Source organism: Apteryx mantelli, chromosome 18, assembly GCF_036417845.1.
Source record: "Apteryx mantelli isolate bAptMan1 chromosome 18, bAptMan1.hap1, whole genome shotgun sequence".
NCBI classification, from domain to species: Eukaryota; Metazoa; Chordata; class Aves; order Apterygiformes; family Apterygidae; genus Apteryx; species Apteryx mantelli.
The window spans coordinates 9620421-9908778 of NC_089995.1; the positions used below are offsets into that span (position 1 = coordinate 9620421).

General features: G+C 42.1%; 5 protein-coding genes, 1 long non-coding RNA gene and 3 other non-coding genes across 15 annotated transcripts in view; 8 read left to right on the forward strand and 1 right to left on the reverse strand.

The window, feature by feature from the left end:
• The first annotated feature begins 1032 nt into the window (after positions 1-1032).
• On the forward strand, positions 1033-40523 carry ARFGEF2 (ADP ribosylation factor guanine nucleotide exchange factor 2). The gene is made up of 39 exons (XM_067307484.1): positions 1033-1213; positions 10283-10313; positions 11101-11224; positions 11971-12117; positions 13037-13216; positions 13657-13876; positions 14567-14638; positions 14938-15086; positions 15490-15620; positions 16117-16351; positions 16610-16709; positions 16930-17069; positions 18209-18317; positions 18827-19028; positions 19645-19756; positions 20370-20575; positions 21513-21597; positions 21706-21877; positions 22962-23113; positions 23291-23419; positions 23791-23949; positions 24987-25134; positions 26053-26152; positions 27363-27403; positions 27488-27657; positions 28332-28483; positions 28611-28783; positions 29066-29226; positions 30043-30173; positions 30274-30403; positions 30953-31088; positions 31857-31995; positions 32076-32130; positions 32386-32500; positions 32787-32917; positions 33949-34117; positions 34505-34643; positions 35757-35874; positions 36997-40523. Exons 1-39 carry the CDS (start codon positions 1075-1077, stop codon positions 37171-37173), a joined length of 5379 nt encoding a protein of 1792 aa, XP_067163585.1. The 5' UTR covers positions 1033-1074; the 3' UTR covers positions 37174-40523.
• A 659-nt stretch (positions 40524-41182) lies between these two features.
• On the forward strand, positions 41183-65429 carry CSE1L (chromosome segregation 1 like). 2 transcript variants are annotated; one of them, XM_067307485.1, is made up of 25 exons: positions 41183-41257; positions 44388-44483; positions 45047-45189; positions 47776-47877; positions 48319-48464; positions 48787-48877; positions 49154-49261; positions 50177-50269; positions 51499-51666; positions 51763-51892; positions 52601-52666; positions 53946-54148; positions 55583-55667; positions 56434-56495; positions 57204-57340; positions 57500-57603; positions 58213-58310; positions 59230-59380; positions 59915-60123; positions 60850-60947; positions 61170-61255; positions 62403-62484; positions 62963-63109; positions 63918-64149; positions 64896-65429. In XM_067307485.1, the coding sequence occupies exons 2-25, from the start codon at positions 44399-44401 to the stop codon at positions 64983-64985; spliced, it is 2916 nt and encodes a 971-aa protein (XP_067163586.1). In that variant the 5' UTR covers positions 41183-41257; positions 44388-44398; the 3' UTR covers positions 64986-65429. The 2 variants fall into 2 exon arrangements, with proteins under 2 accessions (XP_067163586.1, XP_067163587.1); XM_067307486.1 differs by lacking the exon at positions 41183-41257 and adding an exon at positions 42807-42823.
• Positions 65430-72514: 7085 nt separating this feature from the next.
• On the forward strand, positions 72515-106910 carry STAU1 (staufen double-stranded RNA binding protein 1). 4 transcript variants are annotated; one of them, XM_067307950.1, is made up of 15 exons: positions 72515-72667; positions 84345-84621; positions 85746-85870; positions 87785-87941; positions 89380-89518; positions 90265-90430; positions 95985-96083; positions 97418-97648; positions 98233-98376; positions 99205-99351; positions 100210-100282; positions 102396-102715; positions 103443-103565; positions 105173-105258; positions 105921-106910. In XM_067307950.1, exons 2-15 carry the CDS (start codon positions 84429-84431, stop codon positions 106006-106008), a joined length of 2091 nt encoding a protein of 696 aa, XP_067164051.1. In that variant the 5' UTR covers positions 72515-72667; positions 84345-84428; the 3' UTR covers positions 106009-106910. The 4 variants fall into 4 exon arrangements, with proteins under 4 accessions (XP_067164051.1, XP_067164052.1, XP_067164053.1 ...); XM_067307951.1 differs by having other exon boundaries at positions 72516-72667; positions 97436-97648; XM_067307952.1 differs by lacking the exon at positions 95985-96083 and having other exon boundaries at positions 72516-72667.
• Positions 106911-115878: 8968 nt separating this feature from the next.
• On the forward strand, positions 115879-121736 carry LOC106487645 (uncharacterized). 3 transcript variants are annotated; one of them, XR_010886038.1, is made up of 7 exons: positions 115879-115955; positions 116943-117063; positions 117893-118015; positions 118347-118482; positions 119105-119232; positions 119617-119733; positions 121108-121736. It is a non-coding gene; the product is annotated as an uncharacterized lncRNA (long non-coding RNA). The 3 variants fall into 3 exon arrangements; XR_010886039.1 differs by lacking the exons at positions 115879-115955; positions 116943-117063 and adding an exon at positions 117346-117378; XR_001293099.2 differs by lacking the exons at positions 115879-115955; positions 116943-117063 and having other exon boundaries at positions 117759-118015.
• On the forward strand, positions 117736-117827 carry LOC136993651 (small nucleolar SNORD12/SNORD106). Its single transcript, XR_010886046.1, has one exon. It is a non-coding gene; the product is annotated as a small nucleolar SNORD12/SNORD106 (small nucleolar RNA).
• LOC136993650 (small nucleolar SNORD12/SNORD106) lies at positions 118948-119039 on the forward strand. The gene has a single exon (XR_010886045.1). It is a non-coding gene; the product is annotated as a small nucleolar SNORD12/SNORD106 (small nucleolar RNA).
• On the forward strand, positions 120028-120120 carry LOC136993652 (small nucleolar SNORD12/SNORD106). Its single transcript, XR_010886047.1, has one exon. It is a non-coding gene; the product is annotated as a small nucleolar SNORD12/SNORD106 (small nucleolar RNA).
• Positions 121737-142219: 20483 nt separating the features above from the next.
• LOC106487638 (somatomedin-B and thrombospondin type-1 domain-containing protein-like) lies at positions 142220-156778 on the forward strand. The gene is made up of 5 exons (XM_067307573.1): positions 142220-142451; positions 147397-147591; positions 148517-148595; positions 150637-150813; positions 155821-156778. Exons 1-5 carry the CDS (start codon positions 142220-142222, stop codon positions 155936-155938), a joined length of 801 nt encoding a protein of 266 aa, XP_067163674.1. The 3' UTR covers positions 155939-156778.
• A 33288-nt stretch (positions 156779-190066) lies between these two features.
• KCNB1 (potassium voltage-gated channel subfamily B member 1) overlaps positions 190067-288358 on the reverse strand; it is a 138093-nt gene continuing 39801 nt past the window's right edge. The window contains exon 3 of the mRNA XM_067307793.1: positions 190067-194006. Coding sequence (XP_067163894.1) covers positions 191970-194006 — 2037 coding nt within the window. The 3' untranslated portion in view covers positions 190067-191969. The remainder of the gene's footprint in view (positions 194007-288358) is intronic.

Sequence of the window (288358 nt, forward strand, 5' to 3'; positions counted from 1 at the left end):
CTCCATATATAATACCAGCTATAATCAAAGACTCCAGAATTTGATTTTGAGTATAAAGGTCTTCCTACTGGGCAGGCTGAAAGATAAAGGGAGAAGAAGCAACTGGGCGTAGGGTTAGAAAAGGAGACTGATTTCTCGGACGGTTCTCAGTGGTTCTTCTCCAACGTACAACTTTGTCTAGGTCTTTCAAGTGTGTAGTTTCTCACTGCCTCTTTACAGGACTCATTCTGTGAAAGTTAATGGTGATCATGCAAGTGCTAAGGTGCTTGGATTAAAAGCATAATAATATAAAGAGTATTATAATAAAGTGTCCTGCCTTTCAGTACTTTAATCAATATAAATAATTGCAATAGTAACTGTACCTGTAATTCTTTATTATTGATATTGAAACTATTACCTGAGACCCAAAAGACCGATTTCCACTTAAGAACTTGAAATTACAACAAGGAAGCTTGTAGTTTTTTGCCCTGACAAAGCGTAGGGACAAGAACAGGAACCAACCTTTTTTTTAAAAAAAAAGAAACCAGACAGCGTGTACTGCTTTGGAGACAACTATTTTCTAAGGAAATCGGCTGAGAAGGGCAGGCCCCGGGGCAAGCGCTGCCACCGGGCGCTGCGGTGCTGTGCGCGGACAGCAGTGCGCAGCCCGGTGAGGCAGCAGAGGCCCGGGGCCGCAGCGAAGCCGTGCTCTTTTCATTTACGGTCGGGGCTTTCCTTTTTAACCAGACGAACCGCACTGCAATTGCCGGGTCAGTTGCTAGCGCTCTAGGCACACGCCGACCGATCTCCCGGGCGGTTTTATGGACCGTTCGCACCGGTAACTTCCCAAACGCCGCGCCGCTCGCTCCGCCCGTTGGCGCCTCGGCAGGGGTCAGAGGTCACCCCAGAGCGGGCAGGGGGGCGGGGGGGGGGAAATGCCCGTGTCACGTGACGGCGCCAATATGGCGGCGCCGTGGCGCTGGCGCGGGGGCCGCCGCTGAGGGAGCCGCGTCTCTTCCGCGTCATGGGGCCGCGGCGCGGCCGGAGCCTCTGAGCGGCGGCGGCCCCGAGCCCGGCCCCGAGCCCGGGGCGGCCATGCAGCCCCCGGCCCGCGAGCAGGACACGCGCACCAAGAGCATGTTCGTGTCGCGGGCGCTGGAGAAGATCCTGGCCGAGAAGGAGGCGAAGCGGCCCCCGCACGGGCAGCTGCGCAGGGCCTGCCAGGTGGCGCTCGGTGAGTCCGCCCGGGCCGGGCCGAGCCGAGCCGGGGCCCCGCTGCCCCCGGAGCGAGCTGCCCCCGCCGGCCGGGCCCGCTGAGCCGGGAGGGGACGCGGCGGAGCCTGGAGCCGAGTCCGGGGAAACTAGCGCCGGATTTTAACGGGGAAGTGGGCTGCCCGAGAGCCCTCGGCTCCCGGAGCGCCCCTCGGCCGGGGCTGCCGTCCCTGCTCCGGCGCCTGCCGGCGAGGCAGAGCGCCTGCGGCGGCCCGCGGAGCCGGGGCGCTCCCTCCCGTCCGCGCTCGTGCTCCGGCGCGGCCCGCCCGGCCTTCCGCAGCGGAGCTCCGCGCGCCGCTCCTGGAGGCATATGGTGTGCAGCGGGGGGAACGAGCCGGCCCAAGCGGCGCAGCTGTGACAGCCGGAGGCTTTTAGGGCCTTTCGTAGTTGGAAAGGGCTTACGCTGTGAGTCTGTTACGTTTTGGTTGCTTCACGCTAATATTTTGCCTTTATTTGGGGGGAGCTTACTGTATTAGCATCCAAAACTGGAACAGAAGAAAACACCGGTTGAGTAGGCAAAGGAACTGAAGAGGTGCAAGTCCTGTCAAATGCGCCCTGAAAGCAAGCTGGAAAAACAACTGCCTCCTTTGCCACAGTCCTTATCTTGAAAAAATTTGTAGGAGCTAACTGTAATGATGGTATATCCAGGGAAGGGTAACCAGATAACCAGATAGAGGCGTGTTTTTTTGTCCCCCCCCCCCCTTTTTAAAGTTGACAGTATTAGCAATGGTATTGTATGTGTGTGCCACAGCAGTTTGACTTTTTTTTCCTGCTTCCTTCTTCTCCCACTCTTTTCCCCCCTGTCTCCCCCCTCCCCCCCCCAAAAAAAAAGAAAAGAAACAAAAAACCTTCCTACCTGTTTACAGGACTGGGAACCTGTTTTTCTGCTATGTAAAATACATTTAGAGGGCGAGAAGGGGAACCTCCTTGGAAGATTACTAATGAACATCTTTATGTTTAGCTAATATAACAAAGATCTTGATTTGAGGGGTGGTTGTGCGGTAGCCACCTATTAGCGCATTTGGGATTGTAACTGTTTTGTTTCTGTATGTTTTAAGGTACAATAAACTTGAGGTTCTTTAATGCTAGTGATAGAAATGACCTAAATTTTTTGCTAATCTTGCTTACAAAAAGTGTTATTTGCTGGACTAAAGCAGAGGTCAGCATGAATAGATAACCTTCTGTTGCCCAACTGCCCTGCTCAAGTAGGGCCTTGATTACTGTACTAAAAGATTTCTGTTATATCTGGTGAATGTTGTTGCATCATTTTAAGCAGTCAGCGTGAATGCAGTCCCTTTTATCTATACATGTGATTTTTCAAACCTTATTTTGTGTAGATTAAGATCCTTTCTACTCAACTGAAGTAAATCACTGTTTTATTTGACTTAAGCTTACTTAAGTTAATTAAGCCTATACTTTAAGTTAAATAAAACTGTGACTTACTTTAATTAAAAAAGTGTTAGCTTAATTATCAAGCCTATGCTATAGTAAATATGCCAAGGAATGTGGGAAGAACATTTCTTGCAGTCTGAGGAATTCAGGCCAAACTTCTTAATCTGCACAAATTGTTACGGAAGAAAGAAGCTTCAGAGTTTTTAATAATAATAAAGTTCAATTATCCTTTAATAATGAACTGTGAGTAAAATTAATTCAGTTTGAGAGAAATGTAAAGTTAATTTTATGTAACTGGTAACAGTGTCTGTCAAATGTTGATTCCCCTTCCCCCCCACCACACACACACCTTTTTTTGTGTCATAATTCATAATAATCCTTTTCTACCTCTTACTAATTTCTATTTGCTGTACTGTTGTATTTATACAATGGTGTCTTTAATGGAGCCTTGAGGTATTATACCACTTATAAAGCAGTCAGCAAAGGCATGAGTCATATGTAAATGCTATGTCTGTCTGTATGGGGGAAGTCTGTGATGCATCCTTACTTTAAATACAGAGGAACTGGTGTATTTTAGAATCAGCTAATCTAAACTAACCTGCAGCTATTTCTGTTTCCTGCAGTAGTATTACCACAGTAGTGTTTCTGTTAATTATGCATACTTTAAAATTACTGCTTTGCTATGTTCTTTGCTTCATTTTTATGCCAAAGTATTTACCTGTAGTGACAAAAACTCAGTGGTATTGGAAAAACTTTAACTAGCTATAAAAGTATTTAGTGATCAAAACTGAACTTATTTCCCATGAGATTGATGAAGATACTTCTAATGGTGGGAATGATGCTCTTATTTAAAATAAATAAACAAAATATGTAAAAGAAAATGTTAGTCAAATGCTGAGACTACTTAAGTGAATTACTGCTGAAAATTACAGTCATTCTTATCCAGGAAAAAAAGGTATTCTTTGATCCTAATTTTAAACTGTTCTTATGCTCCTCCACTTCCTCTCCCAATAATATACCTGTTACTATACCAATAGTCTGCTGGTTTGGACTGCAAAATAGCTTCATGACTTTGTAGAAATGAGAAGTATCATAGGCTCAGATAGGACTTAAACATGGAAAGGGTGAAAGAAAAGTAGTGATTATTCATTCCCTGAACTGTACAGGGCTTGTTAGCTCACACTGGTGGCCCAAAGCAATTTTAGGTATCTGTTGTTGGAAAGGGGGTTGGTAACACAAGCAGTTTCTGTACATTTCTGCTCTTCCCTCTCCCCCCCACCCCCCTTTTGAAATATTCAGTGTTAATGTTGAGTAAGCAGAGTTTGAATGGATTCCTTCATTCAGACTCTTGCTTCATCAGTAGGTGTAATAGTTGTATCCTGTATTCTTAGTACCGGTAAACCCCAGGAGAGACTGGGAGAAATGGAGTTTTTCAACAGAGAAGCTGTTCTGCTCTGCTATAGCAAACTGTGATTTTTAGGAAAACTGGTTTTTCACAGACAGCCAGTGTATTTGTATATAAATAGTTGATTAATAAGCATTTATGTGAAGCTCTAGATGCATGTGGTTCTTATTAAATCTACTAATATAGTCTCTATCCTGAAGAATTTGCAGTGTAACACAGACAATATGTATTACAGCGGTTCATGTTGGTGTGATGCTAACTGTGCTCCTGGGTCTCTCATACAACCTATTTAGTCTTCTCCTATTAGTACTTTTTAAATGACGTATTATGCAGCCAGCCTGGTTCTGTGACCTTCTTTGCCTAGGAACCTTCAAGTATATCTATTTGTGAGCTTTGTAAACAGCATAATTTGTTTAGTGAACTTATTAGTGAATGAAAACACCTTTTAAGCCTTACCTTCACTCTAGGAATCTAGATGGGTGTTTAAGAAGTCTCATGGTATAAAAGACAGATGTCTAAAAACACCTTGCTTTTCTTAGTCTAGTAAAGCCGCTTGACTAGCATGCTTTGGGAATACTGGGGCTAACAGGAGAAAGTCTTGCTTCACTGTAGCAGCTTCCTCTAAAGGTTTCTTGATAGCGCAATAGAATCAATAAATGTAGATGACTCTTTGATTAAGTTTAAGGTAACCTGGAATTAGGCAATGCAAGGGGGGAAGGTGCTTTTGCCCTTTTGCCGCTTCTCTTGTGTTTGTCTTGGCAGTGCTCTCGAGTGTTCTGACCAGCTGTGGAAAGACAGACATTGCTCGTGTCCTTGTGCTAACAGGCACTATGCCGTTCTCGGCAGAGGAACTGGTTTGTTTCCACTGAGATGAACTTGACTGTTCATTAACGTAGGATGTATCTAATTGCAGGCAGGCAATTATGTCCTTCATTTTAGTATATAGTTTTAAGTACAAGCAAACTTAAACCATCCATCTAATATGGAGCAGTAGCTACTTTCAGTATGAGCTGCATACTGCTGCATACTTGCTTCTACAGCAAGAAGCTGTGGAAGAAATCGCTGCATGGCCTTGCTGGTTATTCCAGTTGTGTTACTTGGTACACATGCTAAAAGGCCTTACATGTAGCGGACAGGATGCACACCATGCGGAGTTGAAGAGGATGCTGCTGACTGAAGTAGGTGTGATCTCTACCTGTATGTTCTGTCCTCGGCAGTAACAGGGAGCTCTAGTACCAAAAGCACGGAGCGAGGGGCCAGCGTTGTTCTGTGATGGCCAGGAGCTGACTCAAATTCAGGCTGTGGTCTCCAGCTGTGGAAGGGACTTGGGCTGTGCCCCTTCCCTTATTCCTGTGCAGCGAACAGAAGAATGACAGTGGCAGTAGGTTTCTGGGAGCTGGCTGTGCCTGGTTGGGGCTTGGCATGGTATCAGGGACTTCAGTTAGGCAACAGTTTCTGTTTCACTCACTTTTGGTGGCCATACCACCAAAAGAGCACTTGAAATGTGGAGATTTCCAAACCATTTTGATGCAATCAGTAGCAGAGGCATGCCTGTAACTCATTTTTGCCCGCTTGTTTGTTCTTTTCTGCCAACATTATTTGTTAAAATACTATTGTGATGCAGACCTCTTTATACTGCTTTGGAAAACCCTTCATATAATAAAAATTATGGGGAATTTGGTCAGACCTTGGTTGGATTTTATTTTTTTTAAACTTGCAGAATATTTCTGAGAGTGAAGTTGTTGCTGCTCTAATATGGGAATCTATTATATATTTTTCCTATGCAGTATCTCATGTCACTATCGGAAAAGGTATCATTACAATATCAAAGAACATAAGAAAGGTCTGATTTTTGTCTGCTTATGGCTAAAATCTTCATGAAGTTTACATCTAAAACTTTTTTTGTTACACTGCTTTATTAGTGAGTACTTTGGGGTGGGGGCAAGTGATCTGTTTGAAGAAGAGACAAATTCTTTTGAGCAAGTATAGAGATTTGTAAAAATAGCGTTACTTGACTACTCCCTGAACTTGGAAGCAAGTACTTCTGTAGCTGAGAATAACTCAGTCTAACAGAGAAACTTGTTTTCTTGTGCTGTGTCAAATTTTACAAAGTAACTTCTTGGGTGGACTCATGGTTTAATACTACTGTAGCTTGAAACAGTTCTTTTTACAAACAACTTAATTTTTAGGTGAGGAGTTTTTAACATGGGAAAGTGATCATCTGCCAAATAGTATGGCAGAACGAAGATGGTAATGAAGATGGCGTGTTTGGCCTTCAGTTTTCTTTCTGCCAGCAATTTGGTGCCCATGAGAAAAAGGATGCCAAAATTCAACTGGATGAACTGAGATAAGCTTTGGGTAATAGGGTGACCAGACCAGTCGACACTAGACAGGTTTCAGTTTCTACTGAGAGATCATGAAAGCTGGGTGCCTCAACAGTTCAGGAAGTGGCAACTGCTGAGGAGGAGTGGGAGCTGGACAGGTGTGGGGCACCTTCGGGGGGGGCAAAGAAGCCCCTGAAGGAAAAATGCACTTGGTGAGCTAATGTATCAAGTATGGATTTTTTTATTTTTTTTTTCTCCCTGCATCTCTGAGAATATTCATTTTGTTGATCTGATATTGGAAAAGAATTTGCAGCAACTCTTTTATACATAAAATAGCTTTCTATTTCTTGTGCTTTAGAAATAACCTGTGAGAATTGACCAAAGCAGTGTCAAAACAATTTTTTTCCAGTGCAAGGACAACCACTTGACTATAACTCAGGCATAGTTAGCCTATTCAGAGAATGTTGCATTCCTGCAGTCATTTAAAATCCTATAAACCCTGGTTCTACAGGGTGTCTGAAATATCAGCATCAACTGTATTATTGCTGATCAGCCTAGCATCCTGGAGTTCTTGGGGCTGTGACTGTAGCTAAAACATTCCTTTCTTTGCCGAGACTCAGAGGCAGGACTAAGCATTCTAAACATTAAAAGTGTGCCCAGAAAGCTGTGTGATAAGAACCAGGTCGTGTATGCAACAATAATACTCCATTCTAATAACATAATACAACAGGATAAATCAGATCCTTTAGTGTGTGTTACTCTCAGTAGCTCTGTGGATCATAATGTGCCATTGAAGGTGGGAAAATCATTTAATCAAGAATATTTGAATTAAAATTTTGCTTAACTGAACTTCTGACTAGTGCACTCTTCGATTAAACCACCTGGATACTGGAATGAAGAAAACGATCCAAGAAATGGTGCTGCGTTAAGATTTGCGCTCTCTATTTGACATCTGAAGACTTGATTATTTCTTGATCAGCCATCAAAATCAGTCTATGGCCTCTATTCTGTTGACCCTCCTGATCAGTTGAACTCTGAAATAGCAGGGGATTACAAAACTAGATTTGTATCTTAACAGAGCTGCTAAATTAATTCTATCTCCACAATCGCAGGCATGGGACGTTCTTCTGTACTGCTTGCTTGTTGCCTTGCAGCTGACTTGTGTAAGACTGGGAAGTGAAAATGGTCTCATTTTGTAAACTTCTGTAACATGAGGAACTGCTCCATGTGCCATGTATTCGTTACTTGAGACGTTAAGAAAATTCAGTTGTAATATTTGTCATCTTGCTGTTCCGGTTGAGTTGAGCGGGCTGACTGACAGAGGCTATTCTGTCCTGTCCCGAGGCCCTCGTTGGATTGCATGTGAGGAGGTGGAGTGCTCTCAAGAATTTCACTCCAGTGTTTTCCAAGTAGTGGCTGACTTTTGTAGCACAGTGTTCTCATTTTGGGTTGGGTTTTTCCTAGAAAAGCTGATAATCTTGGGCTCTTAATAGTAATGCTCTGTGATTATATCCAACAGAAGTAAGTGGAAATGTAAGCTTGTATCTGGTCTATCTTCTCTTGATACACGGTTTGAGTCTCCTGCCTCAGGAGATTGTATTGTGAAGCTGTTGTGTAGCTCAGGTTTCACGAGTACCAATCTAATTCCTCTGTAAATTTGACAAGGGTGGTGGTGGGGAAATCTGTAATCAGTCCTAACAAGAAATAAATACACTAGTAGTTTCTCAATTTTAAAAAAGATGAAACTAGTAGAATAGTTCAGTAAATGGTCTAACCCTTTTCTATAGTTGATGATAGTTGAGGTTAGAATTTAGATAATCTTTCTCTTGGTCCTGAAAAATATATTTTTCCCCCTTGAACAGTCTTTTAAACTTTAATTTCAAGAACCTGCATTGACTTGCATAAAACTGTGTAGTAGATAGTGTTCTATGAATCGGATATGGTCAAAGAGTTGGTGATGAAACCTTACCTGCTCAGTGTTTGGAAAATATGGATTTGTGCCTATCGTAACTGGACATGCAATATCCAAAATCCAAAGAACTTGGATATGAGCTACACTGCAGTAGTGTGGTGGACTGACAGGTCCTGCGTGACTCCAGGGTCAGTGGGTTTTGAGCTTTAAATTCTCAGGACCAAGAGTTACTGCTGCTGTTTTTCTTGTCAACACTACACAAGAACACTTTTTTTTTTTTTTATCAGTGTATAACTTCAATAAGGTATCTGCTACAACGGTGAGGAAGGGGGGAGCAACCAGACACATGAACCTCTTTAAACTTTTGGCATCTGTGAGCTCAGTTTAGTGGGAGAGGTAAGCATAAACAAAAATGCCCTAAGCAGCTGGGATGAATATAGCTTATGAGCTGAGAAATGGCAAGGGATAGGCATAAACTATGACTGGTCTGTAGCGCTTTCTGAAAGTAATAATGAATAGGTTATTTTAGGCTGACTCTGTTTTTGATTGACTTGGAAAATGGGGGGTTTTAAACAGAGCCATGACATATTGTGGGTCTGTAACTATCCAACCTGTATGTGACTAAAAAGTAAATAACAGCAAAATTAGGATAGTGTTCCCTCAGTTCTTGTCATGTCACTTCTTGCTAATAGATGCCATATCACTTCTCTTTCCCCGCTGCTGAGCATGTTGGCCTTCGTTAATGTGAGATGATGGCAGACAGAGCAGGAAGTCCCAGTCCTAGATGTAGCTTGTCACTCACAGCTTGTAGTTATACAGCTTTCTCCCTCTTGCTTCTGTTTTCCCTATAAAATAGGGATAGTAATGCTACAAAGTGGGCATATTCTGAAAGGATTAATTCTTGTAACATTTCTTGAAATGAACTGTGTAAAAACCTATAGTATGTATTTGTTTCAATCCTTGTCTATTACTGTCCTTTTTATATATAAATGTTTCTGAGATGGAGGAAACTACTGAGGTTCATGGGTAACACTGAAGCCATCTGAACTCCACACATCTAATCCAAAACATGCTGCTACTCAGCAGTTGTGGAGAACAAGCATTGAGTGAATGATACGATGCAAGTTTTTGGTTCTCATAACTTTGTAATTTAAACAAATTTTATTGGTATGTTATTTTGCAGGAGGGATAAGATAGGGTGGGATGGACAGGATTCTGTATGGTGTTACAAGTGATTGTAGCTGTGCAGCCTTACTATTTTTGTTATTTCTTGTCAGTGTTCAGTGTGTGCCTGCGCTGTGTTCAACGTAGTGCAGTGTTGGTCTGTATTGTACATCGTGGTGATGCATTAGAAATCCTCAGGAAGCTGTACTGGGATCTCGGTGGATTTGTTGCTGTGTGCAATAGAAATGACTAAGAAACAAGTTTGTTAAGTGTTCTGAAAACCTACCCCAAATTGAAAGCTTTCAAAAGGAGGGGGGGGAAAAAAAGAAAAGACAAAAATCCTATGGGCAAGGTGACAGCATGCATTTGAGATGTCTTATCTCTGAGTGGGAGTTTGTTTATTCAGCTGATGTCATATTGTAGGGTTTAACATGAGTAGGCTAACAGGCACTGTAACAGGAATATTTGATGCTTTGAATTAAATGGTTTGTGCAGTGGCTTAAAGACTTCTTCAAACTTGAGCTTTCTGTATGTAAACTTACTCTTGAATAAGAATTACGTACTATACTTGTGCTTTCTAAAGGTATCTTTTTGTTAAGAATATTTGGAAAAAATAGAAGATGTAGAAGTTGATATGCCTTTCAGCAAATGGGAGAGTTGTCTTTGATCTCTGATTTAGGAAGCCAAAGATGTTACAGGAAAGGAATAGCAAATACTAAAGTGAAAGGCTTCTGGTTTGAAACAACTTTGCTTTATTATATTTTTCATATTTGTGTTACTGATAATTATATTGGGTGTCAAGTATCTTCAATTATTTTCTTTTCTTTCTTCCAGATGAAATAAAAACAGAGCTGGAAAAGCAAAGGTAAGTTACTAATTGCTGTAAACTATACCACACAATGGCAAGTTAGATAATGTGATAGTGGAAATGTGAGAGTGTATACGATTTATGGCAGTGAACTTGTGAATACCCAGTGACACACCTTTCCTGCCAAAACACATGGTATGGCCCATGTGTCCTAATTACACAATGTTTGTGGCTCTGCGTACTCGAGCCATAACTGCCACTAAATTTCACTTTGGATAATTGCAAAACTTCTAAAAGGTGCTAGTTTTCTACTTCCTTTCTTTTACTGGACTTAATATATCCTGACAGGAAATCATAAAGAGCAGCAAGTATCTTACGTTTGTTAGTATGCTCTCTTAACTACCTAGATCAAGAATTCCAATTTAAATATTATGTAAAAATCCACCTTTTTAACACTTTGTAGCACTGTGCTATAATTTAAAGAGTCTCAAATTGTGTGTCTCTTTGTTTATTATTGTTCATACAGGCCTAGTTTAGGTAAGTTTATCCTTAAGTTGCGTAGGAGTTCCCCTGCATTTAAGGCAGTGGGATGGTGCTGGACTTTAGTGGGGGAAGAGATAACTTGAATATATGAAAGAGGTCAGGTGAAATATAAGGAAATGCAAAGCTGTTTCTGTATGATTTTGAAGAAAGTACAACTTTCTTTTAAAAGAATGTATAAAAGGAATTTGCATTAAATTTGTATGCTGCTATGTACCATTCAGCTTCTAATCTGAAAATGGAGGCAGTGTAGTCTGTGATATACATGTTTAGGAAAATTAATAACTCTTCTCCTCTGACCTAGAGAAGGCACTGCTGCTCCACCAAAAGCAAACTTCATTGAAGCAGATAAGTATTTCCTTCCGTTTGAGCTGGCCTGCCAGTCAAAGTCTCCACGCATTGTCAGTACTTCACTGGATTGCTTACAGGTAAGTGTTCTAGTTAAACTTGGACAGAGTGAAATGGGGAAACAGACAGTTACAAAAATACTGTGTGCTTTTGACATTCTTCAAATGAAGTGAAATTATCCTGAGTATACACCTGTGTGCAAATAAACACTACGGATACTTACATGCATAAACCATGCAAAATAGGTTATTATCAGACTTGACTGAAAGTGGGTCTTGTCACAGTGAGAAATGCATGTATTTGTTTTAGAATGAAACAAGCATATTCATTGCAGCTCTTGGATGCTCATGCTGTACTATGTTGATGCAACAATATAGAATGTTTCATGCAACTCTTCTAAAGAAGTATTTACCATGGGTCTTCCTTGTAGTGGTGATGCGATGGCAGGTCAGACTCCAGAATCTTTCTACCTTTTTCCTCCCTTAGATTCTTACAGGAAAAAAACAAATGCAACTTAATCTCAGCTAATTACTTGAGCAGAACCTCTCTGATGTGAGTAGGTATGAAGACTGACAATAAAATTTTGGTCTGGTTACAGTAGGAAGAAATTATCTGGGTGGCAAAAGCATGTTCATCTCTTATAAAAACCTGTTTTGTCTAGATGTGTGAACAGTCCAAGTATGTGGTAGCCAGACTATTGATGGTGTTAAATCTTTGCCTACCTCACTTAGCCATTATAACAATCTAAAACCCTCTTTTCATGCTGTATTTAACTGTATTTTACTTAACAGTACTTAACTGTCTAACCTGTGTTCTTTCTACCTAGAAACTCATTGCATATGGACATATCACTGGCAATGCTCCAGACAGTGGAGCTCCTGGAAAACGATTGATTGACCGAATAGTTGAAACAATTTGCAATTGCTTTCAGGGCCCTCAAACAGATGAAGGAGTACAATTGCAAATAATTAAGGTATTTTAGTGTATTTTAAATTTTTTTTTTTCTGTCTCTGATTTTGTAACTGAAACAAAATTGAATGTGAAGTGCTACTTAGGGCCCAGTTTCTCCATCTCCTACACGGTTAGTTGTGTCATTGAATTTAGAGAGGCTTTCACAGTGTCTGAATTGGTATGTGGAATGTATTTTCTCCTGCTGAAACAACATATGGGAATAGCTTATTAACTCTTGTCCTTCATTCTGGGCTGAGCCATGGTCTGGAAACATTATCTAGCAAAAATAGGACAGCTTAATGGTAGCACTGTTGATCATCTAGGCTAGTGATGCCTGTGTTCATGAGGCTAATGACATACTGTCAGTCTTCAAGCTAATATATATCTCCAGAGGACTTCAACTGAAGGCACAGTAACTGTGATGCAATGTTGTGGACCACTGCTCTAGCCTGTCTGCTCTCGTATCTGTTTTTCTCAAGATTTGCAGTATACAGTTCTCAGCAAATCATAGTGCTACCGGAAGTATGTGTTCTGATTCTGGAACTTACTTGGGCAAATATAGCTGAGGTTGGAAGTTGGTGAACATTACAGAAATTTAATTTGGTGGAAGTTAGGCCAAATGGCCCTTTCACAGAAAGGAAACTATAGAATAAAATAACTGTTAGTAGTTTGGAGGTGGAGTATCTCTCAAAGGAAAACTAGTTGTGATGTATTCCCCTTCCTTTAACAGCTCAGGAGAGAATACTGATCTATGAAAGTTGTGTTAAACTTTCTCTGATTGGGAAAAATGCTTTCAAAGAACTAGAAGTTCCTTATAAAATCTTATAAACAGATGTACGTGTTTCATAACAAAGCCACAGCTTATTGTGGAAGACCTACATGATATGTATTGCTGCCTACTTACTTAGGTTTCAGTCTTATTGTTTTATGTACTCTTTCAGGCTCTCCTTACTGCAGTAACATCTCCGTATATAGAAATTCATGAAGGAACAATTCTGCAGACTGTTAGAACCTGTTACAACATCTATCTGGCCAGTAAAAATCTCATTAATCAGACAACTGCCAAAGCTACCCTTACGCAGATGCTAAATGTCATTTTTACACGGATGGAAAATCAAGCTGTATGTAGCTATTACTTTTGCTCATCTCAAATGTTTAAGCTTGAAAAATGAACAGAATATTTTTATGCGTCTGTTTCATTGTAGCTGAGTACCTGTTGACTTCTTATTTAAGAGAATCTGCGAAATCCTGCAGTGAAGTATACTGAACTCTATAGACTGATTAAAAATAAAGTATGAGGCTTATTGCTGATGACAAGGTTTGACACTGTAGGTTCTGACAAACAGCTGCCTATAAACAAATGATGGGATGCTTTTAAGATAAGCTTGTTTCCAGAATAGCTAAACTAGAAGCAAATCTTTCTAATCAGACTGGCTGGATGAATGTATTTTGTCTCTTTCTTGTTAGCACTTGAATTCATAGAGGAACATCAGTCATCATAGACATCTGTTCCCCTTATGTTTTCTGCCCCAGTTTAACTTTATCAAATTGGTTTTTCAAGATACAAGAAGCCAGAGAAGTGGAAAAAACAAATCAACAGAAGTCCCAGTCTCCTGCGATTCAAATGGTGACAAGGTCTCCAAAGATTGGTCACTTAAAGCACAGCTATCAGGAAAGCAAACCCACTGCTCCTGTAAGCACAGAATTAACTAATGGTGAGCCTGAGAGGACAGAAAATGGAGACCTGAGGTCAGAGCAAGATCTGATTCCTTCTGTATCAGGTGAAAAAGAATATATTGTCTGTTGTCTTCAGTTACAATGTTCCTACTGGAAAATGTTCTTTTGTACTATTTTGAGGAGGAGCAGTTGGGGTTATTGGCTCAAATCATGTTCACATCTTCATGGTAGTTATTCGGAGTACACAGACCATTCTTAGATATTATTTTAGACATGCTTAGACGTTATAACCGTTGAAGAAAAACTCATGTTTGCCCTAGAATTTTAATAAAAGTACATAGAACTTTTGTATATAGAATTATACTGGAGTTTGACTGGATTACATTAGGTTGATAAAAGGGAAGGAAAGTAGAAAGAATAATCATGGTATACTTAAAGTGCTAAAATGGCTTTGGGGTAATTGAAGTCCTGTGGTAAAAATAATGTGCATTATAAAGACACTATCATAAGCATAGACTATATCCAAATTAAGAACACAAGATATTCCAGTATGAAAACTTTGTAACAGTTCATAAATACAACTGACAAATTTACTGCAGTAAAAATGTAAGTGCTTTGATTTAAACTGTGGAAATAACATCGAAGAGTATTTTTGCATAAATTTTTGGAAATGGCTTTAAAGGAGAACAATTAAAGGAAATTTACATTTTTTAACCCTTCTGCCTCCTTCCCCTTTCCCTCTTCTTCCTAAACAAAAGTACAAAGTACAAAGCTATCTTTTTGTGTTTCATCAGAGGAAACAGCTGATGGAGGAAAGGAAATGGTTAAAGGAATCTTGGAAGAGGTGGTCAAATCAGCTGTGAAAGGTAGTGAAATCTTCTGAAATTAGATGCATGTGTAATGCCTGATATGTACTCCTGTGATTATAAAAGTGAAGAACTTATTTTTTTTTCCATTACTAAGCGTCTTGTGAAGAACACTTTACTAAGGCAGTAAGAACAGACTTTCATTGCCTCATAGGAATAGTTCCTTTGATGGCTGAGAAACTCCCTTTAACTTACCAGTGCTGCCTCTCTGTCCCTGTCAGTTGTAGAGCTTCACAAATATCATGCGATTAATAAAAATAAATAAATAAAAATCAATTATTTTTCTTTTTCCCCTTCAGCGGCTGAAGAAAAGCATGTAATAGAAACAGTTGAGACTCTACCTGCGTTAGAGACTGCAGATATTGCTCTTTCTGGCTCTAGTAATGAAAATGTACAAACAAATGGGATTCCAGATGACAGACAATCTGTTTCCTCCACTGATAACTTGGTAAATAACTTCACTGGATGTTAATGTATGTATAGGGAAAGAGAAATCTCTTATTATGCCAACTAATTTCAGTGGGATTTTGGAGGGAAGAAACAGAAGGTTTAATACATAAGTTCTGCTCAGGTTTGGAAAAGAAGCAGCAAATTCAGTTTAAGTACGTGTTGAAAATAACTGCTTTGAAATTGATTGTTGGTTGTATTTTAACACTTTGGAGTGGGAGGGGAGTCAGTCAACACTATGAAAAGATCTGGATCACTTGTATTCCTGTTTAGGTTTGGCTTAAATTTTAGCAAGTATATTATTCTTTAATTTGTGGCTGATTCTCTGAGGAGCTGTGGAATCTTCCCAATTGCTCTGTTCTTTGCCTTACTGAGGTTTTAATATTGTGATCCTTGCTTGCTAGGAAACAGATGTACCTGGACATCAAGCTGCTGCCAAATTTTCCCATGTTCTTCAAAAAGATGCCTTCCTTGTGTTCAGGTCCCTGTGCAAACTCTCCATGAAACCACTTGGTGATGGACCACCAGATCCCAAGTAATAAGACTATTTATTATGTTGTCCTCTCTAGGTAGCTTTTAGAGACAGAGGAAGCACAGTTGTGCAGCTGCTTTATACAGAACAGGGATTTGAAATTCCCCTGTTCCAGTTAGGTTGATTATTCTAGAATTGAAGCTTGCTTCAAATAATTAAAAATTTAATACTTGAGGAATTTTTTGTATAATGGGCTTATTAACCTTGTCGGTTGAAGTGGTCTTGACTATAGCATTTATAAAGCTTTTTTAAAAAAAAAAAAAAAAAAAAAAGCTTCTCAGTAGTTGCGAGCATCTGTTATCCTAGTCCAGGATGATAATCTTCCTGGACATCTCCAAATTAGGATGGTCCAGCATCACTTGCAGGCTGATTGTCTGCTTGAAATGGATAAAAATAGCAGTCACTTCTTGACATGGAAGAAATATTATAGTACTTAAGCTGAATACAAGTATGTGTATTCAGAGGTGCAATGAAAATCTTTATGTTGAATTTCTTCTAGATCCCATGAATTGCGTTCTAAGATAGTGTCTCTCCAGCTTCTTCTCTCAGTATTGCAGAATGCTGGTCCAGTTTTCAGGACGCATGAAATGTTCATCAATGCAATCAAGCAATATCTTTGTGTAGCATTATCTAAAAATGGAGTCTCTTCTGTTCCTGATGTATTTGAGCTCTCTCTTGCCATCTTTCTCACACTGCTCTCAAATTTTAAGACCCATTTAAAAATGCAGATTGAGGTAAGAGGTTTTTATCTGTGACTTGTATGATCCTCTAGTTCTTAAATACTGAAATGATACAAGGCCAGCCGTAACTTAAAAAAATAATGGCTTAGTTTTGTTAAGTAAACTGGTGTACTACTGTCTTTAAATAACAGTATGTAAGATGGATACTATTTGAGAAATTACTAAATAGAAATGAATCTGTGCAGTTAAACTAGTTTTAAAAATTCTCAGAAAGCTGCAGACATCTGGTCCTTTACCTCATTTATTTTGCAGGTGTTCTTCAAAGAGATCTTCCTGAATATTCTAGAGACCTCTTCAAGCTCTTTTGAACACAAATGGATGGTGATTCAGACTTTAACTAGAATTTGTGCAGGTATTTTCACTGTTGTAAAAAGTGACCTTTTTCTCTGAAAGCTGAAGAAAGTTCTTTTTGAGACATGCCATACTTAAATGTGAAAAAATGAATTTGTTCCCATAGTTCTTGGGTTAAATATCTGGATTCACCCCCCACTGTCTGCTCCAACTGGGTGATTTCCCTTTATAAGATGCTATTTCACTGAATTTTAATACTCCTACTTTCTCTTATTTTCAAGATGCCCAGTGCGTGGTGGATATTTATGTTAACTATGACTGTGATTTAAATGCTGCTAATATATTTGAACGCCTTGTAAATGATTTGTCTAAAATCGCACAGGGACGAAGTGGACATGAGTTGGGAATGACACCTTTGCAAGTAAGAATAACAGCTTTGTGGATAATGTACTATTTTTTTTTCATAAATAGCAATGTTTCATCATTACTGGCACTTCCAGGGGTTCATGTTATGTGTAACCTACTGATGTTACTTACTTTTTATTAGTTAACTACGTTAGATTAGTTGTAATTGGAAGATGAAACATGATTTATCTGATTTTTTTTTTTTCTTTTTTCTTTTATTGCTGTATGTTTGTGTTGTGACACTAGACTTGTTCTGAGCTCTCTTTTGTTGGACTGCAGAGGCAGAGGAAAACTAAGTGAGCCCCTTTGCCATAGTCAAATGACTTTCCTTCTGGGGCTTATGCCCCAGCAGTATGTTCCTCTTGCATTTGCTTTGCACAGACAAGCTTTTTGTGCCATATCTCCACCACAAGTATTTTGTTTTTTAAATTACACTTTCCCAGTCCGTGGAGTAGTGGTGGAGTGTAGACATTGCTTTCAGCAAGAGCAGGTCTTTCTGATATTGACCCTATCCTACAGCAGTGTTTTTTTCCAGCCAAGCACAGATGTCTTTCAATGCTGTGAAGTGAACTTATTGCTAGTCTTGTTAGTGGAACTGAGTGCACCTCACTCCTTTGGTCAGAACTAATAAATACTTGCTTCACTTTCCTATATTTCTTTGACCAGAAAATGTAATACCAAAAGATCTTTATTTCAGTGTTTGAATGGAATCATTTACTATATGACTAAAGTAGTGAGTCTTGCTTATGGACAGATTTGAACTCTAGAAACTTGCTAAATGTTCATAATAATTCATACAACAAAAGGGTTGAGGTCGCATTTGGGGTTTGTTGTTAGTCACCCCTGGTGTCAGTCTAAACTATTTTATGAAGAGTAATGGAGGTGCTGCTTTACCGAAAGCTGTGGTTCCTTTTGGTTTGGGTGTATGCAACCTATCCAGTCAAGGAGGAGGAGTTTACTTTTGTACAATCAGTCAATCTCCTTCTAATTAGTAAACTACTTAAGATTTAAATGATGTGATGGAATGCTTCCTGAAAGCTTGTACATATAAGTATTTTTACTGAAAGGGAAAGAGAGCAAGGTAGCATACCTTTTATTTTGTCACTGAATTTTGTAATTTATCTGTATAATAAAGCAAAGTGTATTGTTTTTCAGGAACTAAGCCTGAGGAAAAAAGGACTTGAATGTTTGGTTTCTATTTTAAAATGTATGGTAGAATGGAGCAAAGACCTTTACGTGAACCCCAATCATCAGACTACCTTAGGTAAGACTGTTTCTCTATGGAAGACTAATTTGTTTAGTAAGTTGGTCCCTGTGTATATCCAGTGATTAGAAGTTATGCTGGGTTTTTATGTGAAGTTTTGTTTATACAAATGAGGTGTTTTACTTACAGTTCTTAATGCTGTTGCAATAACTGTCACTCCAAGTGTCTGGTTCAGATATCTAGGTTTTCTTTTTTTAAAGAGTCTTATCCAGGCCATCATCAATACTGTAAAAGCTGGTTTATGTAGAACAAGAAATGTGACAAACATTGCAGTTACTAGATTTAAGTGGAAGAATCTGTCTCTAGCTGCTGCTGCTGTTTTCTCTTTAAAGAGTTTGGGTTATTTTAGAATTGCATCCATATAACATTCACAGAGGGTAGACTGCTAAAAAGTATACCTGATAGAATAAGAGTATTGTCTCTCTTAGAAACTTCTTCTAAAAATACTTTTGACTAAAAGTTTGTTTGACTGAACAGAACAATATAAATCTCACTCTGTTTGTAAATAGGTTCATATAAATCATCTGAACAGGAAATGAGTGAAGGTAAATGCCTAGACAGTGGAGGAAGACGAAGTAGTGTAAGTTCCTTGGATTCCACTGTGTCGTCAGGAGTTGGAAGTGTTGGTACCCAGACTGCCGTTCCAGATGACCCTGAGCAGTTTGAAGTCATCAAGCAACAAAAAGAAATAATTGAACATGGGATAGAACTGTAAGTCCAGTAGGACAAGAAAATAAAAGTTTACTAGTAAAAACTGTGCATGCAACCATATTGTTTCTTTCTTTCTTTCTTTCTCAGATTTCCTTTGTGCTGGTTCAGCCACAAAGTGTCTGTCTAGGCAGAAATTGATTTGGGCAGGCAGGCTTAATGGTGTCTTCCAGCTCTTACACCATTTGTTGCCTTTTACTAAAATAAAGTTTGGAGAATGGAACGGTTGTCCAGCAATACTTTACTAACATTTCGTTAACTTGAAAATAAGTCTTTGTCTGTAAATACTATAAAAGGTTTTGAACAGCAACTTTTTTCTTTAAGAGTTTATGGAAATTCTCCAGTTTTAGTATTTGGAATGGGTCAGTTCTTAAGTCTGACTTTCTTAGCAGTAACTTCAAAGCTTTTCAGCAACTGAATATATCTTATAAGATGTAGCCTGGGGTATGATATAGTTAATACAGTTATATCATGTTCTTTGACCTTCTAACTTTTAAAAAGTGACATAGAACTACAGCATGGAATCTTTAGTTTTACAGAGACCTTCTAAACCAAAATTTTATTGGCAGTTGTATCTTCAGTTGCATGACTCACTTTCCGCTATGTTTTGTCTGAGTAGGTTTAATAAAAAACCGAAGAGAGGAATACAGTATCTACAGGAACAAGGAATGCTTGGCACTACGGCAGAGGACATCGCACAGTTTCTGCACCAGGAAGAACGCCTCTGTTCTGTAAGACTACATGCAACAAAATAGTTAATGATGCTTTTACAGAAATACTTCTGGCTCTCTTCTCTTCCCCTCTCCTCTGAAGTCTACCTATGCATTCTCTCTTAGTCCCTATTTCATTAATAGATAACTAAAAGTGTAAGGGTTCTAATGAAATTACTTCAGCCCCCATTCTAATTTCTGTTTACTTGCTGCTACAGGCTTTTTGGAAAAATAGCTGTGTTTACAAGAAAGTGCTGGAAGGATTCCCCATACATGGGAAGAAACACTTTATCTATATCTACATTAGCAATACATTGCCCACGAAGGAGTGTCATGTACTGCAGTGGCAAAGCATTCCCCACTGCAGATGAAATTTGGCACAGTGCTGCTTTCCTTAACTGTAGAGTAATATGTGCACCACCTTGGGGAATGAGGGAAGCAGGAATATGCAGGCTAAAGCCATTTGTTTAATGACATTAGTGTGTTTTAGATGCTGTCCTTCCAACAGTTGCTCTGCCTATTTGGTGAAGCACATCAGTCTTACAAAAGTGACTGCTGTGCAACTCTTGTGCCATAAACTTTCTTGTGAAGCTGTCAGTTGGATTACACACTCATAACTCTTTCTTGTTTTTAGACTCAAGTAGGGGAATTTCTTGGGGAAAGCAGCAAGTTTAACAAGGAAGTGATGTATGCCTATGTAGACCAACTTGATTTCTGTGGGAAGGACTTTGTCTCTGCTCTACGTATATTTCTGGAAGGTTTCCGGCTGCCAGGTGAAGCCCAGAAGATTGATAGATTAATGGAGAAGTTTGCTGCTAGATATATTGAATGCAACCAACGGTAATTCAAAACCTTCTTATCTGATAAGTGCTTTTTTGTGTTTATGGCCTTTAGGGATAAAGTTTAATTCCCACTTATACCACAGAAGTTGGGCATCTCTACAGATTTGTGTGGGAGCAGATCTTGTTGCTTATATCTGTGCTGAACCTCTTCAGCAGACAGGCAAAATGGTATTCTACCAGGATTTCCTGGAGGCAACTTTTAACTTCCATTTTTCTATTTAAAACTTCACAATACCAATACTGGCATTTCATTAGATGCCACGTATTTGTTAGAAGAAATTCTTGAAAGAGAGAAGCCCTGAATATGTTAAAATTATGCAATGTATTAGTTATTCTCAAATCTAGATTAGTCAGATATAAACAATAGTAACTAGCAGTAGCAATTGCAAAAATTAAAAATGAATGTCTTAAGTAGCTAATAAGATGCTGCACTTTTTTGCCTGCCGTTAGTCATTTAAAAGATGTGTATGTCACTTACATAAAGTAGACCATGTTTCTATTATTTCTAATAGCATTAATGTGTAGCTAGATAGTCGGTTTTAACTGGTTCCCAGTTAGTCCAGTTGGTGCCTCACTGGGTCTGATTTTGTGTAATTCCTTGCGAAACTCTGGGAATTAAGAATAGCCTGTTCCTTAGCTTTTTGTCGGAGGACCCAAAGGAGGATAACGCATAATCTTTTGGGAATGAGTCTGAAAATTCCAGTCATCCCTAGTACTCAACCTTGTGAACATGATACTTTTATATTCTTTGCTTTTTATTTGCATTGTAAAAACACTTCGGGCTTCATGCATTTCTAAAGGCTAATTTTAGGCTTTATTGCTCTTCTTTAGTTGAATGCAGAGCACTCCTGGGTATTTCTTTCCTCTATGTGAAAATAGAGCTAATGGATTGAGGAATTAGGGCTCTAAAACCTGTTTGTTTTGTTTTCCCTCAGGCAAACACTATTTGCTAGTGCTGACACTGCCTACGTTCTGGCATACTCTATTATAATGCTGACTACAGACTTGCACAGTCCACAGGTAGAAATAAAAAACAAACAAAAAAAAAAACCAAAGCACCTGTAGAAGTTCAAACTTCTCTAGAACTCGTATTCAAAATCTGATACTAATTTCCATTCTCTTTTATAGGTAAAGAATAAAATGACAAAGGAGCAATACATTAAAATGAATCGAGGAATCAATGACAGTAAAGATCTGCCAGTAGAGTATTTATCCACCATCTATGAAGAAATAGAAGGAAAGAAAATTGCGATGAAAGAGACAAAAGAATATGCAATTACAACCAAGTGTAGTAAGCCAAGTAAGGAGGAACTAGAACTGAAAGACCACAGTGCTCTGAAATATTGCAGTAACTTTCTTTCAGCATGGCATAGTGGAGTTCAGATGCTTTTTACAAACATCTCTGTGCAATACATAAATTACATTTATAATGACTAATATAGATGTCTGGATGAAACAGGCTCAGTTATTATTTAATATTGCTGCTTTTGTGATGGAAACATAGCTGTGTGAGTTCATCCAGCACCATTGCAGAGAGGCAATAGAAACTGTAGATTTTTTTATTTTTGAAACAGAAATGTGGGGGAGATGGTTGGCGCTTGCTTTGTAGGTTAACTTCTTGCTTTTATGTACTAGGCAACTGTATTTTGTGCCTGCCTGTGTCATAGTTCAGAGGCTGATAAATCACAAGGACCTTGTGATAAAGTGTTTGAAAAAGGGAGAGATTGGAGGGTTTGTCTTGACTTAGTCACCTTTCCTCATCTAGAACAAACATGGACTTTTGTGTAGTGCACACCAGAAACCAGTATCTCCAATTGTGCTCTGCTCTTACTCAGAATACTGGGCATTCGTTTGATTCTAATTAGTGAATTCTGAATCTTGGCATGTGTTTTCTTCAGTGGTTTAAATGCTGTTTGCAAGTTTCCTAGATCAGAACAGGAACAAACTGATTTGCCTGAAAAGTGAGGTTGCAACCTTTAGTATAAGGATAACTAATAAGTTACTGTTTCTTTATCTAATTGGTGATGGCTAGTTTTCTTTAGAGGACTTCAGCCTAGGAAAATTAAGCACTTTATGTCCATTTTTACAGGAGGAATGACTTAAAGTATGCCTCTAACTTTCTGTGATCAGGTCTTAGCACCTGGCATATAAATGAAGGGCTGAATTAGTTATGTTGTTTAGAATAAAGTCTTAAGTTGGGGTATGGTGCTGGAATTCTTTGCCTGCGTTCTATGACAACCTCTGAATTGTAATGCTTCTAGATTTTACCGTTAGACTTCATTTTTTACAGCTTAACTTAACATTTGTAATACCCAGAGCTAAGGCGTGGAATCTGCTATTTAAAAAAAAGAAAAACCAATGCAACTGTGTGGTGTTCCCCTTAGATGTAGCTAACGAGAAGCAGCGGAGGTTGTTGTACAACTTGGAGATGGAGCAAATGGCTAAAACAGCTAAAGCCCTCATGGAGGCAGTAAGCCACGCAAAGGCTCCTTTTACTAGTGCCACTCATCTGGATCATGTCAGACCCATGTTTAAAGTGAGTGTGTGAAATTCTCCTTGTATCTTCATTGCTAAGACAGTTTTAAGCTGAAAAAGGTGGAAAATGACCCGCTAGAGTTATGCAACAGGTGGATTTTTTTGATACATTTAGTCTGCCTAGTGCTTTGGGGTAAAACCTTAATAGATTTCTAATGTGTTTTCTTCCTTTCTTTAGCTTGTATGGACTCCATTGCTGGCAGCTTACAGTGTTGGTTTGCAGAACTGTGATGACACAGAAGTTGCATCTCTTTGTTTGGAAGGAATACGATGTGCAATTAGAATAGCCTGTATCTTTGGAATGCAGGTTTGTATAAGACTTCACATGGAGCTCATTAAGGGCAGTGTAAGTTCTGGGAGGGAGAAGAATTGTGAACAAGCCATCTCATCTAATTTCTTGAAATGGCCAAATAAAAATAACTGGCTTCCCTCACAATCTCTTTAGTTTGTTTTGAGATCTTGATATCATCAAGCTTTTCATAAATTGATTCCATTCCATTGCTGAGCCTTTTATTAAGTGCATTTGCAAGTTTGCCTCCTGCTCTCCTTCAGGTGGAGAGTGCTCAAAATGTAATTGCCAACTATGCATGGAAAGGAGGTTGTCCAGGCATGCTGGGGAAGTGGCCTTCTCTGGCTGTTGAGGAACTTAATTACATGGCTTGTTTCTTTGCCTTGTAGCTTGAACGAGATGCTTATGTACAGGCCCTTGCTCGTTTTTCCTTGTTAACTGCCAGTTCCAGCATTACAGAAATGAAACAGAAGAACATAGACACCATTAAGACGCTTATTACAGTCGCTCACACGGATGGCAACTATCTTGGGAACTCTTGGCATGAGGTAAAGACTTGAATAGTTTAAATAATACAGCTACAATGTCCTTTGAAAACTTCCAGGATATTTTTCTTCTAGTTTGCTTACTATTTTCAGTCTTCAGTAACTGCATTTAGCTCCCTGCATTTGTCAGAACCCTGATTGAAACTTGGATTCAAGTATATTAATTGGTAGATTTTTTTTTTTAATTATATAATCTCTAGCCTTTTTTGGCGGACAACCTATTGTACTGTTGGTCATGTAAACAAAAATATTCCAACTCAGCTCCCGACTTTTCTGTCTAGTTTGGCAACCTTTACGGCACAATCGCATGAGAAAATAGGGCCAAAGTAACTTGGTCAGGGACAGATGAAGATAGGCTCTCAGGATCATATGCATTTTCCAGGAGGTCTTTAATCTGACCTCAGTCTGTGCTACTGCTAAAAGGGCATTCCTGCTGCTTTATCTTCTTTGGCACTAGTCTTTGGCTGCATGGTAGTATGAGCCAAGAAGTACTCTAGCTGACAGGTTATTTAGACCTGGCTTATAATACACCCCCACAAATGCTTGTGCCTGCCCAAGGGATGTTGGAGTGGGGGAGAGAGAAAGAAGAGATGGTCCATTTTGTGCTGATGGCAAGGCACAACTTTGGCATTTTCACTTATTTACATTGAAGCTTCATTGCTACACGTCGTAGCTGTAATTCAGTCTCTTATCTCTCTGGGTCAATGAACTGTTAGGAGGATCAACCCCAAACTGTTTATAGTATTGAAAGCTGATGCCATGCAAAGTAATACAAAGGTTTTCTTTTAGAGAACCAAGTTAGATTTCTGGGTACTGTTGGGTTTTTTGTTTGTTTTCCTTGGGTATTGCAGTGATTCATGGCAGCTGGTGATCTCAAGTGACTCACTCAACTTCATTTCCAGTTACATTACTAGTGGTGTTTCAGCTACATAAAGGTGGTGTTGTCAGAGTTGTTTTAAAGGTTGGAGAACCTGTGAAGTGTTAGGAATACAAATAAGATGGTATCCTGAAACAAAATGTTTAAATATCTTCTTTTTCAGATCTTGAAGTGTATTAGCCAGCTGGAACTAGCACAGCTTATAGGAACTGGAGTGAAAACTCGGTATTTATCTGGCTCTGGGCGTGAAAGAGAAGGAAGCATTAAAGGCTATTCATCTGGAGGGGAAGAATTTATGGTCCTGGGATTAGGTAAGGTTACTAATCTGGGACTTCACAAAGCTGCATTTATAAACCAAATATGATGGATAAGAAAGCTCTATGTTGTAAGATACAAAAATATATATTTACGTGCCTCAATATGAGATTAATGAAACTAAATAAAACTGAATCTGATATTTCAGCATCGTTTAGTAGTTACCAAGCGTGTTCCAACTTTGTAATTGGTTTAAAATATTTAATAAAACTCCAGATTTGTTGGAATGTGAATTATCAAAACTGTTTTATCAGATTTACTAAACTACGGTTTTAAGTGTTATCTCTGTCTTTTTACACTCTGTTTAGAAGTAAAACTATAGAAACAGTGCATCTTTAGGAACTAACAGATGTTTTGATGATTGGTTGGTTTTCCAAATAGTTTCCTTATCTCTGCATGTTGGGTTTGCTATTTCAGTTCATATTAATCCATACAGGATATACAGCAAACAAATCTGGCTCTTTTCATTATAAATTAGAGAGAGAAAGTAGGTTGTCTTAATCTTTGGAAAATCATTGAAACAGCCTTTCAATTTCAGAATATTACAGAATTAATGCTATACAGAGCGATGACGGTGATGAATGTAACAAAACTCTGCCCAGCATTAACTGCTCATATCTGACTTATAATGGAAACAATAAAAGATTTTTAAATAATAAATCTTAACTTCATTAACCTGAAGGTCAAAGCATAACATCCTAAGAAAAAAAAATCCTTTGTGCTGGGTGTTCAATTTTGTAATAATTTGGCACAGATCAGCCAAAGCACCATCTGATCCATATAAATTACAAACTACTTGTCTCTCTTTTATCTGCTTGTATGAAGCTTGGAGTTGCTTTATATTTAAAGGTCACTATTTCATGATGCAAGTACTGGTGTTGAATTTTCTTTTTTTTTTTTTTTTTTTATTGCAGGTAACCTGGTTGGAAGTGGAGCTGATAAACGGCATATGGCAAGCATTCAGGAGTCAGTGGGAGAGACCAGCTCACAGAGTGTGGTGGTTGCAGTAGACAGGTATTGAGAATATGATCTTTCTGGGGAAAATACAACTTGAAGTTACTGGCCATCAGCAGGCTCTGTCAGGCACTTTGGTTCTTGAAGCCTCTTTAAGCTCTTGTCAGAAAGAGGCTGATGATTGGATACCAGTTTCTCTGGACCAATGACTGCATCCCAGTCATTGGAAAACCCACGAAAGAAAGATTGTCATTAAATAACAGTATAGTTAATGTAGTGGACTTTGAGAAAGGGATCTATATGTATGCATGTATATTTACACCTTTTGTTTTGAGTAAGCCAGTGGAGACCAGAATTAAGTTGGTATACTGGTATCTAGCACAGGAGACCACATTAGCTGTTTTTGTTTTGTAAATCCCTCTCATGATTGACCCTAATCTATGTGCATATATTCTGTGTATGTGAATCTTTCTTGAGTTAGGCTGAGCTGGACTGGTATCTGAAACGAATAAATACCCTTACTAAATCACACAATTTTCTTTGGTCTTGTGAACTTCAGTATTTCAGCATTTCTTTATTTGCTGTTCTGCAGCTTTTTATCCATTAGTCACTGTGTTTTTGTCCAAAGCACATCTTTCTCATCTGTCTCTCTACAACGTCGTATGAAGAGACATTTCTACCATAAGCAATGCGTCGGAAGGGGACACTTTTTATAATTATAGAAACTATTAGGCAAATCTGTAGAATCATGTGTTCAGCCTTTTAGTGTTTCTTGTAAACTCTTCTCAAGACTCTGAACACCTGAGGGGGAGGGAGGGATGGCTGCGGATTCATAGTCTTTGATAGCTGTTTTAACAGCCACAATTTAAACTACCCTTGAACTGCATAAAAATTGAGGAGGTAGTGGCTGGCATCCAGTAAAGTCATGCAGTAAAGCTTTCTTAATGTCTCTTCATTCTCCCTGTCACCCAAACGGGTCTTCTGGCAGTACATGCACATGAGGAAAAATGTGAGCCTGTGGTTGTTTCCTGCAGTGGGGAAGGAGCATAGCAGACTCTGGTTTGCAGCAGGGAAGTGAATGTTCAAAACTGGAAGGAGAGGGACACGAACTTCTGTCAAGGAATTAAAATAGAACAGTTGCAGAGTTCATGGCATGGAGGGTTACGAGGTACCTTTAGGGGATGTGATGATGTTTGCCTACAGTGCTAAGATGTGACTGACTCTTGGGGATGCGCAGCTAAAATTGCAATTCATTTTATTTGTTCCATAGGATATTTACAGGATCAACTAGACTGGATGGAAATGCGATAGGTATGTATGCTGACCGTATGGTGGTTTACAGGGAATATTGCAGTGTAACATCCTGAACTTACAGTAATGTGTGTTAATGTTCAGTTGACTTTGTCCGATGGCTGTGCGCTGTTTCCATGGATGAGCTGGCTTCCCCACACCATCCGCGCATGTTCAGCCTGCAGAAGATAGTGGAGATATCGTATTACAATATGAATCGCATTAGGCTACAGTGGTCAAGAATATGGCACGTGATTGGAGATCACTTCAATAAGGTAATCTAAAAATCAAAGTTACAGCACATACATGAATGCAGCAGGACTTGTTTGATCAGCTTTTTCACTTTGTGTTCTTGAGTGGCGTAGGTTGTGTTGCGACAACATCAGGATCAATTAAAGGCACTAATTTTCCAGCGTTTGTTCAGATTTTTCCGGCTCAATGTGTAATAAGATACCAGATTTTAATTCTAAAGGGAACGGATATTTAAAAACTGAAAGGGTATAAGTAGAAATAGAATTAATGGAAATAATCTTTAACTACCTTGTTATACGGTTTTGTATTTGTGCTTTTCCCTGTGCTGTTGTCTTATCCTCCTGACCAAATGTAAGGATTGTTTCCCTCTTATAAAATATATAGAGATGATCCTGAAACAACAAAGGTATTTTGTTTAGGAACTTGGACCATGCTATCCTTCTAACTTAATAGTTATGTGTGTCTGGTGATTATAGCTGTTCTTCTGCACTTCTTGCATACAGGGTCTGTGGGGCTTTTTACATGGATAAAATGATCAAGACAGCCCCTTCCAAAAGTAACCCCTAGTTTTCTAACTATCTGAAAAATAGAAATGTCCCTAAGATCCTCAGGTGACTGATATAAAACTTGTATGATGAATCAATGCGAGTTGTAATATGTTAGCTGGTAAGTGTCTGAAAACATGCTTTTCTTCTAGGTTGGATGTAACCCTAATGAAGATGTTGCCATCTTTGCAGTAGATTCATTAAGGCAGCTGTCAATGAAATTTCTTGAGAAGGGAGAGCTAGCCAACTTTCGTTTCCAGAAAGACTTCTTAAGGCCTTTTGAGCATATTATGAAGAAAAACAGGTGTGCATGCACTGGAATTTCTGTGTTAGCTTGCTTTAGTCCTATTTAAAGATGTGCTCTGATGTGGCTTGGATTCCCTTGTATATGGAAATGACAGTTGACATCATGTTAATTTCTGCTTTTTCAGATCTCCAACTATTCGGGACATGGTAATACGCTGTATTGCTCAGATGGTGAACTCTCAAGCTGGCAATATTCGTTCCGGCTGGAAGAATATCTTTGCGGTTTTTCACCAAGCAGCTTCAGACCATGATGGGAATATTGTGGAGTTGGCCTTTCAAACTACAGCACATATCGTTAGTAAGTAATACTTGACAGGTGCAAGTACCTAAATTAAAACTGCTGTGATTCTGGTTAAAAAGGTCTGTCTGAATAAGACTTTTGTATTACTAGGTAAATAAAGATAAGACCTAACTGCAGAGTTTAAACAGTTTGGTTGTAAGATCTTATCTGTTGTGTTAAGTCTTTTGATTTCCTATGGACAGGGAAAAAAATAGCTACAGTAACCTCCTATAGATGGCTAGTATTAGTAAAATTCAGTATTAGTAAATTTTTAAAAGTACTTTCATTTGTTTTCCGCAGCAAATATTTTTCAACAGCACTTTCCAGCAGCAATTGATTCATTCCAGGATGCAGTAAAATGCCTTTCTGAATTTGCCTGTAATGTAGCATTTCCGGACACAAGCATGGAAGCTATTAGGCTTATTCGTTATTGTGCAAAATATGTTTCAGAAAGACCACAGGTATTTTCTTGCATGTTTATCCTTGTGTATTACTGCAGCATTTTCTCCTGTTAAACTGAGATTGTTCTTGTAGCCATGAAATAGCTCTCAAAGTTCAGTCTCCAAGGACTGAGTATTTGTATTAAAAGTTTATTCAGAATTAGGCATCATTTTGGTATTATGTAAGCAGTAAACTAGGAGTAGTTAAAACATTCTTAAGGTCTTTTTCAGTCTAGAATGGAAATAACTGAATTAAATAGTCCTTTTACTGCAGCGTTAGAATAACGTGAAAAACAAAACTTCACGTTTTGTCACGCTAATTATATCTAGTTAAACTGGCTCCAAATATGCTTTTTTCTACATCAAAGTCTATTGTGTAAATATTAAATATAACATTCCCTTTGCTGAAAAGAACCTGGGGTTAGATTACAGTTGCATGTGAACTGTTGCAAGATATGCATGGTGGATGGCAGAAAGGCATAATTGGTTTATGTGCAACTGCTAAAATTTAGATTATTTTATTACCTGTATATCTATATCTATAATTTTTCTGTCACTGTTAAACTTGCTTCTTAATGCCAAAACCTCAGAGACTTGTAGAAACCTTTAGCAGGTCTAAAATAAAACTGATTTGATGTAAATACTTATCTTCATATATTTTTCCAGCTATCTTCACAAGTAGATATCTGTCTCAGTTTTCTTTTTGAAAGAATTTGTGTTACAGTAGAAACTGAGCTAACTTTCCAAGTATATTTATAACATTAGAAGTATCTAAAATGCTTCAGAATTGATTTTTTTTCACTTTTCTTCTTTCTTTTTTTCCTGCCCATCTCTAAGGTATTAAGAGAATACACAAGTGATGACATGAATGTTGCTCCTGGGGACAGAGTATGGGTCAGAGGATGGTTCCCTATTTTATTTGAACTTTCTTGCATCATCAATCGTTGTAAATTAGATGTTCGAACAAGGTAATGAGGCTCTTCTGCTTTTTGTTTGTATTCAATTAGTGAAAGAATCACAGGTAGCCATTTTAACATCTTTTCCTATAATTGTTTTTGTTGTTTATAGAGGCTTAACAGTGATGTTTGAAATAATGAAGAGTTATGGCCATACCTTTGAAAAGCACTGGTGGCAAGATCTGTTCAGAATTGTGTTTCGGATTTTTGATAATATGAAATTGCCTGAACAACAAACAGAGGTAAAAAGCAAATAGTTTTGAGTTATGTTTTTGAGAGAATGGAAGAGTTACTGAAAATCTGGGAAATGAAAACAATTTTGGTTTATTATCCTAAAAAGAATCAACAGAATTAGTCCTTTTTTTTAGAACTCATACAATCCAGGCAGTTTGTATTGTTTGCCTTATCAGTGCACTTCACCCCTCCTGGCATTTTATTTGTCATCATGATACCACAGAATGCAGCAGAACACAATGAAGTGTGTATGAAGCTTCCAAAGCAGGTAGTTTCCAGGTGAAAACTTGTCACAGATATCCAGCGACCTATCTGTCTGTTCCCAGGGAGAATATTCATCCTTTGTGAAAAATGTATCTCCTCTTGCACAACGATCATGTGGCTACCTAAATGCTTCTGACAACAGACATCTGCAGTAGTGGGTTTTTTTTTTTAGTTTTTATCTAAATTCTCTTGTTCTCTTCAGAGGTCAACTCCTTTTTCAAATAGCTGTTCATAAGCCAAGTAGTATCATAATAGAACCCACATAAAAACAAAGGCTTCTCATTTTCTAACAGAAATCTGAATGGATGACAACTACATGCAACCATGCACTTTATGCAATCTGTGATGTATTTACGCAATTTTATGAAGCTTTAAATGAGATCCTTCTTCCTGACATATTTGCACAGTTACACTGGTGTGTAAAACAAGGTAGCTTATTTACTTATATCTTTTGATGAATGTATTTTTAGAATGCTCATTTTTTTTAAGGAGAAAGTTAACTGAATTTTGGAAGAATAAAAACTACCATTAGAACAATGTGTTATGTAATAGATGCGTGCTGTATTGTAACTATTCCAAGATCATTCTATTTAATCAGTTAGGCAGCTCTTCTGTTAATGTGTTTATGGTGCTATTGTAACAGAGCAAAACCTCTTGAAGAGTTGTGTTAATTTTTTTCCAACAACTTTTCTCCATTTGGCTACTTTGGCTACTTCATTTATTTACACATACATATGCGTGTATATATATGTATGCATTCTGATCTTCCTCTCTCCTAGTACTGTTAGAATGGCTTTCTATAAAATAGTTTATTTTGGGCTTTGACTTTTGTGCCTGAAATCCTGGAGTTTGCTAGCATGGAACAAGAGGGGCTAGCTAGGAGGAAATTGTAAGAACCTCTAATCTGTGTTTTCCTTCTTTCATCCCACTGTAAGCTTCCTTCCTGCTTCTTTCCTTTGTCTTCTCTGTTTGGATTTCAGTCCCATGATGTTTGTTTTTTAAACAGTATTTTCTATTCAGTAGGATCCCAAGCTTGGTGTTACTATAATATACTTTACAAGTAGGTTTTGAGCTCTTGTGGGCACTTGGTATGAGCACCATGTATCTCTATGAAAAAATGCTTAATGGAGCCATAATAAATAATTAATTTTCATTGTTATTGTAGAAGTTGATAAATATGAAACATATCATTCACAGATAATGAACAGCTGGCTCGATCGGGTACGAACTGTCTAGAAAACCTGGTAATACTAAATGGACAGAAATTCAGCCCCGAAGTCTGGGGCCAAACATGCAATTGTATGCTAGAAATCTTCAAAACTACCATTCCTCATGTGTAAGTATATAAAGTATAATTCTAATACTAACAGCTGTTTCAGAGCAACAGTATTTATAATTTTTCTTTTCCCTGTGAAGTTTGCTTACATGGAGGCCTGCGGGAATGGAGGAGGATTCAGCTGAAAAACACTTGGTAAGTTATTTCAGTGCAACAAACTAAGCTGAAGGCTAGTGTGTTAAGTTAGCTTTAGAAATACTTTATTTCAGTAAATACATCTGTCAACAAACACTGGAATTGACATTAGCTTATATTTGATGGCATTGTGAAATAAGATACAAAGAATGGATGGAGGAAGCCTTTGAATCTAAGATTAGTTAAGTCATCTGAAAACTGATAGTTGGGTGATAGTTTTTTGGATTACCAGAATTCTTCTACATTCTTTTTTAGGATTTGGACCTAGATCACCAGTCTCTGAGCAGCATGGATAAAAATGCTTCAGAAAGAGGACAGAGTCAATTTTCAAATCCTACAGATGAGAGCTGGAAAAGTGGTCCTTATACAAGTAAGGATAACATGCGAGTTAATCAGTAAACTTTTATAGCCACTCTAAGTCCATCTCTGTAGTCTTTGGGGAGGAAAAAAAAAAAGCTTTAGGGCACTTGATAATTTCAAATGTAAGTTGTAAAGACTCGATGCAACTCTTATTGTTTGGAGAGAAAGTGTTTCTCCCTATGATTCACAGCATCACGAAATCTGAAAATGCTAATGGTAATGTGAAATTTTGCTAACCTGTTGTAAGTGTATCATCATAAATTACTTCTAAAAATTGTTTTGTTCCATTTCATTAGATCAGAAACTATTTGCTGGCCTTCTTATAAAGTGTGTGGTACAGCTGGAATTGATACAGACCATTGATAATATAGTATTTTATCCAGCAACAAGCAAGAAGGAGGATGCTGAACACATGGCTGCAGCTCAGGTACAATCAGATTCATTTATACTTGTGGCAGTAAAGTGCAAAGACAGAGTACTTGTAAAGTATATGTAGTCTCTTGCTTTACCTAACTTTCAAAAATACTCTGAATGTATTGTTTCTCTTTGCCAGTGATTCCTTGACAGTCTGCCTGTTTGTGCATGTTTTATAATAAATGCATATTCATTAAGGATGTTTTTGGTTTGGGCAGAGGGTTCTGTTATTTAGCAAGAGAGTCTTTATTTAGCTGCAGTTGAGGTTGTGCTTAACATCTAGGTGCTGTTGCTCAACATCTCCTCAACGCAGGAGGAGATGCAGAAGTTGAACTTTAGCAAGGTTAACAATCAAGATTTAATTTATTACCAGCCTTGGAGAGGTCCTTGTCCCTGAAAATGGAACATGGATCCAACTATTATGATTTCTAGGGAATAGTGCAAGGTAGCTCTTGCTTCTCTTTGTTAATGTAGCCCTAGGCTGGAAGTTTAGGCTAGTGCATTAATGTTTTGGGGGATGGTAGAGTTAGATTCCTAATGAAATTAGCTCAAAAATTTGAGAAATTTTAAAGAAACTTCTGACATTAGCCCAAGATGGCAAATTTCTACACTGTGCAGCATTTAAACCTGCATTATTTTGGTGAGTCATTTTGGTATTCAGAATTCTGCAGAGACGGTCAGTCAGCTCCTAGGAGAAAGGAAATGTACTCCACTGAATTGCCATGACCTCACTGTGTCTTGATATGGGAAGTCCTTCCCTTTTGTTCTGGATTTTCATATCATTAACCAGGATAGATCATAACTTTTCTTAAAATATCTTACTGAGAAGAATACAATTTTGACATATTTTTAGACTTACTGGTCTTGGGATTTTTTTAAGCTCTGTAGGTCAAATCTGCTGTTCTGTATTGCACTCATATTTCACTTGTACCTAAAAATGGAATCTTGCTGGAGTTAGCATATGGTCTCTGAAGTATCAAAGAAAGTCTCTTTAGACTATATAATAAGGCTAAATTATTGATGCTCTTTATCTGTTTTCTTTAGAGAGATGCATTGGATGCAGATATCCACATTGACACAGAAGACCAAGGAATGTATAAATATATGTCTTCACATCACCTCTTTAAGTTACTAGATTGTTTGCAAGAGTCTCATTTGTTTTCAAAAGCCTTTAATTCAAATTATGAACAGAGAACAGTCTTGTGGAGAGCAGGTGAGGCTTTTATTTTTAGCTTGGTAGAAAATATTGAGCTCCATTTATGGTTTTAAATATATCTTGAGATAGAAAAAGATACTACTGCAGTAGTATTCACAATTAATCTGCCATTGTTGCATGCTTTTAAGAATAATTTTCTAAATTTTTTTCATTAAAATAAAGCTGCACAGTTTGCACTGCTGTAACTAAATGTCTTTATAAAAATAGACTAGGTGTCCTTCAAAATCAGGAAGGAGGAAATATACTGTCAACACAAGAAATCAGATTCATGCTACTGTTCATTAGTGGAGGTATTGCTGATAAATGTTACTACTTGCCTGGTAATTACAAATGTGGATCTCCCCCCCCCCCCCCAACCCTCTCCTATGTGTAACTGATTTCTAGGGTTCAAGGGTAAATCAAAACCCAATCTCTTAAAACAAGAGACCAGCAGCCTGGCTTGTTGCTTGAGGATACTCTTTCGAATGTATATTGATGAAAACCGCCGAGACTCCTGGGACGCTATACAACAACGACTGCTCAGGTAAAAGCATCTTGTTTGGAAATGCGTTGGTAATGGTGTGTGCTGTTTTCTATCAGCTGTCAGGTGGCTACTAATGTTCTAAGTTGTTGAGCAGAGTATGCGTAGTATATGAAGATAAATAAAGGACTGCTCTTTATTAAAAGTGAATTTAGCAATAAGGAAGTGATCCATTCAGAGTAAACAAAGCACCTTTTTGCCTGACTTATCACTACTTTTGCAAAGAAAAGTTTGTATAAATATTTTTCATATCAGTTGAATACAGTATGATATTCAGAGGTTTAATGGATGCAGTAATTTAAACAATGTAGCATAACGTACCGTATACATGGAACTTAATGTAAACATCGCAAATGATAAGTGATATAAAAAGGTATTGGGGTCCCCTCTCTTTGAAGGTTGAGTTGTTGCTGCTTAAGTTCAGAGGACTAACCTTGAATCCAATGTGAACAACTCTCAATTTGTGCCAGTGACCTACAAATTTGTGGAGTTCAGTAGCATTCTGATTTATCAATGGGCATTTTCATCATCTTAGTGTGTAAAAAGGGAGACCCCATTCCTTTTAGTTAGACAAAAAAGTAATGGTATAGATTGTGCCTTGTGCTGACAGCCTTTACAGCAAGGACCGAGAATTTATTAATATTAATAGCAAACCCTCTTTAATCCATAATGCTAGGCTCTACAGATCTTTATTGAAACAGCTTAGATTTGGAGAGAGAACTCTTTCATGTTGCTGTTGTCTATGCTGTCCCAGCGTAAGGATCAGGAAAGAATGTTTGCTACAGCTTGAACGTGACAACATTTTAATAAATACAGGATGTTCATAAAGCAAATCAAGCTCCTTCATCTCCAACTTGATGCTTCTTTATTAACAGCATGAAAAGTATTTCCATTCAGTTATCTGTAACAATTCCAGAAACTGAAAAATTAAGGCAAATTTATGTAATTAAAGTTGTTGCCTATTGTTGAAAAAATTTCCCGTAGAATTGCATCTTATTTGAAAACAAAATCTACTATGAGGATCAATAGGGCATGTTACAAAAACTTTTTTTTGGGGGGGGGGGAAGGGCTGTTTGGGTTTTTTTATGGATTGTTTGAACCGTGTTCTCTCTCTAGTGTATGCAGTGAAGCCCTGGCATATTTTATTACGGTGAACTCAGAAAGCCACAGAGAGGCTTGGACCAATCTACTGCTGTTGCTTTTAACAAAAACACTAAAAATCAGTGATGAAAAGGTAAGAATGGGCTGGAAGCAGTGTCTGTTTGCATTCAAGTATTTTTCTGTATCTCTGCTATTGAATTCAGTCTTTGGTCTCACAAGACGTGCTGCAGGATGGCTGGTTCACTTATTCACATAGGATGCAATCTCTCCTGAAATACAGGAATCGCTAAATCTCCATGTTGCAAGCATTCTACACTGTAGAAATGGGACCGTATCCATGAAAATCACAGCTGTTATAGAAATGTTAATACATTTCATATAGAAGCACCTTGAATGTGCAACGAAAGGAGCTTACATTGTATTACAGCAATACAGAGTAGTAGAGGTAAACTTCACCAGTGTAAAACTGGGATTCGGATTCTTGTCCCTTGATAGCAATGGTGAAGAATTGTCTTCAGGGTTTCGGTCCTTCTGAAGAACACTAATGCAAATGTTCGTTAGTTTAGTACATGCAGAGAAAGCTCTGGAAGTTGTTCAAGGTTGGGGTTTTTTTTTGCTTTTTTTTTATCTTTCCTCCAATACTGTTGAATTTCATCCTGTTTTAAAGTGTGTGTTTTTGGTGTGGTTTTATTTTTTTGGGGGGAGGGGGTTGCTTCACTGCGAAGGGTGTAATTCCACTTCACTCTTGCATAGTTTAGAATGTCTCACTGCAATTTACCAATATCTTAAGATCTTAAGAAATTGGTAGTAGTGGGGTATAGTTCCTCAGGGAACTATGTAGGTTAGAATTTTTCTCAGTTCTCTTTCTTTCAGAGAAGAAAGAAGTGAGAGATATGGTGGATGGGGAGTGTTGTAGATGATATTTTGGGGGCTTGGAGGGCAATTGGACAATTTCATACCAGAGAATGGCTTCTCTATAATGTATAGGCTCTGATATCACCTCTACTTCAGGAAATCTAAGCCACAAATTGGAGTTTGACTGAGTATTCCAGGAAAGTATTGCCATATGCTTGCTCTGTGTGTTTTTGTGTAGGCATTTAAGGCTGATGTGGAAAACAGACATTGGGCTTGATGGCCCTTTGGTCTGATCTAGTGATGTCTGTTCTAACAAATGGGCACAGCTGTGAATGTGGAAAAAATGAGTTTTCCTGTAGTAATAGAGAATAACTTTTTTTTAATATATTTTCTTTAATAGTTTAGGGCACATGCTTCAACGTATTATCCATACTTGTGTGAAATCATGCAATTTGACCTGATTCCTGAGCTTCGAGCTGTGCTACGGAAGTTCTTCCTGCGTATAGGTGTTGTGTTCAAAATCTGCATAATGGAGGAGCAGATACGGACAACTGGGACAAAATTACCTTCATGGTAGCCTGAAGTAGAGCTAGTTACTGCTGCTTGTACATAAAACTACGTTCCACAGATGGATTAAAGTGGATGGCAGGGAGGAAAAATGGGACCCTGGTAAATCAACAGAGCAGCAAGTTACTCTTACCATAATGGCAATTTTGGGGTATGAAAAAAATTCTTTTCTGTCCATCCTACAAAATTGTCAGCAGTTTATTTAAATTGTTGCTTACGGAGCTAATGCAGTAGAAGTAAAGTCTATTTGTTTCAATGCTAGTCATACTTACGATCAAGTCTCTCTCTTCTAATCTTTTAAAAATTGTTCAGTCTTACATCCCAGCTAAATCTTAAATAAGCTGGAAATTATTCCTCAATGGAAATTATGCCCCTTGGAAATAATGAATATAGTTGTATAGCCTTGTGATGTTAGCACATGTGTTCAAAATAAACTATATTGCAGTGCTAATGACCACCTAAGATCATTCTGGGTTTTTCTTTGTATGCACCTGACTAGACCAGGTAGTATGTTTTAGTTTGTTGTGGACTACCTGTAGGATATTCCAGGTTGGGGAAAGGGTTTTTCTCCTGTTTAGCAAGTCATTTTAAAACACTTTTTTAATAGCAGTGCTTCATATTCTGAAATGTGCTTTTGTTTTTATGGAAGGTTTTACATCAGGAGTATTCAGTAGTATTTACTCTATTTAGGTCATTAGTCTTGCGTTAACCGAAAACATTAAAAAATGGAACACTTTGAAACTTTCCATTGACTTTCATACATTGCTGGATCATGGACCGAGCATCTAAAGTAATATGATAAATGAGGTTTTGAACAAATAACACTTTCTTTACCCTTGACTATAGCATATTTAGTAGTAATTTTGTCTGTTTAACAAGAAGTAACCTATCCTTAATACATATCAGGGTTGTGTCTCTTAGTGCAGATTTGAAAGTGCTGATTGTCCTTGTGCATTTTTTTTTAATGTCTCACTTGTAGTTCTTATTGTGATCTGGAAAGAAAAAGAAAATTGAACTCCCACCAGAGTGCTCTAGCAAATTTCAGCTTAAGCTCATACATGTACTGTAACAGTTTCCAATATACTTCTGTGCTTGGAAGTATCTATATAAAACAAATGTGGCTTACAACAACAGCTTGGTTTGCCCTACAAATTTTTCTTTCTTTCTTAGAAAGACTTCAGTTTTCTGTGACACCTATTTCCATGATATAATACCAATTTTAACAGAAGTACTGCAGGGCTGAGTTCTGTCCTTTGAACTAATTTTAATTGCAAGTTGAGCTTTTGCTAAACAAAGCATGGCAGGATAGGAGGGTAGGTGCCACTTCATGAAATATATTAATATATATTCAGCACTGTGCTATCTATATCAGGAACCCTGAAGTATAACAGTATTTTAAAAAAATTGAATGGTATTAAGTACTAGACTTTTTTTCATTAGAAGTTGAGTTTCCTGGTAGGGCAGCCATAGTTGAAGTAGTGTTGGAATATTCCCCTTTTAGAGCTGTTGGGGTTTTTTTTTGTTAGTTTGTTTTTTTTTTTTTTGAGCTTTCTCCAAAGGTTTGTATGGTGCTCCTTCAGTAAGTCAGTTTGTCCTACTTAAGCAGTGTTCGGGAGCGTTTTTGCAGTCAACAGTACTGGTAAGGTTTTCACATTATTATTATTTTTTTTTTAACCAAAGAAAAGTAAATGATGGTTGTGACTTTTTAATATTTAAATACCTGTTAAATGTATACACTAACATTTAGTAAAAAGGAATACATGGCTATATTTTACCATAAGGAAAAACTGAAAAATAAGTAATGTCTATATCTAACTTGCTGCATTTGAAATGTCCTTTTGTGTTGCATTTAGTGTAGCTGTTCACTCCCTGGTAATGTCACTTCATCAATTACAGTAAAAATGAAGTATTTATTTTGATACTATTTAAATATTTAAATAAACTATTCTTTTTCTTCCTGTCCCAGGTAGTCCTAAAGAAAGTTTTTGAAACTTTATTTTTCAGATTTTGAATGTGTCACAGCCTCATTGAATGTACACCTTTAGCTCCGGTCAAAACACAGTTTTTCTAAGTTGCGTGATTTCTCTGTATATTTCGCAGTTTTGAAAGCCTTACAACTTGTGTCTTGAAAATGGTCTCTTAATTTTCAGATCTTAAATTATTTTTACACCTGCATCATAGGCTTTCTTAAGTAAAGCTTTTATTGTATTTATACCATCTATAAACTGCTGAAATTAGGTACATCAGAACCATTCTAGATTTATGCTGTGGTGCATGAAGGAGATGGGGACTGGAATGCAATGGGATTATAACAGCCTTAATCCTGTCATAGTTTTGTGTAATTGACTGTACACATAAAGCAATAAGAATGGTGTGTTAAGTGTAGTATCTGAAACAGTTGTGTTTACATCAGCTGTTTAGTTTCCCTTATACACTCAAAGATCATAACCCATAGATATTTTAATGAAGCTAATAATGCTGAGCCAAAACTCCTGAAGCAATCACTGCTGGTTCTGATCTTGTACTGGACTCTGCTGACACTGACTTTAGCTGCCTCTGGTAGTTTTATTGGCTTCAGTGGAACTGTATGAATGAGAACAAGGTTCTCTGTCAGCATATCCTGGAAGAGATCAAGGCCTCTGTACAATACATGGAGAAACTATTAAAAAAAGTTAGCTCTTAGACATTTTAAATGGTGTTATGCAACAAATCATAGCTAAAACAGCTTATAATTTAATGGTATAAATACGGAGACTCTGCATGGTATTTTACTACTTCTTACTGTGCAACCCTCTATGAAATGAGTAGGCAGGATGCTAATGAGGAAAACCCTAAAAAAACTCCCTTTGCAAGAAAGAATATAATTTTTTCAGACAAAGGTTTTGCTACCTGTATGTTTCCTATCTCGCTCTGTTAGCAGAACAATTGGAACAGCTTTCATTAATACAACCAAACATCCCTGAATATTCAGCTCAGTCTTACTGTCACTTTAAGAATGAGGAAAAACTTTATAGTACCTTTAGTCTGAAGTAGAACTAAGCTCTTTCCCTGTCAAAAGCGCAGCCTCCTGTAATATGTAAATTGTTTGTTCTGCACCTTTAATGTTATTTTTGTGCACAATGTATGTTTTTACATATTTAAATGCCTAATTTTTTTGGAGATCTCCATATTAAGTGCATTTAATATCAATAACTTAAAGAGCATTCCTTGCCTAATGGATGTATATGTTTTTGAGAGAATAGCAACTTATATGAAAAGCTATGTAAAGTTTTCTACATTTAAAAAAAAACTATGTATAATACTGTTAAAATATTCCATGCTTTAATCAAGTGGTAAATCAATAAAGTTTTGAAAAGTGTGGCTTGCTTTTAATGTAGCTTTTAGAAGAACATGAACCAGCAAGGTAAAGGCCTGGGCTCTTTACTCCTTCACCATTTGTTAAGCATCAACCTTCCTCTTCTTCCCTCCCTTCTCACAGTTTAGCGGCGGGGGCCGGGTGGGGCCCTTTCCTACGAGCCAGTGCAGAAAACCACCTTATAGCCCCTTTCTGACGAATAACGGGAATAAATCGACTCCCCCCAATTCCCGCCGCTGCTGGCTCCTGTACCGGCTCCACCGCCAGCCGCCCCCAACGGCCGCGCCGCCCCCAACGGCCGCGCCGCCCCCAACGGCCGCGCCGCCCCCAACGGCCGCGCCGCCCCCAACGGCCGCGCCGCCCCCAACGGCCGCGCCGCCCCCAACGGCCGCGCCGCCCCCAACGGCCGCGCCGCCCCCAACGGCCGCGCCTGGCGAGGCGGGGGAGGGGCGGGGCCCGCGGCGGCTCGCCCGCTCCCAGAGCCGCCCCGCGCTCGGCCGCGGCCTTGTGGGAAGAGCCTCGCCATTGGTCGGCCGCCTCAGCTGGGAGCGTGGCAAGGATTGGCTCGCAGCGGGCGCGTCAGGGAAGGCTGGGCCGCTGATTGGCCCGGCGGCCGGACGGTGGCGCCGCCCTGCGTGATGCGGTCACTGTGTCGCCGCCGCGCCCTCTCGCCGCGGTTTGAATGTGAAGCGCAGCCGGAGCTCTTGGAGCCGCCGCCGCCGCCGGGGGAACTCGCCAGGTGAGGCTGGGCCGCGCCGCTCGGCGCTGCGGGCGGAGCGGCGGCCGAGCGGCGCCGCAGCCCGGTGTTCCGCGTTGCCTGCAACTGGCCGCCGCTCGGTTCCGAGCTGGGCTCGGGCGCTGGGCCCGCGGCGCCGCGGAGAGGCGCAGCTCACCATGCTGGGGCTGCTTCGGGCCGCCTCCCGGTGCTCGCGATTGGCCCGCGGGCCTCTGGGGCTGAGCAGTGCTCTTCTCTCATTGGTGCCTGCCGCTGTCCGTCCGGAGGCGGTGGCGGCGGGGGGGAGGGTATCAAGCTAGTGTGAGGACGGCGGTGCCGTTTGGGGTTCCCTCGCAGGGGCTCTCGGCCAGCGCCGCCCCGCCGGGGCCCGGGGAAGGCTGCCTGCCGCCCCCGCCTTGTGAGTGCTGCCCGCCGCACCAGGCTGCCCGCGGGAGGCGGCCGCGAGCGCCGCCGCGGGGGAGGCGCAGCCTGCGGCGGCGGCGGGCGGGCTGCTGCGAAACGCGTGAGGTGCGAGAGGGCCGGAGCGGCGCCGTCCCCGGAGAGACCGCGCTGGCGGCGGCAGCGCGGGGGAAGCGCTGGGCGGGGGCGGCCCCGCGCTGCCGGAGCGGCTCCCCATCCTCCCCGCTGCCGAGCGGCCCCCGGGACCCGCGGGGGCGGGCTTTCGGCCTTTGGGGAAACGTGTGGTAAAGTGTGTCGAGTCGCGGTCTCGTGTCTCTCGTGTACTGCGGCGGGGTAGCCGAGTGTAAAACCCTCCGTGGTAGCGAAGGGGAAGGGTGATGCTCGCCATAAAATCAAGACCGCCCTGAGGAGTGTGGCCGGCGCTTGATGAGTGTTGTGGTGAGCGGTGCCGGAGTGGCGTGCTCTGAAGTTCCTTACAGCGCCCGGTTTGGAGGGGGAGTGGCGTACTCTCTTTTTTCTGATGTGGTCTGTCATTAATTTGACTGAAATCGTTAATGCATTAAGTACGTTTTGTGGGTTTTCCTCTGAAGAGAGAGCTTGAAAATATTCTGGTTTTCTGTAACCTTTTGAAGGGGCGTATGTCAGTACATAGCTAAAAACCATAATACTGCACTGGCAACTACCCCCTACATGTTGTAATCTTGCAAATAGACCACTTGCCCTTCAGTTTAAAACAGGCATGGGTCTTTGATTTTGGTAGAACTGATAACATAAGGAGGATCTGGCAAAAATAGAGAGACTGCAGTGTAGGTTTTTTTCTTCTTTTTTTGGCATCATATTTTAATTTTTCTATCCTCTGTAACACTGCTATGAAGAAAAGCCAATTCTTTCCTTCATGTGAAAAACAGTGGGATACCTAGTAGTCCTAGGGGACCAAACACTGCCACAAATGTCAGATGCCAAGGCCTGTAAGCTGCTGCTCCTCACAGAAGTAGTGTGTGGTTGGTGAAGTTAAATGTAGGATGAAAAAGTAAGTGGGTGATGCTGTGGGAATAAAATATTAATTTACTTGTGTGTTTTAAGCTAAAATTTTTATTTCCTAAATGTAGTGGAAAACCAAAAAATAAATAGCTAGAGGAAGAGAAGGATGTAAGAGCAAACAAGTACCAGGTGAAAAATTAGTAAAATCGCACATAGTTTATGTAAATATCCTATGTATGAGTGAATAATGGGTTCAAATCTTCATACTTGCCTTGCAAAGTAAACTCACAGTCAGCTTGAGGTGTATGAGTATATTGTTTTACATGGACCCCTATATTATATAACTATGTGAGGTATTTTTAAAAGGCCATTCAGTATTGTGAGTCTCCTAGTGCAGTTTGGTTTCCTAGCTGAGTAAAGTTTAGTCTTCATAAATGGTTTCTACATGGGCTTGCACATCAGCCTTGCAAATTTTCCTGGTGTAGACATATATTTTTTTTTTCTTTTAATGATGAAAGACATAAATATTAGTTTCAACATCATAATAATGATGTATGAGGCCACTTTGTAGCAGAACAGATGAGCGAACTTTTATTGGTGCTGACTGATAATCCTGCACTTTATTAGGATTTTGGTGATTAATGTAAATTGGTGAATGAGGCTGCAGACAGAGAAACCTAAGAAGAGAGAGAGGTGAAATATGGGAGGTAGGACTTTTGAGGTGTCCCCCACCCCCTGAGTATTGGGATCTCAATTACTCATTAACTTTGATTTAAATCAGGAGGATACAGTTGCTTTCTATTTTAGTGATATAAATGCCGTAGTTAAAATTTGAATCATTAAAACTTGCTGCCTTTGCAAATATGCTTAAATAGCAACTTTATTCATTGCACTGGTCATAGACCAAATCCAAAGCGGGACAGGCAAATTTCATTCTATGTTAGTAATTAGAAACTCCAGAGGAAAAATAGAAGTCCTCCTTCTACATTGCTTCTGTAGTGAATGAGCTGTGCTGTTGGTGGAGAGAAAGATGGGCAGAATGGGTGATGGTATCCTAAACAAAATGTCCATTAAAGCATGCCCTGATAGCATTTTAGTGTTACTGTAATCTGAATGGTTCTAATAAAAGCTGTGAAGTTAATAGATAACTGTAGTATATAAGAGAATGTGTGTAGGAGGATGACTGGAGAGGAGTAATTTAGACTTATTTACATATAGTTATTCTGTAATAACTATTGCAGTTTAATTTCACGCTTGTCCTCATCTAATTTTACAGCATGGGCAAACCCTTTGAGATTTTTTGTCTCTATTAAAAAATTTACATTGGGTGTTTTCTACAGCTGACATGACAAGTATGTATTTTGAAACAAATAATACACTTTCTAATACACTTTGAATTATTCTTTTACAATTCTCTAGGGTACGGCTATTCAGCTTTTTCAACAGGGCAGGTTTCTGGGGCTAAAAGCTGTTCTCAACAGCAAAACCAAACTCATGTTGTCGAGTGAGGGAAGAAATGATCTTCTGGTTGCACCTTGTTCATGGAATGTGTTCTGTTTGTGCCTAGTTGCACACTAACTCTTGTTTTATTGAATCAGACATATGAGATAGGACCAGGGTCTATGAGGTATACTCAAAAAAAAAAAAAAAAAAAGCTGGTTGCATTTTCTGTGCAATCTATTTCTATGTATGTGTCGCTTATAGGATAGATTTCTTGATCTGTGTTTTTAACAAAATTATTTGTGGATTTCAGGTTCTGCCAAAATGGAGCTTAGTGATGCCAATTTACAGACTTTAACAGAATATTTAAAGAAAACACTAGATCCAGATCCTGCTATAAGGCGTCCTGGTAAGTGATTAAGTGCCACATGTGACCAAAAAGCTTGGTGTTTGTTTGGCTCTTCTATCTGCCTATAACAAACTTCACTGGAAGTTTGTGCAATAGCCTCTTTACAGAAGTTCTCAGTCTCCTTTAAAAAAAAAAAGTTTATGAAGGGTGTATGTAAATGTAATTTTTTCCCCCATTTACTTTTTTTTCTAATTTTATTTTCCTGTTTTCATACTGTTATTAGTTAAAACAGTGATGCTGTTGCTAAATGTTGACAGTGCTGCTAACAATAAACTAGGATTTGCTGCTGTCATGTTATGGCTTTTAAAAATGGTGAGGAGGCAAAATTTCTTCAGCCTGCTCTGAATTCAGAGCTTTTGTTCATAGCAGAAGCATTAAAATGCTTAGTAGTAAAGAAGCTACAGTGTGTTTTGCCTGACTTGTCCTGTTTATGTTTCTGTTCTTGTGAATCTTTGGAGAAGTGTTAATCAGTTGTCCATTCTAAATAGACATTTGAGAAATGATAGGGCTCCAACTGGAAAAATCAGTTCAGTTTTGGCTAACGTTAGCATATTCTCTTACAGCGGAAAAGTTTCTCGAGTCCGTTGAAGGAAGCCAGAATTATCCATTGTTACTCTTAACACTGCTGGAGAAATCACAGGAAAATGTCATCAAAGTCTGTGCATCTGTAACATTCAAGAACTATATTAAAAGAAACTGGAGAATTGTAGGTATTCTAGTGAGTAGTTGTGCTAAGATTTCGTAATCTTTTTGAGCTGCAAGAAGATACTCTAACTTTGGAGAATGCATGTATGTCTGGACTTTGAGAGAGAAGATAGATCATTTGGAGAATAAACACAGGACACTTACTTATAAGGAACTAAAACATGGAGTGTTTGAGTCCATTTTATTTAAAAAAAAAAAAAGAGAGCTGGGTGATAAAATGCTGAAGGAGGAATTCTTTGCAATACTTGAATGTATATATCTGTAGAAGTACAATATTTGAAGCCCATTTAACCGATTGTAGTATTATTTAAAGTAAAATGATTGTAAAGTGTCTATGCTCAGGAGGTGGACAATTTGGCTGGTATATATTGTCATAGTATTACAAACTTTTCAAGCCAGCACTGCAGCTGGAAGAGATCATACTAGTTCCTCTCCTTCATGTAAATGCTTGTGAGGCATGGAAGGATGCAGGCAATGCCAGTTCATGACATTTGAAGGTATTTGTGGAAGTAAAATAAAAAATACTGCCATTTAATCACATTTTATCCTTTGTTTTGAAGAGTTTGGAAACATTTTTGATTCAGAGCTTTTAGCCATCATGATATTTAATTTATGGTGGAAATTATTATGTTTGAGAGCTCAAACCATGCAGTAGGAAGAGACTTTCATTGCTACATTTTATACCTTATTTCAAGGAAAGTGCTGTTTCTATCTCTGAAAAAGTATCAAATGTATAATTTTGTATTTCAGGAAAACTATTTGGTAAGTGTTTCATCATGACTTCTTAGCTGGTGCCTATTAAAAATTTGCAGATATCTTGGCCCCCACCCTTAGTATTAAGCAGATTTGAGACTGCTTAGCTTATTATGTTAGGTAAGATCAGTGCATTCAGTCTGGCACAAAATTTTTAGACATTTGTGCCTGTAATACTGCATTTTCAGTCATTTCTCCCAAATTACATCTTTATCTGTGGTGTGTTGTAAGGAGAAATAACACTTTGTTATGGAAAAATTTGTAAGTGGCTTCCTTGTTATGGGTTACTGATGTAATTCAGGGTGACTTTTGTGTTGGAGCAGGTGGAGATGCTATGTAGTAAGTGCAGCCAGAAGACCATTATGATTGCTGTGTGGCTTCAAGCACATTCCTTTGTCCAAAATTGAAGCTTTCATTTCAAGAGCAGCTGTATGAGCATAAAATACTGCTCTAAGGCTAACTTGTCTAGATCACGTGGTTTAAGTTAGCAGCCTTGGACTTGACAGATAAAAAGCTCAGAGGAAGGAAAATGGTTTTGCCTCCCCAAGCACTTTGATTGATGGGGCCTGGAGAGCATTTCCCATTTCTGGAGACAGGGAAGAGTTTGTTTTTTCTAAAGTATCTGTAAAATAGTCTCCTCTGTGCTGCCTTTAATGTCTTGTCAAAATGTCTCATTTCTTTGAAAATTTCATAAATAAACCCATAGTAGCATTTGCTGTTGCTGATCTCACCACCATCTCTACCTTCCTCACCCATCTAAATGGAGCACAGCGGAGCTGTGAGTCCTACCTGTCTACTTGGAGCTTGCCTGGTACAGTTATTGCTGCCTTTCACATCAAATAACTTGTAATGCTCAGATTTTAAAGATCATGTTTTTCTTTTGGGGTTTTTAAATGTATGTACATTCCTCTGATTCAGTACAATGTGATAGAAATATAAAAGAAAAACAAGTTTTCTGTGTCTTATTTTTATAACTGCTTGCTTATAGCTAAGCATAACTCTTGAAATTGCTAAACTTTTTTTTTCCTTATTATTTTTAAGTTTCTAGGAAGACAGTGGAAGGAAAGTGAAAAAGAAGGTAGTGTAGTAGCGCTATCTGGTTTAAGGCATCTTAGAAGCATTGAATTATGCTCTGGAGGTGCTTGCCTCTTTTAATTGCTATGGACAACTCAGGTTTCTGAACTTTGGTGCTGTCATCACAGATGCTGTGACAATCACTGCTGTCACTGCTTTTTTCATTTTATTTCTTTAATAAAAACATCCTAATTTACTACTACTTGGCTTTATTGACATCTGTATTTAGAACTGATTGGATAACTCTTAAAGTCAATTTTACGTTTTTGTGTGTAATGTACACTCATCTTAATGTAATATTTCTAGAATGTAAGGCTGGAGGCAGCTGAAATAAAATTAATCTTTGAGGTTGGTAGCAGTGAGGACAGACATGCGGTGCTGTGCGAAAGGAGACTGTTGGATAAACTTGTGTTTATTATTGACATTTGCAGCTGCCCTTATAGCTGATGGTGGGGGGGGGGGGGTTGTTTTTTTTATATATGTTCCCCAGGTTACGCACATGAAAAGTCAGTATTAGTGAAGGAGAAAATGTAGTTCAAGGTTTTGTAGAAAAGTATATATTTTTTTCAGCTTTGTTCAGCTATTACTATTACAGGTCCATGGTAGGCCATGGCTTATCTTTGACAGATTTTCTTTTTAGTTTCTTTAACAATGTAATAGTTAGGATTAATTTCTATAAATAGTTGACTTCTGAAATACTGGTATTCTCTCAGTGCCTAGAGTATACTGATACACCCATGACTTACTGTTTTAATTTTAGATTGAAGATGAACCAAACAAAATATGTGAATCAGACCGGATAGCCATTAAAGCCAACATAGTGCCCTTGATGCTCAGCAGCCCAGAACAAATTCAAAAGCAGGTAATATGTCAGTTTCTGGTTGTGTCCATGAGACTTTTAGAAAATTGTAAGTGTCTGGAAGCTCTGGTTATTGATGCAGCAGAGCTCAGCTCCCTTTTCAACAGTGTCATCCCAATCTAAATATCTTGGAGTATATTATTATAGCTACTTCTGCCCGCTTAATGCAATTATTTTATTGGTAAATAATCTTACAGCTGAGTTCCAGCATTAGCCAATTAAACACAGTAATTCCATGAAGTAAGACTGCATGTGCACATAGGATTTAAAATGAGATTTATTTATTTGTGGTGAAAACTAGTAGATCTTTAGCCCAACAATTTTGAATCTGACAGGAATAATAAGGATTTTTCTTCGATATTTGTAGTATTTGGCATGACTGATGCATTCTTTTTGTGAGTAGTGTGTTTATTATATCATGTAATAGTTATGTTTTCTTTCCAGTTGAGTGATGCAATTAGTATTATTGGCCGGGAAGACTTTCCCCAGAAATGGCCAGACTTGCTGACAGAAATGGTGAATCGCTTTCAAAGTGGAGATTTCCATGTCATTAATGGGGTCCTTCGCACTGCTCACTCTTTGTTTAAAAGGTACCAGGAATATTGGAGTCTGTATACGGATTGTGAAATTTCTGTTTATAAACTTCAACCATTAGAATCAGTTGTGTGTATTTACAAAGTCTGCAGTTGTGGTTTCTAATTATGCTTATTGACTCTGTAATATGACCTTACTTAAGAGGTTATCAAATTTTACACCTTGCATGATCTGCTTGAACTGTGTTGTTTAGTTCTTGTGTTTGCTTGACAGGATTTGCCTCAAAGTTCAGCATGAAAATTAATTGTATGTAAGTTAATTTAGGAGTAAGTGTTAAGACTGTATTTTATTTGTGTGCTTATCTCTTTCACTTGTCAGGTACCGCCATGAATTTAAGTCAAATGAATTATGGACAGAGATCAAACTTGTCCTTGATGCCTTTGCGTTGCCCTTGACAAATCTCTTTAAGGTATTCATTGTTGAATCATTCCTAAAGCAAGTTTAACATTCTAAATTGCTTGTTGTGAGTGCCTACGAAATGAAAACTTAAGAACAGTTGCTTTGAAACTGATAACGAGGTTCAAACTAGAATCAGGAGATGAGACATGACAGAACCAGGAAGGGGAAAAGAAGTGTATTTTCTATAAAAAGAAATAAATTAAATACATTCTTACACATCACTTTTCAATACCTCTTGTAGATATGGTTTGTGTGTTACTTGACTGAATCTTTTGTCTTTTTCTAGGCCACAATTGAACTTTGCAGCACACATGCAAATGATGCTAGTGCTTTGAAGGTTCTGTTTTCTTCTCTCATTCTAATTGCGAAGCTGTTCTACAGTTTAAATTTTCAGGTGAATCTCCTTGTTTTTCTAATTATTGATTTTGCTTTGATCTCACAAAGTTATTATGCTCTTATTTATAGGATCCATTTGAGGCAGCCTTTAAGGCCATGCTTTGTGGCCAAAATAAAAGTTGACAGTCTTCATCAACGCTGGAGTAAAAGCACAGTAAGGATGGAGTTAGTTAATGTGTTAGCTTGGCCCTATCTATATAGAAGATTGAGAAGAGAGGCTAAACTCTTGTTGTAGTAAGGAGCAGTGCAGAGATAGTTCTCTGACCATGAGCTGCAAAAGACAGAAGTCAAATGTCTGAGTTTGTTACCCACTGTGCTCCTTTATAAATAAGTCTGTACTGACATGAGCTCAGTTGTGTAAATGAAAGTCAATTAGTTTAAAACTAGTAGCTCTATGGCACTACAATAGCTAGTAATTCTGGTAGCACTGATGGCTTTTTGAGACCAAACCTAAATTTCTAATATTAAATAAATGCACTATATGAAAAATGGTAAAACCAGACTCTGCTGGGGTTCCTTATATATTTATTGTATCAAAATGAGCAAAAGCCTGTTAAGTGTGATGATGTTGCCTTGATTGTTCAGGCTGCTCTTTCAACATTGGGCAAAAGAGCAAGTTGGAGCTAGAAGGGGGGCTTGCGCTTTTTTGCTCAGACAATGAGGTTTGTTCTTTAGAAAACTGTAGGCTATATACAGTGTAACAACTAACAAAATTTCTGTGTTCCAAAGCCTCTGTTTTGAGGAGGGGAGTTGTGTGTTTGGGTTTTTTTTTTAATGTTTTGTCTTGAAGAATGTTGTCCACAGTTCAGCTTGCAGCAGTAGGTTGTAATATGAATCCACTTTATAGCACAGGGAAATTATCTAAGCGTTGCGGTCAGAAATTAAAATGTGGATTTATGCTTTTCCTTCACAGGATCTTCCTGAGTTTTTTGAAGATAACATGGAAACATGGATGACAAATTTTCATAGCCTTTTAACTTTAGATAATAAACTGTTGCAGACTGATGTAAGTATTGCATAAAACTTCCTATTTTATCTCTGTGTAGTCGCTGAACAATCCCAGGTTTTCTTTGCTGGGTAAACAAAGGGGTACAGTGACTGTAAGGAGATGGGATTTAAGAGAAGTAGATAGGCCCATTGCTAAGAATTCTGGGATCCAGTTCTTAAAGTTCTGTATCAATTACAGGTATAGCCAGCTGTGTGCAAAAATGAAATCAGATACATATGAATAAGTAGATTCTTTTGAGGATATCTGCTGAAGTTACCTGACTTATTGGAGTCACAGGGCTCAGATTTTCTGTGCCATTCAGCAGTTCATGTACTGTGTTTTAGAAAAAGGAATATCTTAAAGAATCTCAAACAGTTGAACATATAAGGCATGACTTTCCTAAGTAGTTGTTTAGCATTTGCTGTCACAGTTTGTCTAATTATGAAAACAAGTTTCCTATGAAAAGTGATATCAAGTCATCAAAGCACAAATTCATTTTGTGCATGCTTTTTTATTTTAAATGCTAATGTCTTCCAGATAGGGTACAATAGCTTGCCGCATGATGGAGCCAAAGCATTGTATAAATTTCTTGACAATATGTAGGAAGATGTATTAAAAAGTATATCTTGTGCTATAGTTCCATGGTCATTTTAAGCTAATGCTGCTAAGCTAAGCCTTCCTCTTCTTTTCTCTTGCTCTTCTTTTGTGTCTGTGGGTCATTGCCCAGCACAGGCATTTGTATGGCTGTGGGCTGAACCCATATCAGGGAAGTGATATGGGTTAAAACTGAAAGGTGGGTTTTTTTTTTTCCAGCGCAGTTTCCCAATTTACTTTGCTTTGTGGCTCCGCAAACATTTGTGCTGGTACGGGGAGGGGTTGGAAATAAGTAGCAGAAGGTGTGTGGGGGGAGAGTACTTTCAGCAAGAATCCCAATTTAAAGTAACAAGATATAAAGCCTATTTTTCAGTGCCTTGTATTACCTTTTTCTGCTGCAGTTGTAAATTAATTCTATGTCAAATTTAACTCTACATCATTTAGGTGTGTGTAGTTCTTATATTTGAAATATAGGTATATAGCACAAATCAGAAAAATGTGATCATTCCAGCAAAGTGAGAGGTATTTCCTAAAGCTTTTTAGAACATGGTGAAATAATACTATATAACCTTCAAATATGTTGATAACTTTAATACTAAAAAGTAGCGTTGGAGTTTGGATGTTTAAGTTCTTAATTTTTTTTTTAATGTGAGGATGAAGAGGAAGCTGGATTACTGGAGCTCTTGAAATCCCAAATTTGTGATAATGCTGCTTTGTATGCTCAAAAATATGATGAAGAATTCCAGCCCTACCTGCCACGTTTTGTAACAGCAATCTGGAATCTGTTAGTCACAACAGGCCAGGAAGTTAAATATGACTTGGTAAGTTGTTATAAATTGATCATTTAAATTTTAATAATGAATTATAAATTGATCAGCGATGCTAAAATTGTGTGAATTTTGTGCATGTTGTTCTAGTTGGTTAGTAATGCAATCCAGTTTCTGGCCTCCGTTTGTGAGAGACCACATTATAAGCATCTGTTTGAAGACCAGAATACATTGACAAGCATCTGTGAAAAGGTTATTGTTCCCAATATGGAATTTAGAGGTAATTTTTTTTATTAAGCTTTCAAAAATACAGTAGAAGATAACTGTGATTATAATGATATGTTACTTTACAGGTCTAAGAATGGAGGATTACCTCTTGCGTACTTTAGTACTAGATTCGGAACCAAGTTTCTACAACAGATTGCTCTCCTTTGGGCTTTGTAGAATTGTTGTATGAATACGTCTGATCACTTTTCTATCTTACTGTGATCTCAAATTGAAACGCATGAAAAATCTAGGTCATGTGCTGAGTGTCACCAGTAACTTTTCATGCTTAACATGAGTACCAGAATAATTCAAGGAGTCTAGGCATGGATAGCTGGCCTGCTAAATTGTAATGCTTATTCCTCCTTGTTTTGAAAGCTTCATTTTAATCCTGGTGCCTAAAATGCGATGAAGATATATTGCAGTGATAAAAAGCTTCTTTTAAGTTTGACTCTGGAAGCCTCTTACTTTAAATACATTTAATATTGAATGCATTCTGTTCCCCCCCCCCCTTTCCAGAAATACATCGGGTCATGAATGCAGAAGAAAATGTAATTTGTGAGGCAGCAAGCTAAATATGCTACTCTGGGTAGTTCTGGTTTATTTCCATTATGTTACAGAAAACTATTTGGAAAAAATACTGAGTTGATAAAGATGATACTGCTTTTTACCATCAAAAAGAGAGATCTTGGTATTTAATCGCCTACATGTTTTATATTTTCAGCGGCTGATGAAGAAGCATTTGAAGATAATTCTGAAGAATATATAAGAAGGGATTTGGAAGGATCTGGTAATCCACGGATTTATACTAAGAATATTTGGTCTTTAAATATAGCTCTAAAGAACTGAAGCAATTTTCTGAGGCTCTTATAACTTATTTTTGGAATTGAGAACATGTTTTTCTCCCAAGAGATTTTATCCAAATTTTGATCAAATTTCATGTCATGACCTGCCCCTTCTGGCAGCTTTTTGTTTTGAACAATGTTTCTATAACTTTTTATCCTACTCAGATTGTTGTGTCTTCTGTACTGCACTGTCATTTCAGCAAATGTAGCCTGTAAGTCACTGCTGAATAACGGCCACAGTTCTGTATTTAGTTCCAACATGTAGAATTTTAAATAACATAGATAAATTCATACCTGAATTTAGCAACCTATGGTATTTTAATTTAAACTTTACCCAGTTTTGCATGCAGATCTACGGTCAAGCCAGGTGGGCACCAGCCAGCCTTTGTGTGCTGGCACTCTGCTCAAACCAATACAGTAGCCTTTCTGAAAACATAGAGCTGTGCTAAAAGAGCTACTTGATTTTCAGATTGTAGCTGTCTAGTCTTCAGCCAGACTGGAGCATAAATGATCCAGATCTAAATCTCTGTGGCATTCTGTATATGCTGTTCTGTGCCATAAAGTGGATTACTGACACTTTGTAATAGGTTTGAGAAATTACTGTACCCTTGCAGTGGAGAACAAAATCAGAGGAAAATGTTTTCAGACTTTTTCAAGCAAACATTTTATCATATTCATCCAGAATTGGCTGCATTTTAGGTGTATGCGAAGCTTTCATTTGTCAACTACTTCTGCTTTTAAGATAATTTAGGCAAGAAGTATTTTATGTGTATTTCTGAGACTACTCTAGAAAGGTACTATGTGATTAAATTCACCTGCTTTACTTTCCTATGTCCTTTCTGTTTGTATATCATTCAAGGCCACATTACTTTTTTTTTTTTCCCCTCATGAAACAAGAAATTTTTGCAAGTCTGTTATGAAAATTTACTATTTCGGGTGCAGAGTTATCAAGAAAAGATAGTAAAATGCTTCCCCCTGCATGCTTACTGAAACTTTCTTTACAGGTCGGTAAAACCTGCATATACGCAAGCATTACTGGGAAATATCCATTCCTCTTGTTGTACAAAAGTGAATAAAATACACTTCTTTAGTCTCAATTATGACAGTAAATAAAATGCTGTTCTTATACATCAATGTGGAGAATTGCAGTCATTAGCAGAAGATGGAGATGTGGCTTAGAGGAGTTGTTTTCTCATATCTAAAGAATCTTTGGTTCTCGTGCAGATATTGACACCAGGCGCAGAGCAGCTTGTGATCTAGTCAGAGGCTTGTGCAAGTTTTTTGAAGGGCCTGTGACAGGGATCTTTTCTGGATATGTTAATTCTATGCTGCAAGAATATGCAAAGAATCCATCTGTTAACTGGAAGCACAAAGATGCAGCTATTTACCTTGTTACATCTTTGGCATCCAAAGCTCAGACTCAGAAGGTACTTCTACGTTCTGTTTATTTTAAGCCATATACATTCACATATTATAGTGTGTTTGAGGATTGATATAATTCATTTTATGCTTCTTCAAAATGGGAATAATTGTATTTGCAGTATTTTAATATTGATGACATTAAAAGCTGTCCTTATACTGTGGACTTGGTTTAATATGACATCAAATCTCCATTAACTGTGAGTGAATTATCTGATCTTCACACAGATTGGGCAAAGTCAGCCACCATGTGCTTGTTAGCCACCAGGGCTTGTTAGCATGAATGCAGCAGCCCTATAAGGAAGTGGAATTGGCTTGGGTCTAGAACCTCTGTGCTTTTACATCATACTGAGCTGAAGCTGTAAGTCCCAGAAGGCCAAATTTAGCTGTGCAGGAGGAGATCAGAAGTGTTGAGAAGGAGAGACTAGAAGGAATTCAAATGACTCTCCCAATTCTTCATATTATATTCCCCAACACTTCCTGTTCCCTAAATGCTTATTTTCTTGGAAATAGCACGTAAACTCTACAGTTGGGCTTGAAATGAGTCTTATTACTTGTTCAGGGGGAAGCAACTAATAGTCTGGATATGTTGGAAAACATACCTGAGCTAGACTATATTTGGGAACAGTAGCCTTACACCAATTGCCCATCATCCTACAGAACAGAATTTAATATACTAATAAATATATTTACGTACATTGTAGTTCAAATGTCTGTGGCCTTACAAGGCAGATTTGAGGCAAATACAGTGAAAAATGTTGTACAAGCTTCTTTATTCTGTTTTGCTAAAGATTCTCAATCTCTTCCTGTAGCTTTGATACTCCAATTCTGTACTGCTGCACAGGAGATGCTAAAAATCATGATGCATAATGTGAACCACAGTCTTTTAGCAATTAGCAAACTGCAAAGACGTGCATCTTACCCTTTCTGTGCTCTTTAGTGGCATATATAGGATAATATCACTTAGAATACATAAATACTCATATGCAAATCCTTTGTTCTGTATGTTTTAGTTGCATTTTTCATCTGAGAAAATTGAATCAGTGATTATTATTAGCTGTTCAGATTCAGAATTCAAATTAGTCCTAAACTTTTTCTTTTTAAAGGGGCTGTCACAGTAAAAGTATCAAGTTAATAAACTTCTAATGTTTTCTGTCTAATACTTTGATTCATTATTATAGGTGATTCATGTTATTGCTTCTCAACTCAGGGCTAATAACTTTGAATGTCAGTACTGTTACAACTGAAAACTGGACACTAAAAACAACAGGAAAAAAATTAGAGGGTTCTCTGCTTGAGATGATTGAAATTACGTCTCTGCAATGTGCATGTACACTGTAGATTCCCTTTATTAAAAACAGATGAAAATGAGTGAGGAAAAATAGCTGAATGACATCTATAATAGAGTTGTTTTTTTTTTTTCCTTCCCCCCTCCCTCCTAGCATGGAATAACACAAGCCAATGAACTTGTTAATCTGACAGAATTCTTTGTGAATCACATTCAACCTGACTTAAAGTCTGCTAGTGGTAAGTTTTAAAGTTAATTTTCATACAGCAAATTTTGTAACATGCTAAAACTTTGACACTGGCCATTGTCCCCTAAGGCACAAATACAAATTGAAATGATCTCGTGTCAGCGTTCTCTGAGGCAGAAGGTGGTGTATAGACTGTTACATGGCACATGGGAAGTAATTCAAATTAGCTTGGCTTGCAACGAGTGAGCTTTTAAACAGAAGTGAATTACCTCATGCCGTCTTTAAGATAAGAGCATGTACTCACATGCTGTCAGCTGTCAGCTGATCTGCTTAAACTAGTTGAATCAAAGTATTTTGATTTCTGTATTTGTGTATGGCAAAATTCTATGCTAGACAAAACTCAGAAGTTAAAATACTGAAAGCTAGGCTGCAGCCTGTATCAACCCATGCTGATGAGATTACAGATTTATAGATTTAAGCCACAGACTGAGTGATTATTTTATACTTCAGCAATTATGTTGTGATAGTTGGAGGGTAGTGGGTGGTCTTGGAATATGTAATTGGAGGCTGTTAGAGCTAAAAGAGGAAACTTTACATGAAAGAGTTGGACTGTGCATTTAATGGTGTCAGGGTGTGATTTGCATGTAAAACTGATATTCCACCTAAAAGTGCCTGTGTGGTAATATACAAACTAAGCAGTGTGGAAATACATTGCATGTCATCTTTCAGGGAAAAAAAATCATGAGTTGATGTCATGTCTGTATGCAGTACTACGTCAGTAATCAAAAATACCAAGACTTGCATATTTTTCTTTGCAGTGAATGAATTTCCTGTTCTAAAAGCTGATGGTATCAAATATATCATGATTTTTAGAAACCAAGTAAGTTTTCCCTTTATTAAGCCTGCTTAACTAATTTAACATACTCAGTGATACTCAACAGGTGTTTGATAGCCCTATATAACATTCTTTGCTGAATTTTTAGCTTTGAAAGTAAATGATACTGGTATAAGTAGCTAATTAATACATAGTCTGTGTGTTGTCCATATGCTGTTGGAACACTGAACTTTTTAGCATACTTACTCCTGTGGAACACTGAGATTTTTCAAGTGAGTTCTAGTCTAGATTCACCTAATTGCTTGGATCACGATAGCAGTTGTTGGGGAGAGTATAGCAAATTTGTCCTCTATTACCTTTTCTGATTTGTGAGATGCAGCCAGAGAAAATTTTTTTTAATATTACTTTTAAGCTTTACATTACTTTTTTTTTCACCTCTTTAAAATATCCATGATTTTTTTTAAAAAGCTTAATAATTTTTAATTGCCGCTTAAGACAGTAGAGTGGAAAAATAAGTATGCTTTAGGAATATATTCACTTACTATCAGATGTAACAGTCAGGGGTAAATATATAGGAGATGACAGAAATTGGTACCTCTTAGCTGTCAATGTGTGATTTAGCAACTGGAGAAAGCTTCCAGGATTTCTTCCTTTACCAAGCTTTCAATTTGTAGCTGAGCTTGGAGCTGATAGGTGTTAAACCATCTGTATTTTTATGTAACGTTTATATAATTTGTTGCTATATTTTTGTAGGTACCTAAAGAACAACTGTTGGTATCTATTCCTCTTTTAATCAATCATCTTCAAGCAGAAAGTATTGTGGTCCATACTTATGCAGCCCATGCTCTTGAAAGACTGTTTACCATGAGGGGGACTAGTAATACTACCCTGTAAGTTTTCAAGCAGAAATAAATTCATTGCTAAATAGTTTTTGTCCGTTAAGGATGAAATATCTGTAGGGATCTCTTATTTCTTTGTATTACAGTATTGTAAAATGCTTGAAGCTTGTGAATATGTTTCATCATTAAAGAGCTGTTTTTTACTTACAGCATTACAGCTGCAGAAATGATACCGTTTGTAGAAGTGCTGTTAACAAACCTTTTTAAAGCACTGACGCTTCCTGGCTCATCTGAAAATGAATACATTATGAAAGGTGAATGCTTTGAGTCCTGCCCTATAAGTGTAACCTGATTAACTTGAGAGAAAGGCTCAACTTCTTACATAATAGCTTATATAGCTTATATATGATAGTTTGTTTATAGTTACTTATAGGCTACTGAAATTTTTATTTGGAAAAGCCTGATTTATTCAGACCTATTAAGATGGTGTGCAAAGTCTGCAGTTATTACCAGGCCATGTTAAGTCATCTTTGACTAAATTTATGGAACTGAAGAAAAACACTGAACATAGTAGGATTGTGTGTGACAAATTAGTTCTCAAATGGTAGTCTTTGTAGTCGAGGCAGCCACCCCAGCGGTATCAGTAGCAGATCTGAATGGCATATTGCTAATAGTGAGACTTTGCAAAGACCCTCTTTTACTTTGGGCAAGTTGCTTAATCTTTCTGTGCTCCATCTATAGAATGAGGATAGCAAGGCTTTGCTTTGTCCTTTGTTATGATTGTAGATCTGCATCTTGCAGCAGGTGTTCTTTCTTAGTCCTTAATTCCTTGGTCTGATTTAATAGTAAAAGGGTAAGGATTTAGGCGTATGACAGAAGTGCATGTTTGTCTCCAGAAGATAATACTTTCAATTTATTTGCAGCTATCATGAGGAGTTTTTCTCTGCTACAGGAATCCATAATTCCATACATCCCTTCTGTCATCACGCAACTTACACAGAAACTGCTGGCTGTCAGTAAGGTAAAGAAAAGGTTATCTGAGCAAAAGGTTCACACTTCTTTCTTATCAGAGCAATCTTTTTGAAAATTTAAATATACTATATTGTTTATGTTTTGTTGAAATATTTCTAGTTGTTCAGTACTTCACTGGAAGGTGGTTTTTGCTTATTTTAATTGAAGTACTGTCTTCCTTTCAAAATGTACTTTCAAATAATTCTTCTCTGCTTTCATCTGAAATTTCAAAACAGTGTATGAAGTCTTTTTATAATAATAGCTTTTTCTAGTATAAGTGTTTCTCTATGGAGAGGTCAGCATTACAATAATTTAAACTTCTCATAGCTCCTTTATTCTTTGACCAGGAAACTTCTCAGGCTAATGTCAAACTTAAGCTCTGAAATGTGGGCTTAAATTGAATAAACTACCCTTCTACTTTTGGTGGGCAAAATTCTCTTAATCTTTTTTTGTTCAAGTTGAGCTAATATTCTTGAACACTGACTTTAGAGAATGCTTCAGGATACCTTCAGCAACTATCCAGAAAACCTTTTTTTACATATAGTTTAAATTTAGTGCCAGGTATAAAAATTACCTAATAAACAACTGAATAGACACCTTACATGGTTGAAAAGCAATGTTTTTCCTGTGTGGGTTTTTTTTTTTTTTCCTGATAGTGTAACTGCTTCTTTAGTTTATTTGATTCTGAAAATCTTTTTTGTTTTGTTTTTTTAGAAATACATATTAAAAAATACCTCTCTTTTATATTTTACAGATTTCCATTTATTTTTGTATCTATGGAATTAATTTCACTAACGTATTAATAAAGCATAGTGTCCTTATTCCCAGTTGCTCCTTTAGACTTCGGTTGAAATAAAAATTACATTATACTAAATAAGTGACATAGCTGCAAGCTTGGGTTGATTTATTTGTTCATAACTTGTTTTTAGAATCCAAGCAAACCTCACTTTAACCATTACATGTTTGAATCAATATGCTTGTCGATAAGGATAACATGCAAAGCAAACCCTGATGCAGTCGGAAGCTTTGAAGAGGCTTTGTTTATGGTGTTCACTGAGATACTACAAAATGATGTACAAGGTAAATTAAAAGTAGTAAGTTCTTGTGCTCTCTCTCTGCTATAATTGGTTGCCTTGATTAACCTCATGGCAGGTTTTTTCAGTAACACAGGAAACCCAAGTGAGAATGCAGCATGTTCAAAGTCCAGATAAACTTTTTTAGGAAGCATCTGGGTTTGGTTTGTGTGCCATAGGGCACACCTGCTTCATTAATTTATTTTTAAAACCAACTATATTTTAAAAGTATTTAACAGTCACTACCCCAAAACTTCATATGATTTTCTTAATTGCATTGCCTTGTTTGTGATGCTTTACTGTCCATGTTATATTCTGAAACATTCACAAATAGAAGCTGGATATATGGAGTGCTTTCATATGTTTGGAATAATTAAATTTGAGATGCAGTGTGCTTTTTCCAAGGTTTTATTTGTTGGAATCTTTGTGTTAATATACTGGATCTGTGGGTTCAGTCCAAAGATATGTGGCTCTTACAAACTGACAATGACCATTCTTGCTGAATTTTTTCCACTGTATTTTGTCACTGTATCTTTTCTAGAGTTCATTCCATATGTGTTTCAAGTGATGTCTCTACTTCTGGAAATGCATAAAAATGAAATCCCATCATCCTATATGGCATTGTTTCCTCATCTACTTCAGCCAGTACTGTGGGAAAGGACAGGAAACATTCCTCCTTTGGTCCGACTCCTGCAGGCTTATTTAGAGCGAGGTGCCAATACAATAGCAAGTGCTGCTGCTGATAAAATTGTAAGTTGAATTGATATAGTAGGAATGTATGCCTCTAGACATGTTTATTTGAGATTTAAAAAAACAAAGGGGGAGAGAGGATGGACCTTTTCCTTTAGTGGATAGCTGGATGTGTGCGGACTTTGTGCTTGTACTTTATATTAATGAGTTCTTACATAGAAGGACAAAGAATACCATGAATTCAGACTTTTTGGATGCTTTTCCATTATGACAGTCTGGGATTTATTTTTTCCATGTGCTTTTATCAATTAAGATGTAAAATTCCTGCATTTGGTTCCTGTGGCTTTTTGCAAGCAGATAAATTTCCACAGTTTTCCTGTCTTATTTGCCTCACCTGGATCGGGGGGGTTCAGGAAAACTCAGAGGTTCCTTTCAGATCAGTGAGTGAGGAGGAGCAAAGATGTTGGGAGATTTGAGGGTTAGTAAATTCAGTGCAAGACTTGTTCTGTGTACTTAGCTCCTGTCATTTCTGCTGCATGATCTGCTGTAGTCAGAGTTGATTAGACATGCGGGTGTTCATTTAGTCAAGGTTAATCTTAATGCTTAAAGGGAACATCGCTTGGTCTCACTAGAAATCTGTCTTGTTGTCCTTAACTGCAAAAATTAAACCTCTATTAGGTTATGAAAGCTTTTGCTTTGGTGTGTGTTTTAGATTGCAGGGGCAAGTTTCTGGTAGATCCTGTATAAAGAAGCACAATATATAGTTTTATAATTGCTTTTTTACAGCCTGGATTGTTAGGTGTGTTCCAGAAGCTGATTGCCTCTAAAGCTAATGACCATCAAGGATTCTATCTTCTGAACAGTATTATAGAGCATATGCCTCCGTGAGTATGAGTTGAAACTATGTTCAGAACTAATTTCTGTAGTTGTCAATAGTTGGTATGTTTGTACAACTTGTATTTTATGTTTAGCAATTTAAAAAGTCACATTTGTCAGTAAAATAGACTTGAACTATTCTATGCATATTTTCTGTAAAAAAAAAAAAAAAAAAAAAAAAAAAAAAAGTAAAATGCTATTATGGCTTGATTATTGTTTTAAATTTCTAGTGAATCAGTTGACCAGTACAGGAAACAGATCTTCATTCTACTATTCCAAAGACTTCAGAATTCCAAAACAACAAAATTTATTAAAAGTAAGTTCCTTGCTTTATGGAAAGTGTCATGTGCTGGTAATGCTAACTGTTTAGACTATGCAACAGTATTGAATAAGTATTATGTAGCATCCTGTGACTATGCAGTTAAAAAGGGAGTAGTGAGCTCTTAACATCGGTGACTTGCTTCAAATTATTTGTATAATAAAGGGTTGCATATAGGGCAATTGTCACAGCAGTTCATACTTAGTACATACCAGAACTTAAAGAATGGAACTAAAATAAGGGGAAAAAATGTGTGTATTCCTCTCTACTTTCATACTCTGGAAGGCATCATTAATTATCTGAAAGTGTCTCCATTTCATCTCTAATACCAGCAAACTTTTGTTCTCAGACAAAATAATATTGACCTCACTTGCCTTTGTTATCTATAGTTGTTGTATTGTTAAATTTTCCATGATTTGTGGATCATTCTTCCTAATATAGCTTAAGCTATTGATAAGATTTTGCATTAAACAAGCAAAAATATGTGACAAATTACTGAAATATGTTTTCTGGTTATTCCTCCTATAACTTGGAGATTATCATCACATTGATTAAATTATTTAAATGTTACTACTGCACAAATTATACAACATCCTTTTTTAATCCTGTGAAACCTGGTTAAAGCCTTCTACTGATAGCAAGAATGATATGATTGCTTATAATGCTCATCTTCAAACTAAAATTAAGTAGCACTCTTAATGCATCAGTCCCATTCTCTAGTACAAAGGCCATTTAAAGCAATTCACAACTAATCTGAAAAGCTGCACTGTATTAAGAGTTTCCAATTATAAACATTGAAGAGACATTGTGGTTCATGATCCAAAAAGTTTGGCAAGAGTTTTTCTAATGCTTTATGATTGCTATAAGGGAAAAATGATCAAGTCTTGTTTTAGTGGTTCTATGGCTGTGTTTAAGTTTTTCTAATAATTGTGGTACATGAAAAGATCAGCAATTTTTTTAGACAAACTTCAAAAAGTCTAGGTAACAAGTTAATGTAGTTAATATACTTCATTAATATTTGACGCTTATTTGTAATGCCATTGCTAACCCAGTCAAGAACTTATTATAATCTATTCTGCTGCTGACTCTAGAGCTAGTCTTTTGTTTGCCTGTTGATTTTAATTTGACCTTCTTTTTCTTACAGGTTTCCTAGTCTTCATTAACTTGTACTGCATAAAATATGGAGCATTAGCTCTTCAAGAAATATTTGACAGCATACAACCAAAGTTAGTACGATTTTTTTTATTCAAGACTGCTATGTAATCTTTGTCTTTTAAAGTTGGAAATAGTTGGCTCTTTTAACTACAATGGAAAAGTGTATTTGTTGCTAATTTGACTAGACAGACCCAATTTGACTAGCCAAACTGGTTTCTTCTACTGTACAGACAGGTTAATTTCTGTGTAGCAATTTTTTTCTTTTTCTAGTTTGGTGCCCACAGTTCTTCTGTGATAATTTAAGATATTAATCACCTGAGCAGATTATAAAAAGGGACAAGTGGTGGTTTTTGTCTTCTCCCTTTGTGAAAAATTTGTGCTGTCAAATTTCTAGCAGGTGTATGCTGTGACAGGGCAGCGTCATTAGTTATCAGATTTTCTGGGTTTTTGTTTGTTTTTCTCTAGTGGCTCACATTGTTGCTGTTGTTTTTGTCACTGTAAGGCTGATAAACTCACTGTCTAATACTTTTTCTTTTAATATCATAATAGGATGTTTGGAATGGTTTTGGAGAAAATAATAATTCCTGAAATACAGAAAGTGTCTGGACAAGTTGAAAAGAAAATCTGTGCTGTTGGTATTACAAAAATATTGACAGAATGTCCTCCTATGATGGACACAGAATATACGAAGCTGTGGTATGTAGAACACTTCAAGGTTTTTAAGTAAAACCACTTGATTTTTGAAAATGTGAGCTACTCATCAAAATACATTCTTCAGAAATCACTCTGTTCTGATTTCTTCAGACCTGCTACTTGTTATGAAGCTGAGTTTCAGGCTTTTCATACCACTTTCTCTTCTAGCAAATAAAAAAGCTGTATTTTCAAAGCAGATGCCAAACTGGTTTGAGAATTCTGTGATGGGCATAGAGCACTGACCTAGCATAGGTGTGTCTGCATTTAAGAAAAAAAATTACTTTCTTTTTCCTTGTATTGCTTCTGAAAAGTTAGGCCCAGTTTTGACTTAGCTCTTCTGACTAGCAGAAAAGTTAAGCACAGATATTAACCTGAGAGAGACATTTTAAGAACTTAGCTTGATGATACAATTTTGGGGAAAGCTAACTGGGAAGATTGTAGACCATTCCAGCTGTAATGAAAATTAAAAAAAAAAAAAAAAAGGAATTAGAGCAAAGGAGTAATCTCGAAGAGAACTGCTTTTTTTAGGTATGTTAAGAGAATTCAGCCTGATCAAAAATACATTTTTTATGCTTTTAATAAGAGCATCTTCCTTATGCCTGTAAAATATACAGATCCATTATACTTATACAAAACCCCACAACTCCTCAAGCCCAGCACAGACTGTGTGGTATAAGTTTTCAGCAGCTGAGCTAGTACTTGCAAGGGCTAAATTGTAATGGGTTCCAAGTAATTTGGACATTCTTATAAAATATATTCTGTTCTAACACATTAAGCACTCTGACTTTATCCTCCCCTCTTTTACATGTAGGACTCCTTTGCTGCAGGCCCTTATTGGCCTTTTTGAACTGCCTGAGGATGACACTATCCCTGATGAAGAACACTTCATTGACATAGAAGATACTGCAGGATATCAGACTGCATTCTCTCAGCTAGCCTTTGCTGGGAAAAAAGAACATGATCCTGTAGGTCAAATGGTGAACAATCCTAGAATCCATCTGGCACAGTCTCTTCACAAACTGTCTACTGCATGCCCAGGCAGGGTAAGTGACTTTTATACATGGTATGCTAATCTCAAATTCTACAGAGAAGAAATGCCCATTTGACAATGGACCTCTTTTGCAAAAGTTTGATAATCAGCAAAAATAGTATGTCAAAATCGGAAAGCTAGGAATTGCTCTCTCTTATTCTACAATTCAGTATAGCTTTTTGTAAACTTTTTTCCTGCTAATCTAAGAAAGGCCACTATTTTCACATTATTTCACATAGCAATAATTTTAAGTATACCATTTCTTAAACTAAAATTTACCCATTCAGGAGGTACATAATTTGGATTTGTCTCCAGTTCAATTTTATTTATCAGGGAACCTCAGGTAATTCATGTTACATGAAACAAGTTAAAGTTACAGTTAATTATTTTAACCCATAGCATATTTGTTTTCAAATTTTTCGTAAGTAAAGATTGCCTGTAAGATCTGATGCTTGCTGCATCCAAACATCTGCTTTAATAACTGAAGGCTTGCTATATTTCTTCATATTTGATTCAGGTAAGAAGCAAGTAAAACTGCTACGAGTATTTCAGTTGCAAGATACAGCATGGGATAAACCTTCTAGGCATACTGCTGTCAGCATCAGGAACTGTAATTCCAGCAACTGCTTTCACAATGAAAAACTGCTGCTGTCAGGATGTAATTTGACTTTACCTTATGTTGACACAGTAGTTAACAGGATATAGTGGTAGTTTAATGTATACACACATTGACACCTCTGCTCTCTCATGTATTTTAAGGTTCCATCAATGCTGAGCACTAGTCTGAATGCAGAAGCGTTGCAGTATCTCCAAGGATACCTCCAAGCTGCAAGTGTGACACTGCTATGAATTGCATTTATTTCACAAGCAAGAACAAAAGCTGTTTTGCTATACAGAAGGTTGACACTGACTTTTTTTATAGCAGAGCTCAGACAAAATGAAAAATGCTACTTGAAAATGTATTGCAGAATCCATCTTGTAAAAGATAAATGTTGCTTTAAGCAGAAACTGAAAGAATTAGGTGGTTCATGTAATCATAGATAAAAGGTGGCTAACTTCCATTCCCAGTTTAATATCAAAGGGAATAGTCATAGTGGTTTATTACAGGATTTATTTGAATTCTGCGCCTGCAGTGTTTGGATAACATTTTGAAATGTATGGAGAGCACTGGCTGTAGAAACTCACTTTTGGTCACTAAAATTCCTTTTCATTTTGATGTTGTCCTTTGTATTTCTTTTGTCTTTCTTTAAACTTTATCTGAATTGTGAATAAATAAGAAGTACTTGTTTAAAATGCCTGTCACTGTGCGCTTACTGTTGGTTTAGAAAAAAGAAAAAATCATGTTTTAAACTTAAGATAGAATATACAATAGTGGGACTGTGTGGATTTTTCTTTAAGTATTAGTTTAAATACACTGTAGCATCATACAGAGCAAATGTAAAACTTTGGCAGAAGATCCAAAGCAATTATTACCCTTCTGATATTCATCAACAGGTGGCAGTAAGCTGCTGAAAGCACCCCTTCTCTTTGGACAATGCATGTCAGTATAATGTGCCAAAAGCAAATAAAATACCCTCTTAGAGTGAGTATCAGTTTCCAAGTGGATTTTTAGTGATGTATTAAAACTGAAGCAATACTTTTCTCTGTTTAACTTGGTTGTTCTCCCTGTCTCCTCATAAATATATTGATTAGGTTTGGTAGTCTTGAATTCTAGGTGCAGTAGGTTACCTTGTTAGGGCTGCTTGAAAGTGACAAGTTAAATGCCTAAGCCTCATTGTGTTCTCAGATGGTGTGGGCACAAAACTGCTAGACCATAGACTTTTAGAGCACTGATACTGCAGGTATACAAATAAATCTATGTCTAGAGACTGAAAAACTGAGTAGATTGAAGTCTCAGACTTATGTGATAGTAACTGTCATACATGAGACATGTAATTGTCTACAGAGATTCTGCAGATGGCTTGAGGTTTTTCTCCTCCACCCGGGATAGGGTTTTCTTACTTATAATGTCTGTTGAAGCTGAGTCTTGTATCAGGAAAGTTAGTGAATTTATTGAGGGTAAAAGTAGAGCAGAATCATCTGTCTTTCAGTTCCTCCTTAGTGTCTCTGGCTGTCATGTGGGAATACATGTTGGTCATCTCTTAAGATAGAAGAGAGTTGCTTGTTAGACAAGGGATCTAAACAACTTAAATGAAAATGTATTGAGTGAATCAGCATCAACAGATTTTCTTGAATCTGGTCTGTAATTCAGTGTTAGTCCCTCTTCGTTAAAAAATAGGGAGTGACAGCAAGTCTCCAGGTGTGAAATAATACAGTGGTGACCATGAAAAGCATTTGTCTTAATGCTGATGAGAGAGAGACTAATGAGTTGTTGCCAACTTGCAGAAGCACCCTGCAGGATGAATTTCAATATAGGTAGGCTGAAACCACATGAGAGATGCGATATTTGCAAGGAACTGAAGAATACCTACATAAAATATCACTGTTAGTTGTGCTGTGGTCATTCATAACCACTAAGCCCAAAGGATGCTCAGAACTCTGCTGTGTAGCTTTGTCTTTTTTTCCTTGGAAAACAGGGAGAACGATTCTATAGATAACATGCAGACCTCTCTTTCCTGTCAATTTCAAAGAACCAAAATCAAATGGATACTGGTGGCCATGTCACAGAGTAATTTGACATGCTACCTTTGCTTCTGTTCAAATAGATGGCCTATGTATGCTAGATAATCTTCTCTGAAATGGGGCTCTTTGGTATGATGCAATATGAAGGGTCTCATTGTGTTAGAAGATCTTAGTTCTGCAGTTCTAAGTAAGACTTCTTTAGGGGACAGGTAGTTGAGAGATATAACTAAGTGAACAGATGTTTCTTATCTTACCAGTACCAACCATAGATGGAACTAGACAGGATTAAGAGCAACAGGCCAGAACCTTTTTGAGAGATAGCCAAAGAAACTGGATCTTTTGAATGGAAAATAATCAGTGGATCTTAATCTTCACCATCTTGCATGTCTTGCAAAGTGTGACTTTTTGTTGTGGGACAGACATTCCATGTGAATAAGTGCCTAGGTGAATATCAAGAAGAGCTCAAATCAACAAATAGTGGCATAACTGTCCTTTAGTTTACTCGGAGTTGAATGTCTTAGCCTTTGTAGACATGGCTGTGGCCCTGTTAGTGATATGTAATTTATTCCTGTTATTCTGCAGATTTCACAAGGCACACAAATGTTTATGTAGAGCACTTACTCTTTCAGGGAAATAAGCTTTTCAAGTGTAGTGCAGGCAAGATGCAGTTCTGCTTCCAAGTACAAGTGTTACTGGTAGTGTCCTCACCCTTCATTTAGGTGGAGACCTTATCGGTACTTTTGACACCTCCCATCCCCAAGATGAGATGAGATCTCCCCCAGGAGAAAATGCAGTATTCCCACCAGATTTATCTGTCAATTTTAGTGGAAACTGGTGAAAGCAACTTGGTAACAGTTTCCTCAAGATTGTTGAACTTCTGTACATCACCCTTTAAGTGTACTTCATGTTATTCAGTTGGGCAAATAACTCTTCTATTAGAAAGCTCAGGCCCAAATCACCTGCTAACAATCTTTTGAGGAGTTGGAATGTCTAATCCAATTTCAGACAATTAAATCCTGCCTATCTTCTGAGATCCTTTTCTGAAACACTTGTGCAAATAAGAAGCCAACTCTCCCTTGCAATTGATAGTGGCAGAAGAAGGCTCAAATTCAGGGGGAATTCCTTTTTGAATACAAAGTGGGTAGTTGGGGCACCTGTTTGGGATCTTTTGACATCACAGAGCTCTAATCTACTGTTTCAAATTCATAACCCTTCTTTGGATCCTATTGAACTATTTGTGGTTCTCAGCTTCCAAGTAATTTTCTGAGGTGTTTGCAGTGGAAAAGAATAACTGACTCTTGGTGTAAACACCTCAAGACAAGTACATGTTCTTGTTTGCTTGGGTTTTGAATAGACCAAGATGATATCAGTATTCCTGCAATGGTAGCAGCGCATACATCTTTGTTTCCTCATCCAAATATGTGCTAAGATGAGACTCATCCTCCTAGTGAGTCAGATGCTTCATTCTGAAATTCTCTGATGAGAACCAGAACATATTCCTTCTCTCAGCTGACTCTTTCAAAAAAACCTTGGTTTTCTTCAGGCTCTCAGTAGCTTGCTTGAAGATGCCTTCCTTCAGGCTGTACTTCTCTGCTTCTTCCATACACTTTTCTGCTCATTCTATGACTTTTAAATGAAAATAGTCTTCCTGAGAGCTGTAATATTGTCAAGAAGGATAGGCCAGATTAAAGCTGTCAAAGCAGGTCTTTATACTGTCTTTCACCAGGACAAGATAACCACAAGGCATGTGTGAAGTTTCAGCTCAAAGTTTTTCACAGCAATCTAGTTGTCTACAATTCCTCACCTTCCCCTGATGTTCACTTCTTGTTCTTATACAGAAAAGGTTTATCCATTTGGTGATCTTCCCTTTTTCTGTCCAAAGACTCTGTGCTTCAAGCTGTCAAAAGTACTGTTAAAATGCTGGCAAATCAATCTGAAAACATTTTGATGAAACTTTTGAAGAACGGAGATGTATTTCCTGCAGCATGGTATGCATATGCTGACACTGTTTTGACTACTAGAAATGGTCTAGTTGTAGCAGCATGATTTAGGCGTCCTTTTATTTTGGGTGGAGTAGATTGTCTCACCTGACACTGGCTGCCTCTTCCAGACTGCTTCCAGTAGCTCATGTGAAGCTAGTTTGGATACAGCTATACACTGTGCTACAAAATGGCTTGTCTGTTTCCTTGTCCCAAAACTCTGAATGTCTGGATGCCTTGATTATTGTCTTAAAACAGCTCTATCTTTCCTTCATAGAAATAATAGTATCTTGTTTAAAACTTGTTATCTCTTTTGCTGATTCTTTCAACAACAAAAAATCTGAGAGAAGAGTCATGCATGTTCTTTCAGTCCTGAGTGGAAGTATTGCAAAGATGTTTTCCCATAACTGTGTTTCAGGTATTTGCTTTTAAAACTGAGAATGTTAATTGAAATAAAGATATGCTCCAGACCTGACTTCTCTATGAAAATTTAAATATATATATAAAGGCAGGATAAATGCTTTTTTCCCCCTTAGCTTTCTACCTTTAATAATCAAATGAAGTCATTATTGCCATTAATCTAATTTGGAGGAAATTTGAGATGTTCCTGGGGTATACTGGCTAAAATAGTAGGTACCAGCTGGTACATAAAAAGCTCTGTGACTTGGGTTGACAGCTGGTTGCAGAGTGACTAAAGGTCTAAAATTTTTCTCTCAAAATAATAATCTTCTAATTCATATGAGGTCAGAGTTTGTGCTAGACTTACTGTATTGTATTCAAGATAAGATCATATAATATAGAAGTAAATACTTTGTTAAAGTAATAGATCTTAAAATGAATAGAAAGTATCAGAGATGATATTTTGTTACAAATGAGTAACATGTCAGAAAAGCAGAATAAAAGGGGTTTTAGCAAAGCTAGTTCATATATTTAGCTTCCTGGTAAAAAAAAATCTGGTTTTGTGCCTGATATAAGGGATATTTTGAAGTATTTAAAAAAATATTCATTACAAGTATCAGATTTCTACATGAACATCTGAAAATATTGTAATTATTGTTTCCTTAAAATTTTCATGCAAGAAAACAAAAGTATCAAATATTTTGCAGATTATTAGCTAGAAATAGGTCTCTGTCCCTCTTTGTCTCTTTGTCCCTCTCTAAAGCTTTGTTTAAGCTGCTGCATAAAGAAGCATGGAAAAGTCTTTTGTAACATTTTTTTGAAAGTGCAAATCATATGCATACTAGAGGAGTAAAAATCTCATCCTTCAAAAGAAAGGACAAATGTGTTGGATATTTAAGATGTTCTGCCAAGTGTTCCTCAGACTTTTGAATTACATATGTATTTGCTTTAAATTATGTTCAACTTTGTATTCTGGCTGTGGATACTTTTTGGCCCAATTATGCAGGTTTTACACTTACCCAGATGCTTACAATCTTCTGGAAAAAATATATATATAAAATTGAATTTTTAATATAATTCAGTCTGAAAAAATCTAGCTTTGTATTTCCCTCTCTCCACCTAACAATCTACAAAATGCACAAATGCTGTTTCTTTTATAGACAACATTAAGCCTTGCAGTAACAATTACACAACAGTTGAAGTTTCATTTCCTTCTGAAATATAACTGTTGCTGGCTTGGCATAATTAAAGCATCTAACAGCACATATTATTATGCAACAGATCACAAGAACATATGAATAGGTGTTTAAATGTGATATGGGTTATATATATATGCTTATATACTGGAGAATGTCTTTTAAATGCTATATTGTCAATTATTTTAAGTGTATGATGTATTTTCTTTATGGTGTCTTTGGCATCCATACCAGTATTAAAGACAGAAATGGATATGGAACTTTAGGTATAATGTTTTTTATTTCAAGTTTGTTTTTGCTGAAATGTTTGTACCTGTGATTTTCCCCACTAAGTATGAAGGCCTTCGTATTTACTGTAGAATTAAGCTACATGTATTTGGTTAATAGATGAGGTGGGCTGGATGCCACATTTTATTCACTGAACAGAGACAGAAATTACTGGTTTGCAATTTAATGATGCCATGGGGTTTAAATGCAACCTTGTAACTTAAAATGTATTTTTACCTATTAAGAAAGATAAATTATTTCTAAAACAAAAAGCTGTCATAGTATCTTTTTCTGACAGAATGGATTGACTTAATCTAACATGACTGGGGACTGTTTGATATTGTACTGCATTTTTGCTAGCTTTTTTGCTAGTGCAGACTCGTTATAAAAAGAGACATACTACTTTAAAAATCATACAGGTTAGGAAAGCATTGTCTTTAAAATATTTAAGCTTAATGATAACATATGTTTATAGGGCATTTTGATTGCTACAGTGACTCAGGAAGGGAACCTGCGATGTCAGAGGTTAACTGGTCAGCTGCATGCTACTGTTACTGTAGTTTTCTTTCACTAGTTAGGGATTGATTGTATCTGAAGGAACATGGCTTGATTTATATGACAAATCTAAAATTACTAGAAAATACAGGCTTCAATGGCAGCATGTTGGAATTTTTCCTTTCCTAATGTGAAACAAATATATTCCTATCTTCTTTTTAGCTTAAGCTAATACACATGAATTTACTCCAGGTCATGATTTCAAGAGTCAAGAGGGAACAATCACAAAGTAACTGAGAGCCAAGGTTAAATTAGTGGCAGTTAATTATTGGCAGTGTTTGGAGGGGGGGCATAGCTGCAAAGAGATTAGTGAAGATCAGGGTGGATTAAAGCTATGCATAAAAATTGAATAGGTTTAGCTTATACGCCTTTTACATATGCTCTTCAGATTCAAGTGTAGGGCTTGAACTGGAAAGTCCCACAGTTAGCTGCTAAACTAAATAATGGCAGCTGTGTACAACCATACACGCGAGCTGTGGATTTTTTCCCGGGCAGTATCTGTTCACAGCTTTTGCCTGTACTTACTGGTTCTACTTGTTATCTTCTTAGGTGCAGCACGACTTTTCCTTCCCACCCACGTTTTGAAATTCGATCTTTTTTTGTTTAAATAATCTTTCACAGTTGCGCTGGCTGACGTGAACCAGCTATTCGAGAGCAACCCTAACAGTTAATCGGGAGCCATCGGCGCTGGTGCCTTCAGCCTCGTTTTGAGCGGCAGATCAAACTTCCCAGAGGGGCCCAAGTACGCGCGGCGCTTCTTTTCGTCCAGATTTGCATTTCCACCGAAATACAGCAGCATAAAGTAGAAAATGGATATTTTAAATACGTTTCTTAGCTTTATTTAAACAGAAATGAGGCGCGAAGCGCTAAAGGGCTGGAGGAAAGACCTGCCGGTGCCGATGTATCGCCGCAGCGGGCACAACTTTGATCGCTCCCGGGAAGGGGCTCCCCGGTCCGCGGAGCGGCGCAGCGGGAGCGGGCAGCGGGCCGAGCCCCCGAAGGAGGCGACCGAGAGCGCCCGGAGGAGCCGCCCGCGGAGGCGGCGACCCGGCCCCGCTCCTTCCCTCAGGTGCCTCCATCTTGGCCGGGCACGAAGGCCCGGCCAGCGCGGGGCACGCCGGGAGCTGTAGTCTCGCCCGCCCCCGAGGCGGGCCGTGGCTCTGCCGCGATGCATGCCGGGGGATGTAGTCCTCGCCGAAGAGGCGGTGCTCCGAGCCGGTCCGCGCGCTCACTGGCTGGGAGCGCGGCGCGGGGCGTCGCCCGCAGGGGCTCGGGCGCCTTCGATTGGCTCCTGGCCCGCTCCTCCTCCCACCCCCTCCTCGCGGCGCGGTGCCGTCACTTCCTCCCCGGCCGGAGCTGGCCCCGCTCATTCTCTTTAGTGTTTGCCCTGTGCCCGCCGCCTCCCTCCGCCGCCGCGACTCGCCCCCCGGCCCCCCGGGACCCGGCCCATGGACTGAGCCGCCCGCTGGCCCGCAGCACCAGCCGGCCCGGGAGCCGCAGCCCAGGCAGCCAGGTGAGGGCGAGGCGGCGCGGCGCGGCTCCCCGGCGCCGAGGCAGCGGGGCGGCGGGTGGCGGCGGCGGCGGGGCCTAGCGGGGGCCGCGCTGGCGGCGCCCGGGGGAGGGGGCGGCCCCGCGGCGGGCGGGCCGCGCCCGCGCCCCCTCCGCGCCCTCCGCCCGCGCGCGGCGCTGCCCCGCTCCCGCCGCGGCCCCCGGCGCCCGCCCCGCCGCCGTCGCTGGCGGGGGCCGGCTCGGGGCAGCGCCCCGCGCGGGGGGCGCCGAGCGGGCCGGGCCTGCCCGGCGGAGCGGGCGGCGGAGGCAGCGCGGCCCCTGCCCTGCCCCGGCGCCCGCAGCGGCGCCCCGAGGCTCCGCGGACGCGGGTGGCCCTGCCGGCCTTCGCGGGGAAGCGGCGCTGGGCCGGGCTGCCCTGAGCCCCGTGAGATGGGGCTGGCGGCGGTGCCCCGGGCAGGCGGCGGCGCTCGGCCGGCGGCACCCCCGGTGCAGCCCCCGGCGGCGGCGGCGGCGGGCTGTCCGCCCCCGGCGCAGGGCTGGCGGTGGCCCGGCTCTGTCAGGCTCCCCGACCTCCCTGGAGCGGTGACTGCAGGCGTCCTGCTCCTCCAGAGTCCCCAGAGTAGGTGACAACAGTAACAGACTTCCTCAAAGTCTCTGGGGCAAAGGGTTGTGGCACCAAAACTCCTTGGGCTGAGCTGGACTAGTCTGTCGCTTCTGGTAAAGGTGTCGCGAGGGCGTTATAGGTGACAGCGGCAGCAGCCTCCCCCGGCCTCTGTCTTGCACAGGTAACGGTGCAGACACCAAGGCAGCAGGCGGTAGCAGCACTGGCTTTCTGTCTGAACACCAGCAGACTTTCTTCTTCCCTCCTGTCAGGTTTGGCAGCCGTGGCTGTCCCAGGCTCACTTATTTTTCCCCTCTGTCTTTTGGTCATGACATTAAGTTTTTGGGGAGATGTGACAGCAACAGGTTTCTTTTAAATATTTGCGCTGCTTCTGTCTGTCCTACAGGTTATACATGATTTGATTTATTTGAGTTGTCTACCTAGGTGATACTGTAGCTAGTAATGTTGATAGTTGTTTTCCTGATTTATTTGTGTGTAGGGATTTTTTTTGTTTGTTCGTTTTTCTGTCTGGTTTACGGCAAACCTGGGAGGAACATGGGAAGGAAGGCTAGGTGCAACTATAAAGGATCAGAGCAAAACTGAAAACTTTGCTCTTTGCATCTCATATAGCAATGAAGTGAAATATCTGAACAGAAGTAACAGTTCTCTGTCTAGTTTGGCGATAGTATATTTATAAAACTTGCCTTCTAACTAGATCATGCAACTGCATTACATTATTGCCTTGCCCATACTGGCAGAGATGCATTTTTTTTTTTTTTAATACTAATGAACATCAGACCCTGAGTTTTAATGATGCATCTACAACTATGATGTAGTAAAGTAATCTCCGATTATGTATTGATCATCTTGTATAGGCAACAGATGTGTATACGCGAACTATTAGAGAGCTATTAACTATCATACATCAACTGGATGTCTGCTATATCTAGGTAAAAGTTTAAGAGTGGATGGGTTGAATTCTTTGCTATATATTTCATTTTCTGATTTTGGCTCAGAATTTCATTTTGAAATGTTTTTATGGGATGTATGCAAGAAAATAATTCCAATAAAGTTCTTTTTTATTATTATTACTTTAAGTAGCCACTCTTTGTTTGAAATCTTTCATGATGTTTATCACTACTTATTTTTGATTGTTTGTTATCAGCACCAGTCAGTCAAAGTATTAGGTGTTTTGTGTCAAAATTACAATATTCATATGTTGAAAATAATTTGTGATATTGTCTTACTGTAACTATACAGGATCAAAACAAAACTGAAAACTGCTCTTTGCCTCTCATATCTCACTGAAAAACAGCAACTTTATTCTGAGGATATACAAACTTTTTAAAGCATTCTTTTAATTGCGTTGTCTGGCATCTTACTCAGGGGTTTGATTATTTTATTAGGTTTTTTGAAGATATTACTGGAATAGTAGAGATCTGTGCATCAATTATGTATGTTAACTGTAGTCTGTATCTTTATTTTAGACCTGTTCTACTTCATAAAAATATTAATTAAATATTTTGCGATAGTACTAACTAATTCAACTAGATTTAAGCCTCTAACCACTTATCTTTATTCATGATTTTTTCACCACTTTCTGGTTTATTCTTTTGTGTCATGTTTGGAACTGTCTGGTTTATGTGTACATCTACTAGTTCCCTCTTCTCCCTGATATTTTACCTTAAATGGCTAATCAAAGCCTTGCCCGAATATCATAGAAAAAGACAGATTTTTGGAAGTGTCCTTCGTGTTTCAAAATGATTGAGTGTGGGACAAAAGAAAGAAGTTCAGCCACCATGTTTGAGTTATTTGAAGTTCCTTTAAAAAAAAAAAAGAGGAGAAAGGAAATGTAATATTTTATTCTAGCCAATATTTTGTCTAGGTAATGATGCACTATGGTCTTCCTTGGTCTGCAAACAACAGGTGAAAACTGCTAGTTTTGCATTGAACAGTCAGTCTGTCTTTGTGATACAACTATAACTTCTGATTTGAACTGTGGGGAATTTGCTTCATGTGTCAAAAGAGATCCACAAATTGTTCCTGGGTAGCAGATAAGCACTGATGCATTTGCTCACTTTTACAAAAAAGATAGCTGGTTGACATTAAGTGGTAACAGAGCTATGGGCATGTAAAAATACAGATGACAAAGGGGTTGAGCAGTAAATCTTGTGCATTCCGCAGTGCATTTAGTTGTTTAAATTCTGTCTAAGCACCACCTCAGATACCTCCATCCTTTTGCAGGGATAGGACTTCAATTTCTTTGTGTTTTGGTTCCCCAACTGTGAAATAGGGGTAAATGAACTTTCCTGCTTTGTGAACAGAGTTAGTTGTTAATGAGGAAAATTAGTCTTCCCTGCTGTGTAGCTGACGGGTCAGTAACTATTAAGATGCAATATATTGTGAAGCATCCAGTTTTAGAAAGAAATTAGTGCTAAATTTAGTCTCTCAGTTCCTGTTGGTAAAACTTTTTCTTGGATGTTGTTTGTGACATGATTGTAGTCGGTGATCTCAAGAAGTGCTTGTAATTTGAATTCTAATGGTTTTATCTGGTATCCGTTCTGTTTCTCATTGTGCTTTGTTCTCATTCCATAAAAAGTTCTCTCTGATGCTGGTGGTTCATGAATGAATGCAAAGAATGTTTTAATGGGATACATATGCAAGCTTGTAACAAGTAGCATAATTAGAATGTAATAACTTGTGGCCCTCCAAATGTGCGCATCTTAAGGAACAGGACACCTTTCTGTATTCTGGTCCTGACTATGAATAAACTGAATTTCTTTGAGAATTTAGTCTGCGTTGTATTTTCAAGTCACTTGTCAGAGTTCAGAGCAAGTCGGTGGTAGAACCAGTATTAGAAACTAGATCCCCCTTTTTGCCAAACCTGTTGTTTAACCACAAGGCTGTTGTCCTTCTCTGATAAGAGTAAGAAGCAGCAGAGCAGGAAATGTACTGCTACAGTCAGGTAGACAAAAGTATATCCACCGTTATAGGAATCTAGGGCTGGAAGGGACTTCTGCAAGAAGTTAAGTACTCCATCCTTCTGCAGTGTCAGTTATAGCAACCTTGTTCTTAATGAATGTTTATCCACTGTTTTCTTAAGCTTTGCCAGGAATGAAGTCACCTCTGTCACCCAAAGCAGTATATTGTAGCATGCTTCTATAAATAATATCAGAAAGCTTTTTCCTGATGCACTTTTAAGCCTGTTACCTCTTTATATGTCACTTTAAGCATAAAGAATGGATTATTCTTTTCCCTGCCAACAACCTGTTATGTGCTGGAAGACTGGTTGTCATGGCCCCAGCCAGCCCTCTCCTCTTTAGCAGATACAAACCCAAATCCTTCAGTGTTTTTCTTATAGGCTGTATTTTTCTGAAGTTCTGATGGGTTCCTGTTTTTCTTTATTTTTGTTGACTGGGTTCACATCTGTCCTGAAACATGGTACCCATGTATGGATACCGTGTTCTAGCTCAGGTCTCACTAAGGCTGAGTAGACAGACTAGTTCACATATCTTTCAGGCTATTTTTCTGGTTTTGCATCCCAGTATGATGACTGTTTTTGTTTTTTTTTTCTAAAACAGCCTGGCAGTGTTGGCTTGTCTTAGATTGTGATGTACTGTTAATTGTAACTTCTTTCCCAGTATGCTAGTATCAGTTGGTCATTTTTCCATCCTGTGTTTGGTCAGCAAGCTGTTCCTGTCTAAAACTTGGTGCTTGATCCTGCTGAGCTTAAGACATTCATTTCTGAGCCTGGCTGGACCATCAGAGAGGGCAGGAGAAAATTCAGTTGTCTTTATACAACTTGGTTTTGTCCCTCCTTAGGAATGTTACCCATTTCCTTGTTTTCCAGGCACTTAATTTTTTAGCCTTCAGAAAAAAAATCTAGAAGAAAAGTTGAACTGATAGAGCTGCAATCTTCTTGTCTCCCTTCTTCATCCTGCAGTTAAAAAATAGGCATCTACCTGCCTTTTCTCAGACTTGTGTATCCTCATCTGTTGTCCATGATTCCTTCAAGATAACTGGTTACAATCTTAAGATTCACTGTAGGATTTTTAAGTGACTATCTGAAGTAAATTTGAGTGCTTGCTTACCTTAGGTCCTCTTCTAGGACTTTGAGATCTTACTGTTTTGTTGTTGGTAGTAATGTTGCTAGCCATCTGCACACCATTGGCTTTAGTTATGGAAAAGACAGATTAAACACTTTGTGCTGCATTACAGAATAAAATAAGTTTTGATTTTCATTTAGAACAGTCCATGCAAGTAACAGGTTTCATAAATAGTACTGAAAAAAATTTTGTTCTAAAATGTTTTCAACTGGGTTGCTTTAGGTGATTTTTCCTATTTGAGAGTGAAATTATCATGAGACTGGAAATGCCGCCAAAGTGTAAAAATTTGTATGAGATTTTTGCAGTTAATAGCTGCCAAAGTTTCTCTAGTTGGTGCCTTGCTTTTAGTTTGGTTTTGTGAATTAAGGTTTGGGTTTAATTTCAGCATCTGATCTTTAGGGCTTTTAGGAGCCCTTTAGCAGGTTAACTTCTATAGCACTGGAAGGAAGCCTTGCGATGGAAAAATAAATTTGCAAGTTACCCTTAATAATCCTGCAAAGAGCCCTATTTGACAGACTCCACTGTGTAAGGAAAATCACTTGGATTTGGGGAAAGAGCAAGGAAAGAGGACTGTTGAATCAAGTTGGAATTTCTGCTTGGAAAAACGTAGCTCTGTTGAACAGTCTGTCAGTGAGAATTTAATTCTCATAGGAGTTCTTGTCATCCAAATGGGTGAGGCAAACAGTGCAGTGATGAGACATTTGCTGCAGAAGTTCTTGTAGCTTTAGGAAGCAAAATGCTAACTCTGTTTTTCCTTTTAGGTGTTCTCCATCATAAGTATCCTTTTCAGAACTAAATCCAAAACCTCACTGTCTGGATCTCCTAAAGGTACAGGAAACTTACTTAAAGTTTCTTACCTTTTATTTGCATCATATTAAAGAAACCACAAGTTGTGGCAAAGCATGGTTATCCACAGGAAGTGGCTTTTTTTGTGTGTTTGACCCTCTAGCTTCTATTTGCAACACCTTTGACAATTATGATACAAAGAAGCCTCAAGAGAAATTTTGTCTGAAAATATTACATTCCTTTTTATGTAGGAAGACTTCTATTGATTTTTTTTGTTGTTGTTCAGTGGAGTGAGACCACATTCACATCTTTTCGCATTTCTTTCCTTGTCTATTGGTTAGCATAGTGACTTTTGAACTTTTCATTTTAATGTAGCCAAAAATTCTGGGATTGTGCCAGGCTTTGATGGGCCAAAAAAAGGGAAAATAAAAATCAGAAAACTGAAACGCAGAAAAGTGTTCCTGTCTGTCTCTTGAAGCTTATTATTATCCATAGATCACTGAAGTGTTTGATGGCAGCCATTGCTATCATGAGGATAATATTCTAGCACAAAAGTCTTGATGAAATTTGAAATATTAATCTCTGGATTAGCACTTTAGATAGGTCAATAGAAAAGTGTGGAAGGGTGGGAAAGGAGCAAGTTGTGTGATTAACTTCTGAGTGAGAGATATGGTGGGAGCAAAACATTTGTTCATTCACGTATCTATGAGTCTGCGAGTGGTCGTAAGTTCTAACAATGCCTCCAGTATTGTGTAGCGGTCACTTACTTTGTACTCGTGTTTACCTTGAAATGTCTGAAGTAGCTAAGTCCTAATTACGTGAGAAGATCACCTAAAATACTAGGATCTTTTTAGCTTTTCTGTCCGCTAAGACAGCCTTTATAAACTGTTAGTCTCAACCTTCTAGGTTATGGTACTTTTTCTTGCATAGTTAGGATTTTGTAAACCTCTTATAGGGTATAGAGCACAATACTTTGTAAAATCATTGTAAACCCTTTTATTATTCCAAAACATAGCCTATAATTGAACACATGCAATGAGGAATGGTAAGTTCTTATACCTGAGTACATTGCCTTACATAAATCAGCTACAGTATTGTAAGCTACACAAGTAGCTGAAAAATTAGAAACAAAATTCCAGTTTTTGTCAGACAGTTCTTTGTCTATCAAAGTTTGAGCCAAATCTTTTTAAAAAGAAAATAGAATTTATCTTTGTTATATATAAGCTTATAATGTATAATCTTGTAAGTTACTGTCTAGTTTCTAAAATCATCAGAAATTCATAAAGTGGAATTTTAACAATTCACAAAGTATTTTAAATGTCTACTGATGGAGGTGAATTTGTGAAACATTGCTTTGGTCTAACTCTGAAATAGTTCCAAATTGGGGTTGACTTACAGGATGTAGATTCAACTTTTGATCTGAACATGAAAAAAACGTGAAACTGATTTACTGGGGACTGAGGAGAAACATGTTGGTGTAACAATTTATGTAGAAACAAGCACTCATAGAGGCAGGTTAAAAAAATACATTAATTGAAATTTTTCATGTGCATTCCAACTCGATGCTCTCCCTGATAATAAATTCCTATTCAGCTGTAGAAAAAGATTGGCATACCCAGGTATCCGGCTGCTCAAATGTCATGGGGATAAATCTTGAGGAACAGCGTGTTCTACAGTCTTCAGATTTCTATTTCAAGTAAAGATTTAGCTTATTGATTTCTTAAAATTTCTTTTCTGGTAGGCATTGCTGCTAGACGAACTTCCTCTACTTTTAGAAACAGTCATGGAAAGGAACATGCATGTGATCCTGTTTCCTGATTATTATTATTATTATTATTATTATTTTCCTTGCTAAATTAACAGTTCTGGAGGCCAGATATTTGCATAGTAAGTTTGGTCATCAGTTCACGATAGCTTCATGGTAACCCTTGTAATTTCAAAGTGTTTTACAAAGAAGGGTGGGTGGGAGGGATTGTTGCCATTTTACAGATGCAGAAAGAGAGCTGTGCCTAAACCGTTGTTGCTTGCTTTCTCGTGAGATTGAAGTCTTTTGGATTTGCAGAAGGTACATGAAGGCTGAACTCTTCCAGTTCAGTGAGTGGCAAGGCTGGGGAGGGCATGTGGTGAATTCCCAAGAGCTATGCTTAACGCGCCTTCCTGGGCCCTTTCTAGGCTGTTTGTTGAACATGAGTGACTGAGCGGCCAGACCTTGTCTAAGATGTTGAGCAATTGGTCTCTAGGTTGAGAATAAGCAGGTTATGACCTATGAACACGTCTGCAGTGATTTTTGTTGTCTAGTAGTGGAATGTGAACAGCTGAAGTCCATTCACTATTGGATCAGTTTCCAAAACCTTATTTTTTCAGGCACTAGGATGTGAGCTCAAGCCTCCATAGATTTTGTGGATAATGGCTGAATTGTCTTCCTGAATATTATTCTATCCAGAGATATTTGAAGAAAAGCTTTTTCAGACTTAACATTGGTGGTCTCTTGATGGGCGGATCTGGGTGGAACAGGCTGAAGCTGAGCTTTACTGGTGTGAGGTGCTATCTGCTAGTGCTCTGCAGTAAATATAGAAAGTGAACTAATAATATCCTTGTCAGGGACTTCCCTTGGAAAAAAAATACTAGGACACTTTAGGGAGATCAGTAGAAAGGTTTGACTAGTATCATGCAAGTAAAAGAAGATGAGGACAAGAGAAAGGCATACAAGTAAACTTTCAGATAATTTGTTACTAACATTTTTAAGTTGAATCACAGTGTATAAAGAGCTCAACAGAAGTCAAATGATAATGTTGGATTTTGCTGTAAAGTATGTACTGACATCCTGGCTATAAAATGTCTTACATTTGTTCTGGGGATGTACTGATTACAGTTCAGTTTGTATTCTGCAGTAGTATTTGTTTTCTTTGCATCCAGGAGGCTGAGACTTCTAGCAGGATAGAGAATTATAGTATTCTATACTAAAATGTCTGTGGAATGAGCAGTCTTGTGTTTTTGATATAATTTTTAGCCAACATCCACAGCCTTATACTATTTCTTTATGAAACTGCAGAGTGAATTTTTATTCTAAAAGTTTTTAGAATAGGCTTTCATACATGTCAAAAACATTGAAGAAAATATTTAAGCTACAAGGTAGCTTAAGCTAGGTAATCTTTCCAATTTCTGTGGAAGTCTTATTCAGCATTATTGTGTTGTTTTGACAAAAGTGTGGGTCACCACAAGTGTGGTGTCAAACTGGGGTTTCTTCACCCCAGCTTTCTTAAGAAGTCATGTATCCAGTGATTTTTAAAGGTTTTTTTCATTTCATTGTGGTTCATAAACATTTAGCAAAATGCATTTCTTGCATGGTGGGATATCTAGTGAATTTGTGTTACTTATCTGTGGCCCTACAACTTGGTATGGGGTGTTTTGGGTTTATCGTAAGCAACTCTGACCTCTTGCTGAGGACCAGAATCTCCCTCGTTGTAATTTATGGAAGTATTTTTTTGTACTGTAATGTTTGTTTGGAAAACTAGATGTAATCAATTAATTTTGCACCACAGTTTATCTAGAACATTGTCTCATGATAGTATCTTAATAGTAGATTTCATTTTTGGTGGCTATAGTGGTCATGGATTATCCAACTTTTACTGCATACTTCAGACTTTTAACCATACGAAGCTGAGCAGACCATTTTGAATAATAACTGGGCATCACACAGAGTAGAGCTCATTTTTCAGCCAAATTTAACTGGCTAATTTTTAAAAACTCTGCTTATTTGTAGACCTAATAACCCTCTTCAAAACTCTGGAGTATTTCTAGGTAGAATGCAACTTTAGAAACATGTTTATAAAATCACACTGTTCACATTCTTGTGAGCACAATAGTTTTGTTTAATTAAAAAAAAAAGTGCCGAGGATCGTGGAAGTCTGCCTTTGTACACAAAAGCATTGCTGTGGTAACTTAATAACTTGATTAGGTACTGCACTTCATTACAAACCGTACGCAACTCAGGGACAATGAAGTTGGAATGTCTTTTGCATACCAGTCCTAAGTAGAAAATAATAAGAGGAAAATGTCCATAGACTTCAAATGCCTAATGATAAGAGTCTGCCTGAATCCAGCAGACCTTTGGGGAGTTCTAGCCAGAAATGGATTTGAGGAGATGCTTTTTTTTTTAGTGGAGTTTGCCTCTGGTAGTAAACTGTTCTTCGCTGTGTTGCATAACAGTTGACTAGAAAACCACTTTAACGTATGTTTTTTGCAGCTGAAATCCCATGTTCCCTAAAACCAGATAATAGCAAATAAATGAAGGATAGTGCTTTGCTTTAAAAATGAAGCATTTACAGGCAGAGTTTTTTTCAGAAGAATTTCAAACTTTCTTTCCAGCTTCTTCTGAAAGATCCTGATTTTATTGGCTTCAAAGCCAAACATTCTTGTGTTTTCTTCTCAAAAATGTGTGGATTAGAAACTGTAAGTTAAGTTGCTTTGAAGGGCATTGCGCTTCAGCAGGAGAAGAGAGTTAGCACTTCTTATTGCACCACAAGACTTTATAGTCTTATTCAGGCAATTATTATTGTTGTATTATATTTGAAAATTTTCAGCACTTCTAGTGATGCTCATGGGAATGAAGCTTAACGATTATAAAATTACTACCCTGGAGTCTTACTCTAAATACTTTTCATCTTTGCCTTTCAACTTCTTGGAGCTCCATTATATTCCTAATACTACTCACAATTATAATGTACCTAATGTGTAACTTCTGCAAATTTAATAGTCAAATATAGGATTTGTTTTGAGTATAATCTACGTAAATGGAAGAGGTTTTCTGAACTAATTTCTCTCTAGTAAAAAACAAAGTTATCCAACCAGTAATATAATAAGCCTGACACATTTATGATAGTTCTCCAAAGTAAAAATATTCCAGGCCGGTAGGTTTGTTTGTGTATACAGAGGAAGGGGGAAGAGTTGAATATTACAGATGATTATGTTGTTTCCCAGAGTGTCTTTCCTCTACTCCGATCAAATAAAACCTTTGTATGCGTGAATGTATTAGCATAAGTTCTCCCTCCTCTCAGATGTTTTGTCAGTAACTAGCTAAAAAATTCACCTTGACTCATTGCTGCTCCTCTTACTTTGGAAGTCCATTCACAGGTTCAGAATTTGAAGCTTAGCAAGCACTTGGGTAGTTGTGTTGCTACTAATAGCTCCCCAGGGGTATCTGGAGCAGTAATTTTACTTTTACTCTTCATCTGTAAATTATGAAAGAATAAACTTTTGTTTGCTGCCCTAATAGAAATCTACAGTTGAGCAGTGTTTGTGTTTCCATGTAAAGTGTATTTAAATTGGCTGTAAAACTTATTTTGAATAAATAGATTGATGTGTGGATCGTAAGTGGATAGGGGTAGCTGGGCTCTGGCAGCAATGATAGTCTTCAAACTGGCAATCTCTCAGTATATATTTAGGTTGAACTGTCTGAGTAGGAAGATAATGTTGCAGCCACGTGTAAGAGAAATCTACCGCTAATTTGTCAGTGGAGAAAAGACCTATCACAGTATTTCACGATGACTGGTGTAAGTTCATTGCTTGGAGGGATTTTTTTGTTTTTGTTTGTTTTTTTTTTAATTAACATAGCTGCTTATAAGGACTTTCAACACTTGTTTATAGGGTTGCAAAGCCAAATAACTCTAACCTGATGCTAGAACTGTGAATGAGACACTTTCTGGCTCAATTAGAAGTAACCTTCAAAATGCATGTACCTTAAAAAGTTTATAAGCTCTTATACCTTCCTTCCTCCATGTAATAGCTACTTTGGCATTTTCTGCTAGACACCAGTTGTGTTCCTCTCATAAATGTTTAGGCATTCCCCTTGTTGATTATGAAAAATGCAAAGAATGTATATGTGTATATATATGATAGAGGGTGTATGCTCTGAATAATTGTTCTGTAAAGACTGCTGCATTTATTGCTTGCCTTTGAGTTACAAACTTCAATTTCAAGTGGCAAAATGCATGAAATAATCTCATCATGAAAGTGTTCAATATATCAGCGGTGGCTATCAGTTTAGGTAACTGGATTTGCTATATGTAAGTGGATTCAGGGATGCAGAAAGCAGACAGATAGATGATCTTAATTGAGCAAGCATAAATAAAACTTCTATATGAATATTTAGTCTAATTGTTGTGTTTTTCATCTTTACAACATTTTAGGTCAACAATTTGGCTTCATCGCATTGAGTTTGCCTGCATTCAAAGCTGTTTACCTACAGTAATTTGCTTTGGTTGGAAGTGAACATGTCTCAAGTTCAAATTCAGAACCCTTCTGCTGCCCTTGCAGGGAACCAAATATTGAATAAGAACCCGTCTCTTTCACAGCCTTTGAGTATTCCTTCTACTACTAGTTCTTTGCCCTCTGAAAATGCAGGTAGACCTATCCAAAACTCTGCTTTACCCTCTGCATCTGTTACATCCACCAATGCAGCTGCAGGTAAGATTGACTTTCTATTAGTGAATGTCTATGTTCTTAGTGTCTATAGTTTGGCATAGTATAGTCCTGATATTAGTACTTAAAAATATTTTTAAAGTAATATTTACACAGCTACAGTGGCTTGCTGTGCTTTATCCCTATTGAATGAAACTGAGACAGATATAAGGATACTTTTCTACAAAGTTCTAAGAATTAGCTAAAATATTTTTTATAGTAAAGAGTACTTTAAAATGTTGTATAAAAATTAAGTTTTTAAAACGTTGCTATCAATTTTTTCCACAAGTAACTTGTTTTAAATAAAGTATTTCAAACAATACATATTTTCTATATGTCCACTAAAGGATTGGTGCATGGGCAAAGATCTGCTTGTATCAGGAAAGCTGTCCTCTGTTTTACAGTATTTGTTTAAAACTGATATTCCTAAGTGTCCTTAATGTATATAAGATTGCATATGCTTTATTCATAAAAAACTATTAATAAGAATATTGGACAATAAATGGAATAATAATTGGATGCTTAAAAATAAGGTCTCTTCTAGGCTTCCCTGGAAAAGGGGAAATAAATCATAAATAGAAAAATGCAGTGGCTGGAGTTTGAAGCAATCCAAAAGCAATTTTGTCATGATCTAGTTCAGTTATAATCGGTTTATTGATAAATGTACTGTGGAGCTAAAAAAAAAAAAAAGACAATAGAGCTAATTAAAGATAATACATAAAAAATAGATAATAGGTTAAAACAAGAGAAGGAAACAAACTGACTTTTTGGGAATTATTCAAAATGAATAACCGTGATGAATATGTTTGTGATTTGCTGTTTGAAGTATGCCATATAAGATATAAGCTGGCATCTGTTAACTTCGTAACTTCCTAGTTATGACTTTCATTAAAACAGAAAATTTAATGATACTATTGCAGGCATGCACATTGCTTGGAGACCCCAGAGTGCAGTAGATTGTCACCAGTTTGGCTAATGGCCAGACACATCTAACCTGGCAGATCTCTTCTGCGAAAGGATGTATTGCAGACAACTAGATGCTAGGACAATGTGTGTTTCTTTAAATTAAAAATTGTAGGAGCATTCATTACTGCCTACCCATTTATCTGTTTTTTTGTGTAATCTTTCAGCTCCTTCTAACATGGCAAACCCCAAAGAGAAAACCCCAATGTGTCTTGTGAATGAGTTAGCCCGTTTCAACAAGATTCAGCCTGAATATAAGCTTTTGAGTGAGCAAGGTCCGGCTCATTCTAAGGTAAATACTCATATAAGTTTCTTGTTGTTTCTGTTGCTCATGCTCACCTTTGCAAGTGGAAAGGCAAAGCGTGTGCTTCTGGTGCAAGATCATACAGAGTAATAGAGAGGAATGGGAAGCTGATCAAGGTACTGGAGGTAATGAAGTGTGAAACTCTTACAGGCATTCTAGAAAGCTGGTTTCCCAAAGTATCTCAAGGTTGAACTTATCAGTTACCTAAAAACTAGGCCTTTTGGAGAGTTATGTTAGCACCTTTGTAAGGTGGGTGTCTTTATTTGCAACTTTCATTTAATCATGCTAGATTTGTCCCTTCTGGTCTTTGCTAACAAATTTTCTATTAAATGTGGGATTTCATTATGAAATCACTTTATAATATTATGCTAATTGTTTCTTCTACATCTTGCCTCTTGTTCTGCAAAAATTTTGTGTTTTTCCTCTGGTGCATTTTAATATTTTGAGGTAAATCCCACCGACTTTTAGTCCAAATTATCCTGTGAGATATGGGAAGATTTATGGCAATTATTCTTCTTTAGAAAAATACTACTTTAGTGCTTTTGTGTGTGCATATAATTGGTGAGGTGCAAATCTAAATTCATTGTTTTTTCCAGAGGAGTTTAACTGCTTGCTTTTAAGAGGGGTTGTCCTCCTTCCTTATGCATATCATAACTGAATATTGCTTTGCTGTGCTCTTTTCTTTTCTGAACACTTGTCTGTTCCAAAACAGTTACTTTAGCAAAAGAATCTTTAGTTCCTTGTACAGGGAGTATATAAATGCCTAGGGTAGACCAGCATGTGTGCATCCCAAGCCATTGCATATCTCTTACAATGTGTCAAAATTTCAGTATTATACAATTCCTTTAGTGTTCTATTTGTATTCAGGGAGATAATTTTACAGTCATATAGCAAACATACAAGCCATTTGTGTTGCTTCAAAGAACACTGAAGAAGGGAATTTTAGCATTATTAAACTTTTTACCCTTCGTTGAAGATCCATGTTGTATGGATACTGAGGTTAAGACATACAAGGAAAATCAGCCCAATATGTGTCTATTTAATCTTGCATCCTCTCCTTAAGCTGTTTCATGGAACAGTCTTAATGTTGTATAGTAGAGGAATTGTCTTGGAATTGAATGATAGTAAGAACTGAAATCTTTTGTCCAAGGTATGTGTAATGCCAGCTTCAATGTGCAAAAGTAGGCAAGGTTTGCATTTGAAAGCAAAAGTATATGAATAACATTCGGAGCATCTGTTCACATGCATTTTCATTCTGATTAAAATTAAACTTCATTAATTACCAGGGAGACCTTGGCTTGCTGTTGTATGATTAATTTGTGAAAATTTAGGACAGTATATATCTTTTCTTATCCCACATACTTACAATGAAGTGCCACAGAGCTTTGCTCTATAATCAAATAGGCTTGTGCACACCTGTGGTCATGTAGGAGCATTTATGGCACAACATGACCTTATTCTCTATATTCAAGCTACTGAAAAACATAGTTAAAAAAAAAAAAGTGTTAAAGCAACAATTGAGTTATGCAAAATGAAAATGAAATAGTCTGAATTTCAAGGCAGCTGTTCAGGATAATGTTGGCATACCAGCTATCCATGTAGCTGTCACCTCTGTACACATTGCCTCTTTTGTTTTTTAACCTATGTGTGTATATGTAGCCAGAATGCAGGAGGACAGTTACTAGCTACAATTTTTGTGAAATGCTTAGTTCAGTAGTTGGAGAAACTGGTAGATATCCAAAGTGTTTAGAATCTAAAGACAACGTGGTAGTTAAGGATACGGTAATCAAAACTTTCTTTGTTTTACATACTAAAAAAGTCATTGTTCAATGTAAGAAAATCTAATAAATGATGTGAATTCTGATGTAGATCTTAGTAAAATTTGTGTTTTCTATTTGTTAGGTGTTTACAGTGCAGTTGACTCTTGGGGACCAGCACTGGGAAGCTGAAGGAACTAGTATTAAAAAAGCGCAACACGCGGCAGCTGCCAAAGCTTTGGAGGGGACAAAATTCCCTAAACCTACAGCTCGTCCATCTCGTAGCGAAGGAAAGAATCCAGGTATGTACCAGGACAAACTCATTATGAAAAGAGCCCAGAATATGACCCTCTGATTTTGATATGTATTTTAAAGTTGCATAAGGATGAATAAACCCACTGTTTAGCTTAGTGTTTTGTTTTGTAATACTTGGTGGAATCCTGGAATAGATGCTCATCTTAACCTTGAAATAAGAATCCTAAATAAAAAATCCAAACCAAAAAAATCAATGAGGAATTTAATCAATGGAAATAATAATTTTTTGCATGGACAGATAAATTTGTTTAGTAATTCTGATATGAATTTAGAAGCTTAACGGCAAAGATTTCTTTGTAAACATTATAGTTTAGTGAAAAATAAACTATTGAATGTGTCTTGAGGGATTGGATCAGAGCTTTGAAATATGCATCGTTTGTACTTCTCTAAAGAGAGGTAGGTGTTCATTTGTATAAAAGCAGTTAGGCTGTAGTTAATTATGTTTCTGGCATTACTGAGATTGGTTATAAGCTATCTTTAAAATGTAAAATTAAATCTAAATTAGCTTCACATCTTGCCTGCACGTGTGTGATTGTTTTGCATTTTCCTTTAGTCAGTTGAATTTAAAATTATTAGGATAGTGTTACAGTGCTCACCAAAGCTTAAAACTTACCAAAATACAGTTGGTACAAAAGAGTTTAAATTCTTTTTTTAGAAACATTTCATAGAATGAACAGAGAAAATATTAAAACTTAGCAACAATTTCTTTTGGCTGTGAATATCTGTTCCATAATTTCATCATCTTTTGGCAATTGCTCTATAACAAAATGCTGCTGTCTAATAGACACTGATTTTTCAGCCATTGGGGCCTGTGTTAGAAAAATGACCATTTATGTGACTGCTCTTTCTCAGAGGAGAATAATCAGTTAGTCAATTTTTCATCCACATGGGGGGGATCTGCTTGGAAAGAAATGTTTATAGCTCTCAGTGGCAGCGTACTGTCCTTGTTAAAAGACAAGTTGTTATTTGAAAATGAAGAGTCATAAAGGCCCTTTTTAAGTCATTGAATACAAAGAGAAACATTTGGTCATTATCAATAAATACCAGAAATAAAGGATATGTAGCATGCTCATCTAATTTAAATTTTTTCTCTAGGAAAAGAAACTCGTCTGTTCTGCGGACCACTTTGTTAGTCATTTGTAGAACATCAGTAGCTTCACAGTTTTTCAAAAACCAGCAAACTTAATTTTTGTAACAAGATTTATCACTTTCACAGTCATACTAGGTTCCTAATTTAAGATGCATTGTATAGACGTATTTTCTTTGAGTTCATTGGTATTCATATTCAGAACTCATTTACACAAGAATAATGTATATGGCAAAATTTCAGCCCACTTTTCCCTGCTTTGAGACAGCAATGGAGTTTACATTGTTTCAGTCTCTTATGGCACTTAGGCAACTCTCTTTATTTTCGTATTTATTTAGACAGTGTAACCCCCACAGTGGAGCTAAATGCACTTTGCATGAAGCTGGGAAAGAAACCTATGTACAAACCTATTGATCCTTATACGGGGATGAGATCCACTTACAACTATACTATGAGAGGTGGTGCTTATCCTCCACGGTACGTATTGTTTAATTTTTTGGTTTTGTAATCTTTTATCTTTGTACTTCTGCTCTGTTCATCCGAGTGCTCTTTTGATGCTATCTTCTGAATACTAGCTAAAAGTGTAACATGCTTTAAAGAGATATTCAGCTTGAAATATAGCCAGCTTATGACGTGAAAGGCTTTAATGAGCACACCTCATCAATACCTACACATAATCTACATGAATAGCTATCTGTTTAAAGATTTTTCCTTTGAGGTGGAAGGAGGAAGAAGGGAACTGAACCCATGGTGAAGTGCTTTTGAGAGCACTGACAAATAGCCAGCTTCACTAAGTGAACAGCTAAAAATATTTCTTATCTTTCCTTTCTGTGTGAAAGAAAAAATGAGGAAAACAGTTTGACAGTCTTCCTGAAACTGACTTTATTTAAATCACATCTTCAGTTTAAAGAATTTTATCTGAGCATAGAAATTGAGAATTCAAAACTTACTGGACTGCCAGGTTTATAAAAGCATACTTAAGCTGTCTTTCTTCTGGTTGGTTAGAAATGTGTTCACACTGTAAAACAAGAAACATTGATACTCTCTTTCAAGGTCTCTCACTAAAATCTTTTAGACTTTAAATCAAAATTTAGCTTTTTAATATTAGTGCTTCAGTGCTGAGTATTGGTTACTGATATCCAAGAGACTCATCCACATATACATTTCTAATCATTTACCTTATGGACCAAACTATTTGCTTATTTAAATCTCTCTCTTTGTAGGTACTTTTACCCATTTCCTGTTGGGCCCTTACTTTATCAAGTTGAGCTTTCAATTGGAGGGCAGCAGTTTCATGGGAAAGGAAGAACAAGACAAGCTGCTAAACATGATGCAGCTGCTAAAGCACTGAAAGTTCTGCAGAATGAGCCCTTGCCTGAGAAACCAGAGGTGGGAATTGATCTTAGTGTTGTAAGCATAAATTGCTAAGAGAAGCTGAAATATTAGTATAGATTTTTTTTCTAATTGGAGGGAAGACTATAGTTTTGAAATTTAATTCTGTGTAGTAGTTTTGACCTATTTGTGTCCAATAGAAACATTTAATTTTAAAAATCAATGGAAATAGAATTTTCTTAAATTAGGTTATATTAATTCTTTTGCTGTCATATTTTTCCACAACAATGCTATAGACATCTGATGGATATGAGTGCTGGAAGCATATATAGCAACTAATATTTTATCAGGTACAGATGATGTACAAACTTCTGAAGAAGAGTCTGATCAGGGTACTTAGGTTCTAGTACAGGCAACATGGAGATCACATGAGTTGGAAATGATGTAGGGATTTTGCTTAGGAAGCAGAAAGAACCATAGAAGTTCTAGAAGAACAGGAAGTTCATGAAAGTAGTAAACTCATGCACATATTTCTAAATGAATGTAGGAAGCAAACTTGTAGCCCTCCATATATTTAAAGTTGCCCAGCATGTTCTACTTTAAGACCCTGTGTGTGTGTGTTTTCCCCCCCCTTCCCCCCCCCCCCCCCCATGCCTTTTTATTGTGCTTCTTAGGCTGGAAGATTCAGTGCTTGCGTGCAAGTTACTTATAGCTCCTGGGGCTGAGTTGACTCTGTGCACCCTCTCTGTATGTGTTGGCTGACTGCTCCAGCCGAAGACTTTGAGTGCATCTAGTCTTTCCTACATGGGCTTATTATACACGTCTGAGTTATAATGGCTTGGTGTTAGAACTAAGAGGAAGAGATTTATTGATGTACTCCATGCTGGCATCTAGGCTATGTTGAGAAGGAGACCATGGGATACAAACTTAGAAGCAAGAGAGAGACTAGGACATTGCTAGTGAGGTTAGGAACAGGGAGTGGAGATTAATAATAACAACTTGCAATGTGGAGAGCCTGAGAACTTGCTGGATATGGAGTCTGGCTATGTGCTGAAACAGAAAAGTGAAGAATAACAAGACATGAAGGTTAACAAGGGGTCTGAGACAGAAAAACTATCTGGGGGCTACCAGGATTGACAGAGCAAGAGGTCCAAGGAAATGTGTTGTGAAGTCAAGGGAGATTGAGCAAAGAAAAAAGTGTGTTCGTGAGAGAGAACTTTTCCCAGGTAATTAGACAAAGATATTGGGTCTGGTTAAGGGAGGATGCCTGGGAGGCTCTGATGATAGTAGTTCAGGTGACAGAAAGCTTTTCTGGAGGAAGGGGAGATGTAGATAATGGAATGATGGAGACCACTAAGAGTCAAGGGAATACAAATGCTAACTGGGAAGAGAGAGGGATGCTGGGAACAGAAGCTGAAAGAGTGGAGATTAGTTCTGCACTGAAACCTAGAACTGGTGGTAGGGTAGAGGCTGGTCAGGGACAAGCTGGAGGTATTCAAGCAAAGGAGGTCAAGCCTGAGGGGGATAGTCCCCTTCAGTGTAGGGGAACCATGAATTCCTGAGTACTGTCATTCTGTGCCACTAATACATTATATCCTCTCCTTGCACTCATCTACATAGAAGATAACCTTCTGTCATCAGTCATTTTTCTACCTCAGGCAGCAAAGGTCTGTGCACCGAAGCTAAGGATTCCAACTCTGCAGAAAATCCTATGATGACATGTAACTGAATTTTTTTCTGTTCACTTTTTTTAGAAAGGTTTATGTGCAGTTGACTTTTTGAATATTTGTAGGGTTGTGTTTAAAGTTGGGAAATGTGAGGTCTTCAGCACAAACACTGTAATTGTCTTTACATGACTATGTATTCTTTTCTATGGTATCTCCTTCAGTGTAAAGGGGATGAATTGAGAGGCAAAGGAAGTAAATCTAGAGAGCTTCTACCTTTTTTTTGGGGGGGGGGGACATGACAAAGGAAATACTATAGTGAATGAGGCAAGAAATTGCAAGAAGAGAGAATTATTTTAAGAATAAAACAGTTGAAAGTTACCTTGGGAGTTAAATTCTATTGTGACTCCTGCCACAGAGATGCTAGACCAGTCCCTTAAACTAAACTTTCATGTGAAACATGGGTTTGGCATTTTATTGATGTCTGACTTGTCTACAAACTAAACAATAACAAGTGCAATTATGTTTAAGGAGAGCAGTCCTTTGAACGCAAAGTACTGTGTTATATAAGCACTCCAAAAAGTCAGATATTCAACATTTCAGATTTGGTATTTGAATACTAAGTGCATTAATATTTGTGGCTTTCAAATATTATATTGTTATGGACGTCAGTGAAGGAATTATTGTCTTCATAACACGCGTTTATTTTTGCAGTGGACACAGATGATAAAATAGGGAATATTTTCCCACTAAGTGAGCACTGTTCATTCTTGCGTTCAGTGAGGCAAGATCCTTGAAGGATACAATAATGTAAGATCATAAGAAATAATATTATAATGCATGTATACAATGGAGGCAAATTAAGGTTGTACAAGCAGACTTAATCTTGATCATTCATACCTGTGGTTTGACGTTGCCAGTAATATATTCCTTTTTAATGTAGCTGTTTTCATGTAACCTATAAGTAAGCGTGTGTGTGTATATATTTTGTATGAGTACACCTGAACTCTTGTATGTTTAGTCAGAGCCATACTCTATGCATTAGAAGAAATCACTGAATAAAATGATTAGGCTTTAATGGTAAGGAAGACCATTTCCCACACTTTGAGTGGGATTTGCACTCAGCGCAAATCCAGAAGCAAGTGACAAGAGAAACAGATTTTAATAATACATGCTCTCAACCGGGCAAAGCCCTGAGCAACCCAATTTAATTTTAAAGTTGACTCTGCTTTGAGTAGACAGTTGGATTAGGAGACCTCCAAAGGACCCTTCCGACCTAAATTAGTCTGATTCTAAACTGGAGTTAAGACATACAGACAATACAGGGTTACTTTGCACATTCAAAGACAGAGATAACAAAGCATAGGTTTACCTTTCTAGCCCAAGATTTAGATATGAATTCTAACTATTGTCTGAAAACTCTAAAATCAGCATTGCTTCTATGTTGTTGGGTTTTTTTTCCAACTTACCTGTTAAATGTCAGCTGCTCTGTACACCTTTGACATGAAAAAAAGTGATAACCATATTGAAATCAATGTAGTTCTCATCAGCAACTCCATTGGTGTTCAGGTTTTGTTTATAAGCAGTCTTTGGGGAACTGCATGTTGAAACAGTTCCTTGAAAAGCAGGAATCCCTCTTAAAGGAGTATATCACTTCTAAAATTTGTTTGGGATCTTTTTAGGATATCACTTTTGTTTCCTTGTGTGACTCTTTTCACTTGTTAAAAAGTGAACAATTTGAAAGCTAAGAGTAGTAAATGCTCATATTTGTGGTCTCCTTTTGATTTACAGGCATAGATCCCTTGGAGAGTTTAGTCTGTGCACACACGCAAACTATTTTAAAAGCAGAAGGCTTCATAGATCATCTGCCTTTAGGTATGGGGGGAGAGAGAAAGAGGGAGAGTGTGTATGCATATGTGTGATTATCTTTGACTTATAAAATAAACTGATCCAGAACTCGGGTACAGGCAAAATAATTTGCAAAATAGCTATAATCTGTTAATTGGTATTTTGCTATTAAGTTACTCAGATAAATACATTCAAGAATAAATCCCCCTGTTTTAAACCATATGAACAGACTTGGAATATGTCAAGAATATACACCATAGCATAGCAGATAATTTCATAGTATTTCTTCACTAGCATTCTCTTGAAAGGATTTTAAATGGAAGAAATCTAATCTGATAAAGAGAAGACCTGGTTGGTCATTTTAGCAAGGAAAAATATAGGAATTTGTAAATTGTTTTGAAAAACTAGAATCAATCTTAAATTATAAGGAGGGGAAAAATACTTGCAATTAAAGTGATTGTGCTAATGTTTCGAAAGTAAAGGCAATGACAAGCTATTCCTAGAGATTCTGGTGCTAAACTTTCTGTAACACTTAAACCCTAATAAAATAAGCCCTTAAGAGTTCAAATAATTTTTCTGGGTATATGATGCTATTCATTTTGAACGAACCACTTGCATCTGAATAGGTGTTAGAATTGATGATCAAGACTTTTGACTCCTATTTTCAATCTTAATTTTGCCAGATATCATCTGCTAAGGTGTTGGTATATGGTTCCTCTAGAGTAGATTTTGCCTCTACGTTTCTCATGTGCTTTGTAATGCACAGTGTAATGCCTGTGGGAGTGGTGCCATCATGTGGCCTCAGTTTTTGCAGACCTGAAGATTGTGCTATGTACACGTGTAGCTCAGAGTTTGGAGACTGGATGTTGTAGTGATATTAGAAGATCAGACAGATCAGATGTTTTCATTCTAAAAAGAATATTGGGCTGCGTGCGCTCTTCTGAAGCATTTGCGACTCAGACCTGAAATACAAGGCCAATCCATAAGAACGATGTAAAAATCTGATGGGACAGTGTGAAGGAGTGAAAAGCATAGATTAATTCTGTTTATTTGGGAAGAGGTTGCTGTAAGTGGTGGAAGAACAAACTATCATGAAAAACAAATTATTCCTTCATGTTTTGATCTAATTTGTTAGTAACAGAGATTAAGGGTGCTTGCTACCATCAAAATGAGTTTTAATCAATGACGCCTCTCTAGCATATTTCTGCTGCTCCAATAAAATATTTAATCATTTTTGTAACCTGATTGCATAATCACTATTGTGGCCTGATATAATCAGTGAAATTATTGCTGTTCATCTTTGTCATTATCTTTCCACTATCACTGCTGGACACTTAGTCTTAAAATGTCTCTGTTGCTGCTACCATGCCTTCTTAGCTCATGTTGTTATCAACATCAGTGAAGATATTTTTGGAATCACAATCAAAATTTTACCTGGTGATACATAAAAGTGCCTGTAGGTAAGCTCCAGCTGGCACTGCTGTCCTCTCAGCAGGTGTAAGACGTCAGAGACGTACACCATTTGATTTAAGGCAAGTTGTTCATAGTACGTTCTTCTTAGGATTGTTCAGAGGAGAAAAATCTGTAGATGAAGCACTTGCAAGGGAGCATGTTGAAAGACAGGAGGGCTATGCCAAGGTCTAATTAGCCATCATTTATTCATATCGGTCCCATTCTCAGAATCTTTATTTTTCCTGCCCTTTCTCTTATCTGATACTGTCTTAGTGCTTTTGGTACAAATGTCCAATCAGCATATGTAAATGGTATTTCATAAAGGTACTTCCATTTGGAAATCAGTTCATTTAAAACTTCAGTTTATCTTTCTATAAATAGATTTTAAGCCTATTGGCCCTTATTACACTTATTCTTCATTGTACTGAGCACATGCAAATATAAAGGTTTACTAGCTTTTACACATACACCTTAAATGAGGTACCTAAATTTCAATTCTGTAGTATGTGTGCTGCATTTTTACACGTTCATGTAAAACAGCAGTAAAGGTTAGACTACTTAGAAATTTGAGAGTTCAGTAAACTGGTTGGATGAATAGAATTCAATTTAATAGGATCTTTATTTTAAATAGAGTATGCTTCTTTTAGGTTAACGGAAAAGAACCAGATGATGAAAATCTCAATAAATCTGAAATAAGCCAAGTTTTTGAGATTGCACTTAAAAGGAACTTGCCTGTGAATTTTGAGGTATGTTTATTTTACAAGCTCTAGATTTGTTTTTACTAGAATATTAAGGGTACACAATAATTTAAGTAGCCTCTGTCTCAGATAACCCAAACAACTGACTTTTAACATGCCTTGTTAGTTGTGAATATACTTTTACCTTTGACAGTCACCCTGATTGTCTCAGAATTTATATGGTGAAGTGAAGGAAAAAGGAGAAAGAAAAAAAAACTCTTCAAATTCACATACTAAAATCATATTAGAGTGAACAGCTATGCTGTCTGTGCAATCTTTTGTCCAAACTTTTTGAAAAATCAGTATTATAGTCAAGAAACAAAACACAGCTCCACATTAATGATTAGAATATTGGAGTACAGAGTCAAGGCAAATGAGTGCAACTCACTCTGAAAGATTATTTATGGAAGTATTTACTTAACTAAGCACTGATGTGGACTACTTGCAAGTTGCAGAATCTCAAATAGGTTTCTTTTCTTGCCATGAGGTGACCTCATGTGCATCTTACTTTCCTTTCCCTTTGGCCTGGCTGCTTGCTGCCTCTTTGCCCCTCCTTGATCATTTTAGTTACCTTAAATCAATAACTTCCATAGGAGCATCTTTTTTTGTACTAAAATATTAATTTATTGTGTTGCCTCCCTGAGCTGGTGTAGTGATGTTTCATTCAACTATCTGAGTTGTTATAGTAAGAAAGTGCAATTGTGTTTAACTAAATTGCTTCTGAAACTGTTCTATGAAATTCTATATGAAGATTTCAGTTATTGCAGATTAGCATGAGCATCACCAGTAAAAAATATATTGTCACAAAAAAGCCAGATGTGGGTGGAAGTTCTTAATTCATTCTAACTTTTTGACTCTATTAATATTTTGAAGTATGACGTGTTATGAATGGAGTTAAAGAATAAATCTGTAGGCAGCTGTCCCTTAGATGTCTCCAGAATTCTTGATTTCTGAATTAAAATGCTGGATCCTGAAGAATTGCTTTCCCTGTATTGATCTATTAATGTAACATGAAGCATTTAATGAGGTGATGTTAATTGGGTGGAGGTACACATTCGTGAAATAGAGCAGTTGTATTTTCCTGTTGAAAGAGTAAATCAGTAAATTAAATAAGATGGGTTAATGACTAATATGTAAATACTATTTACTGTTTGTTGTATATGAACTTTTTAAAGTATATTTTTATTTGGGTTGGATTATGTTATTAGAGTGAGCATGATTTAGACAATCACTTTGGATTGTGTGAGAATGTATATTCCCTTTACCCATAGTTCTTGAGAGAAGTTTGCTATAAACAATGTGCCCTACCATTTTTAATAAGTGTTTATCACGCTTTCACTCAGTTTTTCCCTCTGAAACAGGTGACCAAGGAAAGTGGTCCTCCCCATATGAAGAGCTTTGTAACCAAGGTGTCAGTTGGAGAATTCATGGGTGAAGGTGAAGGAAAGAGCAAGAAGATCTCTAAGAAAAATGCTGCAATAGCAGTCCTAGAAGAACTGAAGAAATTGCCACCCCTTCCTACAGTTGAGAAAATGAAGCCACGAATCAAAAAGAAAACAAAATCAATAGTGAAGGTAAGAGACTACTTTAACAGATTGAAATCCAACTGTTGTAAAATATCATCAGATGAGAGACATTCCAAAGTCAATTATAAACACTCTTCAAGTGCTAAACATTAATCAGCAGTTTGGTACTACAAATAAAATGATATTTTGCACCCACTCTAAATGGGGTTCCTGCGCCCTTGTTACAGTAGGAAAACAGTGGTTACAGTAAATTCAGGATCAAAGAGAAACCATATAAAAGAATGGGTGGCATATAAAAATCAAGCTCTGACCTTCAAGCCTTAGACTTTACAGTTTGGGGTTTTGAATTATTTTGCTTCTGCAAATTCTGCTGCAAGCCTTACCCTCCTAATATAATCTGATTAAAAACTGTGAAACTCTTACCAGTGGTAGGTTATCTATGGTCAACTATAACAGGAGAGCCAAATAATTTGAACATTTTTCTTTGGCTGTGATGGTGTTTCATTAAGCAGCTTTTGTTTTAGTGTCTCTAATTCCTAGAGATGAATGGGTTTATTGGCACACTGCATTTTGTATATTAAATCAAATATTCACAGAGTGTTGGCTTATTTCCTAAACATTATTCTACTTAGCTGCAAACAAGTCCAGAATATGGTCAAGGAATGAATCCTATTAGCAGACTTGCCCAGATACAGCAGGCCAAGAAAGAGAAGGAACCAGAGTACATGCTCATCACAGAACGTGGTCTTCCAAGGCGCAGGGAGTTTGTTATGCAGGTTTGTATGTTAATTTGAGAAATCTAGTTGCTTGGCTTTGTCTTACTTTTTTGGCTATCATAATCAGATTGTCACAATGATATACAAATGTTACAGAATTACAGCTATACTTCTGTGAAATTTGTTAAGAAAATACCCAGTGGGCTCTATTCAAGCAAGATAAGGGTTCAAGAAAGATACAAAAAGAATTGCATAGGGCACTGAAAGTTTGTTGTAACTGCCTAATACTTTTAATTAACAGGAATAATAAGTAATAAGTAAGAGATACTGAGCTTCTTGCATTTTTATAAAGTAGGATTCATTAATATAAACATGAAAATCCTTCATTTCCTCCTTCCTCCAAATTTTGTTTTGCTTTACAATGCAGCACTTTCTGCACTCTGCATTGCAAATTCCAATACCATAGCAGTATTTTTGATACTGAATATCTACAAGTCTCTAATAATTAAAGTGCATCCTCCACTCCTCTTTCTGGTTCTGGCCAAGGCAGAAAAGAACTGCTAAGCAGAAATAGTAGTTGTTTCCCTTCCAGTATGTTAAAAAATCTGCTAAACTCATAACTTTAGTTTAGAAAATTTACGTCCACCATGATACCAGTTTTGAGCTGGTGCCAACATGTGATGATGAAATACAGATAATTATGCCATTTCTGTTTGTTCTTGTGCTTGGAAGCCAATGATCAATGATAATAAACAACAGCTTGCTTAGAATAATAATCATTGAACTATTAGGTGACTCATGCCATATTTGAGACATGGGTCACTAATGAGTGAATCCTAATGCCACTTTTATAAGAATGTATGTGCTTTTTCTTCCTATTTTGTCCAGGTGAAAGTTGGTGTACACACAGCTGAAGGAATGGGCACAAACAAAAAAGTTGCTAAACGCAATGCAGCTGAAAATATGTTGGAACTCCTAGGTTTCAAAGTCCCTCAACCCCAACCTCCAAAGCCAGCATTAAAGACAGAAGAGAAGGTAACATTCTTTAAGTATCTCTACTCTTTGATGTGACAGCAAAAGTTGAGTTGAAATAACAGCAGCTTTGCAAGGCAGTAACAGTATAGCAAATTCATGCTTTCTGTACCAGCCAGCAAACAGTTGTATTGAGGCAACTGTTCTCTAAATAGTAGTGCATTTTGGATATATTATGAATTCAATTTATGCAAGTAAATCAAAGCCTCATCAGAAGACTAAATGAACGTATTTGTTCATCACAGAATAGCTCAGAACCTGTGATAGCTGATGTATTTGATCTTGCAAACTTGCAGACATGTACGTTATATAAGACTTTGTAGTAGCAATAGTTTTATGTAGTGTTATCACTAATTGTAGTCAAAAGTTTAGAATGGATCTCTTTGGGTCACTTAGCAGGGAAAGAGCCTTGCATTCTTTTTCTGTTGATTCAGCAGTTGTCACTGGTGAGTTGAAACAGCAAGACTTTTTAGTTTTCCCCTTGTTTGGTATCTCTTCACCTGTATCCATGCACATTGCCATCAGCAATGTTAATAACTAATGCTAGTTTAATTATGGTTTACGCTAGTTTATTATTCTAGTTTATTATGGTATCTAGTTCTCAATATCTATGTTCTTAGTAGCATTTTGCTAGTCTGTAGGTAAATAATTTTAGTCATTCAGTGAATAAAAATCACTTAACTCATCTTATTCTTGACGGCTATGTAATAGTTGAGGTTTCTTAATAACAAATTCTTTAGTAAAACTTGACTAGTCAGGTCAGCTGCATCTTGAAGACTTTAAAACTTTTTTAAAACAAACAAAAAACTAAAGGATATTGTGTGGTTGTGTTTCACTTTTTTTTTTTTTTTTTTTTTTTAGACACCAGTGAAGAAACCAGGTGATGGAAGAAAAGTAACCTTCTTTGAGCCAGGTGCTGAAGAGACTTCATCTAGTAAGTGGCCTTTTTGAAAGAAGTATAGCCCTTTTAGGGTATGTACATAAGATATGCTTCTCAGTCCCATCAGCAGTGTCACTTAAAGCATTGTAATGAGCAGAGGTATGCATCTTCCATCCTGCAGATTAAATTCACACCCTGGGAGAGTTTGGTTCACATCCCAAAGTGCTTATTCTTTTCAAGTCATACAGTATTTGGCTTGCTTGACCGCCTGGTCAGAGGAGGAAGGAGATGGCTGAGCCAAAAGGAAATAAAGTGCTAATGGGTCAGCTGAGCAGTTGGTAGAGGTGCAGCTGCTGCTACCTGCAGCTTCCCAGCTTGTCACCTGTATCTGAGGGATTTTTGGACAGGCTTTAATCAGTGTCTAGGGCTTTCTAGGACAAGAGTGAGTGCTTGGGACAGGGTTTGACTCTGGTACAGGGAACAGACTACTTAGATCAGCAGCAAAAATGAAATAGGGACAATTTCTGTGGGAAGGAAGCAAGGGGAGGAGAGATCAGCCTTTTGGCTCAGGAGAAAGTTTCTGTGGTACAGGGTGCAAATGAGACTGGCAGCAGATTCCCTGGGAAAAGGGTTGGGGGCTTCTGCTAGCTGGGACTAGTCTTCCAAGTTGGAAGAATGGTTGAGTGCGAGGTGGAAGAATGCCTTAGAGATATGTTTCTCAGCCTGCGGTCTATGGGAGGGTGATGCTGAATTTGCTGAGGCAGAGTTAGCTGTGTTAAATTTGGCTGCATCACCTTACAGATGTCGAGGGAATAACTTATAGTATGTTGAAGACAGTGTTCCTGGGATGAAGATGGGAAAAGGAGTCTGTGCTAATTGAAATTAGTCTTCCTAAAGCAGAGTCGGAGAGGAAAGGAATGGCCTTGTAGTACAGATCAACCTCTTCATCTGTGCTCAGTCTGTAACGACTGAGAGCAAGGAACTGTGCCTGCGTTTATTTCGGACAGTTGATGACTATAGTGGTCTGATCTACAGATGACTGGCTGAAAGAAGAAGAAAGGGCGGGCCAGGGGGAAGGTGATCACCAAGCATACAGAAGTTGGCTTCCTCTAGTGTAAACCGTTGAAAATAGGCTTATGAAAAGTTTGTCTATCACAAAATAATTCTGTTCTGGATAGTATGTTTTAGGTGCTTATGTGTGCATTTTTTAGAATGATGTTTGTTGTTTAAATTATAAATAGATGGGATTGATTTGGTCTTTAGTAACATTTTCCTGTATAAGATCTTAGATAAGCTTCCTGGTGGCTTACCTGAACTTTGCCATCCGTGTTTTGTATCCCTTTTTCTTCCATCTACAGATTTTGGCTTTCATCCTTAGACTTGTAACAGCTCAGTCCTGCTGAACCTCAATTATCTATTCTGCCATAATACTGACTCCTGTTTTTATTCCAGTGGCACTGTCTTCCCCATCTTTCTTAAGCATACCTCTTGAATTTTTCACGACATTTCTGTGTTACGTGAGTTCCCTGTAAAAATGCTATTGCTATCCCTCTTAAATCTAACTTATGCCACAATGTCAATAAATTGCTATCAGCTGCTAGTGGTTAGATATTTGGTGTAAATAGTGACTCCTGCTTACTTCATACTGTGCTGGTTTTACATTTAATCTTACCTACCTGCTCTCTTGTCACAATATACAGTATAAACTTTGTGGACATAAACTTAGTGGACTATCTTGTCACTGTCTTTACAATATTTAACAGTGGCTCTGACCATTTTATGGTGTCATTATTTGCTTCTACAGTTTAAATGATGAAATAAAAGATTTTGAAACCAAAAGATACATCTAGAATGTGGTGCAACAGTCTGAGATGTCTGTAAGCTTGACTAACCTGGAGAAATTGCTCCTGGAGGTAAATGTGCTCCTTTGGCAGAAGCAGGTGTTACACTGAATAATTTATTCAGTAAGCAAACTCTGTCTTGATGGTGCTGAATCTCTGACCCAGTAAAGGTGAATCAAGTTCACTCAGTTTGTTAGTGTTTCAAAAGTAATTTGAAAGAGATTATTTTTATTTCAAAAGCAGCTGCACTTCATATGCTTTTATGTGCCTGCAGAAGGCCTCATAGAAATAGCTAGTATCTGTTTAATCTGTACTTCTCTCTCCAGGTAATAAAGACGATGAGTTTAGGATGCCTTATCTCAGCCATCAGCAGCTTCCCGCTGGAATTCTTCCCATGGTCCCTGAGGTTGCACAAGCTGTAGGAGCCAATCAAGGACACCACACCAAAGAGTTCAATAGGGCAGCCCCAAATCCTGCCAAGGCTACAGTAACAGCAATGATCGCTAGAGAGCTATTGTATGGTGGTACTTCTCCTACTGCTGAGACCATATTGAAAAATAACAACTCATCAGGCCACGTACCCCACGGACCACTTACTAGGCCCTCTGAGCAGCTGGACTATCTTTCCAATGTTCAGGGAATCCAGGTAAATGTTCAGCTTTGCAAGAGTTCTTCCAAGGCCTGCTGTTTGTTTTAAAGCTTTTTAGTTCTGCTGTTGACTGATTTATTCTGAGGCTGTTAAGGTGAACTTCATGTAAACATTTCATTTCACCTAGGAAGCATACTGAAATTTACAGTTTTTTATTAAATATTCAAATATGCATATCTGTACTACATCCTCAGCCTTAATTCAGTGCTACTCTGAAGTCTATTTGAAGAATGAAATTGAAAGTGCCATTTTTCTGAGTATTTTCATGATGTGGGAATGTAATGTGAACTCAAACTTGGCTGATCTGAATTCAGTTCTTTGAAAAATCTTTGGTACATTAATATTTGCTGTAAATTGTACATTTTGTGTATAGTCCTTTTAATCAAAATTGCATTTCAGTTACTATATTAATACATTAAAGGAGCTCCATGGATAATAGTAGCATAATAGGAAAAATTTTAAATGCAGGTAGCTATAATCAGAATACAGCTTGCAGCAGCAATCGTTTTTATATAGCAGTTTTTATTCAGAAAGCTTACAAAGCTCTCATGATTACTCAAACTATTGCAAGTGAAATCAGGCTTCAAAGTATATAGTTCTACTGGTTAACAGAGAGAACAAGTGTAAATAGGATTTTGGCTAAATGTATGGGCAGAAAATGTCTAGCAATTGTGATTTACTTCCTTCATTAACTGAAAAGAACTAAATTATTTTCTTTTCTCAGGTTGAATACAAAGACTTTCCAAAAAATAACAAGAATGAGTTTGTATCTCTTATAAACTGTTCCTCTCAGCCACCACTGATCAGCCATGGAATTGGAAAGGATGTAGAATCTTGCCATGATATGGTATGATGAATATTGCTGAAATGCTTTCTCTTTGGACTTCTGTGAGCTAAGGGGTGCAGCTGATAGATCAAGATGTCATATTACAGCTGAATAGCAATGAATTAAATGCTGTACAATTTTTTGGCTAATTTTTGTCTAATATATCACAAGTTGCTGAAATAACTGAGGAATAATACTAGCATCTAATACTGTGTAGCTGTAGACATAACCTTTAAAATGCTTAATATATGCTCACAATTTTGGCCTACACAAAATGCATTTGCTTTATCTTGCTATTAGTTTCATGAGCACTTAGTAAACAGTATATATAAAAATGAGCTTTTAAAATATAAGAACTTGTCACAGTTTTTTTTTTTTTTTTTTTTTTTTTTTTTTTTTTTTTTTTTTTTTAATGGAATGGGCTGATATCTCACTAGGAACTGTAATACTCTTGTTCACGTTACCAGACTTTCTACTGGAATGGAATCCAGAATGAAAGAAATGCAGTTCACCATTAGATAGCAGGAGACACTGTAAATCTGTTAAACTTCCTTTATAAAGAAGATCTTTTATTAACAGTAGCTGAAATATTTCTTTGTGAAAGAATGAATCTTCTAGACTGTAAACTGTAAGGGACTTTGTCTTCAGGTCAGTCTATAAAATACCTTGCATATTGTTGGCAATATGTACACAGTCTGCTACAATTTGAAAAGTATTTAGTTCTTTTGGTATCCAGTGGTGAGCTATGTAGTGACAGCAAACTAGTTAAAATAATAGTTTGTAATATGTAAATGCACTTATAAAAACACTGTTTTATTAAGTTTTATATTAAATTTTTTTGCAGTAATCTTATAATGCTTATATTTTGATAGAGATTTCTTTGATCCAACTTTGTCACTTAATTCTGACATTTTCATACCCATCTCTACATCCTGTTGTAAAGAGCTCCTGTAAGACTAAGCACACAAGTCAGTGTAATAGATGAAGGGAAAAGGACTGCTACTTGGCAGGTTAAACATTGCAACTGGGCCTGTATGAGAACCTTCCTCTGTTCGGATGTTCAGCTTTCACTAATGCATGTGTCATAACTAATCAGGGATATTCTAAAAGGTGAACCTGGAACTGATCAGAATAAAATTGAAATATCTTTTCACTTTTCCCAAGGGATGGCTTACATTAGCATTAGCCATGTCATATTGACAAAATTACTCTTTTAAATAGTCACACACGCCCCTTCTACGTTTAATTTTGGATTCTTGTGTAACTTGTTTCCTTTTTCTGCAAAGGACTTTTTGGTTCTGTTTATTTTAATGTTCTTTACCTAATCTCTCTATGGTTTGAGCCATTACTAATTCAGCGTCTTTTTCCATGTTACTAAAAGTACTGCAGGGTTAATTTTTTCCCATTGCTAAAACAAAAGCAATGGGAACCCCCTAGCCACAGCACCACTCTAGAGTTTAATGTAACAAGATGAAATTTTACAATTTTTTTCACCAGAATTACACATCTTAATAAATATATTACCAAAATTAGAATGTTTACTCTTTCAAGTGAATTTTAGTTCTGCTTTCACTAAATAAATTATACAGATACAAGTTGGATTACTGAATCCTGTCTCTTTTCTTTAGGCTGCGTTGAACATTTTAAAGTTGCTGTCTGAGCTGGACCAACAAACCACAGAGATGCCAAGAACAGGAAATGGACCAATGTCTGTGTGAGTGAAAAGTGAAAAGCAGTTGGTTGTGACACATTGACTTTCCCTTGCATTAATGGAAAGCTGTGACCCTATGATGTGTTAAAAACAAACAAAATGTGAGGGCTTTTCTTTACCAGAAAACTTAAAATACCAAGGGCTGTTATCTTCTTGGGAAGGCCAAGAGGGTAGGTTTTATGATCAACTTGTAATTTTCATGTGTCAACTTTAAGTTACTAGGCTCAATGCAGGGGCAAGTGGATAAAATGTACTGGCTGTGATATACACCGTTCTGATTAGGTGATGCCTCTGCTTAAACTAGTTATACATATTTGTAAATAGTGTGACTTTTTTCAGGGTGCTGAAGTGTTACAGCTGCACCTCTTTTTCTAGAAATCTTCTGTGTGTAAATAGTAAACAATGTATAAGTTTCACAGCTTCCTTTCAGCACAACAAACATGGAAGGCTTGCAAATTATTCCCTTCGAGAAAAAAACCCAAACTGTTGTTACATAATAAGCTACCAAAATGGTGAAGTTAGCAAAGTGCTAATTAAAAAAAAAAAAAAAGTTATAAGTAAATAAATTGTAATATATGCATCAAATCCTGTGTCAAGTTTAGAAGCTTCTTGTTGGTGAAAATTGTGTTTTATCTTCTAAGTAACAAGTGTTTTCTCATTTGTAGATGTGTGAAACAAGAAATGGAAAGTGACCCTCTTCTCAAACCGGCTAACTCAAACACTTTGGGACAAACACTGGACAGCACTGCCTAAAAAGGCTTTTGACTGGACCCAAACGTGAAAGCACCAGAGAAAATCAAATGCTTCCTATTAATGTAACCTGTTTTAGAGTGCTACAGTCTTTACAACCTACTGTAGTGTCTAAATCATAACCGTTGCTTTTTCTTCAAACAGTGATAAATTTTTAGTTTCATTATGTTGTTTTGATTGAAATGACACTATAAATTTTTCATTTAAAAGTTTCTTAATTGTATCTAGAACAATAGCACAGTTTAGAAACTTTGTCTTCTGAGACTGACATGTTATCTGTGAACTAACTTGGGAAGATCATATCCATGTATGTGGTTATTTTGTTTTTATTGAAATAGCAAAGTTTCACTGGAAACAAATTGTGTGCCCACCATTTTAAAAAGTCCAATATTTCCACAAACCTAGCTTAATTCTCCAACGGTTGAATGAATTAAAACACTTTAGGAATTTTAAACTTTGTTTGATCATTTTTGGTTAATTTCTAGTTTTCTTGAGTGGGGGTAGGGGAACTTGAATGCAACATGAATTAAAATGATCTCTGATCTATGTTTTAAGGATTGTGTGTATAGCTGGCACACAGCTCACTACATTACAGGATATGATCTCAATGTAGTGCATATAAAACTGCAGATTGATTTTCCTTGAGTGCTTTATACTGTTTAATTACATCTCCATGTAGGGCTGAAAAAAATTACCTATGTTTATATATAAACTGTGTTGCTTTTGATGTTGTGTTATTGTGCACTGAACTGTGCGCAATAAAGTTTTTTGCATATGGTCCAGGTAAAGCACGATAGCCTTGCAAGTTAAGTACTGCTTCAGTTCATTGTTTACGCTGGAATTTTTTCTCCCCATGGAATGTAAGTAAAACGTAGTGTTTGTCACCAATAAATGGTAATACTAAATTTTTTGGGTTAATTTATTCTTGTATGCCACTACAGGGGCTGCTTTTTTTATAGGATTTGAAATGCTTGTGATATAGTATGGGCAGTATTGTAAAGCTATGGAGTAACTGTAATGTGGAGGATGTGACAAACTGGCAAGGTCAAGGAAATTCAAAAGTAACGTGGGTTCACTTTGTTATTTGTGCCACAATGTGTTAGTGCAACTGTATTAATGGGAGCTTAAACTAAAGTTACAATTATGAAAAGAAACCTGGCGCAACAGGTTGGAGCAATTTCAGAGTTTAAGTCTCTACTTTTAAGTTTCCTTGTTTGCTTGTAATTTGAGTCATAACCTTGCCTTGCACTTAGTAATTTTTTGGGGTAGTACTTTAAAAAGGAAACAAAACTTTCCCTCTAGCAACAAAAACTGGCACCGTAGACTGGCACATGACAGTGTATCATTTGGATGTGAACTACCTTAAATGTGTATTTAACTGGTTACCTATAGCAGCACTTCCTAAACAACTATTTGTAGTGTGTGCAGTAATTGCTATAGAAAGCAATTACAGCACATACTGTCTCTCAAAGCTAAATGTCTCGGCCATTTTATTCACGTTAGCAAAAGCAATTGGGCGACACTAACTACATACCAAATTTTATTGAATCAAGTTGGTTTTGATCATTAAAGGGTAAAAAACATTGTAAAGGTTTTTTTTACATTTGTAGAACTAAAATGCTGTACACTTAAAAATTAAAAGAAACTTGCTAGGCTGAGGCTTTGTATTGCAAATTCTTACAACTTAGAAACTACTTAGCGAACAATTTATATTGGAAAACACATAACTTATAGTGGTGTAAATGGTCTCCCTAAGTTTATCTGCTGCAACTTAATAGTTTTCTCTTTGGGTGGGACAAGAATCTATTTTTCTGGTTATTTTGCAGCATTTATTTGTTGATGATGCTATGTTTCGTATGAACCTTAATTAAGGTAGTTTACCATAGATACCTGTATGTTTTAATACTGTTAAATGCATCCGTCATCTTAGAGATGCTATTTAAGAGAAGGTTCCTGTGTCAAAGACCCTGTAATCTGAGCCAGATGATGGAAGACTTCAGATCACTACGTGGATTCTAGGTGAGCCAAAGTGTGTTCCAAAGAAAAATGTTTTTCACATAGCACTACAGTCACTTGGCTTTTTACATTGTCTTCTGTATGCTTGATGCAGCAAAGGCTGGGAGGAATGATTACATATAATATGTAATCCTAAAGTTTTATATGATGCTTTTGTTCAGCAGATATTAAAAAAAAATTCAAACAAAGAAGTCAAAGAGGTGAGGTGTCTTGCAGACAGCACTTGCCTAATACTCAGAAATGTATGCTTTATACCAGTACTAGCCTCCTAGATTACTGAAGTCATGGCATTTCACCTTTGTGCCTCTGTTTGCCCACACTTGCCGCCTTTGTAGAACACTTTAGTTCTTGGATCTTAAGAAACCTTTTTGGGTGCCAGTGAGTGAGCTGGCGCTTATGAATGTGATTTGCAGCCTTTATTAGTTTGGACATAATGCCACTCTGCAAGTCTTACCTTTCAGCAATGAGCCTGTTATAAACAAACCAAGTATAAGTTTTGTTCCAAAATGACTTTCTTGTATTCAAATCTTAATTGGTTAGGGTCATTTTCCCACAAGCAGATTTTTGACAAACATTTTTTCTCCCCATTAGCTTATTTGACTCTGCTTAATTTAACACAAGCATTTTAAAAAATTAATGCATTTTTGTACATTTCTCTGAAAGTGTTTGGCAGTATGACACTACTAATTTCAGTGCCCAAGAATCTGATGTAGATTCAGTAAATTATAAAATTTTGCACTTAAAATATCTTTCAGTTCAGCCACAGAGAACTTCCCTTTAAAATTTTCACTTTCAAATAGAAGGAAAACAAAATGTTTTGCCTGACACAACAGTCACATAAATATTATGCTAACAACAACTGAGATAATGATCTTGATTCTTTTCAGATTTTACTACAAGTTATTATTCCAGCCTCTTAAATCATATAGCCACTGTTCTGCAAGTGGGGCTGCCTTTAAGCCACTGCTTCAAAGTGTGGAGGAAGGAGGTCTGGTCCTAAGGGGCTTCCAGTAATGCTTTAGTAACTTGTAACTGAGGGTGATACCTGAAGAGGCAGATCACTGGGTGACAGAAAATGTGATAGGCAGAATAGGCTTGTTACTGAATTTCAGTCCGTGTTATAAAAGCAGTAATGCGCAAAACCTCTAAATAGGCAACTAACTATTAAACAAGCAGACAATATTTGGTGCTCAGATAACACCCTAGGTAAACGTTAAGCAGGCAGTCCACAGAGTGAACAAAGAGGCAATCAAATATGGGGTACAGTGGTGATTCGTGCTCATTTGCACCTCTTGTAGTGCCTGTCCGTTCCACCTCCAAAAGCCAATGCAGAGCATAAAAGCTCAGAAGTTGCCAAGAATTTCAGAAACCAGACTTTGGAATTATTTTGTGTTTATTTTCCAGTAATTCAGCTTGTCAGTAGGGTCAGCGGAGATCAGACAGCATAGCTAATATTCTTTTCCTTCACCAAAGAAAACATTCTACTTGCTTGTACTCTTCCACATGTCTAAACTTTGACAGACTTCAGGCATCGGGTCTTTATTTTTTGGTAGCAGCAAGAAAGCACTCATTACTGCTTTTTAAAATTTCAAAGCCTTAAGACAATGTCTAAATTCTAGTTGCTTTCATTTGCACTGCTTTCCTTTGTGCCTTTTCTTAGAAGTATGTAGCTGCATTTATTTGTGGCTTTTGTCAAAAGAATGATATTGTGGCACTATTCCTTTGAAGAGGTGCAGTCAAACGTCTCATGCTCCAGTGCTCTATATAAGAACTTGAACGGTGGCTTAGTAGATGTGCTACAAGACGTAAAGAAAAAGGGGAATAATGGTAATTGGTCAGGGAATTTTTTTGAGCAGAATATTTTATTTGTTAGGAAATCCTGGCTCCCAAAGACAGTGATAAGAATCTCATGGCTTTTCGTGATCTCCATCCTGAAACTAAGAATGATGGATCCTGAAGAAGAGAAGGACTTGTACAAAATTTATTTTTGAGAATACTGACCTGTAGGATGGCTAAAATGTGCCTACAAAATGAGAAGTAGTCTGGATTCACTCTGATACCTGGTTGTTCCATGATATTAAAATTCATTCCCATACCTTCAATTGCTTTTTGAAATGGAATTTTGTTTTGCGGTCAGCCCTAGCTGTAACTACAGTGCTATTGCTGAAGCTCTTATGCTGGCTCACCCTGTGCCAAATAGACTCTTTTTTTTTTTTTTTAAGACTAAACAGCTGGTAGGTATTTCCTTAGGATTATCCTATCTGAAAGGACTCAGTGGGGGAATCTGTACTCAGTGGGGTGGTTATTCATGTTCTTAATTCTCTGGCCAAATTTTAGTAATATCAGAGCTAAATGTAGCTATACTTGGAGTTCAGCTGCAATTTTTTCACCATTATGTAAGGCATCAAACCAAAATTCTGTTCTAACCTACTGATCAAAGTTAAAAATAGAACTTTTATTCTGTCCTAATGTATAAAGACAAATGGTGGAGGTTCCAGAAGTGCCTAACTCCAGCAAGGGACAGGATGTGTACGTACCACTCCACTAATCTTGTTTTGTGAAACAACTGCTAATGGTTCAGTGCTTTTATTTCGAAAGTCTGCAGATAAAAACCAACAGAACAAGTGTGAATCAATGGAATATCTTCCTTAAGGGCTGCTGATCTTATTCAGATGAATTCTCCATTTACATTTAGATGAAGAAATGCTGTTCCAGAGGTTGTTACCAATCTGAAAATACTCAGCTTCATCTCTGTGACTGTGACATGTTGTATTGCTTCCCCTTATCTGCTGATCAGATACATACACTTACTAATACCCAGGAACTTGTGAGCAAGAACCTGAACATCCCATGGAAGGAGTTTGGGGGTAAAAAAAAGTTTAAGTTGTTGAAGCAAATTAAAATACCTAGATTATCCATTTGATCTCTGAATTGGAACTGAATAAAGACATACTGATAGTGAATAATACTTATCCAAGAATATATTCCCTAACAAAAGGAATGATTTTATATACCACTAGCAGTATCCTAACATAACAAATTGTATTTGATCAGAAATGGAAAAATTGTAAGTTTTTAAACTACAAGCATTCTCCCCCTTCCAATTTCCCAGTATTTTTTTGCATCCTGCTAATAGATGATGTTTTATATCTTGAATGTCCTGTGTTAATGATGCAGAAAATATCCTTCACAGAGTATGCTTTCAATACTTTCATCCTATGCTAGCATTCTTCCATTATCTTTGCTATTTCCAACCAGAAGATATAGTGTCTTTTATGTTTAAAAGCTTTTTTAGCAGAAGGAAGATTAGTGTTCCATAAGGAGGTGATCCCAGTCCTCTGTTAAGGGACAAAACCTCTGATATGCTTTGTGTCAAAGTCTAAATGCAAAAGCCATTTGGGGACACCTGGGCATCTGTACAGACACTAATCCCTACTTCCCCCATTTTAACATGGGTGAAATCTCCCAAGCTGTTGTACTTACCGTTTTAAAACTGCAGCAGAGTACACCATTGTAGGCATATGTATTGTGGTCTGACTGCTAAGTATTGCTTTCATTGCTGCTTTCACACAGCAGCTTGATTTTAATGGGGAGAAGACCATATTTATCTCTTGCCTCAAAAAAACAATTGGAAAAGGTATCACTGAAAAAAGCAAACTCATCAGTAGTTTGTGGTAAATGAGATTCAATATAACTGAAACTGCCACTGTATTTGCATAAAAAGTCTGTCAATGTTTCCCTTTAAAGCTTGCTAATACGTAAGCTCCTGTGTATCTACTTAGATGTTCAGCCACCAAATTATTTAATTACTAAAGTGGATAAAAACCTGAACAAAATGTGCTACTTCAAACTCACAAGGGCTAAATGCATTTAAGTAATTGGCTCTTCTAACAATAATGGGGTTGTGCTTTTTCATGTACTACACTAACTTCAAAGATAACTTGTTTTTGGTGAGTGTTTTAACTTTTTGTACTTTCATGTACTAAAGGGCTGATTTAGAAATCCAATGCTGATTTGTATTTAAAAGAAGAAAGGGTTATTTAAGAGCTTTTGCTCTCTAACTCCTCCCTGTTCTACCCCATTCTACTGGTCCATAATAGCATCTTAGGGAAGATGTACCTGGATTAAATTGGTACTTAAACTGGGCCAATGCAGATTTGTTGTCATTCAGCAAACAGCTGGATGTAACTGCATTGATTTTAATGGCCTGTTTCTCAACCAGCTCACTGCACAAGTTTGTCAGATTCTTCCTAGATCAGGGCATTTCTTCAAGGTGAAGTCTATATCCTGTTAACACACTGGATTCAGTAAGAGAGGGCCACACCAGGGTGGTCTTCAAACTATTGACATGTTTGGCTTTCAGCTCAGGGCTAGGAGCTTCACGGAATCCAACAGCAGCAAACTTACTTGCATGGTAATTCTGCTGAAGGAAACAGGCATTATCTTGTAATAAAAAAAATAGACTAATGCCTATTCCAAATTTCCAAGGGGAGAATGGCTTTCAGCTAAGTCAATTGAAGACTAGATTTCTCTGTTGAACTGAAGCACTTCCCAGTGTGTAAGTTGAAAAAGAAGTCTTGTAATGTGTTTGAATTCCTACGCATTCTCTTTAAACACTGCAGTTGAAGTTTGTCCCATATAAGTGGACTAACAGAGTCAGTTATTTTCGCAAGATAAAAATATTTACACCCTTATCTAAAGTCCTTTTTAAGTTACCACCATACTAGTCCATAATCTCCTTTGTCTTTTTGCTCCATCTCTTCCTGATTGAGCAGTATCTTTCATCACCAATACCTATGTAAATTCATTTGCCAGTAATCTAAGGGAGTAACCTGTCAAACGCCCATCAGAGTCAAATGTTCCCTTCTTCCTCCAAATATGTTTTTTGTAGAGTTTAGTCAATTTTTCAAAATTTTCTCTGGGGTCATGCAGCATTAGAAATTGCTGTGTTCTATGTGCAAAGCTGTAAAAAGGCAGTTGCTGGTCTAACAGGCGTTTTCTGTGTCTCCCTTTTAAATGGTTTCTCTGAACTTGGAAAAACTGTAAAATATTTTGATCCATTTTAAGGCTAACTCTGAATAGATGCATTAAATCACTGAAGGACACAGTTCCACGAGGTGGAACATTCCAACTCATGATGAGACTCCCTGCAATGGTCATACCCTGAAATATTGCAGCATTGAAGATTTGTGGTCATAAGAAAATGAAGGCTTGTATTTCTCTAAGAGTGCTCTGTGACTGGTGATGCATAGCTACTGACCTCTAAATGTGGTGCTGCGAATTGGCCTGAAGTTCCTGCTACAGTCGCAATGTAGCCATGATCCATTTCTCTCATTTTTGAAAGAAAAGCCTTGGTAGTCTGCAGGAACAAAAGAGAGAACTTCATTTACGTGCAAATAAGCCTATTATATTGGTAAATGTGAATACCTCTCCCTAAGGTTTGTTTTACTGAAGCTCAACTGGGTCACTGTCTTCATTTATTTCCAGTCTTAGCTGCAGGCTAAATTCTACCAATAGCAGTTTCTTTCTTGTTGCCCTTTAATCCATTCTGTGGAATTTGTGTTTAGAATTTTCTTATTCCAGAAGATCAGTGTGTATGATTTGACAGATGCTTATAAAGATATTTTTTAACACTCTGTCAGCGTGCTGACTGGTGTATTTTGATTACCATAGCATTCCACAGTGAAATTGCTGACCTGACAGTTCAGAGGAGAGAGCTTTTCAGAGTTTCGTCATGCTTTTTTTTTTTTTTTTTTTTTTGTCTATAAGAAAAGAGTGTTTTATCCTGGAAAATTATAATCCGTACCAGAAATGTCCTGAATATTGGAGTGTTTGGTGCTGGGATTTTAGTTTTGATCATCACATTGGGAAGTCAGAGGTCTCATCTCAAAAGTTTGAATTTGGTTTTTATCTAGTTCTGATTAAAATTAAAAAAAAGTTTAGCCATTGAAGGCTGGCAGGTGAAACATTTAATCATCCCACAGATATTAACAAGGTCTTTTTTGGGCAATTCAGAAGCATTTTTTCTTTCATCATGTTTCCCCTTCCTAGGGCACCTGAGAAAAAGAATGGTTGTATGTTAGTACTCAATGTTGGCATTTAGAAGAAGCTGAAAACATGTCCATGTGAAGGTTTGTATATAATATAAAAGCATTCTTCAGTTGCTGTGGTACTGTGATAACAATACATGTTACTAGCTGCCTTTTAACCATAATGTTAGCTTTGGCCACTCTTAGCAAGGTTAGACAGTATAACTGGTCCTGCATGGCTCTTCCAGGTGGAGCTGGAATGATATGAGAACAAACACATGGACACGAGACCAGAGAGGCCCAGCGCACTGCTGCCTACTGCTGCGGTGAGTAACACCCTGTGCACAAATTCTGAAAACAGTGCGTAATTGTCTTTCCTAAGATGTGTCTTGTTGGCCAATGTCCTGCTAATTGGCTGTGAAGCAAAGCCTCCACAGACTGGCTGCTCTGGCCAGCAATGCACCATGGAGGTGTTCCCTCAGCATCTGATGGTCAAAAGCAAAGAGAAATGAGGCCTGAGTATGTTTTGACCTTTTGCCATGTGCTGAGGAGCGCTCCTGTGTTTAAAGAGTCTTCCTACGATGAGCCCCAGACTGAGTTAAGGAGTTCATCTAGCCAGCAATTTTCAATGTGGTTCTGCCAAAAGAAAAGTCGGGGAAATCAGCTAAACTCAATACTAAACTCTGCTGCAGCTATTTAACATCCGAGCCCTTTCCCTAGCTTGGCAGGAAATGAGAAATGGAACACAGATCACATTTATGGTTCCTTTAGAGTTGTGCATGTGACATGAGTTTGCAGTGTAACAAGATTAGTTTTCCTGGTAATCCTCTTAAAATGTCCTTTGATTGTCTTTTCATCTTTTGGTGTTCTGGAACTTGGATTAATGGGATTGAAATTTATTGCACAAGTCCTGTTTGATAAGCTGCTTTCGAGAATTAGTTGCCTACAAACACATTTCATTTGGAAAAAGCATTTTAATGGTAGCTGACTTGCACAGTGGTATGCCAAACATACTGTAATGTCTATGTATGTACATGCACAGCACTATGTATGCTTTTAGATCCTACAAGATAAGGAAGTGAATAAAACAAGACAGGCTTATTTCACAGTGTCTCATGTAGCTTCTCTATACAGATTTGCAGAAGGACTTGGTTATATGCTTGCAAACTAGTTTACAAATTTGCAATGTCTTCTCTTGTTTTCATCACATTTCAAACACCGTCAACTACCCTGTCACTGATCCTACAGGGCATATTTACCTTGTGAGCAGTTTGGTCCATTTCCCTTTTCACTGAATCCATTTTTACTTAGTAGAAGTCTGATCCCAAAGTAACAGCTGGTTTGCTTTGGCTGTGATGTGACAAGTGGTACAATGCAAACACTTCTTACGACTCAAACGAGTGAGTGACTGAACAAGCTTTGCCTGGTGCCTCAACCTAACTAATGCATTCATGAACAGAGACACTGAGGCACAGAGCAGTTACATGATTTTAACCTATGGAGAGTCTAGTACAGAGCTGATTGTTGCAGAGCTTAGATTGCTCAATTATTGCGTTTAGCCCAAAAGACCACCCTGCAGATGTAAAACTAATGAATGACCTTCTCTACCTTTTTCTGCCTGTTAAACTGACTCTGTTTCAATCCCCTCTCTTTTGCTGCTCTCACTGCAGTGACAAGAGATCCCACCTTCCTCGGGAAGGGCTGAGGACAGCTGATGGCTGTGGAACAGCTCTGAATCACACAGCGGCACCTCCGGCCACAGCAGCCATCGGCGAGAGGGCAGACACTGTGCTTGGCCAAGCTTTCCAAACAGGAATAGCTGCACGCACGTAGTGAGGATGCTGAGAAATACCTTCAGTGTGTTCCCAAGACTGCCATGGGGCATTCTCAAAGTGTCCCCACTAGGTAGGGATGGCTATTCACATCTCATTTCTAAGGTGAATTTATAGCTATAAAATCACCCCACACCGCAGTGTTTGGCTATACCATTTACAGGCAGCTGCTCTCGTTCAGGATGTGTGCTTTGCTCTCCATTCCTTTCCTCGAAGTTACTCTGTGGCAAAATACTTGATTTGATGTAATTTGCCTGTCTGTGGCCACCACTGTCCCTCTTAATGCTGAGTAAAATACACTTGCTGTTGAGTTTGGGGATCTGGAGAGTTAGGTCCATGGTTAGTGTTTTCCCTGAGCTTTGTTTAGGATCTGTTTGACAATTTAAAAGTAAAAGGAGACAGACCATCTTTCCAGTCTGTTTCTGTGCTTATTGGCAGGAAGCAGTGACAGTCCGTTGTTTTTGAATTAGATGGTTCTATTTTCTAATATTTCATCTTAGAAATTTAGCCCTTAATACTTGTCCGATTGAATCAGTGATGTTTTATTTCATTTAGCATCTGATCTCTGAGAATCATTCTTCAGAAGGGAAGATTTAAATTCATATCATACAAGTTTGTGTGCTAACATTTAAAGTAAATTTTCTGTCAGTTAAGTGACACTTTCAAGTTTTGGGTTGTCAGGATCAGTAGCTGCTTCTTTGCATTTGAGTTGGTGAATAAGATGCTGCAGATTTTATTTATGTAAATTTTCAGCATGACCTGGTGAAATGATAAATATGTTGGATAACAAACCTGAGCTAAAATGCGATTAGGTCAGACCTGATTGTGCCACTGTGTTTGCACATGCCTTTGGACAGTCACTAAACATCTCGGAACCTTGTATTTTCCTTCTAAGAAAAAATAAATCAGAAAACTAAATAAAAAATCATACTTGTCCATCCTGGCCAAGCATTTTAACATGTATCAAGGCTACAAGCCCGAGGTGTGCAATGTGGTCTCCTGATTTAAATCTCTGGAAGTTTCCTGCATTGTGAAATATTTAATTGTGTTAACTCTTCAGTTATCGCAGAGTGAGTCAGTGCCCCCCAAGCCTGGCGCTAACGCTGCTGCTAAACCCTGAACAACAGAAGGGGAGACCTGCTGCCACATGGCCCAACCGCCAATCAGCCTGAGACCGCGAGGTGAGTGAATTAGGAGCATCTCCTCCTCTTCTTGTCTGAATTTACTTTCTTGAAATGTATTTTCCTGAAACTGGCCAGAACAGTTGTTTTGGGGGACATGCTGCAAGCAGGAGCCTCTGTTTGGTGAGGGCGGTGTGTGTGTGGGGGGGGGGGGGGGGCGGCAGGCTTGGGGCCAACATGGCGCCGGCTCCCGCCTCCGCGCGGCGGGGGGCGGGGCGGCTCGGACCGGATCGGGGCGGCTCGGGGCGGGCCGCGCCGTCCCTATAAAGCGCGTTGCGCGAGGCCGCTACGGCCTCTTGCTCCGGCGCGGCTGAGGTGAGTGCGGCTGTGGTGAGGGGGGTCTGGTGAGGGGTTTTTCCGTTCTGCCCGGGCTGGCGGTTCCCCCGCGCCGGGCGGGCTCCTGGCGGCGCTTCCCGCTGTCGCCTGCCCCCGCGGAGCGGAGCGGCCCCGCCAGAGCGCCCGGGCCGGCGCGCCGCCGCCCCGCCTCGGGTGGCCCATCTTTAAGTGCTTGTTTCTCGAGCTTTCCGCCCCTGCGGCGGCTCTTGGGCCGCCCAGCTCCTCGGGGGGAAGCGTTTGCGTGGGCTCGCTCGGTCCGCGGGGGTCTGCCCTGCCGCGCGGGGGGCGGGCGGGCGGGCGGGCGCCCCGGGAGCAGCCCTCACCTGGTGGTGAGCCGCTGGTGTACGTGATGACCGAACTTTTTTCCCCATCAGAGCGACAGTGTTGATTTCTCACCACTCTAGCCAGATCCTGTCTGATGCACCAGCAGAGAAGTGCTGCTGTGTCCTGTGCCCGCGCAAGGCTCGGTGCTGATTGTTCCCTTTGCTTTTAGTCCCAGGCTTCTGCAAAGAGAGCCGCGGTCTCAGGCCTGCTGGGGAACTGATGTGAAGGCTGTAACAGACTGGAATTGGTCCTGGTGGTTCCACCATGGTTGAGCCGCTGGCAGAGGGGATTGGTAAGTCTTTAAGCTGTGCTAAACACTAGTGAAACAAGTATTTTTGCAAGGGGGTTGCTTTAAAATGCTTTGTCAAGTTGATCTCTCTGGAGACTTGACTGTGATGTATAGATTTGAGCATTAATCTAAATATCGTGGGGCTCCTGCACAGAGGTTTCCCAAAGCAGAAGCATCACCACAGGACACTCTGCTATGTGTCCCTCCTTGTTCCAGGGTGTCCGAGGGGCAGGTGAAGCCAGTGAACGGGGACCAGCATGGCAAGGAATGGGCACCCTGCACTGGGGCAGGATGGCGGAGTTACAGCTCTGTGTCCTGCTTGTGTCCCTGGCAGGTGCCACGTGTTCGGAAGGCTCAGGACAAGGCTGTGCGGCGTGGAGACACGTGGGTGATCTGCTGTTCAGGGCAGCTGCCCCAGCATGGGTTGGGAGCCAGCCTGGCTGAGGTAGATCCCTTTGGAAGAGGCACTGGTGAGTTACGGAGTTTGTGCTCTGCCCCTTGCTGGCAGATATGTGGTAGTGTTCACAGGGGAAGCCACGTGTGTTCATGGCCTAGCAATTTCCTCTGCATGGGGTCTGGTAGCTGTATGGAATTTACTGCTGCATATGGTACTTTTCTTACACAGTGGGGACGCAAACTTCACGTGGCTATAAAGGCTGGACCTACAAAAGCACATAAGTTGACATACCTGGATGCTTCTTCCTTGCTTGTTATCTCAGTAGTCTCTTGCTCTGCCCCAGGTGGCCCATCTTTAAGTGCTTGTTTCTCTAGCATTTTGCAAGGTTTTCCGCTCTCCCATGTGCCTGTTTAGCTGGCCAGCTCTTTGGGGGAAGCGTTTGCATGAGTTCACTTGGTCCACATGCATCTGCTGCATGGAGAATGAGCGTGTGTCATGACCACCGTGGGTGTGCAGCCATGTAAATTAGTGGTGACTTGCTGGTGTATGTGATGACCAAACTTTTTTCCCCATCAGAGCGACAGTGTTGATTTCTCACCACTCTAGCCAGATCCTGTCTGATGCACCAGCAGAGAAGTGCTGCTGTGTCCTGTGCCCGCGCAAGGCTCGGTGCTGATTGTTCCCTTTGCTTTTAGTCCCAGGCTTCTGCAAAGAGAGCCGCGGTCTCAGGCCTGCTGGGGAACTGATGTGAAGGCTGTAACAGACTGGAATTGGTCCTGGTGGCTCCACCATGCTTGAGCTGCTGGCAGAGGAGAGGGGATTGGTAAGTCTTTAAGCTAACTGTTGTTCGCTAGTTTTGCAAAAGCTTTTTTCTTTTTTTTTTAATTGTGGTTTTTTTTTAAGAGGGTTGCTTCTGAAATGCTTTGTCAGGTTATTCTCACTAGAGACTTGACTGCGATGTGTAGATTTGAGCATTAGCCTGATTATTATACAGAGATATTGCAGCAGGGGCCCTTCATGCCTTGTGTTGTTCCTGTTCCATGGTGTCTAAGATGGCAGGTGAGGCTAGTGAACAGGGAGCAGCATTGCAAGCAAATAGCAACCTGGAACCAGTGGTGGTCTCTTGAAGAGACTTGCTTAGGTGTATACAAAATATTTTTTGAGTTTTGGCATTTGCCATCACTTTCCTTTATCGTCTTTCCTGCAGGGAGTAATGCCTTATCAGCAGTTACGGGCATGAAGATTTTTCAGAAGTACAGGCATACCTTGGAGATATTGCAGGTTCAGTTCCAGACCACCATCATAAAGCGAATATCACAATAAGGTGAGTCACAAGAATTGTTTGGTTTCCCAGTGCGTATAAAAGTTATGTTTACACTATACTGTAGTCTATTAAGTGTGCAATAGCATTATGTCTAAAAAAACAATGTTCAAAATGTGACACAGATGCAAAGTGAGCACATGCTGTTGGAAAAATGACGCCGATAGACTTGCTCGATGCAGGGTTGCCACAGACCTTCAATTAGTTTAAAAAAAAAAAAAAAGCAATATCTGCGAAGCGCAATAAAGTGAGGTATGCCTATAATTGACTGTCTTTAAGCTGAAGAGCAACTGTTATTCTGTGGTATATGATGACTTCAGACTTTTTTCCCCATCAGATCGACAATGCTGATGCAAACTTGTGTTTAGCCAGACTGTCTGATTCCACAGATGCAGGATGCTGCTTCTCAGTTCCTTATGTGGCTGTGTATTAAGACTACATGCCCATGCACCTGTATGTTTAGGGAAATTACACATATGCTGCCTGCTTTGAAGGCAGGCAGCACTGGAGGGTGCTGTCTGCACGTATCCAAGTAACACTGATTGTGTAACACTGACATGCATAAAAGATTTGTGGATCAAAAGTGAAAGAATTCTTGCTTTCAGGAAATCTCAAGTAACAGAAGTGGCTGAGAGCTCAGACATGCTTCAATTAACTGTAACTTAAGTGGCATAAGCATAGCTTGTTTGTTTCCCCGCCACCCCACTTCATAAGCATTAAAATGAGGTACTGTTACAGAGTCAGGAGGCTTTCATTCCCCCCCCCCCTTTTATAGTGAGTGAGAGCTTTTCAAGTTTCTCTGTGCCTGGGCGAAGTGTGGAAGTCAAGTTTCAAAAGATGCTCTTATATTTGAGAGGGATGGAGGGGTTTTTTGTTGTTTTTTAAACAAAGGATCAACTTTAGCTTCTTCTGAAAAGTAGGCTGTTTGATTAGGACTGATGTTGCAAATGCTCTATAAAATGTGTTTTATAGAACTTTGTGTCATTGGATGACCAACTACTGTTACTGGTTCCATTCATTTGGAGCCTGGTCTTGCTGTTCAGGTATCTGATGTGCAGTTATCACAGCTCTAAGGAGACTGAAGTCTCCTTGGTAATTTATATTTGTGAAGAACATAAATGGGACCCTTTCATGTGGTACACTTGAACTCAAAAGGAGTATGAGTGGTCTGTGTACTTTTATCAAGTACTATTCTAAAAGGTCCCAAAATACAGTTCTAAGTATGCTCTCTTTGGGGAGTGTGTGTCATTGCAGGAGTTCTTGGGGTGTCTGCAGAACAACTCTAAGCATCTGATAGAGTTTGGGAGGTTTCGGAAGCTTTATAGTTGTGCTGTTTGAGGCAGTGAACTGACAAAATCTTGGCTTTTTTCTTGACAGGTTCAGATTTGTCAGAAGCTGTCCCAGGACCTGCTGTGATCTCAGTGTGCTAGTGGGAAGCTGTCTCCTGCTAATGATGCCCCTCTCTGTTGCTACTGTCTGTTATCACTTGTCCAAGCCACAACATCCACATCACCCTGCAACAGCTCTTTGGTCTTTTCTCAGAGTTAGCAGGGAGTGATAAATTGGTGTCCTGACAACTCACAGATGAAGGGTGGTGTGTGGTTTTTTTCTTTTCTTTTTCCTTCCTCAGTTTGAGGCGTTTAATTGTAATGGATTCTGGAACTTGCTGCAAGTTTAATATAATCTGGTGCTTTTGCCTGCAAGGGCTGCACTTGCCACTTGATAGTTAATGTTACCTTGCTGCTGTCATTAAAAGTATAGAAGTCTCACCTTAGAAAGGGGTTGTCATGTACGGGAGGATGGCCTTGTGTTTAAGGCCAGCCCTTCTTTTCCAAGAGTGAGGTTTCAAATCTTGGCTATACCCTGTTACTCAGTAAGCTTCAGTAATCTGTCATTGTCTGCCTGTAATATGGGGAAGGGACCTCATGAATGCTGCAGTGCAGTCTGGGTTTCTGTACTGTTTAGAGCTTACTATTTAATAAAAATCTGAGTATTGGATGAGTTCAGCTTGTGGGTGCAATTCTCTCTTTCCACATTTCAAACAGCCAATTTCTAGATGTCCTAATCTTTATTTTTGGAGTTTGATGGCAGCAGTGCTTCTAAGTAGTGACCACTTACATGGAACTGTCTGCTGCACCAAGCTTAAAAAAAAAAAAAGGTGGGAGGAGCATGGTCTTATGGCAGTATAGCTAATCTTTGCATGACCTGCGGTAAAAGGACTTAGCTAAGGCTTGTGGCTGCTGGTCTGCCCCAGGAAAAAACATTAGGGCACCCTTTTCTGCTGGGTGCTAAAGATAAACAGGTTTGCATTCTGGACCAAAGGGAGAGGCTTGGTCTGGACTTTGGCTCTGTTGTCATGGCAGGGGCTGTCCCTTAGTTTTTCCCTTAGATCCTGGATGGGAAGCAGCTGGTGTGGTACATAAAATCATTCATTGAGGATTTTTGCTGACCTGGTAAAAATGGGAATTGGCAATGCCCCCAGGTAAGTAACTGTGGCTCTGCAAATTCTTCATGCAGGAGCTCTAGAGAAAGGTGATGGTGATCTAGGAAAAGAAGCTGATGTCAGGGCTGCTGTTGAGGATTAGGACATTTTCATCACGTGCAATTTGGTCAGCTATCAGGAATGACTGCTTCTGGCTAGAAGGACTGTTCTAGTGACAGATGTTCATTCAGATCCTGCAGCCTTCCTATGGATGCTGTTTTACTGCCTCTAGCAGCTCTCCAGTATGTACACATCTGGTCTCATGGGAACAGAAAATCGATCTGTACTGTGTGACATCTGCATTATCATAGAGGGGTTGAATAGTGGTGAGTCTATTCTGCAAGGAGGGAGAAGGCATCCTCCATCTGCTGTGCCTGCTAGCCTGGCAGTCAGGAGTGGTGTCTGCATGGTGCATAGTCAAAAAGGCCTTGACAGATGTCTCGTGCAGGTCCTAGTCTGGTAGGATTTGTACACCCTGCTAGCAATGCAAATGAAGTAAATATCCCCTTCAGTTCAAGCTGACATGAAGAATTCAGATATATGTTATCCTGCAGTGTCTAAAACAGCAGGTTCAGATTTAAACCCCAGGCCTAATGATGAAAGTAGTTGTTCCTCATGTACTACTGTTGGGAAGTCATGCAGCAGGTGTGTCCATTAGGAATGGGGTTTAAAACCAGTTCTCCTGCAGCCTCATTAGGTTCCTGAGGAGCAGGGCCACCTGGCAGCTGTTGAAAGTTAATGTGTTGCTACTTCTGGGCCTGTGGAAGCCTGGTCATACCTACTAAACACTGAGTGGCTGTTGCCTGAAAGCAGCTGGGTACACATGCGTTAGGGCTGTTGTGAGCTAGCTAGCCCAATGGCCCCAATTACTCTTGCTTAAGTAGTTGAGGGGCAAATGCAAGGAGCAGGTAATGGGCTGAGGAAATATTTAAGGAATGATTTCCTGCAGCATTTGAAGTATAGCTGTGTTATTTTTAGTGCCTGGTAGCAACAACCTAATTAATGCTCTAATGGATTGGAAATTATTTATGGCAAGTACAAGTTTGTAGGGCATTTCTGCTATTTAAAACCATAAATAACAATTTCTCTGGTTATGGGAGGGAATTTGGAGCTGAGCTGGTGGTGGCCTTTGGCATGTATGTTTAGCAGTGGTGGAAAATTAGCTATTAATCAGCATTTAAAGCAATCTTCCAGTAAACAGTAGAGTGTGTGTTGCTTTTTTGTTGTTTTTTTCATTTAACACAAAGCAGTATGGTCTCTGGAAATAGAACGTATTGATGAGGGATCAGAACTGCTGCTAATATAATTACTTTAATATGAGCATATCTAACAGAAAGCATCCTTTAGATTAGGGATTGAAGGCTGTCAGCTGCCCAGTGGGAGCTGTGAGGGCAGACTTAAATGGAATTTATTTGTGTGTTTCCTTATTTCTCTCCAAGAGATGTTCAGGTCAGGATTCAAGCACTACTGTTACTGCACATACAGATGGACAACAAAACTGTCTGAAGATAACTGACCCACTGTAGGCAACTCATGAATGTTCTTGAATCTGACTGCAGGGAATAGTGAGCTGGAGGAGCTGCATGCCACGGGAACTGAATCCAGAGGTTTGCTCTGACCAGGGAGCTGTAGGGGGTGATCAGTGTGTGTGTGTTTTCTAAGGCTTATTAAGGGCCGGGTGGGGATTTCTCCCTCAAACTGTTCCTTTGTTTGAGTTACTGTGTGTATTTATATAGTCATCACTCCTTTGTATTCCTATACTTGTATACTTTCACCTTATTGCTACAGCACTGTGTTGTAATAAATAAACCTTTGGATCAGTGATTGTTGGCATATCTGACAAGAAGTCTGACAAGTCAGAGAAAGTAACATGAAAGTAAATCTGAACTTGTCAGAGGATTCTATTTAGGTGGTTAGAGCTGGAGGAGGATTTCTGTACTGACAGACTTCTGTTTTAAAGTTTTGATTCTGCTGGAGTTCCTGGTATGCCTGCAAACCACTAGGCACCTTAGGTGTGGCTTGATTATTCATCTGCTTCCATGATGCTTCTTCTGGAACTAGCTTGGATGTAGATGGCCTACCCGCCACTCCTCCCAGACCTCTGCTCTGAACTCCCATGCACCCTAACAAGGATGCTCAAAAATGTGAAAATGGATGTGTTTACCAAAAATCTGTCTGGACAGAGCTTCAGGAAAATGAGGATTTTGGTAGGCCCAACTGGCAAACAGTACAGGGATCACATTCTCTGCTACCACCACATCTTCTTTGTTGTTATAATGGATATCCTACCTTCCCCTGCTGCTTCTCCCTCCTCCCAGCACCCTTAATAATGAAGAGCTGCCTGAGCTTGCTTGTGGCCGATTAATTGTCCTGCGTGTATCCATAAGCTATTCAAAGATTTGGGCTGCAGTGGACCTCAAAGTACAACTGTATTGCAGCCAAGTAATGAACTAGGCCTCTCGGGCAATAAGGGAACTGTAAAATGAACTTCATACCAAGCATGGATGTACAATCACCCCATTTGAAAATCTCTTAATATAGCCCTTTGATAAAAGATGGGAAGGATTAACACTGAATTTAAAGCAAACTGTATCTGAATTCCTTTCCTTAGAGTTATCACTGGCATTCCCTACCCTAGTGTTTGCCTGGCTTTGGCTGCTGGCGTTTTGAATGAAAAGATGAAGGCAGGTATGTTTTGGACGAAAGCTTATTTACAGCTTGTTCAGATTGTGTCTCTACACAGAGAGGTCTGTATTAGCTCTCGGAGGTAGGCAAAGAAAAATCCCAGCCTGCCTATAGCTCTTACGCTGCTGCTCTGAAGTAGTTGAACAGGACACTGGGGACAAAGATGAAATTGTCAGTTCCATCAGTTATAGCAGAAACAGACAATACTGTATATACTTATTTAACTTTGTAAACCCAAAATTTGGAGTCAGTCACTAGGCTGGTATGTTTAAGCAAATGTTTACTTTTCTCAAACAGCACTCCTTCTTGGTGCTGTGAGAGTTTCAGAGGAAAATAGCACAGATTATTTCTCTGACTGATGTTGCTTTTAATAGATATGTATTTCCATACACAGTGAAGATTTAACATTTATATTCCCAAACACCCAGTCATCTTTTTGACCACATGTTGATTATTATATTCTTTTTACATCCATCTGTTAAGCAGCTGCATTAGCTTATGGGATAACGCAGTCCATTTACTCATTGCTGCTGGTACTCTTCATGGCATTATTTCCTCTGCCTCCATTTCGGCTCAGTGATAGATTAAATTATCTGACACATCAGCTGTGTTGACTGGCTAGATGCTATCATAGCAATGAAACAAAACTTGGTTTTGTGATTGCTGTAAGAGATTTTTGCATCCTTTATTATTTATTTATTTTCAGAAGCAGAGGGTTTCTTCTTCCTAAAGCACCTTTCTAAGCCAATCTGTTTTTAAGCCATCTGTTTTTAAACAGCTGTCCTGCAGCTGCAGACTCTTATGTGTCCGTTGCACCTTTTTTGCTTGTTCACCAACAGTGGTGGGGTCAAGTGAAGTCTCTTGGTTCAGCCTGGGTCTGTGGTTTGGCATTGTGGGAACCACTAGCTTGTGTTACAAAACCTGGGGTTCCCTGGCAGTTTCCCATCCAAATGTTAGGCACAAGGCACAGATAAGGCCATGAGCATCCCTCCTGGTATGGCCAAGGCAGTAATGGTTTAAAACTCCTAATCAAGAGTGAAGAGTGTTAGTTCTGTACAAAACACTTTTGCCTTGCTCTCCCCTCCTTGGCCCATGCCAGTCTCTGAGGCCTCTACATACGGGGCAGATTTTTCCACTTTCCATTTTTCCAGTAAATTTAACTCTGGAGAAGAGTCCCAGAGTGCTGGAGATGGTTGCCCTCTCCATGTTTACAGAAATAGATACTCTGGGGTCTGAAGGAATTCCCTTCCCTAGAGTCTCTGCTTGGTGCTGACATGAGGCTAGCAAGGGCTGGATATAGCCTCTGTTGCTTGGGGGCTTGAAGAGCCTGTTATGATGTGGGTGGAGACCACCCAGCAACTTCCAGGTGGTGACAAAGGGAGTTGACTTGGGTGGTGATGGGGAAAAATACTCTTTGTGCCAGACTGTATTCATGGTGTAGATTTGGAGCAACTCCATTAAATTCCCTGAGATTGTTTGGGGTTCATGGACACGACCGGTTCTGTCTGTTACTTGAGATTTCTTTTCTGTTATATTTAGAAAATATACTATCCAGACATTGGGAATTCACTTGTGCCTGTTGCTTGCTCTGTTCTGCACAGTTTTAAGTGCTGTGGCTGGGTCACCTTGAAGTCTTACCTCCAATACTGAGAGCAAGTTTGACTTCTTTTGCCTTTTCTCAAAGCAAATATTTAAGTCAGGGGTTGTCCTCATTTCTCTACTTTGCACAGACTCCCTTGGGTTTTCGTAACCTTCCTGAGTAAGAATGTCCAGAGCTGGAGAGATTTTTTGGCAGGTGTGGTTTCAGCACTGACTGCATGAAGAAATACGGCACTTTTTTCATCTCAGGCAGGATGACGAATGTCCCTGCAGCGGGGTTGAGGAGGCTCATCTAGCATATGAGAGTGCTAGGTAGGCGGATGCAGCCCCACGTGGTGCTACTTGCCCAGATGGATTCCCTGAAGCCCCGTTCCTGAGAGCTGCTCTCTGAAGATGGGGTGGTATGTTGGAACCCAGGGGCTGACCCAGCGTAGCACTGGCTTTCCACTTCGCATGCACTTGCTTTTTACACTGTGGGTGGTCACAATGTCTTCAACAGCCTACTGCTTCTGGTTCAGAGTTGCTGTTTAATTGAAAGGGTGAGGCTCATGCTTTTGATACTCCCACAGATACTGGAATGCTTGCACATCAGTCCAGGATAGAGCCTGGCCCTTAGGCAGCAGCTAATCTTCTGGATACCACTTCTCAGTGAGAGAAGCAATATTAAGCCCTATCTCTGCCCTTGTTTAGCAGCTGTGGGTATGTGCACTTACTTCATGCTGCACAACTGCAGTAATTGCAGGCATTGCCTTATCCCACCAGTTTTCCCAAATCTAGCTGCAGAATTTAATGGCCTGCTAATGAAGAAAGACAGCTGCTATCTCTTGCAAATGATTGCAAACCATCTGCAGGCTCATGAGGCTGTTGCTGCAAGGCTTATGCTGGCTTAGTCTCCATTCATATTTGGAAGGATTTTGTCTATCTGGAAGAGATATTTTTTTCCTGAGAAAAAGCGCTCACAGAGGAAGGTCTCTCTTGGGAGCGAATCTGTTTTCCAGCAGCTGTGGATCAGGCCCTTAACACCAACAGTTCAGAGCAGACTTTTCCTTTGAGTATTCACTGTCACTTTTTTACAGCAGGATATTTATAGGTACAATATTCTTGGAAATCTCCAGAGGAGGAATGGGAGTGTCTGAGAAGTTTTGTTAGTCAGCAATTTACATTGCTGTGGAAACGCTTTAGTAGGGCTTGGGAAAATTGCCTGGAGAAAAAGATGGTTGCTAAAGGTGCTAAGAGCAGTTTGCATTTATTTTTGGTTCCTAGGTCACCTGAACCTGTACACTGGGCATGTGCTACACAACTACTGCTGTTGTATCATGAGAGTGACACGTCTTATGCTGCTGCTCATGATTTCCCTCTGTAAACCCTCTCTGTCTCTCCTCCAAACTGAGAGACATACTCCCTGCCATCCCGGATAGTCTGCTGGGTACCGAATTGGTGCCGAAGAGCCCGCACGTGAGATTGCTGGCTATAAAGGCAAGTAGCAGCATCAGTGGGGATAGGAGGGAGGCTGATGAGGTCTCGTGTCTCAGAATGAGTTATAACAAGCTGGTGAATGTGTTTGCACATGAACACAAACCTATTTTTCTTTTTTTTTTCTAGCAGACTTGTCCCGGGTAGACCTACTGTTACATGACCCTTTGGCCAGAGGGAGGCTTGCTGAGGAGGTTATATGTCATATATGTCAAGTCCTGGGTCATCATCTTAGTTTATGTAGCAGATACAAATCTGCCCCTTGTTGTTCTTTCCCTTATTCATTTTTTTTGCTCCTCTGGTGAAAACCACTTACCAGACCAGAGCGGGAGGAGATGTACAGAAGGATTACCTCAGTGAAAGAAAGCAGGCAGAATCAGGGCTGCGAGTGCCAGGCTTGCAGCACAAATGCTGGGGGCAGGGTTCACCATGCTGCACTGACTGGATATGACAGGCACAAAGCATGTCCCAGCCTGGTGCCTGCGAGAAATCATGCAGCCTTTTCCTCCCAGGTGGGTGTCTCTTGTTTTGCAGGCTGCTAGAAGTTGCACCAGTAGCTTCTCTTCCTTTCTTCCTCCCTCCACCACTTCCCTCCCCCCCCCCTTTTTTTTAACAGAGGTGAAAAGGTAGTGGTCTCCCATGAGCTGTTCTTTCCCTGTGTGAATTGTGATCAGGAATCTGACAAAGAAAATTGCTATCCAGGGAAGAGCCTATGATGATTTTCCCTCACACTAAGAAGAAGGAAGTCTCATCCATTATGCCCAAATAGCTGGGTGTTGAAGGTTATTGCTGCTTTTTGCAGAAGGGAGCCTGTCTGTCCATCACAGCATTGCAGTTCTCCCAGCTGTGGCTCAGGAGCCACAGGAGCTGTGAGGAGTGAGATATGCCTTGCGCAGGGGATCTGCAAGGCTAACAGAAGACAGGAGCTCTCCAGGGCCTTTGGAAATGCATCACGGTGTTCAGCCATGGGTGGCAGGTCTGTCAGTGAGTTGTGGTTTCCTGTAGGTTTGCCTGATCATTAAGCCTACGGAGGCTGAGAGATGCTGAGACATTTGGGGTTGGCCCTGTAGAGAGAATCCTAGTGATGAAAGCGTTAGGAGGCTTTCATAGGGTTTCTTCATCTTCAGTTCCCTTGTGCTGAAAGCAAAGACCTCAGGATTTAGAAGAGCATAAATAGTTCCAGCATCATGTGAGGTCTGTATGTATGTGCATGGTGCTTTGGATCTAAGCTCATGTGGCTGTAACATGCCCCAGTTGCTCTCAAAGCCTGTTTTGACATGGGGCTTGTTGTCTAAAGCAGATCAGTTTGCAGTGCACCTTTTGTTGTAGAAGCAAAAATTGGTTTGGGACCCTTTATACCATTTTTGAAAAAGATTGCGTACAGTGGTGTAGTCCTGGTAAGAAACGTCACTTGGGTCAGCTCCTGTGTTTTTATGCTAATGTCAGTCTAGCAAGATCCAGATTTATGCTGGTATAATAGAGAGCAAGAGCTTAAATGTGTAAGAGGGGATCTATCCAGGAAGGTCAGCAGCTATGTAAACCTCCAAATTAGAGGAGAGCTAAGGAAAATTTTCCTCATTACAATAGTGAATCTGGCCCCTTAGCAACAGCCTTATAGTCATCTTGCTCAGAGACCTATTATTATCAGCGCACTGAGCATGTGGAGGTGGAAAGATCCTATGGGGTGAACTTGTTTTGTTTTTGCCTTGAAGTTGCTGGTTAAGTAAGCAGCAGCTACACAATTTCCCTGCAGCTGAGCTTTTTGTACATAAGTCAAGACAATGGTTGTAGGGAGGAACCTGGTTTCATGCTGAGTGTTGATAACATGCTGTGCTGTGTAAATGTAGCCCCTGGGAGCGTTACTCTGGTGGCCTCTTCTGCACCTAGTTCACTGAGGGTACAAATAAGTTACAACTTTTAGTCTGAACTGTAACAGCTCATGCTTTCAGTTCATTTCAATTCATGGTGTTCAAGATGGTAAGTGCTTTGGAACAGGGAATAGTTAGTCAGGATATGAGTCACATAACTGATATACAAGGCAAGAGGGAAGACTGAGGTTCAGACAACTCCTGTCTAACAGACTGACCACATAGGTCAAATATTCCCTACCGAAAAATGTCATTTATTTTGCATCTAACATGGATCATCAGTCAAATCACTGCTGCATTGACAAACAAGTTACTCAATGCGCAAATATGCACATGGAAATTGGTAATGCTCAAGTAGATTAGATATTTGATTGTTCATGTATTCTTGCATGAAAAATGAGTTATACATTTAGCACATATCAACTGAAAGACCTACCAGGAAGGGCATGGGTAAGGGTGATTTTGAGGTTGACCAGGAAATGGTTGAGGCCATTGTTAACTATGAGTGTTTATGACTGCCCCACTTGTTGAAGCTGTTCCTTCTGTATTGATGGAAATCTGAGATACAGATGGGGAAACATAAAAGGACACAACTCAGCTCCAAAAATGTATTCTGGATTCACTGATTGGAGTGGAAGAGCGAGTGCATCTTTAACACTGACATCCAAGGAGACTCAAGCTTGATTGGGAGATAGAAAGATCTGTGCAGCTGTTATGAACTGAGTTGAAATCACCAGCTCACTTCGTGAAGGCTGGCAGCAACTGTCAGGTTTCTTGACATAAATCTGGATTCCTGAGTGTCTTGGCCACAGTCTTTAAAATCACCCTGTCCAGCCCCTGCAGCCATGGGATGGCCTGTGAACAAAGACCGGTAGCTACAAGCTGATTGCATGGAGCCAGACATTGGAAAAGCCTAGATCATTTCTTATCCATCTCCCTCTCCAAAGCAGTGGATATTCCTGTAGGTTCAAAACATGATTACCAACAGCATTATACTTTTTTAAATCTGAATTTCATACATGGAAGTTTCCTTGCACTGTGGATTTGTGGTGCCTGTGAACTGATTCTCTGGCTCCCTTTCCTTTGAAAACGTGTAATACTATTAAGCATTATTTCCATTATTGGCAAAGCTACAAAAGGAAGTATTCAGTGATACTATTAAGGTGATTTAGGCTTACAACACCAATTTCTTGGACTTGTTAAAAACATTTTTAAAAGTCCTTAGTTCTTTTAAAATATTATTATTTAAAGTCTAGTGACTTCTTTTGCCATTTAGATCTCTCCTCTTGACTGTTTTCTTTAAGACTCTTGGCATTGCAAAAACCCTGTGGTGATTGTTTTGTTTAATTTTCTCACTCCAGAAATGCAAGATGCATTTCTTCTGATTAATTGTGATAGGATGGTAACATCAAAAATCACCAGTGATTTCCACACTGTAGAATATAAGTAGGGACTTACGGTCCGCATCCTGCAGACAGTAGACTAAAGGGCAGATCTTACCAGAGGACACGGGGAGATGGATTTGGTGATTCCAGGGCAAAAGTTTTTCAGAGAGACCAGAAAGAGAAGGTGCTGTTAACCCCTTCTCCCCAAAACTTAGCATCCTCTGCTTGTGTCGCTGCTGTAACTTCCATGGTGACCAACTGTGATTTCCATCAACAAAAGAATATACCTTCAGGTATAAGAATAACAGAAAACTCCTTTTTTCATGCAGTTGTCCTTACTGTTCAGAAATAAAATGCTCCCACACCCCATTCTTCTGAATATGCTGTCTGGAAACATGCTTCATCTGCAGAATTGTTTTAGATCAACCTTTTATTCACCCTGTATCTTTCCACAAGCCCCTGGGAGGTCTTTAATATGTTCCTTCCTACGGTTACTGTAGGAAAATATAATAAATTTTTTAGTAATAAAACCTAAATTGCATTGGAGATGCCTTGATGGAGTTTTACAGCCTGTTTGTATAAAACACTGTAATAATGAGGAGGAAAAACTATTTTCTGCACATACTTAATTTTTTTATCTTGTTGTTTACAACATTTTTCTTCATCTTATAATTTATGGCATCATTTTTCATGGATCTGAGTAGGAACCTGGGTATTGAAAAGAATAATGTTCTTTAGTAAGAAGGTAAATTAGGTTTTCACCTAGAGTCCTGTAATTCAAACCTGGATATAGCTGAAATGTGTTGAAATAGCAAAAAAGTTTAATTTTTAGAGAAGAGGAAAAAAAATCAGTGCACCTTGTTGCAAGTAAAACAAAGTAAAATCTCTCTTTCAGCATTTACTAAACTGCAAGGTGCAGAAAACCCTGTGACTTGGTTTTGCCTGAAGAACATGAATACTTGACTGATCAATGCCTTTCTGTTCCCATGATGGCTTTTGCTCTCATTTTAGAAAACAAATGTGACCATTTCTGCCATGTAAACTATGCCAATTGAAGAAAAAGGTTAAATACCAGAGCTGGTGTTACAGGTTCCAGTTGCATCTGCACTATTACTGCATGTTGTTCTGCAGTTGTCCTCAGAAATACCCATCACAAAAAGGACCCCCAGCGCTGAGAGATGCCTGTTGACTTCAGTGAGTTTGGGTCAGTGCTTTCTTTTTGACTCTGTTTCACATGATATTTCTGTGCTGCTTCTTAATGTTCTGTGAACTGTCTAAGCATCATCTGCAGACATTAAATTTGTGCACATGGGTGTCCTTGAACCTCTTGTGGAAATATAATTCTTGTAGATAAAGCCTCTGGTTTCTGGGGAAATGGGTAAACTACCTCCTCTTTCCAGTATCAAGTACGATGAATGTTAGTGCATGGTATATCACTGTCCTGGTGCTGGCTCCACCAGCAGCTCCAGGAAGGCTGTTGTCAATGATGGCTTGAGTTGGGGGTCAGTCTGGCCTAGCTTTTGTGTCAGTCTCAATTTTAAGAGGCAGTGTGGCTCCAAGGCGAGAAGAGGGCTAGGAAATCAGGACTCATTTGTTTTGGGTCTAGTCCTGCAAATGCTTGCTCAAGTGAAAAGAGCCAGTGAGGCAGGGAACTGCCAGCCTGAATGAGACTTATTTGGCAGACGGGACCTAGCAAGGTCACGCTTTACTCACAACACTGAAATGATAATTTCTATGCCGCTTGGATGGCAGGTTGCACCAGATGTGTCTGACTCACTGCAGCCATGCAAAGTGCACAGATTATCTTTGGCAGGTGGACAGGCATGAATCAGAGCAAGAGTCTTTCCCCTTGGGGACTCCTCCAGCCGCTCTGCACAGCAGAGACAACACTGGGTTCTGTTCTCTGACCTCTCTGGCTTTTTGACAATGTGATGTATATAAAGCAAAGCCAGCATGACCATGTGATATATGATATAGCAATAACCAGGCAACACCTGGAGTGCCGACTTCCAGACAGTGTTCAGATAAGTTTGATCCTGACCTTATAATCAGAATGAGTTCCTTTTTTTATTGATGTGGCTATGGATGTCTGTTAAAGGCTTAGCTGATAATGACAATGCTCAACCTGTTTTTGAACTTGGCATTTTAAATTTCTGAAACTTACGGAGATACCAGACCAATTGTCTTTCAAATTTTGCTTGGCTCAGTCAAATATTAAGGCTTTGCATCTTCAGTTTACTGGAGGGATTTATTTAAAGCCAAAGTTTCTTGGGATGTGCAATCACTGACAACTTAAAAACAAGGTTTTGTTATAGAAAATATATTTGCTTTCTTCTACAGTTTCTATAGCTCATTACAGAGCCTGGTTCATAAGGACAATTATGTCTGTATGTAGCGTAATATTTAGAGTGTAATATTTAAGCATGCTCTAAAATTTAAAGACACGCTTCAGTGTTTTAAGCAGTGTCTATATCATGCTAGAATTTGCTTTACATTTGTTTTGCTTTTCTTCCTAACATCTGGGGAGAGGTTTAGCAGAGCCAAATTCATGGCCCAGGTGAATAACTGTATTGAAGATGATTCCCAGCTGTGCCCATACTGCACAGGACCCTGGGGGACAAGTGGTGCTGTATCACCCTGGAGCCTGATGCTCAGTTCACACATGGCTCCTGCTTGCTTGCACCAACTGCCTCCAGATAAGTCAGCTCAGCTGACAATTCAGTAAATAAATAGATGGGCTTTTCTTTAGCTGTGCTGGGTTCATTTATCCTGAGATGCAGCCGGGTACCACTATAAATCCCAAGCAGGTCCTATGCTGCATGGAAGGAGAATATCCATTTTTCACTGTCTCTTTTAGGAAAATCATTGTACAAAAACCTGTACAAAATGTTTCTCTTAGCTTTATCGGTCAAAAAAGAAGGGAGATGTTAGCTTTTTCATCTTAATCTTATGAATAGCCACTTGTGAAAAATAACCAAAGGGGCCTGGGTTCTAGCGTATGCCAAGTTGCAACCATTTCCTTGGGACTAAAGAAAATGCAAAAGGGTGGCCTGGAGTCCCACATCTTTATGCAGAGAATACATTAGCTAATGTGATTAACTTGTAGGGCAGGATGATCCAGTGTTGGCTGGGAGGCCTGACCTTGTGGGATTTGAATAGGTTTCGGGGTCTCTATGTGCACTTGTTTCTTCCCTAGAGCTGTAACATCTCTTGCACCCCTGCAGATTCCTGGTAGGAAGAGAACAAAATGGTCTGTGCTAAAGAAGACAGAAGAAAAATTTCATCTTCTAGTTCAGCCACAGGTTCTTGGGTTGAAGGAAGACTTTCTGGGAGAAGTCCTTGGCTGCATTATACCTGTCCCTTGTTGTTGATAGCGTTTAAGGATGGAAGAAATCAAAATGCCAAAGACTGTAACAGTGAGAGAGATGCTGAGCTGCAGCCTGAGTCAATCGAGGAAGCGATGCTGCTCCTGCCTGCCGCTCCTGCAGGACCTCCCAGTGTGGCGTAGGCTGGAAGAGGAGCATTTCTGGAGGAGGATGCAAAGGTGCAAGGGCTGAAGGAGGAAGCAGTTGTCTGTGGAGGCAGTTGGTGAAAACATGGGAGTGGAGCTAGTTTGGGAGGAATCTGAAATGTGAGGCACTGCTTTTGATTTAACGTGGGAGAGGGTCATGCAGCTTGTGGAATAGTTAGTGGATTTTAGGCATCCTATTCCCTCTTCTAGATACTCTGCCTTTCCATAGGGTTATCCAGGATTTAAAAGATTTTCATTAATGCTTTGTGGAGTCAGGTGCCACCCACTGCCATCACAGGCTAGGGGAAAATTCCAACTTTGACTTGAATGCAAATCTGTTCTGGACTTTTCTGTTTAGGGGAAGGAATATGGCTTGGCTTATTCATAGGGTTGCTTCTCATAGCCCTCTCACAAACTGTTCGTTTATCTTCTCTTAGGAGGAAAAAAAAAAAGTAGAAAACAATCCAAACACAAAGTCTAGTGTTTAGAAAAGTTGGATGATTTCCTTTCTTTTTCTTCTGGGAAGCAAAAGACCCAGAGTGAAATCCACTAAAAGCTTTTAATTAAAGTATTTATCTTTCCTATTTTTTAAATAAGACTCCTGGCCACTTTGAACCTTCCCCAGCTTTCATTAAAGATAATAGCTTTTTAACGACAATGAGTTTGTTTCCGTCATGCGCTGGGGTGAGTCATAGCCCTGCTCTCTATGGGAAGGCTATATGTGATGAGGTTGCAGAGCTGTTGGCAGAGGAAAGGAGGAGAAAGCTAAAGCCCTGTTCTCTATGTCTAAGGCCACACCTGAATGAGAAGAGGCACTTCTCCACTTCTAACCTGACTTCTTCGCATAGTCTTATAATGCAGCCTTATATATGAGAGAGGAGAAGGCAGAACAAGCAGCTCGTACTTCCCGTGTGTTGGTGTCTAAGCTGGAGGACCAGCTTTGCTGGGTTGAGAAGGTGAGGCCTGCATGAAGGGCTCCTTGGAGTTTAAATTCAAGAAGGTGTTTGCTGTTCTGATAAAGTTGCGGCAATCACTCTCCTCTGCCCTGGCGTGGTTTCTTTCTGCAGTACCCTGAGAGTCTGCATCTGGAGGATGAAATTTGGGAGTTGAGAAGTAGCAGATACTTTGGACCTAGCTGGTTGTGTAGTCGGTTCTGGAGAAGACTGTTGCCCTCTTCTAGTGCCCTCTCTGCACTCCGTTCTCTGGGAAGCTGATGTGATTCTCCTCTTTGCAGCAGGGTGAGTACAAGTTTGCTGGAGTGATAAAGGCACTGACACTTTTGAAGGGGTGTGCAACAGTTACTGGCCTCCTGAATGTGCATAGAAAAGTCCAGGTCCAACAAGAAGGGATTTTTTTCTCTGGATGAAATGCCTTTTTGGTCCTTGGGTCAATAGTCCAGTTCAGGTATGCTGACCAAAACTCCCCTCAGTCCTAATGGATCATATTCCCTTTGCCAGACTATAGAACTGTTGGAGTGGGCTTTGTTTGCAGGTGGAGTTCAGGACTGTTTGTTTTCAAGTTCTTCTCTGCTACAGTAAGACACAAAATCTCAAATCACATGGACCCATAGTCTGATGTCTTCACATGGCAAATATGACATGAAAATCTCTGAATCTTGCTTGGTATCAACTCTTGTTCCATCTTTCTGCATGCTAAAAACTAGCAGATGTGTACAAGGGGGAAGGAATGCTATTCAAAAGTCTTTTCACTTCTATTCTGAGATCTCCAAGTACAATGCAAAGGAAAGAATCAAAGTTCAGAGTTAGGTTCCCTGCAGCTGTATTCTTTGCTTACTGGTCTTGATAAAAGAAAAATCCACCTGAATCTTTTCTCAAATAAGCCTTTTTTAATACTCAGTGCTTAGTCGTTCTCCCTTTCCTGACCCCCCAACACTTTTTTAATTACAGCTCTCTGTACAGAGTGCCTGAGATAAGCAGGTGGATAGACATTTTAAGAAAGCAGAAGCAGGTGTGAAAGTAAATTGGCCAGCTCCTCTGTTTTTTACAATGATTTTTCTGAGTTTGCCAAAAGAAAAAAAAACCCTCTTAATTCCTGCATTTAGATATTTTCACACATGAGATTCTTTTTTTCTTTTTCTCAGCACTAAGCCCTTGTTATCTGCGTGTGTGAATTTGTTTTTATGTCAGTCTTAAGTGCAGGAATTTACACTGTGAGTGGTTTGCGTGGGGCAGCAAGACCACTTCTGCAGGAGCGATTTCTATTGCTGTCAAGGGTGACAGCTGACCCAGAGACGGACTGGAGGTGACTGTGGGTGAGGAACTGCGTGTTGCAAACAGCTACTGCAGGGAGATCACCGCGGCAGAGATGTCGGGTTAGGAGGGACCTGCAGCGCCTCTTCCCTGCTGAGACCGCTGGCCAGGCAGCCCCTTCTAGCAGGATGATTCTTCAGCCTGCAAGAGAGGTGATTAAGGGAGAAATCAATGGAGATCTGTAAAATCCCGAGTGATGTAGAGAAGGTAAATGGGGATTGATTGTTCACTGTCTCTTCCAATACAAGAACTAGGGACTCAAATTACATTAGCTGATGGCAGGCTGAAAACAATCAGAAAGAGGTACTTCATGCCCCGTGTAGCGTGCCGCACTGCCAGGAGAGTTTGTGGGTGCTAAAAGTTTACGTGGGTTCAAATGAAAGGGATAAAACTTATAAAAGATAAATTGACTGAGTCATAGGCACTACCTATCAGGAAATCCCTCAGGTGAAATAACCAGAAGATGTGAGAGCATTCTGGGGAAATATCCCTATATATTCAACCTACCTTATACTCCTTCCTGGGCATCTGATATTGGCAGCTGTTGGAGACAAATACTGGGGGAGACAGATCGCCATTCTGACCCCATGCAGCTGCTCTTATGGATGAATAAATGCTCAGCTCTGTCAAAACAGGACTTGTATTAGCAGCAATCAGCTCAAATCCCAAATTCTGCTCTCTGGTCTGGTTACAGTAACCCTGAGAAAGGAATGAGAAGACTTGAAGACTGAAGAATGAGAAGACACTAACTGGCTTGTGCAAAGGACATCACTGACCTGTCTTAGAGCTGTGTGCGCTAAGTTTGTTAGTTGAGAGCCGGGGCAGGGCTATGACAGGAGCATCCTCAGGGCCAGGGATAGGGCAAAGGGCTGAGATGCTTTCATTTTCCTACTGGTGGGGCGTGGGTAAGGAGTTAAAAACAATTGAATGAAACAAAACAATAAAACCTTCTCAAAGGAGCAGCTGCAGTGGGATGTATCCACAGAGAGCGCAAATCCTTCTTGCGCAGGTTCCCTGCCTCTCTGCAGCTGGAGGCTTTTTTCCTATCTGCCACCAGAGGGGAGGATCTGGGATGGGAAAACACTCAGCAAACTACAGAACCAGAGAAGTGGCATGAACACACAACCTCAGCAGTCCCTTTGGCCTTGGTGCGAGGCCAGCTTGCCCCTATTCTGCCTGACCAGTGAGGCACATGCGTTTGAAAGGGAGAGTTAGTTATGAATAGCTACGAATAGCATGGGGCTGTGCAGTCTCTCTGGATTCACGTTGGTCCTCTGCTCCTTTGTGCACTTTCTCCCCGGTTCAGGCAGGCAGGGCATGAGAGCAAATGCTGCTGCTCAGCCAGAGGCCCGAGTTTGTGCCTGAGATGAGTGAAAAGAAATACAGGGCTTGCATCTGAATTGAAATACTGTTGAAGATGAAACAGCCTGGTTCAGAGGATGCTGAAGCATCAGTTTATGAAGGGGGACATCCCCAGGAACAGGGTGATGGGATAGGAAGAAAAGGGTTGGAAGGTTTTTATATAACTGCAAGTTGGCAACTTGGCTTCCAAGGGTTGGACAGGGTGATGAGAGCTGACACCCGGTTTTGATTTGTACAAATGCTCCCTGTGTTTAGAGTGGTAGAGCCAAGCCCCTGATCATCAGCTTCTCTCCCAAAAGGTCTCAGTCTCTTTCTGGGTTTCCCAAGTTTGGAGTTTTGCAGCTTCTCCCAGATTTGTTAGTTGCAGGAAGTTTGATTATTTATCCTGGTATTTCTTTGAAAATAAAGTTTCTGAGGGTTTTCCTGCTTCCTCACTGATACTTAGGAGCTGAGAACAAAGCTGCTATATGTGATTGCATCTTCTCTTGTGCTCCTGTATACTCAGCAGGACATTGCCTGTGTAGGATCACATGTGCTACATCCTTCACCAGCAAAGCCTGGAAGAGTGAGCCCTTGCATGCTTCTCAGCTCTGGGCATGAGATAGGAAACGCTGTAGGCCAGCCATCAACAGACCATGGGTCAGACTCTTCTTCTGCAACTGATTTTCAAGTTGGTACCAATTCACAGCAGCAAAAGTGCTGGTGGAGATACTGACCTCTGCCTTGTTTTGGGCAAACGTTGTTGCCGTTTCTGTTGATCTGCGTCATGCTCTGTAAAGCTCGTGTGAACTGGTGGTGCTCATTGCTGGCAAAACGGCAAGCAGAGCATCCCTTGTGATAGCCTCTGAGAAGGGTTTGAATGAGCTGGCAGCCAGTTCTCATGTGTCCTTTGCCTATCTGGAGAAATCAGCTCCAAGAAATCAGATCACTTCATTGGCTACTTTCCTTCTATGCTTTTACAGACTTGGCTGTCATAGTGGAGAGTAAAATCAGACACTTTAACCAGGACCAGGCTTTTTTGTCCTGCACACTGATAGGTCTGAGTTTCCTTTTGGCTGGAACATGAAGGAACCCAAGTCCTGCACTGGAGACATAATGTGCAAGGGTCTGTACAAACGCAGGACAAAAAATGCTGCTGCCCTAGATCGTTTGCAATACATGCATAAATCATCAGGTGATGGACGATTAGCGCCAAAGGGCGAACATTCAGGAATAGCATCAGGCTACATAAACATCATCAACTTTTTTTTTTCCTGAAAATCATGGCAAAAGCCTGTTTTTAAGAAGGGGCTGGCATTGGACAGTGCTCTCCATTCCACAGATGGGTGGATCTGCCTGCGGTGCAGGCAGGGAAGACTGATTAACTATCCCCGGCACCATCCCGAGTGCGAGTGAGAACGAGCTTCCCTTTGTGTCTTGGAAGAGATGTCCCACTCGCCAGCGTCCTCCTGCTCCTCAGCGTTAATGAAGGGGGCAGGGGGCCTCTGGGAACTGGGTCAGTGGCAGCTCCAGTGCAGTGAAACTTAATTAAGACAGGGAAAATGAGCGAGAGGGAAGGAATCCTGCATGGCCGGCAGGAAAAGCAGCTGTGTTTGAGGAAGCAGATAAAGCTGCTTTTCCACCTGCCCTGGTGAGCTGCCTCTTGATGTTCCCTGCAGGCTGGAAGGCGCAATCCCTGCTGCCAAGGACAGCCCTGCAAGCTGCTCTGCTACCGAACCTCTTTCTTTGTAACATGAACTAGCCACATTTCCTTTCTGAAAAGCACGCTTTGGTTGTCTCTAATATTCCTTGTATGGCCAACAGTCCAGCTTTCAGACTCTGCAAATGTCTTGCAAGAAATCACTTGCTGCGCTGGTGTGGTCCCGCATGGTTTGAGTCCTGTTTTCCTTGGCTTCATTAACATGACTATATTTAAAGCCTGTCAGCAAGCAAAAATCCAGGGCTATGTTGAACCCAGAACAGGGGAGAACCTTTGCTTTCAGACCAGGAATGAGATAAGCAACAAAGTTCTTTTCCAAAGAGCTTTGGGTCAGGATGGATTGAATGTAAAGCCTAATAACATGTCTGGACCCAGATCAGATTTTCCTGTTAGCATGGAGTCTGTCAAAATTGCAGTCTTTATGCAGACACATTGCTTTCTCAAACTAATTTTCATTCACTCAGTTCTCTGTGTGTCAAGTGATGCAGATACGTTCCTCCTATCCCAATAAGGCTGGCAGGGGGATTTTGGAGTATTGTAGTATTGGGAAGCATCAGTGCTGGAAATAGAAACGCTCGGAAATTATCCTCTGTTACTGCCCCTCATTCATTGCGCAAGAGCCACCCAGACCTGTGGTTTATGTTGACTAATTCACTGAGTAACACAATCTCCTCTCAAATGCTCTTCCTGTTCTAGATCAAGAATGAGCCATGCATCGATTCAATGACGTACCCGTGGTTACACAGTGAGTCATTGGCAGAGGCAAGAATTAACACCTGGCATCTTTAAATTCCTGCTTCCTAGATCTCATGGCCTCTTATTTTTAGTGCTGCTCTTTTTCCTCTCCTGGCCTTTTTGCCTCTTACCCACTGCAGGATTTGTTACATGTGTGATATCCAAAGTGACAGTATGTCACTTGTGACCACTGCCAAGAAAATGAGACATCTGTCCTCTGCTACAGAAATCTACACAAAGAAACTGAAGTTCCTTTTATTTCTTATCTTTTTGGAATATTTTACCATCTTCTGCCTGATCTGGTGAGATGCCAGGTCTCCTCCACTCTCATGCCTTCAGCATTGCACATGTAATACTGTTTTGTGTTTTTTCTAGAAACATCCTTGCCGCAGTCTCCCTGAAGTGGGAACACTCTGCCCATACCCACCATCAACGCAGTCACATAATAGCTGGCAAAAAAATCAGTGGGTGGGTTTTCTAAATCCCAGTTCAGTGTTCAGCAAGGTATAACATCTGTTGTGATCAATATTTTAAAGCTAGTCTGTTTGATTAAAAAGTTACAGTAAAGCCTTTAGCTTGCCACTGAATAGCTAAATAATTCACGGGAGTGGCTCTAATCACTTTAAGCTTCTTGCATCTGAGAATAAGCAGAAAATTCACAGTAATTCTGTAAAGAGGCAGCAGAGCCAGCTGGATCATGTTTCTTACAAGCTGCTGTACTGGGAAAGAGGTAGTTTCAGGTTTTTAATGGTTTCTGAGGTATGCTGGAGTCAAAACTGGAAAAAAATGCTCTCTTTTATCACTCGATTTTTAATGATATTCTTTATGCTAATATGACTGGTTTGTGCTAGCAGTCAGTGCAGAAATTATACTCTTTAGCTTAAAAAATTAGCATAAATGGAACTATGTGTGCATCGTGAGATGCTACAAAGGTGAAGGCAAAGAAACATTACAGTAGTGTCAGGAAAATAGAGGATATTTGTGTAAAACCCTCAGACAGTGTACCATTTCCAAAGAAATGCCGGGATAATTAACTGCTGTTGTCAATCCATCGTTACAGCACTGGTGTGAAAGCAGGAAGCTGTAGAGCTGTTCCCCCCCGTGCCGCGCCGAGCGTAAGTAGCCCAGGCGCTGCTCCAACAGGTTTCTTGCGTGGGCCAGAGCCGGAGTTCTCAGGCCCAGCTTTGGCTGGAAAACGTTTCAGGGTCGGGGGAAGGAGGAAGCGCAGAGGCGCGGCGGGAGGGCCGGGGCAGGGGTGCGCTGCCTGCGCGCAGCCTCCTGCCGCTTGCGGGCGGCGGCGCGGGCGCGGCCGCGGGGGTGAAGGTCGGCGGCGGCGGGGGCAGCCGCGACGTCCCGCGGGGGCGGGCGCTGCTCGGCACCTGCCGGCGGCGCGGGGCGCGGAGCGGAGCGGGGCGCGGCCATGGCGCGCTGCGCCGCCGCGCTGCTGCTGCCGCTGCTGCTGCTGCTGCTGGCGGCCCTGGCGCGCCGCGCCGCTGCTGGCTGCGCCGCCCGCCGCCTCTGCTGCGCGGGCCGCGACCTGGGCTGCCTCAGCGCCGGCTGGCGGCCCGACGGCTCCCACGGCCCCTGCTACTGCGACCAGGCGTGCGCGCACACGCTCGACTGCTGCCACGACTACGCGCAGGCCTGCCCAGGTGAGCGCAGCGCGGGGGGGGGGGCTGCCCGCAGGGCCCCCGCCTGGCCCCGCCGCGGGGATGCTCGGTGGTGGCCCGGCCCGGCAGAGCAGCAGGGGGCCGAGGGGACCGCTGCCCCCCGCTCCCCTGCCCGGGGGTGCTGAGCCCCCCCCCCGAGGGTCCGGGGGAGTCGCGCGTGGGGCGCCGCGGCGCTGCTGGGGGAGCGTGGGAACCGACGGGGGGCCCGGGACGCCCCCGAAGTGAGGAATTCCCTATTTCTAGCGCGGGGAACGGAGGCCCTGAAACGTTAAGCGACTTGTCAGGCTTGCGCAGGGCAGAAACGTGAAACGGGACGTTTCCTCGTTGAGTCAGGATCGCCGGTTCCGTTTGCCTCTCGGGGACTGAGTTGCTGTGGATGGGATTAAATCCGCTGCTCACATTAATCCATGCATCCCTGCAAAAGGCACAAACAGCTCCAGCGTTTGCTGTTCTGGCATTTGGTCTGGCAAGAGCCTTCGCCGCAGCTCTTGTGCAGCTGGGTGTTCACGTCCTTCGGCAGTGTTGAGGTCCCAGGGAGTGTGGTAGCGCTCCGTAAATGTGTTCTGGTAGAGCGTACATCTGAATTTGGGAGGTAACTTGTTTCAGTGAGTGGTGCGATCTCATACTTCTTTCCTACAATGCATCCTTAAAGAGTCCTATCCACTCAGATAATGCTTTTTTTTTTGTGTGTGTGTGTGTGTACCCATGCAAAAGTTTTTAAAACAAAGTTTTGCTTTACACAGATAGGCAGATGTTCCAGTGATTTGATTAATTCCTTTCAAGAGAGAGCTGGAAAATAGGTGGGAAATAACTTGTTTAAATTATTTGGGAATGAACTTAATGTCAGTGAGTGAGGACAGGTTGACGGGTCTGGAGACTAAAAACTCTTAAGTGCAACGTAAATAGCAGCAAGCATAAAAATGACGTGCATGCGATCCCATAAATCTGCCTCAGCTCTGACCTGAGGCAGCTACCTCCATCCAGGTCTGAAGGGAGGGTGCAGCTTGGCTGTGCTGGTGTTGAGCATGTCAGTGGAAGGGCATGTTGGTGCGAGATGCAGACACATCCAGAAAAACCCTGAAACCGAACCATTTCAGGTGTGGAGAATGACTGAAACACCAGCACCTTGCGCAGCCCTGTGGCCCAGGGTCACCTCACCGCAGTCCTGGGGCTGCTCTCTCACAGACACCCTGTAGGGTTAAGGTTATTAATTTCCAGTTTGCTATGCAATTTTCGTTTGCTTTCATATCTCTTTGGAAGACGTAAGGCATTTTGTCACTCTTTGACACCTTATTCCATGTTTGAACATGGTTGGGCATTTGGGTATTCCTTTGGCAAGGCTGCATCTGAATCCTGCTGCTTTGTGAGTTTTCGGGAACTGGGATAGATAGGAACGCCTCGTGTAGAAGAGGAATAAGAAAAACGTGTTTGCAGGCCCTTGTTATGCATCATAAGGAAACAGGAAAGGGCAGTTATTGCCCCGCTTCGGCGCCGGTCGCTTTTGCCGCGCTGAGCCCTTGCCGGAGCCGGGCGCGGTGCGGCGCGGTGCGGTGCGGTGCGGTGCGCGCCTGCCGCAGTGCCATCCCGTGGCTCGCTGCAGGTACAGCAGCGCTCTGGCTGCGGCGGTTTGGTCAGAGAACCGGGTTGGTGCCTGACGAGCCATTTCTCCATAATTTCTTGTGACTGGTTTGCGTTGAATGTAAGGGATCCAGTTCTACTTCGTCGTCTTGAATCATCTCTTCTTCCAGTAGTTTTCTTTCTTCCACCATTGTAGAGTGCTTTATTAAACTGACTTTAAAGCAAAGTATTAAGACAAGGGTGTTAATATCTGAAGCCAAATGAAAGCAAAAAGAGCAGAAGATTCCAAATAAATAAGATACACGAGAGAATTAATTTTGGTCAGCTTATGATCCAATACACGGGCTTTTTTGTGGTGTATTGCTGCATATATGAAATGTCTCAATTACTTAGATGACTGATTTATTTCCTAATCTTTGAATAGGTTTAAAAAATATGTTTATGGTGCCTTAAGACAAAAAGAAAAGAAATAATATTTAAAATATCTTTCTAAACTTTCTAAAGACAAGAACAGTTTCAGATGAGGTTAATTTGGTAATTAGGGGTTATTTGTGTTCTATTAGGGAATAAAGTGAGGTATCAAACTCAGGCTGCTTGGGACGGCTGGGATTCACAACAGTGACTAGCGGTGTCCCCACAAATCAGAAGGTCTCAGGCTTTTGAATGCCTATGTAAATTTGAGTGCAAATGTACATTATTGTAAGGTGCTGAGCATCTTGGCTCTTAATTGATTTGAATGGGCTTCTCTGCATCTTAAAATTGTGCGGCAGATTAGAAGCAGAGCTGGATTTAGAACTGAGGAATTCCTCGTGCCTGAGCTCAGCATCATGGGTCAGATTCTTCCAGCCTGTGTAGTTTGCTTCCTGAGTGCTCACAGAGACTTTGGTGGAAGCTAGCTTGCAGCTGGGGCCCTTTTCTTAGTACATTGGTAGATGCTGTCTCTAAACTAGTCACCATATGCGTGAAACAGCCAGTGGTTGAACTAGAAATGTAGGAAACCTAGTAAGACACCTACCTGCTGTCACAGTTGAAGTGTCTTCATAGGTGTTTAATGTCCTGAGAAGTGCTGGTATGGTATATTTTCATATATTGTCTCCTTTCAGCCACTAGTGGGACTATGGCCAATTGAGAATATACAGAAGGCACGAGTGGATTTTTCAGCAGAAAAGAGCATTTGGCTTGAGGAACCCAACAGACAGCTAGGACGGCTCAGTAATTCCTATGGCAATGTGGCACAACACAGCTTCCTGTTCGGTATGTCCAGCGATGCATGCTGAAAGCTGCCCGAGATAAATCAAATAGAGGCCACCCAAACATGGGAGAGAAAGGTAACCAAAACAGGGTAAACTCCCAGCTTGTCCGGGTCTGTGGGCTTCTGTTACTGTTCTTCGTCAGGCAGGGAAGATTGTGAACTGTGAGATGCAGTTAATTAGAAAAGGCATGTGAGGCTGCGAGGCCGTTGAGGCCAGCCGGCTAGGGACAGCTGCTGGGAGGCTGTCCAGCGTCCTGCCTGGAGAGAGATGCCGGAATAGCCACAGCCGAAATACCGGTGCCCTTTTCTGCTGCCGCACCAGGTGCACAGTAGGATGGTGTGGTTCACAGATAGAGAGTGGAAATGGATGCAGTAAAATGTTTTGGGGAATTGTGTGTGGCAGGTAATCTCTTCTTGTGCTGTAATAATAAATCTGTGGGCTAGTATCTGCAGAACTGTCTCTGAGCATGCAGGAAGAAATGTCTCTGTAATGCTGTAGGGGCAGTAAAGCTAAGTGATGCTCTGTAACGTCTCCTATACCTACCTCTGCTTTCCTATGGCCAGTGGAAGGCTTGTTGCATTCACTGTGTCCTGTTAAGACTGAATAGCTCAGGTTTCTTCTCAGTCCAAATTTTGCTTGCTGGATGAAGCTGCCACCCAAGTAGATGAAAGGCTCTGGGAGGACAGAACTCACCCTTCTTCTGTCTAAATATTTGCAAAATTAGCAGTTACCAGTGGCAGTGGAAAATGTGAATGCACACATACTCAACCCGCTTCTAACACTTTGTGTGACTATATCAAGACCCACCAAATCAACAATGCTGACCTGGCGATGATGGTACAAATTTCTCCATGCTTTTTTTCCTGGCAGGGAGTTTGCTGGATATCTAAAATGCTCCTGTGAATGATATTGAGAACAGCTACCATGCTTTGTCCAGTCTGCTTGGCTGTAAAGAAATAGGTAGCACATGGTGGGAAGTGAGTTGAGGGAATAATTCTGCTGGTGGAAAATCTGAGCAAAATCTGTGATTTCTTCTTGTCGTATTTCTTACATGAATCCAAAGGATGTGGCAAGTTTTTTAGCTCTCCAGACTGACCTGCAAGTTCGGTGGGGGGGTTTTACGCTTAGTATATTGCTCTTGATGGTGAGGTTGCGTTGGTTAGTTGCAATTGATTAAGTACACCTTTAAGATGGACTAGCAGGTGAATGCTCTTGTGCGTTTCTCTGGAAGGTTTCCGGTGTTATTTTTGATGGATCCCTCCAAAGATTCAATCCTATGAAACTCAACTATGGGTATGTTTATGGGAAAAGATCTCAGAAAGGGATACATGACACAGGGAGTGATACCAATGTATTTCAGAGTGAATGGATGTGATATTGAATGCTAAAGGAAGAGATTTCTTCAACTGATTATAGGCCAAAGCTTAGGAGTCTGGTACCATGGATACTGAGAGCAAGCAGAGTTGCTCAATGATGCAAATATTTTTTGAAGCATTACTTACTACCAGTTCCCAAAATTCAAAATCATGAGTTAAATCCTCAAAACATTTTGCGATTTGCACAAGGTGGAAGCCATTGTATTGTATTTCGCTTCTTGAACTCTGCTCTCAACTCTAGCATGCTGTGATGTGGTGCAGATTCCCTGGCTGCTTGTCGCTTGCTGTGTGATGTCTGAAAAGAGAAGTCGGTGGGATTTTAGGCCTTTCTTGCATGAAAGGTCTATAACACCCTCCCTTCCCCTCCTCCTCATTTCTTGCAGACTCAGTGCAACCTAGTCTCATTTTAAAACTTTTTTTTAGTCCATCTGGTGCAAGTGACAGTTTGCACTGGAGGCTTGCAGCAGTGTAGCTAGAGAGAGGTGACTGGCCCCATGTAGACTAGCTTCGATCATTGGGCCTCCTCGCCAAGTACTTTCCTGGGAAAAGAGCTACTTAGAGTTTGGGAACTGCCCAGCACAACTTTGGGGCAGGCTACAAAGGAGTTGTGAAATCAGGAAGGCTGTTGTACTGAGCTGTGTCAGAAAGTGCCTTTTCTGAGAAGGTATATCTTTGTGTAATTTCTGTAACCTTCTGCCCTCCTGTTTCCTACCCTTCCAGTTATCTCCTGTGTCGTATCGCAGTGGAGTGTGTGGAGTGGCTGCGCAGAGCCTTGCAAGACAACGTATCGTGTTCGGAGGCGGCATGTGGTTCAGGAGCCCAGGAACGGCGGAGAGCCATGCCCTCCTCTGGAGGAGCGGGCGGGCTGCGTGGAGTACTGGAGTCAGCAAGGAGCCGAGTGCAAACAGTCGTTGAGTAAGTCTGCTGCAAACGTAACTGTCTCGGAAGTGGGGGAGGACTCTGGGCCAGCAGAGTTGGTCTTTATTGTATTTGAAAAGAATTGTTTCCAGATGCCAGCGTATTTGCTCTGGGCCTCTCTAGTGTAACTGGGAACTGAACCCTTCACATAGGGGCTTAGAGAGATTCATCCTGGGACAATATTTAAGAGTAGTGCCTGCCATTTGCTGTAAACTGGCATGTTTCAAAAGTGAAATATCACAGGTCTGTTGCGATACTGCTTTTACGAGTATAAATCTCTAGTAATTTTGATAAAGTTGGTATACTTAAGCCTGTTTAGAACTTCTGTAAGTGGGTGTTGAGCATTTTGTTGATGTTATGAGTCATCTGTAAAAAGTCATGAAGGAACGATACCCATCGAAGGCAAAGGTATGACTTCTCCACACTGAAGAAGAGTGCAAGCAGGGAAGACCTCCAACATGTTTCTGAAGAAAAGATCTGATTTAGTTTTGTTCAATTCAACTTTTTGTGACATGTCTTTACTGATTTTTAGAAGAGCTGCTTCTGCTTTGGGATTTGTGCTAGTATTTCTGGGTCAAAATCTGTCCATTTTGGAAGTTAGCTACAATTGGCTTTTTCAAAGCTGCTGAGAATTGGTATTAAGTGAATGTTGCCTCCCCCTCTCTCTTTTGGGTGTGTCTGATAAGTAGGGTCACTCTGCTCAGGCAAAAAATTGTAAACAATACAGATTTTCTTTTCAGTGAAATGGTTGGTAGTCACTGATAATATGAAAATTCAAGGTTAGAATTGTTTTCGATTTCCTGCCAAAGATAAAAAAAAACATGTGACATTAAAGGCCAGTCTTTACTGTTTTGCAAACTTAAACAGTCTTAGTGCAATATTGTCACTTACCCTATGTACTCTTTCTCTTTGATATGCACAGTCCCAGCATTAATAACAACAGGAGGATTTGGAAAAGCGAGGAAAAAAAGAGCTGCAGCTGATGGCAACGAAAGAGCAGGGTAAGTTGGGGGTGAGCACAGGGGCACAGTCTTCATCTTTTTTCTCTGGTTGCGGTTTTGGGCCCAGCTTTCTGCCGAGTGGAATCAGTTTTTCCCAGCAGAGCAAGGGCCCTTCCCTAGGGCAGGGAGCCGTTCTCCCCTCCTTAACGGCAGCATCTACAGCGAGTCTAAGGCCTGTCTTGAGGTAAAGCCAGTACAAGATGGAAAATCAGATCCTAGTTCATGACATCACTGCTGAAGGATCATTTACTGACTAAAACTTTTAACACCAGCCTTACAGGGCCCTTGATCCCTACTAGCTGCCATGAGAGAGAAGAGTATGTTCCTAACCCATGGTTTCTTTTCCATTTAGACCTTTCATTTCGATCCTTGTTTGCTATTTAGGCTTGTTTTTAAGCTCTATACTGAAGACAGGTGTTCTGGATTAGAAATGGGCTATTTAGAAATGTGCTATCCTTGGCAGAGGTTTAATGCTGATTCCCGGTAAGTGTGCTGGGAACTGCAGTGCTGAGGGATGGTGCCTCAGTATAGGAAGTGGAACCAGGTGCAGTTTGCACTGTTTTGTGTAAATCAGGTGAATTTTCAGCTGGCAGAGTTTGCTATCTTGTTGCTCGGAAGTTCATTGTAGTGGGCGATTTGATTGCCTCGGGCGCTTGGGAGAGATCCATCTGCTACTCTTGGCTGTAAGACTGCCCCCTTTTCCCCCATAGCACTGTTGTGCAGCACAGGTATAGGCAGGGTTGTGAGGAAAGCGCTCTTTTGCATTTTGCTGCCTGAGACACAGCTGTGTGTGTATGCTGCTCTGCCTCCAGGCTGCTGCCTCAAACATGAAGGAGCTGGCATCAGCCTTCCCGGTCCTCTTTTTTCCTGGTTGGGGTCATTACTTGCAGTGTCAGTGACGTAAAAGGTTGTGTCCTATCCTGTAAGCCCCTCTTATGCAGCTTTTCAGGCTAGTTATTCTCTAGGTAAACTTCTTGCAGTCCCTAGTAGGTTTGTCTGTCTGTTGTTGAGAGCTGCCATTCCTGGAAATGCCACGTGGAGTTTCTCAGAACCCCTCTTGCAGCATGAAGCAGCCCTGCACTTGTTGATTTATTTCCCCACATGATCTTGCACGTGTAAGTATTTCCATAGTGTGTGGGTGCATCCATCCCCCTCACTTAAGTGTCTGAAGGAAAAAGCATCTGTTCGCCCTGAGCCTCCGTTGGGCTCCTCATTAGTTGAGCCTTCTTCCTGTACAATCCAAAAGTGTAAGCACAGCTCCGTTGCACACACATTTATTCCTTCTCTTTTTCTGTCAGATAAGACAAGGAAGCAATCTACTCACACGGTTCGGTGTGCTACTGGAAGGTGTTTGGAAATCCCTGTGATGACTGATATGCAGCCAGTCTAGACTAGAATCCAACTCTTTGCTGTGTTTACAGACAGTTACTGTATTTCCTTGGTTTTCCCCTCTAAACAAGGCCAGTTCTCTCAGGCTTTCCTCTCAGGTTTGGTTAAAAGCAGAGCAGAGCAATCCAAGCAGGGCAGAAGTGTTGTGTCAATCTGGTAGTCCTCCCATCAAAACATGACAACTTCACTGTGTCTCCCAGCAGGGAGAATATCACCAGAAAAACCTTTACAGACCAAATCTTAGCTCTTGTCAAAAAAATACTGCATAAAACCATTATAAATAACTGAGAGTAGACGATGGGGAAAGTGTGGTTCAGCAAACAGATGCCAGGCTTGGAACTGGAAGACTTGGTTCTGTTGTTTTTCGGCTTTAGTCAAACGCTTGACCTATCTGGGCCTCTATGTCCCCATTTGTAAAAGACATGCCAATAACCTGGCTATTCTTTGATATGTGCATTTGAAAGCACCAGTAGAGTAGTTTTACACTCCGTTTAGCCTTGTCAGAATGCAGGCACACCATACATTTTGTTTCATGTGTTTTTTTTCTTTTAATTGATAATCTGTGGTCACCCAATTTAGTTTAGCTCTCCCTGTCCTGTGGAGGGCTGTAATCTGATTATCGAGCTAACCCTGTATGTGATGTTGGTTGCAGGTACTGTGTTGAATTCCAGCTCATGGCCATCACGCAGGGCTGCTTGCACAGTCACCGCTCGTACACCCACTGGATGCGGTATCTTCGGGAGGGCCACACGGTCTGCGTGGAGTGTCAGCACCCAGCGCTGGATTCCAGCAGTCTACATTGCTACGGGGACGGCAGCGGGAGCAAAAGGTAAGAGTTCAGGGTTCTGCCTCCTTCAGCATAGGCTTTTCATGTTGAATTTTTACATTCCTCCCCCTTAATCTTCTTGGAGAGTTTGTCCCAATTTCATAATGCACTGCACTCAGCCAGCATTTTACACCTTTAGAGCATTGTACATATATTGACTCAATCCTCGTTGCATACCATGAGTTAGGCTGGAAATATTCTAATCACTTCCCTGCAGATGAAATGACCTGGTGAAGCTCACCTAGTAAACCAGTGGCAGAGCCCGGATTGGAGTGTGCAAGTCCCTGCGCTTAGTGGGCTAAATCTCACTGTCTTTTCATTTTAAGTGGCACAGTTGTGGTTTTTCTGTTTTAAGACATTCCAGCCATGCTTGTAAGGTTAACAGGCCTGTCAGATGGCAAATTAAACCAAACAGACAAATCTGTTGGTGATTTTTAAACACTGTTAGCTTAATTGGAATGGCTTCATCTTGATCTGGACTTTGTTTCTGCAAGTGACCTTTTATGGGTATTTCTGGAGAGTGACAACTGACTCAGGGACGTGGGTTAGTGCTGGCTCTGAGGTTGGATGGAAGTACTGCTAAATTTTTGCACTTTCAGCATCCTTTCCCTGGAAGGCTCAAGAAGCTTTGGGGTGATTGATGAGGACCACACAGGTTTTACAGATGAGTAGACTCCAGCAAAGATGAAGGGAATGGCTTGTTGCTTCAAGCTGTGAAACATGTCTGTGGCAGAGCCAGCAACAGAGCAGAGGGGTCCTGACTCCAAAGTTTCTGCTGCGTTCATTGGAGGCACAGCTTTTCCAGTTCTTTTATCCTGATATTCTTGGAATTTAACTCTGTTTTGAGTCTATTAAAAGCATCCTGCAGAACTGCATTGCAGCCTTGCCTGAGAAATCATTGCCTGTCAGTGCTGGGCAGGGGTATTTTTTGAAATTTATATACATGTTGAAATAAACATGTTCATTTGAATTAACAACTCTGTACTAGGTTTATTAGACCTTAAACACACAATATATCACACTACCAGGACTGCCAGTAATGGCCTTTTTAGGCAGGGTTTGTCTCAGGCTTTTAATAAGAGAAAATCATGTTGAGGTCTTTTTGCTTCCTTGCCTCAGCTTGTTATGTATAAAGGTTCCAAAAGGTCTTCAGATAAAGAGGAAAAAATTTAACTGGTGTGGCCAGGCTAAGCTCTTACCTGCATTCAATATGTAAATGATTATAAAAGCTTACAATAATGTTGTTTTACTAAAACCCTGGAGCCAGACAGGAACATCAGATTAGGTGAAATAAAAATATCTGCAAGAATTCATTTCCTAACAGGGCTGCAAAAAGAGGGGCTCCATTTTCATTCACCTGGTTATCTGGTGAACAATGCACTGTACATGGAACAGAAGCACTGAGAAAATCTCATTGTGTCTCCTAGGAATGACGAATCTGATCCGTGCTGGCAGGCTGCAGGGCTGCAGAGGGGTAGCGTTAATGGAGTTGGGGTGGATGGGGACTGTGAGACTGTGACCACTGACTTCAGTAATCCTGGACTCAGTCCACAGCGCAGCAGCTGGCTTGACTCCATCCTAGTTGAGCAGAGCCTAGAAGTTGTTCCCAGAGGCTTGCTGTTGGGTGGTCCCTGTGAGATGAATTGGCAGGTCCGTTTCATTATGGGCATGTGAGAACCAACGGGGAAACCATCTTTTAATGCAGTGAGCTTTTACCCCTCCAGTGTTACTGTCTGTAATGTCAAATGAAGTCATGTCTACGTGGCATTTTATAGGCAGGTGTGAGCTGTATACGTGTGTGTGCGCACTCACTTGGGTTTACTACCAAGGTAGTAATGTGGGCTTGGAGGACAAGCAGAGCTGTCCTGGGCTGTCCTGACAAAGCTCAGATCTGCAAAAGCTCATCTCTAAGATGCACTTTATGCCTCCTTGAACTATCAGGGCTGGGCAGTTTTGTCAGAGATGAAAGGGTGACTGGCAGATGAAGCGTGAATGCTGTCACTGGTCTGCAGCTTCCTCACTGAAACTGCTTTTGTGTGTGAAGCATACATCGTGTTTCACATGTATCTTGCAGATAACCTCCACCTATCTTGTAGAAACCTCCAGGGCTTAGTCTTGTGTTCTACATCACTGTATAAGCTTACAATGGTGGATCAAGGAGGCTGTTAGCTAGGGCTGAGCACCTTGCATGATTTACTTGATATAAATGTCCCAAGTGCCAAGTATAATAAGGTATAATAATTAATATAGGTATTATTTACATGGACAGAACTGTCCCCTAATTGGTTTCCAGAAATAATACACTTTTTTTGCCAGGTTGCAGAGAGGACAAAACTGCCCTCCATGATCTCAGAGAAGAGACTGGCCTGTTGGTGGGGACAGCCATTGAGCAGGATGAGCGAAATGTCTATGCAAAGGCATCTGCCCCAGCAAGGGGATGTATTTGAGTGTGCGGTGTTGTGAGGTAGCAGTGCTGTGCAGGGGTGATGTGGTGAGCTCCTCATGTTGAGACTTGCTGGCCAGATGTGGAGGCCATAAATATGATGCTTGTGAGGAAGAGTGGAAGAAGGGGGTAGGGCAGCTACTGGCCCGAGAAAGAGGATGCTGGAGGCATGTGAGGCTGATGTCAAATTTTTGCCTGTGTAATGCTGCCGGTCGCCCTGCCAGGGAGACGTGGACAGTTTGCTGGTAACCTCAGGCCAGCGGTTGTGCAGGCTGACCCATGCCCCCACTCGCTGGCCTGGCTCACGCCAGTGCTAGCTGGAGCACTGGGCTGGGGGAGCGAGCACAGCTGCTGCCGCTGGCACACCCACGCCATGCCTGCGCTCTACTTCTCATGCTGTCAGTTTGGCAGCTTGTGCCAGCATTTAGTTCCCCGAGATATTGTTCCAAGAGTGACTCTCAGGAAGGAAAACATCTGACAGAGTTTATTTTAAACTCAGCAATGCTGGTATATTTTGATGAGTATTTCCTAATTATCTTCTTGTGTCTAAGTGGAGTCTGGTTTATAAATGCTTCAAGTTTGAGAGACACGCATGTTATCTGTGCCTTCCACCTGTCTCCCACTCTGTAGAAGACACTAGTTCATTTTAACCCTTTTGGGGAAACCTCAGGAGCCTGCATTCATTCCACAAAGTCCTTGATTCACGACCAGATCTGTGGCCATCAGGTGAGGACAGCTGGGATAATCCAATTGCTTTGGTTGGCTTCTTCCTTCTAGAAGATTGTGAGACAGACAGGGAAGAGCATTGAGCCAGAAAATCATTCTGTTAATTTTGGATCATCTTCTGAAAGATCTGCAAACAAAGCACAGGGTAGCAAACCTGACATCTGTGAAATTGTTACTGTGCCTGTGTCTAGGAGGATCAGCTGCTCTTCATCATCTGGAGCAAGATGGGGCAGTTGTAGCATATAAATGCCCAGACTGCAATAGTTTATGTCCATGCTGATGGGGGTGGGGGGAGGACAAAGTCAATACTTGCTTTCCCCACCAGCAGGATTGGAGTTGGCACATTTACCTTATGTTTAAGGAAGAGATTCTTTTAAAGGTAAAGCTGCAGCCCAGAGTTTTGCAGTATGGGACTGCTCTGTGCGTGCAGCCTGCTTTATCTGGGATCTTAATTTTCCCTGTGCAGATTCTGGTATTTTGAATGACCCCAAGCCAGAAGAAAAACACAGTGAGCTTTTTTCCAACCATGTGCGATGCATAAAACCCTGCTCTGGAGCATGACATCTCATTAAACCAAGGGCAGGGTTATCTTTGTGGAGCTACAGCAATAATTCCAGTTTCCACAGAACTATAAAGCAAGCGGGAGTTAAGAATGTACTGGGCTATTCTATGAACAGCTCTCTGCACAGGGCAAGAGCTGATCAAATCATGGTGTCTGTGCTTCTCTATAGGTCAGGGCTGAGACACGCTGATGTGAGGAATTCCCCTAAACCACTTAATGCTAAAATCTGGGAAGGGGTACACTGTGTGTGTCTTGTTCCTCATGCTCCATCTGCATGTGGAGATAGGTTTAACAGGTCTTTTGTTTAAGCCCGGGTCTACGTGCTTATGAGGCAGTGAGTATCTGTATAATGAAGATGGTGTTGCTATTGCCTGCAGTGAACCTTTGCTGTAGCAAAATTTCAGCCTCTGTGGCTATTAGGCCAGCACTTCTTTTGCAGCTGCTGATTGTGAGAAATAGCCTGTGGATCTTTAGCTTGGTTGTTTTAATAGGATATTTCTCTGTTCAGTTCTGGTCAATGTATTCATGGATTGCCTTGGAACAAAGGAGTTAGAAATAATGCTCATGTTTTTTATTCTGCCTCCCACCTGACAGACCCATCAGTAGCCTTGTTCCAGCACACAAAGATCTAGTATCTCCAGCCAGCTGCAATCCAGAAATGCATGGCTCTTAGTAAGGCTGGAAAACTTGGACAAATGTTCCACTAACATGCCTAAGTAGAGGTGCTCGTGTGTCCCCGCACCTGTTTGCACAGGCGTGTGGCATGTATGGCTGGGTGCTTACTCAGCAGCTGGATGTCTATGGATGGCAGTAGAGCTCTACTAGCTGAGAGGAAGCATGATACCATGAAGAAAAATGGAGAAAGAGGGATTTTTGCCCACTTTGCAACCCGTCAAATGCTTCAGTACAATAGTTATGGGAATGTGGGAGTGTTTTGTGAGTTGTTGCATGCAATGATGGGTACCTTGAGGGAATGTTTCTGTGAATTTTTTTTGGACTTGACATCTACAGTATGTGCTGCTTCTTCCAGTTCTTCCAGTACAGTGTTCTTAAGAGGACTGATTGTGGCTTCACTTTGCACTATTATAATCCTGCTGGGGTCACTGCAGTTGGTTCTTCTTCACAAAAGTAGAAAGGCAGAATTGGGGCCGTTGAGTGAAAATGGATGTTAGCAAACTAAATGGGATTTACTGGGTGACTTAAGCCCTAGTTGTACAAGTGACTTGCTGCAGTGGGAGTGCAGCGCGTTAACCTTCTCCCTTTTCTGATTACATTTCAGGAATCAGCTGCTGCACTGGCAGGCTGTGGGGAACCCTCAGTGCAGGGGAACCTGGAAGAGAATTCGCCAGCTGGACACTTGCTCCTGTCCCTCTGTTCACAGCTTCTTGTTCATCTAAATTCTCCTGATGGTCCCAGCAAAAGAGCAGGGTGATGGCTTGTCTGGCACAAATGTGCAGTAGCAGTAGAGACCACAACCAAATCGGTGACTTCTCAGGGTCAAAGGCTGTGCTGTTTGCTTCCAAGAGGTTGCTGTCTGCCTGGGGCATCATGCGTCCTCCTCAATTTTCAAATAAATCAGGCTGGCTCTGAAGCATCTATCTCGTTCTCTCAGCACATCCCTCCTTGCTGTCTCTTCTGCCTGGGAGAGGCCTTTCTGACCCCGACGACTTCTTTCAAATTCCCCTTTTCTTGAGAGGAGCAAGAATTCACCAAATAAGAAAGCAGACAGAAAAAAGCCAATATAAACCCATGATTAATTGTTATTTCCCAAAGTCTCACTGAATAATCAACAATGCAAAATGAATTAACTCAAGTGCCTCCTTTACATGGCAATAGCACTTCTTTGTGGCTGCTTCTTGCTTGTGTTTATATATCTTTTCCTTGTGTTTTCACCCTCCCTGGTCTCATCATTTCGTATTGGTCCTCAGTCTTATAGATGATACTGCCCTGCTGAGGTAATGACAAAACTTAGAAACGAGCCTGTTCAAATCTGAGAACAGAAGGTACCAGGAATGGTTATGTCCTTGGACTTCAGGTTTCAAGGAACGTCTCTGGGTTTCCTCAAAGTGCCTTGCAGTCCTGGGGCTCCAAATATCAGGTCATTCTGGCTGCACCAGGAGGGGCTAACTGTAGCCTTGTATTTTCTACTGGAAAATATTTGGAATATTTTCTTTATATTCTGCTGATTTATATTCACATTTTTCTATAAATGAAAATAAAAGAGACTAGAGATGTTCCCCCAGTGTGTATCTATGTGATTAATTTGTGTAGTGCCATCTCTTCAGCTCCTGAACCTGCCTAATTTGTTCCAGCCAATCTTGCTGTCAGCTCCTCTGCTAGCACAGACAAGACTGGGGGAGATGTTGCTGCTATCGAGTTCCAGAACCACTCTGAATTTCCTGAAGGTGGTTGAATACCATGACCTACCAGTATGCAAAAGTGGATGTGATACTTCTTATAATATACACATTGTTCTAAATATACTTAAAGCAAATTATAACCTGAAGGCCAGGCACAGAAAGGTCTTATGCTTTGTGACAGAGTGGTGCTATGGCAAGCATTTTAGGTAATTAAATTTGTCACAGTCCACTTAAATGGCTGGGGGTGGGTCCAGAATGGAGCTCAAACGCCATGTCAGATGCTGGTCTAGCCTATGATTTGGATCATGAAATCCCTGTAGGATTCATGCAGGATCCTCCATGTGTTGAGAACCTTTTGTGAAAATACTAAAGGGCTTGGAGGATCGGTGCTTGAGATGCACAGAAGCGTATGTGTAATAAAATGCTGAGAGACCTGAATGTGCCTGATGCCCCTTGGCCGGTACAGTAGGCTTTTAGAGCACGACTCTGCTTTCTGTTGTATGTTACAAGCCGTCTCTGGGAATTAGTGGCTCACAATGGGGAGATCTCATCTCAGAGTAGCAAGATAGAAAAAAATGGCTCGTGCTTTACTGCCTGACATAATCTGTAACTAACTTGCCTTTGTGGCCTGCTCAGGAGCGCTCGCTGGTTGGATGCAATCCTTTGAGGAATGGCTTATGAATAAGTAACCAGTGTGCAGTGTTTTGTTTCTTGTAGTGAGGAATTTCTATCAAGCTGGAAGCCAGCTTTTTTTTTTTGGCAGAGATATGTAATCATAGTAGCATTTAATCATTGGAAGGTTTTATTTACCCAGAAAAAGCCCTCTCTTGGGCCACAGGAATCCAAAGAGGCTGCCATTAATTTCAGGAGCAGAATGGAGTCCACCATTGGAAACGTTTTCCACTTCAAAAATCAGCCCAAACTTTTGACAACATTAATCCCTGCTCTGACCAGGTGATTCAGAATTGGGTACCGAATCTATAAAATACGCAATTTTTGCTTGATAATGCTTAATAAACATAGTCTTCCAAAAGTTGTATTCACCCCAGTGCCCCTCTTCTACGATATCAGAGCCAGACAGGTAGGAGATGACTGTATTGCAAAGTTATAAATGATAGTGTCGGCTAGGAATGACTTTTATTATAATCAATGAAATGATGTGGCATCTTAGAGCACCTTAATTGCAATTCCTTTCATTTATCAAGTGCTTAGGCATTAGCGGTACTGCATTTATGCAAAAAATTTTGTTAGATTGTCTTAGTACCTGTTGTCAAGTATGCAGTATTCACATAAATCCATTCTGTTGTAAACCTTCCAGGAAATGGTGATTGGCACCTGCCATGGGTAAATGGTGTGAAACAGCCTCCCAACCCCAAACCTTGCTGAAAAAAGACTACCATTCTGCTTCAGTCTCTCAAGAATAACTGAGCCTTAGGAGAGGTTCCTTGGGCAATACTTCATTCTATCCTGACAGAAACTAGGAAACTCTAGCTCATGTCAGTATAAATTTGGTGTGTAGAAAGTTTGCAGAATCAGTCTCTTGAGTGAGTGAAGCTATGGAGACTTGGGAAGTTTGAGGAGAGGCTATTTCAGGAATAATGTTCTAGTTCAGAACACTATAAAATTTGAGATTGATTATCTTTTTTGGAGGTTCACAATAAGTTTGCTAAAAATATATTTTAGGTTGACTGAAACTGCTTGTGAATTCATACCACGTTTGATGATTAGTTCTCTTAGACAGAGACAGAGGAAAGAGGGGGATTTAGAAGCGATGAAATGTTTTTATACCTCCTAACTGAAATATTTTGATCTCTAATTCTGGAATTTTATTTCAAGATTGAAAGAATCTGAGTCAAACAAAATATTTGATTCAACCTCCTCATTATTTTCAAGTTTCTGTTTCAGAGAAAATACTGGGGTAAAAAAAAAAAGTCAGTTTGAATTGATCAAAATGACTTATTTTCCAATGCCTTCCTGCCTCCCTGTCCATTTTTACATCAGAGATCAGCTATTGCATGGCTAAGTTCACGTGTGGTCAAGCCTGCCTGTATCTGAAAGCTGCTACTACCTGAATGAAGAGAAGGGATAGTGTTCTCTTTTGGGTTCTATTTGTGAGATAGCCATGATATTAAATCAATATTTCAGTAAGCACAAAATAGTCTGTCGCTATAGTCAGTGACCTGTTGGTCGTGGTTTTCTTTGCTGCTGTCTCAGCCCCTGAGTGCTGATAGCATGAGGTCCTGACAAGAGCTGCTGATGGTGGCATGGTAGGACTTGTAGCCTCCCTCCTCTGCCCTGTAGCCTGGGGATGCAGGCATATGTAAGAATTAGCCCATAAGGGACCCTCAGAGCAGCTAGATTTCTACCCAGGCTATGTCACTTGGTGAAACATGACGTTGCGAATGTCTCGGTCCATAAGCATGGTCTAAAAAGGGCAATGCAGTGTGCTGGCTTCAACTCTGCTCCTTGGGTAACTGTACAAACAAAGCCGGTCAGTAAGTTCCTGGGGGAAGGAAGGAGAGACATGCAAGTGTGTGTGCGTGCATGAGACAGAGAGCGAGAGTGAGCCTTTCAAGGAGAAGATAAGCTGTCAGATCACTTTTCCTGCAAATCAAAACTAGCTCATGGTGTAGATGAATACTGGGTCCTGCCTGTTCCCCTCTAGAGACTTTATCACCATCCATCATCAAAATTTTCATAGTATCTACAGCCTGGCTTTTGGGAAAGATAAGATGATTGGAAACCCAAGACAAAATACTCCTGAAAAATGGCTTTGCACGGTAAACAAGAAAGGCAGCCTCACATTGAGGAAAGGCTGTTCACTGAAGATGACAGCTGTTCCCATGACAACACCAAAAACCTTTCACCATTGGGTATCAACAGGAGAACATCTCCCACGGCAAGTAGATGCAGCCAGCAGCTTAGTCCTCTTCTCTCATAAATAATCCTGTTGGGCAGCAATAATCAGGAGCTGCCAGTTGTGTATATGCAGCTCACTTTGAGGATGCAAGCCTGGCTTTAAATGAAAGGAACAGCAAATAAACCTAAAACACCAGTGAGCTGGATTAATGTAAAAAGAATATTAAGCTCTACTGATGTTCCTAGATTTCCCTTTGCAATCCAGCTGAGGGATCACAATTTTTAATGGTGAAAAGCCAGGCAAAAATACAGGCCATTTTGCCAGCCACTGAGGAAGCCATGTGGTTTTCTCAGTTGCAGAGAAATCTCTCATCGGCATGGGAGTGAGAGGAAGGAAGGTCCTGGAAGTGTCCTAGTGTGCTTCACCCTAGTCTTGTAGTGTCCAGCCTGTGATTCAACCAGTTTTTTTCTGCATTTGAAACAGTGGTAAAAGACCATTTTTCTTGTGGTATTAGTCAGGACTACCAGCTCCCTGAGTGTCAAGATACGTGGGGCCCAGCTTTTGGAGTTATCTGAATGTACGAGGATCTGCTTTCTTTTTTAAGGAAAAAGCCCTTACACATTTGGAAAAAAAAGCTAGAAAATGTGTCCAGAAAGCTTAGGAGTCAAAGGTAAAAAACAAAAAACCCCCAAGCCCCCAGCAAAAAATGTTATTTTCTTAAATACTCTTATTGCTCCTAAACCAAGCTCAACAAGCTTGTTTTTTTTCATCTTGCTCAGTGACCAGAAGAGTTAGGCACGTTCTGCTTGAATGGTAGGAGTTAGCAATGCTTCGCCATAAATGGCACTGCTCTGTTATCTTTAGCTTTTCAAACCTAGTGTTTTTTTATCCTTCATTTTGAGTATTTAAATATTAACATCCCTGATTCCTCCTTTATTTTTCTTTTTGATTTTTTTTTTTTTGAAGGGGGAAGTTTTTCCAAAGTCCTTTCCAGATTCCTCTGACCTCTATTATAACATTAGTTGCTTGGTGATGGTCGTGATACTGCAAATGGAGGAGGAGAGGTGAGAAATGAGAGGAGATTCTGAACCTGTAGAGCTTATTCTGTTCTGTAAATATGTCTCTTGCAGTTTAAAATCACAAAATAAAATATTAGCAAGAGAATTTTTAAAACTCTCTAGTTCTCCCATTCCTAAGCTGGGAGAAATACGTTCACTTCTCATGTTCTGTGGACTCTGTTAGTCACCATCTTTGGAGATCTACCAGGCTATGCAGGGCCTCCAGGCTGGTGGCCTGTGATACCAACAGTTGCTTTGTCCTGTGATGTGTGTGCACAGCTCACTGTGACGTTAATGGGACCTAGACACACATTCAGGACAGGATGCGCTTGGCTGCATCTTAGAAATGTGTTAAATGAATATTGGAAAGGGAATAGGTTGGAACCATAGTGCTATTTGTCCACATCTCCTAATAAATATTGCAATATTGCCCTGTTTTCATGGTATTTGACCCCATGCTCCCTCGAAGCAATGAGTTCCACATCTCAGTGCACACTGGAAATAGGGCACAACATTTTCGATCTTCATTCCCTAATTCTCAGGTCCCGCACTGGGATCTCTATAAAGGTCAACACTGCTCTGTTTCTGTGCGTTGGTTTTTTTGCTGCTCCTTGATGTGCTTGGGGCTTGTTTTCCTTGAGGTCTCACGTAGCCTTCCATACCAATAATTGTGTGCTTTTGAATTTCTGGAAGGGTGTTGTAGGGAGATACCAGGCACTAACGGGCTTTAACTTTCCTCCACTTTCCAACTGATCCTCAGACCAATGGACCAATTCCCAAGTTATCCCTTGTCCTGTACTCCATCCATTAACCCTTTGCAGGTGGAGCAGAAACTGTCTGAAAAATGGGAGATGCTCAGTCCGTTCTGCTGGCCGCAAAAGCTGGTGCTGCTCTGGCCTGTCTGATAGTGTGCCTTTCTGTCCATCCACAAGCTAAGTCTGATCTGTGGGCGCTCGGGGCTCCTGTTTCAGAGCACAAAGCGCAGCTGGATGCCTTCCCTCTCTGGGTATGAGTGTATCTGTGTCCATTACAGAACCTGTTATCTGTTTCTGTGTCGTGACTGCTGGGAAGAATGGTCTGATGTAGGAGGGCTTTTCCAGTAAACAATTGTCTATTGTGTTAGAAAGATGCTAGCTGGAGAAATTCTGGGTTTTCAGATGTGACAACAGGATGCTGTTATTTTTTTTCCTTCCTCTGTTATTTTTTCTCCCTGTTTTAACTCTGTCTAGCAGCTGTGTGCAATATGGAAACAGACCCCTGAAATGCTTTAACAAGGAGGGTGGCTTAAGGCTGGATTTTAATTCAAAGGGAATGAGTGAGTAGTTTCGCAGATGATGCTCAGGCACAATTGTGTAGGCCCATAAGTTGCCTTACCCACTTCTCCTACTCAGCTCCCTACTGTGAGCATTGACTATGTGCATTTGGGCATGGTAATACAAAAACATGGGTGGAATGAGCTGATCACACCTACTTATGAAACCTTACAGCCATGTAGCTTGCATTCTGCCTGGCTTTTCATCCTAGGTTTACCTGTTTAAGGATCAGCTCTGAAAGGTTTGAAAGAGTTGTGTGCAAAGCTCCTCTGCCTTCAGTACTATGAATATTAATGTGTCTGCCCAATTTGGGAACACAGTCATAAATCATTCATTTTTCTAAGGCAGAAAAAGCTTAAATATTTCCAAGAAAAGCACCACTTTTTATTATTCTGGGTAAACTAGAAAGTCTTAGCTACGTTGTGCACTGCAGGTCTGCCAGCCAACCAACACATAAGCACGTGCCCACAGAACCCAGTCACCACCCGGGATGGCATACGCTTATTCCAGCGGGGATGAACACAGTGTAAAGCCACCTCTTTTCTGCCGTTAACAAGTCAACAAAACAGAAAGGAGCAGTGCTGTAAGAGAGGGAGAGCACTCTGGGCAGTGGGGGGAATATCAGGTCTTAACACAGGAAGAGGTTCCCTTAGAAATGAAGCTATAGTCAACTGGGAGGTTGCCAAAATGACTGGCAGTCCCTTGCGCAGAGTTCGTCTCGAACTGCTGTCATGAAATGACCCTTTACAGCCATATGGCTGCTACCAGCAAGGGCCTATGAAATATTAACACTTCTGATGTAAGACACAGTTTATTCTTCTTGTTATCTTCAGAAATGCCTGGCTGCTGGGAGGGACAAGGGAAACAGCCCTTTTGCCCTGACAGGGGCAGACTTAATGGCAGGGCAGAGAAAGACCATGGTCATCAGCCTGCCAGGGAGGCTGAAAAACGATAAGGAAGAGACAGAAAAAAAAAAAAAAAAAAGTCTCATGGAAAAGAATTCCCCAAACTTCCACATTCTGCCACTGAAGAGTGAACTGTGAACTGCTGGGCTTGGGGAACACAAACATCTCAGCTTCAGAAACTGGTTAAGCTTTTGCTGTCAAACAGTGTCAAAACAGAAAAATAAGTATGTATGATAGTATGGCCAGCCTTAGCACTGCCCTGTGTCTGTGTCTCTGCATCTTCCTTCCCAGTTACACTGTTCCCTTATATGATCATTTTCTTAGAAAACACTACATACTTGGAGAACACAGAGGCAGATCAGTTCTGTGTCCTGCAAAGCAGCGCTCGTTCCTGCATCGTTACTCCCTTCTCAGTGTTTTAGCAATCCAATAGATCTTTGTTGGCTTTATTCCTGTTCTTAGTTTTCAAAGGTCTCAATTTTAATAAGGCCTTGAACCTGACAGCAATTTCTAACTACCTATAAGAGCAATCCCCTTGGCTTTAACAGAACTACCTCCATGGGTAAAGTTGACTGTGTATCAAGGCACTGACAGGAGCGCAGCTCTTATTCGATGGCTGCATGTTGCCTGTGCATGTAGCCCGGCTGGTTGCAAGCGGCAGGACAAGGCGGACGTTCGCTGCGAGTGTGCTTGCCCGCACACAGACGCCACTGTCCCGACGTGCTGCTTGGGACAAGAGGTGGTTAACTCTGAGCTAGTCTCACTGCACGTTTAGGGGGTCTCTACTGGCCAGCAGTTGTTCACTATTATCTATACTACTACTATTATCTGTTATCTGTACTACTATATTATCTTTAATCCTTAGTGTGCTGGGCAGAATTTATTGTGTACTTCTCATATTACATATTTAGCAGTTGGCCCCTGTCTTGATACCATTCCTCGTGAATGATGGTCCTACCTGCAGAAAATCATGGAAACCTAGCTATCAAACTGTGGAAGCAGGTTCGTGGGGCAAGTGTGGATATATCTTTAGCATACTAGCTGTGTGGCTTAATTTCTGTGTCATATCACAAACAGACTGATGGCAGATGGGAGCTTCGGGTTTGAGAATTCATTGAGCTCCATTAAGCTGCTTTTTTTGCCATTCAGAATTGTAATATTAATAGTGGTTAACAGAGGTTTCCTGGAAACAGAGACGACAACTTAAAAACAAAGTAAAATAAAATTGATATGGCTGTGGGTGTCAAAGAGAGAGGAGTGTTTACAGTAATTGGAGTCCATAATTATTGCTGCTAATGTAAAGGTGGTGACAGGACCGCTGACATGACAGAGAAGATGTTTCAGCTGCCCTGAGCCTGGCTGGAGCAAGCAGTCGTGGGAGGCCAGGAGCAGGGTGTGGAGATGTGCTGCTAATAAGTAACAGGAGAAGTGCAGTATAACATCTGGTACCTCCAAACACACTGCTGTCCAGCATTTCACACCCCCCAGAAATGGCTTCTAAAACAACAACACTAAAGGAGTGGTTGCTACATTCACTTATTTGGAATGGTTTATTAAACAGCTGTAACTGGGCAAATGCAATGGCAAACATATTTGCTTTATGGTAGCACATTTCAGTAAAAATGGCTTAATGAGTATGCTGAAGTCATTTATTGGGAAATGGGGAAGCCATGCAATTAAGCAAATGTGTTTTCCAGCATTATGAGCATTCAGTCTTTTACGTACTCTGTATGCCTGCGATGTATTTATTCAGTCCTCTGCACCTTTGGTAAAAAATGGATAAATGTAGCATAAATATGAAGCTCTCCTTCCAGCACATGGGTATGCAAAAGAATTTTTTTTTCTAGCTTTTCTTCAGTCTGGAAAGTAATCTCATTTCTATGCAAGGACGTGTGGTGGGTTTAGGTTTTTCAAAAGCAGCCAGATCCTTTAGCCCTCTCCACAAATAGACAGCCTTAGGCCAAACTGAAAGAAAATGCACAAACTTAACAGCTTTGGTGGCCCTGGAAGAAAAACGCAGACATGGGTCACAGGCAAGACAGAGACATTGTTCAGAGAAGAGGCTCCTTGGTCACCTGTCTCTCAGGCTGTTTCCTCATTTGCTATATTCAGAGTTTGATTAAAAAGCCTAGCACTTCAGTGTCTTGGGTCTCTGAGAAAGGCTTGATGGGAGATGATTAGGAAAAACAGCTCTTTACTTGAAATCAGGAAAAAAAAGTCTCATATGGAATCAGTGTGAAAAGGAGATATTCAAACTCCCTACTAGTTGCAGAAGTGTTTCTGAAATGACACTGTGTTTCTGTGTTAATGGTCTGTGTTCTGCTGCATATACCCACCACAGACCAAAACCCACCGTTCACAGAAAAATCTAAATCGCTTAGACCAAAAGCTTTCAACAAAATTGGGTTGGAGTGGATTTTCCAAAGATTCCCACGGACTTTGAGGCACCAGTGCCAAGGGAATTCATTTAAAGCAGAACATTTAACTACCCTAAATGCTTTGAAAAGCCCCACTCTGTGCAGACAGGAATCTGCCCCCTCTCGAGGGCTGCACTCCTAGAGGTTGTCCAGCCCCTGAATACAGAGATAGCTGCTTGGAGGGGTCGATACTACCCACCTAACCTGGATTCACAGGGTCTGGAGGTGTGTAAAATGGTCTGATCCACAAAAGGATTTAAATGCCTAGAATAAGAAAGAAAGGTCAATTATGGAAGGTTTTTGTCAATATGACTCCATAACCTACTGACCAAAGGTGAGTGGGAAGAGGGTCAGAGATGGAGTTCATGTAAGGTCCCAAACTGCAGTAACATGTGCTTGCTGTCAAATCTCACTCATTTGAGAACAAACAGCTGGAAATCAAAATTAGTTCTGAAATCAGCTGACACTGGCTCCTTCCTGACCTTTGTTGCAGGGGGCGAGATGGTAAAGGTTAATAAGGAAATTAATTTTAGACAAGATCCTGGGCCTGTAGATAGTTACATTATAATTGACTATGTTAATAGAGGCTGCCTATTTTGTTCCTCTTTTTATCTTTGCATCTATTAATTATTGCAGAGCAGTTCTGACTGATAACTCCCCGGCAGCCTGTGCTGTTGTTTGGAAATTATAAAATGATATAGTTGGCAGGATGGGTACAGACATGCACAGTTAATTGGGTTTTCTTCAGAAGGAAATTACACAGTATACTGTGTGCCCAGGGTGCCATGGGAAGTGCAATTTCTTATTGCCTTAGTAAATAGGATTTGGGAGAATATGAGCTCTGGCTAAAAATTGCTTCAGAATTTATCCCAGAGCTCCAGAGGGTTGTAAAGCCCTGTCACCAAGGCGCCACCTCCGGTTCCCCTATCATCACAGCCTGTTGCTGTCTCCATTGCGGTGGGGGCAGCCATTGCTTTTCTCCAGCTCGCTCACTTGGGTCATAGGTTTAGTTTCAGAGCTCCGAGGTAGCTGCTTTGGTTGGGTGCTCGCTCCCTGAAGTCGCAGGAATAGGATAATCCTAAAACAAGTGATAGGTTGTGGTTGCTAATGAGAGGGGAGCTATGAAAACCCAGAGCTTTGCTGGGGGCACCTGAGCATTTCCATTTCTCACCTCTCTTTTTGGGTGGAGGTGAGGGAGGAAGCACTTTTGTAGCAGGGGAAAAAAATGCAGTAGAGAGATTGTCTCCCCTCTTGAGTTCCCTTAGACCCTTATGTTTAGCAGCAAGTTTTACATTAGGAAATAGGACTGGATAGAAGCATTTCAGGACATTTTTCTAAGTGAGGATGGTTGTTGAGAAACAACATTTTTCATTTCTGGCTAAATGCAGTTCTGCAAAACTGAGGTTTTTGTTTTTTTCCTCTCTCTTATCTGAATGCACAACCTTGGGCCAGCCTGAAAGATATTACACAAACTGGGCAGCTTTGGTGCCTGTGAAGAGCAAACATAGTTCACTCTCGTTTCTTAAATAAAAACATGAACAATTTCAAGGAAAAAATGGAACCTGAAAGTTTACTTCTAGTAGGAAGCCATTCCCTTTAGAAAGAATAGCTCCTCCCCCAAAATGATGAGTAGTAAATCTTTGATTATAGCTGCTTGCTGCCTTGGCTAGAAATGGCAATGTTTTGATATCTGCGCAGCACTTCAGTGCCTTCCCAGTGCTGGGGGAGCTGGACCCTGGTCCCCGGCGCAGCTCCTGGCCTCCTGCAGGCCCTTGAGGCTGCAGCTTCTCTCCTCGCTCTTTCAGCTTTTCAGCTGTCAAAAGGGGGACTATAAACTTTACCATTTTTGTAGAGGGCTTTGAGTTCCCAGAAGAGCCGAAAATATTACAGCTGTAGGCAGAGCGCTCGTTTCGTCCTGGGTATACAATGTGCCATCTCTTCCAGCCATCTCCGCTAATCTCTTTACAGCTCTGGTTTTACGAGTTGGGGATTTGTAATTTTTTTTGTTGTTGTTGCTGCTGCTGCTGGTGCTCTGCATCAGCACTTTCTTATAATTAAAGTGACAGCTCTTGAACTAGTACGTCAAAACAACACAGTTGAGGCAGAAAAGTGCTGGGAAGATCATCTTTAATCAGACAACAATGATTCATGTTTAACTGGGTAGATGGCAAGTCCTATATCTAGCTGGCTCCCACTGAAATCTGGTTTCTCCAAGGACAGGGTGTTGTTAAGGCTTCTGCACCCAGTCTGGGCCCCACCACTTGGGATTTTTTGATGGAAACTGTTAATATGCAGTTTCTGTCAGCATGTCAGGACTGTAGCTGTGAAGCTCTGAACTCCCTGTAAATCTTTCAGACTTACTTTCTAGAAGCCATATAAAAATCGAAAAGGGAAGATGATGATCTTGGTTGGAAGCTCCCTGTGCCAGGCCATGGCAGTTGCGCTCTCGAGCTTGCTTGGAAATTATTTCAGGGAGTCCCAGCACTTTGTTTCCTGGTCTCTCTTTGTCACCCATCCGGGTGTGCTAATGCCCGCATGTGCCTCAGCGGAGGAATCCCAAGCACCAGCACCGTTCGCTGCTGCACTGAGAGTACCTCTGAGTCTGGTTTAGTACCTTGGGTCCGGTCTCGTTCTCACTCTTCCTTGGGCTTTCACTGCTCCGTCCTCCCCCAGCATCAGTCCACATGGCTGTAGGTACTACAGTGTGTGTGTGTATATATATATATATATATATATGTATTTATTTATTTATATGTGGTATGTATATTATATACCACATATAAACCAGTTTCCTACTCCAGACTCGCATTCCTTTGCAGGTCCCTCGCCTCAATGTAGCTGCTTTCCTAGAAGTGTTTCTTTTTCCTTGTGCCTCATGCAGGGCCTTGTGATCTGAGACAACCAAACAGCTTAATATTTCAATGTATTCCTGCATTGGTAACTTCTAGCCAAGAAGTACTTATTTTCTCTTTTGTGCAATTTGTTGTGAGAAGTTTTGCTGTCCCCACCATTTCAGAGGTGCTGCAAGATCCTGGGGCACCTGGGGACAAGTCCGAGTTATGCTAGGAGACCTCAAGGGCCTTTTTGGCCTTTGGAAACCCTTGGACTGAAGAAGTATGGGCTCAGCCCCTGGGGTGACACAGAGAAAACCCTGATGAGCTCTTGCTCTTTGAAATTCTTGTGTCTCTCCTGGTAAATAACGTTCTTCACTACAAATTGCATCTGAAGTTGTCTCTTTCTCCTTTGAATTCCCCTGTTTCTCTGCAAAGCTTTTGTGAATATATATGAAAAACACACGAGGATCCAGCATTATGTTGTGTGTCTCTATGCTTGCTTCCCAGCACAGTTTGGGGAACCCAGCAAACCTAGCAGGAATCTTTGTTCCTGGTATTTCTTGCAACAAATGCCGTATTTTGCAAATCTGTGGCTTTGTTGAAAGAATTAGGAACAGGTTAGCAAAACTCCATTAGGTTTTTTAATATGTAAGTTACCTAAAAATGGCAGAGACTTTTCAAACATTCATATCTCTGGAAAGCATTAATGCGTGACTCATACAGTCCAGACTTGCCTGTGTTTGGGGAGGTCATCCCAACATTTGCAGATACTACAGGGACAAAATGAGGACAAGCTAGGCTAGCTGGCCTGGCAGAGCATCACCACTTGTGTTTTTAAAAACAGATGCAGTTGAATGGGGAAGGGGAAAACTTGCTGCTGTGAAACTTTTTAAATGTCAAAGTCTTCTGCATACCCGAATAATAGGCATGTTGGGGGCCACCTTTTTTGTCCAGACAGCTTCTTTCTCTGGGGCGAAGAGCCCCAGCCCAGATTTTAGAAGTGCACCCTGTAGCACGGCAGGAGCTGCAGCTTCCTTGGGGCATTTGCAGCTGCTAGACTTGCTCTGAGGCTAAACTCAAGGGTAGCAATTTGGGAGTGTGATAGGAGCCTGTAAATCAAAAGAAATCCAGGTGGCAGCAATGCCGGCTAGTTAGGAATCATTTAACCATTTAACTGGGGACGGCTTTGCTGTCTGCCCCGAGGCAGGCTAGGAATTGCCATTTTTGGGCGATGCTGGAGGCCTTCCTCCCTGGCCCATTGCTGTCGGGTGCTGGGCTGCAGCCATCCTGCACTGTCTGCCTCCCTGCGCTCAGCCCCGGTAGGAGGAGCTGGGAGTTCGGGCTGGGGTGCAAGTGCCTCAATGCCTGAATTTCAACCCGTGCTTGGAAGCAAGGAACGTGCCTGCACTGTCCCCTTGCTGCTGCCTTTGCTCCCAACCTGGGGGCCGCCTTGCTATTCCCACCCCGAACTCATCTGTGGGCAAGAAAAGAGTTGTCCAAATATTTTTGATGGACAGTGACTATCCATCACTTATGCCTCCAAAGTGATTTTACTTTAACAAGGCCATAGCCTGGTTCTTTCTGCCCCAAAATGTGTCTCTCAGGCTGTACTCAGAAGCTGCTCCTTATTCGGATACACACACACGCACCCGCCATGCGTTCAGCTGGGCCTGATTAACTGGGATCTCTGAGGCAGACCCATGAGGACTGGGAGTATTTTCATTTCTCATTTAAGATGCCTTGTCACTCTGTAAACAGCTATCGCGGCAGCCTGCGTTTGGGAAGGCCTTTGAGTTCATTCTGCTTATAATGGCGGCTATCCAGAAGTCTAGTTTACAGGGCACAAGGTCCCTAGATCAAAGGCAGGATTTTTAAATTGCAGCAAATAAATAAGCTCTCATTCTTGACCAGAGAGTGGTACTTCATTGCATCAGTATGTTAAATGGAGTATTTACTTGTAGTGCCATACAATCTTCCAGTAACATTTGATGCTCCTTAAGATTAAAAGGCTCAGATTTCAAGAGCTGAAGGGATTTCGAGCTGGCAGGAATCAGCACTCCAGTCCTTAGGTACAGCTGTATACTATATTGCACTAAGCTAAACTAACAGTTGCTTTTCCAATAAAATAGCTAAAGTTTAAGCTACTGACCTCTGTTAGAAAAACATCAGCACAGATAGGTCTGCTTTGGTCTGGCACGGCAGTTCCTGTGTTCCCACAGTATTTTACTTTGGAGACAATATTCGCTCTCTCTTCCTCCATCTATATGTATGAAATCTTTCACTCTGAAAGCCCACAAACACTCCTGAATAGTAAATAGTTATATCTGAAGTGAAAAAAGGGAGGGGTGAGTTGCTGGGAGTTGCTGCTGCTTTTCACACGTGTGCTGCTCTGTGAAGGTAACTGAAACCTGAGTTTGGTCCTACGAGTCCAACAACTGGAATTCTGCAATGGATAAATGAGGAGGCTCTGGGCAATTCAAGGGCTGCTAGGATCTGTGCCAGAACAGAAATGAATATACATGACACACTTGTGAATTGCTCTAAGAAATTAGTGGGAGGGAGGGGAAAGAGAAAGGGGGAGGTGGGGCTGCCTTTTCCCACCGCGCTCCCCGGCAGTGGCAGGCTGATGACTGGGAGCTATTGAAATGGTTATAATTGTCTCATTACAGACAGCCAATGTAATTAAAAGGGACAGCAATCTTCCTCCAAATTCAAAACGCTGCAGTCTATCTTTGAAAGCAATTTTGGCCATTAGCACAGGTGGTAACATCACAGCAATTGAACCCAATCGAATTTTGGTGTCAAACTGCAAAGGAGAAAAAATTGGGTTCCCTCCCTGAAGCTGCCTGTCACAAGCATGGAGTCAGGAGGGTGAAGGGGAGCGATGCCCAGCGCGACAGCACAGTGGCAGCGGGGCGACTGGGCAATGGGGATGCAGGAGCTGGTGCTGGCGGCAGGCACCTGCCGAGAAAGAGCAGGGCTGGTGCCTTTGCCAGCGCCGCTTCTCACCAGTGCAGCTTCCCCCTGCGATGGAAATCAAAGGGGTAAACACAGCCCCAAGTGATGCAGTCTGCAGATGGCATTGATTGTATTATTTTTGCAGGGGATGAGTGGCTCAGCCACATGTTCTCCAGGACAATAAATTAAAATCACTCATGTCTTTGTCTTCCTTTGCTTAGATATTAATGCAACTCCATGTCCTGGGAGAAAGGATGTTCCTTGAATTTGTCAATGAAGTTGAGACATGCATGAGAGAGGCAGCTGGGCGAAAATACACAATCCTTGTTGGACCCAGCACAGCTGTTTACCTCTCTTGCTAGGGTGAGGATGGATTCAGACAGCCACGTACGCAGAAGGAGGTAGGTTCATCCAAGCTCTCAGCAAGCCATCTGGGTGGGTGCAGAATTAGTCCAGTGTGATCACTGCTTTTTGGTGTTCTTCAAGGCTTTCAGAAAGACTTTCAAGAGCCCTGAAACTGCAAGAAAATTATTTTCATGTTCCTCAGGCATTATGAGTCTGAAAGAAATATTTTTGGTGGACTAACCAGTAACACTTGACCTCCACCCTCAGTGTATTTTCTTTCAAAGACAATCTACAAAACGCTTCTCTCTCCTTCCATCATTTATTTCCATTTGTTGCTTTTCTTCTGGAATCAAAAGCAGAGGAGCTGAAGTGCTGAGAGAAAATAATTTTCTTGGTCTTCCTCATGCAATCAAAGATGGAGTTATTAGATTTATTGCAGGAAAAATAAATCTCTCTGCCTTGGTCCCCTGTGGCTGGATGCTAGGCTATGTATCAGAGGTGGGGGCACTACTTTGGCTTTAGCAGAGCAGACTGATATAACCAGTCTTTTTGTTTTCTGCTTCTGTGATGTGGTGAGCAAGTCCTCTAGCAGCCAAAGGCCACCGCTATAAATTGTCTACTGCTTGTCTGTTTGGTAGGGACTGACTTTTCAAGAAACCTTGCTCAGAAAAGTCCATATATGGAGGAAAGTATTAGTATGGGAACTAGTGGAAAGTACCATCTTATGGTACCTGGCTAAGAGCTCATCTGAAACGTGTCTTCATGGACTCTATCCTTAAGGCCTTGGGTCCTGGCTTTTCAGCCTGAGAAAGGGGTGGGTGAAGAAGGAGGTGACTAAAAGGAAGGAATTAACAAGAAAAGTAAGATAGCTAATTTTTGTTTCGTCTCCTGGGACATGAAGGAAGATTTTTGCAGCTAATGAATTATTTCTGAAAACACTAGTAATAGCTGCAGGCAACATTAACTTCAAGATTCCCAATGAACAAGCATCACTTACGCACTGATTTAAAATTCTAATGTATTTTCATTTGCAGCAGCTCAACTCTAACATGACTGTAGGTCTGGAAGGAGGCCAAAAGAAGTAACCATATTTCTATAGTTTAGTAATCTCCTTTGCATGCAGCAGTAAAAAGCAGTGGCCAGATCCTATTGAAGCCTGGGGCAGCCAATTATCTCAGCAGAGTGGCTCCAGAAATGTTCGTTAGCGCGGGGAAGGTGGGGAGTTCCTAGCTGCTGCAAGCACAACAGAGAATTTGAGCTAACCAGAAAAATCAGTTATATGTCATAGGTTAATCAGTTCTGCTGCTATTTAGAAATGCAGGGTGGGACCCCGACCCTGCTGAGCGCCGTGGACATTTTGCTCCTGCTCTCAGAGACACAGGGGTTTCTACCTCATTTTCAAAGAAACCATACTGCTGAGCTGGTGTTAAGATCCAGGCTAGGAACGTGGTCTGGAGCAAAGCAATCCTGTGGCATCTGATCTCCTTCTCACTCTTTCCAAATGGGAAAGTGATGATCTGAGATCCCACCTCACACCTGGACCTGAGGCTGATGAAGACTGGGGGCATGGGGAAGAAGAGAGGGAGCTGGTCTGACTGACTCTCCAGGGTTTGGTTGGCATCCCAGTGGCACTGCTTAGTGACTGAGGGATGTGTCATCAGTGAGAAAAAGAGAAACAGATGGTAGAGGGAGTTACAGTGGGAGGAAAACCCAATTAGAAGTCCCAGCATGGTTTGTGGTAGGGATGTGGATCTTATACCTTGAGTAACAGCCAGGAAAAGAGAGGTACCCAGCTTTTTCACCCATGGTTGCGTTGAGAAAATTCTTGTTTCAGACAGGGATTGATATTGAAAAAGCTTTTGCGAGATGCTTCTCTGAAGGGAAGCAGAGCTGGGGAGATGATACAAAAGGGGAGGCAAGCTTCACACGTCCACAATGAGGGCTCGTTGTTCCTGTGTAGGGTATTTTTCTCTCCCTCAAGAAGGATGGTTAGTATTTAAGACTGGGACCTGGGAAGTCTGTAATCCCACCTCTGGGAACAGTCTCAGCCCCTGTGACCAAGCTCCCCCTGCTGTGGCCTGTCGCTTATGCCCATGGTTCAGCCTTTCGGAAGGTACCTTTACGAAGCAGTGAGCATTCGTGCATGAGCTGAGGTCAGGCAGGCAGCCTCTCTGGGCCTCGGTTTTTGTAAAATTCCTTGTCTTTGAAACTGAGTTTGTAACTCTTTTTGCTGAGCAGCAGGACCAGGTGCTAGTTGTGGAGGGAGAGATTCACCAGATTTTGTCTATCATCGGAGCCTTAAGGACCAGCTCAGGGGGGCTCCAGCAGCAATAGGTGGCAGTCCCCATGGCTCACGGTTGCAGGAGCTTGCTTGGCTCCTTCTTCAGGCAGATCAGAGACCATAAGCCTCCAATGTGACTTGTGCCCAGGGACTAGCCCTCACTGTGCACACTCCTGATGAGCTGAAGACCACATGGTGTTGCTAGTATACAGGATAATATTCCTCCTCGGCTAGGTGGCAAATCAAGCACACCATCTCTCAAAGTCCAGAAACCATGAAAAGGCTAAAGAAAGCACATTTCCTGCTCTTAGTAAACCCTTGAGGGGGAGCTGGACTCAGAAACAGCTGAGACAGTGGACTCATGGACAGATGCATGTGTCTGGAGGGGGGGGGAAAAAAAAAAGAAAAAACCCCCACAGCTTTACCCATTTGTGCATTTGGCTGTTATTTAAATTGCCAAATTCAAACCTTGAATTTTAAAAAATGTCCAATTTGTAATTTCCTGTGCAATTCTTACGTTGCTTTCGCATTGCTCATGCACTGTGGTTGAGCATGCCTGCGTGCGCATTTTCCTGTAGTACCCGACCTCCAGCCGCACTGAGCAGCCTGGAGACGAGACGAGGGCATGACTGCTCGTCTGGTGTTTTCTAATGTTCACATGCTTGATTTGCTATCAAAGCAGTCTCCTGTTCCCATACAGTTCTGTATTCAGGAGTGGTGTTGCTTTGCAGGTGAACTGCAACGTGTGTACCGTAGCTGACTATTTATAGGAAGAAAATGCCTCTCTGTGAGGAAAGGGGTGCATGTCCTGGGAGCAGGATGAGAAAGCAAGAGATTGAGCAAGAAAGAGCTAGAGAGACACCCTGCCAAAAAGGCTAGGGAAGAAAGTCATAAAAATAATTCCTGAATAGCATGAGATATGGCAAAATTCACATATTTTGTTTATTACTGTGACCATTCTTTTGCATGAGACTATGTTCCTACCTGCTATTGCATTCTAAATTAGCTTGCTGAAAATATTATATAATTTTTTCTTCTCAGCTCATTAACTAATGTTAATAAAGTTAACATCAGTTTTAAAGTCATAATACTCTTCTGAAATAGATATGTGTTTTCTTCCTACTGAAGGGTGCCCAAGAACAATAGGTCGGCATTAAATATAGAGCCAGAGCTCAAGCATTCTCAGACCTCAGCATTAGGCTAGGACCATCAAATCATTCTCGTAATAGTGACACTGGTGGAAATGACTGACCATCTTTAAAACAGTTTTGCTTTCCATAAAAATGACCAGGAAATGCTGCTTTGAGAATTTATTCTGGACCTCTATGAGAGTATCAGTTGCACAGATTACTCATGAAGTAGGCATCTATTAAGAAAATTGCAACACAGTATGGGTTGCTTGGTGTCCTGGTAATGCTCTTTCAGTACCCCTGTAAAACCATCCTTCAGGTCTCAGTACCGTCCAGTCAGCACAGTATCCTATCTCAGCTTCCATTTATCTACCCTGACACCAGAATACCAAAATCATTTAGTCAGGAAACAGGCACTTGCAATATCCTTCCTTCGCTTTCTCTTAATTTTTGTTATATAAATTCTGTATTTCCTGGAATAGAGGCTCTGTACTGCTGAACTCAGTCTGAAGTCAACCCAGCTAACGAGCTCATTTATATTAATAGGAAATCAACTGTTCCTTTTTGCTGGATTCCCAGTGGAACAGCTGGTGGTCTGCTTTTTCAGTGCTGGTCTTCCTACTCCATACTGAAATGTCTCAAAAATATTTGTTTGCTAGAAAAATGTTACATTTTAGGGGAAACCAATATTGCTGATGTGAAAAACAAATAACTACAGAAAACCACAGATTCTTCTGGTAAGTTAGACCTTCAGAAAGTGGTCTAATCTTTTTTATAGTATTAGACAACACTTAATAGCTGTCTTCCAACAAACAGCATCATGAGTTTTAATGACGTGTCATTAAAAAAACAAAACAAAAACAGAACAAAACAGAGTTAGAGTTATGGTCCCATTATTTGCAATGAGCTTGGATGTAGGAGCATGAAAGTTGCTATAACATATCAGACTAAAATTTTTTCTCATCCAGTAGCCTGCCCTGGATGGGCAGCACCAGCTTCTTTTGGGAGGTTGTATAAGAAAAGCTACAGGATAACTGTGGGCTACTCTATTCATGGAGGACATTTCTTCCTAAATCAGTTCACTGTTTGTGCCTTGTACCAATAACTGAAGGGTTTATATGCTTTTAATTTATTTTCTCTGTCTTGCACTGTGATTCGCTTTTCCATATAGTTGCCTTTTTAAACGCTTCCAAGCTCCTGGGACATCCAGGCCTTCCTGTCACTTTCTGTTAGTGGGGTGGGCAGTTCATGGCTGGCTTGAGACCTGAGAACTACTTTAACCTTGAACGTGGAACAGGGCCCTGGGGATGCTCCAGGGTAGCTCTTGGTTCTTAACAGCAAGCAGATTTGCAAATGATCCAAAAGAGTGACCTGAACATGTCAGGAACGATGTATCTTTCCCAGACCCTTATTGCCATTGTACAACACTGGACATTAGCCATAAAGGTTAGAGAAGAGGTCATCTTCCCACGCATTAACTAAGCCAAGAGATTTCCTTTTCTGCATAATGTTGTTTGAGGTGCAGTGCTGGGTGTGAGGGGTACCTGGGCTCGCATGTGGCACAGTAAAGCCCTGCAGTCTGCTCTCCACCTTGGCCTGGCAGTTATTACCTTCTTCTGTGGCTCAGCTAAATGCCTGGTGTGAGCCACCTGATGTTGGCTGTGGCGGTGTCACAGCAAGGAAAGGCTGCAGTTTCTGGTGACCAACACAAGCACTAAGCATTACCACAGCTTTGGATAGTTAGTGCACGTTTGTGCAGCATTGTTGGTGTTTGACAGGCTCTGCCTCAGACTCCTGCACTTTGGGGACTTCTTAATTTTTTAAGACTTTCCTGGCTTTGCCAGTCTCTCATGATTCAGAAAATAATGTCTCCAATTTATTGTATCATCTGGCTATTAAATCTGCCTGTAAAGAGGAGTAAAACTAGACCATGAACATCTATGGGAATTCATTTTTGTTAAATAATTTAAATTCACACTTTCTCATGCCTGGATCAGTCTTCATCTCAATGCTCCCTAGTGTTCTCCTCACCAACAGTGTTAGAAGCTGCATCACTGTGCAGATCGTTTTTTAGGCTAATTATCATCAAGGCATGAAAACAGCATTTTGCATTATGTATTCTTTCTGTTCAGCATATAGACTTCGATTATTATTAACCACATATGTGCCAACAATGGCACTGGATATAGTAAAATGTAAGCCTGCCTTTTAGATTAGAGATGTGGGTTCATTGTTTAATTATATAGGAATTAAATTGTCTTATACAATGCTGCACAAATTTGCACTTACTTTCCAAAGCTACAGTTAATGCTCGGTGCATGTGTTTCTAACCAGAAACCACAATCTTTCATTGCCATGACACATTTGTCTCAGCTTCCGCTTGGATGGCTGCAGATGATACTCTGGGGCAAAGTTACCTCTAAATGCTCTTGCTTGCTGAGTAATAATGATGTTGCATCTCTTAGTAGCTCAATTTCTTAATGGAAAGTAGGAGGGAAGTAAGAAAGTAGAAAGAGATAGTGGAAGAAACTACTCCTGATTTTTTAAGCAGAGACTTTCCTCCAAAAAACTTGCAATTTATTTAAATCATTACTGACTTTTCTGAAATGATCAAAATGTTTTGAAAACTCAGACCTTTCCTCATGTTCATGAACGCCGCTGGTGTTGGCAACAGGGTTTTGGTTTCTACGACCATGGGACCCTGTTTGAAGATCGACAACTGCTGGCGAGAGATGGGATCCACCTCACGAGGCGGGGCATGCGGGTCTTTGCCAACAGGTTGGCCAACCTGGTAAGGAGGGCTTTAAACTAGGAAAGATGGGGGAAGGGGAGAGTTATAGTGCCAGGGTAGTTGGCAAAAGACAGCTCAAGTCAGGATGCCTCCAGCAGGTGAATGCAGCCAGGGAAGTGCGCATGGGATGTGGCTGTGGAGGACCCTCTTTTACCCCTCCTGGGAAACCTGCATGCTCAGTCACCTCCCTGAAATGCCTGTACACCAATGCACGCAGCTTGGGGAACAAACAGGAAGAACTAGAGATGTGTGTGCGGTCGCAGGGCCATGACCTCATTGCCATTACAGAGACATGGTGGGATAGCTCGCATGACTGGAGTGCTGTCATGGATGGCTACGTGCTTTTTAGGAAAGACAGGCCAGGAAAGCGAGGTGGTGGAGTTGCTCTTTATGTGAGAGAGCAACTGGAATGTATTGAGCTGTGCCTAGGGGTGGATGAAGAGCAAGTCGAGAGCTTATGGGTAAGGATCAAAGGGCAGGCTAGCATGGGTGACACTGTTGTGGGTGTACAGGCCACCTGATCAGGATGAGGAAGTTGATGAGGCCTTCTACAGACAGCTGGAAGTAGCCTCACAATCCCAGGCCCTGGTTCTCATGGGGGACTTCAACCACCCCGATATCTGCTGGAAAGACAACACAGCTAGGCACAAACAGTCCTGGAGGTTCCTGTAGAGCATTGGTGACAACTTCTTGACACAGGTGGTGGAGGAGCCAACAAGGAGAGGTGTGCTGCTGGACCTCATACTAACAAACAAAGAAGGACTGGTGGAAGATGTGAAGGTCGGGGGCTGCCTTGGCTGCAGTGACCATGAGATGGTGGAGTTCAGGATCCTGCGAGGAGGCAGCAGGGCACCAAGTAGGATCGCAACCCTGGACTTCAGGAGAGCAAACTTTGGCCTCTTCAGGGACCTACTTGGAGGAATCCCATGGGTGAGGGCCCTAGAAGGAAGGAGTGTTCAAGAGAGCTGGTTAATATTCAAACATCATTTTCTCCAGGCTCAAGAGCGGTGCATCCCTATGAGTAGGAAGTCAAGCAAAGGAGGCAGGAGACCTGCATGGATGAGCAAGGAGCTCCTGGCAAAACTCAACCAGAAGAAGGAAGTCTACAGAAAGCGGAAAGGGGGACAGGCCACTTGGGAGGAATATAGGAATGTTGTCAGAGTATGCAGGGATGCGACGAGGAAGGCTAAGGCCCGTTTGGAATTAAATCTGGCTAGAGATGTCAAGGACAGCAAGAAGGGCTTCTTCAAATACATCAGCAGTAAGAGGAAGACTAGGGAAAATGTGGGCCCTTTGCTGAATGGGGTGGGTGCCCTGGTGACGAAGGATGCAGAGAAGGCAGAGTTACTGAATGCCTTCTTTGCTTCAGTCTTTACTGCTCAGGCCAGCCCTCAGGAACCCCAGATCCTGGAGGCAAGAGAGAAAGTCTGGAGAGAGAGGAAGACTTTCCCTTGGTGGAGGAGGAGTGGGTTAGAGATCATTTAAGCAAACTTGACACCCACAAATCCATGGGCCCTGATGGGATGCACCCACGAGTGCTGAGGGAGCTGGCGGACATTATTGCTAAGCCACTCTCCATCATCTTTGAAAGGTCATGGAGAACAGGAGAGGTGCCCGAGGACTGGAAGAAAGCCAATGTCACCCCAGTCTTCAAAAAGGGCAAGAAGGAGGACCCAGGGAACTACAGGCCAGTCAGCCTCACCTCCATCCCTGGAAAGGTGATGGAGCAGCTCATCCTGGAAGCCATCTCCACGCATGTGGAGGAAAAGAAGGTGATCAGGAGTAGTCAGCATGGCTTCACCAAGGGGAAATCATGCCTAACCAATCTGATAGCCTTCTATGATGGAATGACTGGCTGGGTAGATGAGGGGAGAGCAGTGGATGTTGTCTACCTAGACTTCAGCAAGGCTTTTGACACTGTCTCCCATAGCATCCTCATAGACAAGCTCAGGAAGTGTGGGTTAGATGAGTGGCCAGTGAGGTGGATTGAGAACTGGCTGAATGGCAGAGCTCAGAGAGTTGTGATCAGTGGCACAGAGTCTAGCTGGAGGCCTGTAGCTAGCGGTGTCCCCCAGGGGTCAGTACTGGGTCCAGTCTTGTTCAACTTCTTCATCAATGACCTGGATGAAGGCACAGAGTGCACCCTCAGCAAGTTTGCTGACGATACAAAACTGGGAGGAGTGGCTGATACGCCAGAGGGCTGTGCTGCCATTCAAAGAGACTTGGACAGGCTGGAGAGTTGGGCAGAGAGGAACCTCATGAAGTTCAACAAAGGGAAGTGCAGGGTCCTGCACCTGGGGAGGAATAACCCCATGCAGCAGTACAGGTTGGGGGTTGACCTGCTGGAAAGCAGCTCTGCCGAGAAGGACCTGGGAGTGCTGGTGGACACCAAGTTAAGCATGAGGCAGCAATGTGCCCTTGTGGCCAAGAAGGCCAATGGTATCCTGGGGTGCATCAGGAAGAGTGTTGCCAGCAGGTCGAGGGAGGTGACTCTCCCCCTCTACTCAGCCCTGGTGAGGCCACATCTGGAGTACTGCGTCCAGTTCTGGGCTCCCCAGTACAAGAGGGATGTGGCACTACTGGAGCAAGTCCAGCGAAGGGCCACAAAGATGATTAGGGGACTGGAGCATCTCTCTTATGAGGAAAGGCTGAGAGAGCTGGGCCTGTTTAGCCTGGAGAAGAGAAGGCTGAGAGGAGATCTTATCAACATGTACACGTATCTGAAGGGAGGGTGTCGAGAGGATGGGACCAGACTCTTTTCAGTGGTGCCGAGCGACAGGACGCGAGGCAATGGGCACAAACTGAAACACAGACGCTTCCATCTTAACATGAGGAAAAACTTTTTCACTGTGAGGGTGACAGAGCACTGGAAGAGGTTGCCCCGAGAGGTGGTGGAGTCTCCTTCTCTGGAGATATTCAAAACGCGCCTGGATGCAATCCTGTGCAATGTGCTCTAGGTGACCCTGCTTGAGCAGGGTTGGACTAGATGATCTCCAGAGGTCCCTTCCAACCTCAGCGATTCTGTGATTCTGTGATTCATCTGTGCTGAAAAAGCTAAACTTTCTCCTTGGTTTTGGTGACACAATGTGATGATACGGGGAGAAAAGAAATGTTCCTCCTCTCCCTGCAGTAGACTGTGAAAGCTCTAGGAACAAGGACCATGCTGCAGCATCTGCATTTCAGCAGCTCAGTGTGCCAGTGGTGCCAGCCAAGTTAAACGCTGGAAAAACTCCACTGCTTTTAAGGAGAGAATTAAAAGTAGTACAAGGCACCCGTGCCAAACAAAGCTCAGGACTTACTTGCCAGCTCTTTCCATAGCATGTATTTAATATCTGAGCTTAACTGTATGATGTAAAGCATTACCTAATGCAGTGATATCAGGCCTTGCAGACAGCTGGAGTGAACACACCAAGGAGCGCTTGGCACTTTCCTTCGAGACATGAGCTAAGGCTGCCAGAGTGCTGTGCGGTTTTCTTTCCCTTGTGTGCAGATCCCCTTTGTGCTCCCTCCGCAGTCAGTGCTGGTCTGGAAGAGCCGGACAAGACCTGCTTTGGGGTTAGCTCGTGCACGTGCATCTTGACTTGGTGTGCACGCTCCCTGGCCGTACGGTTTTGTCTGATTACCCTCAGGGAGTACTGACTGGTGCCCAAATCAATGAGGGGCAGCTGTAGGCTGGATGCTGCACCAGGGGTTACTGTGGCACAAGGGTCCCTGGCCCTGCTGATGGGGCCAGGCAGGAGAAGTGGGTTGGGAGGTGAAGGAGAGAGGAGACTGGACCAGTGCCAAAGTGGCTTCATTTCATTAATCAGCATAAAGTCTGTAAAATGCTGTGTGGTTTTAGTATAACTGTAGAACTGCTGATGTTCACCGTGAGAGCTTTTAATGCTGGAGCTACTGCTGCGCGTGTAATGACCACTCCATAGCCGCCAAACTGCCACCGTTTTAATGGGCTGAGACATAACCTGCTTACCGCGCTGCACTTCTGCCTTGCAGTTTGGTTAAAAATGCTAGTGCGTTGGCTTGGGATAAAGTACCTGAAGGCACCAGGACTTGGAGGGATGTGGGCTGGAAGGCCCGAACAAAGCAAAGACTCGTTTCTGTAGTGCACTTTAACTAGGACAAAAATATTTAACATCTGAAGAGTTGCCACACAATAATGAACCACAACGCCTCAGGAGATGATAGGCATTATTTTAATTTACTTGATAAAGTAAATCAATTCATAGAGAAAAACTCCTTGGACAGTATAATTACAGATATTGGATTATAATTCAGGAGCTTTCTTGCTCAGGCTGGCAGGCAAGAAACAAACAAAAAAAAACATTAGTAGAAAGTGGAAGAGGAAGACATATGTTATTGGAATTTCTCTACCTTCTAGCTCTTCATTTGTAAACTTCCTCTCAAGTTCAGCGCCTTAATCTTATTCGATTTCATTGCCACTGATTGTTGTGAAACACTCAACTGACCATTTAAAAATTTTTTAAAAGATCGTACTAAACTGAAAATGAACACAGGTAAGTGTAGCAACATGCTATTGAAATGCTATGCATGTACTTCTACGAGATTTGTCTGCTTTTGCGTATAACTTTCTGATCTCCTTTTGCAAATATGGTGAGTGTGCATAAAATAAGATGTGTAACTGTACACTTCTTAGTCTTTTTCATTTGATTTGTTTATGCAGTTACCCTGAGAGGTTGTGTGGATTGTGGACCCACACAAACAAATGATTGGTCTGGGCAGAACTGTACCCTTATTTCTTCTTTTTCCATTTTTAAAAGATCATAAATTAAAGCATTTGAGTTAACTCTGAATGTCTCCATAAATCAGGGGATTCAAATTAAAACTTTGAAGAGTCTTACTGAAGTTGCATTCTAGCATTAAAAATACTGTTATAATCAACTCAAAGAAAATATTACTGAGCAGGTCAAGTTGCCTTTGCTCTGATGACTTGCATAATTTAACTGACCCTCCCCCCCCCCAATTAATTTAATGGAGAAGTAACCCACTGTGGCTCTATCAGAGTCCAAGCTCTTGACTCAAGCAGCAGCAAAAGCAGCCTATTTGTCTGGTTTTCACACCCGAGGCGCTTTGTTGCCAAACCTCGGCTGTTCTCCCATCTGTGTCTGAGGCTGCAGCTGCACCGTCTCAGGCTCAAGATGCAGATTTAAGGATGCTGCAGGTTTGGAGGTGGCAGGGAGCTCCCCACGTGCCACACCACAGTGTTCAAAGCACAGGGTGGCTGGGAAGTGCCCTGTCTTCTGAGCTCAGCTGCGACTACGGTGCAAGAGGAGCTATTTTGTCCATGTTGGGTAAGGACTGAAGCACACAGGTTTATGCACTGAATCTGTCAGACTTAAACAGGAGGTGTCAAGTTCGGCACCACTTTCCTGAATCATGGCCTTTGTCATGAGCAAATAACATATGTCTAAATCTGCTGTCAGTTGCAATGAGTTAAAGCAGAAGCTCATTGCCAGCTGATGGTATTTATTTTATTTTTGGCCAGTAAATATGACCGTGAAACAGAGCAACTAAAGGCTTTGGTTTTATCCATACCTTTTTATTTATTTCTGTAGTCTGTAGTAAGGGACCATTGCTTTAAAATCCTTAGACATTTGGACATATTTTACAAGACAGTACAGTTTCTGAATGTCACACATATTGATCACAGTTTCATACTACTACATGCATATAAAGACATTGATTTTTTTTTTTTAATAATTTTTTACGGAAACAACTGGAGAGGTCAATAAACTTCAACAAAGAAGGACTAAATTAAAATTACAAAAAATGTAAGACTCTAAGTACACTACTATATGGCTAATGTTGCTGTAATCACTCCCGAATGCCAGGGTATTGAAAAATTGCTTAAATGGGGAGAAAACATCTACTGATGCATTGTCCCTTGGGCTGATCCAATATAACCCAACGTAGAGATCATGCAATATGTGCAGAGTCTGCTGGGCTATCAGACAAAGGCATGAAGCATTGCCCTTCATGAGATACAAGCTGAATTGGTTTTCCCCTTTGCGCAGGTTAAAAAATAACCAAAGTCCATGGCAATGGAGAAACCCACCATATATTCTGCCCTTTCTTAAACTGGGTCACAGTCAGTTTCAGTTTCCAAATACAAAAGCACTTCCATCCACATATACTAGGAGAGCCATGGGAAACTCATATTTTCCAGTTTTTATATGTTGTTAAGTATCACATTTTTCTTTTAAAGGAAACCCCATGGCTTTCTCGTCACATAATGCCTATGGATGTTCACCACTGCCCTTTGGGGATGGGGCTCGCAGGCCTTGCAGGGCTGATGGCTAATGGAGCATCTGCAGGTCACGCAGCTGGGCCGGAGTTTTTGGAGGAGGAAGGACTGAGGTTTTTTTTCCCACAGCCTACTGAACAGTGCCTCTTTACTGTCTTCTCCCCATTTAAGAACTGCTTCACTGGCCTGATTAAAAAGCAGGATTCTTCTGAATTAAAGGTGAGGCTTTTTTTTTTTTTTAATGCAAATTTAGTTGGAAAGTGATGTGGCTGGCCTTTCAGATTAAAGCATCATGGCTTCATAGTTCAAAGTAATATGGAGATGCTGCCCCCAAAACCAGTGGAGAATGGTTCAGTGCAAAAGCAACTTTGTGTACCAACCACCAGAAAGCTAGAAAGAATGGGAAAAATGTTCTCTGTCTTTGCCACAAGCCAACAAAATCGATATTAAATAAAATAAAACCCAGTGATCTCATGAGCCAAAGTGTGGCTAATAGGTGCAGTGAAAAATAAAAGAAATAATAGACATAATGGGCAGAGAACCTAAATGAAAAATGGAGTGTAGAACAGAACTGATGCATCCTAAAATGGTCTTAGTCACAGATTACCAATAAGACTAAACAGGTGTGACACTGTCAAAGGTAACTGGTGGCTCAGCTGTTGGTAGTGTCTCCCCAGTATCAGCAAGTCTTGGGCCCAAGGGCTGGCAAGGTTGAACTGCGTGGCTGAGCGTGTGGTCCCAATGCAAGGACCATCACTCGTGTGTCCGGGATGCCACTTGTGGCTTCAAGCCAATGAAGAATGAGCTGAAACGGTGTGATGCTCAATCAAGGCAAGGATGATAAGGAAGTGAACTGCTATCCTCTTTCATGAAGGATTACCTCCTTTCACGTGCTTTCGATGAACTGTTACTGCTCCCCATTCCCAAATGGTTTTCTTGTAGGTGCTATGGACAGACACCTCCATCCCTGAGGTCATGCAGAGCCTTTAGTTTTCCATTAGCTTTTAAAGACATGGATCCAAATTCTTTACCAGGCTAAATGGGCACAGCTCCATTGACTTCAATGGGTTGTTACTTATAGCAGCAAAGAATTTGGCATTTCATGCAAATTAGGCTCCCTGGCTTCTCACAAGGCTCTAGTTTGGGTAGGTCTTTGTTCTGAGCCCAGACTGATTATTATTTTTGAAGGTAGTGTAACTACAGTGTTGAAAAGACCCCTTTAAAGTGTCAAATATAAATCCTTGTTCAGTCCTACAGAATATCAATAGTATTATCTCTACTGAAAAAAAAATGAAGCTTTTTCTACTAAGCCTCTAGAAAGAAGACTTCTTGTGCGATGAAGCCAGAATCAAGCAAAACAAAATTCTGAGTAGTATTTACAGATATGAACAGTTGTGGCACCCTACCATTGGTGTCAAAGGACACTTATTTGTGGCTTAGGTAACACCAGCAACAAAGGGGAGACGCATTCTGAATACAAACTTTAGTTTTCCTAAGGTTTCCTTTGTCTGGCCAAGACAAAGACTTAGTGCAAGAGCCTAAGTATGATCAGGATAGGGCACAAAACATGCTGGAAAAGAAACATATCTTCTTTGATGGCTGGTTGGCATTTGGATAATTTCTCTTTTGGTGTGGGAGGACTACCTGCAGGTCAGATTTAAGACTGGTATGAATAGAAGCTTTCTATAGCCTTGCTGAATTTTCTCGGACAAACTTACTGATATGGAAGGTGCCTTTTGAAGGGGCTTTTTGTGATCTTTGATGATGGAGATAGCTACGAAGAGCTATCGCATTAGTTGCCTTCAAAAAAAAAAAAAAAACCCCAAAACAAAAAAACCCCAACCCATTCAGTTTTAATAACCTCATATATAATCATGCATAATCACATGCAAACCTGTGTCTGCCAGTTATACTATTCCTTCAGCTGTTATCCAGGCTTTTTGAAACATATGTTTGTCCAAATGAACTCTGTTTCAGATTTACTGGTTAGCATGGTGGGCATATGAGAAAAATCACACAAAGAGACTGCAGCTCTGTAAATGTACGGTTGGGCTAACAAAGGAAATGAGAACCAAAATTCCTTCTTTGGAAAGAAATTGTCACTGACCAGACTGCTGGGCTGATTCAAAATAAAATATTTATGCAGAGTCATGGGCAAGTCAGAAACTCTTTGTTAGGTCTAACGTGGGCAAAAGTCCTGCTAGACTTCATCAGGCCATGAGATAGCTTCAGGATACATGTTTATCTCATGGATTTTTTTATTCAATTTATGTGACCTTATAGTTGTGGAGGAGCAAGCAAGATCATTAAGTAAGCAGGTACATGGATGGACTTTACCTTAGCCAGATCCAAACTGGGTCCCTTTCTGAATGTGTACATTCAGTATTTTATTCCCTCATAATTTTTCCTCATTTCCTGATTTTTGTCTGGGACTGAAAGTAGAAATTCCAAAACCCAGTGGGAAATAAAAGTCTTGACCCTTCCATTTTAAGCCAGGAAAAACTCCCAAGAAGGTAGGGGGGCTTTGGAGGGAGCTTTGCCTGAGCATCATCAGGTCATTTCCTTGAAAGAAGGGCCTGAACTTTCAGTTTTGATGCTTATCCCAACTCCATCACAATCATTGCGACAGTCAAATTCAAATCCCATCTCTTCTTTATGCTCTCAGTTTAATTGAAGGAAACCTGGAACATCTCCACTGAAGTCCAGGGTATGGTTAACGCTGAAGCCAGTGACATTTGCTGACATTTGAGGTTAGTCTGGCCCAATTCTGTGTCTCTCAGAAAGAACATCTTAGTTTCCATATCCAGTCCCTGGTTATTTTTAAGTACCACAAACAGGAAAATACAAAAACATGACAACATCAGACAAACTCAGTGACCTTTCGCAGACGCACTTCCAGGATGGATGTTGCAGGTGTTTTCAGAACAGAAAAATAATAACAAAAAGGTTAGGGGATAAGCTATGTAAATGAAGAACAAGAAAGCATCTAATATATTATTCTGTAATACAAAAAGAAGAAATCTGACTTGATTGCCCTATTATAAATTTGCTAAAAATACAGATATATATTTATATTTTTATATATATATAATTTTTTTTTAATCTGAACAGAAAAATAGACTACTCTGGAATGCATGAAAGTCACATGACTTTTCCATACATCAGATACTTATAAAGCCAACACAATGGCAAACAGAAGGTACAGAGGTAACTAGAACGTCTGTACTTTATTCAAGAACTATTTAAAGCCATATTCTCCCCAAGTGGGTGCTTCTAAAGCAATCCAAGGTAACACTTGTTCATTTAAAGTACTGTAAGCAGAATGATTGAGAAAACACGAGCGCTTTGCGGAAGAAGTTGGAGCTAATTTGGAGTCGCCTGGGAAGTCCACCTCCCTGCGTTGCTCCTGGCCAAGCTGCACAGAGCAAAGTCCGTGCCATACAGTCGCCATCGCTGTGCTACTTTATTCAGCAATTCTACTATTTGCTTTAAAATGGAGTGTTAAAAACTATTGGAGATCGTGTTGTGTGGAGCTTACCAACAGAGAGAGAACCTGGCTTTAGAAACCTTGTCTTTGTAATGAGTTTTAAATACCCTTGTTATTTACTATAAACTGTACCAGTCATAATTCTGTCAAGACATAAATATACAATAGGTACAAATATTAACAATACATTACAATTTTACAGAAGAGAATACTGTTTTCCTTAGAAATGTGTATCTTATTAGCTGCAAGGGAAGAAAAGGCTACAGTTTATCACAGCCATAGTTGCCAAAGAAACCAACCGCCTTGGATTTGTTTCTGTGTGACTTGCACAGACAAATATTCCCCGGCATTTGACACACGGTATGTTCAGAAAGGGAATGTGCGTTCCATTGGTTTTCTTTTCCTCTTTTTTCTTCTTCTACCTTTATAGACTCTTGAACCTTTCAGCAAATGTGGATTTCACAGGAGACTTTCATTTTTCCTTAAGTGTGCTTAGGTGAAGTTTCTAAGAAAAGGCACTGAGAAATCTACTGCAATAAGTGACTGCTGTTTTCCTTTGTTCAAGGCTAAAACTCAAAGGATCTTTGCCTCCTGGTTAAGAAAACTGCACCCATTCCTTCCGCATATATATATATTATATATATATTTATATATGCATTAAAAATGACATTAATGGTGTAAAATACAAGCAAGAACAGACATCATACATACATAGTCCTTTCAGATAGGATGTCTTCTGCAGCATTAGGTGAATCTCTGTCAGCTTGCTTGGTACATGATACACAGTAAATTCACAGACCTGAATGCCAAATATCAGTGATTGAACCACACATTTTAGCTTGATGCAAGAGATATTGCATATTTTTCCCCTACTTCCATGAGCTTTGGGAAACATGTATCAAACTATAAAATGAAATTGTCTTTCTAGTATCTATAGGATTTGGTGAGCATTATGTTTTCAAAGCACTGCCTTTCCTTTTGTAATGAGTACAGATTTAGTCTACCATAACTTTATTTTAGAGTAGATTTCCCAGTGCTTACATTATATATATGTGTATTATGCACACACACACATATATAGATACATACTTCATATTCAGACTTTATTTCATTAAAATAAATTAAACATACTTCCTTTTTAACTGGGCACAAAATGAGAGCTACATCTTCATACACAAATAAGAAAGAAATGCTCTTCAAGCATATTATATGCTTAATTTTAAATTATTTGCTTTCTATAAGAAATCTATAGGACTTTGGCTATTCAGACTTAAAAGGTAGATTTTTAATGATACTTTTGAATTTGGCTTTCAAAAGTGACTCAATAAAATGCTACTTTAAAGGTAGGACTAAATAGATGATATAAGGTGTGTGTCATAAGCGATCACACAAGGCAGAGAGAGGGCCTTTGGTTACAAGGAGAGTTGCACCAGTTGATTATCAGTTAAAAAATGATAGAATTGTTGATCTATACATTTTTGTCAGTGCCATCTATAAACCAATTGGATGAAAGTGTGGTAAATACTACACTATATGGCTATATTTAAATGTATTCACTTCTGTGACATGTAAAATATGACTTTTTCTCCACATGAAAGCATCAGCTCTAAAAATATTTAACTTGGAAATCACTATTATTTACTTTATCAAAAAAATGTTCCCTGATTTTTTTTCTTTTTACATTTGTGCTGATGGCAGACATGAATGATCACTGAAACATAGAGATTACGTTAAGACTGTTCTCTTTAAATTTCTCATTGCCGCTCTATGGCATTGGAAACCATAGAATAAATCAGTAATTAAAGCTTATCTGCTGGAAAGTCACTTTACTTTTTCATAATGACTCAATCTTAACTAGTATCTCAGCAATACATCGGTTCCTCTAAGTACACTTGTATTTACTATGGCCAAATCCTAAAGTCCTTCACCAGGCAAAGAGCCCATTCAGACGAACGGTGGTTTTGGCTGAGTGAAGACAGAGTAAAAGCTGAGGAACCTCAGGAATTGGCCCTGCGTAAATACTCTGGAGAGTATAGTTTGCAAGCATAGATACCTTTAACTTATTTCGAGTACCTCCCGTGTAACTCTTTGCATGACATGAGGTCTCTTTTGCTGTCAGCGGGCTAATTCATGAGGCCGTAGCTCAGTTCTTACTCACGCCTTACCCAGGGTTTTGCCTTACTAGGAAGCAAGTATGACCTGCAAGGAAGTACCTCCACGGGCTATGTCCCACCACGAGGGGATAGGCTGAACAACCGCTGCGTAGACTGAGAGCAGAGTTAATCGCAATGCGTGTACAGTATTGTGCCGAGGAGAGACCTAACAAAGCTATAATCATAACCCAGAATAGTTCCTACAACATATATGTGCTTATTGCTTTTGTCCGTACATGCTGCATTCACTATTACTGATTACAGACAGAAGTACTGTACAGCTTGGACGGACAGACATTTACATTCAGGACTAACCAACAGCTTTTTTTTTTTTTTTACAGTAGAAAGGAACAAAATGCAGTGGACTCAAGTGGCTTATGATCTTCCTCCAACGTGTGTGCGTCCTCTAGAGTCCTGTTTATTAGCACGTTCCAAGACCTGCATGCAAATAGTTACACGCCCCGGCAGGTACTCAGAAATAGGTTAGGAAACGCTTATTGACAAGAGTTATTTACAATCGAGTTTTACAGTAGAAACAGATACAACATAAAATATTACCATCACAGTTATCACAGGACAGGTTGTGACTTGCTACAGGCGTGTAACAAATCACAGTCACGACAGGAGGCACAAATTAAAATAGTGCTTGTTTAAAGTGCTTGATTGTTACACTCTGCTATCCTACTCCAGCATTGCAACAACAACAACAAAAAGTCAACGTAAAGTGCTTTTCCCCCCCAGTATTAAAAACCAAAGACAAATTATTTCCTATGCAATTTGACATAACTTTATTGAAACAATAATATTTTAAAAACCTAGGCTGGTGGCTGCTAGTTCTGTTCATTTAAAATGGTCAAATCTTTTTTTTTGTTGTTGTTTTGTTTAAAAATGACTGGATGTTATTAAAACATCAGACCTGATTCTCCTGTCTCTCGCGGCCGCTTTGCACTGGCACTCCGTGACTCCGTGAGCTGTGCAGGAGTCGCTCCTGCCTGACATCCCTGCAAGAGAGAGCACAACCAGGCCCGGGGCGGGTGACTAAAGAATCCCTCATTTTGCATATTTATGTAACACTTGCATATCTTTCACTGCACCGCTCGGGGTGCAAAAAGCTTCAGACCGACTGGTTCCTCTCCTACGCCGAGGGCAAGATGTTGACCGTCGGCTGACGCCTAAAGTTGGAGTGCGGGCGGGAAGGGGGGACCTCCCGGAGCCATCCTGGCCCCTGGCACTGCCTTGTAGGGGCCAGCCACAGCACAAGCGCTGCACGAGCCCAGCACTGTCGCTGCGCTCGGGGCACCCCGGCCGGGCAGGGCAGCGAGCCTCTCCCCTCGGCGCAGGAGGGCTGCGGCAGAGCGGAGGAGTAGGGCGAGAGCACGGGTTATGCCCGGGAGAGGAGCTGAGCTCTCCTTCCAGGCCTGCTCCCCCCGGCCCCGGGAAGCAGCTCTGGCTGCAATGCCTCCGGAGATTCCTGCTTCTGCATGGCTCATTCCCACCTTCCCAGCGTGGGCTGTGCGTCCCCTTAGAGCCACGCTCTGGCCCTAGGGTAGCTAATGATTTTAGCAGAGGGTAAGTGCAAGTTTCACTACGTCCTAGGGGATGTTTGGAATTAGATACAAGTGGTGCAACTCACCCTGCTATTTCAAAAGAAAACGTCAGGTCCTACAGGATATTGTATTGTTAAATACACACAGAGCATTTTAATAATTGTTTTTTCTAGACCACTATTTGTTTTAAATGGTTTTCACTTGGATTTTCCAATAATGCAAGTGTTCCCTGTTACCTTTAGACATAATATCCATCAGAGAAAGCTGTAGATGGGGAACAGCTGCCCTGAAGCAGTGAGCATTGTATTTTTGATAGCTTTATACCAACCCCAGCAATTTATTCCAGAGTTCAAATCTGGCTGCTTTGGCATCCTTTATGGAACTAATGCAAATCTGATGTTAATATTTCCAAAAGGAGCTCTAGCGTTCAAGGGGAATGGATGGATATTTGGTCACATTGGCTTCACTGGACAACATGAAAGGAGATCAATGTGTGATCATGATTTGCAATCCTTTTTTCTGAACGATGTTTGTAGCGCTTGAATTGGGCAACGTCTTTAGAGTTGTTTCAGAGAAGGACATTTTCACAAACCCACACTGGACCTCCCCTCAGACTTTTAGAAACAGGTGGCTTGTTTCAGCCAAGTTCATGCCATGCAGAAGCTCTTTTTGTGTTGACTGTAAAGACATTCCTTTAAACTCTCAGTAAGTTCTTTTGGAGCATGTCTCAGATGCTTTGATCATGTGTGTTAGCATGTCCTCCGCCACCTGGTAATACATGGACTTCTGGGGAAATGTGATTTTCTAGTCTGACAGTCTCCTGATTGCCCTGGGTTCTTCCAGTGATACCTTCCATAGAGTAAATGCAGTTTTGCCCTATGACCTTAGGAGAGGTGGGTAAAGCAGCAGCTTCTAGATGGTTCTTCTCTGTTCTATAAACATTGTCCTTTTGCTTTAGATAACCACTGCTTGTAACGCTGTACTTGGGACTCACATTTCCTGGGGGACATCCAGGAGGACTTGAATCGTAAAGCAGCTGACCTTCATCATCTGTGTCAGCATCTATATATTTATGTATACCGGCATCATGGAAGTTGAAAGCTATGGCTGCCTGCTTCTCTGGTGACTTTGGGGGTGTTCTAGCACTCGCAGTTGTGTAGATGGAAGTTTCTGGACTCATCAGAGATCTGTCAGAGAGTAAGGAAGTATCTGTGGCAGCAGCAGCAGCTCCCCTGCTCTTGAGAGGGTCTGGATATATTCTCAGTACATTTGATGCTGGTACTAATGTGCTGGTGTCCTCTTCTTCCATGAAGTTGACTTTCAGAGATCTTAGTTTTAAAGGGTTACTGGCCTTTATGGAGCTTTTGGGACTTTCTATGAAAAAAGCAGAACGGTGGCTGCCCTCAGAGCTTGGGTTTATTTCCACAAATCTGGCACCACTCCCCTCTGGCCTGCTCTGCTCCTGAATCACATTAATGCCACCTTTGCAGGGAATGGTAGCAAGTGGGCTGTGGGAAAACCTCCCAGAGTCAGGGAACTCTGCAGCACAACTTATGAAGCTGTCGATACTTGACATGCTCCTCATGTCAATGATCCCATCAGCACGAGTGGTCAGCAAGGGCACCATAGGGCCGGGAAGGGTCTCCATTTCTAGCTCTTCCTTTTGTTTTCCAGGCTGACTTGAATCTTTAGTGTTAAGGTTTGGCTGTGACTGAGTCTTTGCCATTTTGTTATACATGTCCTCTAGCTGTTGGACATTCAGGTGCTGGGGACTTGAAGAAGACCTGGCTTTTTCTGGAGATCCTTGTTCTTTAGTTTCAAAAGATCTACTAGAGCTAGTTTCAGAGAGTGTTCTCTTGGTCCATTTCCATTTGTTGGGAGATAAATGATTGTCCTGAACTTTATCTTTTTTGGCTATGCTTTCTCCATTCTTTTCGACCACAATGTCCATGAGTTCTATACTACGGGCAAAAGCATCCTTCATGTTCATGGAGACGATACTGCCATTCCTTTTTGCTCTTTCAAGAGCTTCCCTGCGCTTAATGGCTTTCTCCTGCCTCTTCTGCTCTTTGTAGAACTCGGAGAAATTATTGACAATAATTGGGATAGGAAGAGCAATCACCAGCACTCCAGCAATGCAGCACAGTCCTCCTACTATTTTACCTAAAAGTGTTTTGGGGTAGATGTCTCCATAGCCTACTGTTGTCATAGTGATTGTTGCCCACCAGAAAGAAGCTGGGATGCTCTTGAATTTCGTATCATCCTCATCCTTTTCTGCAAAAAACACTAAACTGGAAAAGATCATAATGCCCATGGCCAAAAACAAGATGAGTAATCCAAGCTCATTATAACTCCTCCTCAGTGTAAATCCCAAGGATTGTAAACCCGTTGAGTGCCGGGCGAGCTTTAGAATCCGGAGTATCCTCATAATCCGAAAGATTTGGACCACTCGTCGTACATTTTGGAACTGAAGTACACTTTTGTTGGATTCTGTGAGGAAGATAGTGACATAATACGGTAAGATAGCTAGCAAATCAATAGCATTCAGCGGGCCTTTGAAAAACTTCCATTTCTTAGGCGAGGATAGGAACCGCAAGAGGTATTCCATTGTAAACCACGCAATGCACACCGCTTCCACATGGGCAAGTTGGGGGTTATCCGTGGTCTGCCCAAATTCATCCACGCCTTGTAGTTCAGGAAGTGTGTTAAGGGACAAGGCAATTGTAGATAGTACAATAAACATGATGGAAATGATTGCCAAAATCTGGAAAGGAAAGAGAAAGCAGTGAGTTCTTCTCATAACATATTACACTATCATTGTCATAAACACATGGCTGTACTTCCACTTAAACATTTCAAGACTAATTCTGCTCTTAGTTACACAGAAGTCAGATAAACCAATGTATCCTGAAGGGATTTAATTTTGGAAATTGTTTTTAAATATATCAGATGTATAAAGGAGGTAAAGCATCTGCTTCAACTCCTGAGTGTTCATCTCTGTGTATTCAAAGAACCGGTGCCAAGCAGCTGGGATTCCAGGAGGGCTGTGAAACAGTTCACTGCAGGAGCTTTTGATTAACTACTAATTAGGTGCCCAAAGTCTGTCTGGACAACAGGCCCTGAAATCTAAGCAAGCAGGAACGCAGTTGTGAATGCAAGATTCGTGCACAGTGATGCCCTCCACTTAATGCATGGTTACATCTGTAATTACAGGTGCCTCTGGCTAATCATAGAGATGTGTATATGATTATACCACATATAAGTGCACAAGTAATACATTTTGAATGACCAGTCTCTAATTTAAAACCTGGTTGTCATGAAGGACACCAAAACTTTTCCAAGCTTTCTAAAACATCTTGAATTCTCAGCTATTCTGTGTGCGACTGAGTAGCCATACCAGCCCCTCGCCACAACCAAGGGAAAGAGCAAACTTGTCCAGGCAAATCAAATTGTACAACCCTGAGACAGTCAAACAGGTCAGGTCCAGCTACTGGAGAGCTCAACCACTGTCAGAAACCCACTCTCAGGATAAAGACCGCAATGAGAAGAGAAGGGTCTGCAGTCAGCAACCTCTCTAAAAGAGAAATAAATCTGATCAGTTCCTGAGTCACTGACTAAACAGAGCCGAAAAAAATACAGTGCCAGTGTATTAGTGTATTTGCAGCTCCTAGGTGGCGTAGGCAGGCTGTCCTTCCATACCTGTTGCATATAGACTTTAATATTAAATACATTCTTTTTAAAAGTTTTTTTTGGGGGGAGGTTCTAGAGCTGACAGACAACTTAAGGAGCATTTTTTTTCTGCTGGTGGATTCTTTCTCTAACTCGTTAATAGGGTAGAAATATACCTAGTTTCTTAGGTTACTGCCAAAGTACAGAAGCGATTTCAAAATGCTCGTATATGTGACTAATGCTTTTATGTATTTATTGTGATGTAAGCTGGCTCCTTATGCTGGCTTTTCTTCTGCTTGAAAGAAAAGCAACATAAAGTCAATAGAAACCTATGTGTGTTATGGCTAAATGCACCTTTAAGTAATCAATTATGAAGCCCATGACAAGACTTTTGCACCATGAATTGCAGATCTGACTAGCTCTCAGTCCACTTCCTTCCTTGTCTATATAACTAGATTTTAGGTTTCCTCACAGTGACATCTCTTAGCCAACCTCACCATGCCAGAATACAATTATCACCATCTGGGGCACTGCAGAAAGAAACTCTTGCATAACTTCTCTTCAGACAAGTCCTGCACAGATATCCTAACTATCAGGAAGTATCCGACTTCTGAATATTTCTCCCTAAATGGACGGTCACCAGAATGGAACAAGCTATGGAGGCCTTGCTGCTGTAGGAGAAATATTCAGATCCAATACAATTTGGAAACACCACAGCCTTCTCTGGTAGAGCCTTGCCTCTTCTCCAAAGACTGAAAGGTAGAAGTGTTCAGCAAAGCTTGGAAGCTTTACTTGAATTGTATTAATATACCAAGCCTAAGCTATAGCTTTAAAAGAAAACTCAGCACATATGTCTTCAAAAAAAATCAAAATTTCAATTTTGACATTTTGATTTCAAAAAAATGTTTCAAAATCCACTTGCAGTTAAAGAAAAAAAAACCTTCCAAATCAATGTATTAAAAACATTTTCCTTTTAGCTCACTAAAAATATACTACATAACTCCGATTCATTCATGACACTGCAGACCTGGTAATTTAATCTGAAGAACGAAACTTGACTAGAAACAAAAATTAGTTTCATTAAACAGTCTGGTTTCAATGTCTAAGTGGGATTAAATGAAACAAGTGAACAGAGTAAATAGCCTTCTACGCAATGCTCCAATACTGGGATTTTTAGAATGTCATTACTTTCAGTTACTAGATTGTTACTAGGAAAAGAGCTGGGAATATTCCTTTTCTTTTTTAAACAGATTGCTTAAAAGTAATTTTCTTGTTAGGAACAGAAACATGTACTCACTGGAGACAATCTACGGATAGGAAACAGATAACCTCAAAATGAATCTTAACAGGTGAGTGAACTGAGTGTTAGAAAGAGGTCATCAGACGTACAGTCCAACTCAAGAGCAATCAAAAGAAACAACCATTTAAGTCTATTTGTGGCTTACGTATTTATGTGGCTGAATGAAGAGGTGAAAACTGAAGCAAAGCTCAGAGACATTTTGATCCAGGACCAAAACCACTTGGCTTGGCAAAGGACCAGAAAACGGATCCCTAGTGATAGAGGCGCCAGGGCCGGGGGAAGCGCGTGTGAACAGTGAGGGGAGGGAGGGAGGGCTGCAGAGCTGAGCAACCAGCAACGTACAGGGCACTGCACAGTGCTAATGAACCTTTTGCCATCTCCTCACTGCCTGCCTTCTCCATAAATCTGCTGCTCAGACACTAACAAACCCACTGTGAGCTTGTGCAACTTTGAGACTTGCTGAGACTTCAGCTTCTCAGCTGAATGAGCCAGAGAAGCTGTAGGAAGGCCTGGGGTGCAAAAAAATTAGGAAGAACCCTAGGATAGGGCAGAAAGGGGATCAAGAAAGAGCTCATGAACCCTGGTTTCAAACTCATGAAAATAAAATGTAAGACAAGTGCCTCATGCTGAAGCCTAGTGAAATTTAGATGTTGACTAGTTAAGCATGGATGGTTGTTTTAAAAGTAATTCTCTTGAAGACCAAACAAATACCGCTGAGAAGCAGGGAACCTGATTAACTTTCTTAGAAGGCTCTTTTTGTGTTTTTGCTATGATTTCTTTGTTGACTACTCAAGATTTCTGAAGGTGTTTAGGATGTTTTCAATGGTAATTTCCAATTGCTTGCTGGGTTTTATCTGTGCCTACTATACACTGAAGGACTTATTTGTAGACTTAGATGTACCTAGTGTGTTTTATCTCCCTCACTTTCAATGTAAATATTAACACTCCATCTTTATTCAGTGGATGGCATCCAGCAGCAGTAATTGGTGTCAAACCTTCTGTTTCCTTTGATATACTTTCCTGCTTTGAAGATCAAGACCATGCCAGATGAACAAAAATTTGAGAACTAGGAGATCTGAGGGTAAAATTTGTTTTGGTTTAGCAGATCTGGCCATGGAGCTAAGCAATAAACAACAAGAGACATTTATAATTTCTCCTGCAAGTGGCAGCAAGATGTCACCTGTGCTCCTAAGATACAGGTTTCCCCCTTGTTGATCTACTACAACCATTTATCTTTAGGAAGCCCATCAATCTATGAAAAACTTTTAAAGATGGGTTGATGGTCCTCTGGTATTTGAAACACTTTGGAGTTGGAAAGTACAAAAAACAGGGAGGTGAAGCATCTCCAGAGGGGGTACAAAGGACTTCTCATTCTCTAAAGCACACCTTGCCCTGGTAGCATCCATCACCCCAAAAAACCACCCAAGAAGCAAATTCAATCCATCTACTGTTGCTGTCCACCATTAGCAGAGAATTCAGTGGCACAGGGCTCTATCCCAACATGTTTATAACCTGATGGGATGTCAGGTTATAGAAATCACTGTCTGTCTAATAGTTTCCCATCACAGCTACACTGAATCTCTACCTTGGCAGCATTCGTGTTTTCAGAGCATGGTTTAAAACCTGATTAAGTGCTGAGATGGGAACGGGTCTGGGCTGGCGATCAGCCATGATGGACTTGGCTCCCCAGAAGGCAGCAGAGAAGGTAGGGTGAGTTTGGGAACTGCTGTCAATGATGCGATACAGAAAGCTGAAGGAAAGACATTCATACCATCAAGAATGCCTCTAGAGATGCTCTGTGCTGCAGTTAGTCTTTTCACTCAATTCCCAACTTTCTCGCGTTTCTTTCCAAACTTCACTTCTCTTTAATAGGAAAAGTCACTTGCTTAGGCAAGTGATCACTTGAGAAGAGTGTCTGTCATCCCTGCTCCAGAGCACTAACCTAAAACCTCACTGCTGGTCAGCTGCTTAAAAAGGAAGCAAGCATGGGGAAAAGGTGTCCTGATATTACATTAGTTTTCATGATTCTTTAAAAAACATGCAACACAGCCTTGTGCTGATGAAAGGCTTTGGACTGGCAATCAAGGAGTTGAGCTTGAACAGGCTCAAGCACAGAAAGGTGCCTAGAGCACAAGCTTGGTCTATGTTGAGAAAGGACCAGAGCAGGAAAGTTGTCAGAGGCCTGTTAGATTTTGTGAGTGCTGCTGAAATGTGCATATTCCTACTTAGCACAGAGCTAAGGCTCATCAGCCTCACTGCTGGCTTGTCTGGCACATATTGACTTAATATGGGGGGGCTGGGCCAGATGGTATGGTGCATGGGAAGGCACCTTCAGTATCACTGCAGCACATCTAAAGCTTGAGTTGAATGCCCCAAGTCTGCAGTAGGTCCTATAAAATGTATAGCTAAAAACAGTGGGAAAAGCTTGCAATCTAAATTTTGGAGGCATATGAAAAAGATTTGGAGGCACAAGAGGATGAAATGACTGGCCCAAGGACCCAGGCCACATCAGTGGCAGAGGCAGGAAAGGAACCCGTGTTCTTCTGACACCACATGCCTGAGAGTTAATCTGTGCTGTCCTTGCACAGGGGTCCATCATAGCTCATTACAGGAGCCCTGACAGGCCAGGTCTTACTGGACACATGTCACCACACCACAGACACCCTGAATTGCTCATAAAACTGATAAGGCTTAAGACTAATCTTTCCCTGCATGATTTTCAGACCATTTCCTCCAAGAGATTGCATGAATGAAACTGCGCAGCTCCCCATCTTTGTTTCCATACATGCTCTTACATTTCATCTGTGGCAACGCATGATAAATTGTGTAATTCCTTTTCAGGTACTTTTCTAACCATCTTGCAGAAGCTATTGAATGGGATCCCAATGATAGCACTGGCTTGTAGTGCAAGTCTCAGTATGTATAGGCAGGATTCCAGAAAAAATTTTTCCTCCTCTGACTGTTTTGCAAAGGTTTTTATTGAGTGAATCTCTGGATTTCTGCTATGGTTCCTTTGTGAAAGCTAAATAACCCAAGGGCAGGCAGGGCAAGGTTTTGAATGAATTTAAAGCAGTTGCCTCAAAGTGATTAGCATGATTGCACATATGGGCTGGTTATTACACATGCAAATGAGACAAGCAAGCTGATTATATGAGTAAGCATACTCCGTTTGTGTGCAACTGCTGTTCCCCAAAGCAGAATGGATGTACCAGGTTTGCAAGCCACCAACCTTCCCCTCCTTGAAAACTAGGCAGGTAACATTTACCACGCATCTTAAAGCAAATAAGCCGCTGCACAGAGCCTGATCCTGCTGGCTGAGTGAGAGTGTACCCAGGGATTCAGTGCATGGTCCTTTGGGTTGGCAAGGTCTGTGCTCATCCTTAGGGGGAAGAGGGCTCCCACAAAGACAACAGTCTGCTCAGGAATTTCCTGTCTTGCTCAAGTTTGCAGTAGCAGAAGTTTGTGGGCAGCAAAATTGGGTATACCACCTTCTAGACAGAACAGAGCTGGGTAAATTTTAGGCAGCAGGCACTAACCCAGCATTTGGGTTTGGTGGTATTTATTGCTTGTGTTCTTTGTATTGCTAGAGACTAACTAAGGTCAAAACATAAGACTCGAAATTTTCAAAGCTATTAAAATTAATGAGAATTTGCTGTCCAAATCCCATAGATGGCTCTAAAATCTCAGGGTAAGCATCTGAGATCTTTCTGCTCATGGCAACATGCCCTATACTTTTTCTGTATTCATACTCAGTAATGAAGCTGAGGTAGAGAGGAGAAGGGGTGGTGTGTGGGAGAGAGTAGGATGATATTTGAATATAGATCCAATATTCTTGGAAATACGATGAGGAAATTGTTATGTAATCAAGAAGTTCAATAATGGTTTTGTCTAATGCACTTTTTTAGCTCCATCAAGGCCTGCAGAATAAACTTGGCATCAGGGCTAGGTTTCATTCATATGCTCCATTTACTAAGGATTTTTCCTGCAATCTTCCTATTTCCCCAAGCAAGCAATATACTTCGAGTCAAATTGCCCAGTTCCATCCTGCCGCATCTATGCCAAACTCTCTCTCCAGACTCTGGGAAATAGAGTACAATGTATGTTGCGTGATATCCCACGTGCTCCGCAGTGCAGAAACAGGAGGAGAGTTCCTCAGTCTCCTCTGTGTTTCAGTTCTGCACAGGGATAATATCTCCTGCTCATGACAGTTATGCATATCTGTAGTGTTGATTGACAAGCACTTGTTCTAGGAAATCTCTTTTCGCTAGACAATGCCCATATATTCATAAACTGAAACAGTTCCCAGAAAATGGTCAATTCTGATGAATGTCATGTTTCTGACTATTGGGCTTGCAGAATGTTTTCTTAGAAAACACTGAGGCCATAAGGAAAGGTAGCACTTGCTTCTTGGATGAAGACAAGATAAGGCCAAACTTGGGGATAGGGTGGCAAGGGAAACAGAAAACTTTGCTTTGCTTTTTAGGGTGGAAGAATGTTAAGATACAATAGACAACCATGAATCTCCAAAATCCTTAAGCAAATCTTTAAGTCCCACTGATTTCTGTGGAATAAAAATCCATGATTAAGAACTTTCCTGATCTAGCACTTTGCACACCATTTCTATGCACAGTCTCAACAGGTCCCTTGGGACCTGCCTGCACCATGGGACCTGCCTTCTGGAGGGTCGGGTCCCGCCTTCTGGAGGGTCGGGTCCCTTCACACAGGCAGCTCGCTCACATCCCTACAGCTCAAGTGACTGTGTCCACAGCCTGCATGAGCTTATACCCTTATACTCTTCTGTAAGCACTACTGCTGAGTATAAAAACTATAAAAACAAAGCCAAGAGAAAACCATTTATATTCTCCTTTGGAAATGTCCGAGCTCTTAACTTTGCTATTGCCTGGCAGAGCCCAGGTTGAATATTGGTTAATTATTTGATTTCAGTTATAGCTGTAATAATTTTATCTGTTGAGAGAGTAAGTCACTCTTTGGTTTAAAGGGGAGTACAAGGATGTTGCTGATTATACATCAACGATTCCTTTACCTTAAGGCATCCAGAGAGCTGCTGCTACAGCTTCTGCTGAATCAAAGCTAAAGTAGCCAGAAAAGTAGCCTTCAAGCATGTTCGCCTGCAAATTCCTGAATGCTGTTAAAAACATGTTTAGATGTCAGAGAGCTATCAAGTCCCACAAATTATAAATGGTGTCAGTCTTCCTTGTGAGCAAAGCTCAGATGCAAATGGTATGCAGAGGAAGAAGAAAATGATAGATGAATGAAAATACTGAAAAGACAGACTTCAAAGGCACATGCTGTCAATAGACATCAATACAGTGGTAGTGCTCAAGAAGGGATGAGAGGGGAGCATCTGTCCTGTTTCTGCTACTTTAGCATGGGGAAAAATAGAAAAGAAAACAAACACATGGTATATGGAAGCTGAATTTTCCCTCCCCCCCCCCACCTCAATTTGCATTCTGTCTGGAAAGACAGTTTGGTAAAACATCTTTTATGCCAGAAGTAATCAGCATAATTATGGTGGCTAAACTGAAGTTAAAGCAGGTTGCTCAATGCTCTGTCCAGAGGAGTTTTGATAATCTCCAAGGAGGGAGGTTCCCCAGCAGGAGATGGGAGGATTTCACAACCTATTCTTTCCCTGAAAGACAACTAAAAAGATCACAGGGAAAACCCCAAGGACAGTGCACAGAATATCCCATCTGCTTTTAAATCCTCTGCAGTTACTGCAGGAAATAAAACCCCAGGACTTTCTACAGGCACATTTAATTAGTAAAATAGTCCTTTTCTCATCTCTTGTTTCATTCTGTCTTCTCATATGTACTTTATTTCCTACTTTCCCTTTTCTGTCTTAATTTTCCTCATTCCTCACCTGTCCAGGTTACCATTTTTTTCCCACTTTTGCCCTCTGTGGTCCTGCCAGGATCTAACATGTCAGAGTGCTAGACCCAAAAGTCTGATTCTAGCTAAAAGAACACAACAAGTCAAAGAACAGCAGATTGTAGCCCTCAAAGCAAGTAGGGGTAGGTAGCTGGACAAGCTGACCTGCTGAGGTCCCTTCCAGTCTAAATTATTTTGTGGCTCCAAGAACAGAAGTGTTCCAGGATACCCGCTGTGGTAAGCAGGGTACCAAAAGACAGTCCTTCCTGCCAAAATACTTGAGCCAGGTGAGACATAAGAGGAAACTGGTGGAGGAGTGACCAAAGTTATCTGCTGGTGACAGGTCAGTGGGGCTGGCAGCTGTTTCAGCATTATAGCAGCCTCTTATTATCGTGTTTTTTGCTGGCACTACAGCAAAACTTTAGCTGTGATCAAGGTCTGATTCCAGGCCACCTACCCAGAGAAAAGCAGTGCAGATTGGTGCTGACCTTCCAGGTAGAGCTGCCTTTCTTGCTATCCTACATAGTAGGCAGTAGCCCACAAGTTTGAATTCAGGCCTCCTGATAAAAAAAGCTAACTCATTAACCTTTGGCACCAGTCAACTCCTGGGAAGACAGCTCTTCTCACAGTGCTTTTCTGATATCACACCGTGCCAGAGAAAGACAGAGCTCATGGAAGACTCCTCCTGTCCCAAGCAGCCTGCTCAGCCTCAGACACTATTTACAGGGGATGCAGAGTTTAAAGTCTTGGTGTTGTCTGGAGTAGTTGCAGGAGGCTTTTTCTATGGTTAAATTCAATCAGCAATGTGCCAAGATAGCATGAAATCAACTAAATGTAATTAAGCAAAAACTATTAGCTTGATTGCTAAACCAGTCTTCCTCTCATTAATATGCATGAGAATAATTGATATTAATTCTTTTCAAATTTGAGGCACATTAGTCCTGCATATTATAGTGTGGAAGTTTTGGAAGAGTAAACCAGATTCACTGCCACTTTCTCACCAAAGGTGCTATTAGTTTTTCTGCAGGGAGATAGACCTAGTCATTGATACCATACTGGGATGCCACATGGCGAGGCAATTAGAACAGCACTCAAGTGATGTTTTGTCTGCAAAAATGGTGATCTGCTTAACCTTTTTCCAGAAATGCGTTAGGAGAAATGGCAAATCTGGTTACCAGCATCAACCACACTAATGACATACTAAATACATAAGGAATCCTGGCAGGAATAGAAAAATCCCATAGTTTCAAAACCAATGGTAATACCCTATACTTATTTAATAAGCTAGGCACTAGCCCTGGTTAGCTGCCTGTTATCTTGGTGCCTGAGCATTTCAAAAGGGTTATTCCTAAGGGCTGACTTTAGCTTACATGAACTACTGTACAGGCTCCTTCTGTAGTTCACAAGAGGCTTTTCCATCAGGTTTCAGAGGTTTTTCTTTCATTCCCAGTAGGAAGGGGGCCCACAGAGTTTAGGCTGAGGCATTTCTGCTGCCTTACAAATCCGGGGAGAAGTACTCCTCCTTCAGTGAGACAAATCCTCTCATCACATGGCTGCAGCTTGTGCAAAGAGCCCCCAAATTTGCACATAGTTATGTGTATGTTCACAGCCTGAGGTGAGAGGAGCTTTAGTGGCATGTTATATCAATGAGAAAACCTTGTGCTCACACAAGGGATTGCAGCTGCTAGCTGTTATTCCTTGCAAGTAACCTGCAAAAAGCTGAAGATTAGTGACCCTCTTTTGTAAAAAGAGGCATGCAAGGCCCACGGGTAACGGCAAACATCAGGGAGAACCCTCCAAACTCAGCAGCTTCCTACTTAGCCCTAGTTTCCACTCATGAAAACTCTTGTTCTCCCGAGCAGCATCTCCGTGCTCTGTAATGCCTGTACTTATCTTTGTGCTTGGCAGGCAGAGCTTGTACCAGACAGAAAGACTTTGATATTTAGTCCTGGATGCATTTCCATACATGTGAATCTGTTCCTCCCAAGGCTGGGCTCCCAATGCTTTCTTCTAACTATGGTAGATCACAAGCCCTTTGTTAGGGCATTGGTACAAAGCAAAAGGCTTTTAATCTCAAGCACAGATGGTTCTTCCCTTTGTAAGCACTAAACACTGGATTAGATATCACATATTTAATAAATAGCAATAACTGCATACAAACCAAAACAGCTAAAAACTAATCCTTGACAATTAATTATTCATCTTAGTATGAGGCCTTAGCAAGTAGTAAATAGAGGTAGGAGATACAGAATCTATTTGAAAGCAATACAAAAAATAAAAAACCTCTACATCAGCATTTCAATGAGAGAGTTTGATCAGCAAAGCTCAGTAAAACAATTTTGATGCATTTGAGCTGTAAATATAGTAGATGAAACTGAAGTCTATGAGATGCATACTTACTGTTTTATTTGTGAAACTCTTTATTGAGCTCAGAAAAGCCTCAAATTCTTTTAAGTGTCAGCTGGCAACCTGGAAAAACTCATTATTCCTGCGCCCACTGACTTCTGGGAGTAGCATGAACATAACCAGCCTTTCCAAACCACAGGAAATAAGCACATTCCGCTCTGGACAACCCTTAGCTTTCTGATCATTTCAAAATCTTTTATGATAGCCTTTCCTACGTCACTACATCACAGCCCATTCCTAGCAGCTAAAGTAGAGGCATGTTCACATAGAGGACTTGCTTTTTCTTTACCTCCTTTTGCAATGCTCAGGAGACCAGAGGAAAGAGGGCTGAGCAAAAGGGACAACAGCCAACACAGCTGGTTTTTATACTTTCCCTCATTCTTTACAGCTGTTTTACTGAATTTGTGCCCTTCACCTTGATAAAAGTCACCTGCCACTGCTTGAAGCATGCAGGTGTCCTGACTTTTAGGTAATGTGCACTGAAGAGAGGCAAGAGAGGAGGAAGAGGAGGCAAGTTTTGCTGTAAATGGCAGATGAACAATACCTAGGAGTGCATCATATTGTAATACATGTGCAGAATAGCAAAGACCAACATCTAAGATTAAGGGAAATCATATCACTAGGCTTTAGAGCATTTCTTTTACCTTTTTTATTTGGGTTTTCCATGTTAATATTGGATGATGCCACGCTATATACTGGCTAGTAGGAATTACTCATGTCACGAAAGTACTTGAAAAGCTGAGCCTTCTTGAGCTCTTAAATTTGAGCTGATTTGATTGTCTCGTTATCATAGCAGATTTTGGAATAGCCAAGTTGAACCTTACTTGAACTTCCTGGCTACATTAGCACTGTTTTTCTGTCTCCTCCCCATCTCCATCCATGAATAATAAAACCCAGTATCACTTTTTTAATATACTATTGAGGCCTCCTAGTAACTGTTTGCTAAACAAACACAGTCTAACATGGTGTGTTGGGGGAGAAGCATACTAAAGAGCCTGATTTTTCTTTGCCAAAGATAGAACTTGTCATTCCAGGGACACGCGCAGTTTTGATGTCCTGGGAAACTTGGGATTTTCTGTTCGGCATGTGGTCCCTTTATCTCAACATCAACCAGACTGCGAGCATGACAGCTCTGGGGTTTGCAAAACACATACCAAGTGTCGACTGGGGCCAGGCCACTTTTTTTTTTCCCTGTTCTCCTGAAATTTCATTACAGTTCAGCTGAACAGTCCTCATCTTGGCCCACTGCTCTCTTGAATGTTTTCATTTCAGAGCAAGGCTCTGGCTGATTGACTCATACTCAGCTCCCAAGACACTCCAACGAAGCAGCTCTAGCGTTGTATGTATACTTTGATTTTGAGTGAAAGCTCTGCTTGGCCAGCAAAAAATAACATTTCCCTCTAACTGCACACAGGCCATGACATGTTTAACTGCTGGCTGCGAGTGTCCCCCCAGCACAAGCATCAGCCCCTTCCTCTCTGTGGTAGCTTCCTCCAGGGACAGAGCAGGAGGGCGAGAGCTGGTCTGCGAGAGACTGTGCGATCCAGCACAAGGTCGGACACGAGCCACCCCGTGCGCTCGTTCAGCCACCGGATAATGCTCTGTCTACAATCAGGTTGCATTATCCCTAACGAGCCCTGGCAGATGCTCCAGCACCCTGCTCTTCCGGCAAGGCAAGCTGGTAAGATCCCACCTTCCTGAGGGCAGCGCTTAACTCTTTCCACGTTCACTTGCTTGCCTTGCACCCAGAGCCCCTGTTCGGCCACGAACGCTGCACAGATATGCAAATGTTCCTCGGCAAAGGCCAGATGTTAACAGGGTCCTGAATGAGGCACCCAAATTGCTCATGCTAATGCAAGACACCAGGGAAACACAGCTGGTTGCAGAACTGGGGGACTCAACCCTGTACAGGTCCCACCCACAGTCTGCACAGGCTAATACAGCAAAGACTGAAGGCACGAGGCAGAAAAAAGCCCAAACATTTACAGCTGAAAACGGAGGTAGTTTTGCTACTAGAAGACAGTGTGGACTGTCCTGCACACTTCTCCAGAAACTGTCTCCAAATCAAAGGCGGGAAGAAGAAAGTATTTTGCAGTTGAGGTGAACCAGAGTGAGGTTCTCAGCCGATTTTTGCCTGGTCTAATGTCCTCAGCAGGTAACTTGGAGGCAGGCTGTCTTTGGCTACCTTAAAAATAACAGTGCTAATAGCTTGCAGTTTTGTTTCTTGCAACAGAAAGCAATTTTCCTAAAGCTCCAGCTCCTGAAGTAATGTGAACATGGGACATTTTTACTTTTCTAGCCCCTATCTCTTGTGGTTGTGAAGAAAAGGTAGAAGATAGTGAAACTCAACAGTGCTAGAAGAAAATGAAGAAACTACTCCACTTGATATTTTAATGTAACTTGATTTCTAAGGTTATAACAAAGCTTTTGGGGGACTGTGCCTTGGCATGTGAACATCTGAGGTCAGCAATACTTAGATAACTCGGGCCTCATGATTTCTTGTTACCTGCCTCTGAATGTCATCTCAGTGGTAAATATTAACCTCCACACAGACAAAAAATATCTTTTCTGCTATTTGAGATGCCTAAATTTGGATAATTAAATAAAAATGGCCAGGTCATAGAAATCATGAGTCTCCACTCTCGGAACAGGAGTTCCTGGGATCTCCTGGTGCTCAGAACATCTGCAGAAATGGACATTTATTTCTGTTTTACCATTTGGCCTTATTATGAGTACAGCACAAATTGCTGTACTCAGAATCCATAACAGGGCAAAATCTAAAGAAGATCCCAGCTCCTATCTGGGTATCAAAATGAAGTGATTGGTTTTTTAAAACATATAAGATCTAGCATCTCTCATTGACAACACTTTTGAAAATCATCTGCTGCTTGAGTGTGAGCTACTGGGACCTGCTCTGATAAGAAGTTGCTTCTATGACAATTCAGCATGTTTGGAAATGATAGACGGAGCAACACAGCACAGGGAGAAAATCACTGCAAACTGGAAAAAAAAAACCCAGTCTACATTAGGAGTTGTTTAAAGGGGATAAAAAAAATAAGGAAAAAAACCCCCCGCAGTATTTCAGAGAAATAAGTTTATAGGAATAACCAAGGGATGCTCGAATAACCTTTTATTGGTTGAAATCTGGCACAGAACGGATGCGAATGAAAGTCCCCAGCACCTGAGGGCTCTCCGTGCATTACGTGAGCTGGCAGTTCCCAGGGCAGTCCTAAATGGACAACCTCATCAGAAAAACTAATACTGGCTTACTGATTTCCTTTATTTCTTAGAGAGGAAAAAGCATCCTAACAGTAGTTGTACTGAAGCTGAGTATCCCAATTAACCTGCTGCAGGTAGGGTCAATCTGCCTTCTTCTGTCTCCTCTTCAGAGGGTGCAAAGTGTGTCTGTCCCCATGCCACCACCCTGAGAAAGAGAGAGGAAGGAAGAAGGGGGCTGCTTTATTTATGAAATAATTCTGCTTTATGGAGCTGCCCTTCCCGTAGCCTGGCTGAATGGTCTTTCTTTTTTTTTCTCTCTCTCTCTTCCTTCTCTGTCAATTGATTGCTCACAGCCAGAGGATATTATTGGCTTCAAAAGCCTCATTTTCTGGTTCCTGAACTGCTCACCTTCTCCGGGCTCGTTGCGGCTACTGGAGGTCACTTCTGAGTTCCAGCGTGATTCAGCCATTTCGGGCTGGACCTCGAGAGCTTCCTACGCTCACCCCATCACACAGAGTCCCTTTGAAACTCATGGATCATTTCAGACACATGCTTTTTAAAAATCCCATAACAGGAGATGATTTGATTATTTCAGCATCAGGTAGAAATAAAGCGGAACAAAACATTCCTGGCTAGGTTTCAAAAATCCCAATTTTGCGAGAGACATTCCTGTCTAAGCGCTCAGCTCAGCTTGCCGCAGAGCGGGGGGGCTGTGACAGCGCTCTGGCATCCCGGGACACCCTGGAGATTTAATTCATCTCTGTAAACCAGCAGCAGTTATGCTCTGGTCTCAGCTTTGGCTACAGGTGAATTTGTGGGTTGCGAGTTGCAGTGTGTAATTTGCGTGAAAACTGCAGACTATTCATGATGCAGGCATTGTGGAAGGGTTTCCACCTGGATTAGAAATTCCCAGACTGTAACTTGCCAGATCAGCGAGCAGCCACTGATCGCACAAGGGAAAAAAATAAAGTGGTGCGTTCTGAGCCTCTGCACTGTGCCATTCACCTTCACGCTGCTCCGCAGGGTGTCCTTAGCTGGGTAGCCATGGAGAACAGGTACAGTGGTAAAAACGCCATACAGAAAACAATTATTTTTTTTAATGTAACACCTCACTCATTGCTTCTTGCAATATTCCAGAAAGTCATCTTGTTCTCTGCAGAATTTTGCTGACAAGCTCTTGTGAGATTCAAAACTTGAAGGTTAAGTTTTCTGCTAGCTTCTGGGCAAATCAGCTTTATTTGATTCTTGCGTAGTCCACAGACTGGTTTAGGAAATGGTTACTTAGAGTGTACGACCAGGAGGGCAAGGAGTGGACGCTTCCCCAGGCAGCGCGGCCAGGGCCCCGGGCTGCCCCAGAGCCGGGCCACGGCAGGAGCCCTGCGGGAGTCCTCGGCTGCTGCTCTGCAGAGCACCAGCCTGCGGGTGTTCGTATTGCCTTGCAAAAAGTCCCACATTCAGCTTTATCTGGGGATATTTATCACTTTTCTCTTTGCTTCGCTTTCAGTTCTGCAAAAAAGGGGTTGTGAAGGAGGACCTGGGCACTGGCAGGATGCGTCCCGCAGGTGGTCTGTCTGATCCCAGCCTCCCTGGCCGCCGGGAGCTATGCCGAATCAGGGAGATGACAAAAGGATGTGAAATACTGGGACAGCATCTCCACAACAGCAAGGAAGAGAGGCACCAGCGCGCGGTAGCGGGTTACCTGGGAGGCGAAGCAGGGACAGGTCTGTTGGGGCAGGGACAAGGCCCCCGGAGGAGGAGGGCTCCGTCCCTCATTTCTGGGGGGGAACAAGCTGGACACACTGGAGTTGCCACTACTGCAGCTAAGCTTGATTAAAGATGTGCGATTCAGGTTTGTCGGTGGGTTAACTCATTTCCTCTAACGCTTTGTACACTCGCAGAAGGAATAAATAACATTTTGTCCCGAATGACTTCTTTCTGTGTCATTGCAAATGTGCCAGCGCAGGCTCCCAACAGGAAACTATTAAAAGGAGCCCCAGCTCAGTTAGGCTTGTGCTGATCGTATCTTTAGCCTCATGGAAAATCTAGGCAAGATATACAGTCCAGGAACAGCTGGACTTAAAAACCAGCCTCCTCAGTGTAGGAACAGGGATCACAGGTGTCAGCTCAAGACATGGAGTAGGAACTGAAGCAATGAGAGGCTCTGTTTGCCTGGGAGACATGATAAGGGACCGTCAGTGTGAGATGATATGTTGAGGAAGTGTTGATTTTTCTGGACTTATTTTCACTGAGGAACATTTTCTGTGAAGCTTTTGAAATTCTTCTCTCACTGGTCATTCGATTTAAGGCCATGGGAAAAAAAAAGGGTTAAAAGATCAATAAGAAAACCCTGATAAAAGTAATTAAAATTTAAAATGAAAACTATGATGGAACCATGAAAATAAGGAAAAATGGGTTTGTTTCACACCCTTCTATAATGGAAGCAGCTTCTGTGTATTTTGCAATGTTTGTGTGTCGGGTCCTCGCTCATCTGCTATTTATCTCCGTGCGCGGTGACGTGCCTGGAGGAGATCCGCAGCCACGGGGGCTCCCGGCCCTCCGGAGCCCACGGCAGAAATCCCTCGCTTCAGCAGGGCCCTGTTTCCCCCCGGCGCTTTGCTGCCATCCTATTTTCCTGCCACCCTATTTATAATATACTTTCGATAAACTGGGAAGAGAAGGCACAGCTCCTATTCGATGTGTCAAATCCAGTCCCTCCTACACCTTTACATTTTGCTCCCAAATCCAGTTAAACCACCAAGCAACCAAAGACTCCAGTTACCCGCGGGAGAGAGGAGACGATGAAGAGACAAAGGCAGAAAATTAGCCAGCGAGCTCCCGCTCCTGAGTTATTTCACGGCGCTGTGGGGAGGTCTGAAATGCTGACAGTTTACCTTTCCAGTCCCTAAAACAAAACAGCTCTCGAAAACTGCTAAAATATTGTTAACACAAACAGCAACAAAGCAGCAGGGTCGCTTTGTCAAAGTGACGGCAAAGGCCACATTCCCCCGAGCTGCCGGCAGCGTGGTCTAAGGGCCATGGCCGCGCCGGCAGGGTTTTGCTCCCGCGCGCAGCCGGGGCAGGATCCCTCCTCTCGCGCCCAACGTGCTACTATTGACGCCCGAGCAGAGCTTGATTAGACACACTATTTTTTTATATTATTATGTGCAATGGACCCCTTAGTCCATCTTTCCTCTTCTCTCCACACCAAGAAATAATTCCCAAAGAAATGAGCTTAAAACTAGCGTGGGAATCCCCGGGGTGCACTGCTGCGCGGCGCTGGCAAGGGGCACAGTCCCGAGGAAAGGCAAGTGGGCAGCGGGTCTGGGGTGCCTTTCGTAGGGCTCCCCCAGCTCTCCCAAGACGTCTCCCCTGCCAGCGTTTGGATGCTCAGAGGAGCTCAGGATGGACTTTGTACCCCTCCAGGGTCACTGTTCACAGAAAACAGCCTCCACAGCCAATTTCCCTCTGTGTGAAGATGGGGAAAAAGTGGGAGAAATGGGAAATTCCGAGGGAACTGCACAGTTACTCAAAGAGAAATGTATTGTTGTTAAAAAAAATCTATCAATCAAAAAAGTAACATTTGCCAGCTCTCTGCGTTTGCAGCAGGTTCAAAATTGGGCACTAGCTGATGTCATTTGGGGGGATTAAAGCCAGACTCTTGCTGTCACCATCTCAGTGTTCTTGGCTTTGTTGCCATTTCCCTGTTTTATTATTCTGAAGAAAAGAAGTCTATCAGAGTGTTCTTTTTTTGGCAAATGAATAGCTGTGCGAGCACCCAGTGGATGGACTCCAGGTGGCACAGTGGCTCCGATGCACGAGCCGGTTCCTCCTCCTGCTCCGGGCAGGTGCAATATCGCAGGGATTTCCCTCCCCGCAGAGCAGGGCTTTATGGGCGCTCAGGGTTTGTCCCTCCGTTAACCACCTGAGCTGAGCTCCTGTCCTGCGGCCAAACCCTGCCAAATGGCTTGCACAGCTTGAATGAGATTCGAGGGCACATGAGACTTCTCCCCCCAAAGAAATATATCCCTCCTTATCTTGCCAAGGTTAAAATCCTGTGAGTGCCTCTGTCCCCCCATCAGCCAAACCGGAACAAAACCCAATGAATATATGGGCACACGCATGAATACACCGTCTCCCACCGTTCCCCCCGAGGACCAAGGCACAGAAGCCGTCAGACTTCCCCAGACGGGGGCTTACCCCAAGCCGTCTCCAGGCAGGAGCATGGCCTGCTTGTGCCAAATTGTGCATTAACCTCCTAAGCGACTCCTAAGCTCCCCGCTGCCCAGGTGCTCAGCGCTACCGAGCCTCCACGGCACAGGGCACCGCTGCCGTGTGCAAACGCAGAAACAGCACAGATTTGTTTGGCGTAAATATATCCAAGCAGCAGATGTGACTCTCCAGCAAACGGGCTACAAACCAACCTGGCTTGAGCAAGCTGCTCTTAGCATCACTTGGCAATAGCCTGCTAGGGAGCAAGGCGGATCCCCTCCCTCCCAATTGCTTTCTTTTAAGAGTTTATTAGTTGCCCGCTGTTATATTAAAGACTGGTGGTATTACAGGCTCTTGCTGCAGAGCGCTCCTTAATTGCCCCCCTGAGATCCCCACACTCAACAGGTACCCAGATAATTTACAAGCCAAGTTTTGATGCCTATATTTAAAAGGGTGACCTCAGGATGAGAAAGCATTTTTTTTGGGACCAATCTGTAATTTGAAAAGGTTTAAACATATTTTTAAGCAACTCTGTAAAATAATGTGCTGCCAAGCAAGAGCTTTGGGTTAAATTATACCCCCACGAAAATCACAGTGTGTAAAGACGGCTGCTGAAAGTTGACAGGGCCTTAATTACGGCAGCCCCAGTGGGCGACACGGCAGCGGTACAATCAGGCCTCGGAAAACCTGCGCTTTAAGGTCACTGGTTAATCCTGCGCGTCTCGCACACGTTCTTCTCTTGGGCTGTGCTGCTCAAGCAGGTCGCAAGCTCTAAACCTGGTTTTTAAGGGACACAGCTTCAGAACTGTAAAATGCATTGCTGTGGCGGGTTTCTGGGCTTTTTCTTTTCCAAGTTCAGGCTGCTCTGAAAAATAAACACAGAAATTGCTCTGCACAGTTTCTTGACACGATGCCACTGCTCTGCTGTGTTGCTCTGTGACAACAACATTATAAAATACACGGGTTTTGCGCTGCTCTGTTCTAACGTCCCCAGCTTGCACCTCAAAAATCCACATATTCCCCCTCCTCAGCCCTCTCCCACATACTCTTGTGCAGAGGCAGAAGCATAAAAACACTAAGTCTCGCTGCTAACGGCTAACGGCCTAAGCGTATGATTTAATCACAGTGATGTAAAAGGAGCGAAGAGCTTGTTGGATGGAAAAAATGCTGGATGCACAGTAAGACTAATGAGGTAATGTGTGAACCCAAGCACTTTCTAACAGACGGGATGTGGCAGAGCTGACATGTATATTGAAAGGGACATAAAAGCGTAGACAAAACAAGGGCCTTGCTTGGCCATAATCTGATTTACGCAGTGGAAACATTTTTTTCCTCGGAAGGCGAAAGTGCAGAAAGCTCCATTATTGGTATTAGAGCCACGGCGTCGTGGCTGGAGGTGCAAAGCGCCTGCGCACGGACCCCCCCCCCGCCCCCGGCTGCGGCCCGGCCCGCTGCGGCTGCTCAGCGGCACTGGTGCGACAGCAACGGAGAAGCCCCCAGCGACGTCCGGGCGAAGGCGAGCGCGCCCTAACTCACGCCTGCGGCTGCTGCGGGGCGACATCCGCCCGCAGCCGAGCTCCCCGTCCACGCTGCGGTGGAGCCGGCGTAATGGGAAGAAATAGGGGCCCCGCGGTGCCTGCAGGCGCCTCGGTGCCGCCTCCCCGCCGGGCAGGGAGCAGGCAGCTGCTTCCCCCCGGCTGGGCTCAGCGCGGCGGAAGAGCCGAGCGACCCAGCCCCCGGGGCTGCCGAGCTCCCCGCATGCGCCCCGGGAGCACGTCCATGAAAACACCCGCTGCTCGCGGCGAAAGCGCGAGGACTGGGCAGGAAAGGATGTGTCAGGGACAGGCTCACGCACAGCCAGTTTCTCTAGGGTCTGGGTAAGCCAAAAGTCTGTACTTTCATCTGCCTTACTCGAGAAACTGCGTGGACCTTCCTGGTGGCGCATGCAAAAAAATCAAGAAGGAAAAAATTGAGTTGTCTGTCTCGAACTATCCTAACAGCTTCCTCGGTCACTCTGCGTGCCCCATTCCATGCTCATGCCTTTTCTTCACTTTGGGGCAGCGGTGAAGAACAAATAGACTAATGGAAGCTGAGTTGTTAGGACACGTGCTCAAACTGCAGTTGTTTGGTGAAATTCTCCCGCGGTTGTGCTGCCACTTGGGCTTTATATAATCCAAGCAGTAAGAGCCGACACGCAACCAAACAGCAGTCGGTCTGACTGCGCTGCCGCCGTGCCCTGGACGGATTTCCCACACTTCAGTGCTCTGCTGTAGCTTAGCCGGGGCTGAAAAAATAATAATTCAGTTATTAATGTCATTTTGCATTGAGATAGCGCGCGGAATCAATGTATCGTGCTAAATCTGCGAGTTCCAAACTGTACACACAAGGTATATTAAAGGGATTTGGCAAGATTAAGAGCTGCTCCTAAGCGCCTGCGTGTGTGTATAAGCACTGATTGTTTTATCTGTGAATTACCTGCTGCTGTGCAGAAAAAGCAAAGATAAGGAAACCAGCCTGAATCGGCCTTGCTGGAAACGGCATTAGCGGGATTATTTGCCGGCGGCTGAGCGCTGCCCCTTTATGCCGGGCTCGACGTGAGAGCGTCCCAGGGCAGCGCTGCCGGGGCCGTGCGCGCTGGGGAGGGCTCGGAAGCAGCGTAAAGCCCCAGCCCCAGCTAATCTCAAACCAAAAGCCACTTTGCCGTAAAAGAGCGGTAACAGCAAAGCCTTGTGCTCCCCTCGCTGCTTTCTGCGGAGTCTGCGCCAGGGGAGCTGGCGCCTCCCGGCCCCGGGGGCTCCGGCACCCCTCCTCGCGGTTCCCCAGAGCCCGCTGGGAAATACCTGGTGACCCGGCGGGTTGCTGGTGCTTTTCTCAGCGCCCTGAAGCTGTGCAGGTAGCCGGCAGGATGAGGCCGTTGGCCCCGCGCCCGGCTCCCTCCCTGCAGTGCCCTTTACTGCACCCAGGCCGATGCCCCCCAGGACCACGGCGTCCCCGGCGTCGCTGCCCGCCGGTGCAAGCCCCCTCCTCTCTAAGCTCCTTGAAAGGCTAGATTAACAGAACATGAAGGAGTAGCCTTAAGGCTGTGGTGACAGAGGCAGCGGGAAGGGCCTCGCGTCCCCGGGGGATGCCCCCGGGAAGTCTCCCGGGCTTGGCGCGGTTTTCCAGCGCGGGGGGAAAGCGCTTTGGGGCGCACGCAGGCCTCCCGGCCGCACCAGCAGGTCCGGCTCGCTCCTGGCCGCGTGCGTCGCGGGTAGCTGCCGGGGTCCGCAGCCTTCCCGATTCGTGGCACAGAGTCGGGCTCGGCCCGGCTCGGCTCCCAGCGCACCGGCAGGGCCCCGGGGGCTCCCTTCTCCGTGCAGAGCACGACACGCCGACGGCTGAGCCGTCACAACCTCGCGCGGCCCCGCTCTCGCCGTGCGATGCGGTGAATCTCCTAATTCCCTGCAGGAGCGCACGAGCCCGGCGCCGGCGGCTGCCCCCAGCTGCGGTGCCGCGTGAGCCGCGAGGGGCGACGTTCGCGGGGGCCGACCTGGCCGAAGGAAGCTGGAGTTCAGGCCCGGGATTAGCATCGGGCAGATGCTTAGAAAGAAATACTGTTCTACAGGGTAGCAAAGATAGAGCAATAAATCTCCGTGCACCTGGTATTGTGAAATATGTATTATTTCGGCGTGTTTACCTGGGCTGGTACTGGCAAACGTACGTAAAAGAAGAGTACCTTTGCCCCGCACCCTCATAGCGTGCGTAACTGCAGGTTTATAAAAGGCATCCTCGGAAAAGATTTTCCCGCTGGGTAAAGGCCCATTATGAGGACTTCCTGGCTTACTCGGCTGTATATAGCAACCATAATCCTATTATGCTTATCCTAAACTGTCCTCCACCGACCAGTGAAATGAACTTTACAGAACACTGGAAGCTTAATTAAGCCTTCAAGCCTGCTGCGAAAAGCACAGTTCTTCCTCTTTGTAACCGCACGACCATGTTATCTCGGAAAACACAAACTGCCTACCTGTACCGTACACACGCTGAACGCTGCTTCCCTGTCTTCATTCAGCTTGGTTTTAGTCTATTCAAGGCAAGTTCTTTGTAGGAAGGATTGTCCCATTATTTTTTTTATCACTGAGAGCCCAAATCCACAAACAATGTATGGGAATAGCTGTACTGAGAATAGCTGTACTGCGATTAAAGAGCAGTTACTCATGCACTTCCATATATTCAATGCATCACTGCACAGCTTTGCTTCTCAGCTACTGAGGATAAGTAAAAATGTTACTGATCAGCCGGTGGGTTCCCTGAGCCTGGCCTTTGTGGGGGGAGGTTGCTGCTAATCTTGAAAGAAGCAGTATTATAGCAAACGCTAGTGAAAAATAGCTGGGCTGCAGCAGCCCCAGTGCCTCTATGGACTGCTTTTGGTGAATGTCAGCACGGACCTTTTGAGTGCTCGCACAGACTGAAGAACTGAGCAGCTGTGTCAGGCTGTGCTGTGGATGGCAAGGCAGATTTGAATGTCCTAGCCGTTTTTTTTCAACCATATACAGCTAGATGATAAAATTCATGTTTCTCTCTTATGGCTTTTTCACCCTCTTCACACTTGACAGTCTTTGAGCTGCTCCAGAGAAAGCTAAGCACCAGAGAAGCTCCTGGGCAGAAACCAAAGGGGTGTACAAGAGTGTACAAGCTGCAGCCAGGGAGGGTTGCAGGGGTGATTATCCCGAAGCTGCAGACGAGTCTTAATATTGCTTTAAAAAGCACAACACAACTCACAGCACTCGATCCTGTAAGCAGCACATCTCGGACTCCCCCCGAAGCCTGGCCTTGCAAAGCAGGCCCAGTCCCAAACAGGACACGACAAGACCCGACATTGTTATTCCAGCATACTGAGAGGTGATGGTGTTACCCAGGGCATGGGCAGCAGGGCCCAGCCACTAACAACAACTAAATGCGCATTCCTGTTACCTTTTCTCAAGGACTGAAATAAAATGGAGACCTGAGAAAGGTGTAAGAGAAAAAGCCCACGGCTGCGGGCTGCAGTTAAGAGCCCTCCAAGGGCGAGCGGCTCAAAGCTGGGGCATGTGAACAGGCCTGACTTTCCTCCAGCATGAAGTGGCAGCTTATTCCATCATATTTTCCTCCTCAGTCCCTGCGCCTTTTCCTAATGGAAGATGGCTCTGCTGTGGAGCCCTAGCGATTAATATCTTCAGACGCTTGCTCTTTGGTGTGATGGACTAAGGCAGACTAAATATTTTGTGTTCTTGTCTTGCCCTGCTGGTAACCCAGATACTATTAGTGAAGCACAGCTGGGTCATGTGAATTAATATTAGCATCTGTGTTAGCTGCTTTATTTACATCACTGTAACTGCCAAAAGTTGTAGGTAGCTTAAAAGGAGTATGGTTTATTCATGCTGACACTAGCAGCAGAATAGCTGGATTAACCAAGGCTGGCTCCTCGGTACCGAGAGGCCAGACAGGCCCTACAGAAAACACAGGGCCGGGGGGGAATCCCGAATGGATGGCTTGGTCAGTGTGAGGTGACGAGGGGGCAGCATGTCCCAGGTCTCATGGGCCAGCAAAAGACTCGGCCAGCAATACAACCTGTATTGCCCGAACCCGGGGATTCTGGAAATAAGTAAGGATGGAAGAAGCTTGATTTTCCAAAGATGCCAGCTCCAGACTGGTGCCCCATGGATACCGTTCTGGTTGCTGTTGGATGAAAAAATATGAAATGCACATACCCTTAAAGCTCAGCAAAAAGGATCCTTGCCGAATCTGATTGATTATTAAGAAGGAAACTCTCATGGTTTCATGAAATGCTCATTTCATGGATTCTGGGTGGCAGCAGGTCAGATTTGTGATGCTTCAAGATGTGGAGCTGGCAGGTCTGCATCAAGGCTCAAGCTGAAACCTCCTGATGGCTGGCCCATGGCTCTGTGTGCTGCAGAATCCCCAGCATGGTGCTGCCGTTGGGGCTACAGACCCCAGCCCCACTGCTCACAGGCTCTTCTGTGGCACATGCCCATGGGCTGGGAAGGAGGAAATGGCCTCGCAGTCCCCGAAGCCGCACCACAACTGTTCATGTCCTGCCCTGTGAGCTCAGTTCCTCCACTTGCATCTCATTTTGCTTCAGTAGAGTTGCATCAGGGCTGGGGCTGCATTTGAGGTGTTATGTAGAAGAGGTTAATTTTTAAAAACTCTGCTCTCTCTTTCAATATAATTAAGGAATTAATTAACTTTCCAGCTCAGTAATTACAGAAGCTTCAGCCATATGAAGTAGTGCCTCTTTCCATAGGTCCCTGTGGCTCTCACAATGGTCAACGTATCTGAGAATGTCCATCATGTCCTTCTGGAGTGAAGGAGTGAGGTGGGCTGCGGTGCCAGTGTTCAGACAGAGGCTGGTGTGCGTGCACAGTCGGAATGGAACAAACTTGGTGCAAGGTATCTGGGGAGAATAGCATCTTTGCAGCCAAGAGCTAGAGAGACTGTTGAAGAAACTGGTGGGAAGCCTTCTCCTGGTAGCCAGCTAACTTTGCCATTGTGCTGGCATGTGTGGCAAGGGTCAGCGGAGCTGGTGGTCTGTGTATACATATATTTGCATATATATGCCTGGGCAGTCGAGTAAACAGAGCAGGTTAGGCGTGAGCTGAGGAGGCGGCTGGACTCACTGCCTGTCTGAAAGTCTACTCCTGGAGATGAGTACATTTTTCTAACTACTTTATTTTGACAGTTTATGACAAGCAGAAACATTCCTGTGCTTTCCTGTCTGACAGCTATCCCCAAGAAGAGGGATTAGGTACAAATTTGCCTTTGTCCCAATCCATCAGAGATGGCTTCAGGACAAATCAATCCCCTCAGTCCCGCAGAGAACCCTGACACTGACTCAATTCTCACTGCTGTCGGCGCTTCAGAGACAGCGCTCAGATCTGCCTGCAGCTGCTCCCGACCTCTTTGGCTGCTGCCAGTTTGTCTGCAGGTGTTTGCAGCTGACAGCCCCACTGACAACAGAGTGATAATAGTCAGTAAATTTGGTCACATCAGTTTTACTCCCCAGGCTGAGCCATAACTGCAGAACAGGTCTAGGCCAAGTCTAGCTGAGAGAGAAGTGCATAAAGGGATGTAAAGAGGGAAATGACTATTTTACGCTTGTTCCTAAGGAATTTTCCCCTGCCAGCATTTACCTACAATGTAAGTATTCAGGAAGGGGCTGCAGTGGGGGCATCAAAAAAGGTAGTCAACACAGGTGGTGTTTCTCCAGGAGCCTCAGAAATTAGTGGAGGGGGCAAGGATCCTTCAGGAGGGGATGCAGAGCATCTCAGACATGGTCTCATCCTGACAGTCCTCTGGGGAGGACTGATGATGAAGAAAGATGAGAGCCTTCATTCAGTCCCCTAATGGGTGTTGAGTACTCAGAATACAGCACTGTTTTATTAATCACAGGAAAAGACCCCTGACACGGAACCCCCAGAACAAGCAGCTACTGAATAATAAACACCTTGGCATAAACACACAGCAGTCGTGGCCCACGGATCTTAGTGTTTAATTACTGCAGGCAAAGGAGGAGGCACCCAGCTTTGGGGTTCACATGTTGCCCTTGCCCTGCTGGCTGACCGCGGACCTTGCCCTGCCCCATGGGCCCCCTCCTGTCAGGACCTGCCATGCTATGCCACTGGGGAGACAGCTAAGGAGACTTCAGAAGCCCAAGAAAAAACAGATAAAGCAAATAGAGGCCACAATTACTCTTGTAAAAAGGGAAAGGACTAGACCTAACCACACTGTTTGCTCAAGAGAACAAAGCATCAGCCCTGGGGAGTGCTGGGAGTCTTTCTGCGTGAGTCGGGTCCAGAGCTGATTATGAAGTTACTGAGCTTAACCTCTTGTCTCTCCTCATTTTCTGTCTGGCAGGTTGTGCTGATTTGAAAATCAGGCATCAAATGCTGCTCTTCCCAGTACTCGCCAGAGACCCAGGAGAGCGTGAATGTAATGCTGCAGCAGCTTCGATGGGCTGCGCTCTGCAAACGCAAGGCACCCAAAGAGGAGGAGATCCCGGGAGACCTGACAAGGGTCTCGGCTCACGTATTAGGCTGGAATTGCAAAGGGAAGTGTGTCGGGATAGTTTTTTCGCACCTGCCTGAGGCAGTGTCAGGATGCAGCTAGAGGTGACAAGCCCTCTGGAGACCCTTTGAGGAGAGCAGCAAGGTTTTAAAGTAAGGGCATTGGTTCAGCGGCCGAGGTGGCAGGTGCTGAGATGCTGAGCCTTTCCACAAGCAGTGTTATGTTGCCGGCTGCTGCACTAGCTACCCATAATACCAGCTTTCAGGATATTGGGGAGTTTTCTTGATGTTCTAGGCCTCCATGAAGAGCTGAGCTTTCAGCTGAACTAAAATCAACCAAGAACCTCCCAAATCGTAACAAGAAAGGAAGTTGCTCAACCCGGTGAAAGCACTTGAAAACAGAAACTGAAAGGCTAAAGATCTAGAGAGGGAATGAATGCCCTGCATATTTGAAATGGAAAAAAGAAAATAATAAGATTCGAGGGGGCTGTTTGGCCATGCTTCAGTCAGGAATAGAACGTCAAACAATACATAAATATAGTCCCCTTCAAATAAAAATCAGCTCTCAAATTCATCTCCCTGATGCTTGCATGTCTGCATCTGAAATGAGCAACTGAAGCTATAATTGCCTTAAGATATTTAGTCAAGTCAGCACACTTTAAAATATTCATGTTTTCCAACCCATTTACCTGCTTTTTTTTTTTCCTTTTGTGCATCACTTTTTTTCTTAAATAGCTCATGTATTGTTCTGTTTATAGGGTGGAGTAAACACATTAATCTGATAGGGCTGCTCCCTGTGAGATGGCCTTCTGTGGGCCCGACTCAGGCTAAGGGGAGCCTAACACCTGGCTTATTTGATTAAACGCGTTATTTGATTAAAGGGTTAGGTTTTTATACCTTCTTTCTTGCTGTTTAGCGCCATACCTCATGAGTCATCTTGGCTGACTATAGTGAGAATGCTTTCCATTCCTCCGTCCTCATAGCTTACACGTGTGCTAAGCTGGTTGTGTCTCTGCAAGAACTCTGTCCTCACCCTGTGGATGTACCTGGCAAATTACTCCAGTGCAATGGGAGAAAGTTAGAGCCCATGGGAGCAGTGTAATAATGTTTCTTTTCTTGTTTTGTGCTCCTAACGTTTTGGTTCTTCCTACCTGATCATCTGGCTCATTCACGCATGTGGCCTCCACATCTCTGGAGCCATAATAAATTGATCACCCTGTTTAAATGCAACACTAGAGATGGGTCAGCTAACAATGTGAAAAACAATTCAAATGATATTTTGAGATGAAGGACACAAAACTAAAGATTTTCTTAACCAGAAATTAATTAATTTGAAATCTTAATTTTTCTTTAAAAACAAGTATGATTTCAAGAAAAATCCTGATTTCACCTAAGCAGCTTTTTCCTGTTAACTGCCTTCCCTATCTTTCTGAAAACGTCTCGGCAGCTGTAAGACTAAACATGCTGAAGAGTCCAGTTATCAGTGAACTATCCAAAGCAGAAATCACATCCTCCCACATGGACCAGAGAAAACATTACTATATTCCTCTCGTATTCCTCTCTCAGTTTCCATTATAAGGATGCATTCTTAAGCCACCGTCTCACAACAAAGGCAATATCTATTTTTTAAAGCAAGCTAGCAAAAGTAGATCTCCAAGAATCAGGTGGTCCAGGAGCCGGAGGTATTGTTCCTTTCTGGATTTTGGTACTAGCAGCTGCTGAGTTTCTCTTTGCCTTCAGGAAACACTAATCGCCATCTGGAAGCTTCACCAACACACAAAAACTGCAGCTATAATTGTACTTATTAAAGAAAAGTCTAAATCTGTCCCAGAGAAAACAAGGCTCTCGCTGGGACTGAGCATATGGCTGCTACCCTGGACCCCTGGCAAGTCCGACCCTCGGGAATTAGCGGTGTGCTGATGGGAAGAGAAATTGCAGTGGAAACACTAACGTTAGACTAAAAAGGAAAAGCCCTGCTGTGCTCGGCTTCACTGGGCGCCGTCTGGCCCCCATACCGACCTTATTCCTGGAGCAGCCAATACTTGGACTTCCCTGACTGGGAAAGACAAGCAGCATGGCCTCTCTTGCCTTAGGGGGAGCTCAATGAGCCTCCTCCTGGCTGCTTGGCTTGAAGTCAGTGTCGCTCAGTGAAAGACAGTGAGCACGGGGATGCCTCGGCAGCGCCCTCCGTGGGAGACCACCCAGCTCCCACCGGCTGGGACCTGCTCCCCTCTCTCGCCCTTCTCAGAAAAGCCCCACGACTCGTACGCTTTTGAATATTTGATTCTTTGCATGGACTTAAAGAACTCTTGAGGGATTGATTAATTATGACATATATAATTTTGCATATGCAATGAATGCAGTCACACCTCTGCATGTGCCTACCAAGGCCCACAAAAGCTTGATGCACATATCCAGTGGCAGGTATTTGTCCTAGTGGGTCTGTGCATGAGAACCATGGGATAGGAGGATAGCTATTTGCATACAATCAAGTATGATTGACTTTGAAAACACATCATGCTCTGAAACCTGTGTATTTTTCACACTAAGTTATAGAATAACACATTTTCAACTCAGCCTTTAACTCTAGTCTGATTTTTTTAAAAACTCTGTTTCTTACTGTATGTTCCAACTATACAAAACTCTGTTCTTTTTGCATGATCAATTCATGCGATTACTCTGAACTTGACCAGGTCAGAAACATTACAGAGATATATTCTTTGTCACAATATGCTCATTTGTCAAAACATAAACAAGTTTCTCATGGTCTGTTTAAAAAATATACTTTTTTGTATATTTGTATAATGTATATTTTTTGAACATTCAGAATGTTTCCTTTTGACAATTTTTAAACAAGAAGTTCTCTTTTTAGTTCAAAATTCCTTCATTTCCTAGTTTAATTAATTAATCTTAAATAAACTAGGATGTTTTTTAAATACCATGTTTTGAAATTACTGAACTAAAACGTCTCGGGTGCCCAGATCTAAAATGTACGTGTTTTGGGGAAAAATTGCTGCCCAATTTGGGAACGAAAAATTTTCAATGTCTTAAAAATTATTTCAGACAAGAAAATTACCTCCTGCTCCTCTGTTGTTAACGCATTAGCCTGAGGCAGATTGGTTCCATTCTCAGCATGAGGTGTTGAGATCCTTCCCAAAGACACAAGGCATAACCATGAATGTATCTAGAGATGTAGTTCCAGGGATGACATGCAGTCCATATCAGCTTTTCTTACTATGTTTCCTGATGAAAAGTTACGTTTTTATGGGAATTTTGGGGAGAGATGCAGGAATTTCACTGAAATTTGCAAGGTTCACCAAAATTAGCAGTTCTCCCATCAGACTCTTCAGCCCTGGCACCCGGCTCTGTACGGTGACAGGCCTAATGGGACCATGCGCCAGCACTGCAGTTACGCACATGGTAGCGTTCCCATGAAAGTCTGCTGTCACGACCAACCTGTGTCTCCTTTTTCACTAATAGGAAAGAGCTGAGCTTTTTTCCTTAATCAGTGCCTGGCTCCTTGTGTTCCCCCATCAGTCATTTCAAGCAGTAATGGCAATGTTACCCTCTTCTTGCCTCACACTAAATCTAGACAATTCCCCACCAGCTCTCTGTCAGCTTTACTCTTTGATCTCCAAGGGAAGCCTGAAATAATTATGAAATTGTGCTTTCTTTGTTGGCAGGTTTAACTATCCTCTGACCGGCTCTTTGGACTCTGTCCTGCCGGCTGTCAGTCATACGTTGTAGAGGCAGATCCGTAAATATGACCTCACCTTTTCTAAAAGCCCCACAGAGGACTTTTTAAGAGGTGATTTGTGAACACTGGCTGCGCAGCCCTTTCCAGCAAAACTCTTCAGAGCTGACTTTTTAACAGATGACTATAAAGAGAGCTTTTGCATTACTGACTTCATCTCTTATAATAGTACCTACCCCTGCACGAGCATCCTCCTCTGCTGAGCGAGAGTGCTGAGGTCTTACAGCTGGTGCCCCAGAAAAGGAATGATTTTGGAGTTAGTATAACATGTTTTGTTTATATAAATACATCACAGTTAGACACCTTGTATACAATCTGCTCCTTGCCATCTTTCTGAATATCTCACTCTGGGCCGCACGATCAGAAAACTGAATTCACTTGAATGAGAAAGGCTTTCAAAGACTGAAACTTCCTGCTGCTTCACTGCCGTGTCTCTCAAAGGCACTTGCAAATCCCAGTGAACGATTACAAAAACATTTCTCCCAGGACTAAAAACTCCCATGAGTACCAAGTAAATGAGTTTGGAAGACTTGGGAATACCAGCAAATATTGCTCCCGATGTGGGGAATGAGTTGGAGCTGTTTTGTTGCCCTCTGCATTGCTATTGTGGGCCCAAGAGGTTGGTCTTGGTGTTGCTTTCCTCACGTTAAGGTCTAAGGGAAGGAAAGTGCAGGGAGAACAGAAACTGCACGAAGGACTGGAGGTGAGAAGTATCTACTTTGGCTGGTTATTTTTGACCCAGAGCTCTGAGCATCTACTGGCTTTAGTTTTGCTAACTGTAGTTTTTAATTTTGGCAAGGATGCCTGGAGCCCAGGAGAATAATGCCCTGTATATATAATTATAAATCAAAATATAATATAATAAGTAAAATGAGCTCTGAAAAATACCACTCGCTAACTGTGTATGCCATCTACCTAATAGCTCCAGGCCATGAGTCACCACTTGAATTAAAGAGGTGCAGCACAGTGGCCGAGGGCCAGCTCTGCAAAGGTAGCTGGACTCTAATGTCTGCTCCAGCACATACTCCCTGTTGAAGACAACAACGCTTAGATCTGACTTAACCCCCCAAGCGAACCTGAACTCAGCGGTGTCATGCCTGGCCACTCTCTTATAAACCTGAGCGCTGAGCTGTGCACTCAGATTTTCTGCACAATGTAGGCAAAGAGTTAAACGTCTAAGCAGTGGGATCACAGACCTGACCAGGGATCAGCCTAAATGAGCAAAAGAAATCCTGGACTGGGGCAGAGCTAAACAGCACCATAAGAGGCAGCTGGGAACTTTCAGGAGATGGACACCTACACTGGGACAGTCTTTTCCCAGAGAAGAAAATGGAGAAAAAGGAGGTGTTGCCATATCCTGAGGGCTGGAGCACATATTTGGCATTAGAGAAGTCAGCCCAGGCTCTAACCCCTGCTCCACTGGGCTGGAGCAGGCCTGGCAGTGAGAAAAGTGATTTAGCATTGCAGCTGAGGTTTAGTCCTGGCAATATGGGAGGGCATGAGGACTGAGGAGGCTGTTCAGAAGAAGCGTGTGTGACTAGATGTTTTTAAAGCATGCACTTAATGCACGAGAGAATGGAAATGCTAGGGTGAAAGGTGCAAAGAGGGATGCAGATACGAGAGGTTTCTATTGCAAACCATAATGTTCTGAAGGCAAGATTAAAATCTGCATGAAGATAACGAGCAGGACAGTGGGCATCAGGGTCTTTCGCAGGTACGTGTTATCCCTGCTGCAATAAAATCCTCCCCTACCACAAGCACATACACACACACACTTGCACACTGAGCTGTAGTGCCCAAAGGCACCAGTCAAGGGCTAGACCTGCTCTCCAGACCCGCACATCCCAGGCACTTGTGCGACAGGTGCTTGTGAACTTACAAAAAACAGCCGTGCCAAATAATTTATTGCCTGCTTATCTGCGAGATATCAGGATCCCATAATAATAACTCATGGTGATTTCATAGCAACTTTAAGCCAGACAGCTTCTGAGCTGCCTTCAAGGCCATGTGTCCTTGGCTTTAACTGCTTTCCTGCAATGGACTCCAGCCACTTCTGCACTGGGACACACCAGATTTTTGATCTCATAAAGGAAGGTACCAATCCTGACCTCAGATGCGGGCCTTCCCTGGGAACTAGTGACTTGCTGCAGGGTCCTTCAGTTTTATTTCCAGACCATTAAATATTCCCAGCAAGTTGCTAATCCCTGAGAAACGTGCTGGGTTTTGGTCATTATTATTTAGATGGAGTGGATGGCAGAAGGTAGGCGCCTTAATAAAGACCCAGGCCTAAAAGGTGTGAATATTTCATTCTTCTCCTAGAGCAGCTGAGGTGTATGACAGATCCATGGAGAGTATATTCTTTTGCAGCTCTGATTTCATTAGCCAGTATCAGAAAAACAGCAGTATCAGAAAAACAGTGATACATTTTTCTCTGCAGGATTCCAGAAAAGCTCTAGGTCTTTCTGAAACATTAGCAAAAACCTGAGAGGGCTTAGAGTATTTCTTTCACAGCAGTTTTTGTTCCTAAAGTGCTTTACATTTCTTCTGTTTGGTAATGGCAATAATAACCATTAAACCCCATAAATCTAAGAGTGAGTCTCCTAGCCACCTTGTGTGTGGTTTAAATGAAGCAGATTTGTTTACGATATATTAAGGGCACTGGCAGGTTGAAAAATTTTTACCAGCTGTTGCTTGTGATTTTTTTGGCAGCTCTCAGGATGTCATTGTCATTCCCAACATATCTCGAGATGGCTCTCAAAAGCACAGGGAGAAGGCAGCCAGGCATGTCTGCGCACTCCCGTTAGGTTTGGTATGCCTTGCACGCTCCGTCTTGTTTACTAAAGGGAAATCCCCCCCTATTTTGACCACTCACTGCAGGACTGATGTTTGCACCAGCTCCCAGCTGCAACTTAATATCACTTTCCAGCGCATGCCTAACATCAGCTGAGTAATACTGATTTCCCCTCTCTCTCACCTATCAGTTTTGATCAGTTGATGTTAGCACCTGCCTCTCTAGGCTGGCCAAGGATTTTACAAGCCATGGAGACTGAGTTTTCTTTTCATTTGTGGTGGGTCCTACCACCTACTGGCATCTTTGGCCAACGCCAGACCTTGTGAAGGAAAAGACTGGCTCAAGGTACCATTCTCCTCTTGCTGAATTGGAGTAAAATCTATGGGCCTGCCCAGGGGTGGTTCCCTAGAGCACATTTGGGTCCTGCTGGTTGCCCTCTACAGCTACTCTTTCTCATAAAATTACAGCCTGCAGCTTTTTATCCACATTTGTTTTCCTTTGAAGGGAGTTAACTTCTAAGCACGTTGGTTCCTCCTTTATCTGATGGGTTCCTCCTTTATCCCCAATGGGGAACTTTATGGTTCTCGTAAGATCTCCATGACATCAAGGGGGTAATTGGATGCTCCCTCTCTTGCACATTAAATTCATTTCTGATTTGCTATAGAGAAAAGAATGCTAGAGGGTTTTTGTGGTTTGTTAATGTATATCCTTTCTTGATTGGTGGTGCTTTTTAGGAATGCGATACATTTACCCACAAGCTCTGGCAATATATCATATAATTTCTCCTGTGATGGGACTCATCCAGTTAATGCACCAAGCAGTTACAGTTAACTAAGATACTGATGGTGATCATGTTGATGCTGATCCCTCAGCACTTCCAGACTTGATTAGAGGCACACTCTTTGCAAGGCCATCAGAATAATCAGAGTTAGCCCCACATTAACTGGGAGACTGGAAGTGCACAAGATGATTGAAAGATTTTAGTGTGTCTGCACACTGAACTTCTCTCAGGCACAATTTAGTTTGGTGAAACAATCAGTTCCACTACTTTACAGAACAAGCTTGTAAAGCCTTGTCATTATTAAAGGTTAAAAAAAGCTGTAGTCTCTCAGGTAGCTATTGTACCAAAGCAAAACGGAGCAAAAATTAAAATAAATTGGTGCCTCAACACAATCATGTAATTTGCGTTTAGACTATGAAAGAGTCAAATGCAAATCTTACTTTGCCAGACATGATGCTACATTAAGACAGACCGGTTCTGTGTGTACCGTAATGCTGCTGAGTCAGAAATTAAGAAGTAGGATAGGTACAAAATGAGCAAGGGGTTGGGGAGGAGTTGTCCAAAGAAGAGTAAGTCACAGCGAGGAGGAAAAATAGCACTTGCTGTTAAAACTCAGGAAGGGGAGTTAGGCAGTTTGAGTTCTTTTCCTGATTCTGGCATTTTGAATTTGTTCTGTGACCTTGGGTAAATAATTTATTCTCTTTGTGCACAACTTCCCTCATCTGTAAGGTACGGTTAATAGCTACTGCACAAAAAGGTTGGCTTTTCTTGGCTTCGGTGAAGGTATGAGTCAGGGCAGACTTTGGCACACAGCAAGCCTGTGACGTGCTAAGAGACACTGTAAAAGTCAGAAGTGTATATAATTACTATTTTGTTTGCCTGAGATAGGCAAGGTCCACAGCTGTATCAGCAGGTACAAAGCTGACCAGAAGAGCTGTGCAAACCAGGGGAAGCTGGTAGGAGCCTCCAAACTGTGCGGTGGGTGCATTTGGTACCAGCTTCAGTCTCCTTCGGTGTGTGTTTTGCATTTGTGCTCACCAGAGAAGCAATATGAAGTGGAGCAATGCAAGCTCTGACAGCTTTAGAAGCACAGAGAGAGGAATAGCTATTTTTTTTCTATTATGGATAGCCAGCCACAACTTCCTCTACGACTACCTTCCTTTCCATCCTTCATCTTGAAATACATACTGCTATTTTGGAAGCCAAATAGGAAGAATAATGCAATATTGTATTTCTTTTAGCTTTTTTTCAACCCAGCTATAGTGCACAGTAGATGTATTCACCTTGGAAACTTGATAACAGGTGGAGGGCTATGCCAAAACACATCAAATACAGCAGGTTGGGTCTGTCTACATTTTCAGTCCCTTTTCCACTGAAGCTACTGTTCCCAATGTGTAACACTCCTTCCCAATCCAGGCAGCACAGGTACAATTACAGGGCCTCGTTTTCAGTTTTTTTAGACCCTTGGAAAACTATTAGCTAAAGCTGATGTACAGAGTCAATGAGCAAACATTTGTATTGCACTCCCATCTAGAGCAGCTGTTGGTCTCAATTACATGAGAATCATACCGTAAATGTTGAGTATTCATATAAATTCAGAGACTTGATCAACTTGATAGTTGATACTACAGTGGTGAACAAGTCACTGAATTTATATGGATACTCAACATTTGCACCAGTATCCCTGAGAAGAGAATTTATCTCCAAATAATAAGAAACCTCTTTACAACAAACTACAAATACTGACATTCTGCATAACCTTATATTGGCTTCTTTTTCCCCAAGACACTGGTAACGTACAGAGTCTCTTTACGGCAGGTCCCAGCAGAACATCTAACTACAAATTATATACTCTACTTACCCTACTGTTTCTAGCTGTTTTTAAAAGACAGTGACCAACTCATTCATACATTAGTGCTGGACTGAATCCCTGTGAAATACCCGATTTTAATTCCAGTGCACAGTCAAAAAAAAGGTGAAGATCTCTAAGGTGGTCATGACGCAGAGTTGTCAACCTCTGGTGTACTCTGCTTCACCAAACAAATGTAAGAATCGCACACAGGACAGCTGAGCTGCCCGGGGTAGGAAAGCAGTAAGTGACCTGTCTTGGTGATATGATGGGTATTTCTCTGTGCTCTCTTTGCTGAGGATGAGAAGGTGACAACTGCTCTGTTCCGCTGCAGAGCCTAGTTTTGTGCACTGCTACAGTGAACAATAAACCAGCCTGGATAGCAAATCGGTTCTTGTGGCCATATAACAATGAATAGCATCTATATATTTTTAGGGAATTGCTTGGATTTCTATATCTTTTATAAAAGAAGAGTTATATGCACTTATAAAGCAGCTCACATTTTAGGCATTTCCTATTATACATGTCATTCCCCATGGTTAATAACTCATCCAAGTGTGACTTGAGTAGCCCATATCATCAATATTAAATGTGACATTTACAGTCAAGAGCAAAGTTTTGGGGCTGCTGCCAGCCCCACTCACTGAGCTGTAAATATTTTGATCACTGAACAGGAAGAAGAAGGAGCTGATCAGCCTGTGCTCGCACCCGACACCAGCGGGGAGTAAATGGGTGTTTTCACAGAGCCCCAAGTGGCTCAGCAACTGCAGCCTTGGCAGCAGTATCTTAGGACTGGTGAAGCCAAGGCAGGGTGAGAAATGCTCCTGTGACCCTCTGCCCAGGCTTTTTACCTTGAATGGTGGAGACACAACTTCTGCTGAATGTGCAGAAGGGGTGGAATGGGCACTCAAGGGAGAGATGAAGAAATCCATCCTGGGGGAAGAGATGAAGGAATTCCTCCTGGGTTTTAATGCATTGCAGCTTGAAACACTTTGGAGCAACACTTTGGTCAGCACCACAGATGTCTGCATAAAACTGGACACTGCACACACTGGGGAAGTGAGGCTTCCTGGCACCCCGTGGCAGATCCCTCACCCACCTTTGCTGGGATCACATTGCCCAGTTTCCCTGGGGTCCCTGGCGTGGTATCAGCAACACGCCACCTTCCCTCCTGGAGACCAGCCAAAATCTGGCAAGTGACTCATGAAGTAATTTGCCATCTCGTGACCTTTTATATATACAGTTTGCTCATGGCTATGTCCAGCCGGGGCTGCAGTTGCCTGGGACGTCAAAAGATCAGTTAAATCACATGCATTCATTTACCTCCACAAACATTTTGGTGCCTACCTCTGTTTACTATGTAATATTGTTGCTATAGTTACTTTCTGATTGGAGTTATGTGTTGCAGTGTGCTTCGCTGCTAAATGACACGCGAAGGTACAACCCCTCAAAGCTGCAGTTGTTTAAAATATGTGCTATCACTCTGCAATTACACTTGTCACGCGGCAATGGCATCACAGCACTTATGAGAAGAAAGGCCCTTGCGAGGGATGTCCCCATCACGGTTTCTTCTTTGTATTTCCTTCCTTGTAAGTACAAGGCATCTTGTTCTTTGCCAGAAACTCGGCAAATAAAACCGCAGGATTAACCTGTGTCAAACAGCACCAATGAAAGTCACTGACACAGTTATGACAGCCCCCTCTTTGCTGCAGCAGCTGCAGCAGTGATGCGGTTCAGAGATACAAGTCACTGTCTGGGGCAAATAAACTTCTGAAAACATACTTTTACTGAGCAGCAAAGTGAATAGGTGTGGAAAGCTTTCCTACTGCGAGGAGACATAAATCACGGGTGCACACACAGCCCCAAAACACCGCTGCTTTCTGTCCCCTGCTTCTCCAGCATTCCCTAATTTCTTTTTTTAAGCAGCTGTTTCTACTTTTTTAGGTCAGAGCAAGGCTATGTGTTTTGTCTGCTGACTGTGTTGTCAAACTCCAGCAACCGCAGGCACACACAGAGGAGCCTTGGCTCCGGCAGGGGCGATGGGAAGCGGTGAGCAGAGCTGCTGAATAATGGATCGTTCAGCTGAGACTGAGCTCAAAAGTTGAAAAACAAAATTTTGACTTGACCCAAAATACTTTACTCTGCTCAGAAAAAAATCAGTTTGTTTTGGCCTGGGTTACTCAAAATCTCTCTCTTAAAAAAAATTCTTTTTTTAAACCAGAGAATTTAGCTCAGCACTATTTCAAAAAAGAGAAGGGAATCATTTCATTTAGAAAATATTAGAACAAACCACTTTCTTTCACAACTGCCCAAACAAAATGTTTAGACATTCCTGAATCACACTTCTCATTGCTGCAGACTGAACTGCAAGCTGTGCAATGCCCCCCTCTCCTTCTGAAATGGAATATTTTGGCAAAGATACTATTTGCAAAAAAATATGTCACTCAGCTATGGCAGTAAGGAAACCCCAAAGAAATATCCATGATTAGTTACTTTGATTTTTTTTTAAGAGTCCATTATTTAAAGAAGAAGAATTTTTGGAAAAGCACCAAGCACGTTTTTGTGAATGTGACCTTATAACTAGACATGACAAATAAGTATTGAAGGTCTCATTACTATGGAATCACACTGTATAATAAAGACTTCAAATATGAGACAAATAGCTTCATTACTCCCATTATCATCTTTTATCATTGTTTAATTGTGTGTATCAATTTTTAATAAAGAAACTTCATGTGCCTATGAATTTAGATCATGCTAACAGAGGCTTTTATTAATTGCAGAAACAGTCAGGCTAGCTGGATCATCTGGATACCGAAGCAAGGTGGAGTGGGAGAAAGCATCTTAGTATTCTGGTCTGCATGACAAGCAGAAACACTTGTTAGACTTTATTCAGTGTCACTTAATGTTATTAGCCCTCCTGGACCAGAGTGATTCCGCTCTTCCTCCGAATAATGACAAATGCTGCAGCTGGACAGATCCAAACTATTCACTCCAGTGATAATTGCTGCACAATGATATTAAAGAAGCAACAAAAAACTTCCCCAGTTAATGATGTTTAATTCATTATTAAATGCAGCTCATTATTGTTGGAAAGAAGGCCATTTAGCAGCCATCAGCGTTGCTAATATTGCTGAGTGTCTTGCAGTGGCCAGACAGTGGGGGGGGGGGGGACAGCATGTTTTAAAAATGTATTTTCACTTTAGAATAAAAAAGGAAAAATTTTCTGGCAGCATTTTGAAAAGAAATAATCTCAAACACCATCTGAATCTCCCATTTCCCTGTAAAATTAGAGCAATTAGCTGCTTGGTCCTGGAACTAACATCTCCCTTAGGTGAGATTTTTAAGCTATAATGTCACTGCTAGGAAGGTTCATTATTCACTACTCGCCCTGGCCCCCACCTACTCGCCCCGGCTTTGCTGCAACGCAGGTACATGCCTTTAACCACAGCCTGTCCACAAGCACTTTCCTCACTCAGGGCCTATGTTTGCTACAAGAACTGCGAGATTTTTCCCAGGTATCGATGCTCCTGCTCTTTTGGTTGCCTTTACCAAGGCAGAAAACATCAAGGACAACATAATATTCAGCAATAGAGGAGACGCTGATTTAAGAGAGGAGATGTAAGCCTATTACACAGCGAAGTCCCAGGGTATACTTTGAGCATGCAGGTGCAGGATGTTCATATAATCGATGTGCTGAAGGTGAGGCCAGATGGTGCTCCACTTCTGAAGCTCATTAGAGGAAGGTGTTTGGTGACTCATGTCTAATACCACGTTAATGTTCCTCCAAGCCCTCAGGTGAAACTCCCAACCTCTCTCCCTAGCTGGAATTCCCACTCAGATCCCTCTTTCAGTTTCCGTAATCCGAGTTGCTCCCAGAGTGGATTTACTTTGGGTGATGAAATGGTGCTGAAATAAGGAGAGGGCACAGGAGGGTGTGCGCAAAAGAGCAAGGGAACAGCCTGGGGGTGGGAGAGGAGGCATTTTCCCTCTGATGATCAGACACTCTGGTAGGTCGCAGTCCTGGACCACCCAGAGCTAGAGCTGTGCTGGCAGGCCATCCAGATAGCTCCAAAATGAGATCTGAAACTGGGGCAAAAAGACAACCAACACAAGGACAGCAAAGCTATGAACTCTCTGAACAAGGTATTCTCACGTCTCAGTTTTCTCAGTGACCAGGTCATTCCCTCAGCCATTCGGTTACCACAAAATGTCACTGCTCACGATGAGGAAAATGAATATGAGTTGAGATGGCAAGAGAGACAAGTTTCTTTCCTGGGATGGCCCTGATAGGTACTTTGGGACTCAGTAAATCCCATGTACCTTTGATTTGTCTGAAGAATGGATGCAGTAGAGGTAGTATCTCCTTTCTTCCATAACATTTCTTGAGACGTGCAGAGGCAAAGCATGACATAAGATTAATTATCCCTATACAAAGGAAAGAGCAACCTCCCTACTGATGTAGCTCATAGCTTCATGCCTTATATTTATAACAGGGCATTTCTAGTTATTTTACAAATATTGCTTAATTAAACAGCAGATAATTCTCCTGAAATAACTGAATAACACTATTATCATCAGCATCTACACATATAGAACTAAGAGACAATGACTAGCCCATATTTACACAAAATTGCAGGTGTCTATATAAATATGGGTGCCCATCACTGAGAATGGTGGGGATGGTATCTCACTCCCAACACTCCCTCCTGGATGCATGTGCCTCTACATACTGTTCATTTTACTTTTGACCTTCTGAAATCTGAAATATTATCCAAGGACTCACACCATGTCAAGGTGAGATGCCAGTGTAAGGGGTCCAAATGCTCTTAGTCCTAGTGGTATAAAAGAATGGGAGGCCCATGGACTCCAAATAGCATAAAAAATTGTTTGTTTAAACTCTTTTCTCCCCTTTTTTCCCTTGTGAGTCTCACTGAATTTAGACTCTAGAAAGGAGCTGTCCAAGCATGCATCAAGTTCCTGTACGGAAAAGCTAAACCACCTTTATCCAGAAAATAACATTATCAGATCAACAGCAAATTTGTGCTGAAAACATGAGACTGTGTGGACCCAGAACATGCCAGTCCTATTCCCTTTAATAGCGTCCAGATGCCATATCACTTAAAATAGTATTTTGTTCAGAAGTGAGCCAGGGCAGGGAGGGTTAATCAGGTCACTGGATATTGCTGGGAAATGGAGAGGGCCCAAGCCCTGCAGCAAGACCAGCAGGCTCCCTGCCCCACAGCCCCATGCCCACGTGCCTGAAGGGGCACAGACTGCCCCTGAGCTCCGAGACCTGGTTCATCGTCTAAAACCACTGCTCTTGCAGCCCTGGAGCCACAGCACGCCCTCCCAGTGGTGCTGCAGCCTGCGCCTCCTCCAGCTGCTCGTGGCAGAGAGGTGCCAGCTTTTGCACCCAGCTCAATCCTGGGCATTACGGCTGGCTTGGCAGATTGCAGCTTGGGAGGCAGCACTGCAGTTAAGGCTAACAAAACAATTGCTAGCCAGGGTAGTGAACAGCAAGTGGGTTGGGAGGAAGATGCAGTGGTTTGCACTACAGCGGTACAATTGCCCAAAGCAGCCATAAGGAGTACCAGAGAGAGCAGGAAGGAATTGGACTTCTGTGGAGCAGGCTGGCTTTACTGGATGTGTTGGGGACACCAGAGTGCTTCGCTCAGTTTTTAGCTTGGCCCTCCTCAGACAGCGACGTTACTGAAAGAAGAGGGAACAGAGGTACTGATTCCCTCCAAGGAAGATAGCTCAGAGCTAAAAAATTGTATAAGGTAATGTCAGGTTATAAAGTAGGGACTTGATTTTGCCCTGGTTTAATTAAGGTAATGAGAAATGTAGGATGATGAGCTATGGTTCCAGACAGCAGGAAAAAAAAGAAAAAAAGGATGAAGAGCAATTACATTTGGGACAGAGAAGAGTCTACAGAATTAGGGGCTGGGGAATAGGATGTGACAAAGGTGATATCTCCATGAGATTTATTGGGACCAAAAATAGAGCAGAGCAGGCCTGGGTGACAGGAGAGGTCTGCTAAGGCAGAGCCCTTTGCATCCAGAAGGCAGGTGCCAATCCAGTCTGCCGGTCCTGTCTGATAGTGTTCGATGGCCAGAGGAAAAACGAGCTGGCAGATCTCAGCACAGTTCCTCGTAGGCATGATCACAACACCTACCATCCTGGCAGTCAGGGAGGTCTCTGCAGAAAGGCGGAGGGACTGAGCATCCCTGGTGCACCATGCCGCTGCTGAGGGACGTTCATCAGGTCTTCTTGAGCTTCCGCTGAGATGCGCTACCTGAAGTCACATGCTGACCTCAGCGGGGACGTCATCAAAGGCGCTGGTGCTGGGAATGACTGTCCTTCACAGTGGGTATGCTGCAAATATTATGGGTCCTTCCAAGTCTCTATATGCTTAACACATAAACTTGCAGGAATCCACTCTAATGCTCAACTCTTGGGTTTCAATGTAAGAAACTGAAGAATCAGGAGACCTGGAAAGAAACTTGGTCCCGTCTGCGTGAGTAGGATTTTTATCATTTACTTGAGTGGAGCCAGGATCTCATTCCACGGTCCTTTTCCTGAATCACCTGCAACTTCAATATATAGTTTCCAGTGGCGAGGTTGCCAGCTCAAAGAAACCCTGGAGTGCATGCTGCATGCTAAGCAGTCCCATCAGTCTTCAGCAAATAGCTCAAGTATGTGTGCAAGTCACACAGATTTCAGTGGGACTTAGGTGTGGACCCAAACCAAAGCATCTGTTCAAGTGCTTTGCTGTGTAGGGTTTAGCCACTTTCATTACCTGGTGGTGAAAAAAACATATATCTTCCTTAATACAAAATGCTAGGAAATCCTGGCTAAAAGTGAGTCTTACTGTGAGGCCTTATTAACTTTGCTAGCTCTGGATCAAACCTAGAAGAGGTTCAGTATCTTCTAGTTTAAATATAGTCAGCCCTTTCAGAGTTTCCCGGTGTGTCCTGCTTTTGTATAGCCTAGAAGCTCATCATGACTCAGTTTTGGTGAATGTGTCTGTTAGAGCCCTGTGCACATTACCGTTGCTTCTTTAATAACAATAGTAATGACGACGACACCACCACCACCACTACCACCACCACCCCCCAACTGGCGCTGTATGTACAGTACGAGAAACAGACCAATAAACCACAAACTTTCCCTTTCCCTGCAACATCGTTTTCGTGGCAGCTGAAAAATGTATTTGAGGAAATTCAAACGATGTGCTAGAATATAAAAGAAGGAAACTCCAAATGGGTTTTTATGTGTATGCTACATAGTTCGCCAGCAGCATAATTAATTCAGATCACTTAGTTTTACAAGAAGTCCTTCAACAATGTAATTAAGCTTATCGTCAATCAAATCTGGTCCAACTTCAGCATTAGATAAGCAGCCAGAGAGTTTCAGTAACAACACGGCAGAGTTTAGACTACAGACAGGTGGTCAATATTTGGGTGACATGAGACTCATAATATATCTACCTAATAAATATGCATTTAATTTCTGTTCCACTGTGTCTAATTCACTTGTTTGCTATTGTATTATATTGCATTGTTAAGCAGTTTTTAAAGGTTGAGTCCCAAGAGCCATAATTTATTGACATTATTTCATAAATCTTTAAAAGGGCAAGGGAGACTGACTTAATCAGAACGAATCATTTCCCCTTTGTTTGAACTTATTTAAAATCAGTTGCTTTCTACTTGATACAATTTAAGTGACTAATTATGACTTGATTTTTTCCCCTCCCTATCCTTTTGATTCATAATCAGTGCTTTCAGCTAATGAATTTCCCATTCTCAAAGTACCATTAAGGACTTGGTCTTCTCCATGAATAGTCTTATTTATGCAAGTATCCCATTGACTTCAGAGAGCAGCAGAGTGATTAATTCACAAATAATTTGTGTGACAAATGTTGCTTCCCCTCTACCCCTTCCCTGCCTTTGCAAACTGCCTGTGGGCAAATTAGAAATTTCTCAGTTATTCATTATTCAGAATTATTTGTGAATTTTTGTCAGTAAATAATTTTTGACCTAAAAATTGAGAAGCTGCAATGTATATGAACACAATTTGTGCTCTGCTGGTCAGCTTCACAAATCACATGGCTTCATCTCTGTTCACAGACTGGGTGATTTTGATACCTAACAGGCACAGAAGGAATTGAGCATTTTTGTTTCTGACATACAAAATGACAGCTAATTCTGTATTATCTTTAATTATTTATCTGCAAGCCCACTTTGAAGTATTTTAGGCAAGAGTTACATAAGAGCAAAGTATTGTTATTCCTTCACGTGCCCTCCTTTTCCCCGGGACAGTGCTCCTAGCTCCTGGGTGCTCAGAGACTGCAATCGTAGGCAACGATTTTAACTTCTCGCCTGTTGAAGGGGCTCCAGGAGGGGATGTGCCCTGCAGGAACGACCTCACTGGCAAGCTCGCGCTCAGCTGACAGCTGGCCACAGCGCCTGATGCTCGGCCAGGACCCTCGGCAAGTGTCGCCGGACACCTGGGCTCAGAACGACCAGGAACGGTGCAGGGAGCATGAACGCGCATGCGGGGCACCTCTGCCGGGGCGTCCCTGAGGTTCGCCCAGGGTTCAGATGCTGACCCTGGAAGGAGGATTAATGTGATCGCAGAGCGCTGTTTTTCCCCTAGGAAGCCCTCCGGTAAACTGAGCTGGTACGCTCCACCTTTGCCCACTTCTCAGGGCAGCTCCAGGCTAGAGACAGGCTCTGGGCTCCCCCTGCTCTGCCCTGGGCATTTGCACTCTTTGTTCCTCACCCTGGACAGGGCTGAGCCACTCTGAGCACTGATTTTAAGTCGTTTCTAACTGAACCCATGGAGCTTTGTGACCCCCTGCTGTGAGCAGCAACTTGGGTTGCATCATCCCTCTGAGCGCTGGCACCCAAGTGATGAAGTTGCATGAAGCTGCAGTGCTCAGCTGCGCACCAAGGACCCGCTGCTGCGCCCAGGCGGCGAACGGCACCTAGAGCTGGGCCAGCAAAGGCATCAGCACCCGGCGGGGCAAGCCAAACTGTCAGACACGCACCATAGGGGCTGCCAGCCAACGTGTAGGGTGCTGGGCCCACTGGGTTAACGGGCTGGTGCCGGCACTCTTACTGACGTGACTCCAGGTGCCGTTCTTATCATTACAAGATCTGGGATGTTTGAGCTGAAAAGCAAAGATTTTATTCAATGTGCTGTAAGCATCTGCGAGGCCAAGTTAAGCGGTGTGCGTGAGCTGCAAAGAGAAGCTTTCTATTTGCCAGGAGATCGGTTCATTATCTGACAATGAATTCTGCACAGCCACTTACTCGCATCTTTCTGTGGAGGGTTTCTCCACTCTTTGGACTCAATACTATATGTAAATAGAACTGATATAGCTGCTGAGAAGCAGCTCCTCCAGCGAAAGGAAACAACCAAGCTCTGTAGAGGGAGGTTTGCCAGAAGACATGCTCCATCTGTCCTCCAGGAAGGGACCCTTTCCATAGAAAATCCTTTACATTCAAAGTGCTCTGATGGCTAATAGAGCTTGATTTAATTTAAAGGAAATAACTCCTCTCTCTCTCTGACCTCTGGTCCTTGCTGGTTGCCATGGAAAATGGACAGATGAAACTCAGGAACAATTTAAAGGGGAACTTAACTAAATCGAAATTTTAGCTGCAGAACCTTGCTCGTCAGCCTGGATTTGATGAGGAGGATGTTAAAGTTTCTTTGATGGCCCAGTTATTAAATAATTGAACCATAGTATTGATCAAGCATACATTACAAATGGACTTAAATAAAGGGTTGAATGAATGAAGGGAGGTTGGCAAATGCCAGTGTGATTAGCAGCAGGGTTTGCTCTGCATGGAGAACAGCGCGTTTCAGCATGCGCTGAAAAGGATGTCGACATCTTTTAGCTATATTTCCACCCCTCTTCTGCTGTCTGTCCTGTGCTGGACTGAGGTCAGTCAAGGGGCTTGAAGAAGGTCAGTGAGGTACTGGAGAAGAGGACTTTTTTCCTTATAATACGGTTGTATGTTTCTTATAATAAGGTTTGGACCATGGTGGTGGGGTATGAAAAAGTCCAAGCTGCCTTTGCTCTCCTCTGTGCTCAGCAAAACGGGAGCAGCAGCATCTCTCCCAGCCAGGCTGGAGGCGTTCCCGTGCTGCCGGAGCCTGCACGCCTGGCTGTGCCGCGGAGCCGTCGGAGGGGCCGAGGGAGCACCTGCACGCGTGCTGTGTGGCTGTGTTCCTCCTGTGGGACTCCCCAGAGGTCATCTGGAGCAAAATGCACTTAACTCAGCTCCATTTAAACTGTCTGAGTGTGAGTTAGCTGAGCGTATGTGGACAAGCATGTTCCTTGTTCCGGACGCAGCTGTGCGCATGCACACGCTCTCATGGGGAGGCAAGATTGAAATTTTATTACTGCCTCCGCCGCTGCCCTGAGATCTGACCTTGTCCTTTGGCAAACCACTTGTTCTCTCTGGGCTTCATTTTCCACACTTGCAAGTGGTTTTGGGAATATTCCCTGGCTATAGGAAAGAGGTCTGTAAGGCTTGTTAATGTGTGTATGGAGCTGGGAGTTCCCTGCTCCATTTTATTGCCCCTCTGACCCTACCTCCACTTAGCAACATTGAAAAAAAGAAAAGTAGATATCTATTATGCATAAATAACCTTGTTGCCATGACAGCAGCAGTATCTGCAAGCACTAGAAGTGTTGTGAGCTTTTAGGTAAATGAGAAGTGACACCCTGCTTACAAAATGAATCTCCCGGGTTAACCAGGTGAAGAAGAGCTCAAGTTATCTGCCAAAGGGCAAAGGACTGGATAGATGTGTTTTCTTTTTTTTTCTTTTTTTTTTTTTTTAACTTTTGAGCACAATAGATATTCATCACCATGCCATTGGAAAGAAACCAACATCTGAGGCGTGGGCTTCATCGGAGAGCATGCAAGACGGCACATACCAGGGACAGAACAGATGCAGCACCATATCATCTATGACAGCTCTTTGCCTGCATGCAGCTCGCTGTAGTGTATATCATATGTCTGTCCTGTCCCCACATCTGTTATAAAACTGGTCAGTAGTCTAGGAGCTAATTTTCCTAAAAGATTTGGCATGTTTCCCAAGTGCCATTTTTGACTTTCATGAATGAACAGTGAGCAAAGACACATCTACTGCAGAGAGCACCAAACCATAAGCACGGACACGGGCAAGCGTTCCTCTTTCTCAGGGGGTCAGGTCTGGCACATGCCAGCAGAGGTAGGTTACACCATGGACCATCCCAGTGGTCTAATTTATCATCTTTTAGATTAATCAAGAAAAGATGGGAACATACGAGGCCTCTACATTTCTCCCTTTCATTTGTAGTTAGCCACCACCTGCTTTTGAAGATTCTGTGGAAGGACAGAAAGGGAGTGCTGTGAGAAGCGAGGGTGTTGCTAACACTTTGTGATGGGAAAACTGGCCTTTAGCAGAATATTCATCTTTAAGAGATAATGGAGATGCAAGATGGATGTTGGTGAGGTTTTGTGCGCACGTGCTTGTGCGTTATCAAACTGCGCACCCTCAGAAAGCAATTCAGAACAGGAAAGTGCAGAAATAGCTCTCTGCCTGGTGCCAACATTGCTAAATCCTGAGGTGAAGATGCCATCTGTGCCTTGGTAATCTCATACTTTTAAATTCTAATGAGGAACAATTTTGCATTAGGCCTTTCCAGCAACTGGAGGTCCCCCACCAGCTCAGGTGACAATTTGACACCCAAACACTGATACTTCTGGGGTCAGGTTTCTCTTGCCTCCCTCATGCAGCCACTGTCTCCAGACATGTGCTTAATAAGCTTAATGTCCCCAATGATTACTTCAGGAGAGCTGATCTGCAGTTCAGCTTTGGCAGCAATTGGTCTGATATCAATCAAAACCAGAGAGAAATCTCTCTCATACACAACATGCAATCAAACAAGGAAGAAAACACATCAAAGGTCCTCCCTCATCTTTTAAGCCTTGCTTCAGGGACTTTTTCTTAAAAACGTATTCTGAATAACAGCTGAAAGTATTTAGCACAACTTAGATTAACAGGCTTGGGTTTATCTGAAATACCTACTGCTCAAGCTCAGTTTTGTACTTCTGGTATAAGATGACTCCTGTGTTACTGGGAACTTTGTGACGTTCCTTCCCTCGTCCTTGCTCTCTCTTCACGTGACTGTTTCTGTGACCATCACATCCAGTGCTGGCAAACTTGGCCAGTGACTGCTTCCACATTTATTTTTAAAAACCATTTTGTACTTCACTGTCACTGATGCCAACACAAATCTCTGTCAGTGCCAGATGGGAGAGAGAGGCCAAGAGGTCACGGCTGCCCTGGTTCTGTGATGAAAAAAGCCCCAAACCCTTCTTTCTCTCCCTTAACTGGCATTGCAGTGTCTCAAAAACTCCTGTGCTGAAGGCAAGTGTACACTTAAGAAAGTGAAAATAAACTGGAAAATAAACTTTCTTATTGTGAACCAGTGTCTCCATTTTTTCCATGCAGAGTACTGTAAGAGAGTATTTCCCTTGCTGACCATTTCTTCTGCTCTCCAAGGAGCAGCTCCTAAATTGTTCCACAAAGCAGAGATCCTCTGTAGACCCAGCTTTGAGAATTACTAGTGTAACTAGGAGCTATTTTCCCCAGGGGAAAACAGAGGCTTTTTCACTAAACCAACTTTTTTCTCTGCAGAAAAATGCTTTGCTATTTAAGTCTCGACACAAGGTGCAAATCTTTCTTTTATACCATTAATCGTTATATGACTCTTATTTTTCAACTGTCTTTTAAAAAGTCCAGACACCGAGAGAAAGTTACCTCTGGTTAAAAAAACCAAAATCTGGATTCAGAAACGCTACCACAGCATGCCCAGAGAGCTGTGGCTTGGATGTGCCTCCTGCCCCCTCTCCCACCCTGGCCCAGGCTCCCTGCTCAGCCTTGGCGCCACAGGCGAGCGGCAGCCGCTGGAAGGGGGTCATGGGGAGAACAGCAGCACACCAAGGCCTCTGATGGCCTTTTGGGTCATTTCTGGAAAGGAAGGGGGATACGGATGTGATTTCAACCTCTGATTCATAGCCTGTGCCTTTGTGTTTAATTTTACTGAAAATCAACATTCTGCCATTAATCCAACATCACTGAGATACACTCCACGCACATCTCTGTGTTTAACAGCACAATCTTTTAATACTACAGAGGACAATTAGTTCTACACGACTTGTTTGAGGAAGACAGAGTGAACAGTATCAGCCTGACTGTACAAGGCACTCAGACCCATATGTCCGGTGGGGATGGCCTACTTGTTCGTTTTCCTTTCCGGAAGGTGGTTACTCACTCATGAACCAGTTAAAGAGACTTTCTACATCCACCTATTTAAGGGAGGAATAATTACATTGACTTAAATGTGAAATCTCCAGGATGCTTTTTACAACATTAATATCTCCTTGTATAGTAACCTTATTATAGCCAGAGATAAGTGACCCCATCACAGTACTGGCCTTGTTTAGGTTTCTCAGTAAGTATAAGAAGATTACCATATACATCTTATTTCTGTCGCAATAAGCAGCTTAGACAATATGACTGAGGGTCACTCCATACAATAACTCTGTGTGATTATATATAATTTTCTGGTGTGCAATGAAGTGAGCTGAAGGTTTCCAGTATGCACTTAGGCTCTTTGCCATTAACCAATCAACTCCAAGCTAAGAGTAGAGCTTGTCAAGATGTAGATTTTTTTTTGTTTCCCATAGGAAATGCAGGTATTTTGATATTTCTTGCAGGACAACAATTTAAAAAATATAATGTTTCAAGTAAACAAAAATATTTTGAGAATACTGAAAAATTTTATTCCAACCATAACCTTAAGAAAAGCTGTGTTACCATGTGTGATAGAAAACAAAAGTTTTCCTGGACTGAAAAATCATTCCAAAACTGGATTGAAGACTAACAACCTTAACCTCATCAAACACAGTATGTCTCCACGTACTGTATTCAGACCTGGCACAGACTTGATTCCTGCTTCTTTGTAAGCTACCTCGGCCCACACTAATTCCCAAATGGGTAACCACAGACTTCAGGAAAGCAGTGCAAACTACTTGCTTTTAGCATGAACTCTACAGGACCCAGTGCAGGATGATGTTAGCTGTCCATGGGAGCCCAAGCTGGCAGAGAGAATTCTCCTCTTCTCTGTTTTCCAGAGTTATATAATTCCTGTACCCGAAATAGGGGTGGAGCCAATAAATACTGCATTTCACCTCCGCTTCTGAAGCATGTTATTTTACTGCAATTTGAGAGTGCTTCAGAGCTATGCTTGTATCACTCAGTAACATTTCTAGTCTGCAGTAAGATACTTCAGCAAACAGGTCAAAATGCCATTTACTGAATTTGCCAAAGGAAAGACAGGACCACATTAAAGAATTCAATAGCTAATGCATCTCAGGCTCAAGTGAAAGCTAACCAACCCATGGCCTGATTTTGTAAACACTTACAAATGTGATGTTAAGGGTTTCAAAAAGTGAATCTGGGGTACTATAACTCTATCAGCAATTGTCCTAATTGAGGGATTCCCTCAGGTCCCTTAAATGAGGTAGAAGAACCACAGAACGGTTTTGTTTGTGTACAAATGTAAGTACTGCACTTTTTATTGCACATCTGTTCTGACCCCTGAAATCCGCTGCTCACCCACATCCAGCCAAAAGCAGACATAAAGAGCAATACAGGTACTCAATGAACAATCTAATTTACAGGCCAGGTGATACTATTTAATACATGACCACTAAAAAACTGCATCCCTGGATCATGCAGGGACAGATGTCTGTGTTCAAAGCTGCACCTTCAGAAGCGGAGAAGGATATTCCTATCCACTTCTCACCACATGCACAGAGGTTGCACGGGGAGCTTTGGGCACACGAGGCCCAGCAGGCTTCGGTTATGAAGTGTCTGGCTTGTGGGGCACCCAGTAGGAGCCCTTTGGAGGTGTCTCCAAATGAGAGCTTCCCTGTGCTGCTTTCCTCTAGGCTGGTGAGCCCAGAACGATGCCTTGCTGACACATGGCGTTTCCACTGTTCAGTTCAGGACCCAACGACCTGCCTGAAAATCTCTCCTTTGTGAGTGAAGCATGATGGAGCATTTCATGGTCCTGTGTTTGTGTTTCTTATTTGCCATGCCCTAAGGAGATAGTTAACGATCTACCTGACATGCAGTACTAGGTTTCACAGAGGGGCTAAGCAAAGCAAATCCAGAGGAGGAGATGTGAAAACCTGTCAACAGTAATAAATTGATTTAAGAGGCAGCCACTTACACACTACTACTTCAAGAAAAGTCCCCTCCTGCCCCTCTTAAACTGCTGTCTTTGACAAAGATCTTGACTTGCACCTTGGGCCTGGGGAGAAAATCATACAATCCCATGGAGCCATTACCTCTAGAAATCCCTCCCTCCCATGGGTTGGCTGAGCTTCACAGTACAGAGGAAGCTCCACCCCTTTACTCAGGGCGAGTTGGTGGGATACTGAGATTTTTTTGTCTGTTTATTATTAGAGGAGCAGTGTCAATCAGCAGAGCCCCATTGAAGTCAATGGATTTCCATGCATTTGACACTAAGCCTTTTCACCACTCTAGCTGTGCTTTGACAGTCGTGTGCATTGTGTTAAATCACAACTAAAAATAACAAAAGGAATCAAGACCAAAAAAGATGCCAGTCAAACAACATCTCCACAGACGAAAAGGAGTGCACACAGGATTGCTTTGGCAGCGGTTTATTCAGACACGTTTGGCCAGCACTTTAGGATGCAGTGGCTGGACATGATGCTACACTGACCCTCTCATGGATGACTCTTCCTCTACTCGTAGAAGCACGGCTTGGTATAGTGCTGCCCTTCTGCAGATGTTACACTTTCCTGTCTAAGTCCCATGCAGTTTCCTGCATGGGATAAGAGAAAAATGCCCCTTGAGACATGAGCTGCAGATGACTAAAGCTTTAATATGATTCTGAAAGATGACTGCATGTCAAGTCCAGGGTTTATTTCGTCATTAAGATATTCATTTCCTATTGACTTTGCCTGCTGAAGTCCCTATCTAGAAAAGCCCTCCATGGCTGAGTCCACCAGCACATTCTGCTTCTGGGACATAGGATTAGGCTAGGATTCCACAAAGTGATGATGACCTACAGAAATTTTCACCTCCAAGAAAATGCCCTGGGGTTTATTGATGCTCCATGTGAAATGAATGGGTGGTCTCCATCTGATTTCTTTGCAACCCGTTTCAGATAAACCCCTATTACGGCTTGCTCTGATCCATTCCCATTAATCTGCAGTTTATACAGGGAGGCTGGCAAGCGAGTAGATGATGTCGAATGACCAGGGCTGAGTGGATTAGACGGTTTGAACTCTCTGCTCACCCCTCTGTGTAGCTCCTGCCTGGCAGAATCTGGGAAGTGCTAGCTGGAGAAGGGGTGAGAGCAGCTTCCCTGGCCTCTGCCATGGTGCACTGTGTGCAAAGCAGCAAATACAGCCTTTAAAAAGCAAATAACACCTTCAGTGTCTTTCCTGTTGAATAGCTCTGTGGCTCAGTCAATCCTCAATATAATTACAAACATCATGTATCATTCCAAGCAACTTCCTTTTGAAATCGAGAGCTTAATTGTGACCTACTTTTTTGTTACCAGCTTACAGAAGTTTATGAAAGGCCTTTGAAATCCATTATGCTAAATAGCTCAGTACAAGAGAAGGAAATACAGTTTTTCCATTCTTGTTTCCCCCTTCCCCCTCCCTCAAGGATGACTTTTATTCTAAGCACTGTGTATATCAATGTTCCTTCTATAAATCAATTATTAATATGGGGATGATTAGGCCTAACACACCCCAGCATTTCACAGTCTCACTGAGTTGAGATGGGAATTAGACAGAAGTAGGAGCATTAATAATATGGATCTATGTCAAGTGGAGACCCACCTAAATTCATGTGGCTTCAATTCTTAATCACAAAAGACTGAGGGAGGTGAAGGGGCCACAAATCTCATTTACTGGGAGTCTCCACTCTGCAGATTTGTCTCTTGCAACGTTTAATCATTTTCCTCCAATTCTTCCTGCCTGTTTCTATCGATCACCTTGGCAGGAGATCTATAGGGTTGTCTTGTTGAGAAAAAAAGGCCTGGTTCACCTCTGCAGGGAGTAGTGCTGGCCGTGGCACTTTCTGCCTTCATCTTGCAGAGGCAAGCAGCCCCCTCCAGCTCTCCTCCCTTGCCCCTTTCTGCCCCTCCAGGCTCATTCACTGCTGCCTGCTGCCTGCTCAGTCGCCTGCACCGACTGCCGAGCCCGGGCCTGTGTGGAGTCTGGGCTTCGTCTGGCCTCAAAGGAAACCACGCATTTACAGAGCAGCTTCCCTTTCCCTGCTCCGTGTTGCCCTGTTGAGAGCCCCATGTGTCTGGGCTCCACGAGGTACCTGCAGACACTGCTTTACCCCGCAGACGCTGAGGTTGCAGCCCTGGGGCAGATCGAGCTCCGCTGGTGGAGCAGGAGCTCTGTACCGTAGCTGCAGGGCAGAGAGGATTATGCAGGAGAGGGGAAGGGCAGTAGATGCGGTCAGCACAGCGTCTGCGTTTGGGGAGGGACAGCCAAGTGCAGCGAGTGGATTTGGATTTAGAGCCAGGCCGTTCTCGCTGGGAAGGGGACTGTGTCATTGAGCGGAAGCAAGAAAGGGGAAAGGAGATCATGTTTTCTCAATGCTCTTATCTGAAGCAAACCTTTAATAAGGATTGGGATCAGCCCGGATAGAAGAGAGGGCTACCTGTGATACAATGAAAAGCTGGTGGTAGGCGGGTGGACTGTTGGGGAAGGAGGGGTGAGCCGCGTGAAGTGCAGGACTAACCTAGCCCGGGGGAGTGCTGACATGCGATTAATCACCCTCTTGTTTGGAGAAGCATTCACACATGCATGCTGTTATTCCAAGCCTGTCAACTGTCAAGCAAACGTACCTGCCTAGACAGAAAACACTAATCGCTGTCGCTTAACCTTGTACAAAAGGTCAGATAATTTACTTGGCTAATAAGGAGACATATTGCCAGAAATCACTCCTTCCCCTGTCCAACAGGTGTTTTAAATGAACCCAAACTCCAAAGACACATGGAGAAGTAGCATCAGTCTGACACCTTCCTTCTCTCTTCCCCAGGACTCTGGATTTTCAACCTTGCTAGTCTTTTTGTCATTGAGTTCTTGTGGCTTTGAGGTTTTGGGAAAAGGGCAGCAAGTCTGGCAAAAATTCAGTCTCTTTCAATAAGATCAAGGCCTCTCTCCAAAGTCTCTGTCTCTTCTCCAAAGGACACAAAGCCAAAGGACACCTGGTGTACTCTACCCTGCAGGAAGGCTCATGAAATACAGGAGGCCTGGAGGAAACCTCCGTGGGCAAAATGTTTCTCTTACAAACCCTGTGTGTGCAGGGACATGGGAGATTTGCAGGCTACCCCGGACGGCGCCAGACACAGTGGACCAAACTTGTCCCTGAGCCCTGATGCATCGTACCAGGGGGTGTCAGATGGCACTGGGATGAGGTTTGTGCCTAGCATGAAGGAATAAGTTTTCTACCTACCATCACTGTAATGACAATTATCATCATTAACCTCAGTAACAGCAGAACCAGCTCTTTCAAAGTCTCCCAGGAAAAGCTAGCCAGTGTCTGCCCCAAGGAACACAGATTTAGCAGCAGTGTTAGTGCAGCCTAAATGGAAACTGCTATCCTCATCCCTCACCCACTAATGGCTGCTCTCAAAGAAGCAGAGAAACAGGGATTAAAGGATTGAAAACTCACTGGGTATTAGAGCTACAAAAATACTTGTCTTGCATGCTCATTTGCTGGAGGCTAGGTGAGTACCGCCTGCGTAGGGCAATGGCAGCAGAGCACAGAGTCCAGCTATCATGGCAGCTCCACTGCTCCATGTTAAAGAGGGTCTACCAGAAATATTGGTCTCCCCTGGTGTTTCCAGCCCTTTGGAGGAGGCTGCTAAACTGAATGGAGCCCCAGTACACTGGAAACCATCAGTCATGGCAGAAATCCTCTCTGAGGGCTTGGAGAACTCTAAAGTGGCATTATTTTCTTCACTTAAAATGACCAGTAATCAAAAGTCTTGTTGGAAAGCTCCATTTGTGCCTTGCACAACCCTAGACTCTGATGTATGCTAAAATCTCACTTTAATTATGCATGAAATGTACATCTTTGGCTTTTAGGGACAGAGGAAACAGGTTTGTCTTGGGAATAACTGAGAATTATTTTGGCCTGGAGTCAAGAACACACAGCCCATTTTTTGTTCATTTCAGTTGGTTTTGGGTTACTTTCTAAGTGCAGGCAGTTGCTTGATGAGAGCCCATTTCATACATAAAAGAAAGTTAGTTTGTTCGTGGCAAATTCTCTCAAAGCACCATTTCAAAACCAGAGCAGCCAGTATAGTGCTTCTTTCTATGACAGAGTTTTTTTCCCCAGCTCCAGGAGTGACACAGGGGAAACAATGTCTCCCAGATCTAAGGTGACTCCAGAAGACGTATAACCCCTTTTCTGAGCTGTGTTCCACCCCTCTTTCTATCCTACATCTGAAACCCAACTATGAAACCCTCAACACTTCTAGGTACCTAATTAGCTATTAAACTCTGGGGTAAGGAGCCTGAAAAAGGGATGTAGGCTTCAAAATCATGTAAGAACCTTAGAAAATGTTTCTTTTCCTTTTTAGCTAGTGAGTGTGCCCTCTGCACCACTGCAAGCCCTGAACTACCAGTCTGCAAAAGCACTTGCATATATTTGCAGACTCATCATTTGATCTTGGGTGAGCAGAGTGTCTGGGTTCCTAGGCGTTTTCCTGTGATCACAGCTAAAATTCAAATGACACTGACTTCCTGACCTCTCACTGAGCCCTGTGCGCATATCCAGCCAGCGGAGGCCAAATGTGCCTCTGAACACATACCCAGGTACACAGCAAGAAGTGGAGATGCTGATAGTTATTTCTCTGTCCTCAGATATCAACAAGTTACCAGGAAAAGTGCTGAATATGTGCCTGCAGACCCCATCTTCTCCTGGGCAACCTCTGGGCATCTTGACCCATTTCCCCGGCCCAGCTTCCAGCCGCTCCAACTCTCCCCTTGATAATCTGCACAAATTCCAGCTCAGACAGCCCAGCTGCGCTGCTCCTTTCCGAGGGAAGTGTCTGCTTTCCACCTCACCTTCTCACTCATCCTCCCTCTTCTCTTTCTTTCCCCCTTTTTCCTTTGTGGCTATCACCTCTCCCATCTACTGCTAACCACTTGTTTCATTCCCATCTCTGCACTTGTCCCTGTGCTCATACTGGCTGGGCCCAGAAAGGCAGCCTGACTTTGGCCAGCCCGTGAAAGGCCAGTATCTGACTTGCCACTGCAGGTTCACCAGGAGACTGAGGGGACATGTACACCCTCAAAGAGAGTTTGTATCATCCCCTGACTTGCAGGGATTATACACAGACAAGGGCTCAGAGCTCCTTTCTCTGCCATGGATCACTTAGGTCACTCCAGTCTGTGTGTTTCAGGTTTGTGTTTCCTTCCTCATTCCTAATGTGGTAAAAGGGGGCTTTTGGTGACCTCTAGGTTCACACTACATTTTTTTTGGAGGAAAACATTTGCCTGTTCTAAACTTTTCTGCCCACACAGCCAACCATCTGACCAGAGAGCTGCTCAAAGGCCAAAGCACAGCCTGGTGCCTCATTAAACACATCTGGCTAAATCCTGATTTTGTTAATTTTTTGAATGGTGTTGAAACCACAAAGGAGTAGATGTGGTCCCTTCCGCTCCCTCCAGGTTCTGGTAGGAGGGTCGGGGAAGGGGGCAAGAGCTAACCACTGCTGGGGAGGGCTGCTAGCCCTCGGTGCACGGGAACAGGCATGCTGGGATGGGTGAGGATTATAAAGCAGAGAGGCTCTGTTAATGAGAGGGATGGCAGGAGGACAGGGTGGAAACTCTCTGAGGTATCTACAACCATGGACTCATTCTGGCTTTGTTTCTGACGGACTGCGCTCTGTTTTCCTGGCTGACGCCAGCTGCCAGTTGGTAGGGCAGATTGAACGTAGCATAGGACAATAGGAGAGACACTATCCTCTCTCAGAGACACTTTACTCTGGCGATGATTTTGGTTTCCCCCTACCTGTGCAGAATATTAGCTCAGACAATGTGTGAACACAAAAAATCCTGTGCCCAAGTTGTCAGTTTAGAGACCAGCATCCCAAAGCCCAGGCTGTCTCTTGCTGAGGGCTGTACAGTGTATCCTCCTCCCAACTGGATGCAAAAGGTACCAGCATAAACTGCCATACAAAGGGAAGAGAAATATATTCATTAGAGGCAACTACAAAGTTTGTTTCACTGAGAGGGAGGGAGAACAAATCAAAGTGTCACTGCTCACTGCTGCGGGTGTCTTGCTCACAGTCTTGCTCTTGACTTCAGGACCATCCCAAGAGCCGCCTAATTTCCAGATTATGCTTCCCAGGAAGAGCAAACAATGCAGATCTGCCATGATATATTTAACGATGAATCATTCTCTTAAAAATTATCAGCTGTGAAAGGCTTTCACCACTCTGGGGATAATGCAATGATGTATTTCATGTGAATCAGTGCAGAGCGTATCCATGGCAACCCAAACCTAGCAGTTTGCCAACAGTTGGGGTAACCGGCCTGAAAGAATTGCAGAAAATAAACCCGCACATTATGGGTTTTTAAAGAAAAATTCAGGCCTGTTTTGAATTACAAGTGGCTTGTCTGCATGCTCTGCTTGTTTGGCTGCTGCATTGAAGGAACTTCAGCAGGTGTCATTATCCAGGGAGTGTTCGTATCTCCATGGAGCGTCCCTTCCCCTCAAGGAGGGAGCAGACACCTGAGGGCTCCTTCCTTCGCAGTGCTCAGCTCATCACGTAAGCAACCGAGTGATTGCGACTGTGGCTTCAGATTGGACCCTGGAAGAACTGCAGCAGCCCTCAGTTACGGAGGCATGAATATACACGCACAGGCAGATAATCTGGGTACAATGCTCAAAAGTGACTACTTGATTTAGAACTCTGCCTCCTACTCTCAAAACAGGCGTAGGCACCGAGGGCTAGATCTTCATAAGGCTATTGGCAGCTGAACAGGCAAACAGATCCTAAGTCCACCCTGAGGGCGACCCTGATAAAGCTGCAGCGCAGATACCACCATGAGTGCTGCATTTCTACTTGTCAGTAATTTCAAAGCAGCTGAAATGCTAATAATACACTCAGAGCCCTATTTCCAGCTGGCGCTCAAAAGCCTCCAGTATTTTGAAAGAGCATGGAAACACCAGACTTGCCAAAAGGGCTTGTTCCTAGGACACATTTTTAGGCAGACTTGGAGCATGCCCTATGGTGTTCCTCAGGCCAGTGTGAGCTCTGTGAGAGTGCCTGGTGTAAAACTGGTGTGTCTGCCACCCAGAAAAGTCAGTGCAACACACACAGAAGCTCCCTGTGAGAACATGAAGTTGTACCAAGCACCCTCATGTATTTTTCCGGAATGGGATTTTGAAGACCATAAAGCTTCAGTGAAACTCTCAAAGCAAAAATATGTTCCAGTCTGCTCTTCCAGTCTCCCTCCAGCAGAGGTTTTAGGCTCTCCCTGGTTCAGTGATGCAAACATTATTGAAAGGGAAAAGTTGAATTGTTCTCTATGATAGCAGGATTTTCATGGAGTTGCCTAAAAATAGCATGCTGCAAGAGTGACATGGTGGTTTTATCACTGATCAGGTCAGCCTAGGTTCTGTGTCTCCCTCAAGGAAAGAAAAAGTAGAGAAGGGCAGCCCATGCGGGAGTCCTTTCTGGCTCTAACCCACCCCACCTCCCCCAGGACCACTGCACCACAGAGCCACAGCACACCTCTAGCGCTAAGGAGTACTGTGGCCGTGTGAGCTCTGCTAAGTTTTGCTCCATGCAGATACCTAACTTGTTTTATGCCTGGTGTTTGGAGCTTGAAAGCCCAGCCTGAGGCAGGATAAAATGCAATTTTCCCTTCAGGATAATGTGGTGAGTGAATCCAGCCCATCTTTATTTTCTCTAAAGCACTACGAAAGACTAAACACTCTAAGAAAATGGCATCCATTCACAGCATGCGAAGGGCCACCGGCAGTGCTAATAAAAATTCTAATTGCAAGAGGATAACTATCAATCTCTCTGACTCATGCTATGGAAGATGCTGAAATGGCACTCTTGTTTTTCATCTCTCCAGCGCTCTGTCGCAACAATAGTGTCTTTATGATAACATCTATAAAGCGCATGCAGTTCTTGATGCATTTGCTAATTTCACTGAACATCTCCCTTATGTTTCCCCATAAAAAGGAGAAAACAAAGGGAGAAGGATGAAAGGATGAAAAATGGCAGAGAGAAGAAAAAAGAGGGAGAAAATTGGGTGAAGAAGGGGTAGGAAGAAAAACAGTTCAGTTTCTACCAACTTGATATTTTTCAGTCTTCTAAAAGACTAGAACCAAATATTTATGCATTTTTCTGTGTTTTGCTTCTCCAAAATTTTACCATCCTGCATGCTGCTAGGTCAGCCAGGCTGCTGTGCCCAGCTTCCATCTCTGGAAGCAACCTGCTCTCCCACCTAGCTGACATAGGCCATTTGGCTACAAGCAGTGCTCAGGAAAACCAAACTTTTGTCACCTGGAGAATTTCCAGGATGCTGGGATACATCCAAAAACCTTCCCAAACCCAGTTCTGGGAAGTAAATTTAAGGACGTATCCATTATCATATTAATCCTCCTCCTACCTTCTAGCCAAAAGACTTGTGTCTTGGAACAGTCCCAGATCTCATGAGCCAGCCCCTGTCATCAACAGCACTACCTTGGTCTTGGCCAAGACCACATAGTACAGACTTGGGGAACAAATCTGAACTAAATCTAATTTTCTGTTGGATCAACTTTGAATCTAAATTAATAGTTGAGTTTTCAATGTTTTGCAAGGTGCTTTGGTGTTGGCTAGGATTCAAGTTATGTACAAATCTTGGTGCCAAGCCTTGCAAAGGTGATAGAGCCTTTTGGACAGGAAAGCTGAATAGGCTACAAGTAGTCAAAAGTTATGAAACTCTTTCTAAGGGCAGTCAGTGACTCTCCCTCTCCAGCCTGATTAGAGAGATGTTTATACTGCTGTATGTTACTGCTGTATGTTACTGCTGTAATCTGAAGTACATGCAACGACAGAAACTGGGTGTTCTGAACTGTACTGGGAGGTGCAAACTCATCTATCCCCACAACTACCTGCCTGTCCTTATCTATCCCAGCTCTCCAGGTGAATGGCTCCTGGTTAGTTTTCAGCAAAGTCCAAACTCCAATGTTTCTGAAGAAAGAAAATTCAGTCTTGCAGGCTATAATGGAGCTGTGGTGTGCTCTGTCCATGTTCCCAGTTTAGACAACAGCAAAGCCAGGATTTCTGGCTTTTCTGTAGCATACCCCTGTTATGTCTGACACAGTCTAGATGTAAGTGACATAGCAATGCCAGTATTAGACCCCAGATACTCTGACTCTCCACATGTTGCCTTAAGACAAGACCATTTTGGTCCAGCAGGGCTATTGAAGCAGTCTGCTCTGTACAACCTTCTGCACCAAAGACAAGTTGACAATAAAGCAGACCAATCAAGACCCACAGGCTACATGTGGGTTTCACATGAACTCCACACTTTTACATGAAAGAAGGCAACATAACTTAGAAAACCATGTGTGACTACGCAGCTCAGCCTGTACTTTAATGCAGACCTCATGTTGGACTCATTGTTATCTCAGTGCCTGAGGACAACAATACGGGACCAAGCTGGCATGTACGGACCCTCCTGTAGCAAGTATTGGCTGGGGAAACTGCAGCCTCCAGATGCGCTGCAGAGAGGCCACACATGGCCTCCCTCCCATGCTGCCGTGCTCCCGCTGGGCAGGGCTGTGTGCTCACCTTCCTCCAGGTACTGTACTCTGCCACTTCTTGTGTCTTTCCCACTTCAGTAATACTCAAGTATCAATGCCTCTCTGCTGTTGCCCGTGTTTTATGGATAAAAACTTGCTTAATTCCTTCAGCAGATAACTCAGGAAGTTTGGTGTACAAAGAAGTGTTTCACCCTTCTCTGTTCCATTTCTACCTGTTCTTCTTTGTCCACGTTCTCTCTATGCAAGTCCATCACAGCCTCAGCTGGACTATGCCACTCAGCTGTGCTTGGTTATGCTAATAGCCAACAGATACAGTGGAATCACTCTAATTACGACAGGCTCTGCAAAGCACTCCCTATAATTAGCACCCTGCAAACGTGCAATAGCAGTCATGTCCAAAAGGACACTTTTTCACTGTCCACATCTGCCAAGAACCATTTGACAGCCTTCTTTGAAGCAAAATTAAATTTTGCTGGATAAAGCAGGCCTGGCAAAATAAATGCATATGGAACAACAGAACTTCACTGCCCACTCCCCAAACTGGCAGTCCTTTTCTGCACAACCAGGGTCAGCACTTTGTTAGCAATTCATAGCTGCATAATAAGAATATGATCAACGAAGCTCGGCCACATATAGTAGAATAAACAGAAACTTCTTGTAGAGGGAAAGACAAACGTATATTCTTGTAGAGGGAAAGACAAACACATACTTTCTAAGGCCTCATTCTTCCTCAGGGTTGGCTAATACAGCTAATATGAGCAATAATGCAAGATCTTACTGACTTTACAGAAACTAGGCAAAGTATGTCGTGATGCAGGATTGGGACCTGCAATGCTATTTTCAGTGCTGTGCTTTTTCATTTTCATGCCATTGGTGAATCTGCAGTGTGCAAGCAGGCAAGCCATAGAGCGTAGGTTAAAAATATGTTTTCTGAAAACTTGGCCCTAAATAGTCAAGACTGCATTTCATCCTATTCAGATAAGCAAACTGAATATGCCATTCTGATAACACTGTTTTCAAGAGGTGGGTTTTCCTCTGTGAGCTGTCATCCTATTAATACCCTATGATCATGTTTTACCTTTCATCTCTTACATTTTGTGTCACCGAGTTGCACCTGTGGCAGAGATAAACTGGTGATTGCCTCAGTTCTATTGATGGCACTGTGTCTTACAGAGGTTAAATGACTTTACCAATGTCCTATTAATAAAGAAGCCATTACTCCTGATTGCCTGCTTGCTTTGGAGTACCCTGAAATCTGTATTTCCACCATAGCAGAGAGCAGAGTCCTCATGTTCTCAAATCTCAGCAGCCTGGTCAAGCCCTGACAACCTCCTGACCTACCATTAGAGCAGGTATCACGTAATTTAATAGCAAAGATCAAGGATCACCTTTCACTGTGTTGCCTCAGGGGCCTGCATTGATGGCCATAAGAGACAATCAAGGCTAAATACTAAAAGTTCACTTGCTGTTTTTCACTCAACCTGATTTTTTTTGTCCCCTGGGCGTGTATGTAGGGTGCACTGATGTGCTTTTGAAGATCTGATTTTTTTGAAGATGCTGTGCAATCATTCTGTGCAACCTGTTTCTCCTCCTGCCCCTTTGGGAATGGCTGAGCAGAGCCCAAGGGTGCTCTGGAGGAATGCGATTGGGGAGTCTTCCCACCTGGCCTCACCTTTGCCGGAAGTCAAAGCTCTTACAAATTTTCTAAACCTCCAACCATTCAAGCCATGACAACTAGAGAATTGTCCATTTCCTCGAAGACCAACTGATGAAATGAGTCATTATGATAGGTATCAGGATAATATTGTCCTATTTTGTAGGAATTTGTATTCTGAAGTGATATAAGTTGAGTTATAAAGTAAGTAAAAAAATAAAAGGATGTTTGACCACAAATTTACATGGTTGATATGACAACAGGGATGTTTTGTTTAGATAAGACTGAAAGGCCTTGAGGGGAGAATGGAAGAATAAGTACACTCTAAAAAAATGTAAATCTGGAATGTCTTCCCCAGGATACATGAGGATTTATTAATAATTTCCTCCAGACAGAAGATAAAGTTGGCACATCGGAGAAATTACCTGAGAATCATTAGTCAGCCATGAGCTGAAACCTAGTGGTAAACACATAATGATTACATTACAGTTGCAACTGGGAGGGATATTTAATTATTAATTGTTAGTCTCACGAAAAGTAAATTTATTCTGCCTTCATTAACACTGTGCCGTATGTTTGACAGAAGAAGATGTACAGCCCCTCAGCACTTTTTGCTCTGCAGGATTAAAAGATCCTCCTACTTCCCGCTTGTCCTGTGACTCTCTGTACTGGGAGAATTTTCACAGGAAAAGCCCTGGAGACCTCCTGTCTCTCACGGAAAGGCAAAACCTGGGGAAAATTCACTGCAATCAGAATTCCACCCAGGTAGCATAAGATAAAAACTGGCCACTGTTTCTATTACCTATGGTTATTTTCATTTGAAAGTCCCCCAGCAGGAACCTCCATTTATGCCAAAGAGCAGTGGAGCTCTGCAGGAATTCTTGCAGTTTTCAAATACAGCATTTGCACAATGCAGAAAACCCTGCTTCCTATCTAAGGTGCATGTGACTCTCTCTAACCCTCCAAACACTGCCATGCGACGGAGCAAGCAAAGAGAGCAAATTCAGACCGGTATGGCAGGTGTAATGCCATCCCAACCCACAATAAAACAAAACAGGCAGAATCTAATACTCCTTCCTAAATTTCAGTGCTTTCTGATTTGTTTCTTTCATAGCCAAGTTGGTTCTAAAGTCATCTCAGTGTCAGCCTTTTAATGCATTATATGAATTGCTCTGAAGCAGTGATTTATTTGTTATCCCCATTTGCACTGCAGATGCAAAATCAGATCCAGCATTCATTACTGAAACAGGCCCTTTGTCCTGCAAGTCAGGTTCTCCTTGTATAATGCAACCAGGAATTGTGAAACTAAGCAATGACCACAGAGCTATAAAGGAGAAGATATTAGTTAGAGAAAGTTATTAGGAAAGATCTGTGGATCATACAAAGTGGAAATAATAGAACAAATCAGTTCAGCTTGAACCAAGAACCAGTCAGTGGCAGAATTTAAAATACACTTCCAAGATCATTCAGTTGTTCTGTGAACAGTAAGGGGGGAAAAACAGGCTTACTGGTAAGCCTCATCAGTACTCCAAAGGGGTACATCTACACTTCCTATACGAGACAGAGGGACAAACAGAACAAACAGCCTGCAACAGTCCCACACTTGCCCCACCCTTCTCCCACCCTTGTCCCACACTGCTGCTTCTAAATTCCTAATTCTTTACACAACAGAGAGCTTGCAGTTCTCCAGATTTGACAGGTATGATGCCGTATTTATCTGGCCTTTACAAAAGCCAGTCAGAAAATCCTGTTTTGTGGAAAATTGTGATAATCTAGGGAGCTATCATTATCATGTTTTCTTTAATAGAAAAAAGAACGTGAGATGAACAAGCACACTTTAGTAATGTGGAATTGTTTCAGTCTGCTAAGTTACAGTGTTTTGTGCTAAAATTGCAAAGTCATAATCTACTATAAAATAGTAAACGGCATATGTATCTTATACTCTCATACATTCAAATGTTAAAGTGTGTATTCTAATCTAACTCAAAAGCCTAAATGACACAAATTGGAATGATAAATCAAAGGGAAACATTTTTACTTTAGCAAAATGAAACACCTTTGATGTTATTGAAACTAAATAAGAAAGTCAAAATGATTTGACATTTCCTGTCAAACATTCAGTCGGAACTGATACGCTTCCATGCAGCATTTCTAATCTGAGCAGGCTCGGGGAGGCCCTGCAACAGGAGCCTTCCCTGGCCATGCCAGTGGTCCTGCCATCCTCTGGGCTCCTGAGATGCCTGACGCCGGGGTCCGCGCCAGCTCCGCACTGGCGTGTTGGCTGAGGGTTACTCAGGTTGCAAGTGACTCAGGTTTCCCTACAGGAGGGATCTGGGAAGCCATGTAGGGGTCTCTGCCATTTCTCCAGCATTGCCTTCATTCTCAAAGCCTTCCCTAGTGCCCCTGAGCCCCAAAGAATCACAGAATGGTTGAGGTTGGAAGGGACCACTGGAGATCATCTAGTCCAACCTCCCTGCTCAAGCAGGGTCATCTAGAGCATGTTGCCCAGAACCATGTCCAGATGGCTTTTGAATATCTCCAAGGATGGAGGCTCCACAACCTCTCTGGGCAACCTGTTCCAGTGCCCTGTCCTGGCCAAGCTCTGCAGGGAGCCCCAGAGCTGCCTCGAGTCCCAGGTGGGAGGTCAGCTGGGTTGGGTGGGCTGGCGATGACAAACCTCAGCCTTGCACGCAGTTTTGAGAAACAGACTGTCTATATACACTTCTACACCCATTCTGCCAGCATGAACAGTTATTACAGAGGCACTGAGAGTCTCAGTGCTTTTGAGTTTCATGTGACTCAATTCCTTTGACCCTCTGCTCCACCTGTCCCTCTACAAAAGTCTCTTAGAAATTCATAGGGACAAAGCAGGTAGAAATCAGCTCCATTTCTACAGGTGTTACCTTAAGAACTTGCAGACATTAATAAAAAAGTTATGGAGAATTTTATGCAACAACTTATAGGATTCAATTGAGAACTATACGTCACCTATATCATCTTATACTCTGGTTTAAGAAAGAACATTATCCTTTGTAAAATCCTACAAGAATTTTTATGAGTGACTTAAGAAAGGAAAGAAAGAACTGCATATTCCATGTGATTTTTTCAGTACCTGAGATGTTATCTTAATAATGAAAATTAGAAAACAGGATAATATAGAGCAAAGTGGAATATACTAAAAACCTTTCAGTACGTGGTCCTCCCACTATAGGTGGAATAACAGAGGAATTAATTGTAAAGGTCACTTAGGATGTGGTTTTATTCCAAAATGTTTGATATTTCTAGGTCTGCCCTTTAATATTCTAGGGAGGAAAAATCTTGAATCCTGATTTTTGTGTTTTGTCTTCAGGGAACTTGTGTTTACCACCTGTTTATAGAGCAGTGTCGAGCCAGCCAATTATTTAAATATCAAAACACAGACATCATCTGTGACACAATTAAGCTGTTTCTCTACCTTTGCTATGTGAGACAATCTCCCTCTTGCTCTGGGGCTCTTTCTCTCACTGTCAAGGCTGCTAAAAAAAACCAGCCTCACCAAAAGTAATTTGCTATGCCCCTTCCAGCCAATTCACCCACAGGAGAGGAGAGGAAAACTCATTTAAACGCAATCCTTGCATGCAGCCAAAGGCATCTACTTGGCGCCGTCCCATGATCCACCTCTAGCTGTGCTTAGACATTTGAGGAACAGGCTAGTGAATATTTGGACAGACTGAGCACATCACAACGATGCCTGGGCAGTCTGGGAGAAACCAACAGCGCCCGAGTTGCTCTGTGCCTGCACTTGACTCGGACCAAGCATGCCCAGAGTTTATGCTTCCCTTGCCAGGCTGGGGAGATGCTCCTGGACGTTCCTCGTTTTCTCCTCCCTCCTTTGGCCCCAAACCATGGACCTCCCTTTCTGCTCCTGCCAGATGCTGCTGTGCAGAGAGGCCAAGGGCTGGCAGCCACGTGTCTGTGCAAAGACGACAGGAGCTCCCTGTCTCCTGCCTCTCTCTGGACAGGACACAGCGTTAAAAATTTATTTCCTTCCATACATAGAAGCAGACAGACCCAGAAACGTCATCCAGCAAGCATGCAGCCTTTGCACACTTAGCTGGCAGCTTCCAGGTTTATTGGTGCTTTCATTCTACCTGACCTTAAAGCAATTAAACAGACTAAAACCGCAGTATGTTAATCGTTAGACAGATCATATCTAGAAAGCTTGATTAGTTAGCAAAGGTCAGAAACAAAGGACAGCAGCTCTGGCAGCTTGGGAAGCAAAGCAGTGTGAGAAGGGGCAGAAGGTGAAAATGTGGATGTTTTTTGAATGAAGCTGGTTAAGTCTAGGCAGAGCAGTTGGGCAAGCGCTGTGTGCTTCACTCACAGATCGTAGGTGGATCTGAAACTGTATTGCATGTTTGTGCTAAAGTGGGTTTTTACACCCAGATAGGTATGAACTTCAGAGAGTCCTGTAAGAAAATCAGTTCCTAGTGTGAACAGGCAAATACTCCAGCATCAAATCCTGACCTGTGCTCATGTATTATGGGGTACATGGGGCAGATGTAGAGAAGATGCAGGGAGGAAAGTCCAGAGTTTTACTCCTCTTCCCAGAAGTTTCAAAGAGGTCTAAGGAAACCTTGGACAACTCAGAAGCAGCCATGATACATTAGGTAAGTATCTGTCCCATTGTTCACTAAAAAAATGAGTTTTCAGAGTACTGCATTTACATGGTAATGATGCATCAATATTACAACACTTTGAAGTTACACATGAGAATATGATCTCTGGAGCTAACAGTAGCTGGTGATAGATGCTAACCTGAAGCTATGAAAACATATGCCAAAACAATACCTTAAAATAAAACAGAAGACCTTTATGAAAACAAGCCAAGTTTTAAAAGGTAAAATGGTGGTTTCCCACAAAAGCACAGTTAGTGCATGGAAAGTCTCAGCTGCTGGGAGGAATACAGGTCAAAACATTCACGCTCAGTTTCTAAGTACAAGCAAAACTTTTGCACTCCATTGGCCTCTCCTGCATGCCATCAACCCCTCCGTCATCCCCATGTTAAACTGAACACTCCAAAAGTAAAGTTCAAGCAATAGAAGGAGACAGACAGATGTTTCTCTGCAGGAAAGTGTTGTACAACAGCGGAGTTCACAAAAAAAGTAGAATGAGGGACCAAAATTCATCAACAATCCCTGTGTAACCCCACCTTCTAGAATGTGGTAGGAGACCTGACCAAAGAGAAATAGATATTTATATCATGTTCAGCATTTGGACTCAAACAAACAACCTCCAGCTTAGTACCTCCCATGCATTCATTTTATCATGTTTGTTGAGATTGTTCCCTCATGGCCAGCTTCTTGCCAGAGGGTTCCAAATCTCACTATTTAGTAAGTTATTTACTCCCATTTACTCCCACCAAAACCTAACTCTTTACATTAGCTCCCCCCCCCACACACTTTTGTAATAAGAAATTCATCTCACCCTGTGAGATCCTCAGGTCTGACTTGGTTTGCAAGCATCCCAAAGGGTTGCAAGGCTATTTCATCTAGATTTATTGCTTTGAAGAAAGCAGGGCATTTCATGCCTAGCAGATTCATGTGAGTTTTTACTTCAGACGTTTTGCAGACTAAAAATGAAAACTCAGAGCAAAGGGTTCCGTCAGCCAACTGGAAACACACTCACAGAAAAAGGTCCTACAAACGTAAAATACACTGGAGCTAATCTCTTCCTCAGGCCATTATTTGGGCTCTGAGACAGCCCTTGGTAAGACTGGAGAGGGTCTCATCCTCCCCCCTGCCCTCTTTTGGGTCTCACTCGCTCCAGTTACACCTGAAGATTGCTGCCGCCCTTCTGCACATGCAGCTCTCCCATCAGTTCTCTCTTCTTGGCTAACCAGTTCAAGGCAACTCATTACATTTGTGACTTGACTCAGCAGCAGATGTATATGAGAAAGCAGATGAAATGCTGCTCAGGTTTGTCTGGTTTTGGCATGCCTGGGGTCTTTGCAGCATGTTGATTTTCACATCAGACTCGCTCTCCTGCCTAGGAAGTTGCCTGAATTGTGATTTTTCTGACTTCTCCTTTCTGAGACAGCATGACTTGCATTTTGAATATATTCATGGATCCATAGTAACTTGTCATACACATATTTTTCAAGCCTTTATTTTTTCTTATCTATACAACATTTCGATAGCAATACTGTTTGAGAGGTTGATGGGATTCCCTAGGGGCCACACATGCTGGATTTATAACACTGACTGATTTAGTACTTTGGGTTCCTCAGTCCTCTCCCCCTAAATATATTTATCTGAATTGGAAGCACAAGCTGTTGCAGTGCTTGTAGTTAGACAATGGCTAGTGACTTATTTAACACTTTTCATTTCTGATCCCAAAACACTGCAGGAAGAAAAGGAACTAGCAACATCCCAGTTTGACAGAATGGGAATTTTATCCTCCTGCTGGGAATTTTATCCTCCTGCAGCACAGAATTACACTGCAGTCAGAGATGTAGTTAGGAAAAACCCACAGTTTTAACAGCTTGTATCCTAGGGCATTGGGTACTGCCCCAAGTTAACTGTCTACAGAACAGAGGAATGAATTTGGCCGTTTATTATTCCCTTCCAACTAAATCAAAACTTTGCTGATGTTCAGGAAAATTTGGGGATGAGGGGCTTTTTTTTTTCTCTCTCTAATTTCTTTGTCCTGTAGTACTGGCTGATCTGAGCTGAATCACCATAGTTAATACATGTTGTTCTCAAAGCTTTTCTGAACTGTGTTTGAAAAACAGGAACACTGGAAACCTTGTGGGAAAAATCTTATTCCCAGTTTGAAGATATTGTTTTAGACAAGTTTCCAAGAAATACGTGGTGATCTATTGGACAACTCTCAAACAGGAATGTTTGGATGCTGGAACTAAGGGCTTGATCCAAAGCCATTCAAGGTAGTTGAGAGATCTCAACCGCACTGCCTGGAATAAGGCCCCGAGTGATTATCTTATCATTTCCATGAAGCCAAGTGGAACTGACGGTACCACAGGCAACAGAAAAAGGGTAATGCAAAATGGGTGTAAGAGTGAGGTCAGAGTCAGATCTTAAATCATCATTAGATAATAAGCCATGCTAACTTCATTACTTCATTTAATGACACAAGACCTATGAAGATGTAGGAGTAAAATGAATATCTGAAAAAGGCAAAATTCAGATGAAAACATTTTACACAGACAATTTTTTTTTCTTTCTTTGAGAAAGCTAAATAAAGGAGAGGGAAATATCCAGAATAATTAGCCCAAATAATGCCATTAGTCCTAAGAAGGAAAAGACACTTATTCTGATTAGATCTCTAGAGCAGGATGAGAACATTTTATCCTATGCAGTATAGTGATTTTCCTTGTTTACTTGTTGCACATTGTATGCTCCTCTCCTAACAAGCAGCAGTTATTACTAGTGTTTCAGCAGAGCCTAGCTATTGCCTAAGTATTCATATTATATTCATCACCGCTTCAGAGCCAAAATGCTGTAAATAATCTACCACTTGAACTTATTATTATCTTGACTGCCAAAGCCAGCTGCTCCTGCTGCTTAGCATCCCTTTCAAAGGAAACCCATTGTTCCTTCCAGCTTTGGTTCTTCTCTCACACATTGGCGAAAGCAGGAATAGCTGTTCTGAAGCCAGTGGAGTTGTAGAGATGTAAGCTGGGGGCATGTGAGGAGGGATTTATTGCTGTCATGTTGTCCGTGTTTTCATAACTCCCCTAGCCCCTTAATCCTATATGCGCTCCAGTTGTGCTGGGAGCTGTACAACATGTAATCCTTGCAGCATTCTGACTCAAAACAAGCCTGTTTTATTTTCTCGCTTGGTTTTTTTTTTTCTTTTCTGCTTATGTGGGAGCTCTTGTGAAGCCAGGGGCATGAATGTGTTGCATGATGCTACCCAGACCTTGAGGAATGAGCTGATCTTAGAAAAGATGGTGAAGAGCCTAGCTGCCTGAAATAGGATGCTTTTGATTATGTTGCTAGCTGCTGGCACGATCCATTCACCCCCAACACAGAAAGTGAGACCCCAAGACTCTACCTCTTTACAAGAAGATCCTGGGTCTTATTGAAAGATCTTCAGTGCAATATATGTTGTATACAACAGCTAAATATTTTGCACACCTTGCAAAAGAGCTATGTAACTAATAAGATATGAAGAGTGGAGAACACGACTGCTGTAATGCAAACCTCTTCCTACTGTGTTTTCTTCATCTGCTGAGCTTTGCCTGCTGTTCATGCATGACCATTATTTGTAAAACAACAGGGTCCCACATAACAGGACTAGAAATTTAAATCTGAGAGTTGAGCTCAGCTTCAGCACTGCTACATAAAAACAGCTTCCAAGCTCAGACAGGAGTAGGAGGAAGAGCCAAGTCTTGGAGGAGTGCAAAGGAAGTTCTGGAGCAGGCTTAAAGTGCCTCCATCCTGAGGAGACATGAGAGGGGGCTCTGCTTCTACTCAGCTTTAGAGATCATGGCCCTGTATCTATCTGTTGGCATTTTCTTTTTTATTGAGGAACCTCACTGAACATGCTGCAAGCACCAGCTTGGTTGTCACCTATAGCAATGCTGTGCTGCCTGTCTCTTTGAGAAGTGACCATAGTATTTGTTCGTGCCACACAGGCAACATGATCAGTGAGGGCAATCAGCTGTGTCTGTTGTGAAGGGTGGGCCTGCCAAAGTGACAGACATGGGAAATGACCACGACACCTGAACAAACCCAACCTCGACCCAGACTCAGGCTAGTCAGGCTTGGAAGGCTAGTCATGCTGTCATGCTTGGAAAGCTTTTTTTTTTTTTTTTTTTTTTTTGCTCCTTCCAATATTTGTCTTGGTTAAAAAAATGTCTGTAGGTTGTTCCCTAGGCACATGCCCAACACCATTCACAGGTTTCATTGGACATTCAAAAGATCACAGGACTGGAAGATCTGTCAGACTAGGAAAGGAAATTTATTCTGTAGCACCAGCTAATCTCTTCAAGCAGGGAGTGAAACAAGGGGACTACTGTTTGACTATGTCAGCTCACCTTTGATCAAACTAGAGAAGACTCTGTAGGAGTCATGTAAGATCTTAGTCAAGACTCTAAGGATGAGTTGCTATACCCTGAGCTGTTCCTGGAAATGAAGTGGAAGCTAATGTATAGACAATGGGCAACTGGAGAGGTAAAGCCTACATTTTTCATTCTGTATACCAAAACACATCCAGAATACACAGATTTAGAACCATAACCAAGAGCATCTGTGGCAATGCTTGCAACCGTGCCCTACAAAGCCCATCCCTTCTCATCTTATTTGAGAGATACTTCTGTTCATTTGATGGCCTTTCAACCTTACCAGAGCTCTTCAACTCAGAACAGAATTTCAGGCATTAAGTAGGATATAGGGTAGTAGCAGAGCTTTTAAGGGGGACTTCTTGAATGTCTTCCTGTTTCCCTAATTTTTTATTATGGGTTGGCTAACCATTTCAGCCCTGAAACAGCTAGGTTAGTGCATCTCCTCAGAAGCATCTGGAGTGCTAAGACAGAGCCTGAAGCCTCTTGGGTTCAAGAGAGATGTGAAAGCAATCACAGGTCAGCATCAACAGCTGAAAACTTTCACTCCTCAGTGATCTTACGCTATTTCTCCCTATTCATTGTGTCCTTCTAGTCAAATGATCATCCTTCCGTCATGTACCCATTTGTTATTGTGTTGGCCCTGCTGTTGCTTTGGAAATACAGCCTCAGAGCATGCTGCCAGAGATCTCCCTCAAGCTTCAGACTTATCCTTCACATAAGCAGCAGCAGCAGCAGCAGGGAGGAAAACAGCCCTAGCCTTGGTGCAGCCCAAGCACCCACCCACGGAGGCACAGGTTTGAAGTCACTGGAAGTCTGTTCTGCAGTGTCTTCATTGCTTTTATTATCTACACTAACTACATCAAAGATAAGCCTAAGCCATGCTGCAGTCCCCATGGAAACAGGTCCAAGGAGCTTTGGTTGATTATTAATCAAGGTATCCAAATGCCCTTTCTCCTACAAAGGTCCTGAGGAAAGCAGTCCTGTGAGGAACACACATCTGCTGCTACCTTTCCAGGAGCAGAGGATCCTGCAACAGAGGATGAACACAGGAGGGCTTAGCCTGGGGCTGGCACGGGCTTTTACAAGGACTCTTTTTCCTACAAGGGATGGAAAGGGGGAGACCTGTGTAAGTCTTCAGCAAGTCCCTACACTGCCATCCCACAATCTGTCACAAAGAGATCACTTAGAAACATGAAGTCATGCCTCATCTTCATGGTCTTGGTGCTCGGAGGCCAGAGGTGGTATTTCTAGGACTGGCATTTGGGATGACAAAGTGTTTGCAAGCAGGGGTGAATCATTTCCCTGAGGACACCCTCAGACTTGATGCAATGTTTTCAGGAGGAGAAAATGTTCTGTCTTAAGTCTTGACAGTCTTTTGGTGTCTTTGAAATCTGCCCATCAGATGCACAGACAAATACGTGCAAGGGTGATTGTATCTGCTCCTTAACTGTAGCCACTGCTGCTGCTCCCAATACAAAACAAACACAAATCTTGGCACCAAACCCTCTACATGTATAGGGTTACAGGGTGTGTGAGAGAGACTACAAGAAGCATAGAGAGTTAGGGGCTTCGGAAGACTCAGCCACTTCTCTCTGTGTAGCAGATGAAAGGCGACGAAGAAGAAACATTAATAAAGCTGAGCAGAGCCTTTAAAGAGAATGAGGCTAGGAAACAAAGCAGTGTCAGAAAAAATGAACAGGAGAGAAGGACAGACCTATGAGAGAGCGAGGGAGCAGGGACCGATTTTGGAGGAGGGGGAGCAGGTCTGTGGCACAAACTGAGCTGTCTGGAGAACTACATTTCAAGCCGGTGAAAACAGAGTGGAGCTCCTGGAGCGAACACCAGTGTAGATGCCAGGGAGCACAAAGCTGCCCTGCCTCCAGCTGCCTGCCTGGACACTGGGGTAGTCAATCCCTGCCTGCCACGGTGGGAGGTCGCCCAGGACCCCTGGAGTGCCGCTGGTGGGAAGCTGCTGTCTCCCTCCCACAGCTTCTAAACTCATACTGGAGAGTGATGGAGAATTTATGTCTGAATTACAACATATTAAAAATAATTCTAAAAATCCTGTAATCAGGGTAATTTAAATGATGTATGTCTAGAATTTCAAAACCTCTTTTGTAATTTTAAAATTTGCTCATTTTTTAAGAATAATATTTAGTGTAATTTAGCTAAAGTTTCACTATGAAAAACTATTTTAAACCAAACTTAACAGAAAATCCCATTTTGAAACTTCATTTAAACTCCTGTTTCAAACTGGTTTTAAACAGGAGAGCCATGAAAACTGACACTTTGCCATAAGCACCTTCAGCTTTGACAGTCATTTTCTAAGAAAAATATTTGGTCAAAAAGTTCCCAAACAGCATTTCTACAGCATCCGATTGTTCCCAGATCTGAAAATAGGAGATTCAGGGTTTTTAATCCCAAAGTCTTTCTTGACTGAAAGCATTTTAAAAAAAGCAACAACAAAACAAAACATAAAAACAACAGTCTGGGGTTTTCATGAGAATCATGTGGCCCCATCAATGCCATGTGTGCTTCCCTCCCGTGATACCCAACTCCAAGCCCACAGTAGGCAGTGGGATCCCCTATCCTTTTCCAGGGTTTTGGCATAGGGCTTTGTATTTCATGGGAAAGGGGAAGGAGCAGCATGTGGTGGGCTGCCCTCCAGGATCCATCATCTGGGACAGAGTGAGATCCTGCAGCCCAGTGGTCATGGCCATCTCCAGGACGGCCAGATGCACTGTCACTGCACAGCCATGCTGCTCCCTGCATCAGCTCATTACCACAGCTCGGTGGTTCACAGTACTCTCCTGTACATGTTAGTGGGAAGTCACTTCTGGACTCCCTGAGCAAATGCCGGCCCTCTGGGAAATGGGCCCAACAGGCAGGTGTGCAGCAGCCTCGGTGCTGGTGAGAAATCTGCTGCTTCCATGCTGGCCCCTTTTGCCACTTCATGTCTGCTGAATGGGAGATTCTCCAAGATGGGAACTGAAAAAGGCTGGGACTGAAACCGGTAGAGCTGGAACGTGAAGTTCTTTGCAGTTTCTGCCCATTTTAAAATTAGACTTGTATATCTCTGCAGAGTGGAGAAACTTCTCTGGGCATTTGAGTGTCTACAGCTGAAACCTCTCAGGTGAGCGTCTGTCATTTTTTCCATGTTTGTGAGTCAGGGAATTGTACAATCTTTCTAACCTGCTCTTCTAGCAGTGGATTTTCCCTCTCCATGGCCCCACATTTTTTCTCTCGGCGCAAAGGGTGCCCTGAGGAGCAATAAGATAATTTCCTCCTTCCCTCTGCCACCGTCATGACTAGTTACAGTCATTATTGCTTGTGAGATGCTGCAAACCACATATACAAGCTGCCACAGAAATATGCAATTAGAGTAGATCTGTACCATACGTGGGAAAGAAGCCTGGGAGCTTTAGGACAGGATAGCTTTTGCGCTCAGACCCAGGACATCAGCAGAGAAGCAGAGGGCAGCCGGGCAGCACGTTGAAGCACTGCTCTGTGGTTCCCAAAGCTCAGGCTGTGCGCTCGCTGCCGTGGCAGCAGAAGGGGGCATTGAATCACTTGGAAACTCAGTGGGAGCTTATCGTTAGCTTGCAGCTCATTGTGCGACTCTTGGGACCGCCAAAATATTACAAGATGGCAAAGTCACTGATCACATTCCTCTCCCGGGAGTTTAACAAGCTTTAAATGTCTAAAGCAAATAATACAAATAGAGCAGCAATTAGGTACTAGAAGTTTCCTTTTATGACTTACATTAACAAAGCCTTTTTTCCTTCTGTCCTGAAAGATTCAGGATCTCTGGACTGCACTAGAAAGAGCCACATCCCTCCACCGCAGACACATAATGGTAACTAAGTGATTTAATCATTTCTGGGAAGGGCAGTCTCTAGTTTAGCTACTGGAAGGTTGCACCGAGAACAACAGCATTGAGATTTGATCTCTAAAAGTTCTCTTCAATGTCTTGCCATGACAAAGCTACAAGAACGTTTTAATCATAAGATTATGACAGGAGACTCAAAGGAAAAATATTAATTAATTCCAAGGAGTTACAGGTTCCCTCCCTGGAGCTCAGAAACATCTTCTCAGATCACACACAAAGTTTCTGAACCTACATGCCAGCTCTAGCCACCTCAAATAGAAACTTCCTGACCTCCAAAGAATAGCTATGTTTTGCAGAGTTTCTAGATAAACTCTGGAGTCAAAGCCATTTTTACAGAGAAAAGAAAAGTTTCATCAACTTTTTCTGGGCTAGGAATGGAAATCTAAGTGTTTTTGTGTGTAAGCTAAGATCAGGGTCAGAACAGGTCTGAGTTTTCTATTTCTAGTCAAAAGAGCTTTACAAAAATCACTCTGTGTCAGTAGCTCCCATAACCTTCTTTGCATGGAAAGGGGTTCACCCTCTTGACCTGGTAAAAAATGAAAACATCTAGGCTCCTTCTGACCCCATTTCTTCCTTGAAGAAGAAAAAAGTCTGAGGAGAAGGAAAGGAGATGGAAATCAGACACAGAGGGGCTTTCAGGATTTGCTGTTTTAGCAGTGCTACCCTCTTCACAAATGACTCATGACTTCAGCCAGGCTCCAGCTTTTTACAGCAGCTTCAACACAGTCGAAATGAAATACAGGGTTTAATCCTCAGAGACAGAAGCCAAAATAACTGGAGGTCAGACAGCAAGATCCTGCCTGTTGCATTTTAGTCTTTCTGAGGATTATGAAGTTTTCCATAGAAAGAAAATGTTACATATGAGTTCCTGTCTCTGCTCTGAATTAAGGTGCCCTAGTCCCTCTTCACCATCCTCCATTCTAGCCTGTGGGGAACCATAATAAATTACGTAGGCCAAGAAACAACAAAATACTTAGACTCTTAATTCCTGGTTGGCCTAATAAATATGAGATGTTAGGAGTTTACATAGGAATTAGGAGCCTCAGAGTTTTTTGAAACTGGACTTAAACAAATTTTATTTTATCCTTAATGAACCAGAAAGCTCATGGCATCATCATGAGAACAAGTCTCATGGGGACTGGCTATTTTCCACATCACTAGCTTACCCCTTGGGTGTTAACAACTTTGAAAATTCATGGGAAAACACACACACAAGACCACTCTGAGTAAAAATCTTCTCGTTTAAAGAAAATAGAGCAGTGAATGATCTGAGCACAGAATTAATGACATAAGAACATTTCTGACTTTTCTTGCCATGATGATGAATCTGTACAAGACCTAATAAAGGTAGTGGATAAATGGTTAATGTCTGCCTGCAGATGTTAACAGTTTATTACTATATTATTATTATAATGATTCAGAGACTGGCAGAAAGAACAAGATTAGCAGCCCAAAATCTCTTGAAGGTGAATCTCACTTCTCTGTTCCTCCAGAATCATCTCTTCTTTAGGGTCCTCCACCATAACTGCTGGCCAAATCAAGGACCCCTCCAAAGTCACCTGTGTCATTTACATGTGTTTCCTCGAGGAAGCGCAGATAGGAACTTCTGTGGACAGTTTCCCTTCTGAGTAGACATAGACTCACAGCCTGCTGCCAGGGCATTTTCACAAGGTGAGGTGGTGTTTTTCAGTCCTATGTAACCGGGAGGAAGATGCTGTTGACACCTACCAGGATTTGACATGGGAAGAACTAACATGTTTCTTATCAGCAAAGCTTCCTGAACTTGACTTCTAGCTCGGCAGCTCTCCTGAGCACTGCTCAGCTGTCCTTCCCAAAATACAGTGTGCACCAAGCAGCTTCACTGCCCTATTTTTTCTTTTTACAAACACAGATATACTACGGTGGATTTTTTTTTCTTTTTAATAAAAACATTGCTCTGGTTTGGAAGGAATGAAAGGCAAGCACAGACGATCAGGCCAGTTCTTTGCTCATCTTCAGCTATCTTTTTGCCGTGCATAATCTATGGATGTGATCCAACCTCCATTCAACTGAATAGGAATCTTTCAAATTAGGCAATAATATAGTGCCATTATCTGAGTTTTACAGATGAGAGAATTGATGTACAGGGCAATGAGGCTTTCGGGCAAAATTACATAAGAGGTTTGTGGAATCCAGCCTGAATCTCTGATCCCTTAAACCAACATCTTGGCTGACAACATCCCTTCTCCCTGACTTTTCCTATTCCTTGCTCAATATCTTCACCTAGATTTTCTTACTCAACTTAAAGCAAGGCAAAGGATCATAATTCAACCAAATTCAGGAAGCCTCTTATGTATTCAGGTATGTAATCCAACAACCAGGGCATACAGGAGTTATTTGCATTGCTGCCAACAGCTGCGACAGCGCGAGGGAATCAAGAGATTCAGACACAGATGAAAGCAGTGGTGTTCCCGGGGGAGGCACAGGCGCCCTCCATCTTCAGAGCAGCCAGTGCTGGCTATGACAGCCCTTACCATCACGCACAAGCCGACAGCCATGAAGCACACCAAAGCAGAGGCTCATCTGACACAGCAGCCTTAATTTGTCCCGCTCCATTACCCTCCCACTAAGCCCAAATGGTGTCTGATACTTTCGCTAGAGGTGGGCAGCCTGTGTCGCCAAACAACTGGCCAGCCTGTGTCATGCCAGTGAGCAGATGGACCATTAGTTCATACTAGTGCACGAACCAGTGGCAGTGGCTATATTTACTATATTATCCCCAGGACTCCATTTGTTAGTCTTTAATGTTGAGAATAAATAAGAAACAACATTCAAAACAATAAATAAAACAAAGCTGATTTTTAGTGCCCCAGGGATTTTAACTCGGTGGGGTTGCCTACAACAACTGACCATAAAATGTTACATTCAAACCAGATGATATTACAAGAGTGTATGTTACAGGATAAGAGCAAGAGATAAAAAGCCAGCTGTAGTCTTAGCAATCTTGTCCATAACATTAAAGTAGGCAGTAACGCTTCTCAGACCCTGGATGAGCATGATGCGTATCTTACAGCCACATTTTTATTGACTATAATTTATACCCTGAAGTGTTATTGCCTATGTATGAAAAGAACAATTCTGTTTTCCAGTGAGCAAACAGCTATCCAGAAGGCATCCAAGTCCTTCAGAGAGAGGCACACACAACAAAATGTTTAACACAGATTAAAGAATTTACTGCTGGACCAACAAAGATTATAACCTCTTTTGCCAGTGATCTTTGCTAAACAATGTAAATGAGACATAAATACTTAATTAGTGCCTGATAATCTGCAGCTTGAACATACAGCTGTCTGAGGGGACAGAAAACTCGCTTTCCATATAAAGTGGGATATATTCTCTGCAAAACACCAGTTCTCTGCTGTTGCTGGCTGCCATGTAGGCTGGCAGACCTAGGAACAGTTGCCCTCGCTGTTTTTGCTCAACTAAAAGCCCTCTCACACTTGAGGGGTGCCGTTCCCCTCTGGGATCCCTCATCCCACTCCAGGACATCCTTCTGCCCCACAGAGCAGCCAGCCTCCACACTGCTTCCCATAAGGGTCTTGTGGGGCAAGGAGAAAACAAAACTCTCAGCATACTGCAATGGCCACAAATATACAGCCGTAAGGGGATCCTCATCAAGTTCATAAATTATGATGTTGATCTGCAGTATTGAAAGACAACAGAATTCTGCAGAATGAAAATCAACCACTTTTCTTTCCCCTAAGGCCTACAGTAAAAATGGTTTTGTATCCCATTAATTGTCCAGCTCTAATTAGCTATCTAAGCTATTACTAATAAAGGGGTGAAAAACTTCCATTTCAAACACTCTTGGTTCACAAAAATGGACATAATTTATGTGTGTTTAATTACTGCATTTGCAGAACAAAAGCATCTTTGCCTGTGCAGTCATGGTAATTGCATATGACATTAGCATAGTCTATGCATTAAAAAGCATCTTAATATTTAGTGCTAAAAATAGCATCAGATCTATAGATGGTACAAGTGAATGGCCATAATGCTATCACAGTTTACTTCCAGTAAGAATTGCTCTGTAATTTTTAACCAATCAGCATCTTTTCAGTTGACAAATGTTAGCTGATATGTATCATGTTGCCTTGTGAGGCTGAAAATAGATTTTGCAAATATGTTTCTGGAGTGCGGAGGTGGTTCATAGAAGTGAAGCAAAAGATGAGGAGAGAAAAGATGGACACATCTCGGTTCTTGGGGATAGATTTGAGTCTCTCTCATCTGCATATGTTCATTAATCAGACCAGAAAAGAAACTCTGATCCTATTCACAGAGCACACGATGTATTCAAAAGAGAGAAGGGAGTCTGGGAATGACAGGGCTTCAAATCCAAGCAAAAGGATACAGAAAAACCACCACCTAATGTGTCCTGTTATGTCACACAACTGGATAAAAGAGCAGGCACTTGGCACTCAGATTTTTATAGGCATGTTTTGAATGGAGCCTATGGGAGCTTCCAAAATGCATCTTACCAGTGTTTTAAATCTAGGGGCTATGAAGTGAAATGGCTAGAAGAAAACAGTCCCTTTTATTTTGCCCTTATATTCTGTATGTATAAAAAAGGTGGAGAAGAACAATGCTGACGTTTCCCCAACACTCAAAAACTATACATCTGATTTCTTGCTGTTTTACTTGATCCTTTTGCTTTACCCCGGCTCTGTGCAATGGGTCCTGGAGACCATGAGCCAGGAGTTATGTGATAACCTACGTGCACATGGAGGGGAAGGAGGCTTTACCTCCTGCATCCTCGGAGCAAGGTCTGATCTCTGAACCAGCAACACCACGGTGCAGACTGCCACTGCAGGACTGATGCCTGCGGGGTGGCGGGGCTGGGGAGGGCAAGGACGGAGACCCCAAAATGCTGGGGGCACAGTCCCTGGCCTCCCACAGGGAGAGGGGCTGGAGGGGCACATGTCTGGCTAACTGCACCGCCAGGCGGGTCTCTCTCAGCCCCTGTGGGATCTAAAAACGCCAGTATATGTGGGAACACCTGGAGGGAAATGAACTTCCAGCTCCTGAGCTTGGAAGCATGTTATGGAGGCTAATGATGAATTTAGTGGCTTATTTCCCAGCCAAATCTGGGCATGAAGCAAAAACATGGTGCTTCTGCAGCCTGAGGGAGCTCTGCCTCTGGGATAGAAGAGAGAGGTGTGGGGCTTTTCAGAGATGATGGGAAGCAAGTTAATATTGCAGCTGCAAGCAGCTCCCCCCATAATGCAGAGAGCTGGAGCGAGCCAAGGTCAGGGCCAGCCGGGGCGCCTGGGAGCTTCGTAGCTGCACACCCACAAGCTGGGGTGAGGGAAGACGAGAGTCTCCCACAACGCCTCCATTTGAAATACCAGATCTGCCAGTGACCTTCGGGGTGGGCATTTAACGAGTAGCAAAGCTGGTCTCCATAGGCTCTTCACCAGTCCTTCATGCACCTCCAAGGGAAAGAGGCTCTGCTGTCCCCTCGGAGAGCCTGCTTCCTTGCTGAACACAGATGGAGCTTAGGGTGGCGAGCCTCTCTAGGCTTGCTAGACCTTTAAATATTCCCTCTTCCCCTTGATTTACTCTCAGCAACGGACTTATGCCAAACTTGCAGACCAAGCAGGCCCACAATCTCCCATGCCAAATACCTACTGACTGCTAAGAACATGCAGACAAATGAAAATAATTGCAATGGCCATAACCAACACATGAATTCAGTGTCCAGCTGTACCACTAAGCACTCAGAAAATCTGACAGATAAGACAAAGGTATCTCAGACCTGCAGATCTTAAAATAAAAGATTGAGGGCAGTCCTAACATTCACCTAACTCAAAGGGTAGACAGAAGTTTGATTGTTTTTTAGGTAGAAGAGTATTTAAGACGTAATTCTCCACCAGTGCTTAGTATTTTTCTCATACTCCATCTTTTCAATTCTTCTAAAGAAAAAGAACCACTTCATTGACTATCTTGCTAAGTCATTACAGGAAGAACAAGATTTGAGAGCTCTGAAAAATATTCAAGAGAAACTTTTCTGAAGAGCTGTAACAGCTGGAGCGGAACCATTTCTTGTCCAAAACTGGAATTTGCTACAACTGTAAGAATTTTATGTCTAGCAAAATATAGTAAAATAACTGCATAATAAATTACTTACAACTGACCTATTTTTATTTAGAGCAAGCAGAGAAAAAGTCTCGACAGATGAGCCATAGGGGGAGGAGAGGCTCAGAGGATGTTTATAGAGCTACGGGGAGTGAAGCCGTTTGAAGAGCAGCAGCAAGGAAAAGGATGGCCAGGCTCTGTCTCACTGATGGAGACATCCTTCAATTTTAGAAGAAAGAGGATGGGCACCTGAGAATCTAATTTCACAAATGTAGGTTTGAAAAATACCTAAAAGAGTAAAATTTGCATGGAAGAAAGTATTTGAATTGGGCCCATGAGGGAAAGGGGGGGCCTAAGGGGTCTGCAAATCCTGTGTCCTATGCATGCAAAACAAGCAAAAGGGCCTGTCCCCTTGGTCGAAAACCTCATGAGAACCACTGGTTGGAAAAGGCAAGAAGCTGCTGATAAAGCTAGTGCACAAATTTATGCCTGTGACCAGTGCACAGCCCCCAAGACACCAAAGGGCTCATGTGCATGCGTCGAGCAGCAGAGAGCGTGCCCGGGGCGGTGACCCAGGCTGCACTCACTTGGCTCCAGTGCCTCAGTTTCCCCCGGCTGGGGAAGAGCAGTGCCAGGGTGCTCCGTAAACATGGTGGGGAGCAGCGGATGAGAGGCACTGTGTATGAGCTAGGTGTTATTACAGACAGTTGCACACATGCCAAGAACTAGATGAATCAGAGCCGGAGGGAGATACTGCTAACATTAAACATTCAAATCATGAGACTGGCATGAATGCAGTTGCTTCAGGCTTTTTATTTGCCTTAAAAAAAAACAAACCCTTTAGGTTTCATATCTTTAGGCTTTTTTTCTGCATTCAAAAGGACCTGAGACTTTTTTTTCTATTTTTTAAATAAAACTGAGACTCCTATGCAATCCCATGTTTTCAGCAGGGGCGACTTCAACCAACAGCCAAGCCATCAGAAGACTTGCACTGAAGTCCATTTGCAGATAGTCATTATAGTGCAATGTGTTTGTTTTGCTGTAGTTTCACAGGTTATCCCTTAACTGCAAAGTACCCACCTACCTGTGACCAATACTACACAGAGAGAAGAGAGTTGAGATATGTTCTGGAGCTATCTGCCAGGGACATCCATCCATGTTTCTAAGTTTTATGGTCTTAAACCACCACATACTATTCTGTCCCTAAAGGACATCTACACAATGAATCACAGTATACGTTCTCAAAGAAAGCAGCAATTTTCTTCCTTTCTGCTGTTACTCAGACTAATACAGAATCTAAATGAACGTTTGTCAAATACCTTAAAATTGCCATGTTATTCACCAGCATCCACTGCCACCTTTTAGCTTGACTTTCCTCAAGATCAAAGATGTAGTCTTAATCCCATTAAAGTCAAGGCAAAATTCTCATTTCAAAGACTGACATTACATCATTTGTACTTAACTTTGCTAATGTGATAGGAGCTGATAAAATAGGACAGGAGGGGAAGAATTTTCAGCCAAAAAATATCCTGATGGGAAATATCCTTTTTCAAATAATGAAATTTTCCAAGAACAAGTTAAAATTTTATCCAAACATTTGTCCATTGAAGAAACTACAGTCACAGTTCCTTGCTGTCTCACTGGGAGGCTTTTGTTCATTTTGCAGTTGCAACTGGTTTCCCCCTTGTGCCCCCAATTCTATTTGCATTTCTTCCATATTGGTGGAATATACATGATATACATACATGAATTTTCTAGAATACCCTTTTCCTGCTAAAGCTTTTCAGTTCTGAATTTTTCTCTGACTCAGGATGGAAACGCTTGAAGGGGGAAGGAGGGAGGGCAGGGGAAATGCATTTCCATTCCCAACATAGCCATGTGTTCCCATCCACTTGGGCTGCTGTATGGAGTCACGCCACATTATACTAAGCAATATACTCACACAACGAGATGCAGTAACACAACGCAAGCTGTTGTATCTGACAGAAGATGACACAGGTTGTCACAAGAGTGCTATATCAAAAAGCTGGGGAAGAGGAAATAACAAGAGACACTTTACAGATGTCTGGACTTGGGTTCAGAGGCATAACCATTTATGCATTGCAGGGCAAAAACTCTTCATCAGGTCTTGTATAGAGCACATATCCTTCTATTAGTGCTGATAATGCACCAGAATTAGATTCTTTCTACTCCTGTGTATTTATAGCCTCTTTCAATCCGGATAACATGGCTGACAAAGCAGGATTGATTTGATTAGCATGTAAATAAAGCCTCATTACTGCTGCTGGCTTGTCTGTCATGGTTATGTTTTGATGGGATTCTTGTCTGCCTTTCCTATTTACGTCTCCTTGTTTGCTGAGTTTTAGAGTAGAGCCAGGTGAACAGTGTGTGCACACTCGTCCCTGGGACCTGCAAGAAAATCCATGTTCCCCTGGTTTTGCAGTCTTTTCAGGTGTGCTTTCCACAAGGCTTTGACTGCTCAAACACAACTGCAGTCTCTGAAGCTAATCTCCTGGGGAATGTGGGTGAAATTAGTAGTGCTGCACCTTCTGGCACAGAGAGAGACTGTGGCTGTGCACCACAACCCTGCTGGTCCCGGGCTGGGCAACTGGGGTGTCACAGAGTCCCAGTGTCCAGGAGAGATCAGCTGGGATCACCGCAAGCCCCACTGCTCAGTAGAAGCCACCTCCATCGGCATGACCCAGCAAGGGGCGTCCTGTGAGTGGGCATCCAGAACCGATATCTCAGCTGAGCTGTGAGCGATGTCACGAACCCCATGATGATGCTCAGTGTTTCCCTATATCAGCCTTTGGTTGAACCCCATGATGGTGCTCAACACTTTCCTTTATCAGCCTTTGCTGGTTCAATGGAGAATGAGGATCAGCCAAGCTGCGTGCGAAAAGAAGCAGTCCAGGAGATGGCCGAGTTTGGGAATCACCTGGCAGGATGCTAAACACCTTGGCTTGTTTAACCTGGGCACCTACAGGCACCAGGACACTGTCACAGAGGCAGAAGACACTTACGCAGAAGTATCCAACCAGGCCTGATCTCAGACAGCAAGGAGTGGCTGAGGAGATGTCTTACTGACACCAAGATATGCCTTGGCTTCCAAACCACAAGATCACAAAAACATGAATTATTTCTTGCTTGCTAGCCATGATGCTGATTTGATACTATCTGTGTGCACCAGTTGATGTGGAAACAGCTTGAAAAATAGCTGTCTCCTGGCTCTGCTGTCCCTGTCTCCCTGGTGTCCCAGCAAAAGGCTTGGTGAACAGTGTGCTCCAGTCGGTCATGCCCAGCTCCCGGCTGGGGAGAGAGGATATGCAATGAATCCTGGCTGTGCTTTCTCTTGCATTGCAATGCAGGATCCAGCTGTTTTTCCTGGGGCTGCTCAGCCTTGACTCTGAGCTGAAGTCCCTATAAAAGAAAGAAAGGCCCTGTCCTAGCATGTGGCACTTGCTCCAGACCATCACACTGTGACCTTCTGCATCTTTCTCCTCATGACAGAGCAGTAAATTTAGCGTATTTGCATCTCATTTTCCAAGCAAAACAGTTCTGAACAGCTTAAGGGAGAAAGAAAGAATTCAAACACGTTCAACTCAACATTGTCTGTGTAACTGCATTCATCTCCAGGGAACAGAACAAAAGGAGTCACAGATGGAGAGCTTCCAGACTGAATGGTTCAAGTAATGGTTAAATATGTGGTCTCCAGAACTAAACAAACAAACCCTTTTCCAAATAAATTCTACCACTCCCCTGTCACTTAAAGAGATGGGGCTGTTTTCAGTCACTCTCACAAGGAAGAATAAATCTGCAGGATTTTGTTCTAAAGGTAACAGTTAGAGGACTGAATTCTGACAGTGAAAGATGCATAGCAATAACATTTTAACAGGAGACATAATCCCAATAAATGAAAGCGACAGAAACCCACAATACAAAGTGACAGACTGCAAGCTAAAATTGATCATCAGATAAGTTACTATCATCAAAATAGGGCTCAAAAATAAATATAGAAAACCCCTAGCAAAACTAACCAAAGAGTTGCTAAGTGATGGATCGGGTGTTTGTGTGTGGGCATGGATATAGACATTCCCATGTGCACAAAAGCATGTGTGTACGTACATTCACATGTGCACAAACACACCTGTGGCTACAGATATTCATGTACTGGAGAACTTAAGATTTCCTTGGAGGCACTGATATGCTTGCACCCTCCTGGTAGTAAAGGGCCTCTGCAGGAGCACCAGGGTCCCGGGCTGAGACACGGAGATGTCTCTTCCCTTTGCCGCAATGAGGGACCACAGTGCCCTCTGCTAGGAAAAGCCCTGCTTCCCCCAGCATGGATGCAGACATCAAATGGGGGGTTTCTTTTCTTTTCTCTGCTCAAGGACCAGCTTTTTGTCATGCTGCGAGGCTTCTCACCAGATGTTCCCTTTGCCTCTCAAGATGAAAATCTGCCTGTTCCTCATACAAAAAGCACAGGCACTGCAGAGAGCTCATTTGGGACCATAATCCCAGTTCAGATCTTGAATGTGGAAGGGTCAGGCCTAACAAAGTGGCTTTGCCTCTCTGATCTCCCCAGGCTGCCTTCAGATGGGAATGGCTTTGCTGATATTCAGATTCTGATCCCATAGCAGTTCCGAGGCACTGCAAGCACACTCAGTCATTCATGCCAGCCAAGGAAGATAAGTAAGGTTGTGCGCCATTATCTCAGACAGGACTGTCTCCCAGCCCAGATGCCACGCTGATGGGCCCACTAAAAGTAGATGCACAGAGAGCCATCAGAGGAACAAAGCCCATCAGGAAAGATAAAACTTACACTCAAAATTAAAATGAGAAAAGCATGTTTTTGAACAGAAATAAAGAAAGGTTTGATTAGAGTGATGCCAAATCAGTTTGCTTCACTGTATTGAAACCATCAAGGGAATAAGCACAATATACCATAATACTATTAGCATTTGAAAACAAAGTATTTTACCTTAGGAAAATGTTTTGTGAAAAGTATGTGAATAAGAAAGAAAAGCACAAAAAAATAATTTAATTGATGTCTCACTAAAACTAATTCAATAAAGCTGTGTTTCCAGACAGAAAAACATTCCGTTAATATTTTCAATACATGTCTATAAGTGACCTCGTTACTGTCACTGAGGAAGCAACGGCAAGGACAGAGCACATGGGGAAGCCAAAGTCCCTCCTTGCTCTGCCTGATTCCTCCAGTGGTGTTGGCAAAGGAGCCTCCAGGTGCCTCGGGGAGGCGGAATAACGGCTTTCCCGTGGATGCCCCATCTCAGTTGTGGATGGCGCACCCCGACCGTGCTGCCAGCAGCCCTCGGAGCCCCGCACCTCTCCTCTGCATGTGCCTATCGAGACAGCAGTGGTTTTTGCAGGGTGTTCACAACCGCAGCCTCACCGGACCCTGCCAGAGGCCGCTCAGCTACCTGCGTTCACGCTCACTCTGCTTCTGGGGCACAAGGCGGAAACAGGCATTTCCCGGGCTCCCCGGGGTGAGCAGTGTGCTGGACCCCGCGGCAGCCGCAGCCACCACCTCCCTGCCCTCCCTGCCTGCAGAGAGCCTCCTTGGCTTGCCTTGCTTTCTAATCCCCCCCGGTGATTTTTTTAATCAACCTGGCATAGCGCTAGGATGGCGCTTCAGAAGCACTCCATTTCGCCCACGGTCTGTGGCTGTTGAAATTAATAGGATTTTTTCTCTTTGAGTGGAAGCAGAACAAAGTCGGCAACCCGGGCAGCCCGGGACTGCCTCCCGGCCAGGCGCAGAGGGCACCACGCTCTGCCCTCCCGCCCGGGGGCATCGCTCCACGCCGGTGCCACCTGAGACGGGCCCCGGGGCAGTTTGCGCTGCGGTGGGTTGCAGCACGATCCGGTTGAAACTCTGGACGTTGACAAAGTTTATTATGAGATAAATGCCACTATATCGGATGATTCTCTCCGTTTGCGGCAGTGGGGTTAGGCTGCAGGCTGACAGACCGCGCGGACGGATTACATTATCCACAGGAAGCACCAGCCAAAGGCTGCCTAATGTCATTTTCCCTCATTAGGAGGTTATTAGTAATTGCGCTAGTAAGGCTGTGCTGCGCGCTGTATACCGACACTCAGCCATATTTCAGGGGACAGTATTTTCTACTCTAATTTATAGGAAAAAGGAAATGGCAAAACTCCCAATCCCAGTACACTACTGAGGTGGTAGAAAAACCCCGGTAAAGCAAGAGGAGCACGTCTGTAGTCGGATAACGATCAAGTCATATGGGCAGAAACCAGAATTTCCATCCACAGGGAATCCTGCTTATTAGAGGTTATGTAATAAAATCATTCTGCGTTGGAAGAAAAAAGCCACGAATGCTGAAATTTCCTACAGAATAAAGTTCAAGACAAAACTGACTTGTTGAAATGCTGTTTTAACAAGACTGATGCACAAGATAATACGAATATTAATTATAATAAAGAAATTATGTTTAAGTGTAACACCTGTATTTAACATAACAAAATTAAACAAAACAAGATCATCCCTCCATTTGGGCTGTTCCAGCGGGGAATTCAGACAAAATTAACACATCCCACAGAGTGTTTTAATTTGATCATGACTGAAATGTTGTGGTTCAGCTGAAATGTTTCTGAGCATTTCAGTTTTTAGCTTTGTTGAGCGGCTTGGATAGTAAAATCATGTTTGCTGAGGCACAGCCCTACCCATACAAACTCTGGACAAGATCCGAACATCTCCGCAGCCCAGGACCGCTACGCATCTGTCCGGCGGGAGCACGAGCCCTGTGCCCACTTGTACTGCCCTTGCAGCCTCCTCCGGCTTCCTTGCTGAGCTTGAAAACATTTAGCACACCACCATTTCTAAGCAAAATACAGCAACTTTTCTGCTCCCTTCTCAAGGGACACTAATCACTTTGGTGTTTTGAAACCCTCCTTTTAGAAGCTGACTCTGCCTCCCCTCAGCAGACATCAGACAGAGTTACTGCAATCAAACATCGCAGGATACAAACCAGGACACTGATTCTTCAGGCAGGCACGGCTCCGTCTCTCTTAGAACATATCACTATTTTTATCCATTACAGAGATCTAAAAAAAGATGATTTTTTTTTAAGAAGTACTTCAGGGAAAAAGAGAAACTGGATTGAAACCTTCAGTAATTTTCGAGCAGCTTGTCTCCCACGAATGCGCTCCCCTCTCGGCCCCGACCCCCCTTGCTTGCCCTCTCTCCCTTTGCAGTACGAGACCTGACACCAGAGCTATCTAGTGGGTTGTTTGTTTGCCTGTCACCAGCCGGGGCTGTTCCTCCATCAACGGTACTATCAGTGTGCCCCAGTGCTGCTTGCCATTTTTGGCAGTCAAGCCCAGAAATATGCATGAGATATAAATAATGCCTTTTTAGAATTTGGTCAGAAGGACACAGCTCCAACTCGTGCCAGAAGAACACTGAAACTCAGGCTGGAAAGCGCCTGCTCTGGGAACAGAGGGGGAAAATGTAGGAGCCGGCACGCTTCCTTGGGCCACGAGGAAATGCATATTACCCCATTACCCTCGAACACAGTCGCACACCCATGTATTTTGGGGGGGGGGGGTGGTCAGAAGCAGCAGGAGCCTTGCACCCTTTAGCGTTCACATTTGGACAAATACAGAGGGTTTCTCCTAAGCTGTCAACTCTTCGCCCTTTTGAGGATGAAAGAAAAGTGAGGAAAAAGGGATCTGGTGGCATCCCTGATGACACAAGGCAAGACGCATTTTTAGTACTAATTATTACAACGTGCACTGTGGGAGCCCAGCAGACCATGTTAATCCAGGCACTCTGCAGGCACCAAACTGCAAATGGTCCCTCCCTAAAAAGGGCACAAGCTATGTTTTTCAGATAACCCCCTCCCACATCCTCCCTGTCCTTTGGAGGAGTGAAGAGGCAGGAACTAACTGTAAGTCACGCACAGGACTGTCAGACCCCAAAATATCCTACTGTTGTCCTCTCTGGGATGGTAGTTAAGTACAAGGCTCACAGCCCTACACAGCTTCTCCAAGTGCCAGTGGTACCATACTCCTAGCGCCTGAGCAGCGGAGGGCACAGCTTCCACTCATGCTTTTCCTGAAAGCCAATAGTCTGTGTAGAACACAAGATCTGATCAGTCAAGTACTTACACAAGACACAGGTGAAGAGAGCATGGACAGAGTGGTCGAGAGCGGAGCAGCATCCGCCTATGCCAGCAGGAGCCCCTGCCTGGCTTGCTTTTCCCTTACTCCCTGCCCAGACTGCAAATATGCTACATTGCACCACAGCCTCCAAAGGGCTGGAAAAATGCTCTTAGAGAGAGAATTCCTCTTTATGTACAAAATGTATTCCCTGAGAGGGCAGTAGCTTCTCTCCATGAGCCCTGGCCGCTTGCCCTGTAGACCCACTCCTCAGTGCATGCTGTGTATCTGGACACTGCCTCCACTTGGTCCTTGGCTTCTCCACTGCTACTGTCAGCCAAGGAGCTAAAGATCACAGGTGGAGACCCTTCTTAGGGAAATAATCATTTTTCATGCTCATTATGACAGAGCTGAGTCTCAAAGTGACATCAAAAGTGCTGTTAACCTCTGAACTTACAGAAGACATGTTCTCTGTTTCCAAGGATGTTGATGCCATCCCCCAAACAGCTCCAGATCTTTGAGCTCAGCCCTTGTGGTCCCTTACACCTCCCCATGCCCATCAGAAAGGTATGCCAACACACGATGAAAACCCCATTTCCAGGGGAACTCGGACCAGAGTGTCCTGACCCAGCACCACAGTGTGAACACAACATGGTAATTAGGCACTGCCACTGCGTTTCATAATTCATAAAAGTGTTAGGGTGATAGCTTATTGTGGTACGTCTGACTCTGCCTTCCTTTAGCATGTTTTGGTCAGGTCTGCTCTGCTTTTATGAAAGACCTCTGGAATAACACCACATCATCCAACAGCGCAGACCCCAGGCCAACAATTCATGCTCTGAAAAATTCCCATCATGAGTCTGGTATCAAAATCCATGGTAACACCTCTGGTCTTGCCAGCTAGCCTGGCTTTGTATGAGAGCAGCTGTTCACAAAAATGGAAGGCAACAGCGTCTGACATAGCACTGTTTCCTAACCCAGGAACCTGGCAAATCCAAGAGGTGAAACCAGAGGAGTCACAAGAATAGGAAAAAAGAAAGCAGGAGATGTGCTTGCAGATCAAGATGCCTATTCTCATCAACAGTGGACACAGCCCCTCTTGGTGCATCAGGGCACCATCATGAGGAAGAAGGTGATGTGAAGAGCCACCACCAGATAAGAAAATGGACTAGTGCTGAGTTCCTCATTGAACTAAGGGCCATGTGTCAAATTCATTCAGAACCCCCCTCCTTGTTCACTTCTCCAGGCTCTTGCAGCCAGAGTCATCTCTCCAGGTCCGAGGTCCCCATGCACTTTTTTCCCACCCCATTTCAAATCCACCGGGAACTGCTTCACACCCACACTGTGACCTGCTCATCCATCCCAAACGAGCACCTCCAGTATTATACGAAAAGCATGGAAAAACTCAAAGCCCATTGTGGTTTTCTCTGCAATGATACAGATCCTGTGCTGAGTCAGGATAGCTTCATTCCCTAATCTGCCTCTCTTCATCTGCAGGGCAAAAACACGCACAGAGCAATCCATTAAAAGCCAGGAAAATTGCAGGTTGGGCAAATATTGCTGATTTATAGCCGGGGTTCAGAGAAGTGTTTACAACATACAAGACGCACTGCCTCACCAGTCGAAAAGAAAGCACGATCTGACAGGCTTGGCAGAGGGACTATTTTGGCAGGAGGCTCTCTCCACAGTGCTGGGGTTTTAACCCCCAGTAGGTTTGTACTCAGCATTAAAGAGAACCTATAGAAACATGCAGCGATATTATACCTTGTCCTGTATAGAAAGGTCTCAACCTAAACATCTGAACAGGCTCTTTAAAACTGGCCTGCAAAGACATCTCATACTGTGAAGTAACCTGCCCCTTTGCAATGCCTCAGGATTTCATTAGCTGACAAAAACCCTGTCCAGCGGAGTCCTTAGCCCTGAGACAGCTTCCTTATGCCAGTATTTACTGCAGCTCTCCTACTGGGGGGAAAAAAAAAAAAAAAACAGAAAAGAAGAAAAGCTGAAATATTCTCCGGGTGCCCTGAAAACAAAACACAGAGTTTTGGCACCATGAGCTGATCCTTACTAGGTGGAGATCTGCACTGACTCCAGCTGAGCTTTGCTCTTTGACATCAGCACAAGAACTCGCCTGCGTCTGCAAATACCATGCTTATGCAATGCTACTAAATACATTTCCTCGCGGCTACTCACACACGCGCTTGTAAATACAGCCCCCTACGGCTGCCACTGCTCCCCTTGGGGCTTGCACGCGCACGGCAGCTCCGCGGCACTGCCGCGGCTCGCTACGAGGGAATGCGGACACGCTGGAAATAAGAGGAATAATTTCATCCGGTCAAACGGCACTGTGGGTATTGACAGGTGCGAGCTGCCCGTGAGCCTGCTCCAGTAATAAAAACGTGGCCCTCCCAAGGCCTCGAGAAGGCTTTTTCTGCCTCCTGCCTGGCAGCGTGGGGTGACTGCAGATCCCCTCTGCCTGCTGAGGCTCCGAGCTTCCCATTAACCGGCAATCAAGGAGGAAAAATCTGGAGTTTAGTCACCGTCAGAGGAAAAAGTATTTGCTCGAGGGCCCAGTTTAATAAATCATGAGGGGATAAAAAGGCTCCAGCAACCCCAGTAAATCTGCCTCGTGCTCGGCTCCTCCTTTTCTCGCTGTAAGCTCTGCTCCCGCGAGATGCCGAAGGCGCTGACAAGCCGCCTTGCCTTCCCGCGCAGATCACATGCGCCGCGGGGGCTGCCTCGCCTCGCCTCGCCTTCCCGCGCAAACCGCCCGCGACGCGCGGGCTGCCCGTGCGGTGGCAGGGAATAAGGCGGAGATGCTGACGGCTGTCTGGAGCGGAGGGTCTCTCACCGCCCCTTTCCACCCAGCAGCCAGGCAGGATTTCCCCGCGGCCATGCGCGGAGGGAGCGAGGGGAGAGCTCGGCGGCCCCCGCACCGCTCCCGAAGCAGAAACTGGCAGAGAGCCACGAGCAAAACAGGGTCCCCTACCTCCCCTGCTGGATTCATAGGCTAGGACTGAGAGGAGTGCCTGGATTTTCCTTCTCGGGCTTTTGAAGTGTCCCCAGTCACAGCTTGCAGCTCCAGCAGTGGGAATCAGCTGCCATGGAAACCTTGCAAATGCCCTTTTCTACCAGCGACTGCCTAAGACACAGCCGAAGAGCGTTCCCTCCACAAGACATACAGCGCTGAAATTACCCCTGCTAGCCCTCGCGGGATCCTCTGTGCGCCTGCAATATGAAGATAAATGGCTCAGAAATCTGTTGTGGAGCAAATTCTCTGCAAATGAAGCTGAACACAAAAGGATCAGCATCCAGAAATTCAAAAAAAAAAAAAAAAAAAAGCCTGTTTTATGCCACTGTATTTCAGTCTTGTTCCCAGCTAACGAGATTCAATGACATTCACTGCCACAAAGGGTATTTCCTGGCGCTATGAGACTTGAAAGGAAAAAGAAATATTTCTGCCTATTGCAGACAGACTGCGATTCAAATAGTCTCCCCCCACGTCACTCCTTCATTAGGGCATCACGAGGCACCATCAGTGAGCCACAAGGTGTTCAGCCGAGCGAGGCCGATGGGCAAATGGAGGCACGAGCTTGCTTTCAAGACACGACGAGCTGCGCTAAGGCAGTGGGAGGCGAGAGCCCTCAAAGGCCAAAAGCTTCTTTGGTGCTGGTGCTAGCGTGGGCTTGAAAGAGTTTGGTGAGCATCCTGAAACAGTGAGCGCAGCAGAAACCCCACACTCTACCCAGATTTGCGGATGAATTTAGGTGTTAATGATGCAGTTTGATATCTACCAGCTCTGAGATGTTATTAAAAAAAAAAAAATCAACAGATATTTAATCCACTTGAGGCCTTAAGCAAAGTCTCCTGGACAAATGTGCATCTTTTGGTCCTGAAAGCCTTTGAAAATCTTACCCATGGTCAGGTGCTCAGATTTATAGGTGGTTGCCGGTGGCAGCAGTGCTATCCTGGCTGCCCACCTGCTGCTCTAGTCACGCAAAAAATGCTCCCTCGAGGTGTGGGAATGGGACACCAAAATATGAACACTCAAACCTTTTCCATCAGTCCTGGAAGAGTCTCCTCACTGAGTCCCTGCTGTCAGAGCCATGCTCTAACACGGACCACGCTAACTTTTAAGCTGAATTTCCCATCCTGCTATTTGTTGTTTTAATAAAGTTTCACAGGGGTATGAAGCAAGAACAGCAGATAAGATCTGCACAAGTTAACTGAAACAGCCATCAAGGGAAATTTTGACAAACTGATAAGCAGCTAAATGCAATTCTTGTGACCAGAGTTTATCAGACAGCTTAAAGATTAAGCAGCAGCACTGGGGAAAGAGGCCCTCCGGGGCAGTAGGATTGTCACAGAGTGTGCCGTGTCAGAGACATGCCCAGACAGCAAAAACAGGGTTAGAGACAGGGAAAGAGTAGTGGATACAAACAAAAATAATGTAAGAGTCATTCACCACAAGGCTTAGCTTTAGGTTTCTTCCATTTGGTGTTCAGGTCATTTGATCTGCCCGTTTCCTTGAGGAAAGGAGGGACCATTTAGTAAGCCAGCTAGAAATCATTTTGACCAAACAACACTTAAATTTGACTAAACAACACTTAAATGTTGCCAGAGTACAGTGTAGGCAAAGCTGAGAGGGCAGGGAGAGAGAGGAAAGGGTCAAATTTCATTCGTCTGAGGACAGATCATGAATCTTGATTTTAGCATTTACTTATGGGGCCACAAGAGCCCCTCAGCCTGCTCCATTTGCCTTCATCCCATAAGCCCAGGTGGCTCAAGCCTAGGTGCTAAAACTCCAAGTCACCCCTGACCATCACAAGAAATGGTCCTGCAGCAGCAGTTCATCGGTTCTGGGTACATCCTTGCCATCCAGTGCTTTGTTCACTTGTTGTGCTTGGCTAATCTGTCTTTAATTACTTCAAATTATCTAGCATTCAAGTAAGATGCCATTTATAGGCTTTAATTGCCAAGCTCCTACCAGTTTCTGTTGCTGCAAAGCCCTTGTGCTGTCAATCAGAGATGGTCCCTTGTTGTAAGATAACAACACTTAATTTGACTATACAGAAAGAGAGACCTTGCATGAGATTAGCATCTAATTACTAGCAAAATACAAAAAATTGCTAATATCTTTATCAAACTACAGTACAGTATGTCTGATATACGAAATAAGCAAGGCTCAGCACCCAGGTTTGTCACCGCGCTTTCTGGCATTTCACCTGATTATCACATCATTGTCCAGCAAGGAGAGGAGTGAAACAGGTTTGCGTGGCCTGGGAACCTGCTCAGCTCAAGGACGTTTCCTATCCTCTACCTGAGAAAAGCAGTTAAGAGCATCTTCCCTTCCACTTTCAACAGCCAGCACCCAACTTGAAAGCTCTCAACAGTTTCTCAGACCACTGCATGTTCGTGAATTTCCTTAG

What these genes read in the sequence shown, in the direction of transcription:
- ARFGEF2 (XM_067307484.1), top strand. Translation starts at nt 1,075, where the DNA reads ATGCAGCCCCCGGCCCGCGAGCAGGACACGCGCACCAAGAGCATGTTC. An exon ending in AGGAAGAACGCCTCTGTTCT is followed by an intron (nt 19,757 to 20,369) that starts GTAAGACTACAT and finishes TCTTGTTTTTAG; the next exon opens with ACTCAAGTAGGGGAATTTCT. An exon ending in AACTACAGCACATATCGTTA is followed by an intron (nt 28,784 to 29,065) that starts GTAAGTAATACT and finishes TGTTTTCCGCAG; the next exon opens with CAAATATTTTTCAACAGCAC.
- CSE1L (XM_067307485.1), top strand. Translation starts at nt 44,399, where the DNA reads ATGGAGCTTAGTGATGCCAATTTACAGACTTTAACAGAATATTTAAAG. An exon ending in ACTACAAAATGATGTACAAG is followed by an intron (nt 59,381 to 59,914) that starts GTAAATTAAAAG and finishes TATCTTTTCTAG; the next exon opens with AGTTCATTCCATATGTGTTT. An exon ending in GTGCTGCTGCTGATAAAATT is followed by an intron (nt 60,124 to 60,849) that starts GTAAGTTGAATT and finishes GCTTTTTTACAG; the next exon opens with CCTGGATTGTTAGGTGTGTT.
- LOC106487638 (XM_067307573.1), top strand. Translation starts at nt 142,220, where the DNA reads ATGGCGCGCTGCGCCGCCGCGCTGCTGCTGCCGCTGCTGCTGCTGCTG. An exon ending in CTACGCGCAGGCCTGCCCAG is followed by an intron (nt 142,452 to 147,396) that starts GTGAGCGCAGCG and finishes CTACCCTTCCAG; the next exon opens with TTATCTCCTGTGTCGTATCG. An exon ending in GATGGCAACGAAAGAGCAGG is followed by an intron (nt 148,596 to 150,636) that starts GTAAGTTGGGGG and finishes TGTTGGTTGCAG; the next exon opens with GTACTGTGTTGAATTCCAGC.
- STAU1 (XM_067307950.1), top strand. Translation starts at nt 84,429, where the DNA reads ATGTCTCAAGTTCAAATTCAGAACCCTTCTGCTGCCCTTGCAGGGAAC. An exon ending in CCTTGCCTGAGAAACCAGAG is followed by an intron (nt 90,431 to 95,984) that starts GTGGGAATTGAT and finishes TGCTTCTTTTAG; the next exon opens with GTTAACGGAAAAGAACCAGA. An exon ending in ACTTGCCTGTGAATTTTGAG is followed by an intron (nt 96,084 to 97,417) that starts GTATGTTTATTT and finishes GCTTTCACTCAG; the next exon opens with TTTTTCCCTCTGAAACAGGT.